The sequence below is a fragment of the Sphaeramia orbicularis genome, chromosome 6 (assembly GCF_902148855.1).
Source record: "Sphaeramia orbicularis chromosome 6, fSphaOr1.1, whole genome shotgun sequence".
NCBI lineage: Eukaryota > Metazoa > Chordata > Actinopteri > Kurtiformes > Apogonidae > Sphaeramia > Sphaeramia orbicularis.
Window position 1 is genome coordinate 19,332,268 of NC_043962.1, and position 288,358 is coordinate 19,620,625.

Consider the following 288,358-nt stretch of genomic DNA (forward strand, 5'->3'; position numbering starts at 1 on the left):
TGAAGATATTAACAATCAGTGGTGTCAAAATCATTTTAATTCAGGTTCCACATACAGACACATTCAGTCTAATTAGATTTCAATTGGGTCAGAACCAGTAAAATATTATCATAATTACCTATAAATAATGACAACCCCAAATTCTCTTTTTGTGTTTTTTGGTGTAAAAAAGTAAAATTACATGAAAATGTTTGCATTACCAAACTATACTTGTACAAAAAACGTGAATAACCTGAGCAAATATGAACAAACAGAAATGTCTTAAGAAAAGTAAATGCAATTTTTAGGCATAATATTGTTAAAATTGCACTTGTTTTTCTCAAAACAATTCAAGTTGTTCATGTTATTCAGATTTTTAAGGAAACTATGTAGATGTAAACCTGATCATAATATAATTTTACTTTTTTCACTGTTATTATTTTACTGGTCCGGCCCACTGGAGATCAAATTGGGCTGAATGTGGAACTGAACTAAAATGAGTTTGACACCGCTGCTCTAGGTCATATATTTTGGCCACAGGGGGCGGTAGTGCTTCTCAAATACCATGCTACACTGAATGGCAGATCAACTGTGTCCATAATGATGTCTGTCATAATCCTGACTTTCATGACAAAGGCTTTGCTTGAAATTCCAATCACAACACGTTTTGTATTTACCAAGATATAAAATGTAGGTCATGTAAAACACTAAACACAAATCCAATAAGGAACTGTTCATGAGTGACGCTTCCCAAAGCAGCATCCCACTATAATGTTACATAACCTCTGTGTGTAGTCATCCTCTGTTCATGATGGCATACGTGACTAGTGTCCGCTGCGAGTTTCAGCGTCGTATCGACCGCTTTTGTATGTTTGGTTCATCGGCCCTGCAACAGCAACCGACCGATCTGGGTCCACAGTTCAGACCATAAACCAAAGGTGGCCTTGGGTGGAAGACCTATTCTCCTCCTGCTCTTCCACCTCTTCTTCTTTCTCCTCCTCCTTCTCCTCCTCCTCCTCCTCCTCCTGGGTACCTGGCTTCAGCACCGCGGACAGCTCCCCGCCTCCAGCCCGTGAACCGGCGCCTCTTTTCGGATGGTCACACACAAGTCACACCAGCAGGGAGACAGAGGCGCTCTGAGCACATGAGACACTCCAATATTGGATATATCCTCCCTTATCTTTCTCTCACATCACACCGGCGGATGTGACAAAGACTACTGACTATTCTGGGAGTCGAGAAAACAAGAAACACAATGATCTCTCGATATAAACCGGTAAGTGCCGTGGATGCGCCTCTTGGTCACTCATTAAAATCAATACTTTCGATTTTAACAATGAGATGCAGACGTAGCTTTCTGTTCATTCCCGGACATGCACAGTAGTAGTAGCAGATTGGACACTCATTGTAACCTGACCATCATGAAGTCTTTCTACCATGACAGAACATACAGGGAACCTCATTGTTGACTGAAAACACCACTGTTTTTACAACTGAAAGGCAAATGAAGGGCTTTCCAGTAATGCTTCAAGTCATTTTAAGTTATATTCAGTCAAAGGACCTCTGTGTGGAGTGTAATAGGGTCATACATCATCAGACTCACTTCTGGTGGTAAATTATAGCAGAGCAGAAGTGTGAAATATGTGATGCAGATCAGCAGCAGTGTTGTGCTGTAGAATAGTATCACAGTCAGATGGGGGATATTTTCCAAAGAAAAATGAAGCTGGAGTGCCCCTCCTTTTCTTTTTTTGAGTAGATCAAAGGGACACTGGCAGTACAAGATGACATTTACATATATAGATGCCACTAAATAATGTATGATTCTTTGGTGCTACATAATGACACGTGAGTCATTGTTTGCCTTTTACTCCCATAAACCAAATCATCCCTAAGCATTAACATCATACACACATTAATCCTGTTAAATTCAGCTGGCAGTTGTCTATATCTGTGGTTGTATTTAAAAGACATGCTGTCACCACATATCCCTGTCAGTATCTATTTGGAGCTGTAAATTTAATGGTTTGTGGAATGCATGGTTCCTCACCTCACCTCACTTTAAGCCCAATAGCTACAAACCTCAAAGGTAATCGACAGTGTCTGATGCTCCACTGGTTTGTTTTTTTTCTCTCTCTATGAGCCATTCTCTGTGTGGCTGCTCTTCCACTTATCTCCCAGCTCACATTGCCGCTCTATATTTTCCCCAGGCATTCTAGTGATGGACAATGCTGATCTCTGATGTAGGTCGTCAGAAAGATGTGCTCTGGCTAGTTATTCTGAGTGTTAAAGAGGATAATATATTAACCCATCAAGACCCTGTGCTACTTTTATGTCACTTCCCAAATGAATTTTTGTCTCAATTTAACCTTTCTTAAGTGATTTATCAGCATATTATTATAATATTATGCTAGGTATTTTGTGTTTTTTCCATGAAAATCTGATATTTTCCTGTATTTAATTTGCTGATATTGTGGATGTTCATAAAAGCTCAGATTAAAGTTGAGGGTTACTGAATCAGAAAAAGAGAAAACTGTAGAAAAAGTGCCATTTTCAGCAAAGACATCAACATCTGAATGTAAAACAAACGTCTACAACCACTGTCATTGATCCAACTCCATGGATTTTACTGGTGAATCAATGTTGTAGAAGATGACAGTGTTTCCAACTTCACTACGGAGCCTCTGAATATCCAAATGAGTCATATCTGATGGCCATGAAAAGATGAAAAACTGCAGTTTACACCAATTATTTACATCTATTGGTAGGTTTAGTTGTTCTGAAGTTATTAAACATTTTACATCAGTAGATGGTTTTGGTTGCCAGTAGCTGTTTGGGTCTTTAAGAGTTACACTGAGGCATCAAAAGTGACCATTTTTATGTTCAGAAGAATATTTACAACAACCACAAAGAAGATGAAATATCTGGTTCCTGAGCTATGCCAAATTCTGGTTGTTTATGTAAACTGTTGGTCCCGGAGGTATAAAAGGATTTCACTGCTCACTAATCTAGCAGAATGTTAGGACAGAACTGAAGTCTGTAAAACAGAGCAGCTGTGAACTCATCATCTTGAGTGAAATTAATGATATTTCTTCACTTTCAGCGAGCCCTGATCTCCTCTGTACATCGTTGTTTCCAAAATAACTCCTGCTTCTGCCAGATTTCAGAATAGCACATTTCAGCAGCCACTTAGAAGATGACAAAATGGTGTCAGTTTTTACTTTTTTTTCCAGCCTTTTTTTTATATACTGTTCTTTTCTGTATTTGCAGTCACAAACTAGGACTATCTACTGAACTGTAACTTTTCCTACTACCTAAAAATCCAAAAACTACCACAGTCACAGCGTTAGTTTCATCCTCTTCCTTTTGATTCTGCCTGAATTTTAATATTAAAGGGCTCATCTAGTATGTGTTATCCTCTCAATACTGTTAAATCACAGTGGACTGTAGTGCTCTTATAAGTCTGTCAGGGAAAAAAACCCCAGCATACACAACTCATACATCTCTAAGAGCTTTCCTTAATGGAGTTTTGAAAAAGGAATGTCAAACCATTTTCTATTATTAAATGGTAAAAATACTTCGAATGTTTGATTGAAGTTGCTTTTGGGTGACTTAAAATAGTACCTGCACTTCCATTTTAACAGCTTCAGAATCAGCTTCATGTGTCTTTTTGATGCTATATTTACATTATTATTGTTTCTTTGCTTTAACCTGATTATTTTCTTTCCTATACCACAGTTTGTATGTAAAAGGTCATTGTCTCTCCATTCCTCTCTGTATTTTAACTTTTCATAAAAGCCCATCTAGGGACCGGTGCTGCAAATTAGATTTTTCTATAAGCACTATGATGCATGCATAGGATTGCTGTGTTACAGTTGGTCTATGTCTTTTGTATTGGTCCCTATCAAATAAGCCAAATAAATAAATACATCTTTATTGAATTACTTTGTTATATCTCAACAGATGACCATGCTTGTAAACACTCGTGTAAACTGCTCATTACATTTAATCTTATCTCTGCTGTTCTGTTATGTGAGGGTCACTGTGGCATGGATTACACTGAACACAAATCATTTTAACTGAACTAAGAAAAGGGCATGCGACCGCCTGTCCCTGTTGGAAGGATTATTACCACATCTGCTCACATGTGACTGTGATCCCAGCTGCCATTGGCTCCTATGGGATTTTTTCCCATAGGATCCCACGCACAATACCTCCCTCGCAGGGCTTCATAAATATTTAATGTCAGTTTTTATATGTGTGCAGAATATTTAGCCAGCACCGCATATTTGTTCCTTATATTCTGTTAGCTGCACAACTAGTTAAGTGAGGTAGCAGCTGAATCAGCAGGAGGATTGCGTAATTCCTGAAACATGAGGTTGGAATTTAGATTAAAATGCTTGCTCATGCCTCATACACACCTTTATACGACGTTTTGTTTGTCATTCAGTGGTGGTCCCTCCTTCTCTCCTTCCTCTTTCCTCCCACTTCATCATTCATTCCTGCCCCCCCACCTCCCTACCTTCAGTGCTTCATTTTCCTGATCCTCCAGCTTGCTGTGCATTCTGCCCTCCCGCTCTCGTCTTCCAAGGTCGACTCTGAGCTCCCGTTTGCAAAGAGACAGGAATAGCAGGTGCACTGCAGAATGCTGCCGCTGCTCTAGCTGTGCACGTGTGTGAGTGTGTATGTATGAGTGATGTGAGCATTTCTGCATTCCACTGGAGTTGTGCAGCCGCTGTGCACAAGTGAAGCTTGAGTACTAAAGGATGTCTGCGGACTGCGGGCAGACGGGATGCAGATGTTTCTCACCAGAGCAGCCGGTGAAGCTGCTTAGACTGCCGGAGAGGAGACGGAGCCGCTGCTGCCGTCGCTGTACTGGACTGTGACTGCTTCTGACCCCTTCCTCCCTCCCTCCCTCTGTCTGTTTTTCTCCTCTTCCTCACTGGATCTGTTATTTGGGATCTGGAAGCGAGAAGGAGCAGGGAGGAGCTCACTTTGGGAATTAAAGGGATCTACAGAGGACACAGTTCCTTTTAAAAAGACAACATGCTCTGAGAGCCTCTCTGTTAAGCCTCTTTGTCTTTCCTCTGTCTCCGGTCCTTCACCTTCCTCCTCCTCCTTCTCCTCCCCCTCCTCTGGCCGGCTCCCTGCAGAGTCCCAGTTCCACCATGTCTTTGGCGTTCTGTGGGAACGAGAACAACTCGGCTGCCTACAACGTGGATGGGGGGGTTTTGAACAACGGCTGTTTTCTGGATGCGCTCAATGTGGTGCCACACGTCTTTCTCCTCTTCATCACCTTTCCCATCCTCTTCATTGGTGAGTGTCACTGGGACGTAGACTTCCCAATAACCCCACTACATCTTCCTGTACAAGCTATGTGTTTATATGTTCAGATCCCATGTTGTAACATCATATCATGAGGACAGTGTGAGAACACAACTTCACTGTCCTGTCTTTGTTCATTTAGTTTTCTTTGACACATGATTACTGAACTATTGAGGGACTTACTTTATTAAGAAATATTTCTCTAGAAACTTAAAACACATACATTTTTAGTTTCCATTATGGTCATATTTTAACAGTGACTGTCATTTCATTGTTTCTCATAAGAGTTTACTCGTCCTATAGCTATAATAATTGGTAAAATGCTTGTATTTCAACCACTTTTACATGTAAACATGTCCCTTATGATGAAATGCAGTGCACAGAGCCAAACTGGTATCATCCTGTTGGTATTAGGTTACACCTTTCTGGATGCTCGCCATTCTATTAGTGTCATCGTCAGTGTGTAACAGACAGGCACTGAGTCGCTGCACAGTCTGCTGCTTCATTCAAACATCCTCTGACATGTCAGCATGTGTGTGCATGCCACATGTCTGTGAGTGTTGGTTCTGAGGCAGTACATTTGTCACTTCACATGTGCACGCAAGGTATCAAAAGGGAAGGATAGTAAAAAGCATTGATTTATGAGAATGCATCACAGCGTTAGCTCATGTTTGTCCACTCATTTTGTACACATACTGTCATGCAGAATTTGTTTGTGGTGTGTAGATATTTTCTGGATGTCTTTGTGCCATTATTTTGAGTTTCTTTGTCTATGCTGTCACTGCATTTAACAGTCACTTTTTTATAATTATAAGTTGTCTCCTTTTGTTTTCACAAATGGCACCTGCAAAGATCTCACTCCTGCACTGAGTGTCTCTACACCTCTCAGTTTCTTTCCATTTATACCCTTGAAAAGGCTAATTTAAAGTGTGCTAACAAAGAGGCTGGAAGTGTAAACAGAAAGATACTCAAGAAAGATGTAGTGTGAGGTGGCTGTAATTAAATAAAAATCCAATAAACTGCACCCCAGTACTGCCACATGTCACCCTAAGGTAACAACTTCACCACCAAGGACAAACCTCAGGGGTGTTGAAGCTTTGCTGTTCACCTCGAGTAGCTGTATTCTGCTCTCCATTCTGCCCTGTAGCTGCACGATGAGAAACACTTTAGTGCTGTCCCTTGAGCTCAGCTTGTCAGATCAAGGCCACGAGTGTAAAAGGATGTTGAGGATGAATGAACTGTAGCAGATTAATAGGAAAAGAAAATATTACTGGCCATGGTTTGAAGATGTTAAAACACAGTTTGACAATTTTTTATAAATTTGCATAATGTTTGTTTACATTAAATACCAAATTAAATTACCTTTGTCATAGTTCTGCTAAATTTGTAATAGCCCCGGTTTGAAGATTTGGGTTGATGCTAAGTATTTTAGTTTGTGAAAGAGCAATAATGACAGGATACCACTGAGAGCCAGACTGATTTTATTAAAGTCTCAGGCCGGACTATTTTAGTGCTTTACAGAGATGAAATGAATGTTATGACAACGTTAACTGACACTGGCTGGCTGCCATTCTTCTTAATAGACCCCTCTTTGAAGTTTATCTATTATTTGTCATTCAGCCCAGCTATTAGTGTGATAGCACTCTGTTATGCAGCTCATGGTATTCACAGTTGCACTGGGTATAAAACTGCACTGAAAATTTTCCTCATGTTTACTTTCATTATGCTTGCTGAAAAACGATGCCTTTCAAACTCCATCTATTTTTAGATTCTGTCTTCAGAGGACTTGATTGTTCAGTGTTTCCTACTTACAGTCCTCACCAGGTTCTGAAGTTATTTTACTCCAATCTCTTGCATAAATCAGCTCATGACAGAGTCCATCAAGTGAAAATGGAGAAACAGTGTGTAAATTAAGTATGAACTTATTGCTTCCATATGAATTAAGATTGTAAGTAGCTATGCAAATGCTCTTGATTTATTAATATTTAGCAAATCTGACCACCTCTATAAAAGCAGATGTTTTTGCAGTTCACAGGTCTGAGGCATTCAGGTGTATGTTAAGTGAAGGAAAGACATCACTGAGTGTAGAGAATCCATTGTTGCTGCCCATCAGTCTAGGAAGGATGTTAAGGCCGTTTCTAATAGACAGACAGTTGCCAATCTTCCCTGGACTGAATGTACTATAAAATTCACCCCTACCTAGGACCATGCAATAGTCAAACTGTACTCAAATTCATAGTAGTACAACTAGAAAAACACTGAAAAAGTATGGCTTGTTTGGGGAAAACCTCTAGTCTTAAAAGAACATGGCACATGGCTTGGGTTTGCAAATTTGCATCTGACCAAACTACAGCATTTGTGGAATAATGTCATTTAGACAGACAAGACTAAAGTGGAGATGTTTGGCAGTAGTACACAGTACATTCAGTAAAAACCAAACACAGCATATCAGCACAAATACCTCGTAGGAGATGGGAGGATTTGGGTTTGTTTTGCAGCTATAAGACCTTGGCACCTCAAAGTCATCCATAAACTCCTCTGTGTACCAGAGTACTCCAGAGTCAAATGTGAGACCATCTGTCTGACCGCTAAAACTTGGCTGAACACGCAGTGATACAGCAGGACAGTGTTCCCAAGCATCCAAGTCAATTTAAATGAAACAGCTGAAAAAGAAAAGAATCATGTCATCAGTCAATGTTTAGACTTCAACTCTATTAAAATGCTGTGGCGAGACTGCAAGACAACTGTACATAAACAAATGCCCACAAACCTCAATGAACTGAAGCATTGTTGTAAAGAAAAGTAACTCCAAAGTCCTCCACAACAATTTGAGAGACTGATAAAGGTTATACTAAAAAAAGATTACTTCAAGGTATTGCTGCTGAAGGTTGTTCTACAAACTTTGACCCACATGCCCCTTTTATACAGCACTTCTGTTATGGGAATATTTCACCTTTATTCCACAACGACGTCTGTGTAAACAAAATGGTGGGATCATTTGACCCCACCTCTGTCACAGCTTTGTAATTCCTCTGGAGGTAGTAACAGAGCCGTGATAAAGGTGGAACCATGATTCCAAAATGCTATGTAAAAGGAACACCTCTGGTTCCGCAACCAAGGTGACGGGGTATTTAAAAATGAGTGCAGGCCATGTACAGGAAAACAAACAAACGAACTCGACCAGAAGGATGCCAAACTGGGGAGACGCCAAGATCCATCAGTTGTTGTCACTTTGGGTGGAGGACTCTATCCATGCTAACATTTGTGGAATGGTGAAACCTCTCGAGAGGTTAGCAACATCGCTATGCTTGGAGTATTTCCAATGCGGAAGTTATACGTCACACTATTGAGGACTTGCAGGTGACGTCACTGGTCATGTGATAGTTGTTTACACCACCATATTGGTAGGCACACTATCTGGATCCAGAAAGTCAGAGCTGTTGCTTTATATAGTGTTTTTCTTTGGACTCATGTTTGCGTGTTTTGCTATTTGCGATTATGTCTGCTTGTGATAAAGGCACCATACATGAGTTTCAATGTTTACTAACAACAGGGACTCGGAGGCAAAAACACGAGTACCAGCTACCAGCTGGCTCACATCAGCCGCGTACACCTCCAGGCTCTGCCCCGGAACTCGTGAATGAACCGATATGTTAGCTGTAAAACGGTCCATTAACTGTCTCTGTCCAAAAGCCGATCCCATCTTCTCTTTCTCGGCCGTATAATTTGACTTGACCACATCGGGAAGGCTGTCCCATAGTAGAAAAGCAGACTTGCACAGACGGGTGGGGAGTATTCTCACCACCTCCCCGCTGTACTCAGCGGTGTTGCCCGCCGTAGTTCCGACTGACACTTCCAGCTGCCTCACCCAGCTGAGGAAACTCTGGCTGCCATCGCCGGCAAAGGGAGCAGGTAGATCCACTATCACTCTCTCTCTCTATAGGGTGATAGGCCAGGGGAAGCCCTCCTAGTAGGTTTAAAGGGGTCTTCATCGCCGCACCACATGATGACAATTCTTTTTTTCCACGCCGCTAAGCGCAACAGGCACACAGGCTAACAATACTGAGAAGCTACGCTAACTGCAGTAATAACTATAAACAGCAGTCGGCAGAACAGAACCACCGCTGCCACCAGTGGAACCCAGCGGTCTGTCTGCCTAACTTATACTTGGTGAAAGCTAAGTAATAAATGGCACACAGGAGTTTAGCAGGTCCATCGTTTAACGTGTTGTACGATCCAAGGAAAGCTTGCCTACCAATATGGCGTCGTAAAAAGAAAACCACGTGATCATGTGACGTATGTGCAAAACCTCAATACGCTGTGCTGTGTCACCGCCCCTTTGATTACGGAATGCAGGTCTGCTGTGTAAAAGTCCAGCCTGTCTCACCTCTCTTACTCCTTTGGCTTGACTGTGGAAATTGGTCAATGGTGGAAAAAAGGTGGGATCACCATCTCACCTTTTTTCCGGGATCTCTGTGTAAATGTGGCCATAGAGCATACTTATTTTTTCAGACACTGCTTCTCCATTTTGGCTTCACTTGTGTTCAATAAATGACACAGTGGAATTGGTTGTGTGTTGTTTCACACAGAGAGGTTAGATCTACATAATTTTACATCCTGTTAATGACCTTTTTTTATTATTATTATTTGTGTTATTATTACATCCCATTACATAAAACCATAGAATTATACTTTTTTTCATGGCTGCATACATGAACTGAACTGAGATGTAATGTGGCGTCTATTTACAACCCTGACCTTTAAAAACAATCTGTTTCCTTCTTCTGTGTGAGGCTGGGGCAGCCAGAGTTCAAAAGTCCACATCCACCACAGCACGTGGCTACACTTCCCTGGCCACAACCTGCGCTGGCTCCTCACCTTCGTCCTGCTCTTCATCCTCGTCTGTGAGATTGCAGAAGGCATCGTCTCTGATGGGTATGGTAGCACTGTTTGATCAAAAAAAAGTATTCAAAATCTCTCTGACGGGACATTTTAGAGACAATTTGACAGATTAGTGTTGCTGAATGACCCATATTTTTACTTTTAAATTCATTTTTGCTTCAGTTGGACCATAAGGGATTATCCAAAACAAGGAGCTACTTTATATTGAAATAAATGTTGGAATAGCAATCAATTAAATTTCGCTCTCTGACAGGACATTACTGTGTTTTGACCCTGTTCTATATTTCAGTTGTATCTTATTACAGAGACTGAGACATGCATCTGTACATTATAATATATCATGGTAATCTTGCTAAAATAACACACCTACCTGTGACCTAAGACTTTTGCACAGAACTTTACCATTACACAAACTGAACCTAGACAGCATCTAAGCGCTCCTGGAAAAAATACTACCTGGTGTAACAGTGATATCTGGTGGTGCTTTATCATTTTTTGTTTTTTCATCATGTGTCTCCTGTTTCTTTACAGGTTCAGTCAGTCCCTCCATCTGCACCTGTACATGCCTGCAGGTCTGGCCTTCATGGCTGGGATTACATCGATTGTCTATTATCATAACATTGAAACCTCTAACTTCCCCAAGCTACTATTAGGTACGGTATTCTTTATATTCTTTGTTACATTCTAGGCCTTTGAGACAATTTAGAGTCTGGACATTAACACTTATATTGCATCGGCCACTACAACACTGTCATAGACAACTACAGAGATCTTTAGTTACCGATTGTGCTTTTTGGATCTCCACTATGGAAGTCAGGTTAATCCAAAAGACACAACATTCCTGTAGGTGTGTTAGTGTTTGAAGATGTAATTCAAGTGTTTGCTTTTCACTCTTTTATCTAGGTAGAAACATCCCCTAAGGATAAATCAGATTAACCTATATGATCATAACTCTCTAAGATTTGACATGTGATGCTGTGTTAGCATTTTAAACTGTATGATACTGCTAAAGTAAGCAGAGGAAAAAGGTCAGAACCAGCATTAAAATATTAATAATGTTCTCAATGCCTATGAGGTACTGGCTGTTTTCTTCCTTTACTTTTTCTTGGTGATAAATTAGCTTATTTTGGACTTTTAGATGTAGAACTCTCTGTAGAACTGTTCTGTGGAACTCTGAAAGATTGAACCCAGTGCGGCTATGAGACATGTGCCTTCCCCCTGGTGCTTTATGATGATACATTACTGATGGTAAAGCCTAGATTAACTAAATGATGAAACAGAAAACCAAGCCTTGTTGACTCACTGAACTGTAAAGCCATATAATTACGGATGAATTGTCCATTACATTACGGCAGAGCGGTTGAAGGCAATATCATTTAGTGTCTATTGCTCTTCTAGTACATGGATATTTAACAGCCCCTCACATTAATACCTGAAATATCAACATTGTTTTGATTTGTTTCAACAAGATGGTTTAACCAGTAGGTTTCTGCCTTGTGATCATTATTTTTTAGCTTTGTCAGCATCTTTCTTATACTCCATGTATGCAGTTTCTCCATTGTGTCTTTTCAAATATTTGTACCTCCTCAGGCATCATTAACTCATCCATGTGCGGAATTTGGTGATTTACTTGCCACTCCTATCGGGCCATTGAACTGTATTCATCTTTAACATCTTCATATCACATTCAGGCTTCTCAGGAAGTGACTGCGGTGTGCAGTTCGTTATTCACTGCAATTCATCTTCTTAATTGAGGCTCTGCCATTGACCCACGTACTGCTTCTGTTATTATGATAGAGATAGTCTTCATTATGAAGATATAATCACCGTGAATTATCTTAGGATCTTGAGGGCGGAGATCGGGGTCAAGGAGGGCATAGAAAAGGCAGAGCTGGAGGAAGATACTCTAAGTGAATGCAGCAGACCTCACAGTTTTTTGTTTGGAAAGTTCTCTACGTAACTGAAAGAAGAAAAAAATTGGGAAAAAAAGTGGAATAATTGGACTATATTTACACAAAATCAATAGACTGACTGTTGCTACCCCGGCACAGTGTTTTCTTTTGTACTTATTTGTGCTCTCGTTTGTCTGTTTTTTTTTTGGTTGGTTTGTTTGTTTTTTGGGTCTCTTTTGTTTCTCTTTTTTTTTGTTTACCGTTACAATATAGTCAATAAAAAGAAAGAAGAAAAAATTCAATTCTGTCCTGACAGAACATTCAATGGACAACAAACAACAGCTGAGTCATACTTACATGTAGTAAAACAAATAATAGGATTTGACTGGTGTGTTAGTGAGAAAACTGATGTTATTACTGTCCAGCCCTGGTGTAATCTGTCTGCTGAAGGACACACTCAGGTGACTCTTATGTTTGCCTTGTCTCTTGATTTACTGTGTCTGTCTGATCTCTGTTAAATCCCCTCAGCCCTGTTGATCTACTGGGTTCTGGCCTTTATTATGAAGACCATCAAGTTTGCCAAGTACACCGAGCATGGCATCGGCCCCCGGCAGCTCCGCTACTGCATCACTGGACTGCTGGTGCTGCTTTACGGGCTCCTACTCACTGTGGAGATCAATGTCATTCAAGGCAGGGTGAGTGTGTCTCTGTGCTTTCTACACACACACACACACACACTTGACCTGATAGGAAAATTAATTTTAGTTAAAATCTAGAAGCTTAGGGCAGCTCTCAAATGAGAATTAGTCTGGAATGTCTCAGTTAATTTTCAATTTCCAAATGGTGTTTTCATTATACACAGACAAAGATGCCTCTGGATGCCACTGAATGGACCTATAACAAATGAGTGCAGCAAAAAGTGTGATAGTTGGGTCATTTGGTAAATTAAACCAAGCAAATCCTGTCAGAAGTATTGCAGACACTCAGTGTTATCAACATAGTCTGAAACGAGTGCATTGTTTATTCTTCCCACAAAATGAACTGTTCAATGGTTTTTATCTATATACTGGATGGCACTTTAATTTTGTTATACATGTTACAATGACGGCATATTCTATTCTATTCTATTCTATTCTATTCTATTCTATTCTATTCTATTCTATTCTATTCTATGCAACATGCACACATATAAATGTGACAAATCAAGGTCATCTCACTAGAACATTGATTTCTGAAGTTTTCCTTGGTAAAACAAATTTGCATCGTTCAAATTTCCTATTTTATTTCAACAAGTTTTCATTCCTGTTCCAAACTTTGCTCATCTGTTACCAGGTTTTACAGTAAACACATATACTCACACCTTATTTACCCTGAGCTTTATATCACAGTAGCTAATGCAGCTACTGTTGTATTTTTTTCTTTAATGGGATGGTAGTCTTGCATTATTCATCCTCTGTGCTTTGGATTTACACGAGTATCATTTAGTATGGAGTGCTGTATGTCACTAATTACACAATCGTCTCGTGGGACAACATTATAAAGCGTGAAGGTCATAGTAACCCACACATTTGATGCGAATCTTTGAAAAACAAATTTACATCATTCAAATTTCATATTTTATTTAACAAGTTTTAATTTCTGTTTTAATGAACTGTCTAATGGTTTTTAATCTATATACTGGATGGCATTTAAATTTTGTTATACATGTTATAATGACAGTAAAGAATATTCTATTCTATTCTATTCTATTCTATTCTATTCTATTCTATTCTATTCTATTCTATTCATATAAACAGCAGCTATCATGGTTGTTACAAAGGTGCCTCAACATTTGTATTAAAAACTTGTATCAGATAAACACTGGAAAAGTATATGTCAGGCAGATGCATCTGGTTTTCAGGCAACTCTTATTTTATATTCAGTCAAATAAATTCAATGATCACGTTATGTCAGACTTCACCATTTTCTCCCAAACAAAGCCAAAGCCACTGGACAGAAAGAAGTAAATGGAAGAACTAAAACTTTAATCCACAATGCCACAGGTCAGGTGTGCTCAGCTTTATGAAAGCTGCCCAAGGCTGTTATGTGTCTGATATTTGGTTCATAAGGTGTGTGTTACATTAATCCCATTTTCAGCGTCGACTGCTGATCAGTCAATATAGTTTTCCCCAGACTTACTCCCAAACAAACTAACTCATTCGAGAAGGGAACGGCCATCTGTTACTCTACGATTGTTTCTAAAGCTCTGTTATCACACAAACACAAGCTGATCATGGCAGTGTCTCTCCATGATTTAGTGTGTGACATTTTCAACCATCCTGACCTATTTGAACATGATTTAGAAAATGTCAGACCGTTTTCTTTTTTCTCCTTAGTATGTGAAGGCTGTCTCTGTTAACTCCTGCACATCTTTTATTGAATCTGTTTTTCCTGAATAAACGGCAAAAGAGATGCTTTTCCCATCATGCCCTGCAATTTTCTATTCATGCAGCTCATGCTCTATCTATCACTGCTATGACGCTTTTAAACTCTGACAGCAGCCGTTTTAGTCATTTTACATGAGATTTTTTTTTAATGTTAGCAGAACCAATGGGGTCTGTTAGTCTTTTAGTCTGCATTGGTATTTATTGATTATTTATTGTCGATTATTTAACCCTTTCATGCGTACTGGTCACTATAGTGGACAGCTATTCTACAGCTGTTCTCTTGTATATCCATGGGTTTTGTTGTTTTAGTTCCATATCAGCCAACACAGTGGATGCTTATACATTATCCCATGCAATGACATTCATACTGCTACTGTAACTATGCTGTTCTTTTTTTTTTTTTTTTTTGCATATTATCTCCATGAAGTGAAAAATAACTAGTATTAGAGTATGATAAAATGTGACAAAACATCTGATTAGCAGCATTAAAAATGTTTGTATTGCATAGTTTTCCATATCACTTTCTGATATTAGTTTTTAAATACATGTTTCTTTGCTTCAAAATTTAAATGCTGAGTGGAAATTTTTGTAACTCCTTATAACAAAACAAAACAAAACAAAAAAAAACTGATCGTATTGTGTTTTTTCATGCCTATAAAGGAATAAAAGCACTCAGGAAAAATATCTTGGCTAAGGTTCCCATAATTCATGCATGAAAGGGTTAAATGCATTTATTCATTGTTGCTTGCAATGATCTTGTATTTGTACACTGATTTATTTATGTTTGTCTCATTGCACTTTGGATGTGGGCCGATGTCTGTGGTAAGCTGCAAATAAATTGCCCATATGAGATAAATAAAGTTGTCTGAATCTGAATCTAGAGTATTTTTATTTAAATATTTTCTTTTGCTGAAATCCAGCAGTGGTTATTACATATTTTGAAGAATTTGTAGAACAAGTATCTAATCAGGTTTTTGTTTCATAAGATCAAAATTTGTTTTGACCAAGCATTGGTGAAAAAATGTAGTTTTAACTGACTGCCATTAGCCCCCTGAAAAAAGAAGGAAGCTAATCCTGTTTATTGTGACACATTCTAATAAATGATACACTATGTGATGTAATTTTTAAAATATATTGCGCTTTTAATGAATTTAATTGGTGCATTATTGATATTAATGACAAACCATGAAAAGCAGAATATTTCAGGACCCATTATATCAAAGAATGTTCCCTGTTTATAATTAGTCCTTAACCTACTTTCCTCACAGCAAAAAGGTAGCCATTGTTCATCCATGCTGCACAGACAAAGGCATTATTGATTCTTTTATACCTCTGGGATTAAATGTCACCTTAAACCACCTAAGAAATCGCTATTGGAGAGCCATTGGCCTTTTACATATTTATGAAGATTCTTCCTCTAAAAACAGGAGCACTGACCCAAATCCACCCAGTGATGACCCATAACTGGTGGCTAGTTCGAAGGTCTTGCTCAGGGGACATAATCATTTGAGAAAGCATATTATTGGATTTAAAATCTATGCAGCATGAGTTACCAAAGTTTCATTTTCTGAGAAATTAACATAAAGAATACTCTTTTTTTGTCATAATTGCATCAGATACTCCCATATAGGTGACATAAAACAACAATAAAGTATCCAGTTTTATTTCAAGCTGCAGTCATATAACCATGTTCACACACACAATGACAATGAGAGTAGAGCATCTGTGATATGGTGAAGTTTTTCTAATATGCAGCTGTTAGCATTGTGGAATTCAATAACATGTAATTAATCCACCCTATCTCTGTGCACCTATAATTAAAGCAAGTGATTAGTGCATACAAGTGCCATGTTCACTGTGCTTTAGCTCTTCTGTGCACTAGGTATGGAATGTAAATTATTATTATTATCACTGTACATATTGCCATAGAATTGGTGTTTCTGTTCCACTGAATGTCTCATTAGTGGGTGTATGTTTTAGTTCTCTGTGTGATTCCTTCTGTCTTTCAGATCACCACTGGTTGGTCATAATTAAGTCAGTGTCATTCAACCTTGGGGTCAGGACCCCACGTGGGGTCACCTGGAATTCAAATGGGGTTGGCTGAAATTTCTAGTAATTGATAAAAATAATAATAAAAAAAACTTACTAATAAAAAATATATGTTGAGTTGAGAGAGACAATCACAATACATAACAGACATGACAAACTGTGACGCTGAAACTGAAGCACTGTGGTATTGTTTATCTTTCAAATGTTCATTGTGGTCGGTTTCAGATGCTGCAGCTCTTTCATAATTCATAGTTTGAGTTCTTGTTTGTTCAGTATTAATTGTCAGTCTTATAAATCCAAGCTGGACTGACTGTACATATCTTGACCAAGGAAAATAAAATTCTCACTTTGTGCAGTAATCTACACCTGGATTTTCTGCCTCCGCCCATAATATTATACATTATATAGCCTAAATGTCATCTAAAATCAAAATTTATTTGCAACATAGCATAGCAAACTATTACTTGATTAAAAACAAATTATTTTAGCAAAAAAAAAAAAAAGTCTCCGTTTTGAATGTTTGGGGTCGCCAAAAATTTGTGATGTTAAAAAGAGGGCGCGAGCCAAAAAAGGTTGGGAACCACTGAATTAAGTCTTTTTTTTGTTTGTTTTCTTGCAGCGCTACATGTGTTTTGCCAACCCGACAGAAGTCAAACCTCCTGAGGACCTCCAGGACCTGGGTGTGCGGTTCCTTCAGCCATTTGTCAACCTGTTGTCTAAAGCCACTTACTGGTGGATGAATACATTCATTACCTCCGCTCACAGACGGCCCATTGACCTCAAGGTCATTGGCAAACTCCCCATTGCAATGAGAGCGCTCACCAACTACATAAAACTGCGCAAAGCTTTTGAAGATCAAAAGGTTAGTTTTTCATTTACTGGTGGTACCAGCTGAACTTGAATTTACGATCATTTGAATCCAAGACATGAAAGTACAACAAACATAGAGGGATAAGAGGAAGTATAAATAATTCTCCACTTCTTTATGTATGTTGGTCCCACGCTGATCTCTCAAGATCAAAGATATTGTATTTGATATGGTGAAAATCAAAAGGGTCACACTCTTTCTTGCATCATTGCATATACTGTAGCAGATGGTATCAGAAAATAGATGCTAGTGTTAGTTCTAGGGATTTTTATGGTATATTCACCCTGCTGGTCTTAATGGTCAATTCTGATTTTTTTAAACTGAAATCTGATTTTCTTGCATGGTCATTCACATTATAATTCAAATGTGACTGCCATCAGACTCATATGTGAACAGTCTGTGGTCCTGACATGACCCCGCATATAGAAGGTATAATATCACACACAGTGCAATGTGTTTGGAGTAAATATAGATGTTGCCAGGTCCTGCCTCCTCCAGCGCAGAATTGTGATGTCAATTGCAATTCAGTGACGTAGAAGTCAGATGAAGTGTAACATAATAGTTTAGACTGAAGTCGTATTGGAAAACATCAGATATGTATCCGATTTAGGACCACATATGAAAGTGCACTGCAAAAATCCAAATCTTATTAAGTGAATATTTCTCATCTCTTGTCAAAATATCTCATCACACATAAAATAAGACATTATCACCTAAAGAGAAACTTTTCAGTGAGATATAAGAACTTATTTTTAGACAATAGATCTGGAAAATCTTATTTTAAGAAATCTTACCAAGATAATTTTCACTTGTTCCATTAGCATATTTTGTGATTAATTTAAGACTTTTTTTTTTTTGCTTAATTCAAGGTCAAGTTCAAGATCTATTGTCTGAAAATAAGTTCTTATATCTCACTGAAAAGTTACTCTTTAGGTGATTTTGTCTTGTTTTAAGTTTGATGACATATTTTGACTTGAAATGAGATAAATACACTTGGTAAGATTTCGATTTTTCCCAGTGTGGCCTGGGTAGGGCGTCCCATTTTTGGGACTTCTTTTCTGATCAAGCTCTTAATTTGACTTGTAAATCTCTTATATATTACTAACTCCCCCAAAAAATCTCGGCCCAATCTGTAAAGTTATAGACACCCCCCCCCCCCCCCCCCCCTCCAACCACCATCTTTAGGGTGCCCATCAGCCGAGTGCAGAAAACCCATTTTTCAATGGAAAATCATGCATTTGTCATTTAGTTATGCCATATTTGCTCATGCAAATGTCATATTAGAGGTTTTGGGGGATGCTACTGCCATTTATGAAGGTCTCAAATCATGTACAGGTCAAGGTCACATGATTTTAGACAAGGTCAAGGTCATTTGACACTGAAAAATGGGTAAAATCATACGTTTTTGCTGATTTCTTTATTGCCTAGTCTTATTTCAAAGATGTGCACTCAGGGCTTTCACTGGAGAACATTTGATCCTAGATTACCCATCTGGTACCCTCCCTTTTCTTCAGTTCAGCAGGTACCAGGTTTCTTTTTCCAGAGAAGGGTGGGTGGCTGTAGCTCAGTTGGTAGAGCCCAGTGACCCAGGGGTCAGCGGTTTGAGTCCTGGCTCTGACTGTCCACATGTCAAAGTGTCCTGGGGCAAGACACTGAAGCCTAAATTGCTGTGTCTGGCCTGGGTCTGATTTGGAAAACCTGGATTTGTGCTGTTTAGACTGTCATGAAAAAGTCAGTTTTGGACCACTTTTACCTGCAGTGTGAACGTAACACTAGATTTTTCAAAAGACAGTTTGTAGTGTTTGATAGTTTTTGGTGTTAATTGACCAAAACATCCATAATTACCCTCGAGTAGGTTGTCTAAGAGGAAGCAAGACCTCATTCCACTTCTCTGGACTCTGGAGAAAATGTACTCCTTGACACAGATTTAGCAGATGTTTCGTGATACCCATTTCAAATCAGAATCTGTCTGAAGTGAGTCTACTGTTCTGCTCTGTCGACACAGTAGCTCAGAGTAGTGTCTTCTCTTTTCAGGTCATATATATTTCATTTTAGTCTTTTATTTTGGACTGAGAGGAGAGGACGTTTTTCCCTTCTGCTTTCAGCTTCTGCAGCTTTGCATGCATAAATGATTCTTAATGTTATTTAAACAAGACCGCATGTGCAAACAGGATCAGAAAATAGGAGCAAGCTGCTGTGTGTTTCTGAAGACAGTGATTATCACCAAGGGATCAACAAGGATCTTCCCTTGCACACTAATAAGATTTTAAGTGTTTATGTAAGAGATTAAAGTGCAACATTTTGGCTTCTTATAGCCCCCACTTCATTTTATTTGGAGCTCATCTGTCAGTTAGAATGTCATAATAAATCTGTGATCATTATATTTAATTGTATAAAGCAATGTGGGAGTTTTATTTCTCATGAAAAAAACAGTTTACGAGAAGGAATTTTGCAAGAACAGTGCGTATGTTATGTGATTCAGTCCTGACTGAAGTGGGACCATTACACTGAATTTTGGATGTCACTGACACGATTAGTCAGTAGTGTAACACTGAAATTTCATGTTACTCTAAATCCTATATGTCCCTTTTTTTTTTTTTTTTTTTTTTTTTTTACATCACATTGAGATTGTGAGCTGTACGGTACTAAAAGAACTGCACTGCTGTATATTCTACTGTAGAGGAGCCTTGGTGCATGGATTTTCTCCTACTATTCAATCACATGTTGGTGAGATGAACTGGAAACTCTAAATTGACTATGTTTTGTTGATGCGTGGTCTGTAATAAGATTAGAGATGTTTCTAGGAAATTGCCTTGGCTGTCACATGAGAATAGGCATGCATGAATGGATCAATGGATGATTGCATGTACCCAACAAGTGTCTCTGGTGGTAGACCAGGTTGATGATGACTTGAGGAATGGATGGCTTAGCCGCTTGCGCCAACAATGAACTCAATTACTCCTGGTGTATGTGCACAGACTGTTCAGGTGAAGCATAGAATATGAAAACTGCTTGAGTGATTAAGGTCACCATCTTAATTATTTCCCTTTTGTATGCTCATATAGTCGCTGAAAAAATTATTAGACCATCACAAGTCATCAGAAACAATGGTTATGCAATCAAGTACTAACTCCTGGGTGTATCATGTGACTGAAACAGACAGAAAAGAAAACATGGAATGCATAAAAGCACTGTTTTTGTCAGTACAATGCCATAGATATTAATGTAAGAACTTAAGTGATTTGGGTTATTATCAATAAAACCATGCAAAATAGCTAGATATCAGCTCTTAAATTTAACTCTTACGAGCAATTTTTGATGTTATCATTATATTTGTCCAAACAAATGGACCTTTAGCTGTACCAGGCATTAAAATGAACAAGAAATTAAAGAAAACAAGGGTGGTCTAATCATTTTTTCCACAACTGTTTTCCATTATTCTCCTTTATAGCTGCTGTAATTTATGGCCATAAATTGAATTGAAATTTTTGACTGAGGCAAGCTTCCACCTATATAAAAAAAACATTCTTGTCTTTTGCACATTATATATCCAGTCCCATCCAATTTTATGTATAACTACTTTAAAACAACATAGATGGCCAAAGTGCTGTATGCAAATAAAACACATAAAAGAGTTATAAACACATAAACCAAATATAAAACTGTAGAAAAACAATAAAAACACAATAAAACCACAAAAAAACTCCAATAAAACTGAGTTAAAAGCCAAAGAGAAAAAATATGTCATCCATTCCCAGAGATATAGTAGGAAGAATACTAAATGTTTATATATCCTAATAAATGTACTTTTAAAATTGAATCTAGAATTAAAGATGAGCATAAATTCCGTTTTATACATTTGGAGAAAAAAAAAAAAGCTAGTTAAATATCTTTGTTTGGTCCCATTTCTAATATATTCTCTTAGTAAGACATGCATAAAACAAAGAAGTGATTTATCAAACCTATGTCTCTTTGAAATGGCTGTTTTAACCTCCTAATAATTTGACAAGAACAGTAAAAATGGTTATGAATGTGTGTATTTAGCCTGTTTTACTGTATAGAGAAGGTATATTGTAGATTAGGTAATAACTGCTTGTCACTGAAGATGGTCAATTGAAAATTTGAGCTGTACTTCTTTATACTGTACCAGGAGTGAAAGCTCATCAAAGTTAGTTCTTAAAAAAAAAACAAAACATGAAGAACATTAACTCTTTAAAACCTGACATGTCATCGCTGACACACCCTGCGCATATGCAGTTTAAATGGCTGTAACTCTATTACTTTTTGTGGAATTGGAAAACTTCCAACGGTTCCCAAAACCCGAGACATTGCACTTTATAGGTTTTATCTGGTCATTACGGTAATTTCACTCATGCCTGTACTAGAAGCTGGAGAAAAAGCCGTATTACCAGTATTATAACATGCAGTTAACTGTGAATAATTGCTAGACTTTGAAAGATCTAGAAAAAAAATTCTCCGGAAAAATGTCAAAACAGACTCACTCGGAGCATATTTTATAACCTTTTAGTTTGTTAAAATAAGAAAAAAGTCCATGCGGATCATTTTAAGCTTAGGGTTTAAAGGGTTAAATTCCAGCTCATCATTTTATGTAATACAGTGAGATTCTGCACCTTCTGTTTTTTTCCACTTTGGTTGACATGAATCCATTGATGTCTTTAGATCTTTTGTAACCATTCCAAACTGGGAATTGTTCTTTATTATTTTCTCCATTCCTCTTTCTTCTCCTTTTTTTCCTCTTCATCTCACTTTTTGGAGCACGTGTCAGGGGTTAGAGGTCAAGGGCTTCCTCTGCAGGGTCATTGTTTTCCAGTGTTTGGAAGGTCACAGTAATCCGTCACTGCTGCATGTGTGTCCGGTGTGAACGCAACCCCACTTCCTTCCGGCAGGAGTGAGGGATGAGAGAGATTGAGATATCCCAGCGGAGAGGTGGGGGTGGCGGGGCACATTGAGGAGAGCAGGGAGGCATCGGGTCATTACCATTCTACTGTGAACGAAGCGACATCCGACCCCTGTGGGGGTGAAGGCACTTTATGGGAAGCTAGTTTCACTGTGCCTGTGTGAGAATGAAACGTCCCCTTTGCTTTTTGTTTGAGCCTGAGGAGACAGACAGCTGGAAAGTAGTGTGTGTGTGTGTGTGTAAGTGTTTGTTTGTGTGTGTGTGTGTGTGTGTGTGTGTGTGTGTGTGTGTGTGTGTGTGACGTGCATGCTGACATGTGTCATATGAGTTACAAAATGAGCTCAAACGGAAAGAAGACACATGATAATGGTCACGTCTGTTCTCACAACTCGCAGTGACTCAGTGACGTTCACAGACACAAACACAGAAAATGTTCTGGGAGTGTTTACTGCACAATAACAGCCCAGATGTTTTCCTCTCATCACTGTGAACCGAGTCACTTCAGCCATGTAGGCAATTATGTTGTTTTTAAATCCAATATACAGTGTATTGAACATCAAAGATAGATAGATAGATAGATAGATAGATAGATAGATAGATAGATAGATAGATAGATAGATAGATAGATAGATAGATAGATAGATAGATAGATAGATAGATAGATAGATAGATAGATAGATAGACAGATAGATAGATAGAAACAAACATCAGACTCCCAAGAACCAAAACAAAACAAGACAGAAAATAGAAAAAAAACAAGACAGAAAATAGAAAAAAAGGAAAACCCCTCAAATTATGGAATGGACCTAATGATGCATTTAAGTTATCCACTCCTTTGGTGAAGTTTAAACCAAAAAAAAAAAAAAAAAGAAAAAAAAAGAGTAGTTTAAGTTTAAACTATTCAGAAATATTGAACTGAGATGGTAGATGTGTTTTTGTTGTTGACTTTTTTTTATTTTTTATTTGCTATTATTATGGTGTAAATGCTTGATGCAGTACACATTTAAATTGATGTAAGCAGTGTATTAGTTGAAAAGGACAGGCAAAAAATAAGCTTTTGCTTCTAGCCTGTTTCTTGCGACTTCCTGCGACTTCTTTGGTTTTTATGTTTATTACAATTGATGTACTGAGTAGAATGATTGATGTAAAACCAAAAATAAATAAATTCATTCATTCATTCATTCATTCATTCAAAAAGAAAGACAAGGACCATCGATTTACTGCCTTTAGAGCCCCACATGTTACAATAAATGAAATAATGAGCTGGGTGTTAAAGTTTGCAGAAGAAGTCAGAGGGTTTTTGAATTGTGGAAGTAAGTCAAAAAGTTACCCCATATCTTGTCAAATTTCATATCAGAGTGAAGAGAATAGTGGATTATTTTACAAATTTCAAAGATATATATATCACGGAAAAAACTTCTTTGCTTTTCGAAAGGTGTGGCTGCATCAGACAGGCCCAAACAAATGCAAATGAGTATTTTGTGTTCATTGTTAACAAGAAAAAAAGACTAAATTCTTGACAGTTTCATCATGTCATATCCTGGATGTGTTTCATTATCTTGCTGAAACATCCAGTTTTGACCTTGATGCAACAGAGCACGAAGAGAAGACGAGAAGCAGAAGAGAGCATGAGGCTTTGGAGAATGGAACAATACTTTGTAGAGTTCAATGACTTCAGAGTGATTCTTAAAGCAATATATGACAAATCCATGGGGTGTCACAAAACTTTTTTTCCACCACTGTACATAATAAAAATGCTCTGGGAGTGTTCACTTGACTGTGACAGCCCAGATGGTTTCTTCACATCACAATCAGTTCATCCATGTGTTACGTTCTTTTTAAATCCAATATACAGTACATTGAACATCAGAATTAGATAGATAGATAGATAGATAGATAGATAGATAGATAGATAGATAGATAGATAGATAGATAGATAGATAGATAGATAGATAGATAGATAGATAGATAGATAGATAGATAGATAGATAGATAGATAGATAGATAGATAGATAGATAGAACACTGAACATTTTGCTGTGAATAATTCAGTTACTGCATTATGGATTTGTTGTGGTTCGATGCTAAAATTAGGAAAATAGTATTGTTTAATTCTTGTTTTAAGTTAGTGATAAAGGTGTAAAAGCACTGAGGGGTAGGATTAAATAAGTTAATACTTCTTCCTACTCCTTTTCGACCATGCAGTATTCAGACTTGTATGTGACTGAAGATAGATTCTGTCCATTTAAATGTTATTTTGTTTTCGTCTTAATTTGCTTTGTTTTGTTTTGTTTCTTTGCATGTTCGAAATAAATCAATAAATCGAAAATTAAATCAAATTAAATTATAGATAGATAGATAGATAGATAGATAGATAGATAGATAGATAGATAGATAGATAGATAGATAGATAGATAGATAGATAGATAGATAGATAGATAGATAGATAGATAGATAGATAGATAGATAGATAGATAGATAGATAGATAGATACAAATTTCAAATATATACCGTGAAATATCTCAGATGTTTTCTTCCCATATCTGTGAACTGAGTCACTTCACACATGTTATGTTGTTTTTAATTCCACATAGAGAATACATTAAAAACATTACCTTGCACAGTCTATTGAGCTCTCAGAGTAATCGTCTTCTGCGTGTCTGTCGTTTTCTAGCGTCATTAGTTCGTTACAGATCTGTACTGCATGACTCACTGAGCTCCAATGTAAAAGTCATGGTTAATTTCCACGCATACCGTGAACCAGCAGCAACAGAGAGGATGGGAGTCCTGAACTTGACCTAGTTTTGCAGGTTCTGCTGCAAACGAAGGACCAGTTCTCCAGTTAAGAGTGTCAATTCAGCTTTCATGTACAGCCAATTACCGTTCCAGCCCCGTTAACACGACTGCATGTTTTAACCTAGTTTTTTTCTCCTCTGTTATGCTGCCAGTTTAGCTACGCAGAGAAATGACTGTGTAGGGCGGTGAATAAATGTGTCTCTACAAAGACGTACCCATTCAATTATTCCCATCCAGCTATGTTCCTTACACTAATGAAACAACGGTAATGGGTTTCAGATTTTTGGTTGTAATTATTTTTGTTCTGAGTGATTGTGAATGAATAATACATCTGCAGATTAGAATCACTTAGCATTTAAATGTGCCTCAAGTCTCCATTTTCACCCCAGATCCTTAGTTTCATACTTCTGTCTCTTGGTTGTGTCTTTTTCTGTCCTTTCAGAGGCCTCAGGGCACGGCACCCCAGGGTCCAAAGTGGATCTGGCAGGCCTTGAGGAAGGCATTTGGGAGACCCCTTATCCTCAGTATCACATTCCGCTTTCTCGCCGACCTGCTGGGCTTCGCCGGACCTTTATGTATCTCAGGCATCGTCCACCACATCAGTAAGGACAACAGCACAATCCAGCCTCCGGTGAGTGGGTGTTATACGCACATGATATATGTGATTGTTCTTTTGTTGAATGTGCTTTTGTGGCTTTATTTTTAGTATCATTTATAATAAGCAGTGTTTGCAGAATGATCCTTGGCTCATTATTCTTTGCACTTTTGCTATAATACATCCAGGTTCTGAAGCTGTGTGCATAATTTTCGCATGAATTGCAATCTTATAAGTTAATATAAAAAATATGTGCATTTTACATTTGAACTTTTGCACTCCACTGACATGACTTCCACTTTTTACCTTTATTTATATGTAACATCAAGAAATAAGGCTGTATTAGGATTCTATACAGTATATAAAATGGATACGGTTTACTTTTATGCTATCATTTATGTAGTCAGATTAAAAAAATCTGTCTTTTTAGTTGTTTTTTTGTGTTAATTTGGTATTTTGTATTCCTCAACATTGATGTAAGCAGGAAAGATGCATGAAGTAAACACAAACAAACACTGAGAAGAGTGAACGTGACAAAATGCAGTAATTCTAGTCAGGAATTGTTAAAAAAAAAACAAGAAAATAATCAACGCTGACAAAGCAGCATGATTATTTTAAATGTTTTTTAATAAAAATGATGAGACTATTATTTTATCATAATATTAAGTTTTCTTCTTCCCACTCCTTTTTTTTTTTTTTTTTTTTTTTGAGTAACGTGTATTGAATTTATTTTGTTATTACAAGCGTACAGGCCAACTGCTGTATTGTTTTGATCACCTCTATTTATTAATTTATTTCCTCTGCTATTAGTTCCTTACACACACAAAAGTTTTGTTTTTTCTCCTGCTCAAAACAAACTTATAAATAAATAAATGATATATACCTTTTCCATGTTATAAAATTATAAATACTGTGATAGAAGACCCCTAGCAGTCACATAAATACATAACAGAGTTTTGTAGGGAAATGACATCAGATAGTAACCTTTTCTAGTGATGTGTCTTTTAGCGATGACGGTTTTTAGAGGAAACCGGAGATAAGATTTGACAACTGAGTAACACATGGCAGATGCTGCCTCCTGCTTCTCAAAGGTCACAGTTACAGTTTGATGAGACGTTTATGATGCCCTTTCTCCTCAGTAAACCTGCCCTGGTGGTGCGCTAATTTAAGATTCATCAAATATTTATGCGACTTATTGCTGTTAAAGCTGTCTCATGTTTCTTAGATGCTACACAGGTCATGTCAGGCAGGCATCTCAGGCCTCGTTTTCTATGAAGAGCTCTTTAATTATTTGTTTAGGAGTCATAGAGAAATGCAGAGAAGTATGAAAAGTTAATTTAGAAACATTAGAAGACTTGTCAGACACTCGAAACAAATGCTCTGTACGTCATGTCGATAACGCACAGAGCAAGAGAAGACTGCAAATATGATGCATGAGTGCAATGTAGATGAGAAATTTCAAGGATGAGCTGATGTGATGTTGAGGGTCCCGTTTCTAATCAATAATTTGTAACTGAGAGAGTGATCTCTGTGGAATAAATTAATGTTTGAGGGGGAAACTGTATCTGTTTCCTCTGGCTGAACCACATTCTTCTTTGGTTTCTAGTTCACACTCCACCTCTCAAGTGTTAAACTCTCAGAACTATAGTTTAATATGAATTTCATATAGTGTTGTTTCCTGCTGTGAAATGGGATTGAAAAAAATTCTGAAATATACTGTTATGTTTGATGTTCAGAGTGATGAAATGAAGCAGTCTTTGCCAGGATTAATTTCCATAGAATCTAGTCCTGCTGAATTGTTTCCATCAGTGTGACCTTGCACAGATTCCCACCTGACAAATGAAGATAATCCAGTCGATATCTTCCCCTCACCCCTCTCTCTCTACTGCCTACCTGTCTTTGCTTCCAGAAGAGGCTCCTGGGGATCTATTTTATTTCCTCAAAGGAGTTTTTGGAGAATGCTTATGTGCTGGCTGTGCTCCTCTTCTTTGCGCTGCTCCTGCAGAGAACATTCCTCCAAGCCTCCTACTATGTGGCCATTGAAACAGGAATTAACCTGCGTGGGGCCATACAGGTAAGACTGTCACAATTATAGATTAAATGTCAGAAAAATACTAGGATTAAGAAATTAATTAGAGTATAACCCTAATGAGCATATAGTCCACCTGATGAAAAAGGAAGAGGCTTTTATTGGCAATGACCACTGGAACACGCAAAGTAAAAACCGTATTACTGTTAATAAAATATGCACAAGGCACATTTTACAACTGAGCTTAAGTATACGGAGCCTATTATTCAAAGAAATGACACATTTCAGGTACCAGTACAAATGAAGCACCCTGAGGTGAAGGGGACTGAAGGAACACAGTGGAGTGGAAAATTATATGGAAATAGTTCTGAAAAAATGTGTTTAATTCAGCTGTTTTTATGCAGGTTAATATTGACCATGGACTCCCTCACTGTTGAATCACCATTGATCTCCATCTTTACTCAATATAGAATTTAACTGACTGTTCCACGGTCTCTTTTTAATGTATTTTTTTTTCCTTTTATGTCTTGTCTCTTTTAAATCATGTAATATTTTTTGTGCCTTATATGAAAAACATTGAATTCTAGTTGATCGTTTAATGCATTACAATGAGATTCTGCATCTTTCTGCCTTTTTCCACTTTGGTTGATGTGAATCCATGCATGTATTTTGGAGCTTACTTATGCAGGCCAAACTGCCTTTTTTGGCTTGTTTTGCCTTCTACAATCTCCCTTGTACATTTCATGTCATTTTGCCAAAAACACTTTCCTTCTGTTTTAACCCGTAAAGGCCCAGTGCTACTTTTGTGGCAGTTCCCAAATGAAATTTTCTCTATATTTAACCTTTCATAAGTGATTTATCACCATTCATAGTAAGATTATCCTCTTTATTTTGCTTTTTTTCAGTAAAAATCAGGTATTTCCCTATAGTTGATTCACTGATCATGTAGATGTTCATAAAAAGTCAGATTAAAGTTGAGGGTTATTATATCAAAAATGGAGAAAACTGAAGAAAAATGTACTTTTTTTTTTTTTTTAGCAAAGATATCATTAACTGAACACAAAAACAAGTGTGTCCATCTACTGTCATTGATCCAACTCCATGGGTTTTACTGGTGAATCAATGTTGTTGAAGATGACGGTGTTTCCACGATAACTACGGAGCCTCTGAACGTCCTAATAGGTCATATCTGATGACCGTGACAAGATGACAAACTGTATTTTACACCAATTATTTACATGGATTGATAGGATTAGTGGATCAACAGGTATTAAACATTTTAGATCAGTAGATGGTTTAAATTGCCAGTGGCTGTTTGGGTCTTTATGGATTAAATTAAGCAGGAAAATTAAGTCAAATATTATATTATCACTGCATATATTCCTCTTCCAACTGGTGATCCAATACAAACATCTACGAGTCCCTTTTGTATTACATTAAATAGTTGTGTTACATAATTGCAATAAGATGATTATGTGATTATTGTGATAACATACAGTACATGCAGATCTGTTTCCAGAAAATTCCCACTATTAAAAAACAAAAAGTAAAATAAAATGTATGAGTTTGTTGAGGTTTTGCTTTTTTTCCATGTGACTCTAAATGTGCCTGTTCTCTCCACAGACTAAAATCTACAACAAAATCATGCGTCTGTGCACCTCCAACATTTCCATGGGGGAACTTACTGTGGGTCAAATTTGCAACCTGGTTGCCATAGATACCAACCAGCTCATGTGGTTCTTCTTCCTCTGTCCCAATCTGTGGGCCATGCCAGTACAGGTAATAAGTTACAATGATAATTTAGATGCATTTGGTGTTATAGATGCTATTACTGTATTACTGTCATGTTGTATATATAAATATGACAAACAGTAAAACAAACAAATCAAAGGGGAAGAATAAATAGAGGCAACTTCATACAAGCTGTAATAATGACCTTGGTGCTTGTCGCTCTCATTTAGTGTTATCGGCGCTATTATTGTATAACTGTCATGTTATATATATGTTTACCTACTTTGTACATATGTGATTGGTTCCATTCCATCTAATGGTGTTCTGTTTCATGAGGCTGTTTCGTTAAGGCTCTTATGAATTATATTTATGAGGCTGTGCATAACGCAAAACGCTGCTACCTATAAAAATCTAAGTATAGGCTGCAGCTTTCATTTTGTGTCACTAATAAACAGTTGTGTCCAGAGATGTGGAGGCTGAAAATGGAGCGTCAGGTGTTACATCTCCACTGGGAGATGACAAAGATTCGCATCAAATGTGTGGGTTACTATGACCTTCACGCTTTATAATGTTGTCCCTTGAGAGGGTTGTGTAATTTGTGACATACAGCACTCCGCACTCAATGATACTCGTGTAAATCCAAAGCACGAGGATGAATAATGCGAGACCACCATCCCATGAAAGACAAAAATAAAACATTAGCTGCATTGTCTACTGTGATATAAAGCTCAGGATAAATTAGGTATGAGTATATGTGTTTACTGTCAAACCAGGTAACAGATGAGCAAAGTTTAGAACAGAAATGAAAACTTGTTAAAATAAAATATGCATTATTTTCAGACCTTGAATGATACAAATTTGTTTTACCATGGAAAAATTCAGAAATCAATGTTCCAGTGAGATGACCTTGATTTGTCACAATTATATGCATGCATGTTAAATAGAATAGAATAGAATAGAATAGAATAGAATAGAATAGAATAGAATAGAATAGAATAGGCTTTATTGTCATTTCTCTATTTCAGTTTTTTTCACATTGCTTTTTGGTTCTTTGTTATAACCCATGTTCTTCTTAATTAAATTCCATAGATTTTCTCTGGGGGTCAGTACATTTGGAGTTGTTGGAGCTGTATGTTTAAAACAATCCAAATTTATATATTTACCTCTGCTAAGGAGGTTATGTTTTTGTCAGCGTTGAGTTGTCTGTTTGTCTGATTGTGTGCAAGGTAACTCAAAATGTTATGGGCGTATTTGGATGAAAATTTCAGGTAATGTTGATATTGGCAAAAGGAACAAATGATTAAATTTTGGTAGTGATCGGGGGTGGGGGGGGCCACTGATCTGCCTTGGCGGAGGTCTGCACTCTAAGAGTGCTTTTCTAGAAAAGACAACGCAGACCTCTGCCAAGGCAGATCAGTGCCCCCCACCCCCGATCACTACCAAAATTTAATCATTTGTTCCTTGTGCCAGTATCAACATGTCCTGAAATTTTCATCCAAATCTGGGGCACTGATCTGCCTTGGCGGAGGTCTGCGCTCTCTGAGTGCTTCTAGTTTTTTCAAGTTTTCTGCCTAAATTTCATAGCTCCCTTAAAACAAGGTAATCCTTTAGTAGTCCCACTACAGAGAAATTAAACTTGCTTCTAGTCTTTTCTATTATTATATTCATATAAAATATTAACTCAGATTTGATTGAAATACACATCATTTGACATTTTCATTGTCCTGTTGTACAATATTTAATTCAAAGCAGCATGAAGCAGCATAAGTAGGTGTAAACAAAACAAACAGATAGAGGAGGACTAAGAATGATGGACAACTGACAAAAAAATACTTAGTCTTTAAATTAGTGGTAATAATTTAGCAAACACCTCATAAATTAAGAGTTGATTTCATTTGTTTCACTCAACTGAAATTAGGATTTTTAGTGAACAAAGCAGGTACTACATCTTTATTGTAGAACATTTAGACAAGTTTTTATTTTGTTTTTGCCTATACTTTCACTTCTGGCTTGTTTTCTCTTCTGTTGACACCTCATGTGGTGTTTGGAAAAGTAGGTTTCTTCTGTGTTTACAGCAGAAAACATTGCCCCACGCATTTATTCTCTATTCTGTGAAAAAGCACATTCTGTCATTTTGAAATGCTGAAAAGAAGGTTATAGCAAATAGAGAGATGTACAATACCTAGTATGATGTCTTGTATGTGTCTACACAGCATGCACAATATGACAATACCTACAGGATTTAACGTTTCCATGGTAACCTTTCTGTCCTCGCATTTTCAGTCTTTGAGTACTTAGAAAAGCGCAATATAAAACTGATGTAATATTATTATTATTATTATTATTATTATTATTATTATTATTATTATTATTATTATTACTAGTAGTAGTAGTAGTAGTAGTAGTAGTAGTAGTAGTAGTAGTAGTATTACTACAAGAATAGCCCAACACGTAATGTCAAAGGTGTTGTAGAGCCACATCATTTTATAGGCCAATGATAATGACTGATAACAACATTCACCTATAAATGTATTGGTCTGAACATTTTCTCATTAGCTGTGAATAGAATAGAATAGAATAGAATAGAATAGAATAGAATAGAATAGAATAGAATAGAATAGAATAGAATAGAATAGCCTTTATTGTCATTGTGTGTACAATGAAATTAGGAGTGCAACTCCATTCAGTGTGGCAATATCAACAAACACTAGTGCTACAGAAATAAGAACAGAGTGAATATAAAATTACAAAAAGTACAACAATAAGATAAGAAAATATAAAACAAAAAATACAATTTAACAAAGTAACATAAGAATAGAGTGTAGTAGAATAAAAAATTAAATAAAACTGGGTAAAATAGGAATAGGCGCAATTTACATGATTAACAGTATGTGACAGTATGCGTATCTATGAACAATATTAATAGTATGTATATCTATGAAAACTAGGGATGTTCAGTACCATGGATTTCCTTTCCGATCCAATACTGAGTAAAATTCACTCTGGTATCGGTGATACCAATCTGATACTTTGCAAATACACTTAATATCTGGAAAATCTAAAACAAAAAAATAGTGTATTTCAAATCATAACTTCTTAAAGGATGCAAAACATGAGAGTAATTATTGTTTAATTATTAATAACTATTATAGAAATGAAAACTTGCATATTAATTCATATTACATGAACGTATTAACATAAAACATGAAAATACTGAACACGTAACACTTCAGCAAAAGCATCCGACATTGACATTTTCCTTCATTCACAAGTTTTCATTTCATTTCATTTTATTTTTTCATTGCAATCTAAATGATTCAAAAGCAGCAGGATGAAGAAAACTTATAATACCTGCCCCTTTCTTGAAACATTTGCTTGCATCAGACAAGTTGCTATTACAGTAAACAGTTTACATGATAGTCAATGAAAATAAAACAAATCCAAAATCCGTAAGTAAGCAAAGTATAATTATAATTATAAGTTAAGAAACAATAGCATATTTACTGTTTTCCCCTTTTGTCTGTTTCGTTTTCTGCTCAGCACAGACTGAGTGAGTCAGAGTTGACTGACTGAGAAGCGTGACGCAGTACACATATACCCAGGGGGAAGAAGAAGTAGTTCCCACCAATCGTGTATCGTTTGGACAAGATTCCTGTAGTTCAGCTACTTTCCACTGTATTCCTCATATACATTACCTCAAATGACCGAAGTATCAAAAGTATCGATATTTTGATTTGTGAATCGATTCTTGAGTGTAAAGATCTGCTGTTAAACATTGGTTCCACTGTTGTGTTTCACACGGACGCTTATTGTGACGCACAAAGAAGCTTCAATTCAGGAAAACTGCAATAGAATATTTCCCTTCAATCAGTTCGAGTCGATTAATCAAATTGTGAATTTTTGCATTCACTTCAAGCACCTAATCCACAGTTGTCAAACATGTGGCCCGGGGGCCAAAGGGTCCAGTCTGGCAATTGGGATGAATATGTGAAATGCAAAAATTACACTAAGATATTAACAGTCCTTTTAGTTCAGGTTCCACATTCAGACCAATTCAATCTCAGAAAAATACTATCATAATAACATATAAATAATGACAACTTCAAATGTTTCTCTTTGTAAATGTCAGTATTTTCATGTATTTACACTAAAACAAAGCATAATTTTGCAAAAAATGTGAATATCCTGAAATGTCTTAAGAGAAGTAAGTACAATTTTAACAATATTCTGCCTGTTACTAAATGTTCTGTGTATTTGTAGATCCACTGTGATCTGTAAGTTCTAATGTACATGTGTAAATGATAAACTGAGGCTGAATATTGTTAAAATTACATTTATTTTTTCAGTTTGTTCATGTTATTCACATCTTTTGATAGGATGGTTTGTAGATATAAACCTTTTCATAATGTAAATGAACTTTTTTCGCACTAAAACATAGAGAAAAGTTTGGAGTTGACATTATTTACATATTATTATGTTATTATTTTACTGGTTCGGCCTACTTCAGATCAAATTTAGCTGAATCTGGCCCATGAACCAAAAGGAGTTAGACACCCCTGACCTAATCGATTAATCAGTTGCAGCTCTATACTGGAGATATCGATATGTCAGTATTGATCTGCACATCACTAATGAATACAGTATGCATCTCTATTAACAGTATTAACAGTATGTATTTCCTATAAAAATAGTATGTATATCTATGTAAAGTAATATATATACCTATGAACTAGGCCGATATAAAAATAATGCATTAATTTTTGATAAATATTGAATAAATATTATATTGTTATTGCAGGGCTTTTGATTATTGCAGGGTTATACGTATTGTGTCACCTCCTTCAGATGTTGTGTAAACCTGCTGAGATCTGAGCGTCATTAGTATTCTCCGTCAGTATCCGACCGTCGCCCCAAACTGAATGACTCCATTGTGCTTTACCTTTATAGCCTCCTGTTCTGATGGAACCAAGCTTATGAAGTCCATCACTGATCTCAGATGACTGTAATTTCCCACAGTTGCTTTTAGAGCCTCTGTTCGTCACTCTGCGTGTTTTTATTGTTAAAACATTTCCCTTCACGCTGACACGAAAGCGAATCACCTCTATTTCTCCACCTATTGAATGTACCGCCTGTGGATTCATAATCACTTCAACCACACATTATGAAACTTTGATCAGCTTTCATTTATAACTCTTTAATCCACTGAATATCTCCCCAGGATCATCGCCTCAGGGTGTTCATTAAGCTTTAATAAGGTTGCAATATGTGGCTCTGGTTCAGTAAAAGTTAATGATGGTATCGTACACGTAGACCTGTCGATAATAACACTGTGAATGAGGTCTGACTCAGGACAGATGGTGACAGCATTATTTAGCACTTGTCCGTATTTCCCTCATGAGTTCGAGCTGATTAAAGTCATGTGTGTCCAAATTTTAACCACATTTCAAGAAATATCTGCTTGTTTCCAATGTATTTCAGGGTGAAATGAACATATGATGTGACAATAATGAACAGCTGCTGAAAGATTCAGATCACAAGATTAATTTATTTCATTTTTAGATTATTATATCTTTCTGTATTGCTGCTTATTTTACGTTCTGGAGTATTTCCATTTCATACGCCTTTACACTTCTACTCCACTAATTCTCAGAGGAAAATATATTTTATCTTTATTTTATACTCCTTCATGTGTAGAGAGGATTAAGTGGTCGTGTATGGGTTGGAAAAATTCTTCTTTTCTTAACTCTTTATTGGGTAAGTGTCTGTATTGCTGCTTATTTGCTCATATCGTTGATTGTTTTTTTGTTTTGTTTTGTTTTGTTTTGGTTTTTTTGTTTGTTGTTTTTTCATTTTGTTGATTATTTTGGAAATTTTTCATTACTTAATCTTCACTTTTTTGTTTCTTTTTTTTGTTCTTTGTTTTATTTCATTTTTTTTTTCTATATTTAATTTTTTTGTCAGTTTATCTCTTTTTTTTGCTCATTTCATTAATTTAATTAAATTTTAGTTCATCGTATTCATTGTTTTGCTTATTTTTTTCATTTGTCTTGATTTGTTTTTTATTCCTTTTATAAGTTATGTTCATTTTATTGACTCTTTTGTTCATTTTATTGGTTATGTTGTTCATGTTTGGTCATCTTTTGTTTATTTATCTTTTTTTAATTAAATCTATTGATTATTTTGTTCATATTTATTCATTTTGTTGATTTTATTTCATTCATTTTGTTCATGATTTTGCTTATTTTGATCCAACAAGGTTAATTTTTTGTTATAAATCAGTTCAGTCTTTATTCTTATTGAACCTCGTCTTTTTATGTTCAGCAGCAGAAGAAAACATCAAGTAGAGTGTGAAGTAGATTTCAGGAGACAACATGTACTTGTGTTTTTATATTAATGATATACACATTATTACAATGTCCCAATTTGTCCCAGGCTTGGCATGTTTGGAGTAGGCCGCCAAAATCAGAGTTCCTTAATATGAGACGGTGTCACTGAAATGGGCTCAATACAAAAGAAAGGAAATCAATTCCTTCTGGATTTTGATCCATCACTCACCTTGTCCCCCAGTGGCAAACACTATATTGTAACAGCTGAAGGAGGTGCGTTGGGTGTGAAATGTGACATCCATCTCCATCTGGTCCAGTGTGTCCCAGGGATTTCTGTGGTATGATTGCCTTGTGATGCCAAAGACAGCAGGAGGCAGGAAACCATGGAAACATTACTTCTGTCTATTGCAACCTGGTAGTGGAGCATAAAGAAGTAACAGCAGGCTGTATTCTTGTCAATATTTCAGCTCAATCATCCTTAATTCATACTTACTGACCAATGTTTGAGAAAGTGTGTTGTGGTAATTCCAATCCCTGCTGTCTCAAATGTGTTTTTTTTTCTTGCAATGTGTGCCAAGTACATGACAATAATGACTTAAAGGAGTGATATTTTGCTTTTTTAAAAAATGGAATTATGCATTTTAAAACAATTCCCTGTCGTCTACATAAGCAGTAAATGCTAAATTCAAACTTTTGGAGCTATTAGGGCCCCCAAATACACAAATAAATGTACGAAAGACTAATAAAAGTGGGTTTAGCAAAATATGACCCTTTTAAAGGACTGATATTTTGCTTTTTTAAATGGAATTATACATTTTAAAACATTTCCCTGTGGTCTACATAAACTGTAAATGATATATTTTGGTGTAAATTCTTCATTAATTCAACTCCACAGATCCATCTTCAACCCTATTCTGAGTAATGATACCAGAAAGGTCATTTTGAGCGCTGGCCCTTTAAATGCAAATGAGCCACTTCACACCCCGCCCCCTCCAGGTTGTTGACTGTACAGCTCTCTCCTGTTCATCCACTTGTGTTCATTAATACAACCAGCAACTGAACATTTTAGGTAATCGGCTCAAAGTTTGGACATATTTTCAATTTTTGCTACAACTGCTGCTGCTGGCAAATAATTATGTCGTACTCGGAGAAATGTTTGTCGGAAGTCTTGACCTTATATGTGCAAATGTCGTGATGTAACTAGTTATAAAATATAACAAATTAAGCAGGAATTGAAACAGGTTGTAGAAATCCACTTCATTTTTGCCAAAATGAATATAAAGATAGCTTTGCAGCACCTGGAGGGTTCAAATTCAAACTTTTTGAACTATTAAGGTCCCCAAATACACAAATAAATGAACCAAAGACTAATAAAAGTGGGTTTAGCAAAATATGACCCTTTTAAGAGGATTATTTCCATTCACGGTGCATTTATTTTGTCCACAGGAGGCATCAGGAGTTATGGCGGTGGTGCTTTGTGGGGAGAATTTTATTGACTTTTCATAAAATACTCTCTTTTTTCATTAGAAGGTAATATGAGATTCTTTCTTCATCATTTTCTCTCTTCTTTTCTTCTCACTCAGATCATCGTGGGAGTCATCTTGCTTTACTACCTCCTGGGAATCAGTGCCTTGATCGGAGCGACCGTCATCGCTGTGTTAGCTCCTGTCCAATACTTTGTGGCCACAAAATTGTCTCAAACACAAAAGAGCACTCTGGTGAGAATCTGTACACTGTTTGTATCTGTTCAATTTCAACAGTTTTGTATTTTTCATATATTTTTAGATGGTAAAATCAAATGCAAATATTTCCATCAGGGTTGAATGTAACTTAAAAACTATACTAAATATTTTACGTTCTTGAGTATTTCCATTTCATACACCTTTACACTTCTACTCCACTAATTCTCAGAGGAAAATATATTTTATCTTTATTTTATACTCCTTCATGTGTAGAGAGGATTAAGTGGTCCTGTATAGGTTGGAAAAATTCTTCTTTTCTTAACCCTTTATCGGGCAAGTAACTATTTTTGGTAATTTCCACACACATTATAAGACAGTGACAGCAACAGTTACAATGAGGCAACGATCTCAGGTCCAATGTGGTCTACAGGGTCTGTAAGGTCCACCTCTGCATGAACAGTGAGTGTACCTGCTTTGTTAGGTACCATGAAGTAACGGTACTAATGTAAGGAATGATGTTCAAAGGGAGAATGTGGATGTGGACAGGGGTCTGGATCAGCACTTATGTTATTTTAATGCTTTAAAAGTGATGATCTAACGTTCTAAAATACATGTTCCTTTCACCTTACATGTGTTTTTCTTGTACTTTTTAATATTTACTTCTTCGATTTTTTATTTACTTATTTATTTATTTAGGCACTTACAAGTAAGGAACCAAATATGGTAACTTGGAACTTGGACCTTTGACCTTGATTTTCCACATAACATAAAAGTTTTAAAATTTTCACATAAGTAATAAAGTCTTGTTAGGTCCTCCGATAACACACTAAGGTTGAAAGTTTGAACTTCAGAGTATTTCTATGAGTGGGTTAAACTACAATTAACACTTAAAAAAACCTTTTGTTTTTCTGGACTCATGAAAAGTTGAATTTTTAGAGATATGTGCTTCTTACAGGACCAGGATACAACAAACATATGATAATCTTATAGAATATGATGCATTACAGGATGTTCAAACTCAACAGCATATAAATCTTAAATGAGCTTCAATCCAGAAACATATATAATTGTAAAATTCTAACAAGGATGTAGTTACTGCATGATGACTACCTTCACATTTTGCTGATGATACTTTTCTTTACCAGGTTTTAAGTGCAGAATTGTGTTTAAAAACAAGTAAAAAAGAAAGTAATACAAGATATTTTTGCTTGAATTAAGCACAAAAAAAATCTGCCAATGGAACAAGTGAAAATTATCTTTGTAAGATTTCTTGAAATAAGATTTTCAAGATCTATCGTCTAAAAATAAGTTCTTATATCTCACTGAAAAGTTACTCTTTAGGTGATTATGTCTTATTTTAACCCTTTCGTGCATGAATTATGAGAACCTTAATCAAGATTTTTTCCTGAGTGTTTTTTTTTTCCTCTTTAGGCCTGAAAAAAAAAAAAAAAACATTGCAATTGAATTTTTTTAAATGAATTTTTCAAGGAATTGCTAAAACATCCACTCAAATGAACACCATGAGTTTGATTTTTGAAGCAAAGGAACATGTATTTACTAATATACTGTGTGGAAAAAAAAGTTAATTGCAATCTATTAACAATAACAAGGAATTGACTTACACTCAAACATGTTACTGCAGGTCAGGTTTATTAAGGACAGCAAAGTTACAGTAATGGTACGTCCGCTTTATTGGCTGATATGGAACTAAAACAATAAAATCCATGAATATATAAGATAACAGCTTTGAATAGCTGTCCACTGTAGCGACCACTACGCATGAAAGGGTTAAGTAGGATGAGATATTTTGACTAGAAATGAAAAAAATACACTTGGTAAGATTTTGATTGTTTCCAGTAACAATGTTTTTTTTTTTTTTTTTTTTACTGAACTCAAAGATCCATTTTGATTCTCCGCAGTATGTGTGAGCTTTAACCTTTCTGCAGTACTTGTCCAAATGACACCAGGAATGAAGTAGCTGTAATGATGGTGATGAGTCATGGTCCTGCATATCTTCTCTATCTCAGATTCACACGTACAGACACTCATCACTTCCTTATAACAGTCATTATCTCTTTGAAGAAGTCCTCAAAGGATCAACTGTGTGTTTCCCAATCATAGAAAATGACTTCATTTTGCTTTATGGTGTTCCGCTGTCTCTACTCTTACGGGTGCCATTCAGTTAAAGAAAACCAATATGCATGATAAATGACCTTTGGAAAAAATTGCTTTGGTGGATGAAATGTTTCCATTAGCAACTGAGCTCAAATAAAGAGCCGTGTACCTGGTTCAAGGTGTCTCGTCCTTGGAGACTCTGCTTACAGGTCTGTTTTCTGTATAGGAATACTCCAGTGAGCGCCTTAAGAAAACCAATGAGCTGCTGCGTGGTATCAAGCTGCTGAAGCTGTATGCCTGGGAGCACATCTTCTGTGACAGCGTGGAGGAAACCAGAGGCAAAGAGCTCACCAGCCTGCAGGCCTTCGCTCTGTACACATCCATATCCAGTACGTACTGTAGGGAACACACTGACGGGCTGTAGTTGTAATACATCAGCGCTGACTTGACTAATATGTTCCAGCTACATTCACAGTTTTATTGAACCCTGTCATTACTGGAAGCGTGCATTCAATACACAACATAAAGATAACCAACTGTTTACATAAGACGTCACCTCTTCTGCTCGATAAATAGTGGCTGCTGTCTGCACGGCTCCAGGGTCATGATAAACTATGTCCGATCTAAAATCAATAAACACAGAATCAGGACCAAGGAACAGTCATAAGTTATTTCTTGGCAGTGGCTTAAGAGGAATGTCAGCAGCAGCAGCAGTATATATCAGTTTAACTTCAGTAAAGGGAAGAGCAAACTAAGAAATATAGACTCTCCTGTGTTTGAGTATAGACAAAGTAGACCAAAACAGTTGTTCACAATACTTCAGTGTTTATCTCACTGTGTGTTTCTCTCTTAGTTTTCATGAATGCAGCTATTCCAATTGCAGCTGTATTGACGGTAAGTGTTGTTTTAGGATTCTCCCCTTTCTTACTATTATTATTATTTTCTACTCCTGCTTTAGTATTCATTACTACTAGAATTTCTGATGTGCAATTGCCTGTTTTTACTATTATTTTTACAGTTATTGTTGTTAGTACCCCACACCCCGAAGGGGAGGCAAGGGGTATTGTTTTTAGTTTGGTTAATTTGTTTGTTTGTCTGTCTGTCTGTCTGTTTGTTTGTTTGTTTGTTTGTCTGTCTGTCTGTCTGTCAGTCTGTTTGTTTGTTTGTTTGTCTGTCTGTCTGTCTGTCTGTCTGTCTGTCTGTTTGTTTGTTTGTCTGTCTGTCTGTCAGTCTGTTTGTTTGTTTGTTTGTCTGTCAGTCTGTCTGTCAGTCTGTTTGTTTGTTTGTTTGTCTGTCTGTCTGTCTGTCTGTCAGTCTGTTTGTTTGTTTGTTTGTTTGTTTGTTAACACTCTAGCAGCAAAACTATTGGTTTTAAATTCGTACCAAATTTGGTTTATACTTTGCCAGTGACCCAGAATAGATGTCATTACATTTTGGGAAAAGTAGGTCAAAGTTTCCATTTCTTTAAATGTATTTTTTAAATGTATTTTTCCCTCATTTACTTATGATGAGGTGAAAATTCACATGTCTGTAGCAGCAAAGCTGTTGGTTGGATTCATACCAAATTAACTTTATAGACTGCCAGTGACCCAGAATAGATCTCATTACATTTTGGGAACAGTAGGTCAAAGTCCAAATTTTCTATGAATTTTTAAAATCTTCCCATTTACTTATAATTGGCAAAATATGTGCAAGGGGTGGGGTTTGTTGTGCCTGGCACCTCTTGTTTTTATTTTATTTTCCTTTTTTATCCTCTAGCTCCCTCTTATATCTGTGTGTGTGTGTGTGTGTACACACACACACACACATATATATATATATATGGTGTTGTTTTGCTACTGGAAAATACTGGAAACTTTTGTTCAAGGGATCAATAAAGTTCTATCTAATCTAATCTAATCTAGTCTTTCAAATGACCCATTCAACATTGTCGGTAACTTTTGGACAGTGTGTGTCCAGTTGCTTTTACTTCATGTCTGAAGCACAGAGCAGACAGTGTCAGACCGTCTGACTGTAAGATGTCTACTGACATTTCACAGGGACACAGTGCAGGGCACTGTGACAACGCCACGCTAAATCTAGTCTGTATTTATAGAAGTCCTTCATGGTTGTAAAGCTGAATAGAGACAAATTAGAGAAGACAGACAGATACCAAGTAGAGGGCAGGACAAATGTATTCAAACACTATTTTTATCATAGATGACAAACTGGAAGAAAACTCCAAGGCACTTTCTTTAAGTATTAAAATGGCTTTATTCTCATGGCATGGTCATATATATGTCCATGTCATATTTGACCGTTCCATGAGAATAAAGGCATTTTAATGCTTAAGGAGAGTGCCTTGGAGTTTTCTTCCAGTTTATCATCTACTTTATGAATCCCTTTTTCCAAAGAGCACCTCAAACAAACTCTTTTTTGGTCCTAGACGCATTCGTTCCCATGAATTTTGCACTACTTTTATCATGCTCTTCAACCTCACTTAAGAAATTAGAGTTCACTTTGAAAACATAGGGACAGATTCCAGGGGGGATGTAGGGGATATACCTCCATAAATATCACTGAACAAAAACAACTTTTAATTTGCTACTGGAGGGAAAAACATAAATCCACCATTCTGATAGTAAATCTGAAATCCAGCATGTAAGAATCTTGTGAACATTAAAAGAAAAAATATTTATTTTCCAGCCTTGTCTCAACATTTTTTAGTGTATTCCCAATCTGAAGATATAATGTTCAAAACTGGTAATTCATTGGTTACTTAAACATGCACATGAAGCCCAGTGAAGAATAAACCCACGTAGCAGAATCTGAACTGATCCAAAATGTTTCTCGTTGGTTGTTTCAGTTACCTGCTGTAGTAACCACAGTTATCACCATCATCACGTGCAGAAAGTTTTAACATAGAAGACACTTTGCCCCTGAATTGCAAAAGCCAAGAGGTTTATAAATGAATTAAAATGAATTATCGACATAAATAGTTGTCACATTAACACTAAATTTCCCTTCGGTGTTTTCTTTTACATAAATAAAGACTAAGCTGGCACATAAAGGGCACAATCTGGTGCATAAAAAGTCAACAGAATGCAAATAATTTCCAGAAGGACCCAGATGTGTGTCCATGCTTGAATATAACAATTTACTTCCAGTGGTTGAGCGAATGCAAGCTAGTTAATAGGTAAGGTGAGTTTATTTGTATGGCACAATTCATATACAGGGTAATTTAAAGTACTTTACAAAAATGAAAGACAAGTTATAAGTACATAGACAAGAATCAAGATTAAAAAGAGGAAAATATAGAATTTAAAGTATAGTATTAAAAAAAATCAATAAGAAAGATAGAATAGAGTAATAATAATAGAGAATAATTGAGAAAAATACACAGAATAAATATAAAACAACAGTCAAGAATGAAAATACAAATATTAAAAAAGCAGGCAAGTAAATAGACACGTATTTAATTTTACAATGACAATGAAGCATATTCTATAAAACTATTTCAGTTGCCGTATGCAGAGCTAGAAAGAAATGGAGTTGGATCAGTGACAGTGGATGGACACACTGGATTTTAGAATAAATAACAAATAAAATGGATATAAACAAATAAAAAAAATAAAAATGTGTACAAATACAATACAATGTACAAATAATCACATGAAAAAAATTAGCAAAATTTTAACTAAAATGAAGTTAAAAAAAAAACAAAACAATAACATAAGCAACAAAATAAACAAAAACAGCCAAAATTATCAATAAAATGAACAAAAATTAATAATAAATCACAAAATAATAAATAACATGAACAAAAGTGAACAAAACTGAAGAACAAAATTATAAAATAGGCAACAAAATAAACAAAATGAAAAAAAAAAAAAAAAAAAAAGACTGCAATATGTGGAAACACTGTTATCTTCCGAAACTATGATTCTCCAGTAAAACCCATGGAGTTTAATAAATGACAGTAGATGGAGACACTTCCTTTTATGTTCAGGTAATGATGTATTTTACTGAAAAAGTCACTTTTTTTCAGTTTTCTCTGTTTCTTATATAATAACCTTTGAATTTACTCTGGTCTTTTATGAACATCTACATGATCAGTGAATTAAATATGGGGAAATACATGATTTAGACAAAAACTCAAAATAAAAGCGATAATATTACAATAAATGATGATAAAATCATTTGGGAACCACCACAAAAGTAGTACTAGGTCTTCATGGGTTAAATCTGTTCTCTGAGAAATAATCATTTTCAGCTCCAGATTTGGGGAACTACATTGTTGCAGTTGAGACTAACCTCAGGCCTTCTGTCATCCTTCTCATCCTGCAGACGTTTGTGGTTCATGTTCACATCTCCGAGGACGCCGACCTGTCCCCGGCGGTGGCCTTCGCCTCTCTGTCCCTCTTTCACATCCTGGTTACTCCTCTCTTCCTGCTCTCCAGCGTTGTGCGCTCCACCGTCAAGGCACTTGTTAGGTGAGTGTCTGATGCCAGGAAACACAGGCCTGATTATTTTTATGCCGGTGAGTGCTTATTTATGAAGAAACGAATGAAATTAGGATGGCGGAAGGAGGTTTGAGTAGCAGCATGATTGGATGAAACACTTGACCTTTTCCATGAGTAGTCAGGTCCAGTTTATTTATGTAGCACAAAATACAAAGCAGAAATGTTCTACAAGTACATGACAGCAAAAACATAGATAGATATGATTGGAAGGTATTAATAGTATAACAAAGACAATAATCACAGTAATACTCGTAATGTAATTAAGGCTGAGCCACATATTTTAACCCTTTCGTGCATGAATTATGAAAAAAAGTATCCAGATTTTTTTTTGATTGATTTTATTACTCAAAATTAGGCTAAAGTTGAAATGCATTTTGAATTTTTTTTTTTTTTTTTTTTTTTTTTTTTTTTTTTAAATATGGTTTTCTTAAGAGGATATTTAACCTCCTGAGACCCAGGAATATAGAAGTTTTGACTTTGGTAAATTAAATAATTGCCTATATTGGAAACATCATGATGCAAGAGTTTTTTCAGATGCATTTTTTAAAAAAAATTTTGAATGGCCTTTGCAATAGAGTTATTTATTTATTTATTTATTTATTTATTTATTTATTTATTTATTATAAAGCTGTGAAACTCTTGTCCATAAACGTGGGCAGAAAACCCATAGCTGGGTTTTAGGAGATTAACTTTATGAGATCACAGAGCAGTCAAAATATTTTAACCCTTTCATGCATGAATTATGAAAAAAAAAACCATCTAGATTGTTTTAGATTGATTTTATTACTCAAAATTAGGCTAAAGTTGAAATGCATTTTTAATTTTTTTTTTTTTTTAAATGTGGCTTTATTAAGAAGATATTTAACCTCCTGAGACCCCGGAATATACAAGTTTTGACTTTGGTAAATTAAATAATTGCCTATATTGGAAACATCATGATGCAAGACTTTTTTCAGATGCATTTTTTAAAAAAAATTTAAGGACTGTCCTTTGTGATGAACAGTTTTTTTTTTTCCTTTATAAAGCTGTGAAACTCTTGTCCATAAATGTGGACAGAAAACCCATAGCTGGATTTTAGGAGATCAACTTTATGAGATCACAGAGCAGTCAAAATATTTTAACCCTTTCATGCGTGAATTATGAAAAAAAAAAGTATCTAGATTTTTTAGATTGATTTTATTACTCAAAATTAGGCTAAAGTTGAAATGCATTTTGAATTTTTATTAACAAAAAAAAAAAAAAAAAAAAAAATGGTTTCATTAAGAAGATATTCAACGTCCTGAGACCCGGGAAAGTACAAGTTTTGGCTTTTGTAAATTAAATAATTGCCTATATTGGAAACTTCATGATGCAAGAGTTTTTTCAGATGCATTTTTAAAACATTTTTATGGAATGTCCTTTGCGATGGACAGTTTAGGTTTTTTTTCTTAAAGCTGTGAAACTCTTGTCCATAAACGTGGACAGAAAACCCATAGCTGGGTTTTAGGAGATTAACTTTATGAGATTACAGAACAGTCAAAATTCTAAAACTAAGATGATACTTTTTTTCATTGTATTGTTTAGGATCTATAGAGATTGTCCCCATTTGGTTTCTGGTTTGGAGGATATTGCCTTTATAACCCTTCAGAAAGTGAGCTTTAACTGTGTCTACAAATGTAAACGTCATGCATGAAAGGATTAAAGCAAACCAAATTCTTAAAGACTTTGGTTTATGTGATGTAGAATTTTAGAGAATGACAACATAATGACTGAAGGCACCTGAAGCTGATTTAGATTTTATTTTAGTTGTGTGTGTTTATGTGTGTGTGTGTGTGTGTGTGTGTGTGTGTGTGTGTTCAATGTCAGCGTCACAGGAAGGACTTAAATCATTCATAGTACTAAGAACAACAAATAATAAGTAGGAGGACTGAATCTATTATCGACTCAGCTGTGTTTAAGTGCTCCTCCTCTCAGATGTTGTGTTGTTCATTCCAGTAATTAGTAGTTAATTAGACATGTTTGGTGGGTTCTCCTCTAATTTAACACAATCTATGCAGAGCAGTTAGTGAAGTGATTAGCTCTCCTTTAATTAACAATGTCACTCTTGTACCTGAAGTTCTCAGCAGAACCATGTTAAATCCTCTGTCATCATAATCAGGTCATTAGCAGTTGAATGAATTTACAGCTTTGTTCCGGTTAAGAATATCTTCCTGAGACTCAGCAATGCATTTTTGTCCTCTGTAATGGACAAGAGAAAAAAAAAAAAAAACTAAAAAAAGTCCACTGAAAATGACATTATATAAAGAAATTTAAAAAAAAAAAAAAAAGTATCTGAAAAAACTGTTGCATCATGCTGTTTCCAATTAAGGTGATTATATAAAGTAAAATGGTGAAAATGTTCACTTACTGGGTCTGAAGAGGATAGAAAAACAACCAGCTACTTTGCATAAAACTGTAGAGGCAGTGGAGGCGTCACTTTACACCTCTGTCTGAATAATCAGGGCGCAGAGGGTGGTGACGGATGGCTGATTACTCTCAAATAAAACCACTTCTGTATGGGCTTATTATAAGCATTTTATTCCAACTATTGTAACAGTTTCATTCCTGACTACCTGTGCTCCTGTGCGATGCCTATTTTGGGAATATGTGATCTGACACACTTTGTTATAAAAGCATCGAAATCAGTGCTAACAATAGCAAATGTAAAGACAGTGCAGCAGCAAACATGTCCATTGGTGGTTTACGATGCTTTTACTCTCACTGTTAATGCCCCAGCTGTCTTTCTCTATTGCATTCTCCATTTTATATTAGGTCTTAATTTATGAGACATATTAAGACTATAAATTAGAGCAGGGGTTCCCAAACTCCCCACCGCTCTACCTTAGTAAAACACAAACCTTAACATGTACGTTTTTAGAGACACCTTCACTGCCTAATCAAGTAGTGCCAGGCACAACAAACCCCGCCCCTCACTCATATTGTAGCTTATTCTGGCATCGATCCAGCTGATATCATCATGTCTATGCGTGTGCTGATGTCAGCATATCAGTTGCCCCTATATATGTGCCAAGTTTGAAGTAAATTGAAACAAAATTGATGTTTTTATAGACTTGTGAAATTTTGTCCATTATAAGTAAATGGGGAAAAAAATTATTTAAAAAATTCCCAAAAAAATTCAACTTTGATCTACTTTTCCCAAAATGTATTGACATCTATTCTGTGTTGCTGGTAATCTATAAACCGAAATTTGGTGTGAATTCAACCAATAGTTTTGCTGCCACAGACATTTGAAATTTTACCCATTATAAGTAAATGGGGGAAAAAATATTTTAAAAATTCATAAAAAAATTGGAACTTTGACCTACTGTTCCCAAAATTAAATGAGATCTATTCTGGGTCACAGGTGATCTATAAACCAAATTTGGTACGAATTCAACCAATAGTTTTGCTGCTACAGATATTTGAAATTCCACCTATTATAAATATATGGGGAAAAAAAAGATTTTAAAAATTCATAAAAAATTTTAACTTTGACCTACTGTTCCCAAAATGTAATGAGATCTATTCTGGATCACTGGCAATATATAATCCCAATTTGGTATGAATTAAACCTGTAGTTTTGCTGCTAGACTGTTAACAAACAAACATACAAGCCAAATCAAAACAATACCTCTTGCCTCTGCTTCGGGGGGCGGGGTAATCATGTTGAATAAATGCATTTTGCTGCCTCATGTATGTGACAGGTAACGCCTTTGGTCCATCACAGTAAATGATAGTGCTAGCAGCTGCTTCTAGAACTGACAATGTATGCTAACTAGTCATCAACACACACAAACACATGACTGGTGAACCTCTCTGCTGTGAAAATCCTTCTTCAAAGTCTCCTCTTTGCACATGAAACATCCCTTTGAGTTGCCCTGATAATGAGAATGTTTTGTATGGAGATGTTGACCCAATTTGTTCATTTATAAGCCGTCATTTCTTAACATGAAAAGACATTGAGTAGTAGAGAGAGGAAGCGCTGCATAGGCTAAATATTTTTCTTCTAACTGAACCGAGAAAAGGAATTCATAAATAAGGGCATCGTTGTATTGAAGTGTGGGAAATGCAGAGATAGAGTGTTTCAAAACATTTCTCATCTGTCATTTAGAGGCAGATCCTGTAATTAGATGTAATTATTAGTTGTATTAGCAGAGGGAAACATTTGGTCGTATTTAGGAAATGGAACTGAGGAGATGGAGAGATACATGAAGTGTGCATCACAGAGAGAGAGAGAGTGAAAATGAAGCATGTTTCATTGATTTTCTAATCTGCCTCATGAATGACATGACAGTAAACAGCAGGAATACTCTTATCTATTACACTAATTCAAAGTCTGCACAGGTTATTAACATCGGTTTATTTGATCAGTGTGGGTGTGTATGTTGCCTTTGGGGTTCGTTTGTGTTTTCTCCGTTCACATGCCATGTTTTTAATCATCTATCAAACACACGCTGACTGTGTTATTAACCTTTGGAAATCTAACATTTTTTTGGGTTTGTTGTCTCATCTGCAGCGTTCAGAAACTCAGTGAGTTTTTCTCCAGTGATGAGATCGGAGATGAACAGGAACCCAGAGCGATGTTAACCTCAACATCCAGCAACCACAACCAAAACAGATACCAGGCCGTGGTGAGTTTATGCAAATGTTTTTTTCAACCCTCCTGCTGGTTTTCCTCCTCCATAACCTCTTCTCTTTGGTATCTCTTTAACTACCTCGTACACTATCCTTGTTGTACAACCTTCCTCCAGTCATCCTCTAAACCTTTCCCTTCATCCTCCTCCTCCTCCTCCTCCTTCTCCTCTGTGACCCGACGCCTTCAGCCCCTGAAGGTGGTGAACCGGAAGCGCCCTCCAAGAGATGACTGGAATAACTACAGTTCACGGGGGGACCATGATGGTGATGGACCCTCCCAGGATGTGGATCAAGACATATGTATCAAGGTAAGATTGAGGAAAGGAAAGAGAACAGAGCAAGAATCAGGAAAAGTGGGACAGCGGTAAATGCATCATTCATGACCCACTATTCCACAGAATGTCTCTGGATAAAAGCAGTCGTGGTGCAGCACAGTGTACAAATGTCTGACCTTTCAAGCCCAGTCAATAAAAAAGGGGTGTCAAACATATGATCTGTGAACCAAACTGGCCTGCCAAAGGGTCCACTCCGGCCCATGGGATGAATTTGTGAAATGCAAAAATTACACTGCAATATTAACAGTCAAGGGTGTCAAAATCATTTTAATTCAAGGGTCACATACAGCCCAGATCAATACTATAATAATAAAAACCTATAAATAATGATAACTCCAAAATTTCTTCTTTATTTCAGTGTAAAAAATTTAAATTACACGAAAATGTTTATATTTACAAACTATCCTTTCACAAAAAAGGTGAATAACCTGAACAAATATGAACAACCTGAAATGTCTTAGGAAAAGAAAGTGCAAGTTTAACAATAATGTCCCTGTTACTAAATGTTTTGTGTCCAATAACCAAAGGGTCGGCGGTTCAAATCCTGGCTCCAACTGTCCATATGTCAAAACGTCCTTGGTCAAGACACCTAATCCCTAAATTGCTCCCACTAGGGCTTGGCAGTGCCTTGCATGGTGGCAGCCGCCCATTGGTGTATGAGTGTGTGTCTGAATGGGTGAATGTGAGGTTTTGTACAGCGCTTTGGGCACCATGAAGGTGTGGTGTAGTCCATTTACCATTTACCATTTTGTAGATCTGTCAGTTGTAACACATGTGTAAATGGTAAATGGTGGTGAAATAGTGGCTTTTATTTTCAGGTTGTTCATGTTATTCACATTTTGTTCAAGAATAGTTTGTAGATGTAACCATTTTAATAATTAAATTTTACTTTTTTCACTCTAAAATGTAGAGAAAAGTTTGAAGTTGACATAATTTATAGGTTATTGTGTTATTTTACTGGTCCGACTCACTTGAGATTATATTGGACTGTATGTGGCCCCTGGACTAAAATGAGTTTGACACCCCTGCTTTAGACCATTTGTATGTCCTATGTAGCTATAATTATTTTTTTATTGCGCTCAACCCCATCATTGTGTGGTTATATGGTCTCTGTTTAACAAATACTTTACCTCTTTTTTTTAACCAATATTTTAATCAGATAACCAGCGGCTATTTTACTTGGACTGATGGACCTCCAACACTGTCTAATGTGGACATCAAGATCCCTTTTGGTGAGTTGGTTGGTACCTAGTATGTATCCAGTTTCTGTGTGTTACATATTTGGATTCTTATTGTGTGACTGTTTTTCTTTCAATCTTTTTCCTGTAATCTCTCAGGTAAATTGACCATGATTGTAGGCCAAGTGGGTTGTGGGAAATCATCTCTGTTGCTGGCAGCTTTGGGGGAAATGCAGAGAATATCAGGACAGGTCACTTGGAACAGGTCAGTACCACCTTCAGTATTCTCTCTTTGAACAAATCGGTCTTATCAGCTCCAATTGAGTCAACATCGAATCATGTAATTACTTCAAGGACCTCTTGACTTTAACCCATAAGGACCCAGTGCTTCTTCTGTGGTAGATTCCAAATGATTTTTTCCATCCATTCAATCATTGTTACTTAATTTATCACCAGTTATTATAATATTATCCTCTGTATTTTGTGTTTTTTCAATATAAATCATGTACTTTCCTATATTTAATTTACTGATCATGTAGATGTTCATGAAAGCTTAGATTAAAGTTTTATTTAATTATATCAGAAACAAAGAAAACTGAAGTAAAGGTGACTTTTTCAACAAAATATATCATTAACTGAATATAAAACAAGCATCTCCATTTACTCTCATTGATCTAACTCCATGGGTTTTACGGGTGAATCAGTGTTGTAGAAGATGACGGTGTTTCCATGGTAACTACAGAGCCACTGAAAGTCCAAATGGGTCATATCTGATGACCATGGAAAGATGATAAACTGCATTTTACACCAATTATTTACATGTATTGATAGAATTAGTGGATCACCAGGTATTATTTATGGGTTAAAATGTGGTACAATTTTACTGTCAATAAACTAAGAAACTAAACTATTAATATCTGTGATTTTTCTCACAACATCAATGTACTAAACATAATTTTTTGCTCAATTGCTAATATGTTCATTCGGTAAATGTCCTTTACTTCTGGGGTCAAACATAACCACGTACAGCAGGGGTAGGCAACTCCAGTCCTCGAGGGCCGGTATCCTGCATGTTTTAGATATTTCCCTCTTCCAGCGCACCTGGAAGCCATTATATCGTTATCAGGCTTCTGCACAGCTTGATGATGAGATAATCATTAATTGAAGCAGGTGTGTTGGAAGAGGGAAATATCTTCTGCTGCCACTAAATGTAAACAAACCAGCATGGCGGACCGTACGTTATGCTCATTTACAATCATTTCTATCACCAAAGGTGCTTGTTCTTTGCTTATTTGAGGGAAACAGAGGAGGACAAATGGCGCATAAGGCAAGAGAAGCCGTTATACCTTTTATGTTATGTTATTTGTATATTTGGGTACATGTTTGGTTTTAATTTATTGTTGCACTCAATGGACTGAAAACTTGTCACAATGTCAGAGCAGTACCTTGTTTTACTAAACAATTTGCATAAACACTGTATCCGTGGGGGCCGCCATTGTTGTTTCACGGGCTATGTGATGTCAGAGCTTGGAACTGGGAGTACATTGATCTAGTATGAGTTCACGGGTGGGAAGTCACAGGTTTGACTGCCATTCAAGTGCATTTTCACCGGTAGAAGGCTGGAAAAACACGAGTTACAGGTTGCCTGGTACGCAGCATAAAACATACATGATACCAGCCCTCAAGGACCGGAGTTACTACCCCTGCTGTACAGTGTATATTCCAGGGGTGGGCAACTCTGGTCCTTGAGGGCTGATATCCTGCATGTTTTAGATATTTCCCTCTTCCAGCACACCCGGAAGACATTACATCAGTCGCTTTTCCATTGACCCTCAAATTGTGCAAATATAGCTTGTGCATAAAAATTTACCTAATGGAAAAATGACAATTTCGCCCAAAGTCTCATTTTTTGCTTAAAAGTTTTTGCACTGGCAAGAGGTGGTTTTTCAGGTCTAGCATAAATGGCATATCACACAAAACTGCAACGGAAAGACCTTTTTTCGCAACTAGAGTCAGGTGAATTAAAAAAGACAGATGTTGACGGACGTTACAACAAGTGAAGAAGAAGAAGAAACATGTTGCGGTATGTGTGGACACACCAGGAAACCCAATCATTTTTTTTAATTTAGTACAAGATAGAGAGATAGTATATAATAATAATGACTATATCTGTAAATCAACACCATATTTACGTTCATTGCCATGTTTATGGAATGACTTCTCGTGTCATCTCGCAATGATAAATAAACAAATCATCGCATTTGTGATTTAATGGAAAAACCAACATTACCCACTTCTTTTTTTTTGAGATTTAGTAAATATCGGTAAAGTTTTGCTCAGATGTCCAATGGAAAAGCGACTACACTCAAAGGGACACGAAATTTATGCGCTACTATTTTTTTAAAAAAACTTTTTTTTAGTCTCTCACAGGTACATTTTGGGAATTTGACTAAATATGTAAGGCAGAGTGTTTCACAAAAATGACTGCTGTTGCAAAATCATTCATGATTTATATGTGTTTAAATGGACAGGTTCTGCATGTAACATGAGTGGACACGATGGGTTATGCACAAAACCTGTAATGAGACTGAGATTGATGAAAAACCCACATGTCCGGATTAGAAAAACCGCTAGGATCATCAAATTTAACACAGTGTCTTTATTCATAGTCTGTTTAAGACCATTTACAGATTGTTTTCCAGATCTAATGCACTGACACCTAGGTAGCTTTAATATCCCAATTTTGGTCCTATTTTTGGCCCCAATATTTAATTAAAAATTCATTAATTTTGGGATGGCTCAGAGCAAGAGTATAAGTTTTTTGCATTTATCTGAGGTCATCATTAGGTACATCCTGGGGGGAAATATGTCTAAATTTCTCTTTTTTTTTTTTTTTTTTGAGATTTAGTAAATATCGGTAAAGTTTTGTGCAGATGTCCAACGAAAAAGTGAATATTGTTATTAGGTTTCTGTAGAGCTTGATGATGAGCTGATCATTAATTGAACAAGGTGTGCTAGAAGAGGGAAATATCTAAAACATGCAGGATACTGGCCCTCGAGGACCGGAGTTGCCCACCTCTGCTGTACAGGATGTGTATATTCCTTCAACTAGGAGGCACTGGCCGTAATAACCTGAGAGTCTTTACAGCTACTCCAGTTAATCCACTCTCTCTTTATTCAGTTTGACAGTACTATGTGTCCTTGGGGAAACCCGTGTCACACTTGTGTCAGTTCGTTCTTGAAATGACATTCCAGTTCAAAGGTGAAAGGTTAATTTGAAGTGAATCGGTCTCTACAGAGTCGTATTACTGCGGCCTGTGGTTTTCCTTGTTCATTTTATATGTGGCTTCATCAAACCTTTCCAGTAATTGATCTGTCACGATGCCTGGCTGCTATTATTTACGCACTTTAGTGTGGTTGTAAATTCTGTGTCACAGACTTGGAAGTGTTATTAGCATTAAAGTGTCTTCAGCTGCGGACCTGACGCAGCAGTAGAGCGTAAAAGGATTTGTAGGTCAGCATAATGCAGCTGGAATTGCAGCTTTTATTTTTTAAGGCATTTCTATGGGTTTTTCCACTGCACCACTGACCCACAATCAGTCAAATGCACATGGGGAACATCTTATCATACACGCTGAGGCTGCAAAACACCCTCTTGGCACCTAGAGAGCAGCACTTTACATGCTCTTAGTCATTTATTTGCAATGTATGACTGGGATATTGCTTTGTTTCTGTAGTGCTTTTTAGTCATTTATCATAAGTGACAAATCCTGGATTAATGAAGCATTCTCATAAAACTTTAAACTGTAAAAATTGAATGCTACATTATGTATGTGGACTTTTTGGTAGATGTCAGGTGGTTTATTCATGCAATTCTGTGTAAGTTTGTTGTATTATAATATTTACACTGTGGCCCAGTTATGTAGTCTAGTCTTTCTCAAATGGGGGTACATGTGCCCCCCAGGGGTACTTTGAAGAAGCCTGGGGGGTGGTGGTGGTGGGAGTACATTAAGTAAGTCATCTTGTACCAAATGCAAAATAAATAATGAGGAATTAAGGCTGAAATATAAAACACAATAAATACATTTGTATAATAAAACTGACACTCCTGACTGTATTTCATTTCATATTATTAAAAACTCCAAGACCTAACATTTTAAGAACATATTATTTTATATTATTCAAAATGAGTTTATTTGAGTAATTAAGTTTTTTTTTTTTTTTGATGACAGGTTCATTTACTCATTAATGACCAATTCATTTATTTTTCTTATCAATTAAAGAGGGCACTTTTCAGTTTATATTTTGCACATAAAACTTACTCATGAAGATTTGTTATTTTTAATATATTAATGTTAAATATATGTTGTTTGATTACAAAATTTTGAAAATAAAAACAGACATCTATGGCACAGGAACAAATTTTGCCTCATTCTTTCAATCAAAAATTATGAAGTGAGAGTTGGGGTACTTGGCTAAAATATATATTTCAGGGGGTACTCCACTGTAAAAAGTTTGAGAATCGCTGGTCTAGTCCACTAATGACAAATTGCTACAGCCTGTTGTTGTGACCCTAATTGTGTTTTTATTGTGTTTCCTGAGTGTTTCTGACAGTTTTGCTGGAGAATGTGGACAGAATAGACAATTATGCTCCAGCAAAACTAACACAGTTATAGAAAAGTTGAGCTCATTTATAACAGTATGGGTGAAAATGAATCTCACCAAGTGCACTCTGGGAGTCATTAGCCTGCATCTGCCACATCTGAATATCTCGTCACCTACCCAGGATAGCAGGGATATCAGTCTCGATTTGTCAACAAAGTGTTGCTCCCCCCCCTACAGCGGTGTCCCTGGCATCCTGTCCCGGTGCCAGGGTCGTGCTGGCTCTCCGTCTGATGTGACATTGAATTATATCCCCCGCCAGGCGCCAACACCTCTTGCTTATCATATTCCCAGAGAGCGACTAAGGAGCTGCCATTTAGACTCTGCCCTCCACAAATATTCAAACCCATGTTCAAAGGACTTTGTCTATATGTTTTCACTATGTTTGTTGTCATTGTCTTGCTGTTTTTCACTCAGGACAATTTAGAGCATGTTTTGGGATGTGGTTAGTAGGGATCATATCAAGACAGTGCAGAGCAGGATATTCTGGCATGAATAATCAGAATAGTGACACTGCAAAGGGCATAAATTTTTGAAGACAGTCTCATGGACTTGGTTGAAGGTTATCAGTTACTGGGCGTCAGCTGTAACTGATCAGCTGTCTGTTTTCATGACCTTAATGCTCTAACAGAATCTATATCGGGTTGTTATAAAATACCACAATGAAGTCTATTGGAATCATTGCTTTTGATCGGACCACACTGAACTAACCCTGTAGTTGCTGACATTATTAAAAACTTCCAAACAATTTAAGGCCGTTTTCTCCATTTTTTTTTTTTTTTTTTTTTTTAATTGAAACCAACTGATTTTACCAGTAGATCTATTGTTTGGTGCAGTTTTTTCTACAACTTCAGGTCACATTTGATTTCTTTAAAATAAGAAAGAAACTTTTGATTTTACTAAGCTGCAGATGACTAATATATAATAATAATGTTGCAATGAGGGAACTCCACACATGTAGCATATATATATATATATATATATATATATATATATATATATATATATATATATATATATATATTAGACATATAGATTGCTAGTTTACTGCTTCTAAATAAATTATTACTGAAGAATTAGAATCGTCTTTATTCACCAAGTATCTTCACAAGAATACAAGGAATTTTACTTTACTCTTTTTAAACTATGCTCTCTCTGTACAACATAATAAATAAGCACAGTATAAATAAGAAAAGCACTCAGAGAGCGCAGACCTCCGCCAAAACAGACCCCCCCCACCATCACCACCACAATGTAATCATTTCTTCCTTGTGCCAGTATCAACATTTCCTGAAAATTTCATGAAAATCTGTCCAGAACTTTTTGAGTTATCTTGCTAACAAACAAACAAACATGCACACACACAAATCAAAGCGATCACAATACTTCCTGGCAGAGGTAATAAGTAAAAAAAAAACCTTTTGTACAAAAAAAGTGTATAAACATTGAAGTTAAGAGTGCAATTAAAACAACGTGCAATGCAAAAAAAAAAAAAAAAAGTTTTGAAGTTTAGAAATAATGTTTCCATATGCAAATATCTAAAAAAAAAAACAAACAAAAAAAACTAAACTTCTTTTTTTATACATTTTTTTGATTTGTCCACTTACCTCTGATCAAATGCTTCCATCAGTGCTTTGTATTCAATGCAAACTTTTATTTAATCAGCTGTAAGTGGAGTCATTACTTGAATAGATTGAATTTGTCATTGGTAATATTGGTAATAGTGGTGAAAACTCCCATGAGCTCACATGACGTTACTTAATTTAATCAAACTATACATTTTCTTATTGCTTTGATTGAGAGAGATAGCCCCCCAGCTTCTTGCAGCAGAAATCGGTTTGAGTGTGCAGTTGTGTAGAATTACAGGTCAAAGTGGTATATTCAATGACATAGATTCAGTCTCTTGGAAATACACAGCCTGTCTCTTAAATTGGCGGTTCCCTCCGTTCTCATCCACCTGCTCGGTCTGGCTCCTGTTGTCCTCCTCTCCTCTCCCACGCCCACTTTCCCACTCCAAATACGGCACAGTCAAGGGTTCATCTGGGTTCCTCTGGTATTAAAGTGCATGACTATTTGTATCTCAACCTCAGTATCCGATCAACATGGTGTCCAGAGCCTGTCAACTGTGAATAACTGAACAATACCTGCTGAAATAATGAGCTCAAACACGCACAGGACGTAAAGAGCATCAAGTATTGACCATGTGTCGAGTACTTTTAATGGGAGTTCAAGCATTTTGTCATTATCAGGCGTGGTCATCACAGTGCACATGCACCATTACCACCCGTCATCATTAGTGACAGTTTTAATGATGGGCGTTAAAGTTTATTAAAGCTGGAAACTAGATGAAGTCCCTCAGCGTCTGAATAGTCTCTCACTGCTGATACAAAATTATTTCCCCTGTGAATTACTGTTGATTGTGACCTTGAAAGTGACAACAGCTGAATTATATGGGAAACATTCTGATAGAGGATAAATTAAACAACCATCCATTCAGACTTAAGTATCTTTCAAGTGCCAGTGAGTGATGAATGCTGATGAAATAATTTACTAAAGCAGTCATTCACAGTGTGTTGTCAGTACTTCAGATATTTCTCTCTCAAGGATCAATAGATATCTCTTTTTTTATTCATCTGTTGTTATTTGATCATTTTTATTATTTAATTTCTTCTGAAATTCTATGTGTTATTTTAACCATGAAAATTGAGACATGAAGTTCATATATAAGACAAAGATTATCTGGATAAGATGATCTAAATGCATCTTATGAGCTACTCAACAGCTCTAAATTGTTACATACTTAATGTAGTATTCTTAACGCAATATGGGATTTTTTTAAGGCAATGGCTATTGCCACAGTACTGTGGCACAAAATATCAGTTTGTCTATTACCACAGACCAATCAAATGTTAGCATTTGTACTAGAGCCAATCATGGATACTGTTCCATGAACTCATTATCCTCTTGTTGCCACAGTACTGTGGTGATATATGGCATATACTTCAGTACATTCTTTTGTGCATTTTGCTACCACAGTACTGTGGCAACTGATGGAAGAAATGACCAATCGGTGATAGTATATAGTATAGAATAGGAAATACTGTTCTGAATACTCTTTGTGTGGGTTTATGGTGTTCTTTGCTCTGGAGGCTGGATAAAGTGGGCGGAGCTACATGTTAGATGCGATAGTGTGCTGTGTGACTTCAGTTCTGTGTCAGTTCTGTTTATTGATTGCTGTGGTCCTGTGGAATTGCACACTCTGAACATTGTCCCAGTGGCTGATTTATATCAATGTTGGATTTACCTACCGACGCCCCCCTCCCATTTGAAAATCCTTAGGAGAAAAAAAGAAAGGGAAAAAAAAAAAAAAGAAAAAAAAAAAGTAAAAAAAAAAAAGTAATTCTGATCAGGACTTGAACCTGAGTCATTCACATTGCTGTCTGATACATTTCCAAGTGAGGTAAATATCCACTATGGATTAGGTTGACCTATTCACTATATGATTGCCTTTGTACTTTTTTGGGCAGGTAGTTACCAGTCTAGACATGATGTAACGAGGGTGCCGATTGGCTCTGTGGTAATAGACAGTACTGTGTCAATAGCCACTTCATTTTTTTAATCTACAGTTGTTAAAGACTGGGTGTTTCCAAATGTTTGACAGATAGTGTATAGTAAGAATATTTTTCTATGATTGTTTTAGCGGATTGGCATTGGAACGCTCAGTAACTCACGTTATTTCAGTGATGAAATAAGATAATCTACGTATTATTTCTCTCCAATTGTGTTTCTGAAGTGCATGACAGTGGGCCGTCCGTTCTTTGACCACACCTCTTAAGGGTGTGGCTCAGCCCAATCCGGTCCTCGAGGGCCGGTATCCTGCATGTTTTAGATGTTTCCCTTTTCCATCACACCTGGTTCAATTAATGATCAGCTCATCATCAAGCTCTGCAGAAGCCTGATAATGATATAATGGTTTCCAGGTGTGATGGGAGAGGGAAATATCTCAAACCCGCAGGATATCGGCCCTCAAGGACTGGATTTGAATACCCCTGAGAGGCTACCTCAGCAGCAGGTGTGTTCTCTCTGTGACCTTAGGGCTAAAAATGTGATATTGTTTAGTCGGTTCCTTAGTGTTGTTTGATTCACACAAACACCAACCTCACTGTTTCAAACATGCCTTACATTACTGATATCTGTCATCTACAAGCTGCATTTTGAGTTGGATTTAGTTAAAATAATTGTCTTTGTGTAGATATATAGTTGCATTGTCTTCTGTTACATTCATTGAGCCTGGTTTAAACATGTGGGTTTTCATCTGCACCTTAGACTGGATTTAGATCATATTTGGCTCTAGTAGCATTTGCTAGTCACCTGCCCATGGAGAACTTTTTTTTGTTTTGTTCCTGATTTGGTGCAATAGTTAAAAAAACCCCAACTCTCCTATTATGTATGAGAACGCCATCCATCTCTGCACTTGTGATTTAGATTTTTTTAAATTGTTTTTGCAGTAGTGTGGCCTCAGTACTTATGCTTTTGGTACGCTGCCATGACTGCTTAGGTAGATTTCCATTTTCTAGATCCCTGGATTTTTATGTTTTAATTTCACACCAACACGATACATGAAGACTAGGGTTGAGACAATCAGTTTTATGTCTGTTTTTCAGTCCCATTTTTAGTTCCACGTTTTGACTGTTGCATGGTTTTCAGGATTATACTTTCTGTACTAATGTTTTTGGAAAAGTTGGTATAGTGTGATGTACCTTTTCCCTCTCATTGTTCTTTGGTCAGTGTGGTTTGTTATTGCTGTGGTATCAACATTCAAGATTCAAGATGTTTATTGTCATATACACAGCAGTACTGAGCAATGAGATTCTTACTTGTAAGTTCCCTTCACATGACTAATGTAAACAGTTTAAGCTAAACTAAAATAAAATAAAGGGAATAAATTGTACAGTTAAGACAATTTAAACTAAACTGAAACACAAGATAGGAAATAAGACTGTACACTGTATATGGAAAAAAATAAATAGGTAAAGTAAAATGAAGCAAGTACTCAAGTGCAAAGAGAAGTACACCAAAGTGCAAAAAAATAAAGATTGATTGTGCAAGATACAAAATACTGTCACAGTGGTATCATGTCAGCCTTTACCACTTGACAAATCAAGACCCCCCCAATCAACTTTAACCTTTGAAATTCCATTAGCTGCCTAATATTTTACTTTCTATAGCATGTGTCAGGTTGTTTCCAACAGTTATCTATATTTTATAAACACAAATGTATACATATATTATCAGTAACTTAAATAAATAGAAGTATATTATCACACTTGGCTTTTTTAACTGAACCCATATGTTATGGAAAAAGCAAAATTATATTTTTTCTATTTTGAATATAGAGGATATAAAATTATCTTGTGCTCTGTTATAAATGTAAGTTTTTAGTGTTTTCTCAGATTATAGCTGTATGTGAGCAGCTCAATGATACTTTCCTCATTTTTACTCGTATACATGTAGCAGAGTTTTAGAGCTTTTTAAATACAGGTCTGTGGTTGACGTCCAAACAGCTGCTCCTACTGCTGTAATGGCTGCCGTTTCAGAGCTGCCGCTGTAACCCGGTGTAAATCAGCCCTTACTGTCTGCTTGTGCTCGGACGTGATCGGCATCAGAGTCTTTCAGGACAACTGTGAGAGGTGTCAACTTGTCAAACCTAAAAATACTCCGCAGCTTCTACTGAGCATGTGCAAAGCCAAGAACAACCACGCAGATCTTAATGAATTTGGCCTCAGAACTTTGCATGTGAATGGATATGTGCATAAAATGTGTTTGTTGAAGAACTAAAAATAAGCCCTAAGGGAGGTTTAAAATAAATGATTTTCACATGATAAGTTTACTGGCAAAAAAACAGAAACACCATTAGTGAGTTTTGTGTTTTTTTTGTTTTACAGTCTGCCAAACCTGGACACTGAGGGAGATGAAAGGTAAGTACTGAAAGTAAAGCAGAAAATGCTCCCAAATAAAAACCAGCACTGCTGTATATTTTCAGTCAGGTTGTGAAAATGACTTCAAACAATTTCAGATATACTCCTGAGGACAAAAGTCAGTTTGAGCCAAATGGGCTAAAAATACTGCAGCCTGGATTGCAGCAAAACATTTTTAACTTCTACTGTTCAACAATAACAGACAGCAAATCCCTTGTTGATCTGTTTGTTTCGACCCCACACATGGAAAAAAACACATCCATGTCACGTTCTTCTGACATCAGAGTATATATAGGTGCCTTCTTTTTTTTTTTTTTTTTTTTTTTTTGTAGCTCTGCACCTGTTGTTAGCAGGAAAACTTTTGGTCAGGATCACAGCTTGACACCCCACGCTGCATGTGTCGACCTCTTTTTAAAGCCACTTTGTCACTTTTCAAAATTAACAGGTTTGCTAAACATACAATATAATAATAATAATAATAAAGGGGAAGAAGACACCAAGCTTTTACTGATCAAACTTCTGTTTAGTTTGCTGGACTGATCACGTGACCTTCATTGCATGCATCCCTTTTTTTTTTTACTTATTACCAAAGTCAAATCTTCAGCATATTTGATAAGTTTGCTCTTTTTTTCTACTTCTTTAGACATTTAAATAAGCTGGTTTGTGCAGATATATGCTAGAATCATCCATCTTTCACTCCTCAAACTCCTTGCCTATATACACTTACAGCACAACTTACTGTGAGACATTAACCAGATGAACAAGATACCAGTGAAAAGCAACAAACATCCCGACAGCCACAGACCTCGTGTTGACGTACTAATCTCAGCCCGAGGAATCAGATCCTCTGAGAACTGAATACGTCAGAGTCCAAACGGGTTGATGCTGATTTCCATATCAGCAAATTACAGGAAGAAAAATTGAGAGGGAGGTGGGGTGGCGTTATTTTTGGGAAGGATAAGATCACAGCTAATGATAGATGTGTTCATGTAGGGCAGAGGTTGGCCTGTTTGTGTTGTGCTGCTGAGCAGCGACATGATTGCCATAGTGAGGGAAGAGAATATGGGTTAGTGTCTGTGTTTGTTTTCTGTTAATCATTGTGAGAAAAAGGTGGAGTCACAAGACTTGAGTGTTTGTCTCAGGAGGAGTGGTATTACTTATCTAATGTTTTGATATGTTGTTTGATATTTTCTCTGCAGCCCCACAGACAGAGATGCAGCAAGTGATGGAGATATCAGGTAAACTCATAACAGCATCACCATTATGTGCACAGCAGAGCAGTGGTCCCTGTGGATATCGAGAATAAAATACACTGAAGGCTATAGAAAGTGAGATATTACTTCATCTCTCAGCAGGATATTGACTTCATAAGTTACACCAGTTCTTTATGTGCAGAAGTTACTGTATTTTATGCATCATCAGCTCAGAAGAAGTTCAGGCTTTCCTCTCCTGAAACCAAGTGTGAACATATTCACTCATTAAGAGCTCAGTTTCAAACAGAAAAGGCAGTTTTATCACATTTGCTTGTTTTTTTTTACACCTCTGATAGGAAGAGAGGCGCTGTGGCCTACGCTTCCCAGAAGCCCTGGCTGTTGAACGCCAGTCTGGTTGAAAACATCACTTTTGAGATGCCAATGATTAAACCAAGGTAAAGACCTTCATCAGTCACTTATCCAGGGTTTAGTAAGTATGATTACTCAGCTGTTTGGTATTAAAACCTGATGTCCTTCTCTTTAGATGCAGATTTTTAGATGAGTTTCAGAGACTCATCTCTATAAGGCAGGGATGTCAAAATCCAGTCCTGTAGGGTCGGTATCCTGCATGTTTTAGATATTTGCCTCTTCCAGCACACCTGGAAGCCATTACATCATTATCAGGCTTCTGAAGAGCTTGAGGATGAGTTGATCATTAATTGAACCAGGTGTGCTGGAAGAGGGAAATATCTATAACATGCAGGATACTGGCCCTCGAGGACTGGATTTGGACACCCCTGCTATAAGGTCTTTTCATCCATTGGTCACTGTTTAAAATGCAATGTCTCAGGAATGGTGTAACAGAATTCTACAAAATGAGCCATAAGCATGAACTCTGACCAAAAAACCCTTTTTAGCATATCTAAGGTCAAGCTTAGTGTGTCCCTATGTCTATTCATTGTAATAAATCCAATATTTTAGCAGAAATTTGTGAACCTCAAAAATTACTCGAGGAAAAACTGATTAATTTGAGGTTAAAAGTCAAGGTTCCTCACTAATAAAATGAAGGCTGCTAAACTATACTACAAACAAAAAGGTAAGGATATTTTTAATTTTTGGCCAGTTTTTTTCAGTTGGGATTCATGCACTGTGCTTTTTACTGTTTTGTGTGAGAATTGAATTGAAACACATTTTTTTAATGACCAGACAGTTTTATTAACAAATGGCAACAATGACAAAAAAAAGACAAAAAAAAAAGAAAGAAATATCCTTAACTTTTTGTTTGTAGTGTATGTACTAAGTACTTCACATTGGCAGGGAAAAAGTCAAATTCTGCATCTCAGACCTCCAATTTGCTAGATGAATTTCTGAGATATTAGTCCAATCTTCTGAAATAAAATATCTCAAACGTATACATTAGAAGCTAATATTAGCAATCAGTCCCTGTGCCAAAACTCATCAGTAACCTCTTAAATCCTCCTTTAAAAGATTTAGTATTCATCAGCTAAACATATTTGCTATCTATGTGTAGCCTAATGTTCCACTGTACCATTTTCAGTTGGCCAGTTTTACACATCTACCGGTACTTCCCTTTATGTGGAAGTTTAATCGCCTTAGAAATGAGCGCCTACATCAGGTATTATGATAATAAACTTAAGTGGTTTAACTAAATCCTGTGGTCTTGGTTCCCCAGGTGTTGTGTGACCTTATCCTGTTGTATGACATGCAGAGTTGATTATATTAATTAGTGTGTAATCATGTGTGTGAAGCTGCTCAGCTAACCTAGTCAATAACCTTCCTGAGGCCACTTTGGTCAATTGGATGAATTGATGTTGAAGTCAAGACGAGTGTGGAGGTGCAGTTCTGTATTCATCCTCCGTTTGTGTGGTGTGTTGAGGTCTAAACTAGTGCCATGTAGTTGTGAAATAAAAACACACTGATGCACGATTTAACTTGATAAATGACAAACCCTCATGTTGAGAGGTCTTCTTCTTGCATTTATGGCAGCAGCGGGGCTCTCCGGCTCTAATGGACTGTTTTTAGATCGTAAACAGCTGTGCTTTGGTGCTGTGGATGTAATCTATAAAATGGGGCTATTTGACAAAAATGCACTTCTTTGTGTCAATTAAATTTTTCTTTTTATATGCCTTTCTTTTTCTCTGCATATTCTGTCATGCTGTTTTTATTTAACAAAACATAAGCTGGCTGATTCACTCTGATTACTCTTTTGTTGATGCATATTTTCAGGTGCAGACATATGTTCGTCTCATACTGTCCATCTGTTGCCATGTTTGTGGAAGAGTTGCATTATTTATTGAAAACGCACAGTCTGTACACAGCATGAACAATGTCACCAAACACCTAACAAATACATATGCTATGTGGAGGAGCCTGCAATGCTGAAACATGATACATGTATATAAATATACAGTCCAAAAATGCATGAATGATACAGCATAGAATTTTGCTTCCAGTGTGCCTTCCTTCTGTGAGCCTCTCATCTATTTTGATGTTGAACCGAGTCTGATTATCCTTTCAGGGCAAACTCTTTCAAGCTGCCAGCAGAAGGATACGCGCACTTTGATTTATTTATTTTCAGAGATATTAGCCCGGATGTGAACAGTGAGCAGAGCCATGTTGTACTCCAGGCATGTGTCAGCAGCTGCTGTTTGTCCTTATGTGTTTTTATTCTTATGCGTATTATTTGTGCCCATCAGATACAAAGCTGTGGTCGAGGCCTGTTCTCTACAACCTGACATTGACATCCTTCCACAGGGGGATCAGACGGAGATCGGCGAGCGGGTCAGTATTAAAGGAGTGATATTTTGCTTTTTTTAAATGGAATTATGCATTTTAAAACATTTCCCTGTGGTCTACATAAACTGTAAATGCCATGATTACCTCTGCCAAGGAACGGCAGAGGTTATGTTTTCATCGGGGTTTGTCTGTTTGTTTGTCTGTTAGCAAGATAACTCAAAAAGTTATGGATGGATTTGGATGAAATTTTCAGGAAATGTTGATACTGGCATAAGAAACAAATTATTACATTTTGGTGGTGACTGGGGGTGGGGGGACTGATCTACCTTGGCAGAAGTCTCTGGGCTCTCCGAGTGCTTTTCTAGTTGGATCTGAATTCTTCTTTAATTCAACTCCACAGGTCCATCTTCAACCTAATTTTTGAGTAATGACACAAAAAAAGGTTATTTTGAGCACTGGCCCTTTAAATGCACATGACCCCACCTCCTTCCATGTTGTTGGCTGTGCTGCTCTGTCCTGTTCAACCAACAATTGAACATTTTAGGTAATCGGCTCAAAGTTTGGACATATTTTCGGTTTTTACTACAACCGCTGCTGCTGATAAACAATTATGTCGTACTCGGAGAAATGTTCATCGGAAGTCTTGACCTTATATGTGACAATGTTGTGATGTAACTAGTTGTAAATGTAACAAATTACGAAGGAATTGAAATGGGTTGTAGAAAAATACTCAAGTTTTGCCGGAATGAATATAAAGATAGCTTTGCAGCACCTGGAGGGTTCAAATTCAAACTTTTTAAACTATTAGGGTCCCCAAATACATAAATAAAGGTACCAAAGACTAATAAAAGTGGGTTTAGCAAAATATGACCACTTTAAAATCTATCTCTGTTTTCGAATTCAGGCCTTTTCTTCTCTCTATCTGCAGGACACAGATCCCTTCGTGACTCACTGTGTTGCCAGATCATTTATCCGCATTACTGCGCGGTATAGATTTGACATTTGTGTGCAAGGGGCTGAACTGGCCTTACTCAGCCAAGCGTCATGTTGTATTTATCTATGCACCAGCCATGCAGGAAATAACCTGTGATCCCCTTTGTTACTCTGGGGGAGAGTTGTACGTGCGTTCATGGGGAAAACAATATTATTCTTTCCTCTTGGAGTAAAACCTTGTTGTAACTGAGACATCCATATTATTTCCTGTCCTCTGGTGTAGGGTATTATCCTTTCAGGGGGACAGAAACAGCGCATCAGCGTGGCCAGAGCCTTGTACCAGCAGACCAATGTGGTTTTTCTGGTGAGTCTGCATTGAAATCTATGTTAAACTTTACTGACTGTACATTTAATAAAACCTTTACTAGCACACTGTCCATCAGTATTCAAAGCAGTTTTTCTAAAGCCAGACCTCAGGACTCAGATGTTTTCTTACATGACAACAATACTAACACGCTTTCTTAAGCTCAGCTGCAGGGTCTGTGTTTGGAAATGTCAGCTCAGATAAACTTTGGTCTTTGTAAGTGAAAACAACTACTTAAAGAGTCTGACATTTTGGACTGAAGTGAGAGGTCAGTTTGATTGCAAATGGTTTTTCACCCCATAATCCTGTATTAACATATTTATTGTTAATACTCAGAAGCTCAACTGAAATATCAAACAAATAACAGCTTATTTTATTATTGATGCATTATTCATACATTCTCACACACCTTTCTCACAGTTTAGTTCTTCTTTCTGTTGTTTCAATGAAAATGTTTTTTTTGTTTGTTTTTTTTTTGAAAGGATGACCCATTTTCTGCCTTGGATATCCACTTGAGCGACCATCTGATGCAGGATGGGATTCTTAAGCTCCTGAGAGAAGAGAAAAGGACAGTGGTGTTGGTCACACATAAACTTCAGTACCTACCACATGCAGACTGGGTAAGATGAGTAAGACATATGGGTGCTTCTATGAAACTGGGTACATTTTGGTACCTGGCACTTTGTCAGCTTTTTAGACCCAATAATAAAAGAGAAATTTAGACATATTTCCACCCAGGATGTACCCAATGATGACCTCAGATAAATGCAAAAATATACTCTTACTCTGAGCCATCCTATAATTAATGAATTTTTAATCAAATATTGGGGCCAAAAATAGGATCAAAATTGGGACATGAAAAGCTACCTAGGTGTCAGTGTATATCTTGAACACATCGCTTGAAATGGTCTTATATAGCGCTATAAATAAAGACAGTGTTAAATTTGATGATCCTAGTGGTTTTTCTAATCCAGACATGTGGGTTTTTCACAAATCTCAGTCTCATTCCAGGTTTTGTGTGTAACCTGTCGTGTCCACTTGAGTTACATGCAGAACCTGCCCATTTAAACACATAGAAATCGTGAATGATTTTGCAGCAGTGGTCATTTTTGTGAAACACTCTGCCTTGCATTATTAGTTCAATTCCCAAAATGTACCTGTGAGAGAATAAAGAGATATTTGAAAAAATAGTAGCATGTAATTTTTGTGTCCTTTTGACCATGTTACATACAGATTTTTGTATTAACTATAATGTAAAATAACATAAAAATGTGTTTTATCTGAAAAATAGTTTCTCTTTTATCTCAGTAAGTATTTATTTTTAAAATAGACCCAAAGTGCTTCCAAACTTGCTTCATAACATTAGTCTACATCTTGTTTAAATTTTTAGCCCCCATGTCCTGTTTTTAGGGACCAGTTTCATAGAAGCACCGTATATAGTTATCAAATATAATGGTAAAAACTTGTATGAGCTACAACGCTGTGAGGCCTTGTAACAGTCACAGTAACTGATACATTTACTCAGTTGTAATTTGATTGTATAATTTACAAAGTGAAATTACGGCCTCAGTTGGAAGTCAGTTTATCTCAGCAGGATCTCATTAAGGAGATTGTTTTCAGTCGTGACTATTGCCAAAGACGGCATTTCTTTCCTGTGCTTGTGTTCATTATCAGATTATCGCCATGAAAGATGGTACCATCCAAACTGAAGGCACTTTGAAGGACATCCAGAACTCAGAACCTGAACTCTTCGAGCAGTGGAAGACGCTGATGCACAGACAAGACAAGGAGTTTGAGAAAGTAAAGATGCTGCCTCTATTGATATTTATGCAGAATGACATTTTTTATTGTTTTATAGAGATTGAGATAATTTGCTGTGTGATCTAGGAGACAGTTGCAGAGAGCATGACCGACTTGGAGAGAAAAAACCTGAGGAGAGCCATGTACTCCAGAGAGGCTGTCCGAACAGAAGAGGATGAGGAAGGTGAGAGGTCAGGCACGAAAAGCACGTGGTGTAACAGAACGCAGCAGCTTAATTACATGTGTAGACAGTTGTAAAGGATGCAGCCAGTGCTCTAAAATGTACGTCTTTGTACGGCTGCATTCTGCTGAGGATATCAGTGGGGTATCGTCTTGCTTCTTCAGCTGCACCTGTCGCATTAAAGCTTAAGCTCATCAGCTTATTTTAAATATTTAAACCTGCTGCAATGTTTGCAATGACTGAAATGTTATAGAATTCCCTTCACTTTAATTCTGTCGCTTGTGTTTTATTCCCTCTTGCCTTTAAAATGCAAACATTGTGTGGGTGTTAAATGCTTCAGAGGTGACAGTTCTTTCTGTGTCTGATGTCTTGGCTTCTCTTTAGTCTTTCTCAGCAGCCAGATACGATGCAACCTTTGCTGTACGAGACTAATGTTATAGTTAACGACTCAGTCTAATTCTTTATGTGTGTGTGTGTGTGTGTGTCTGCTGTTGAATGTGTGACTATATTGAAAGGTGCTAAGGTGCAGTGGCTGTACTTTTTATCTGTGTTCTGTGTTGTTTCCCGTGTGCTGATGGCACCCCTGGGTGGACATGTGCGATGGCTCCAGCAGCAGGTGTTGCGCTCATTTTCGATCGAGCAGGTGTGACCAGGAAGCATGGTTTGAAAAAAAAAAAAAATTGACTACAGCGACAAACAAAATCAAACACGTCTGTGGCATCGTGATGTTGCAAGAAAATTACAGCTGCTTCTCCCATGTCAGAGATGTTTCACCATCCATCAAGTTTTTTTTCTTTTTCACTTTTTCCCCAAACATTTCTCATTCCTCCTCCTCCTCAGAACCAACATAGCACCAGCATGATGTTAACCCATGGTAGCAGAGGTCTAATTTAGCCCTGCCAGTCATTCTTTCCCTTTATTTTCTGCCTCTACTCTCCTGTTTCCTCTATGCCCCTGGCTTGTCTGAACCTCAGAGACATGCACATGCAGTACAGTATCATGCACCGACGCTTGCTGCATGATGTGATGTGATATATTTACATCGGGGTGGGGAGGAGGTGGGAGGTTGTTAACGTTGAATCTTCACCCTGAGTCGATATGTCATGGTTGACCCGTTGCCCCTGAAAAACCTGCCATTCATGGGAATGAGCCATCACTCAGTGTTTAAAAATGTATGGTTGTGAATACTGAAGCCTGCAGCAAACTGCCTGGTCTGTCCTCTCCTGTGGCCCTTTACCTTATAATGTATCTCCCCTGAGGAGGGAAAAAAAGACATATGTCAGAGAAGGAAGGTCTCAAACATGCGGCCCGGGGGCCAAATCCAGCCCACCAAAGGGTCCAGTCTAGCACATGGGATGAATTTGGGAAATGCAAAAATTACACTGAAGATATTATTCATTTTAGTTCAGGTTCCACATACAGACCAATTTAATCTCAGGTGGGTCAGATCAGTAAAATACTATTGTAATAACCTATAAATACTCACAACTCTAAATTTTTCTCTTTATAAATGCAAATATTTTCATGTCATTTTACTGTATTTACACTAAAACAAACTATTCATTTCACAAAAACGTGAATAACCTGAACAAATGTGAACATTTTGAAATGTCTGAAGTGCAAGTTTACCAATATTCTGCCTGTTATTAAATGTTTTGTGTATTTGTAGATCCACTGTGATCTGTAAGTTGTAATTTACATGTGCAAATAATAAACTGAGACATAATATTGTTAAAATTGCACTTAATTTTCGTATGAAATTTCAATTTGTTCATGTTATTCACATTGTTTTTAAGAATAGTGGGTAGATGTAAACATTTTCATGACATAGTTTTACGTTTTTCGCTCTAAAACATAGAGGAAAGTTTGGAGTTGACATTTCTATATTATGTTATTATTTCACTGGTCCGGCCCAGTTCAGATCAATTTTGCTTAATGTGGCCCCTGAACTGATTTAACCTCTCTATTCCCACTGGATCACCAGTAATCCCATTTGGTATGAAATATATTACAGTTTCTACAATAAAACTTTTATCAGTATAGTCATGCTATATTGTCAGAAAGCTTGGATTCTTATTAAGTTTATTTGTAGTTTTCCTGAGCACCAAAACATAATTGGTAAAAAAATAAATAAATAAATAAATCCCCTGAATAGGGATCAAAGCTAATGGGACGAGTGTATATAATTCAGGTTGTATTTTAGACACATATGCAAAAAGTCTGAAATTTGAGGTTATTACCTTTGAAATGAGGTGTCGATCAATTTTCACTATGTGGTTCTTCAGTTATAAGCTTTGGAACTTAGTATGGTAAAAAAAAAAAAAAAGAACATAAATTTGGTGGGAATGAACAGGTTAAAAAAAGAATAGAGAAAGTAAGGTGGAGGAGGATTGTCAGAAAAGTCAAAGACTATATGAGCAGTGAGTCACAGCAGAGGAAAGCATGGCTTCACACAAAAGGTAGTTACATAAGGTGAAAATGCAACTGCACATGTAAAATAATAAAGACAGTCTCACTAAATCTGGTCATAAACTAATTAAAACATGTTCAACATTCTCCTTCTTCCCTGTGATTTCAGAGGAATCTGTGGAAAGTGACGACGACGACAACCTGTCACAGGTCATGCGTCAGCGTGCGACCATCCCCTGGCGCTCCTGCGGAACCTACCTGTCCTCCGCCGGCTTCCTGCTGCTGTCCCTGCTCCTCCTGTCACAGCTCCTCAAACACTCGCTCATGGTTGCCATCGACTACTGGCTGGCACACTGGACGTCACGCGTCATCACAGCCAAGATGGACGCGACAGCTCGAAACTGCACAATCGTCCAAGTGAGAGACTTCTATTTCTGGCCAAAAAGCTCTTAGAAAGAAGACTATGGGTTATTATGTCACAGGTTGTTGTTTTTTTTTTTTTTTTTTGAAAACAGGCCAAGTATATTACATAACCAGTTCCTTGCAAATTCTCCTGTGAATCTCTGAAGCTGAGCTGACCTAAAAGAAAAAAACACAGACACTGCCAACTCCAGATGGAGCACTCACAAGCACACCCTGAAGCAAGTACATTTGCATTTCAGATCCACAGATGCACTGATGGAGGCTTTAGTCTGACAGCGTAGATGATAGGTTGACAGAGAAAGTGTTGCTAGAATGTAAAGATGCACAGGTTTAATTCTTGGTCAGACGGTTCAGATATCTGCAAAAATCCAGAACATATGAGGTCTTTAAAGGACACCCCTACTGATATGACCTGAAATAAACCACTGTCCTACTTTGGATACAACATATAGAAGTATGACACATAGTTGCTCTTTATTCGCTTTTATAACCTGCTTGATGCTTATTCTTTTCTTATAGAGCATCTAGACCGCACGTACAGTCACAGAAAAAATTATTAGACCATCCTCATTTTCTTCAATTTCTTGTTCATTTTATTGCCTGGTACAACTAAAGGTACATTTGTTTGGACAAATATAATGATAACAACAAAAATAGCCCATAAGAGTTTAATTTCAGAGCCTATATCTAGACATTTTTCCATGTTTTCTTAATAATAACCAAAAAATCACTGAAGTTCTTACATCAATAGCTAAAACTATAGTGGCCCAGAGGTGCAATAGCCCAAAAAAAAATTACCCACTATAAAAAAAAAAGAGAACAGCCCAAAAAATGATCTTCTATAACAAAAGAGAACAGCCCAAAAAATTATCCACTATAAGAAAAAAAGACAACAGCCCCAAAAAATTATCCACTATAAGAAAAAAAGAGGACAGCCCAAAAATTATCCACTATAAGAAAAAAAAGACAACAGCCCAAAAATTATCCAGTATAAGAAAAAAAAAGACAACAGCCCAAAAAATTATCCAGTATAAGAAAAAAAAGAGAACAGCCCAAAAATTATCCACTATAAGGAAAAAAAAAAGAGAACAGCCCAAAAATTATCCACTATAAGAAAAAAAAGAGAACAGCCCAAAAATTATCCACTATAAGAAAAAAGAGAACAGTCCAAAAAATTATCCACTATAAGAAAAAAGGAGAACAGCCCAAAAACGATCCACTCTAAGAAAAAAAAGAGAACAGTCCAAAAAATTACCCACTATAAGAAAAAAAGAGAACAGCCCAAAAATTATCCACTATAAGAAAAAAAAGAGGAGCCCCAAATTTTTTCTTTCTTTTGATGGTCTAATAATTTCTTCCGTGACTGTGGATGTACAAAAGCAACAGATACATTCACAAAAAAAAAATGGAATTACATACGTTCACAGTTAGATACGTACAGTCATATGGAAAAAATTATTGGACCACCGCTTGTTTTCTTCAATTTCTTGGTCATTTTATGCCTGGTACAACTAAAGGTACATTTGTTTGGACAAATATAATGATAACAACAAAAATAGCTCATAAGAGTTTAATTTAAGAGCTGATATCTAGCTATTTTCCATGGTTTTCTTGATAATAACCAAAATCACTTAAGTTACATCAATAGCTAAAACAGTGCTTTTAGACATTCCATGTTTTCTTTTCTGTCTGTTTTAGTCACATGATACACACAGGAGTTAGAACTTCATTGCATAACAATTGTTTTTGATTACTTTTGATGGTCTAATCATTTTTTCCACAACTGTAGATGTACATAAACAACAAATACATTCAGAAAAAAAAAGAATGGAATTACACACATTCACAGTTAGACTCATATGCATTCGCTTTGACACTGTATAAATTCCGACGTGTGAAGGTTAAGCTTTGTCTTTCACACCATGAGGCCACACCAGCAGGTTATCACGTTCCAGGACGGGTAAAGCAGGTTTTCTATCCTTAGTTATACGCCTGTGTGTTTGTGTGCATGCGTGCTATTTGAGCTAAAATGCCAGGTCACATTTCAGTCATGCGGAGGTTAAAGACAGAGTCAGCTGGGATATTGTGGGCAGGCGTTTAAAGTGAACTTGGTCCTCCTGTCAAACGCCAACACTGCAGTTGTCTCCTCGGTTAACTACAGATAAGCTGTCGCTCGAATGCCGGGGACATCTGGTTTGGCGAGGCTTCAATGCGTCTTTGCCAAACGTATCTAATCTACACTCTGATGTGGGCTGATCCACGTGGGTGCACTCAGAAGTCCTGTTTCAGTATCAGACACAAACCCTGGCATGTTACTCCCAGGCCTTTATCTGATAAGATGAGAGGAGACTTAAAATAAAATATTTACTGTAACGGCAGTTGAGTTTCTAACCTTTGAAAACCCTCAAAATGACAAAAAAAAACCCTGATCTGCAGTATTAGAGCTGATATATAGTATTACCATAGTATTATAGTGATAGTGGTTGTAGTATCACAGTAGTAGTTTATGAGTACAAAGTGGATATATTTTTTGTTGTACATGTAAGATGGGAAAATCCGGATGGGAGTGGTGTCTTCAAGGCCACATACAGAAGACATGAGGACCCACTGACTGGTTTAATGAGCATGAAAACTATGTAAGTAATAGGCTATGACCTGTGTGTCACCAGAATTCAACCCACTTAAACACTTACAGGAGATTTTGGAACCACATATTGGATAACATTGTCAACCACCATCAAAACACCAAGTTAAGGAGTGGGTTTTTTGTTCATTTCACATGAAAATCATAGTAGAATCAATACCAAGATCCAGCAAAACTACTAATACCTTACTAAGATGCTTTAAATTGTTCTTTTCGTAATAAATAACGGAATTACATTAAAATTAACCCATAAAAACCCAGTGCTACTTTTGTGGTAGATGATTTTTGTAAATGATTTTTTTCTCTATATTTAGCCTTTCTTAACTGATTTGTCAGCATTTATCATAAAATAATCCTCTGTATTTAGCATTTTTCCAGTAATAATCGGATAATTTCCAATATTTAATCTTCTGATGTAGATGTTCATAAAAGCTCAGATTAAAGGTGATGGTTATTACATCAATAACTGAGAAAACTGAATAAAAACTAACATTTTCATCAAAATCTATCATTAACTGAACATAAACCAAGTGTCTCCATCCATTGTCATTGATCCAACTCCATGGGTTTTACTGATGAATCAATGTTGTAGAAAATGACAGTGTTTCCACGGTAACTACAGAGCCTCTGAACGTACAAATGGGTCACATCTGATGACCGTGAAAAGATGATGAACTGCATTTTACACTAATTATTTAAATGTATTGATAGGATTTATGGATCAACAGTTACTAAACACTAGCAGCATTGTACCCGTGGTGCCTTGTATGATAGCCCCCTCCCATGGTGCAACAGCGACATTGTACCCGTACGCCCTCCTGTGCTGCAACAAACATCGATCACACATCGATGGGACAAGGGGACACAGGGCAGGGCTGAAACGTGCATTATATAGTAGGATTTTAGATCAGTAGATGATTTTGGTCACTGGTGTATGTTTTGGGTCTTTATAGGTTAAAGTCTTCTATATTATAAAAGCCAAGTGGCCTCTGTGTGCGTGTGTGTGTGTGTGTCTTGGGAATCACACAAAATCCTGAAAGAGTTGACTGCTGCAGGTTAGCTTACTCATGTATTTTTGGTCAAGGAAGACAGTAGTGAAAACAGCAGGTTGATAGGATCAATATTTTGGGAGATATTAGTCATTTTGGAATACAATAGCCTTACAGTCACATTGCTATGCCCAGAATGCTTTGGTGGTGACTGCTGAACAAATGCGGTACAGCATGTGCGAATACCCAACAACATAAAAACTACATCCATACTGCAAATTATTTGGTTCTTACCAAGATTTTAAAAAACTTAGATTTAAAAGTCTTAGATAATTACTCCGCCCCCTGAAGGGGAGGCAAGGGGTATTGTTTTTGGTTCAGTTTGTTCATTTGTTTGTTTGTTTGCTTGTTTGTTAACTCTCTAGCAGCAAAACTGTTGGTTGAATTCATGCCAAATTTGGTTTATAGATTGCCAGTGACCCAGAATAGATGTCATTCCATTTTGGGAACAGTAGGTCAAAGTTTCAATTTATTCTGAATTTTTTTAATCTTTTTTTTCCCCATTTACTTATAATGGGCAAAACTTCACATGCCTGTAGCAGCAAAAGTATTGGTTGAATTTATACCAAATTGACTTTATAGATTGCCACTGACCCAGGATAGATCTCACTACATTTTGGGAACAGTAGGTCAAAGTTCACATTTTTTATGAATTTTTAAAATCTTCCCATTTACTTATAATGAGCAAAACATGTGCGAGAGTTGGGGTTTGTTGTGCCTGGCACCACTTGTTTATCTCGTTTTAAGAGTTAATTTCTTATTTTAAGTGTTTGCGCATCTGTAGATATGCTTATTTCTAGGTTTAACGATCTTAATTCAAGAAATCTTGTCAAGTGAAATTATCTTGCTACATAAAAAGATATTTCAACTTTTTCCTCAGATTTAGTGTTTTTATCTTATTTATAGACATCCCTTTTTTGCTGTGTAGAACCCATGGATCCCCACAGGTTAATGCGCTAGTACTTGATGAATAGATTAAGTTTCATGTAATAGCATATTAAGGGGATTTTTTTTTACATCTAAAATGATAAAGCAGCTAATTGCTAGGAAAGATAATTCCTCTGTCAACACAAATAAAGTGACACAGAGTACAGAATCTCACAAAGTGGTGGAGGATGTAGTAGAAAAACAGACGAGGCCAGAGTATGAGAAACTGATGTGTTTAATGAGGTTTAGAAGCGTCAGTGATTCTTGTTGAATGACACGGTTAATTATTAACCTGCCTCGAAGTTTAATTATGCTTATAATTAAAGCACAAGCAAACGGAATGAACAATCTGGTCTTTTCATGTACTTTATTTACTCATCTACACACACTGTCTTAACCAAACCTGTGTGTTTTTGCAGGACTGTGGCTTCAGTCATTCGTGGTATCTGTCTGTGTTCAGCGTACTGTGTTGTCTGGGCATCGCGCTGTGTCTGGCCACCTCTGTGGCTGTGGAGTGGACCGGCCTCAAAGTGGCCAAAGAACTCCACCACAACCTGCTCAACAAGATCATACTGGCCCCCATGAGGTGAGACGCTCAGTGTTTGTGTGATCACATTGTGCCTCATGATGTGTGAAAAGGACACGGGGAGATGTCTGATAACATTGTCAACGTGTGTCAAAGCACAATGTTCAAAGGAGGAGACGCGCTTAAAAGCAGCTTTTTCGCCCCATTACTTACAGCACCATCTGCTGTCTTCACACAAAACCCAGGAGACGTCGCTTACATAAACACATGCACGGAGCACACCTGCATATACTGTGTATACACTTAAATACACGGCTGAATAAACAGATATATTTCACATCTCATTTACTTTAAACAAACCAGCTCCCTGCACAGCTACATTCATGTTGACTATTATCCTCCTAAAATATGTCTATCACACCAATAAAAGGGTATAATAAGAAAAATGATCAAATCTGACAAAAACAGTGTCAGTTTCAAGTCTTAATGCTAAGATGAGATAAACTGTTGCAGGCCATTGGAAATGAACACAGCTCCCCAAAATCTACCCATTTCTTAAACATGCTCAGTGGTGGAAAAAAAAAAGTTTTTGAACACTTTTTGGACAGTTTGTGATTTATTGCGTTCAGAAATCACTCTTATGTCATTGAACTCTGTCATGTATTGTTCCATTCTCCAAACCTACATACTCCCTTCTGCACATGCTCTGTTCCATCAAGGTCAAAACTGGATGTTTCAGCAAATAATGAAACACATCCAGGGCATGACATGTTGAAACTGTCAAGAATTTAGTTTTTTTTTAATTAACAATAAACAAAATATTTTTTTGAAAGGGAAAAAAGGTTTTTCCACAAATATGTCATAATAATAATTTTATGGTGTCCGAAAACTTTTCCCCACTGCTGTTCATGTGTCTAGCCATCTTTACCCTTTACAGGGCACTCATAGAAATAATCTGAAATTTCAAACTTAGTGTGTTATTGGATGACATAACAAGACTGTATTAGTTTTGTGAAATTTTTCACAATTTTTTATTGTTGTGTAGAAAATCAAGGTCAGTGAAGTTACCATATTTGGCTCCTTACTCATAAGTGGCAAAAAAAAAAAAAAAATAAATCCAAGAAGTATGTATAAAAAATATAAGAAAAACACATATAATATGAAGCATGTATTTTAGAACATTAGAACATCACTTTTAGAACATTTCATTTCATTTATTTCGTTCATGGTTGTGCATTTCATCAGTAAATATTCAATAATCATCAAGTAAACAAACATGTACACACCCATGCTCGAAAAGGAGCAGGATGAAGAAAATCTTATATTTCCTGCACTCTTCTAAATAACAATAACGTTAATGGTTAGCCATGCACAACTAGCTATAAAATCATACTGTATAAAGTCAGACAAACCAAACTAGATACATACAAAGATAGAATAAAATGAATACAAAACCAAGTGCAAAACTACATATCCAGAAAGTACAAAACATAGGTAAATATATACCTGACGAAATGACGCAAAAACATTATACCAGACCAAAATGAGTAAATAAATATGTCACAAGATGCAAAACAAACACGAAGCAAAATGTAAAACTTATAACTTCATATAATCTCATTGTTCTTTCTTTATACACTTTTTTCAGTTGGAATATGTTTTTACATTACCAGAACGTAAGTGCTGATCCAGACACCTGTCAACATACACATCATCACTTTGAACATCATTACTTACTTTTGTGAAAAATTTCACAAAAGTAGTAAAATTTTTCATTGTTATGTTGAAAATCAAGGTTAAGTAAGTTACCATATTTGTCTCCTTACCCATAAGTGGCAAAAAATATATATATAAAAATAAAATCTGAGAAGTACATATAAAAAATACAAGAATAAAAACATGTAATGTGAAAGGAACATGTATTTTAGAACATTATAACGTGACTTTTAGAACATTAGAACAAGTGCTGATCCAGACCCCTGTCCACATCCACATTCTCCCTTTGAACATCATTCCTTACATTAGTACCATTACTTCATGGTACCTAACAAAGCAGGTACACTCACTGTTCATACAGAGGTGGACCTTACAGACCCTGTAGACCACATTGGACCTGAGATCGTTGCCTCACTGTAACTGTTGCTGTCACTGTCATCTTGTAATGTATGTGGAAATGACCAAAAATAGTCACCAGTAAAGGGTTAAGACCAACAGATCTGTCCTCATCATTTGACCCAGTGACAACCTTGTTTCCTCCATTTCCATCCCTGCAGGCTGTTTGAGACGACTCCGCTCGGCAGCATCCTCAACAGGTTTTCTACAGACACAAACACCATCGACCAGCACATCCCCACCACCCTGGAGTGTCTCATCCGTTCCACCCTGCTGTGTGTGTCCGCCCTGGGCGTCATCTCCTATGTGACCCCTGTCTTCCTCATCGCCCTCCTGCCGCTGGCTGTTGCATGCTACTTTATCCAGAAATATTTCCGAGTGGCTTCCAGGTGAGCCTGACGTAATGCGGTCGGAAATGTCTGTAGGAGTTACTAGTGATGTTGCAGATTTTTTTGTCTGTTTGTGGAAATATAAAGGTTTTAACCTGATAAAGACTATAATACTCAACAGACCAAAAGCATCTACTGATCTAAAATATTAAATAACTCCTGATCCACTAATCTTATCAATACATATAAATAATTTCTGGTAAAATGCAGTTTTTCAGCTTTTCATCATAATCAGATATGACCCATTTGGACGTTCAGAGGCTCTGTAATGAACATGGAAACACCGTCATCTTCCACAACATTGATTCGCCAGTAAAACCCATGAAGTTTCCCAAATGACATGTTTTTATGTTCAGTTAATGATATATTTTGCAGAACAAGTCTTTTTTTTTTCAGTTTTGACATTAAAGCCTTTTAATTTATACTGAACTTTTATGATTATCTACATGATCAGTGAATTAAATATAAGAAAATACCTGATTTACACTGAAAAATGCAAAATGCAGAGGATAATATTTTAATAAATGGTGATAAATCATGTAGGAAAGGTTAAATATGGAGACATTTGTTTTGGAAGTTGCCATAAAAATACTTAAACTTACACATTTTTTGCACAATCAAACTCAGTTTGAAAATAAAAAAAAAAAAAAAGAATTGTAAAATAAGTGAGACTTTCCTACTTAAATTCATCTTCCTCTTCATTTTCTGCCTTTTTTCTGCCTTTTTACTTTTGGCCTTTTTGTTAGTCTCCAAAACTGCACATCCAGGCTGATATATTTGGCTGCAGGACAGATATAATATATAAAAAATATAGCCCACTGTAAGGCTCCAAATGGATAATGTCATTAAAACTGTTCTTTAGGGTTCAAGATGTCTTGGATTGAAATGTTGTCCTTTTAAGAGACTGTTTTAATTAAACTATCCATTTGGCGTCCTTACAGAGAGCTGACTGCTGTGTTTTACTTTGAGAGTCTGTATTTCAGATTAGCAGAATCAGGATGCAAATACTGACTCATTTATTTTCTGAACTGCTTAGTCCTCTGGAGGGTCTTGAAGCTGTTGGAGCCTATCCCAGCTCCCAAAGGGCAAAAGTGAATTTTCAGATTAAATAACTGCAGTTTTTTAGAGAAGCACCTCAAGTCAACTGTAAACAGATTTTTTTTTAAAAAGCCTTAATGCATGCTTTCCCATCTACATCCCCACATTTTACCACTGATAGAATTAGTGCTTTTCTTCCATCCATATGTCCCTCTGTTTTGTGTTTTTGTCAGGGACCTTCAGCAGTTGGAGGACAGCACCCAACTCCCTTTACTCTCCCATTTCTCTGAGACAGTGGAAGGTCTGACCACAATAAGAGCCCTCAGGTAACAGATCATGATTTTCTGTTCTTAATAGTTGAACAATCTGATGTAAAGGAAGAACATTGAAGAACACTCTATATTACACAATATCTTTATCCTGATTTTCACTCGATGCTTAATTAATTCCAGAATATATTGAGGTAGAGCCCTCATTTGCAATATAATAGGAAACATATAGATGCAATAAATAGATGGAATATATAGATGGAATTATAGAAATGCATTTTTTTACTGCTTTTTGTATGTTTTAGTTTTTATTAATGTCTGTTTTTTTTTAACCCTTTCATGTATACTGGTCACTACAGTGGACAGCTATTCTATAGCTGTTCTCTTGTATATTCATGGATTATGGTGTTTTGTTTTTTGTTTTTTTGTTTTTTACACATATCTTTATTAAAGTTTTAAGACACTACATATCTTTTCTGACATGAATTGGTAACATTATGTAGATATCCCCTGAGCATAAACCCCCAGAATCACAAGCCCTCCCCTTAGTTTTCACACAATTTATCAGTAAATACATGTTTCTGTGCGTCAAAAATTAAACATGTGGTGTCCAGCTGAGTGGACATTTTTGCAACTTCATGAAAAATAGGTTCATATGATTATTTTCTTTCATTATTTTTTTTATGTATTTTTATTTATCATTTTTATTTTAGTTATTTGATTTATTTTTCAGAAGAAAATTTTCAATCGCATTGTTTTTTTTTCATGCCTAAAGATGAATAAAAACACTCAGGAAAAATTTTTGATTAAGGTTCTCATAATTCGTGCATGAAAGGGTTAATGATAACATCAGCCTGCCCAGGAACTACGGGTGGAACTTAGCACTAGTACTACAACTTTGTGCACTACATCTCTCCTTTTTAAGGTTAATGTGTTTTGTGCATTGCCCCTGTATAAATAAAAAAAAAAAAAAAAAAAAAATACACAGATAAGCAATTTTAATAACTACTGGTAAAAAGGCTGTGACCAGGCACTGGCTCCAACCTGAACCACCTAATCTGGAAAAATGGGTAGAAATTGTGAATGAAATTTACCAAATGAAAAGACTAACTTTCTCCCTTCAGTTACAAATGAACAAATTTTTAAATCTATGGTCAAAGTGGATATTTTTTGTTTACACTTACCAAACACAGTCTGTTGGAACCCTAAATGTACAAGAAATGACAATATAATGACAATGTATCCGGAATTGTCTTGTTTTTTGTTTATTTAATTAATTCTACTCTTTATATTTTATTTACTTATTTATTTTTGTAATTTTTTTTCTTTCGAGAGGAGGTCAAAGTCTCTTGGTCTTCCGTGTGTGTTTTCTTTATGTAACCATGCATCCATTGTTCACTGTTCAATTGTTTTGTTTATTATTAACAAAAAAAAAAAGAAAAACTGAAATGTTGAGAATGGAAAGATTGGTCATTGATCACATACTTGTCATGTGACCACAGTGTAATTTTAATGTGTGCTGAAATCTTCTCAATATTTCTAAATAAAAATCTGAAAAAAAGAAAACAAAAACAAAAAAACACAGATTAGCATATCATTAGTGTCATAGTATAATTGCTTAAGTCTTTTTTTTTCTGGTTATAGTCAATGATTATGGTTATGTAGATGTCACAATATGGCCAAAAATATGACTTAGGTAGTTATGCTATGAGGCTAACGATAAGAAACCAGGGAAAAAATAGACAGCAAGTTAATAAAACAGTAATTTAATGCACAAAAAAGCAGCTGCTGCAGTTAAATAATGGGGAAATTTAAATATATAAATTTCTTCGTGTTATGAATGACACAAATATAGGACAAGCAATAATATTTTGATTGGAAGTAAATATATTAGTTAAAGAGTCTTTGCTTTCAAGTATATTTTAGTATAATGACCTGTGATTCATTGATGTTAATTACTGTTTTTTAAGCCTGTTATGGATTATATTTGTACACTGACCCGCTAAAAGGATCCAGTCTGGTCTGTGGGATGAATTTGTGATGCACAAAAATTACACTAAAATATTAATCAAGGGTGTAAAAATAATTTTAGTGCAGTTTTATATCCAGACTAATTCAATCTCAAATGGGTCAGACCGGTAAAATACTATCATAATAACCTATAAATGATGACAACTACACATTTTTCTCTTTTTAGTGTAAAAAGTAAAATTATATGAAATCTTTAAACTATCCTTTCACAAAAAACATGCATAACCTGAACAAATATGAACATAAAATGTATTAAGAAGTGCATTTTGAACAATTTTATGCTTGTTACTAAGTGTTTTGTGCATTTGTCGATCTACTGCCATCTGTAAGTTTTAATGCACATGTTGAAATGATAAATCAAGGGATAATATTAAAATTTTACTTATTTTTCATAAGAAATTTCAGATTGTTCATGTTTGTTTTTTACAGTATTTGTTGTAGATGTAAACCTTTTCATAATGTAATTTAACTTTTGTCACTGTTGTTACTGTACTTTACTGGTCAGATCCATGACATATTGGGCTGTATTTGGCCCCTGAACTAAAATGTTTGACACCTTTGTTAGTTGTTCCAGTAATTATGAATGAAGGAAGGAAATGAATGAATGGATATTGATAAGTGAGTGATACATATTTTGTTTTTATTATATTTTTAGAGTTATTATCGCTACTTATTACTATTACTATTTATGAGTCTGCATCCTGACAATGCATCTAAATTTCATTTTACATTTTGTATAATAACAGTAAAGTATCTTATCGTATCTTATTTAATTAAAAAGCATAATCCATGTTTTCCTCAGATTAAGCATATTTTCTCTTCAGTGTCACTGAATCTGTCAAATTAAGCTTTCAGACAGCTGATGCTCAGTAATGTCTGTATAAAAAAAACACCCTTGTCTTTTTCTCCCACAGGTACGAGCCCAGGTTCAGACAAAGGTTACTGCAGTTCACCGATGCCAACAACATCGCGTCCCTCTTCCTCACGGCTGCCAATCGCTGGCTGGAGGTCCGCATGGTAACGATCCGTTCACCGCCGATCACTGCCGCTTCACGGTTTGGTTGAGGTTGTTGGGTAACTACTCCCTCTGTTGGGATGTTAAAACAGTCTGTGTTATTCATCCTGTGGCCTGTGATATGTCGTCTCATGTGATTCTTTATGTATTGACTGAACGGTGCCCACATCTCATGTTTCTCAGCAGCAGAGCGGTTAACCTTGAGATTTTTATTGATTTATGTCCATAAAAGTCAAAGAAAGCATGCAGGGGTTTTGTTGGGCATGTATTTTACTGACCGGGGTGTATGTGCTTTAGAAAAGACAGAAGAACTGATAAAGGAGGAGGGTTATGATTTACAGTAAAAACTTAGGTGATTATAAAAAGTACATTTAACATCTCTCTTGTGCAAGGTTGCAAAAGTAAACGTAACATTATATTTACATTAACTATAAATGATTCACTCAGTGATGATAATCTATGATCTGAATCTGAATAATGTTTATTGCCATGGAAGTAAACAGGGTTCACATTACCAGGAATTTGCGTCAGTGGTTTGGTGCATTGATAGAACATGGAGTAGGTAAGAAGCATGCAGTAAAAAACAGGATAAGATAAAATAAAATAAAACAAGTGGTGCCAGGTACAACTAACCCCGCCCCTCGCACATATTGTAGCTTATTTTGGCATCGATCCAGCTGATGTCATCATGTCTGTGTGTGTGGATGTCAGTATATCAGTTTCCTCTATATATGTGCCAAGTTTGAAGTAAACTGAAACAAAATTGATGTTTTTATAGACATGTGAAATTTCACCCATTATAAGTAAATGGGAGAAGGAAAAAAAAGATTTAAAAAATTCATTAAAAATTTGAACTTTGACCTACTTTTCCCAAAATGTAGCCACATCTATTATCGGTTACTGGCAATCTATAAACCCAATTTGATATGAATTCAACCAATAGTTTTGCAGCTACAGACATTTGAAATTTCCCCCTTTGTAAGTAAATGGGGAAAAAATGATTTTAAAAATTAATAATTAAAATTGAAACTTTGACCTGTTGTACCCAAAATGTAATCAGATCTATTCTGGCAGAGGCAAGGCAAGGCAGATTTATTTGTATAGCACAATTCATACACAGGGCAATTCACAGTGCTTTACAAAAATGGAAAAGAGACAAGTTAAAAACACACAATTACAATTAAAATATAATCAATAAAACATAAATAATAATCAATTAAAACAAAGTAAAAGAGAAGAGTGCAGGTAGAACCCTTTCAGTTATTATATGCACTGTTGAACAGAGCTGTTTTCAGCCTGGACTTAAACATTGTCACAGTCGAGGCCTGTCTCACGTCATCAGGAAGACTGTTCCAGAGTTTAGCTGCATAAAACTGAAATGCAGCTTCACCGTGTTTTCACCCCGTATTCTGGATCACTGGCAGTCTATAAACCTAATTTGGTATGACTTCAACCAATAGTTTTGCTGCTATAGTGTTAAAAAACAAACATACATACAAACAAACAAAGAAACAAACAAATCAAACCAAAAACAATACCCCTTCAGGAGGCGGCGTACTAAAATAAACAAACAAGTAAGACAGAGTTATAATGGACTACCAAATTTTGCCATATATACAATATACAATGTGGATAAAACTAGTGGTTTTGAGTGAGGTATAATCGTACCAGTTATGGTTCTGTGCAAATAGTGATGCATATTTCTCTCATAAACACATTAACATATTATCAGTTATTACTTATGTATAACTGTATGAGGTGTAAGCTGTGATATTAACATGCAGTTTGCTGTGTTTTCAGGAGTACATTGGTGCCTGTGTGGTCCTCGTCGCAGCTGTCGCCTCCATCACTAACTCCCTGTACAACCAGCTGTCCCCTGGGCTGGTGGGACTTGGACTGACATATGCACTAATGGTGAGAGTTGGATGTATAATGGAATCATACACTAGAATCATAACAATATCATAATAGAATCATACATTTAACAGCAAAATGACTGTTTTACATCAAGTCTGGATTATTGAAGGGTTATATGGGTTTAGATTATTTTAGTAGAAATAAAATAAATAAACTGAAAATAGAAAATGATAGAATAAAATATGTAAAAAGACATATTGACAATTGATTTATATTAGTTTTTCCCAAGATTACGACTTGCTGAAATGGATCATCGACCTGTTTTTATGCCTTTGACAACTTTCCTGGTTATAATATAATAAGGGTGTTTTCTGGAAGTATTTCATAAATGTTAACTTCAAGAAATGTAGAGTTAACGTCACAAAACAACATCTCAAGGTGACGTCTCAGAGCCCATAATGCAGCATCACAGGCCGAACAACAAAAAATATGCAAAATGTAATGAAAATGACTAAATATAACAGACATAACAAGACGACAATGACATGAAGAGGAGACAGTGTTTGCCTTTTAGGTCTTGATTTTAGGTTTTATTTGGAAAAGGATTGTTGATTAATTTTGTACAATTGACATTGAAACTAAAATCAATACATAGGGGATCATCTTTCAGGTCTCTGTGGTCCTTCTCCTGTTCTTTCTTCATTTGTGTTTACTTTGCATTTGTTTGTAGTATTACAATCCGGTTCTTCTGGAAGCAAAACATAAAGTAACTTGTAAAAGTCTGAAAGCATAAATTTCAACTGGAAAAGTAATAAATGCACCTTAATTATGGAGGTCATTTCTGCCTCTTTCTTTCCTTTTTTTTTTAGTGTGGGTTTAAGACGTTAAAAGAGGCATTTCTGTCTCTTTCAATGTCTTAAACACACTCTAGTCTGTTCTGAGGTGACAGAGTTAACGTCACAAAACAACATCTCAAGGTGACGTCTCAGAGCTCATAATGCAACATAATAGGCCGAACAACAAAAAGATATGTAAAATATATTGAAAATGACAAAATATAACAGACACAAGACAGTAATGACATGAAGAGGAGACGGTGTTTGTCTTTTAGGTTTTAATTTGAGGTTTTATTTGGAAAAGGATTGTTGATTAATTTTGTACAACTGACATTGAAACTAAAATCTATACATAGGGGATCATCTTTCAGGTCTCTGTGGTCCTTCTCCTTTTCTTTCTTCATTTGTGTCGATGTTGCATTTCTTTGTAGTATTACAATCAGCCTCTTCTTGAAGCAAAACATAGTTCGAGTAAAAGTCTGAAAGCATAAATTTCAACTTGAATGACTGAAAATTAATAAATGCACCTGAATTATTAGAGTTAGTTTTTGTTTATTCAGTGAAGGTTGTTTTGGGAGGTCATTTCTGCCTCTTTTTTTTTTTAGTGTGTATTTAAGACATTAAAAGCGGCATTTCTGTGTCTTTCAATATCTTAAACGCACTCTAGTCTGTTCTGAGGCGACTCTTTCCCTTCAACTTAATGTGTCTCAGAGTGTCTGTGGTGACATTTACCCTGCTCATGTCTGCGCCCTTCCACCTCCCCCACCTCCTCCTCATGTCCACATATCAGGTGTCCAACTACATGAACTGGATGGTGCGTAACCTGGCGGACATGGAGGTACAGCTTGGCTCAGTCAAGAGGATTAACGGCCTGCTCAAAACAGAACCAGAGAATTACGAGGGTCTGCTCAGTGAGTGCAACCACACAGTTAAAGTTTCACCTTAAATTAAACCTTCTTCAGACTGGTGCATAGAGACGTCATAGATGCTATATTCTTTGCGGGAAAGTTGTTTTTTTGCCTCATATACAGTATCTCCATCCATCACTGTCTACTTAGTATCATGAGACCTGTGAGCCATATATCCTTATCCCGCTGTTAATGCTTTTACAGCCCTCGCATGGAAACGCTCCATTTCCCTCAGTTGTATTTATATCATACACTGTGTACCCAGGGATTTATCAGAAAGTCTTTATGGGTGAAAATACTTGTTTGTTTTGTGTCCCTCAGCCGTGTCTCAGGTCCCAGATGGGTGGCCTCAGGAGGGAGAGATCAAGATCCAGAATCTGAGCGTCCGTTACGATGCCTCGTTGAAGCCGGTCCTCAAGAACGTCAACGCGCACGTCAACCCCGGGCAGAAGGTACACGGGAAAGAACATTCAAAAATTCTAAATAATGTACAAAAAAAATGGTTATGTCTCAATATACACTACTAGAGCTGAACGATATGGACAAAATTTCATATCTCGATGTTCATGCCAGATATATTGATACGATACGATATGACTACGGGTTCGTTGAAAACCAAGCATTTTTCAGAAAACTACAAACATCATAATACAAAAGAATCTGGAAAGTGCAGTTTTATTTATAAGAACTCCCTGCCAGTCATCAACATTAACATAAAGTACGAATAAATAAATTACAAATCAAACATTTTACTGCAGAAAATGTTTTTTTACTGCAGAAATCTATATTGTTTATATTGTTGCTTTTTTGATATGAATATCTTGAATGTTCATATTTAGATATAGATACAATAACGATATATCTTTCAGCCCTACAGGGTGGGGAAGCAAAATGTACAATATTTTGAGGCAGGGATTGAAAGACAGTGTATGACCAGTTAGTTTATTGAAAGTCATGAGAATTTATTTGCCACAAGAAAATTTACATAATAGAAAATGTTTTTATTCTATGTGTCCTCCTTCTTTCTCAATAACTGCCTTCACACGCTTCCTGAAACTTGCGCAAGTGTTCCTCAAATATTCGGGTGACAACTTCTCCCATTCTTCTTTAATAGTATCTTCCAGACTTTCTCGTAATAGTTTTGCTCATAGTCATTCTCTTCTTTACATTATAAACAGTCTTTATGGACACTCCAACTATTTTCGAAATCTCCTTTGGTGTGACGAGTGCATTCAGCAAATCACACACTCTTTGACGTTTGCTTTCCTGATTACTCATATGGGCAAAAGTTTCTGAAAAGGTATGGATAATAGTGTTAGGTATGATTATGACATCAATATATGTTTGGTTTCAAAACAATTGACGTAGTGCCTGCTGAGAAAAAACAACTAAATGTTCATTGTAAATTTTGCTTCCCCACCCTGTATACACTACCAGTTAAAGTTTGGACTCACCTTCTCACTGAAATGGCATAAGATGGTCTACAGATGGACAACCAGTGCTCAGCATCACTGGGAACTCCTTCAAGACTTTTGGAAAACATTTCAGGGGACTACCTCATGAAGCTCGAGAGAATGCCAAGAATGTGCAAAGCAGTAATAAAAGCAAAATGTGGCTATTTTGAAGAATCTAAAATATAAAACATGCTTTGAATTATGTCACATTTTTTGAACTACATAATTCCACGTGTTCATTCATAGTTTTGATGCCTTTAGTGAGAATCTACAATGTAAATAGTCATGAAAATAAGGCAAGGCAAGGCAAGTTTATTTGTATAGCACATTTCAGCAACAAGGCAATTCAAGGTGCTTCACACAGGACATTGAAATAAAAGAAACAAAAAGAAACACATTTAAAACATTATAAAAGAAACATATAAAAGGTGATTAAAAACAGCGAGTAAGAAAACAACACATAAAATCAAAATAAAATAAAATCAAATAAAATCAAATAAAATAAAAATAAAAACACACAAATATTAAAGTAAAAGTTGCAGTGCAGAGTTTCAAAGAGAATATGAAATTTAAAAAGTCAAAAGCCTTTTCAAATAAAGAAAAAACAGGTGTGTCCAAACTTTTGACAGGTAGTGTATTGCTCAAAGAAGGGTGTGATCGCACTTGGATTGTCAGGTTGTTATATTGTATTACGTGTGTATATACATGGGTGTGCGGATGTGGGTAGGTGTACAGGTGTAGACATAAGTTGGTGTGTATGTATATGTGTATGGGGGTGCAGGTTTGTAGGGGTGTGGAACTGGAAACTACTGGGTAGGAATAGATAAGCAGTGGCTTCTTTACTGGAAAAAATCTAAATCTTACCAAGTGTATTTTTCTCATTTCTTGTCAAAATATCTCATCACACTTAAAATAAGACATAATCAGCTAAAGAGTAACTTTTCAGTGAGATATAAGAACTTTTTAGACAACAGATCTGGAAAATCTTATTGCAAGAAATCTTACAAAGATTATTTTCACTTGTTCCATTGGCAGATTTTTTTTTTTGCTTGAATTAAGCAAAAAAAAAAAAAAAATCTTAAATTAAGCAAAAAAATCTGCCACTGGAACAAGTGAAAATAATCTTGGTAAGATTTCTTGAAATAAGATTTTATCTATTGTCTTGATTTTTGCAGTGTTCCTACTCCCTTTCAGGCACAACAGTTGGACCATTTTCTGTTTTTTTCATCTTGTTTTGTTTTTTGTCCTATGTTTTGTATTATGTTTGTCTGAAATAAACTAAACTAAACATATAAACCATGGGCCCTACGTTATGGTTTTAATAAATTTGAAGTGAATTAGTGATAATAAGAATTTCATGTTTGTTTTCAGGTGGGAATCTGTGGTAGGACCGGCAGTGGCAAATCCTCTTTCTCCTTGGCGTTCTTCCGTATGGTGGACATGTTTGAAGGTAAAACAGCTGCAGTTCAGCCTCACATCACAACACAAGTATTACTGACATTCAAGAAATGTAAAGGGGCTATATGTTGTATGTCTACATATTTATATTTTAGAGAAATATAACACACACATATATATATATATATTTGTTTGTCAAAGAACTTTGTAAACTCAGTTTTTCAAGGTGCTATATACATAAAAATTACTATTATTATTATTATTATTAGTAGTAGTAGTAGTAGTAGTATTTATTTTATTTTTTAAATTGTTGTTGTTGTTGTTGTTATAGTATTGATTTATTGGTGGTTCTGTTAGTTGTAAGTGTGTTCTATGATGTCACTTCCCTTTAGTGTTGTGAGTTTGGAATATCAGTACTACATATAATACCTGTAAATATAAAGGAAATCACTCCAATAACATCAGGATGTAAGTTTACTCTTGAGAATGTACTTGCATAATTCTTCTGTTTTTTTAAAATATCTATAGGGAGGATTGTGATTGATGACATCGACATTGCGAAGCTGCCTCTGCAGACCCTCAGGTCTCGCCTGTCCATCATCCTCCAAGACCCCATCCTGTTCAGCGGGACCATCCGGTAAGAACCCCTTCACTCTGTAGTCACTTTTACCAGTGGGGACGACCGAGATGAGCCGTGTAATCTGAACTATTTTAGAGAAGGTGAGGGAAACACAAACAGGACCACTGGACAAACTTTATCTGCAGCAGGAGTAGAGCTGAGGTTTGGAGATAAGACGAGGTTTATAGTTAGACTTCAGAGACACTGACCATAAAAGCTTTGTCACGTTGGTAAAGAACAGAGCAGTAGAAACTTCTAGACATGATGTAAGACTGTCAGACTGTAGTTGAGTCCAAAGCCTGTGGAATGAACTTTTGAGATGCAAAAATTACACTGATACTAACAAGCAAGAGTGTCAAACTCATCTTAGTTCAGGGGCCATATACAGACTAATATTAACCCTTTCATGCATAGTGGTCACTCCAGTGGACAGTTATTCTACAGCTGTTCTCTTGTATATTCATGGATTTTGTCGCTTTAGTTTCATATCAGCCAACACATTGGACGCTTATGCATCATCACATACGCTGACATTGATAACATTACTGTAACTTAGCTGTTCTAGATAAACCTGATCTAAGATGTTTGAGTGTAAATCAGTTGCTTATTGTTATTAGGCTGTAATAAACAACAAAAAGTTGTTTTTTTTTTGTGCATATTATCTCCATGAAGTGAGTCATGACTAGTATTAGAGTATGTTAAGATGTGAGAAAGCATCAGATTAATGTTTTTATATCATAGTTTTCACATAGTATATCAGTAAATGCATGTGTCTTTGCTTCAAAAATTAAACGCACGGTGTTCAGCTGAGTGGACATTTTTGCAACTCCATAAAAAAAAAGCCTCCTAAAAAAAATGTAATCGCATTGTTTTTTTAATGCCTAAAGAGGAATAAAAACACTCAGGAAAAAAAAAAAAAAAGGTTCTCATAATTCATGCATGAAAGGGTTAAACCAGTAAAATAATGGCATAATAACCCACAAATAATGATAACTCAATTTTTTGTCTCTTTGTTTTAATATGAAAAGTACAATTACATGAAGAAAATGATGACATTTACAAACTTATTCACATTTTTTGTTAAAGGATAAACAACCACAAACAACTGAAATGGAAAGAGTATTGATAGTATTGATGTGTTATGATTTGTATGACAGCTATTATTTGGTGAATGAGTTTAAATGTATAGTACTTATTGTGTTTGCTTATTTATTTTTACTGCATTGGGCTGTTGTATATTTCTCGTTTGTGTGTGTGTGGGCATGAATGGTGTAAGATTAATGTAAATAATTAAAATTGTAATGTAATGCAGAGGAGACCCCTGGAAGAATAGTAACTGATGTTTCAGTTGCTAATGGGGATCTTAACCCTTTCATGCATAGTGGTCACTACAGTGGACAGGTATTCTCCAGCTGTTCTCTTATATATTCATGGGTTTTGTTATTTTAGTTTCATATCAGCCAAAACAATGGACACTAATGCACCATCCCAAACACTGACATTCATACCATTACTGCAAGTTTGCTGTTCTAGATAAACCTGATCTGCAGTAACATGTTTGAGTGTAAATTAATTGCTTGTTATTGTTGTTAAATTGCAATTAAAAGGGCTTTTTAATTAATTAATTAATTTTTTTTAATTATTATTATTTTGCATATTATCTCTATGAAGTGAGCATTGACTAGTATTAGGGTATATTAAAATGTGAGAAAACAGCAGATTTGCAGCATTAAAAATGTTTTTATTTCATAATTTTCACACAATATATCAATAAATACATGTTTCTTTGCTTCAAAAATGAAATGCATGGTGTCTGTCAAGCTGAGTGGAGATTTTTGGAACTCCATGAAAAATGGGTTCATAAAAGAATTTTCAATTGCATTCTTTTTTTTGTGTCTAAAAATGAATAAAAACACTCAGGAAAAAATAATCTTGATTAAAGTTCTCATAATTTATGTATGAAAGGGTTAATAAATGAAATGAAATGAAACCTGAAATTGAACAAAAAATAAGTGGAATTTTAACAATATTATGCCTGTTACTAAATTTTTGTGTATTTGTGGATCCACTGTGATCTGTAAGTTGTAATGCACATGTGTAAATGAGAAGCTGAGGCATAATATTATTAAAATTGCACTGAAACAAGGGAAATCTGTAGTTATTTATTGTTTGTTTTGCTATTATTTTACCAGTCCCAATCGGGCTGTATGTGACCCCTGAATTAAAATAAATGAGACGTCTCACAGTTTAAGTTGGTGCCAATAAGTGAAGTCTTGTCACTAATGTCATATCGTTGTGTGTAGATTTAACCTGGACCCTGAGATGAAGGCGACAGATGAGATGCTGTGGGAAGCTCTGGAGATCGCTCAGCTCAAGCCTATGGTCAAATCACTTCCAGGAGGCCTGGGTGAGGCATCTGTCTGGTTTACTGTGTGACAGAGAGAGTGATTATAAATTCAACTCATGCACACAAACTATTAATATTGAGAGCAGATGGTACTTGATGGAACTGAATATGACAGTTTAATGCAGGAAATGATTAGAGGGCGGTGGACCGGGAATACCATCCCTCTGGTTAACTCAACACAGAAAACACAGAAAACTATTCCGGAATAAACTTCATTTACTTAGCACAAGTTCAACTTTATTTATTCATGTAGTGTATTTTAATGCACAAAATTCCAAGACTTGGATAAAATAAACATAATAAGAACATCACAAAAGATAAATAATTAAATCAGTAACATAAAAAACAGGAAAGTAAAAACTAACAATAAAAGTATGGCAGCAAATGAGTAAAAGTCACATTAAAAGCTATGTCTTGTGGTTAATTTACTCACTACTTAACAAGGTTATGATAGTTTCGTTTTTTTCATTATAGTTTAGTTTTATTTAGTTGTGACTTTTTTTTCTCTAATTCAGTTAGTTTGAATTCGTTTTTAGAGCAGGTTTGCTAGTTTTTTTATTAGTTTTCATTTTTTTCTAAATGCTTAGTTTTAGTTTAGTTTTAGTTTTAATTTTAGTTTTGTTGTATCTTTTCTCTTCTTCTCCGTCATATTCAAATAAATCCCAGACAGGACTCTGCTGTTTTCTCCCAACTTTAGTCTCCATGTTTTCAGGGAGAGTTGAGACGAGAAGACTCTAAACGACAAGTGACAAGAAGTGACGGACCATAAAGTACCATATGGTGCCGCTAGCTAAAATTGCTAGAGCGAAATAAATTGTTTTCGTATCAATCCGACATTGACAGACGAAAACGAAGGGAATTTTATCCATAATTTTTATACATTTTAGTTAGTTTTTTAAACACACAATACAGTTTCAGTTAGTTATCATTTTTTTTTCTTTTAATTATAGTTTTTATTTATTTTAGTTAACAAAAATGTTTTTTCAATTCTAGTTTTCGTCATTGTGTTAGTTTTCGTTAACGATATTTACCTTGCTACTTAGTACAGATATATATTTTATTTTTTTCTGTTTATTTCGAACATGCAAAGAAATAAAATAAATCACTAGTGAGAGAAGGAACATAACTAATGAAATGGAATAAAAATAATTATAATTGTCAATGTTTTGGTAAAGGTGAACTACAACATCATGTTTTGGGATTTTTTTCATGGGTCTGCATGTTGTTTCTGGTGTGGGTGTCCAAGAACTTACTGAAAAGTGTGTTTTTAAAGTGTTTTGGATAATTACTTGAATATTAATTAGACGTTTCAGGCGCTCACCCACCACGTCAGACAACGAAGCAGTAATACACTAGTACTTGCTACATGTTTCTACAGTGTTTTAGGTGATTTCTAAGGCATTAATAAATGTTTTCTGAGGTTTTTCAGGTTGATTCTAATTGTTTTTTTCAGCTTGTCACCCACAGCCTCTGATGTAAGACTAGTAAAGCTCTGAATGTGGTCATTTAGGAAATCAATAAGGCACTGAAAGGACTTCCCACAAGTGTTTCAGGTTATTTACAAGGCCTTTCTAAACGACTGCCATTAATGATCCATTGAGGAAGATCAGGGTATCACCGAATAATCTGGATAATTATTTGTTTGGAAATGAAAAACCAAAATAACATAACAAATTATACATTATGAGAAGAAAACCTCACCCTCCACAAACAAAAATTAGCAGTTTTAGATTTTTTTTTTTTTTTTTTTTTTTTTTTTTTCACTGCGAATTTAAAATCAGCTTTTTGTTTTTTGGTTTCAAAATGAAAAACAAATTTACAGTGTTTTTTCTTTTCTAATTCCAAATGAATTACAGATTATCAATGATAAATAAAAAAAATAAATAACTTGTTCTATATGTACCAAAAATTGTCCATTTCTGAGGTATTTTTAGATTCATTTGGAATAAGATAAGGCTACAAAATGCATTGGAAAAGTTCCTGTCCATTTGGTGTGTAGTATGTAGTAAATTGTGGTTTGTGTTTAGACAGGCTTATTATTATTATTATTATTATTATTATTATTATTATTATTATTATATTGCAGTGTATGTGATGTGAAGTTTAGTGGTTTATTGTGGAAACAGGAGTTTATTCCCCTTTTACAAAGTAACAAATCAATCAATCAATTTATTACAAAATTATTTCCAACAGTCAAAATCAACTATTCATTTACAAGATACATTTTGTAATAGGACACCCCAGAAGCAGTCCTCAGCTTATAAAAGGGGGCCATGGAGTAATAAAAGCATTTATTTTTGCATTGGAATATTTTTTTTTGAAATCTTGCATGTTAATGTGGATTTTTTTTGACTCCAAATATAAATGGGGGCCCTTTCACATGTGATGAGAGACCCAATTTACATTATAATCTTTAATAAATTAAAATGTTCTAAATAACTACAAACATATTTTAAAATATTTACCTATTTACCCTTAGACATCACCTCTCGGTTTTATGCATTTTAAATGTTGTTTTCTAGTTTAGTGTCTTCATTATGTTTCTATATTGTGGAAAGTAAGAGAAAGAAAGAGGAAGCACTGAATGACAGGTCACAAGTGGATGTTAGCTTTGACACTGGACGGTGCAGTACATATAATAATTCTATGAGTGAGGTCATGTTGCTCGTCACAGGCAAATGCTCCGGTGTCTCAATGCTGTATCAGAATACATGAGCATTAATGTTTTAACTCCCCTTCAGAGCTGTATTATGTGGGTTGCTGCACTGTTTTCCAGCTGCGTTATTCTTGGCTCGTCTCAGGTGATTGTTCGGACACAGGAGACGTTACAGCCACAAACTGCAGCAGCCTCACGGTCAGATGAGATATGAGCTGAGGGCATCCACTGCAGATTTAACCTACATATGGTACACACTGAATGTTTGGTATGCTGATTCATGGACGCCCGATCCGTACCAGATACTATGACATTTCATCACTTCATTCTTCATATCTGTCAGTGTTTTGAAAGTAGAGAAACCTTTAACCCTCTGGTATCCGGGTGAGCCTTTTAGGCACACTTTTTACTTCGTGTTAAAAAACTTCATATTATTTTTCACAATTTAAATAAGGTTAGAATTCAAAAGTTGTTCATTTTTGCATGATCTTTAAAATTCTGGCCACCAACTAAAATTTGCACATTGTAAACAAAAGAAAATTGCAAGACTAGCATCTGTCTCCTAAGTGTGCCTAAAATGCACTGTTTCTTCCATTTGATCTGTATGATTAGGGCTGACCTTGATTTACAAAAACGAAATCAAATTAGAGCAGAAAAATAAATCAATATATAATATTTAATAGTTTGATTTATAGGTGTGCATTTTTGGCACACTTGGTGATGGATGCTAGTATTTTTGAACATTTGACCTCACGCAAAAAAAAAAATAAAAATAAAAATAAATAAATTAATAATAATAATAATAATAATAATAATAATAATAATAATAATAATAATAAATTAACCAGTGTTGCTGTTAATCATTGACATATGCCAGGCTGCAAAAATCAAATAATGTGATCCACTTTTTATGTAGTATGTTGAAAAAAAATAATTTTTTTATGTTTTTTGCATCCAAAAAAATGGTTTGTTTACATTACAAACACGGCATTTAAAGGGTTAAAAAATGTGACAATTATTCAGTATTTGGGATTTTTATTTAGGGCTCAAGTTGATGAAATAGAAAAAAGTGTAAAAGAATTAAAAACAAACTGTATGAAAATTTTTTTGACATCATTCCACAAGTGTGCCAAAAAGGCACACTTGGAGCTTAGTAAGGGCCTTACTGGACAGGATACTGGAGGGTTAAGACCGTGGTGAAAAAATAGACCAAATATGTGACATAGTGAAACTGAACTCCTGTTTAAACTCACTGGAGTCAAATGTTCAATGCAGTATTGATCTGTACCAAGGAGTTAACGGCTAATAAATGTCTCCCTCTCATTTAATTAAAGTAAGAGGATAGTGACAGGGAGATGTTTTACTCTGCATAGAAAGCTGACTGGATTGTGGGGCTGTGAGGGTAATGTTTCACAAGCATTTACAAAGCATTGACGTCTGCAAATCCTTTTTATTTTATTTTTTATTTTATTTAACCTTTATTTACCCAGGCAAGCAATTAACCCTTTCATGCATAGTGGTCACTACAGTGGACAGCTATTCTACAGCTGTTCTTTTGTATATTCATTAATTTGGCTGTTTTAGTTCCATATCAGCCAACACAGTGGACACTTATGCATCATCCTATACACTGCAATTCATACCTTTATTGTAAATTTGCTGTTCTTTATAAACCTAATCTGCAGTGATATGTTTAAGTGTAAAGCATTGCTTGATATTGTTAGTAGACTGTAATTAACAGCTTTTTTTTTAACAAAAGGTGGGTTTTTTGCATATTATCTCCATGATGTGAGTAATAACTAGTATTAGAGAATGTTCAAATGTGACAAAACATCAGATTAGCAGCATTAAAAATGTTTTCACACAATATATCAGCAAATACATGTTTCTTTGCTTCAAAAATTAATTGCATGCTGTCCAGCTTAGTGGACATTTTTGCAACTCCATGAAAAATAAGTTCTTTTTTTTTTTTTTTTCAATTGCATTGTTTTTTTAATACCTAAAGAGGAATAAAAACACTCAGGAAAAAGTAAGGTTCTCATAATTCATGCATGAAAGGGTTAAGAACAGATTCTTATTTACAAATGCAGCCTGATCAAAGAGCAATGGCTCCTCGAAGGGGTGGGGGGGGGGGGGTTAGAAGTAGTAGAAGTATTATTTACTGAAAGCCAAATAATGTCAGTGGAAGCAGTGAGTAAATATTAATCAAATCGTCACTTTCAATGGGCAGCATCATCTACACTTTAAACTATGAAATTAAGACTAAAATACTCATACTTGTGCAAAAATACTTAAACTATGTTTTTCTCCTGAACCCGCAAAGACCTAAACTGTCCTATTTAGTTTAGTTCAAAGCCATTTAATGCAAGAAATTAGGAGCTAATGGAATGAGGCAAGAACAAGGCATTTCTGGATGAACTGTAGACAGAGCATGAAACCTGGATTAGACCCAAATACAATGCATTATAATAGTCGGGGTGAGCATAAATAAAAGTATAAATAACGCTGTGAAGACCAAAAGAAGACAATACTTGAGGAATTAACCCACAACCTGCACAAAAATACCACAATATTTCCATCATAGGGTTGATTTCTTACAACCTGAAATCAGAGCAAACAGGGGGTCCAGAGTTTTTGTTTCATCTCAGACAAACTCATGTTAGATTTTGCCCTTATGACACAAAAAATCTATACAAAACCAAAGCTTTAAATACTTTCTTAACCCATAAACACCCAGTGGTACTTTTGTTGCAATTCCCAAATAAATTTGTCTCTCTATTTAACCTTTCTTAAGTGATTTATCACCATTTATAATAATATTATCTTTTGTATTTTGTGTTTTTTCAGTGTAAATCGGGTATTTTCCCATATTCAATTTACTGATCATGTAGCTGTTCATTAAAGCTCAGATTAAAGTTGAAGGTTATGTCAGAAACAGCAAAAAAATGAAGAAAAAGTGACTTTTTCAGTAAAATTTATTATTAACTAAACATAAACCAAGTGGCTCCATCCACTGACATTGATCCAACTCCATGGGTTTTACTGGTGAATCAACGTTGTAGAAGATGATGGTGTTTCCACAGTAACTACAGAGCCTCTGAACGTCCAAATGGGTCACATCTGATGACCATGAAAAGATGAATAACTGTATTTTACACCAATTATTTACATGTAAAGATATGATTAATGGATCAACAGGTATTAAACCTTTTAGATCAGTAGATGGTTTGAGTTGCCAGTGGCTGTTTGGGTCTTTATGGGTTAATGATTTTGTTTGTGGGAGGGCAAACTGCAGTAATAGATATAAAAGCAAAAAGATTGAAAGGTCAAATGAAAGGCTGCTCATTAGTGGATCTGCTGATTTGTGTAACCACATAAACATTGACTAAACCATCCCTGGAGAACATTATACTTTAAATTTGTGCTCTGAGCCCATTACACGCACTGAATAGATAATAAAAAATCAATGAGATCCATATCTTATTGATTATTCTGAAGACAAGATAATAGAACATAAGAGGAAGAGCTATTGTTCTTGAAAAGTGCATCTTTTTCTTTCAACGGCAGCTGCTTTGGTGTTCATCCTTTTCTTCATAAAGACCAAACATCCACCGTCGACCAAAAGCATCTACTGTTCTAAAATGTTTAATTCCTGCTGATCCTCTAATCCTATCAATACATGGAAATCAGGGGTGTCAAACTCATTTTAGTTCAGGGGTCACATTCAGCCCAATATGATCTCAAGTGGGCCGGACCAGTAAAATAATAACAGTGAAAAAAGTAAAATTACATTATGATAATGTTTAAAGCTACAATGTTTCCTTAAAAATCTGAATAACATGAACAACTTTAAATGTCTTAAGCACAATTGTAACAATATTCTGCCTCAGTTTATCAGTTTATCATTTATACATGTGTATTAAAACTTACATTACAATCACAAATACACAAAACATTGAGTAACAGGCAGAATATTAGTAGAATTGCATTTACTTCTCTTAAGACATTATGGGTTGTTCATATTTGTTCCGATTATTCACATTTTTTGTAAGAGGATAGTTTGTTGCTGTAAATATTTTCTTGTAATTGTACTTTTTTTTACACTAAAACAAAGATCAAATCTGCTGTTTTCATTATTTATAGGTTATTATGACAATATTTTACTGGTCTGACCCAACTTAGATGTAATTGTTCTGTATGTGGAAACTGAATTAAAAGGATTTTTACACCATTGATTGTGAATGTCTTCAGTGTAATTTTTGCATTTCACAAATCCATCCTACGGGCCGGATTGGACCCTTTGGTGGGCCTGGTTTGGCCCCCAGGCCAGGGTTTGACACCTGTGATGTAAATAATTGGTGTAAAATACAGTTATTCATCTTTTCATGGTTGTCAGATATGACCCATTTGGACGTTCAGAGGCTCCATAGTTAACACCATCATCTTCTACAACACTGATTCTTCAGTAAAACCCATGGATTTGGATCAGTGACAGTGGATGGACACACTGGGTTTATATTCAGTTAATGATATATGTGCTGAAAAAGTCAGTTTTTCTTCAGTTTTCTCTGTTTCAGATATAATAACCTTCAACTTTAATCTGAGCTTTTATGAACATTTACATGACCAGTGAATTAAATGTAAGAAAATATTTGATTTTCACTGAAAATTTGCAAAATACAGAGGGTAATATTAAAATAAATGGAGATAAATCACTTAAGAAAGGTTAAATAGACAGAAATATTCATTTGGGAACTACCACAAAAGTCACACTGGGTCTTTATGGGTTAAAAACATAAACAGGACAAAGTGACATGAGTTGTATCACTGGATGTAAATGTACTAATATATTTTTTCCCGTTTCAGATGCCAATGTGACAGAGGGAGGAGAAAACTTCAGTCAGGGCCAGAGACAGCTCTTCTGTTTGGCCAGAGCCTTCGTGAGGAAGAGCAGCATCCTCATCATGGATGAAGCCACGGCATCCATCGACATGGCGACGGTCAGTCAGTGTGTTTTACATCAGATGGGCAGAAAATAGGACAAAAGGAGGCAGCAGAGACAGATGAGGTCAAGTGAGGTGAAGGAAATGACAGAGACTGAACTGAGGCCAGCGTTGAATTTAATGTGAGAGCTCAGCGGAAATTTTACATCAAAGATAAGAAGCAGGAAAATCTGTCAGAATGAGGGATTGTTTTAATCTTTAAAGGTGAAACAGTCTTTAGAAATGCATGAAGAGATAAAACATGGTTCTATTACCAGTATCAGAACTGAACAAGTGGTGCCAGGCACAACAAACCCCAACCTTTGCACATATTGTAGCTTATTTTGGCATCAATCCACTCTTTCATTCATATTCAATATATGTTAAATATAAAAATGATATGTGCCAAGTTTGAAGTAAACTGAAACAAAATTGATGTTTTTATAGACATTTGCAATTTCACCCATTATAAGTAAATGGGAAAAGAAAAAGATTCAAAAATTTAACAAAAGATTTTAAAAAAACAAGCCATCACTTTGATTTTTTGCAAACTGATGTCTAAAATTAATCTCTATATCTCTGCAGTGTTTCAAGTAAATTGAGTTAAAATTGATGTTTTTGTAGCGATTTGAAATTTTGGTCATTATGAGTAAATGGAGAAAAAAAAAAGATTTAAGAAAATCATAAAAAAATGTGAACTTTTACCTACTTTTCCCAAAATATAATCAGATCTATTCTGGGTCACTGAAAATCTATAAACCCAATTTGGTATGAATTCAACCAATAGTTTTGCTACTAAAGTGTTAAAAACAAAGAAACAGAGTAAATATTACCATATTCTGTCGCTGTCAGTCTGCTCCCAGGGAATGGAGCTAAGGTGGAGAAATACATGAAGCAGAAAGAAAAAGAACCAAGGAAAACACTTACTGCACTGGAGCCTGAGGGGGAGTGGGCATCAGCAAAGGGCTCCTTGGAACTTAAGACTCACTCCAATGATCAGTCACAAAAAGCGACGTTTCTAGTTTATAATAACAGAGCAGCTCTGCCCCCGAGGAAACGCAGCTGAGCTTATACTCAGACCTCCACTCTGAGCTCAGACCAGGAATTAGAGACGTGACAGTTTAAGAAATAAGATCCACTGGGTCTGAACACGAAGGTTTAAGTGTGTAACTGTTTTCAATAAGACTTTGGAATGTTTCTCCTGTTGTCCACACACACTTTTGTTTTTCTCCTTTGATGCAGCAGAAAATGACCTAAACAGCAAAAAAAAATTTTGTGGGAAAAAATACCAGGAAAAAAATTTACCGGGGGGAAGAAAATACCAGGAAAAAAAATTACTGAGAAAAAAATACTAGGGAAAAAAATACCAGGGAAAAATTTACCAGGGAAAAAAATACCAGGGGAAACATTTACCAGGTAAAAAAAAATTACCAGGAAAAGAAATTACCAGGGGAAAAAAATACCAGGAAAAAAAAATTACCAGGGAAAAAAATTACCAGGAAAAGAAATTACCAGGGAAAAAAAATACCAGGAAAAAAATTTACCGGGGGAAAAAAAATACCAGGAAAATAAATTACCAGGCAAAAAAATTACTAGGAAAAGAAATTACCAGGGAAAAAAATACCAGGAAAAAAATTTACCAGGGAGAAAAATTACCAGGAACAAAATTTACCAGGGAGAAAAATACCAGGAACAAAATTTACCAAGGAAAAAAACATAACAGGAAAAAAATTAACAGGTAAAAAAAAATTTTAGTGGGGAAAAAAACCCTGAAAAATATATTTTGGGGAAAATTTAAAAAAAAAAAAGGAAAACTTTGTTGTTTTTAAACAGTCTTAAATACCTCACATATCACTAATTGATGCCTTTGGGATTATTTAGAACTGTCTTCTTCCCTGGAGTCTCACAGGTTTTCCCTGGATCCTCTCTGGACCTGCTGCTGTGGTCCTGCCTTTCTCCTCCCTTCATCATCCTCACTCACTTGTCCATATAAGGGGGTGTGTTCCATAAGTGCTGTAACTGGCATGAAACCGAAAGTGAAACTTAACCTTGGACGTCCAACTCCCATCCTTTATGCCTTTTGTTTTACTCTGGAGTTTACATGAAATTTGTTCAACTTCTAACTTATATCTGCTGGGCCCCATGAATTTGTCATTTCCCGTGTGTATAACTCGGTGAACATGTGGGTATGTGAAGTTTGTCCTGCTCTAACTTTGCGTCTCTCCCCACAGGAGAGCATCCTGCAGAAGGTGGTGATGACATCCTTTGCTGACCGAACAGTAGTTACTATAGCAGTAAGTATCACCCTGCGCTGCACCACTGCTCTGGGCTTTTCCAGTGAAGTATGCAGCTTAGCCTTTCCCCATGAGACCTGTGACGTTCGCTCTACTCTGCTGATGCAGTTCTTGTAAACTAAAGCCGAGGCACTGCAGAAACAACACACAGCATACACAAATGTTATAGTTACTAAGAGACAGAGGGAAGGTGAAACTGAGCAGGGAGATACTGATGACGAACACATGCTTCTGGACTCGACATGGTCATATTTGAGTCAAAAAGACAAAAGGACTAAAATCCTGTATCCTATTAACCCTTAGTCTAAACAGCTACCAGAGAACAAAAGCATCTGGGCTCATATTTTGCTAAACCCACTTTTATTAGTCTTTGGTTCATTTATTTGTGTATTTGGACCCTAATAGTTCCAAAAGTTTGAATTTGAACCCTCCAGGTGCTGCAAAGCTATCTTTATATTCACTTGGCAAAATCGAGGAGATTTCTACAACCCGTTTTAATTCCTACTTAACTTGTTACGTTTTATAACTAGTTACATCACGACATTTGCACATATAAGGTCAAGACTTCCGACGAACATTTCTCAGGGTACGACATAATTGTTTATCAGCAGCAGCGGTTGTAGTAAAACTGAAAATATGTCCAAACTTTGAGCCGATTACCTAAAATGTTCAGTTGTTGGTTGAAAAGAACAAAGCAGCACAGCCAACAACCTGGAGGGGGTGGGGTCTGAAGTGGTGCATTTGCATTTAAAGGGCCAGCGCTCAGAACAACCCGTCTTGTGTCATTATTCATAAATAGGGTTGAAGATGGACCTGTGGAGTTGAATTAATGAAGGATTCAGACCCAAGTATAGCATTTACAGTTTATGTAGACCACAGGGAAATATTTTAAAATGCATAATTCCATTTAAAAAAAACAACATATTACTCCTTAAAAAAAAATTACTCCTTTAAAAAGTTTAATAACAAATCTTATTAATACATTGAAATAATTCAGAAAATGCCATTTGTCATCTTTTCATTTGGACACTCAGAGGCTGTGTAGTGAATGTAGAAACACCCATGTAAATTATATATGACAGTGGGTGCAGATGCTTGTTTTTATGTTTAACTAATGATATATTTGACTGAAAAAGTCAGCTTTTCTTCAGTTTTCTATCCTTTAATTATGTAACAACTTTTGAATGTACTCAGAGCTTTTATGAACATCTATATGATCAGTAAATAAAATGTAAGAAAATACCTGATTTTCACTAAAAAAATGCAAAATTCAGAAAATAACATTCCAATACAAGGCGATAAATCACTCAGTAGAGGTTTAATGTAGAGAAGAAGTCATCACAAAAATAGCTCTAGGTCTTTAAGGGTTATGGCTTATAGGGGCCACGTGGAGGACACAAAAAAGGTGGAAATTTGAGAATAAAGTCATAGTATTTTGAGGAAAACAAAGTTGTAATTCTACCTATATGAAAAGGAATCTCATTCCATTAAATAACATAACGACTGAGTGAAACCTCTTACGAAATCAGATCTCGAAATACTATGACTTTATACTCAAATAATCTCATTTTTTTCTCCTCCTTCACAGTAAACCCCCAGTATTTCCTGTGGATGGACACTATTTTTATTTCTCTTTATTTCAACCACCAGTTTAAGTGTCTTCAGTGTGTTTTTGTCCTCATGTGTACATGTATATTGTGATTGTGGATGTAAACATGTCTGTGCCACAGCAGTGTATAACCTACTGACTTGCCCCCCCCCTCTCTCTCAGCATCGTGTTCACACCATCCTGAATGCCGACCTGGTGATTGTGATGAAGCGGGGGATCATCCTGGAGTACGACAGACCCCAGGCCCTGCTGGACAAGGAGGACAGTGTCTTTGCATCCTTTGTGCGAGCAGACAAGTAGCACAATGAGAGGAGAAACGTTATAGGAATACATTCAAAGTGCAATTGTCCCATGGAATATATTCCATTTTATTTTTTATTCATGATGTATTATATTTGTATATAAAGAAAATGTTAATTCTTTGTTAATAAAATATAAATTATCATTGAAAATCTGGGTCAGTGTTGTTTTTGTAGAAGATGGGGAGGATGATGGAAAGAAAAAGGGGTTTCATCTGAATTTAGACTGCAGGACCAGGCTGAGCACCAGAGTTTGCACTGGAGTCACAGTGGGATTAGACCAGTGGTTCCCAACCTTCTTTGGCTCCTGACCCCATTTTAACGTCACAAATTTGCGGCGGCCCCAGACATTAAAAACTGAGACATTTTTTTGCTAAAATTAATTTGTTTTTGATCATGCACCAGTTTGCTATAGTATGTTGCAAATAAACGTTAATGTTAGATGACATTTAGTCTATATAATGTATACTATTATGGATGGAGGCAGTAAAGCCGGGTGTAGATTACTGCACAAAATGAGGAGTTTATTTTCCTTGGTCAGGATATGTAGTCAGTCCAGCTTGGGTTTACAAGGCTGACAATTAATACTGAACAAACAAGAACTCAAACTATGAATTATGAAAGAGCAGCAGTGTCTGTCCACACAGTTTTGCTTTTCTCCTTTGATGCAGCAGAAAATGACCTAAACAGCAAAAACAAAAAAAAAATTGTGGGAAAAAAAATACCAGGAAAAAAAAAATTACCAGGGGGAAAAAATGCCAGGAAAAAAAATACCAGGAAAAAAATTTACCAGGTAAAAAATACCACGAAAAGAAATTACCAGGTAAAAAAAAATACCAGGAAAAAGAATTTACCAGGGAAAAAAAATTACTAGGAAAAGAAATTACCAGGGAAAAAAAAAACAGGAAAAAAATTTACCAGGTTAAAAAAACACCAGGAAAAGACATTGCCAGGGAAAAAAAATACCAGGAAAAAATTTACCAGGTAAAAAAAATACCAGGAAAAAAATTTACCAGGGAAAAAAATTACCAGGAAAAGAAATTACCAGGGAAAAAAAATACCAAGAAAAAAATTTACCAGGGAAAAACAATACCAGGAAAAAAAATTACCAGGGAAAAAAATTACCAGGAAAAGAAATTACCAGGGAAAAAAAATACCAGGAAAAAAGTTTACCAGGGAAAAAAAATACCAGGAACAAATTTACCAGGGAAAAAAAAATAACAGGAAAAAAAATTACCAGGTAAAAAGAATTTTAGTGGGGGGAAAAAAATTTATACATATATATATATATATATATATATATATATATATATATATATATATATATATATAGTGGGGAAAATAAAAAAAACAGGAAATCTTTGTTGGTTTTAAACAGTCGTAAATACCTCACATATCACTAATTGATGCCTTTGGGATTATTTAGAACTGTCTTCTTCCCTGGAGTCTCACAGGTTTTCCCTGGATCCTCTCTGGACCTGCTGCCGTGGTCCTGCCTGTCTCCTACCTTCATCATCATCACTTGTCCATATAGGGGGTGTGTTCCATAAGTGCTGTAAATGGCGTGAAACTGAAAATGATGCTGCAGAGCTGCAGCATCTGAAACCGACTACAATGAACATTTGACAGATAAACAGAACCACAGTGCTTCAGTTTCAGCTTCACAGTTTGTCATGTCTTTTATGAACTCACCATATGTTTTTTTATTAGTAAGTTTTTATATTTATTTTTATCAGTTACTAGAAATTTCAGGTGACCCCATTTGATTTCCAGGCGACCCCACACGGGGTCCCGACCCCAAGGTTGAAAACCACTGGGTTAGAGGCTGAACTTTTGACATTAGAAAGTTATATGGATGCCAGAGGTGTGTGTGTGTGTGTGTGTGTGTGTGTGTGTGTGGGGGGGGGGGGGGGGGGGGGGGCTGTAAAAGATGAGTCTCATTAAAAGGGTGAGGAATACAAAGGTTAAGGGATGTAAATGAATACAGAATGTGGCTCAGATCTCTTTTTTCTCTCACAGCTTGGTTTCCATTCATGCGTAAAGCTGTTAGTTTTACGTCAAACCGCCTCAGGACGGTTCAGTGTGTATTGGCCCACATTTAACCCCTTATGTATTCACAATATGCACAGCCATGGGCCTCCACCGCTGCACATCTGATCTATTTATTGTGTCATGTGTTCGCTGCTGCATTCTCATTGAAAATCCGTGGAAGGGCAGCACAGATAGAAGGTGGAGGGAGGGAGGGACTGCCTGCGCCTCACAACGTCTCCGTCTCACGTTTCCCAGCTGTAGTAAAGTGGTGGAGTCAGCAGCCTGCGCCATTAAAGCCGGCCATTTCATCCAAAGGTGATAAAACGGCTCAAAGGCACATCAGCCTCTACAGTGGATTTTCACTCCGTGCGCACCACGGGTGGGCCGATCCACAGTGGGACAGGGGTGCGAGGCGCGGCTATGGCCCTGCAACCGCTGCGATGAGTGACGGCGGCAGCTGCGGCGCTGGAAGAAGAGTCTTCTCATGGGATTTAGCGGTTGTGAAGCGCCTGATCTGGAGGGAAGGTGAGGAGCGCACATGCCTCCAGAAAAACGGGCGACAACAAGACTCTGACCGATGAGCGCCGACCGGTGAGGAGACGCACCGGTACCTCCAAAGCCAAAGGGTTCGGACTACATAGTATGGGAGCGCTATGTTGTCCAGGAAGGGAATTATTCCTGAAGACTTCTTGCTGACACGTTTGGCAGAGGATGTCCAGCAGCCCAAGTTTAAGGCGAAGGCGAGGAAAGCTCGGTTCGTCGCCAAAAACGGCACCTGCAATGTAGCGCACACCAACATCCGAGAGCAGGGCCGGTTTCTGCAGGACGTCTTCACCACTCTGGTGGATTTAAAATGGCTCCACACGCTCATCATCTTCACCATGTCCTTTCTGTGCAGCTGGCTCCTTTTTGGGATGATCTGGTGGCTCATCGCCTTTGCGCACGGGGACTTGGTCCAGAGCGGAGAGGACTTTGTTCCGTGCGTAACGGACATTCACTCCTTCTCCTCAGCCTTTCTCTTCTCCATAGAAGTTCAGGTAACCATCGGCTTCGGGGGTCGGATGATCACAGAGGAGTGCGTCTCCGCCATCATCATCCTCATCGTGCAAAACATAGTCGGATTGGTCATCAATGCCATCATGCTCGGCTGCATCTTCATGAAAACTGCGCAGGCCAACCGGCGCGCAGAAACTCTCATTTTCAGTAAACACGCCGTCATCTCCGTCCGAAACAACAAACTGTGTTTCATGGTGCGCATAGGGGACCTGAGGAAAAGCATGATCATCAGCGCCACCGTGCGGATGCAGGTGGTCAGGAGATCCACAACGCAGGAGGGTGAAGTGGTTCCTCTGGACCAGATCGACATCCACATGGATAACCCGGTGGGAACCAACGGGGTCTTCCTGGTGTCGCCCCTCATCATCTGTCACGTGATCGACAAGGACAGCCCTCTGTATGACCTGTCCGCCGCTGACCTTCTCAACGAGGACATCGAGGTGATCGTGGTGCTGGAGGGGGTGGTGGAGACCACGGGCATCACCACGCAGGCTCGGACCTCCTACGTGTCGGAGGAGATCCTGTGGGGGCAGCGCTTCGTGCCCACCGTGTCCGAGGAGGATGGCATGTACGCCGTGGACTACTCCAAGTTCGGAAACACTTCCAGAGTCCCGACCCCCTGCTGTAGCGCAAGGAGACTGGATGAGGTGGGAGGCATCGCTCAGTTTAAGCTGAACGAGGGCGTCACCTTGCGGGCGTCGGTGAGAAGGCGGAGGGGGGCTGCGGCGGTCCGAAGATCCAAGATGGACACTTAGATCTGCGTAACCGTGTCTGCCTGCTTTTTGTATAAGAATGATTTTGAGATTAATTTTTATTAGGTTGAGGATTGATAAGTGACAGGTCGTATTTATTTTATACTGTTATGAAATGGTTGAATATTCAAATGGAAGCCTTTGCTTTTTTCTCAGGGTCCGAGTAAAAACGCACAGAAACTGAATGCACTGAAGTCAGACAGATGGTGACACTTCAGATCCACAATGAGCAGAAGGTCCAGTTGAATCTTTCCACAAGACTTGAGGGCTCTAAAGCTGTACTGTAAACTGTTAAACACTGACTGCACTGCATGTACCAGAATAAATGTAAGACAATGCTTCCTTTTAGATGTGTTGTGGATGGAAATGGAAAATTAACTTTGATGTCAGGTTTGTGTTGCTCTTCTATACTTATACATGGCCTTAATGACAAACTGTTGATGTCATTTAATGTAACCCTTTTCTTAGTTTTAAAGACAAATCCAACTTTTAATAACCATACCAGGCTGAATTGTGCCCCAAGTGTCAAAACTCTTCCAGTATGTGACTGATATTCTTATAAAATTACAAAACACACAAGACAAACAGTGGCATTTCTCTCTTTTATTAGATTATAATCCGCAGAGCTTAAAATATTAAATTGCTTTTAACTTAGTTAATAATTAAAATACTTAAAAACGAGAGCCAGAACTGAAGAACCCTGCAAAAAAAAGGAAATTAAAATAAATAAAAAAGGAGAATTATATAAACCCAATCCTCCTCTCATACAGAGGCTATATCTGACAGAACCCGCTTGCGATTCTTTGTACAGTAAAGTCCAAGCAGACTGTGCATTTTCTATACATGTGTGATGATACCATTGTTGTTATTTCTCAACTAATTCTTCTCTGATAATCTTTTTTAAAAACAAATTTTACATGGACATGTAAGAACAAAAAGAAAGGAGTTTAGTTTCGCACTGGGAGTACTGGTGACTGAACAGCTCCACACCATCCCTTTCACCCCCGTCTCTCTGTCTCTGTCTTTGAGTTTCCCTCTCGGCCTGCAGACATTACCTCATGTCTTTGTCCTTCTCTTGTGCTGTGGATGGGTGGGTAGGTGGGTGTTGGTGGTTTAAGGGGCTGCAGCAGAGTTCGAACATCAAACTGCTTTAATTTAGCCACAAACGGACACCAGTCGGCATCATAGCATCGATTCTCTGATCAGATTAAATATCTAATATACAATCTTTCTATTTTCTTCTCTGTCTCCCTGTATTTGTGGCTCTCTGTCGCCCACTACAGGTTGGTTCTGGGTGGTTATTATGACTGTGTGACTATACACAAACAACATCTGTAATACAGAGGATTGAACAGTCTGGTGAACAAGGGATAGAGACAGAGAATGAAAAAAAGAGAGTAGACTCTCTGGCAGCAGTGACATTTTCTCTCAGTTCCTGAGTAGGAAACGCTTTAATCATCCCCCAGATAAGCAACCCAAACAGTGATTGGCTAGTATCTCCCCCCTCCCCGTCAGGCAGTAACTTGGCTCCCCACTGGCCGGCGCTGTGGCCGGTGGTCAGCGGGGACGCCTCTTCTCCACACGTGAACAACACTGTACAATAGTAGGTTGAAGCAAAGCAGAGCCCCCTTCCTGTACTGTATGTTAGGTAGAGGATAAAGGGAGGTGAAAGGGCCGACTAAAACACCGCCCACCCCCTCCCCGACTGAGAAACAACGATGAGAAAAAAAAAAAAAAAAACTGAGTAAAACTTCAACAAAAATAAAAGTGAAACAAAAACCAAAAAAATAAAATAAAATATACACATACTTTTTTGTTCCTAGTTTAAATTGCAGAGAAGATGGGAGGGATTTGCCCCTGGGAGGAAGAACGCTCACGCCAATTCCTGCTGGCGTGACAAACCCCTCCCCACCACCCCCAACCCCCTGGAAAACCCTCCCCTCCCTTCCGTCCGGCTGGTTGGTGTCGTAGCGAAATATACGGGGTAGTGGAAGGTCTCTAAGTCCTGCTGGCACCGAGGAAGGGGGCCAGGCTTGTCTTTTTCTTCTTCTTCTCTATCTTATCTTCTATCACCCCCCGGGGCCGCCGTCTCGCCGCGGACCCCCGCTCATCTCTCCGTCACGTGGTTTTGTGATGAAGGGGAGGGCGCTGAGGCGGGGGCCGAGGAGGAGGGGGCCTGCGCGGGTGGCGGCGGGGCGGGGGTGCAGAGGATTTCAGACAGGTCGTCCATGATACAGGTCTCCTTGGGGTCGACCAGGTTGAATTCCCTTACGAAAACGATGAAATGTGCATACAGAGTGTTCAAGTGGCCTTGCAGGTCCAGAGCCACCGTCTCTTTAAAGTGCGCCCAGTAGAGGTGAGCCAGCACGTGGAACAGGTACCGGCAGATCTTCTTTACCAAGGACTCAAAGGAGTTAGGGAACTCTTTACCTGAAGAGATGAAGACACACAAAATGAGAAAAAAACAGAATTAGACACAAAACAGACATACGAGGAAGTTTAAAGGATAAGTATCAATAAATCACATAAAACCACGAGTTAGAAGCAGAGAAGAGTGATTGGCAGATGCAGATATACAAGATGATATTTCACTGACAGCAGTGGTTGATGTTTATCTGTTATGTTATATAAAAGGTAATTTCACATATTTGTATAATTGAATGAATCTGTGCTTATTCAAAGACAGTGACTGAAGACCTGACAATCAGACAGTCTGTGTTCAAATGTTTTACAGTCAAGAAGGCTTTGTTTCTGTAGCACAAAATACAGAATAAATGAAAAGTGAAACAAACTGAAAACATTATTATTGGCATCAGCTACAGGTAAAACTGTTCTACAAATATCTGTCAGTACCAGCCAAGAATTCAAGAATTTCACAATTGGTGCATCCCTGCTGTGGGTTATAGTTTACTCAGATCAACATTATTTATTTCCAAAAAAAGAAAAAAAATCCTCAAGGAGATAGTTAGCAGAATTTATCGAACGCCTATTAAACAAGCAGCGATGTCTCCGAATGCTCCCTCTACTATGTTTTACACAAACACACAGAGCTTTTAAAACATAGAATTAACAAAAACAAATGTAAATCCTAAGCAGCTGGGTACTTTACTCAACAAATTCACCATTGCTAAAGCAAGAATGTATTTGTATTCACTCTATTAGACTTTTATATTGACTACTTGTAGTTGAGTCCGGGGTTTGGCACTCAAAGCTTTACTTCACTTTTTACTTGTACTTTTAGTTTTACTTTTAAAAGTGTGCAGTATAAGGGTCCTAGACGTGTATTGTGTGTTTTTGTGATGACTGATATTAGGCCACCTCTAACCACAATCTAATACTTGTCACTAATGATTTTTAAGAGTCTTTACACATATCAAATCAGCCTGAGTACAGTTAGTTTGATCTTATTACTCAGAGACTCCCAAACCCATTCAACACTAAGTCTCAGCACCATTGACATTTCCTGCTTGTAACTGAACCATATGAGGCAGTAGGGGGCAGCAGCAGGCAAGCATCAGAGTCTTCAGACCTGACAAAGGCACAGGAACAGGACCACTCACCATATTTTGTGGGAAAGATTTCCTCATCTGTGACCAGTTTCTGACAAAGACTCATTACGAAGTCAACGTATTGTGGAGCAGTGCACTTCGTCTTCTTCCCCCTCTCGTCATACCAGTAGTATATTCTAGAGATAAAAAGAGAAAACATGTCAATCACTGTTGGCACATACATGCTACATAGTAAGTCACACAAACAACAGGATACTGTTACTCAAGTGTGAACAAGGTTCAATTAATCATAATGAATGTCTTCTAAAGAATGTCTGTGGTTGAGAAAAACAAGACTACTTCCTGGAGTTTAAAATTATCATGTTATTCACACACACACACAGGGAGGAAACATTGCACAGGTGATTTCTGAAATGAAGTCATGTATGACGACGATAACCAGGCTTTATTTCATCAGTCAGGGAAAACCCAAATGGTCAATGATGCCTTTGGTCCGAGTCAAGTGAACCTGAAGACAGACACCACCCAGAGACTTTGTTGTGTCTCATACTGACACATTCTCCGAACATATCGTGTGTTCATGTTTTCATTCCAGTGGACTCGCAGCCCCGAGCTTTAATTTCCTGATTGGGCCAAATTCCCCGCCGTCATGGGAGTAACGGGACACTGATCCCCCTCAGTTCTCTGGCAAGACCCGCGGCTGGTCAAACATTTCAGTAGGGGGTGACCCAGATAGGGGATTCCTGAGTGGGCGGCTTGGGTTTATAGTTAATGTCAAACTGCAGGAGAGCAGCAGTGGGTGATGGGGCGGGAGCGATGAGGATGTGGAGGGTGTGCAGATGAGACTGAGGGACTAGAGCACGGGTGTCAAACATACAGCCCATGGGCAAAACCGGCCCGTGGGATGAATTTGTAGAATGCAAAAATTACACTGAAGATATTAATCATTTAGGTTCAGGTTTTACATTCAGCCCAATTTGATCTGAAAAGGGTCACACCAGTAAAATACTATCATAACCTTTGAATAAAGACAACTTCATATTCTTCTCTTTGTTTTAGTGTAAAAAAGGTGCAATTATACAAACATGTTTAGACTTACAAACTGTCCTTTCACAAAACATGTGAATAACCTGAACAAATATGAACCTGAAATGTCATAAGAGAAATAAGTTTCATTTTAACAATATTCTGCCTCTTACTAAATGTGTATTTGTAGATCCACTGTGATCTGTACATTGTAATGCACAAGTTTAAATGATATAAATGAGGCATAATATTGTTAAAATTGCAAATTTACTTAGTTATTCACATTTTTTTAAAATGATAGTTCATAGATGCAAATGTTTTCATAAAGTAATTTTACTTTTTTACTCTAAAACAGAAAAATATTTGGAGTTGACATTTTTTATATGTTATTATTTTACCAGTCCGGCCCATTTGAGATCATATTATCTACTAAAATGAGTTTGACACCCCTGAACCAGAGGAACCAGGACTCGAAGTGGACCGAATGCTGAATGAAATGTGCCCTAAGGTGCAGCTGCAGATCAGGCCGCGAGCCATAGGGATGAAGACATTACAAATCCTGAGGAATGTAAAGAGTCCACATAACTGACCCTGCAGGAGGGACCTACTGACCACAGGACCAGGACCAGAGATTTACCCACTTACTCACACACCATTAGTCTGTGAGTGTGTGTGTAGGAGACTGATTAAACTACAAACCTGCCTCCTCCACGTCAACACAGACATGATGAAGGTCTGACCATATATGGAACAAAATAACGCCACTGACCCTTTATGAACACACAGATCTACTAAGTATTAGTCACTTTCTACTCTTTTGTCATTTTCGCTGATGCAGACGGTGTTGTCGGTACAGTTAGTGCTGTTAATGAAAACCCAGACGGAGAAAATGATGTTTATTGAAAAAACCTACAACAAATTGAAGATGACATACAATTCTGGGTGTGCACGAATGATTGATCAACTGATTAATCCAAATGTTAAGCATAGTTGACTTACTTGGGGTGGGGGTATAGGAGGAGATTTATGCTTTACTTCATAGAGTTGTTCAACTGTTGTGTTTAGAAAAATATACGTCATACTTATGGTTCACCCACTCCTTCACTGTTGAGTTATTTTGGTTTGGGCGGAGGGCAAGTTTTAATGATGTAGTCATGACTCGTCAACTTGAAACGGCATGAATATTTGACTTAAAAAAGAAAAATGTCCACCCCTGCTTTGCATCATATGGGACTTCTTATGAAACATATTTGATGTCACATTCATTAGTTCTCATCTTTCAGCTTGTATAAATTAAGCCTTTCCTCATACCTGACAAACTAAATGAAACCTGAGCTAATAACTTCCTCAACATCAAATTGACAAATACTTATACACTCATAAAACTAAACTGGAATGAAACCAAATTAAAGACTGGATTAAAATACGAACTAATGAGAATTTCTCTGCTTTGACATTTCCATTTTGACATTAAAAGAAAAGGCTTTAGAAACAAATCTCTACTTTTAGGATATATAATGTAGATTTGAGATAATATCATGTCATCCTGATGCATACACAGTGTAAATTCTATACTTGAACAATTAAAAGACATTTAAAAGGAGTGCTTTTTAAGTTTTGACAGACATATTTGATGAATAACTACTAACGGAACATAAAAAGGTTTGATCAGACGTTAATTATTGACCCTAATGAGCTCAACCAGTGGAACCAACTATCAGCAACCATCGCTTATGTACTGAACACATTACCACACATACACACCCATCTATCTACCCACTCGTACAAAATGAGTCTAAATAGCTACCAAATGGTTCTTTTCCCTCATAGCTCATGGAAACATTTTCTTCCAAAAATAGTGCTGAGCTGTGCCTTAGGGCAGGGGCACTGACGCTGCTGCCACTGTGGCTCAGGCAGTTTTCACCACAGAGGGAGGGGGGGGTGACAGGACCTGCATGGGCAGGAAAGGGCGGGGTGCTGGACGGCGAGCAGCAGCGGAGGACGGGATCATACATGGTGAGGCTTTCAGCTTTAATAGTGCCCATCAGGCTTTACTGAGAGACTAAAATGCATTTCAGTGAGGCTGTGAGGTGAACTGAGAAATGTCTTACTCTGTTTTCTCTCTCCGTGAAGACATTAACTCTGTTTTCCACAGTTCAATAGGCTGCGCAAACAAAAACATGCTGATCTCTCCTGCTGTCTGTTCACTTCACATAAATCAGGCCAAGCACGTTTTCTTCTTTCTTTTGTCAGGGTGTGGGTACTAATGGCACCTTAAGGCGACAGCAGTGGAAATAGCCACTGTTGACTGAGAGGTTAACTCGTGACGAACTTGTTTCTCACAGCAAATCAGTCAAATGTGTCATTTCAACAGTCGAGCTGTTCATCTCTGCCAGATTTTTGTCTTGTGTGTGTGTAGCTGAGCTAAATATAATGTGTTAAAAGCTCTGCAGTGACTGTTGTAGTTTGGAGAAGTGTGGGGAATCTGGTTTTTCCAGCCTTCAGTATACACACAGGGGGAATGAAGGCCTCTGTGGAAATACAAGGGCTCACATATAAAGACGCACCCCACCCTGGCAGGGCAAACTAGTTAGATAAATACTTACAGTTAGTCACCTCCCCTCTGTTAACACTGAATAAAAACGCCTCCATGTTATGATTATTGTTAAACTTAAACCACAAAGCTGTTTCCCGCTGTACACTGAACAGTAGCAATTACCACCTTTGGAGAAAACTGCAGCTACAACATTTTTGTACAAAGTCAGAGTGGTGACGTCAGGGTGGAACAAAAGTTTCAAAGCCGACTTCTTTGGTAACAGTTTGATCACAGCACTCCATCTGGGAGTGTGTGAAGTGAATGTAATGATGTTAGCAGACATCAGACAGTGTAAATAGGACTGTGAGGGATTAAAGTGGAGCTCCATAGGCCTGTCCCCATACATGTCCATGTCCACATATCCAGCTCTGATTCTGAATGCCGGATGAGACATCACACTCTGGTGTAACACAAAAATACAAACTATAACACAAACACTACCATGTATCCATGTTACTGTCCAGTGAATTAGAAAAAGAAGGGAATTAGTTGTGCTTCATCAGGTAGTTTACAGGGATGGTTTCTATAGAATCATTTGTACTTATCGGTTCGCACGACCTGTTCCCACTACCAACTATGTTTTTGGACTTTATGCGAATATCGCCGATGTCACTACTAAAACAGCTGATCACTTTTGTGAGTAATAGATTTTCTACGGAAGGACTTATTTGGAAAATGTGCCTCCATGTCCTATTTAAGAGTATTTTTTAAAAAAGTAAAAAAAACTTTGCCAATGTTTCTTCACATCCCACCATCTCATATCTTCTCTCAACTATACATTATGACTTCAATAAAAAGCCCCAGAATTACATGAAATATAGACTAAATGGTCTGTAAATGTCATCACAAATACTGGTGTACAGTCTTAAGCTGTTAAATCTGCTGCACTGCAGCACAGACACAGCTGGCCTGGAGACACAAAGGTGCCACACTGGGTGTACTGCAGCTCTAAGGTAAATATACAGCGCACTGTAGAGCATTAAAGCTGCATACTGCACATTCCAAGACGGACTGTACTTGAAAACTTAAAGATCAGACTGAACATGAGTATGCCCTCAGGGTTGCGAGCCTCCCCTTGATGAATTAACCAATGGGATGGTAGATATCTGATGAATAAACCAATGAGCCTCAGCAGGTGAGCGATGAATAAACCAAAAGAGGGCGAGATAACTTACGTGTTGCAGGCCGTCATGGCTTGACAGGTGTCCCCAGTGCAGAACTCTGAGATGGTACTGTACTGCAGGTTGATAAGGTTGAAGAATGTTGTTGCTGCAGAAAAGACAAGAGCAGAGTTCACAGCATGTCATTTCACGTCGGTCGTATCCTAAAAGCAGCTTCACAGTCACAGAGTTACTTATGAAAATACTTCCAGGACATAAAAGTGAGCTATTTCTGTCATGTCACCTTAAGGTGATGACAATACACCAACGGTATTGTACACTGCTTTCTATCCGTCACCGTCATCAGTGGGACAGTCACAGTCACATGTGCAAACTAATCCATCAAGTAACCGCCGCCTTCATCAGCGTATGAGCTGCAGGAAAAAATGGGAGGTGGCTGCGGCACTGACACACATTTCATATGTTGCTCAAGTCAGTTAGAAATGAAATGGGCATTTCTGCTCTGAGAAATGTTTTCAAAGCCTGAAAAGCTACGAAACAAAGCAGTGAGCAAATACACAGAGGATTCAGTCACAAATATTTGAGATTTGTTCATGTAGAGCAGCACTAATCCTGGAATGGTGACACACTTAACATTTATCCTTTAGTGTAGAATAAACAAGTAGCTGTAAGTTAGCAATAAAACACTGGTTTTATGTCGCTGCTTCATGTTTTATTATTTCCACTGACTTATTCTAAACTTTGTTCCAAACTAAACTTATGTGCAAAGCTTTAGGGAGCCTGAACCCCATAAACAACCCTTTAAAATGTCTTTTGACCATGATTTTGAGTGTCATGTTGGCCTAGTAATCCTGTTTAACATTACACTGTCTGTGCTGTCATTTCTCTCAGTTGTTTTTGTCTCTTCACTTCCTGCCTCCTTAACTTGGAAAATACTGAGTGAATTACTGTTGGTTTATGCTTGGATGTAATGAAAACAATACTCAGCACTATTGTGTTGAAGTATTATCCCAATTAGTGGTGATACAAGGTAACGCAAGCCATCTTATGCAACCTCCAGTTTATGCTGAAAAACACATTAGCAGGTGAAAACACAACCCATCTGTTTTATATAACAATGTTTTAGCAACAAAATATTTGAGGAATGATTTAATGTTTTCAAGCGATTGCTGAGCATAGGATACGTAACTAAAACAAACCCAGAGTCAGCGACAAAATAAAAAGCCTCATGAGGATCAATCAAGTTGCCAGGCTGCAGTGAGTTTACACAAATCCACAAATGACGCTCGTAATGGTGACCATAAATTTCAGTAAGAGTTAAAAACTTGCCGCTGTGCTAGGTAACGTGAAGACAGAAGCCAGCAGTAAATGATGTTGTTTAAAGAAGCGGTGTGTGGTGTTATTAGGAACAAGGCTATGACAGTGCAGTGCCGAACCTGGATCATGTTAGGAACTTCACAACTCAAGAGCTGCATCTCCTGCAATGTGAACATCTTGTCATGTTCTAATGTCAAGAACATACTGGTATAGACAAACAGTTCCAAGGCCCTAAGGACAACTTTAAACACACTTGAGCAAATGCTGAGCTTCACAAGAGGAAGTTTTAGGTCACAAATAAGATAAGAGGCAGCTTTCATGTACTAACAACCACGGAATTGTGTCACAATGTTCATCCGTGCAGTAGTGAATTCCATTCACATCAATTTCCTTCAACTTCACAGACTCGTATATATTTTACAATTAACCACCATTGTAATCACTCACTGTTGCTGGCTAGCCATTCGTTGAGGTCTATCTCTCTGGGCAGCACCACTAACTCCTTGAGGTCGAAGTCCACCACGCGTATTTTTGTGAACTCCGGCTCCAGGTACTGCTTCTTCTCTTCTGCCGGAGGCTTCTTTCCATTTGGCTTCGTCTTCGACTTCCTGCAACATAGAAGGAAACAAGGAGATGCAAGTTATTTACAAGTTAATTGGTGCAATAAAATATCAAGGAAGTCGCTGTTTTATTTTTAAGGAGAAAAGTGCACATGTGCGATCCAAATCACTGCTGAGACTAGTGGTGGAATATTTCTTTTACTCAAGTGCAGTGTTTGATTGAGATACTTTGTAGTTCTGCTCCACTGCATCTTAGAGGAAAATATTGTACTTGTGACCTGGTAAATTTGCTCACACTGTTGCTTTTTCACTATTTTTTATTAAAAACATCATATTCAAATCTTGTATCAGTATGGATGATAGTTTAAGTGCATTTTGCTGTAAGCACTTCTGTAGTAACATTTTAAATTCTCCAGTCCTTAAAGATCTGATATTCTACCTCATGACTCAGCGATGGCTTCTACAGGACTGATTGCATATGCACTGTCTTGACAGGACGATATGACAGCACAGCAGAAACATACATCATCCAGTCCGATATACCATGAGTAATGGCCGAATGTCGTGCCAGTGCTGAATGCAGATAATGAATCAGTACAAGTTAGTTCTGAAGAAAAATTCCACAAGTCAGTGAGGGTTATGTGGTATGCATTAAACACACTGTAATGTAAATCTTTTAATCAGATAACCTGAGTCACAGAGAAAGTTAAGAAATAGAACCTCCAGTTAATTTTATGACATTGAATTCCCAGAACAGCCTGAACAAGGAGTCCTCTGTTTCTGTACCTGACCCCCCGGCTCTGACCTCTGACCTAATCTTAACTCTATAGCCACGCAGACAGCCGTCCCCAGTGCCTTGTACTTCCACTGCTAGTTTTAGCACAGGGATGTCATATCACACTCTTCCTGCACTTCCAGGACCCTCCTCCCCAGCCCCCCACCTCTGTCTGTATCAGCAGAGGCAGTGTAATCTGGGGTCAAAGGTTGAAAGGCTTCATACACAAGTGCAACCAATAAAGAGACACAGTTGTCTGGAAGAGATGACCTTGAGTGATCACATCGAAAATGGCAGACTAATACAATTGGCTTCTCTGAAATCGTCTTTGAGTTAAGTGGATTCACACACGTCTTTATTTAGGATAATTACAAACCTGTGAATGCACAGTTGGATCATTATTCTTTTTGACTTGTACTAATTCTGCTTCCATTCCAGACATTTCTCTGCATCTTTATCCCTCTCCTTCTTGGCTCTGCTGCTGTTGTTTGGGTTTGTTTAAGGACAAGGGAGTTTCAGTTTGCTCCCGGAATTTATTATGCTTTTGTTGACCCTCATTTCCGCTGTTCCAACACTCTTCTATATCTCCAGCTCTTGTTCCTCCGTTCTCCACACCCACCATCTAAACAATGATCCAGCCATGTACTCTTGGCTCCAATTTCCCTCTTTCCTTCCCAGTCACACTCCCAGATCTACCATTCCTGCAAGACGCCAGCACCAGCTCTCAGAGCTTTAACAGCAGCAATCATAAACAATATTTTCCAGCAGCAGCCAAAACCCTTCTCACTTACACTTCGGTAAAGAGAAAAAGAAAAGACTGGAAGTCTGGAGGAAAGAAAAGGCATTACATTCACGGATATTTGTAATCAATTCATGGAGAGGGGAGACAAAACAAAGGGGAAGCAAGTGGAGAGGAAGAACAGGGAATAAGAGGAGATGGTAGATTGACACAGGCCTGGCTGATATCCATGGGAACTAAGAAACACTTAGAAAACATGACAGGACTGGGGAGCACGAGGCCTCTTTGGCCAGATCACAGTGTTCAAAAATCCTTTTGCAGTTTAATTCCCCTCTCCAGGAAGCACTGCCTTGCTTTCCACCTCAGCAAACAGGGGGGAAGGCATGTCAACACATGGATGCACACACTGTGCCTTGAGATCTCAGTCTGTAGCTCCTTACTTTGTTACTGTTGGTGCCTGCTTGGTCTCATCTGATCTATCAGCTATGAGAAATGGTTACCTGTAAACTCCCCTTAGGCCTCCTGACTAAAACATTAGGCTACGACTTCAAACATGCTTACAAAAATCATGACACATACAGTACTGGTAAGATTTCCCATGGGCTGCTGGGTAATGCTTCATTGAGACATTTGGCTCTTACAATCAGGCAGCGCTCACGCTTGTTTTTGGCCTCATTTTAAAACCAAGGACACCACAGATTGCACTGTTGGCTAATTATTAATGACCAGCCACTTTCTGTTTCACCTGTTTTCTCTTGTTGCTCTGCTTTTTTTTTTTTAAATCAGCCCTGGGCATCAAGAATGGTCCCTCGCAAATTCAGATTATTTTGCTCATTTCAGTGTATAATTTCAAGAAACATATCTTACACATTTGTTACGCTGTAATCCAATTTATACTAATCCCTTATCTGACAACTATGGAGTGGGAAGAAAAAAAAAATCTTTTGCCTGCCACTTTCTAAATACCATAAAAACAAACACCCTTTTTTGTTTCCTCTTCATCTTTCTGTGTGCTTCAATGGTCTCCATTGTGACCACTTTTAATATGACCCTTTTCTAAATTTATAAGCCATTTTAGTGTTTTTTTTCTCGTTATATGTCTGCTTCTTTTTCTGCACCTAAAGTTGTTTTTTTTTTGGCTAATAATTGCACAGACATCTTCATGTGGTTGGAATGGTTTTACATGTTCTGTCATGTGAGAGAGCTTTTCCCGGTGAAATAGCTTCCTGTACAGATATACTGTCAGCTTGCACAACATTTCAAAGGCTTTGCTAAGCTCCTTGGAAACCTGTACGGATCCTAAGAAATCAGACTCGCCACCCACACCAAACCCCCCCCCCCCCCCCCCCCCCCCCCCCTACACACACACACACACAAAGCTATTTCCTGCCTATGTAACTTCATTTTCCATACAAATACGCCTCCTCCTCTTCTTGAGAACATTTGTGTGGTATGGGGAGGTGAAATTCTGGAGCCATTAGTTTATTTTAGGATAAAGAAAACTTCCTCTATGCCAGCACTCCTCCCCTCGTACGTACATAGCCCGTCTGCGCTACAACACACACACTGCTTTGTCTGTTCTTGGTAAAGTTCTCCCAGGCAAGTCTTTGCCATAAAAGGCAGCGGATGCCTCTTTCTCCTCACCAGATCAGCTACAGATCAGGGCAGAAGGTGAGAGCAGAGGGGAACTGAGGCACATGTCTTGAAACCAGCCTGCCTGGCACCAATAGGGGCTGGTCTATGATATAGGCTCATGATCTGAACAACACAAGTCACCTAAATCTAGTCATGTATGCACATTTGATGTCTTTTGAAGCTCAAGTGGAGCGCGAGAAGCACGAAGACAATCCTGCTGGTGTTTATCTGCAGTAAAACCTAGAGGGAAATGGGGCTGTATAGTTGGGTGACATGGAGGTCAGTGCTGCAGAGTGACTGACCTGACAGCTGTTCAACTCCGTCTGTTAGCCACTCTCTGGAGCCTTTCACTTTTCACAGCAACACCACCTCCCCCTCCACCAGTCGTATTCACTCTCTATACCTTGCTTACAATCCACAAACAGTATACCAACATGCACACACTCACACCTGTGCTTACAGGCACTCGTGCACACTCTTTGACCATGGCTGTAGAGCCCCTCTCCCTTTTCACAATCAACCCAGCTGGTCACGACAGCTGCGTCATGAGCCTGATCCCACCCGAGACTTTGAGAAAATCCACAAGAAGTGAGTCTTGTCTGGTCAGAGTGTGTTTGTCCAAGCACGTGTGTGATCAGCAAGTCCATGTCTATGCTGTTCAGCCTTCATACAAGTGTGTTGAACATATTTCTGTCTGGTTGTACAATAGCACATGCTTTGTTGCTTGGCTGCTGAGCGTTAGGTGAATACACTAGGATATAAAACTTCTGGTGAGGAGGAGCAGTCTGCTGGCAGGTACACAACAAGGCGGTCTCACTACTAAAACCTGGTTTCAATTAATCCTGAACTAATTTGGAGCCGCATTACCGAACAATCCTGGAGAATTAGCTGAAGTGCTCACTATGGAGTACTACAATTAGCTACTAAAAATTTCACACAAGACTCAAAAGGGCAAGATTAAGACCACACAGCTTTTTCCAAAATTGGTAATCACATCCACTTACAAAAAAATGGATGGATTCCATCAATAACATGTGACTTAGAAACCAGAGTTCCTTTTGTGCTTTTATAGGTGCTTTGTGATTGCATAAAATTAGTTTAAAAACAAAACATGTAATGATTTTCCACTGTAGCCCCAAGCTCCTGCCAAGGCCTGAACTGTACAGCTGTTGCTTTCACCAGCTCTCAGACCACAAAGCAATATAACTATTGTCCCATGTATGTGGCTAATGCAATCTGTGAGGGTGAAAAGTGCATGCAACACCATACACTGACAACAACAAAAGACTTTGATTTCATAATGGAGATCATTACACTATAAAAAGCAAAGACACTGATAGTTCAGTAAAATTCAGTGATGTCAGAGGCAGGGGGGTTTCGTTTTCACATTTATTTACATAAAAGATGTGAGATGCAAGTACAGCATCTTTCTCTGAAACAAGAGCGGGTCCAAAGTACAGAGATATGCTTCTCGTGTCATCATTTGGCCCCAGTAGGACTGTTTTCCTGGAAAACAAACTGAGTCTCTATGATAAGGATATGAGAGATAACAAACCCCACAGATAATAATCACATCGTCTGCCAGTTATTGGGAGGAATCAAACTCTTCTAACTAACCTGACCTTCAAACATCACCTGATCAGGTCAAAAAGGATCATCCGAAGATGAAAGTAATCTGATTGTAGGCTTCATAGCAATCAGGGCACAAACAGCAATAAAACATCAATGCCAACAAGATAATCATTCCAACAGCTATTGATAAGACGCAAACTCGTTTCATGAGCTCTGCCATTTTCTAAGAGAAGCAGTTTCAGTCAGAGGGATCACTTTTCTTCAAACCAAGCCTCCTGATCTATTTTAGTATCCAAATTGAATACATTCAAATGGCTTTTTCTCCGAAAAACCACAGGCCGAGGACAGCAGGCAGACTGAGCATAGCAAAGTTAAACCACAGGAGCCATTACAGGGCTAAAAAGAGACCAAGTAAAGGACGAACTGAAGCAGAAGTTCAGCCTTGCAATGCTGAAGTTGACGGCGTAGCTAGTCTGTCGCCCCTGAAGTTTCTATGTGGACTCAAGCATGCACACACAAACACTGGGTTCGTTTTAGTTCTGGAGTGAAAAGATAAGAGGGAGACAAAAACAAAGAAGGCCCAGCTGCCACCACTTAATCAGTAAGCGTCACCAGGGGCGTCAGCAGCACTGTAAATCAGTAAATGAGGATTGTATCCAGGGTACAGGCCGAAGCATGTGCGCATTAAAATACACACACCCGACTAATTTAGCTACTGACCCCATCCTAGCACAGCGCTGGCTACTTCCCCTCATCATCCTGTGCTAAATCCCATTCAGTGGCACTCAGGCCTGCAGAGTATGTAAGGACCCCCCGCCAGTATTATAATGAAGCCTCATCAGCATCACAACGCACATGTGACAGGAAAGGGGGTGCAGAGAGATAAGAACAAGCCAACACTTGGCTAAAGCAACACTGTTGGAAGAAGGTACGCTTTAATTTTGATTTGGCACGATATGAGTGAATGAGGAGGATGTGCTTGAAGAGCTGAATGAGATTTCTTTACACTGATCAATCCATCAGAGTGGTTGCTGAATATGAATCAGAAAGTACAAGAAAGAAGATAGGGCAGTGTGGGGTAGTGCAGTTTTTCCACATAACTAAAAAGAAGACGAGCAGACTTTTCTGAAAGAACCGTTAAGATTACACACCCATACATATACACACTTGTTGGACTGGAACACTAACGGCTATCTTTGTCAGTCTAGCATTCATACCTGTTTCCAAGCCAAGGGCACTCAACCATTCACTGGCGGAGGAAACATGTTATAAGTGGAGCTATAAACAGGTCTGCTACACCCCCAGCACCCTCATAAAACTCCAAACTATGCATCCTTGTTAACTTAGATAAGTGTTTTTGTTCAGTTTTGCCTCAAGATGACAAATGTGTGAAATCCCCCTCCTGTCCCTCCCAGGCAAATAAACTGAAGGTGCTCTTCTTTGGTAACCAGCAGATTTCTTAAGCAAGACCGTGAAGTTGTCTGTAATATAGGTGCAGCAGAACGTGTCCCTACCTGCCTCACTTCTTGCAACAGTCATAACACACACTACAATAACATTCAATTACATCCTGCTCTCAATCTGGTAAAAATCCTAACATGGTGCACACTCGCCACATCCTCACTTACAACAATAGGCTTCTCACTCTCTGCCTCTGGGCTGCTGCTTGAAAAGACACCTGTCCTCAGACTTGAAAGGTAAGAGGAAACTTCACCAAAGCCCAAAAAGGACAGTCTGTGCCCCGGAGGAACACACTCATAATGACTGTATGTCTTTTTCACATGACGCAGAAACGCACAGATGTAAATGGGCTTAGGAATTGCATTAAACAAAAGCTCTGACATGGTATTTTTCTTGATCTTAACAACTTCTCTGTGATGTTTAATAATGACCAGTAGCCTGGGTGTTTGTGTTTGACATACAAACACAGTGTTAAGACTCCTATTTAGGTCATGCATTCCTATGGTATTGCTTCTGATTGGCCATCTAGATGACAGCAACAACAACTAATCCAGAAGCCTTTAACACAAATACTAGGTCACAAATACTTTGTGCAGCACACACAACCAGATGCATGTCACGAATACTTGCAATTGTAGAACCAAACTGTGTGATTGATTCCTTCCGCTTTCAGTTAACAATCCAGCCTGCATATATTAGAGATGGGATTTAATAGCTAAACTACTTTAACCCATCTGCTTCTACTTAAACAAAAGTCAGAGGAATTTTTAAGAGTGATCTTAAAGAACTGCCCATTTCGGTTTTCTCAGTTAAACGTTAAAATGGGTCCTTAATCATTCATTAGACTAGATGAGGAGACAGTGTCACGTTTCTCTTGCTCTTGTTGAGTCTTGCTGCTGAGAGCTGCAGGCAATAGGAATGATGCGTTCAGGGTCCAGTTCCCTATTACCTGCTGCTGAAAGGCAGTGACCCAGGAACCAGAGGGTCCAACTAAACTACTGCAGACAACAGTCAAGTATTGCAGAGCATTAAGCATTTACACACTGGATAAATGTGAGTCACGTTGCTTTTTGCTTTATATTCACACATTAGCTCTGTTTTAAAAGGAACTAAGCGCTTGTAACGCTGTAATAAAAGCAGTGAAGTTGCAGTTAATATGAGGTAGAAACCTGCTCTGTTACAAAAACGTACTATCAGATGAGTAAATAAAGTAAAAAAAAAAAAAAAAAAAAAAAAAAAAAAAAAAAACAAAGCGTGTATTAATAAAGTTAATTACTATATACTGTGGTCTGTCCGAGCTCCGCATTGTACCTCTCATGTAACCTCACGTTGAAAGTCAGAGGAACTCTCTTTTCTGTCGCGTTATTTCTGTTTTATTGTAGGAAAGTATTAGGATCTATAAAGATGAAATACCCATGTTAAGTGTTAGCTTAACAATTAATGGGTTAGCTTAATAATTATGCTTCTTTAGTGTTTCCGGTCGTCGACCTGTCGCTGAATCTCTGATATAAAAGAAGGAATGAAGTACAAATTGAGATTGAGCCCTTCTCTGCTAAAACATTTTCCAAATAAATAAATAAATAAAACTCGACTCGGGGGTTAATTAAATAATCCACTGTGACAAATTAAAACGGACACGGAGGTTTACCTTAGTACTTTTCCGACTGCTTGTAGCACCATTTTGCAACTTAGTCCGTTTTTGGAGTTTCTCTGTGAGTGCATTTCCGTCTTATCTCCAGAGAAAGCGCAGTAATCTCCGACCATAGCTCAAAACATCAAGAAAATACGTCAAAATCCTTTCCCTCTGAGTATTAAACCAGTACGGTCCAGTCCACGTCAGGGGATCTTCACTCTGAAACTCTGAGTTGCTGCACGAGAGAGAAAAACTTGTGAAGACTTTGCAAAATCCCCGCCCTCTTTGGCTTTTTTGTCCAATCAGAAGAGGGATAGCGCGTTGAATGGGCGGGCTGTACTGACGTGACAGTCTGCCCATGTGGACGTGGTCTGTATGTAGCAACAGGTGGGCTGCTAGTAACACCGCACTGCATAGGAATAAAAAGGTGTTTGCTACATTTTATATACCTGTTTTACGAGAACACGTTCACAAGAGCATGGAGCATGATGACCTTTTGAATGAATGGGCAAAAAATAAAAAACAGCTGGACGATTAGTGATGCATTCCTTACAACACTGCATCAGGTTCCAAGATCAGATATTGAATAGTAAAACATGTTTTAGCACATGACTTCATTGTAATGAACCAAATCAATGTACATAGTTTTGTTTGTGTAATGGCTCGAAATAATCTTGTTTTAAAATAATCAAGAGGTTGGCACTGCACCGTTATAAAATGCATATACTAAGAAGTCTGAATATTTGAAATAATGTATTTACACAATAATACAGCCTGCAGAGTTATTCTTTTTATTGCAGAAGAATTAGCAGAATTGTAAAGTATTTTAGTGCTTCAGTTTCAGCAGGAAAAAGCAGTGAAAATATTGTAAATATAGCATATAAAGATTTTTCTTTTTTGGGTTTTGTTTTTGCATTGGTGTCTTTGTAATTGTCTGTCCTGCGAAAAGTCTCTGACCAACTTGTGACTCTCACGTCCAAACCTACCCCCTCAATCCTTGTTTACCTCTTGACGACTTTACAGCACAAAGGCTCAAATCGGGGGTGAAGTTCTTCTTTAAAGCCCTATATTAGTGAGCCTGTGCAAGTTGCTAAAACCAAGCTTCAGGCTTACTTCTGCATTACTCCCAAGGTATAACGTGTGGTTAAAAACACGTGGATTTTCACAGCGCTACACTTTTTGCATTGTGAGAAACTGTGCCATGTTAGTTACAGAGTGCACATTGAGAATGTGTGGCAACATTCCTCCTGTTGCTTCTGAACTTCACCTGGACAGCAAGTATGACAGGCTGGCAGCATTCAGACAAGTCTAAACGTGTAAAAGCTGAAGAACCAGTGAGAGAATCAAACAAAGCCTGTTTGAGAGCCAAAGGCAGGTATGTGGATATGTCTGGGGGGCAAAGCTTTACTCACCAGAATTTTTTTTTTTTTTTTTAAGCATAATAGTTTTAGAAATATCATTTTTCACATACGGGCCTAATTTCAAGCATGAGTTCAATGGAGATTCTAATTAAACTGTCAAGGTAAAGCAGTGTCAATAATGCTTTGGCATCAAATGAGCAACAGGAAATGAACACTGAATGCTGAAAGTTGAGCAGCTCGTGAGAAGATTACAAGTAGTGTTACAAACCATCATTCCCTCACCCTTCCTCCCTCTAATTACTGCCTCTCAACAAGCATCCTCTCTTATTCTCTCTCCTACTGCCTTCTTCACACATTTCTCCTCCCATCTTTGGTTTGTTCTTACGCGCCTCTCCCTCTCATTGTCTCGCCTTCCCCTCAAAAAGTCTATTTTTCCCTCTCACGCTCTTCAGACAAAACTTATGGAGCCATGGTACAGCTGCGGATGTGACAAATACAAGAAAATCTATGTGGATCTCTCATGCAAGGTGCTGTATATGGGCGTATGTCCTGTACAAGTCCTGCATGTGCAAGCAGTTGAAAGAGGGAAGATGAAAGAGATAGAGAGGCTGTATGTATGGGAGTGAGTGATTGGTATGTCCGATGGTGTGTGTAGTGTCTGGAGGCATGTTTACTGTGGACGCGCAGACCCTCTGGTATGCATGTTTGTTTATGCTTTAAAGCCACCATGTGATATAAAGAAACATCTTAAAGAATCAGAGGGGACAGGGGTCTAGCTGGCGCCTCTCTGCACCCTCATCCTGCTCACCACAGTGGGGGTGGGAAGGCGGGGCTGCATCACCTAGAACAGAGTGAACCAGACTGGGTGGAGCTGGGTGATCCAGAGGCCTCCTGAGGGGCATGAAGAGGGGAATGAGACCAGAACAGGCCGCCGACTTTTCCTCTGGTTCTAAATATAACGCAGTGCACATAGAACAGTGTGAAAACAGTGAGGGGAGGGGTAACATGCGGTGTTAGTCTGTCAGCTAGTGTGTGTGTGTGCCGTTTATGTGTGTGCTGGAATGTACAAATGAGTATTCATCAGTAACTGTGTGAAGAGACAGACTGAGCTGGGGAGGGGTATATAGACCTATAAACAGGTGTGGGGTTTGGTGTTGAACAGAGGTAACAGATAAAAGTGTTAGTTTTCCACCGTAGTTCGGATACCTTACAGCGTTAGGGTTCTGAAATTACAATAAAATGCTTTTATTAACAGCTGGCTGAGTATTTAAAAAATGAGGTATACATATTCACTGTTAGCTACTTGCTTTTTACCATACTCATTACTTATTAATGTATTATAATGCATGAAAATATTCTATAGCTAGTAGGCCATTAATTTGAAGGATTTCCTCAATAACCTCCTGATTATTGCTAAGTTACAGTAAGAAAGGAAGTACATAAAAAATTACAATCTTAGTACGCTTTGCTCACAATGGCCATAAGGTAATATCAACTTCCATGGTTCTTTACAAAGCCCAATAAAGAGTCAATGTGCTACTAATGTGTACACAACCATACCACAGTGGAAAACTATAAAACTTTAACTACTGCCAGTGTATAACACCAAACCTCACACCTGTTTATTGGTCTGTATATTCCCTCTCAGGTCCATCTGCTCACATATTTACAGATAAATACTATCATTTCAAATAAACATTGATTTCATAGAGCATTTTAAAACATGTTTGTACCTCTTAAAATGAGGAGTCTCAAAACCTTTTTTAATATCCCTTCTAAATTTGTCACTAAAATTTTAGTAAATGGTCAAATCACACACATTTAAGTGCCTTGCTGTGTTAGACTTTGTCAAACCAACTGCCACCATGCCAAAAGCTCATTCACAAAGTTTTTCTGTAAGGTGTGGCATGTTGAGAATCCAAATAACATTTTATTATTTCGTTTTATAGGCCCAACCCGCTAAAACAAAAGCACTTCCCAATTGTTTATGACAGTGTGATGGTTATACTAAAAACAACTGAAGGTGCTACTCTTGAAGCATGCTGCAGAAAATAAATGTTGAACTTGGTACCTAAATGATCATTTCCCACTGTTGTTCAACATATCAAACATATACAAGTTAAAGTTACATGTGACAGTATAATATTATTATGTAGCACTCCTTCACCACTTGTGACCACCCCAGAGAAAGCATTTTGTCACTGTAATGGAAATCCCATGCTCAGCGAACTTTCCATTAATTTGCTTCAAACTACTGGACCCGTGCGGTCTCTGAAAATAGAAGACATCCATTGAGGATCAGTGAGGCTTGGCTCAGGCCTGTGCTCCTATATTCACTGCTCAGTTAGACGGACAAAGTGCTCTAATGAATCAGGCTCTGAGGTTAATGAACAGGTGGCTTTTAGCTTAAAGTGCCCCTTTTTCCCCAGTTTAACAGCCAATATGCCCCATAACCTACAGGTTTTTCACGTCATGTGAGCTGCTCGCTAACAGAGCAGGTGGAGACTGAAAAGGTGCCCCTGATCCACATATGTTTGACCCATCAAATGAGGTCTTACGCAACCTCTTACGTGGATGGAAACCAACGGTTGCATACCATTGTCTGGCGTACAGAGGTTTATTCATTCTTCTCTCCTACCGTCACAGCCACCTTTCTTTTCTTCTGCCAAGACAAGACATGGCATCTGTTATGTGTCAATTGCTGTAACTGAGCCACAATAGGTAGCTTTTTGACTGGCACCCCTTTTTACAAGCACATTAGCTCATAGTAACAGGCACATGCAACTTTTAATAAACTACAGCACTTATTTGTGAGGTAGGTGAGGAATTTTTAGGATTTCATAAAAACCTTGAAATGTACCTACACGAGAAAATCTAAAAAATAACATTTTTTAACTGCAAAATCACACAATCTAAAGTTGTGGAGGTAGGAAGTTCAATTAGTACTTCGCAGCTGCTTCACATGTGATAACCTCATCCAATGAAAACCAGCCTTGAGACAAAAACAGGAAAAGTCTAGATTTAATTAGAAAACACATCACTCTTTATAAAGAAGGGAGGAGAAGATAAAAGGGAGTTCATGGAAACACTCTGACGTCAGTCCATTGTGAGTGATAGATGTGTTGAGCCTTAATCTGATGACTGAAAAGTGACAATAAGAAAAGTAACCAAAGCAGTGACTGATCAGACCAGCAGATAAAACTGGGAAAACAAAAACAGCGGTGAGAAAAAAATTTGAGTAATTCTAATCATCAAAATATTGACGTCATAACATGCAGCTCTGGAAAGAAACGTGATGAATACAAATTGGTGTCTGCTTAATAGTGGACAGAGACACTGGAAAGCAAAGCTTGAATGAAACACAAAAAAGCTGAAAGTTGTCCAAAAGAGTAGGAAATTCTGGACAAAGCATGTTGGGTGGGGGGACTTGTTCCTCTTAAGTGAGACGGATGGCTGGCCCAACAGGTTGGGTCTGAAAGTCAGCGGACATTCCACCTATTTGAGACAAAGAAAACACTGATCCCAGGCCAGCAGTAGATGACTCACAGCCCCAGCAGATGCGCCTTGGGGCCTGGCAACAGCTCAGTCCCAGCCCCGGCTAAAGCAGTTCTCCAGCCAATCGCAGCATGGATCAAAATGACAGACAGGTCAGGCGCCCAACCGTGTAAAACGCAAAACGAACAAGTAGAAGTCAGAGCAGTTCCAAGTGGCTCTGCAAGACCTTCAGCTGCCATCCATCGCGTTGTGGGTGTGTGGGATTCTGTAGTGTGTTTAGGTAAGGTCTTAGGCAGTGAAAACAGCGCAGACTGAAGGGTCTTTAGTGCCTGGGGGTTTTCTATAGGCCAGGATAAAGGTCAGCAGGGCCAGGAGACACTCTGCATACTGAACCCAGCGACCTAACATACAATTCCAACTGGACACTCATCAATGAAGCAGAGATTTAAAAAAATAAAAAATAAAAAAAAATAAAAAAGCCGTAGTTTGAAAAATGTGAATAACTGAAATACATCATGTGCTGACCACTCTGCTCCTAAAGAGGAAAAGCAATTAGTGCAAGTATTGAAAGATGCCAAGAGAACTGGGGCAAACTAGGGTTGAACAGATTCTTGAAATCACCTTACAGCCACATGCAAAAATCAGATAGCAGGATATTAAATTTTATGATAAAAGGTAAAATGTGTCACAGGATACCACTATCATTGAACAAATGTGGTGTCACACAAACGACCTGACCGACAAGTCTCCATTTAGAACGGGATATACTTATAGTGCAGACTTCAGCAAAAGTCATTCTCATTTTTCTACTTTTTCTAAAAGTGGGGAAAAAAACTATTTTGGGTAAAATGAAGACTCATATTACACTTTTAATATCTGTCAAGTTAGATATAATATGACTTTTTGGCATAGAACAAACTTATTTGCATTTCCTTCCATTTCTAGAAAGTTATACAGTTTTTGCAGTGCTTGCCTGAACATGTGCTGAAAAATCCTGGGCAGAATCAGCATTTTTAGTTTTGCAAAGTACCAAAGAAACATCCATTGACACCTTCTTTGTATAGGACACTTCAGGCATGTATAAATAGGTGTGTTGTCACTGCCATTCCATCTTTATGACTTAAAAATGTATGGCATTTTACCATGTCAAAGACAGGTACCAAGTCTTTGAAATGTGGAACAGATATCCATTGTTCATGGCCAGTAGTTCTTCTCTGACCTAATTCTTTCTACCTTGATGGTCTTCTATTCTCTTTTTCGCCTGTTCACACATTTTCTCCCTGGCTTCATCTCACCATTGCTCTGCATTCCTGTAGGGGAAGGGCTGCATGCAAAGACATGCCATTGCTCTCTGCACACACAGCCTGGCTAAACAAAGAAGAGCTGAGGAGAAAGCGCAACATGTAGAGAGAATTAAAGGAGGTCAAGAGCTGGAGATTGAAGACATGTAGCTCCAAGTTTGGTTTGACTTGACTTCTCTTGTTTGAGAGATAAATGTGCACTTGGTGCGCAAACATATTAGGGTTCAAACTTCATGCTCCATTTAACAGCAGTAATGGTACAAAGGGAAAATACTAGGCTGTCTAATTGCCAGTGAATTCATAATCCAATTAGAAGTCAGGTTAGTTTGGATTTCAGAGCTGGTCCTGCATACTTTTGGCTGCTGGCGCCCTTTGCAAAGAGCAGAGGGTAGCCAAGTATGCTTGAAAGATGGGAGGCCATGTTTTAACTGGTTTATGACTGAAGGAAGGCTTCAGCAAGATGGAAGACAGGAGATGAGAAATACCAGACTCATGTCCAGACATTTATAAATCACCATCTCCATGGATACTGCTTAGAGGAACAGAAACGGGCCAAAACGAAACATTATGAAGTGCAAAGAAGGATGAAATAGGAGAAGGTACCAGATTAGGGAGGAAGGAAGGAAGGAAGTGAGAAGAAGGGAGTAGCAAAGATTAGTTAAGGGAGAGGGGTGAACACAGGGCAACGGAGGAGGCATGGAAGTGAAAAACAGAATTAAATGAGAGTAAAAACAGAACTGACTAGAGTCAGAGTTTGGCTTGGTGAGGGAGGTTGTCACAGCATGCCCTGGCCGCCTGCTGCACTCCTCCTCCCTACATTCCTAAGCACGGGAGAGTCGCTATCCATCCCATAATTCATCACCTGGGCAGCCATGCACCTGTCTGTCAATGTTAGAGCAGACAAACATACACACACACACACACTGCATACCATGAACCCCAAGGCATAAGTGCAAGGTCAGCAGTGACAAACGCAGTTGGTATATTTGCAGGTACAGTACGCTTAGCGGTCATAATGGAGGAGACACAGGTGAGGAAGCACAGCTGTGACATGCCTGATGTGTTGCTGCTTCACAGGTGTTTACGACACCAGAACGAGACTTTGTCTTCAGGTAAAAGGGTAATGGTAATGAAACTTTCTGTGCTGCTAATGGCTACAGATCAGCGGCAAGGTCACTTCATCTGTGTCATGAGATTGATCACATGACATAGATGACTGGAGGATAAAGACAGTGTGAGAAAGTCAATGCACGGTGCAGAGGCTCTCTAAAAGACAAGCAAGAAAACGAATCACAGACTAGATAAAGTCAGGACATCGGCAAACAAAGTGTTCTTGTGATTGTACTTTGGCAAACAGTATGAACTACTCAAAAAAGACAAACAGAACTTTTATCAAGCAGTTGATTTTTCATATGTGTGTAAATTCTGAAATGAAAGTACAGCCAGTGATCTACTGTCATGTATGACTGACACATTTAAACACACTGATTTAGCTTTTAACAATACACTTCAGTGCAAATACATGAATAAGCCTTTATTGTTGAAATGAATTAGTGCTTAATTGACATCATGCATGAATCATACTAAATGACTGCCTAATTCAACAAATGATCGATGCTAGTGAAGATAGAGAAAAATAAAGAGAGCGGAAAAATAGCATACCGCTATTATTTTAGAGGTTGCCCTAAAATGTCACAAATTATACTTTCAGGGAGTTCAAGGATTTCATATCCTGCTTGGAAGTCGCTTCTTGACTTTGGCACAAGGAGAGGAGAAAACAATCTCTCACTCCACGGCCCATTAAGTAGCTGTTCTGGACCTTTTTATCATATCAAATGATCCTCATAAGCACATGGATTTTGCTCAGTTATTATGGAATCGTAGATGTTCAGATTTCCTCATCTGGGTGTAGTGATAACTGTAATCGCATATGAATTATACGAATTGCACATCACATATTTCTGCTCCACGAGGAAGCAAACATTACCCCAAGGCTACACTTCTTCCCCGTACTCTAACAAGTCTAAGAAAGGACAAGAATGTGAAGCTTTTCCTGGGAAGAATATGATAACCTTGGCACTGATGCTAGGACACACACACACACTAAATTGGCTGAACTGACTGAACTCCCAACTGTAGATAAAATTCAGAACATTTCTGAACCAAACCAAAACATTACCTACAGATTACAGTTCCAATATAACACAACAGAGCACAGGGTGTTTTGGCTGCAGTGCTAGGCCTGTGAGAGAAGAACATTCCTTGTTTTATACACAAACAAACAGATTGAGGTTTGAGAACAACACTGCCACCTGCTGGCATAACTTGTAGGTATACAGAGCTCTTATATGAGGAAATTAAAATCAAATACAAAGCCACATGAGAGAACTTTAGAGGAAACTACAATGACAAAGCTAGGATTAAGCACTAAATATATGGCACACACTTGCCACATAGCCCACTACTTGGTACAGTCATCTAAAGCTTGCACAACCTCCCACCAGCACCAAGTTTTCCACTGGACTTTTCCACTTCAGGTTTTATATTGGGGGGTGTAGATGCTCAGATGTGTGTTTTTCTTGTGATACTTGAAAACAAAACTGAACCAGAACCATGTTATAGATGCCAGCATCCTCTGAAGACTGTTAACTTTAATGAGCGACTTTCCACTACTGCTACGGTTGAGTAATAAAAAGAACATAAGAGAAGTGTAAAAAAGAAAAAAAGAAGCCAGACAAGGGGCAACAGTATAGTATTTTTTTTTTCCTGACTAAATAGAGGTGAAGTTTGGGAGTTGGTGACGTAAAAGAGAGGTGCAAAGGGGAGAAAAGGGGAGAGCTGTGGTCAAACATATGCTGCTGTTTGCTCAGGAATACAAGAAGCAGTCTGTTTGTGTGAATTTTAAAGAGTGGAGAGGAGGGGGCTTGATAGAGGAGAAAGAGCGTCATGGAATAGAGGGATAAAGCAAAGAGGACGTGGCGGGAAAAGGACTGAGGTAGCACCCATGTTTGTACAGGATGTGTGGGTGTAGGGCAGAGTATGATGGGGTAGGCTGTGGTTCACTCAGAATGAATAGAGCTCTCTTCTCATGGTCCTGAGGAAACATTTTTCTAAAATATAAAACAACAAAACTAGAGCAAGACCAATTCTAACCAGGACTGAGAGATTATATAGCCCACATTTCATAAAGCTGCCGTGGGACAGACGGTAATGTGCGAAAAGCTTAACACAGATGCAACTTCAACGTGTGTTTTTAATACAGTCTATGTACGTCTATTCATACTTGGCATTGGAATGTGTTTTCACATGCATCTCAAGTGGGATTAGATCAAAAATTAATAACACTCTAGTACAAATTAGCATTTGCTGGAGACATTTTGGATAGGGCTAGGTAAAAAAAAATCAATTTAATCAATCTTAGATCAATTTCGTTTTAATTTTGCATAATCGATTAATAGTAGATGAGATCAATTTTTCAGAGCAGGACCGGGAGTACGCGGAAGCACGACCGGCTCCGTCTTGCGAACCCCAGGGGAAGACTTGGTCTCGCTCGCCACGGCTCTGGCGCGGAAAAGACGCAGAGGAAGGGTGGGAAAAACCCCTTCGCTGGAGGTCCTCCCGGCCTCAAACTCAAACCCGCAGTGTGAAGGAACTGGTCGCCCGGAGGTTCTCCGAGGCGAGTTGCGGAAACCGGTCATTCTTGGAATAATAACTTGGATCCATACTATCACCTATGGCTGACTATGGAGTTAGAGAGAGGAGTAGTAAAGCGACAATGTCCGACCACTACGCTCCCTGACCAACAATCACAGAGCGCAACCCCACCCCCGCTCCAATTACGGAGCAGGGGTGGGGTTTCTTTTTTTTTTTTGTATAAAGTTGTGAAACTCGTCCACAAATGTGAACAGTGGGTCTTAGGAGGTTAAGCTGACTTTGTGAATCAATCAATACCCTCTTTACGTCAATCTGAAAACTTTGATACTTTTGTTTATTTTTAAAAGACTCTCTTGCATCTTTCGCAATGACTGGATCTTCAAATACTTACAACATTAAACCAGATTATGCAAACTGGGGATCAGTCATTTCCTCACTTGGAGGAAAACAGTGTCAAAGTGTCACTAGAGTGCACTCAAGCAGGACCATACATGTGAAGCACTGTTAATTTAACCCTGTATTTCTAGAAATGTTCTCTTTAAGTAATTTCGACCAGAGCTGTGTGAAGAGGCCCAAAAATTAAATCTCTTTTTTTTAGTGTTATGGAAAATTGTCAACTGAAGTAAAAACATGACTGAAAAAAAACTAGATGACATAACTGGAGATTTACATTCACAATTAATATATTGTAAGAAATAAACAGGTTTGTGTTGAGCAAGAAAGGTCTAGAAAGAAATAACCTCAATTTTATTTTGGGTTTAGGCATGTTTCATAATTTTCAGAACGTTAATACAATACATGTGATGGATAGGATGTCAGTTCTTCAGTGTGACCCTGGAGACATTCACGTTCACACTGTTAAATAAAGGTACTGAAGGTCCCACGGTGGGTGACTGCCAGTTAGCTGTTTGCGCAAAATAATGTTCCCACTCTTAATGCCGTGATCAGAAACTTAATGTATAAATTCATAGGCTGACTGGAACTGTCGCAGAATAAAATTATAAATGCAGTTGTCAGACCTGGGAAGACCAGTGTCAGGTACACATCTGGATAGTGCTTATATGAAATGAAAGGTTACATTTTACTGTATGTGTGTGGTTGTTTTATTGTTATGTTTTTTTAATATGGACCTTTGAGACTGAAATAAAGATTGACTGATTGATTGATGGGGCCCAGATCAGCTCGGGTCTAAAAGAGATCAGATCACGAAAAATCTCATCAATGCCAGTTCTAAACAGAGCAATGGAAACAGGTTCAAATATACAGCACACAATAGCGGCACTGTGGGGACTGTTGGTGGGTCTTAAAAGCAAATGATGCAGAGATAAAGAGAAGGGTGTGTGGGTTCATACGCAGAGTTTGGGTGGCTTTCTGTTTTTTTGCTCCAAGGCTGTGCATGCCTACCCTGATCCAGCTCATTAACTCCTAAGTGAGGGCATTTAGTCACAGACTTCCTATCGAGGGGAATGTGTATGCATGGAACCTATAGCAGTTCCCAGAACACATGTAGACCAGCACGCAAAGACGTGAAGACGAACTATACAGCATTGGACTAAAATGTGCAGCATGCTCCTTTAATGCGGAAACCTGAGCATGTTCAGTTGTACTCGCTCAAAGTGAACGACTACGGGGAATGTGTGACTGATCCATGTCGAGCATCATTCATTTCTACTTCAGTGCACTTTTGACTGATATGCATATTCTGCATATCAGTGTGAGCCAATGAAATGAGGTATCTACATGAAAAATGATTAAAATCCTTACTACGTAAAATCAGGCCGATGCTAGCTTGAAGCCATTACGTCTGCAGTAATGATAACGATTTAAAAACACCCATCGATAAGATCAACACGCTGCCTAAAGAGCAGAAGTCAAATCTCATTAGTCTGCTTCTCAACACAAGGAAGTCTGTTTTTAGGTGTGTTACATAACTTCTGTGAGGATGTATTCTATCGGGCTGTGAGATATAAGTATTAACCGATATGAGAGATGAAAGGAGAAATTTCGGGGACCCCCTTTTCCCAGGGGAAAGGTCTCCATTTCCTGATTTAGCAGACACCGAGACCAACATGACTAGACTGTCTGGCATGTGACTGAACAGGAACACTGGTGTTAGGTTTGTTTTTTTGGCCAGCGTACCGCTTGGTCTTTGACCCCGACAACACGGAAACAAACTGACCGGGCCTAAACCCACTGAGGTGTAGGACTACAACTGGGCAAGTGTTAATAGATTATTACCTCTGCCAAGTGTAACAACAGAGATTATGTTTTCATTGGGGTTTGTCTGTCTGTCTGTTAGCAAGATAACTGAAAAAGTTATGGATGGATTTTCATGAAATTTTCAGGAAATGTTGATACTGGCACAAGGAACAAATGATTAAATTTTGGTGGTGATGTGGGGGGGGACTGATCTGCCTTGGTGGAAGTCTGCGCTCTCCAAGTGCTTTTCTAGTTAAGCATTTGTTCTTTGAGAGCTTGAATTCATGTGTTAGGTTTTTTCAGGTGTATTTCAAATCATTTTCATAATAAAAAGTGGGCATTAAAGGTTATCCTCTTAACTGATTCGACACTATGAGAACACAAGAAGGAACTTGTCTAAAGAGAGTTAAGTAAAATAAGTCAAATACCAACATAGAATCAAATCCATGAGGATGAAATATGCATCATGTTGTTCATCAGCCATGTCGTCCAATCTCAAATGTCCGATTTCCTCTGAATCTATGATGACTCGCATGATGACTACTGAGAAAACACTCAGCGCTATCACTGTCACTGATGCTGTTCTCCACAGATGTGAGTATGTGTGAACATGGTGTGCATTTCCTTCGGTTTGGAGTGGTTTTGTGCAGTAGCGGTTGTCTCGGAGAGCATCAGTGTGCGACAGTGACTGACTGTGACTTTAAAAAAAGCCAACTCGCATCTGCTGCTCTGCCTAACAATAGCACAGTCAAACAAAGGGAAGAAGCATAACTTATTCTTTTGTTAAGACTATGGTTTCATTTGATAGAGTGTGATGAGAAACAGGGAAAATGGGGAAAGAGGGAAGGGCAATGTCATAGTTGCAGTAAATGATCAAATCAGTCAGGGCATTTGAGCCCATGTGGTCTGCAGTCAGCTAGGGTCATCCTGAACAAGGACATTTTTAAGGAAGAGAACAGTCGGTGCCTCCTTGCACAGACACAGACTTCATAAATTCATTAGTTCTGCTGATAAATTCAGAGTATGACTGTTCAAATGGGCACTTCATGGAAGTCTTTATGTAATATCTGTAATAGTGATGACTGTGGGATGTTGATATGACAACCAAACAAAAGCAAGTTAAAAAAGAACCATTGTCTAGACAGAAAGCCGGACATTTAATGAAGGAGAAAAAAAAGAGAAAAAAATGTTACCCTTAATGACTAGATGGGATCTAACAATCATCTGATAACAACGGAAGCTCTGGTCTATTGTGTGAGTTTGATTAATAGTGGGAGTGGGTGAAGATGGAGGAAGTGGTCACACCCAAGTTTGGGCAAAGAGGTAAAATGAAGATTAACAACCAGACTGATGGAAAATGTGTGCGAGTAAGTGCTCCCTGTAGGAATTACTACTGAGTTCATGTGTCCTTGTGTTGATTTTAACCTTTAATCAGCTTAAGTACATTAATGTGTGGCAAGAAGCAACACCTCTGCTGGCCAGAACGGAAGTTTGCTCTCTCAAAGGAGGAAGGCAGGCATAGAACACAAATGATTTAAACACCAGCAATGGCCTCATGGATCATAACAACAACAACAACACCTCCAGTAAACAGGCACTCCAAAACAAGAGGCAAAGAAGGTTACCCTTCAATAAGGGCAGTGACAACAAAATACAAGCTGTTGGCTTTTTGTTTTTGGAAGGATGTGCACCCTTGAGTTTTTTTTTGTAATCAACCACGACAACAGGTCATGTAAGGATGTCAGTAAATATCACACTCTTGGGGCCAATCAAGAGGAAAAACATGTGCATGTACATGTGTACGTGTTTGGCTGTGGAAACAACGGAGTGTGAGCAGCAGTGTTATTAGGTAAGACAAAGCGACGGTGTCACATGTTTGTGTGGCAGCCACAACACAAGAGAGGAAAAGGAAGACTGGGGAGAAGGTGAGGCCTTGGAGACAAAGAGAAAAGGGAGCAAATGTTATGGAAATTCCTGGACAAAGCCGTGCATGTTTTTCTCCTTGCGGGCATTGCTGGGATGACAGTGAAACCACAGCGAAGCCCTGCCCTTTGTCACAGACTGGCATGGAGGAAATATGAGAGTGTGTCCTCTGTCAGCAAGGAAAGAAAAAAAAATAGACAAACACATCCGCATTCAATCTTGTGTACAGTCCCCGCCACATACAGGGAAAACAGTTACATTATGCTGAACTCCCTTTATCCAAGTCCTCCCAACACATATGGTGCTAAACAAAAAGCAGCGCTGTCGTCTACAGATGGCGCATCAATGAGTGAGGGAAGGAAGTGGGCGGAGGCAGCTGCTGCCAGTGTCAAAATGTGAAAATAAAAGAGAAATGGATAGAGAGGAGAAACAAGGGAGGTCAAATCAATAGACGTCCTTGGAGCAGTGAGAGGTGGGACGAGTGCCCTTCGACTGCTGCCGCACATCGTCAGTTCCCTGACGAACACGGATGTTCACATTATCATCCGCTCTCTACAGATGTATCACACCCTTAAGAGGTAAAGGATGAGCTGTACTGAGAACAATATAATCTCATCCTTTTATGAGCACATGAGATCAGCACTATGTAGTTGAATGGATGAGTGTAGGTGGCTCCTCACAGGGGGATTCAGGTGTAAACAAGCCTCTGATTGGCTAAGCCTAGAGGAGTAACTGGCTCCCACCTGGGAAGATGAGGTTATGGAGTGACATCATCCCTCAGTGAGGGGGAGGGGATAGCTGTTGGTGAAACATGCACATCTGTCTGCAACACAAAAGACTTAAACTATTGCAGCACACAGAGCAAAAATAATGCTAAACTTGATAACATGTTTATAGCACAAAGGAGATCTAATGACTGAAAAGAGGGCATTCAGGGTTAATTAGAGCTGGATCATGTGTGAATTGGTTATTCTATGTGAACATTTTTAAATTTTGTCAGGAAAGAAAGGTCTCCAGAAGAAGCACTAATCTCAGTTTGCTGGTTTGAGCATTATTAATAGCATCCAAAAAGAAAAACATGAATTAACTCGATATATTGCGCAGCTCTACATAATAAACATTACCAACATCACCTTAGGAAATGCTAGAGTCAGCGATCTGCAGCATCCCTGTGTGTTCCTGAGCATCGTGTCCCCCACAGCTATTCTGTTTAAATATAGTCTCACAAGAAGGAAGTTTAATGTGTGTGTGTGTGTGTGACTCACAGACCTGAATATGACGTAGGTGGGATCCAGACGCACTATTCAGGTGTGAAAAATGACAACCTCCATGTTACAAAGATGCATTTCTGGAGGCCTCTTTAAACTTTTTCTGCCTTTCTTTCAGTCTATCCTTAGTAACAACAGAATGTCAGATGGTAGATAACTGAAACAAATGAGGGGGCACAGCTGCCAAAGGCACTGCAGCACAGAGGCAATTTCAGAGCTATGCAGGCGAGTGTGTGCGTTTGAGTATGTGTTTTAGTAAGGAAGAACTAGCCTACTCGCCACCACCTTCTCCATTCAATTAGACTGCACCAGACTGCCCCTCCTTCTCACTCTCGCCTGGGACAAACTCAACAAACAGGAAGTGAGGCGCCCAGGCACTTCCTGTCTCCCCTGAAATGGGCCTCTTGTTCCCAGAGGCAACACCGAGAAGCTGTGGGCTGCTGCAAATGTCGCTTTCTCTGTCACCTTTACAACCTGTGCAAAGCCCGAGGCCTGTTGTTTTGGTGTAGTTTTGCCCTGACCAACCTAAAAACTGAGCCGTTATCCTCTATCCAACTGGGCCACCAAGCAGCTGTAATGGTCCAAACAAGCCTCCCTATGCCTGCAGGGCACCTGCTGTCTGTGGCACACACATTTACATCCTTATGTTTTATTTTTAGAGATCTTAGCTGCAGAAAAAAAAGTTTGTTTCAGTAATAAAAACCCTGCAAAGATGTCCAGTGTGTTTTTATTTCAGTGTGCGCGTGTGTGCTGACTGTGTGGATCTAAATGCGGAGGTGAGGTTAGTGCAAGGCCATCTCTTTCTCCTTCCCCCTGAGCCAGCAGGACGAGGCTGTGCTTCAAAACATACACACACATACGCAGTAACAGTGTTATGTAACTGGTCCATGTGTGAGGTCTGCCCTCCACGGTGACTGAAGTGCAGGTGAAAACAGAGAAGGACGATCAGTCAAGTAAAGACTGATGGAGCGCTTACATCTGCACTGTGCCCCCATCTGGGTCTAATGTCCTGACAGAATCAACTGCTGTACCACGCACACATATGGCAAAAATTATCAGTTTTGTGTTATGATTATTGGCGATAAACCCAGACAGAGTTGTTATTTGGAGCTCAGGGAACAAATCCATAAATCCATAGAAAAAGGTACAAGTACAAGTTGAAACAACACTGGTGGAATTTTTTTCTGACCTGTATTGGTATCAATGTCTGTGCCTTATCTGACTGAAGCCTAATGATGACTAACATGGGTATCAAGTCCACTGAATCCTTCAGTCTAACTTTGGACGACATGAACTGGTTTGTATGGAGTACTATGCAATAAACAAAAGCAGAGTTGATAACTGATTCTGAAGAGCAAAAATGTAGTAGACCAATATTTTGCAGAAACTTCTAAAATTTCAACAGACCATCAAACTTTCATTTCAACATTAAAAGGCTTATATTGTTGCTTATAGTTACATCTCGCAGTACAATACCATCCAACTCCGAAAACAAAGCTTTTAATAGATAATTGCATGATGATTTAGTGCATGTGTAGCTACAGCCAAAGGTTTTTGACTAGACTTTCCTCAAAGACTTTTCAGCTTGATTCAATTCAGATCATCTGAGTGACGTTCGACCACGGGCCAAGGGGAGGGACTGTGGGGTTTGTTGGTGGAGAATGGCGTCCTTGTTGAGCTGCATGTCTCTGCTCTGTGGAAGCAGCCGGGTTTGCCAAAGATAGCCTAATGAGAGACACATGGCAAACAGCATGGTCTGCTCTGCTAATACAACACACACACACAGTACCATGATACACTCATAACTATTATTCGACAGCGCGCATAAAAAAATGTACCCTCTGATCCACAATGAGCATACAAGCACACATACACACAAGCTTTTGTCATGTGACAGAGTTTGCTTCAAGCCACAAGTCAACAACAATGCATCATATGGATGAAGAAACATTAAACCTTTGTACAGAAAGAAAAATTGAATTTTCTGCCATGCTGTAACTGTATAAGGAGAAATGATGACCACAACTTAAACCTCTGACATTATTCTTGGGAGGAGGGGGCACAAGGGGCACAAAATTGATCAAGCTGAGTAAGAACTTCAGCCAGGATTCAATTCAAGCTGCTTCAATACTGTTGTGTTGAAAGAAACACAGCTACAGAAAACATGTGAGTGAGAACGCACTCACGTGACAATATACATGATATGAAGAAATGACAGTAAAATGTCCCAAGAATAACTCGACACAATAACCAAAAGGTCAAACCATTACTCTTCCCTACATTGTTTCACTGGCACCTAATTGCATCATAAATAATGAAATGCTCATCCTACAGAGACGGAAAGGGAAATTTTCTGCCTTCTTTTTTATAGATGAGAGAACTAAAAGCCATCATCAAATTATCAAATATAACTCGCATTGTCTATTTTTGACCACTGACCTAGAAACTATGCATGCATGCTTAAATCTTAACCAGCTTTGTTAATCTGGGGACAGAGAGCAAACACGCATGCACACACAACAACACAATACACAACAACAACAAAAAAAAAACTCTGCATGGTCAAAAGACATATTTTTCTTAGAAGAATCTTTCTAATATTTCTCCATGTTGTCTCTTACGTAAACTGTGTTTGTATTGCTTTCATGCTTTTACAATTTTTTTTTTTTTTTAAAAGATCACCATAATTTTGGTTTTATAATCAGTGCATGCTTCTACTAACCTCACCCTACTTACTTCTAAATAATCTATTATTCTGATTTCTGATGTTTTATACATGTGCAAAACTTAATTTAGAACAATGATAATAATCTTTGGTTCTCACATACAAAACATAAATATCAAACACGACCTCTTGTGACTGTACACCAACCAAATACAGAGTGAGAGAGTGAAGGTCATTTCCAACTTATGATGACAGCTTTTTCAATCGCTCTCCTCTGTACAGGGTGTTCAACATTAGACTTGACAGGCTTTGACGCAGTGTTGGCAGGCAGTTTATACTCTATACAATGCTACTGTTGAAAGGTGGAACACCAGAGCCTTGGGATGGCGAACCGGCCCGGCCTGAGGTCAACGAGGACCCCGTTTGGATGGGTGTGCCTCCAAAAAAAATAAAAAAGAAAAAAAAGAAGGAAAAACAAAACACACATCAGTCAAGCCGTATAACATCACCGTCGAGATGTCTGATTGGCTGACAAGAGATGTCAAGGGAGAGGAAATGCTAAAAATAGAAGTGACAGCCCATTTTGGTTTAATGAGTCTGTGAGTGCTGGCCAGGTCCCACCCCTGCCTGATCATGACAAGGGAAAAAAACCAAAACAGAAGTACATCTGGCATCGGATCGGCTCTGACTTTATGAAGCTTCTGTGTGTATTTCACCAAGGCCTGCAGTATGTAACACATGAAGATACATACGACACACACAAAGAGAAGGCTGTTACTCGTACTAAGACTAGTGAAGTGTAAACAAAGATCTGAATCGCAGCAAGGCCTAATCCAAAGCAGCTGTAGTGTAGTCTGTGTTAAAGCTACAATTTTACCTCGCCATCAAAACGCTCCCCGGAGAACTACAGAGTTATATTTAGACTTTATACAGCAGTTAAAGGCAGCCTCGGCCCCACAACCACAAAAGAGGGGAACCAGATTTTTTTCTGCTGTGACTGCCAGAGAACCAGAACTAAATCATTTACCCTTTCTCCAAGTCAGTAAGACTTTAAATTCTACAGGAGAGAGTTCTGTGTAAAAGTCTCATTAGGTGATAACAAACTGAAAAAGAGCAAAGTCTGTCCAGTTCAATGCTATGCAAACACACGAAAAGAACACACACATCCCTGCATCCTTGTAAGGGAACACTGTGTCCAAACAAACAGTGCAGCTCAGCCAAAAGGGCACACGGGAGGATGAGAAGAAAAGTTGGGCAAGCTTGACTGACTCCTGGACTCATGCCATTTCATTCCAACTAAGCTAAACCTAAAACATAACAAAACCCTATAACTAGCAACTGTCCTATTCTCCTTCAGTTAGCTATAGGTGCCTGGCTCAGAGCCACCGCTGTCCGTCTGTCCTCAACTTCCTCCCTCCCTCCTCCTCCTCATCCTCCTCCTCCTCCTCCCCTCCCACAAGTCAAGATACCCTGTGTCTGACTACAGCAGAATCTCTGCCTGCTACAGCAGCACTGTCCTCAAATGTCTCCTCCAAACCGCAGCACAATAACAGAGAGAATGAATGGAAAGGAGGGGAGGGGTGAGGGAAAGGAAGACAGAAGAAGAGGTGAAAGTTAATGACAGGCTCAGAATTCATTACAGTTCTGAATATTGATACTAGAAACAATGATGAGACTGACAATCACTAAGAGGAGTAGAACAACAAGAAACAGCACATGTAGAGAGGTAAACAGTTAAGTGAATGGGTAACTACCTATAAAAGAAGCAGTCGCAGCACACCAGAACCCCCATCCGGACGGTGATGGAGCCAAGCCAGACCGGAGAGGGTCCGACCCACAGCACCTTCTTTCCTCCCCTTCGCCTCCCCCCCGTCTTCGCTCCTCTTCTGCAAACTCGTCTACAGGTGCAGCAGGACAACAGCTCCCGAATCCAACATCGCACTTACTGAAACGGACTTTGACTATTAACAAAGGTTCCTCGCAGTGGATGAGCTGTACACGGGGCAGGCCGTTCCCTGAGTCAGCCGCATACAGAGGAAATACACTTTCAAAACAAAAATCATTCATGAAATCAGACACACTTCTCTGCGCATGGTGCCCTTTCTCTCCCGTCCAACTACTGCAACTGACTGCTTCTCCTTCACACTCATGCTCTCTCTCTCTCTCCCTTCCTCCCTCTCCCTCTCTCTCACTGGCTTCCACTTGAAAGGCGGGAAGATTAGCTTGGCAAACAGAGTCTCATAAACAAACTGCTGACTGCTGGGCAGCACAGGGTGGACTGCAGGGGAGAAAGAGATGGACAGAGACACAGCATGAGGAGGAGGAGGAAACAATCCTCAGGACGCAGCAATCTTAGCCATCTGTATACATCCTAAACAAGGGCTAACCATCCTATCTCCACCCAACCACAGACAAAACACATGCTCCATTTGCTAAATCCCGTCAAGCTTCTCTTAAAGGTTAACCTTCATGCGTGCCTCTTCATGTTTTTGCAAATAATGTGACGCGTAACCAATTTAAAGAGCAAATGGCTTACTGACAGCTCTAGAGTACATAGTGAGGGACAAAACATGTGAGCAAAGGGTGTACAGTGTTTTTAAGCACGTATACAATAACCGTGACTCTTCATTCACACAAATGATGCAGAGGCACGGGATGGGAGGGGCCAGTGCGGTGACAAGCCCACAGGAAGCAAGCCAATCACTGTAGAGGACTCTGGTTGTGCTGTGGGCAAGTAAGGTGAAGGACACAGAGTGAATTATGGGCCTCGTTACTGTTTTTAACCAATCACTACTCTCTTCATAGTCTGCACCATTCAGTAAGAATCATCATCTTCCTCACAACCACTGAGGAAACACACGCACGCACACAAACTGCAGAGGACTGCAGCCGTCAAGGAAGACGAACGCACCGATCAGACGCTGTAATCAAAGGTTACAATCCCTGTGCTGGACTTGACAAACAACACGGGATTAGCCGACAACGACGGCGTCAGCCAATTGCAGCTGAACACGGATGATCAGACTCTGCTGTGGTCAGAGAAAACAAATCACTGCAGCCTGACAAGAAAAAGACTGAGAAACAAGAAAGCGGGAGGCGACAGTCACCTTCAGAAAACGGCAGTTATGCAATGACTGCGGGGTGGGGGGGTGTAGTTCTCGTTCTCATTCTGTCGAGGGGGTTATCAAAGAAAACCTGAAAAGTGAGACAGATTTGACTTGCTGCATGCAACTTCGAGACAACATCACAGACAGCATAGCACATCCTCCTCCTTTTACTACTTCTTTCTACTTTTGTTCTTTTTGAAACAAATAGATGACTAAGAAAAACTGCAGCAGCTCAGCAAAGCACCTTTGCATCCAATGACGTCATCCCTGCTCCTCCAGCACCACCTCCTCCTCCTCTTTCTTCTCCTCCTCCTCCTCCTCCTCCTCCTTCTCCTCCCTAGGGACTTGTCACTAGGAGTCGCAGCTAACAGGCCTCCTCTTTCACCGTTTAATTACCTCACCCCTCTCACTTTCAAACACACACACTTACACGTGAATACACACTTGCATTGCAGCACACATCTCCCACACAATGCTCGTGGTACACTTATTGTTGTGCTCACTTCCGAAGCGAACACAAAAAGAGGAGGGGTATAGTCCAATAACATCATCCTCACAGTTTCAGCTGTGTGATGAAGTGTGTGTTTCAGCTTGGCACTCATTAGTTCCCTTTGTGTTTCACTACCTAAGAGCCAGGATGTGGGTTTTTGTGTGTGTGAAGTGCAGCGGAAGGCCATGTGCCCTGTAACAAGGCAAAGGGGAACAGAGTGCCAGAGGAGAAGCGTATTGAGTCAAACTGCCATTAAATCAACTGTCATTTTCAACAATATGAGCAGGTTCGCGCGGGCTTGTGTGTTTGTGCATTTCCTCAAACTTTTGGATCTTATCAAAGTGTGCAGGCAAACAATCAAAGCAAGACATCCGGTTTAACGGTTATATGGGCTGAGTTGGTCTGTGTGACTTGGCTGGAGGATGGAAGAAAAGACAAAGACAGTATTTTTGCTTAAACTTGTGACTTAGTGAGATAACACAATGAGGAGACAGAAAGAGTGAGGAAAAAAAAAAAAAAAGAGCGAGGGACCGAACCACTGGGCAGGGAAAGACCCGACTCGTGACTGGGTTTAGAAACACCAGGATGTGAATAAGGGTAGCTGCAGTCATGAAAAGTGGTAAAGGGGAGGGGGGGCAGAAAGAAACACAGTGAGTGCACATCATTCACACTGCTACACAGATATAAACACATGTAAAAGTTGCTAGGTGATGGGACCACTACGAGGGGCATTTCTGGGAAAAGGGGTGAGCAGAGAGGGAGGGATTTTCTTAGTAAGGACAGAGAGACAGATTAGGAGGCAGAGATGATTGTGCTTAAAGGATGGAAGAAGACAAAAGAGAGCGCAGCCCCTCAGAGCGAGACAGACCTGTTTCTCCTGATCGAAGCTCACAAACAGAACCCTACACGTGGATGCACGTTGGAAGAACAAGGAAACCACAGAGAATAGGAGCGGAGACAGGATTTTGCTGGAATGGCAACTTTAATTTTGCAAAAAGTGCAAAGTTTCGCAAGCGTTGCTGTGCTCAGGTGAAAACACTATGTAGAATAAAAACCCAGCTGTCAGTGATGGCATAGCTGATGATGTGTGCATAACACTGGTAATGCAAGAACAAAAAAAAAAAAAAAGTGATGTTCCTCTAGTAATAATGGAACAGTATTATAGGATGCAATAATGGCAACATAAGCCTACATAGAAAGAATACAGAGTAGAGTGAACAGATTTATGGGAGAAGGATATAATAACACAACCTGCCCCCTCACCCCCACCATCCCTCCCTCCCTGCCTCCCTCCCTGCCGTATGGATGACACATGAATAAGTTGCACCCACATACATGAGCCTCTTACCTATTCAACGTGTAAGACCCGTTCCGTTTGAACCTCATCCTGGACGACAGGAAGCGAATAAAGAAATCCAGAATTGACGGCGTTTCAGCTTTTCGTCGCACCTCGAAAGAAGCACCGTGTCTTCAGAACGGCTGCAGAACAAACAAACGCGGAACAATACGGAGTTGCTCTTTGCAGCCTTCCCTCTCTCTCTCTCTCTCCCTCCTCAACACCTTTCTCTCCGTCTACTGCTGCTTCCTAGACCTCCTCCTCCTCCTTCTGATCCCCCCCACAACAACGTCCTGGCTTTTTACTTTCCGTGGGGCAGGGTAAACGAGTCTTCAGACTGCAGGCGTTTCGATTATAATAACAAAAAAACACGCGGCGCGTATCGGTGACATGCGTGCGTCCGGACGCCGCAACTTGGAAAACAAACCTCTGATATTAAACCCAAGTGTGGCGGCTTTGTGTCCACAGCCTCGCTGACGCAAACCTCCACGGTTTTTTTTTTTTTTTTTTTACGCCCCCCTCCTCCTCCGAAAAAGAAAAAAAACACCCACTTGAAACTTAAACCTTGGCTTTCAATATTTTCCCTCCGATCTGCGCGTAAAAGACGCACCGGTTACGCGCAGAAAATAATCAAAACTACTTTACAAGCTTGCGGTTTCTTCATGAAAAATGGTCATCGATGCGAGCCAGCTTCCTCCTTCTACCCCATTCACGGTCCTGTGGAGGCTCTCGTGTTTCAACAGCGTTTCCTATCTCGGAGGAGCTATATATACACATTTATATTCCTCCATAGCCTGAACACAAACCAGACACCAGCGACCCAACCGAGCTCATGTCGACGCCTGAAGGGTGAGGCAGATTGGAGGCTAAGAATAGGGCTGAGGATCCATTAATGCCAGTTTAATCCACAGTAGCCCTAGTGGACACATAGTCACTTTACATTTCATGATATAGGAAACTACTTGAATTCCAGGGCTGAGGATGTGGTCATGAAAAAAAAAAAAAAAAAAGTCAGCTTGGACAATAACCCAGTGACCATTGTGATGACAGTAACCCATAATGACACACTGACTGGCAGACTGGTGAGTAACATCTGGAGCAGAACGATATGGACAAAATTTCATATCTCGATATTCATGCCAGATATCTCGATATCGATACGATATGACTACGGGTTCGGTGAAAACCAAGCATTTATCAGAAAAATACAAACATCATAATACAAAAGAATGTGGAAAGTGCAGTTTTATTTATACGAACTCACTACCAGTCATCAACATTAACATAAAGTACGAATAAATGAAATATGTTGTGACTGCCAGAGCTGTACATGCAGGGCGAGCGCGGGGGAAATCTATATCGTTGCTTTTTTGATATTAATATCTTGAATGTTCATATCTAGATATTGATACGATAATGATATATCTTTCAGCCCTAGTAACATCCATACCATTCTGCATCTCCTCCAACAAAAAAGTACTGAAGTGACAATGAATGGAGCCGCAGGAATGTTAAAGGTCAGATAAGAGGAGTGTGAGCAGGTGGAATGACTTGACTCCGTGCACTTTGGCCTCAGGGAGACAAAGCGCCTCTGCCACCTTTACTGGATCTTCCACAATACCAACATATATTCGTCTAGACTCGCTGTAGCCGAGCTCTTGTTTTGTCAGGTTTGGAGATGTTAAAAAAGAAAAAACAAAAAAAAAAGGTGGTTTCATGGAGCTGGAGAAGAGAGGAGACTAAGATAGATGGATGGAGAGAATGAGAGAGAGAGGAGGGGGTGTTGTTCAGAGGCCAAGACCACAAAGACTGAAAAATGAAGAGACCAGATGTGCTTTTGTAACAGCCAATTGGGGAAGCTTTGCAGAAAGGGGAGGATGACATGCAACAAGGGTCGTGAAGATGCGGATTTTCAATTTGAAGACTAAAAAAACGACCTCTATAATATAATTAGAGATTAATTAAATGACAAGCTCAAACATCAAATCCTGAGTTCCTTCTCCAGTAATATAAAAAAAATGTAAAAACTTGAATAAAACAAATCAAGTCTTCTTAAATTTTGAGCCTGTAGGTCTTGAAGGAGTCAAAAGAGCAAAATGATGAATGCAGGCGAGTGGTGAGTTTAAGAGCATTCGGAGTTCTTCAGCATTACATCATGGCAGTGCGGTGCAGCGAGTGTGTTCGGTGAGCGATTCCTCTAGTCCCGCAGAGCACTCAGCATCGGTTTCACTGGCTCCGGGCTCGTTTATTACAATAAAAGCAGCCTGGCACCAGAACTGCTGATCAATCGCACCATCGCCGCTCAGTCGGTCACTGCAGAGTTACACGACGACCACTGGAGAAGAGGCACCAACGAAGAAGACGTGCATGGGGAGGAAGTGGGTTAAAAAAGAAGAGGGAAGAAGCTATAGGGGGATTGGAAAGAATAAATAAAAGGAGGGGAGCAGTACGGAGCAGGAAGGCACAATTAGCCTGAGCTTTATTGATGCAGCTGAAAACAACACCCCCCCCTCCTTTCCTCCTCCTATTCACTCTCACTCCATTCCCCTCTCCTGCACTTATTCATCGCCTCCACCTACACCACCCTGCATTTTATTGCTCTCTTTGCAGCCCCTTCATTAGGCTAATTTGAGCTTTCTTCCTTCTTTTCGCAATACTTATTTCTATTCAATCCTGTTCGCCTCCCCTTTCCCTTTCCCCTCCTGGGTTCTGTCCTCCTGTCCATCTGTCCGTCACTCCTGTCACTCTTCCTGCTCGGTGCATGTTGTGCAACAATAATGCGAACTTTTGAGTGTGTCCTTGCATACTAATGGTGTTCAAGATGCCAGTTTATGCGCTTTTTCTGTCTAGAGCGAGAGGGAGGAAAGTGTAGAATACCAAAAAATGTTTCTGTTAATCTTAAGGTATATTTGACTAAACTACACCTCAGAGGAAGGTCTCAAAACTTTTCTTACTCCATTAAAAAATTCTTAACTACACTATGCACCTTGAAGTGTTTCTTTTTTTTCCCCAGTTTTTGAAAGTTCTCATCAGTTTTAGCTACATTTACAGATCTTTTTCCGAAATTAACATTAATAAGTTGATTTTTTTCTACCTGTTTGACTAAAACTAATGCAAGACATCATTCTTACAGCCTGTCATAAATGTTTAGACACATTTTTACTCAATACTTTAAATCCTGTTCCTGCTTTAATTTTTCCTTTACATGTGTCAACTCATTAAATTTGACATTTTTATATTTTTATGCTTTTAAGTTAATACATTTCCACCTCTTATGAATAATGCATGTCTTCAAAATTCATACCTTTAAACTGTTTCATTCAGCTTTTTCATGCTCTAAGCCTCTTACAGCTTTTGCTGCCTTGATGTATGTCACTGTAACAGGGTTTTGTACCTTGAGTTATTTCAACTTCTCCTTCAATTTAAATGAGTCACTTCAACATTATTTTCTAATTTAAAGTACTTTAGCTAAATTCAGCCATGATTCAGTTAAGTTCCAGCAAAGCTTCAGCTGTCAGCAAACACACGCAATCTCTTCAAAGCAATTTCAGCAATTTTTCTAGTTGAGTTATAGAATGGTCAAGCTCTCTTCTTGTAAATGTCTTCAGTTTTCCTTCTAAATTTACAACATCAATCACCTGATTTTTGTCCTAACCCACAATGACCCTAATTCAACGTTTTATTTTAATGACGTTTATACAAAACAGTCATAAATTTACTCTTTACTGTGTGTGTTGTCTTTTGCAGCCTCATTCCCAGTGATGGATGTGCTTCCAGAAAGCAGTCATCACTGCCTGTGTTGCGGCTGTGGAATAGTCCTGACCCCTCTACTCCTACACAGGCTTTCCAGGAATACACTGGACCGCGCTTCACACACAAACACACAAATGAGCGCGCACATACACAGTCGACTAAAGCCACTGCAACCTGAGTAGATGCATGAGAGGAGACGCCAGCGTTTGACCACGCTGCTCCATGGGCCAAAAATCCCCAGCACAGAGGTGATACTGACAGAAAACACACAATCCAGGCTGCTGTAAAGCCAAAAAGAAAAAAAAAAAAAAAAGTGAAAACAACCGCTCTGTGTGTTATGCAATTTATTTACATATGATTTTGCAGCCAATCACTAAAAACATACAGTTTTTTTCCTCATGACCTAGACAAACATATGTGCTGCTCTAAATATGTTTTAACACACAGAAACACACACACACACATTGAGCACAGTTAGAGCTAAATGTGAGCTGGGGCCACACCAAGGGGTGCAGTATGAAAGGGCCCATATATATGTATGTATGTATGTATACAGCCAGGCTGGGTGACGCCAAGAGTCTGTCAGTCTGTCTGTGCAGAGCCTGCCGTACAGTGACAGGACACCACTGTAACTCAGAGTTTATAGCAGCCTGGGCAGGCCCATCTGTCTGTCTGTCTGTTTAGTCTATAGGCTTCTGTTGCCCGTCTCTGCCCTACCATCTACCTTCACAAAGCTGAGGGACGGTCCAATAACACTGAATAAATACAGTCCGACAACGTATGAATGTGAAATATTGAACTTGTGTTGACATTTTTTCAAATGTTTCCTGGACGCTCCCAAAGGAAAAGTGTTATGTCTGAGTATTTCTGGATTCTGTACCTAATTAGTATTATCTTTCTTTATCTAAACAGCTTTGCAATATTTCAAATTCCGCCTTATGGAGGGAATGAAATACAACTGCATAGCCTACTGCTTGCTGCTCAGGCATTTACAGAATGTAAAGCTCAGTGACAGATTAGCAAAACAATCAAACTTCCAATCTGAAGGGTTTTTTTCTGTTGGTATGTTACTGCAGATCACCCATACACTATAGAATTTGTTCAGATTTCCCTTTTAACAGAAAAGGTCCAACTACAGAATTTACCCTCACGTAACTGACTCTAAACCAAGACACACGAAAATTAAGTAAAGAAATGCATGTATGTTTTGTGACTTTTTTTTGGGGTGGGGGGTGGGGTGGGGGGTGGCGGGGGGGGGGTTCCCAGTCTGTCTGCCCCACTCGATTAGAAAAAACAAGAAATTTTGCACCCTTAAAAATGAAACTCACTGTCTTGTTGAATGAGTCATGAATGGACACTACTGCATTTCAGGCCTTCACAAACCAAACTGCTTAACTGTGAGCATCATAGAACAGCGGTGCCACCTGCTGTTACTGAGGAATAATGCAATGTTCATGTGGAAAGAACAAAAATGCACATGAATCTCCACCTTCACATCCCTTCTCAGAGCTGCTATGCAAAGTGGGCTGTGCTAGCGGCGGGAAGCGGCGTTGAAAGAAAGGCAGCAGGCAGGGCGGGTAACCTGTGGGTTGAGGTGTTAGGAGTCAGTGATGTCCTGTTGACTGGTATGTGCTCTGGTATTACTGGCATGTGAATAAAGGCCCTGCAAAAACGATGGAAGGGCGGAGGTGAGCGCAGAAGATTAAAAAAAGATGAAAAAGACAAGGCAGTGAAGGAGAAGGAAAGCAGGGCTGATGCCTTCGCTGACATCTGGTATTGCTGGTATGTGAAAGACATGGAGGGCATGTGATGAGCGCAGGGAGACGAGGCATAAGGTCTGTAGATGGTACGTGATTATTACAAAAACACGTCAGCGTGAACGGTTTAATCAATGTGGAAAAAACTAAAGTCAAAAGTACTAAGACAGGGCACCATGGCAGACTTTGTAAAATTAAATGCTTTTTTTTTTTTTTACTTCTTATTGGAAGTAAAAAAAAAAAATAAAAAAAAAAAATCGGATTATTCATTTGTTTGTTTAATTTAAAAGATGTAACAGCCAAGAAAAAGCACATATGAAGCCTCTGATTTTGCAATTTCACGTCTATATTGTTTATTCTGATTTAACATGTGCTGGTTTTCAAAGCTTTGAATCAATACTAACAAAATTACTTGAGCATTAAACTGTACAGAAGTATAAGTTTAATGTTTATTTACTGTATTTGTAAAACAATACAATTTTGGAGGCGTTTCAGCTGAAAATGTAACCAAAACAATTCCTGCTGACAAAAGTAATATGTAAATTATGTTGTTGTTTTTTTTTTAAATCAAAAGGCTGTTCCATGATTAATTTGTGGTTTAAAGTATTTGTTTAAGACAAAACAAAAACTTAATGTAAAAGATAAAAAAAATGGAGGCTTTGTGTATGCTTTTTCTTTGTCTGATTTTGTGCTTTAACACCTACTTTGTTTACTCTGATTTAGCGTGTGCTCGTTTTCACAGCTTTGAATCAAACATTAAAGTATATATATGAGTATAAGTAAGTAAAACAAGATTTTTTGAGGTGTTTCAGCTGAAAATGTAACCAAAATAATCCCTACAGACATAAGTAATATGTATATCATAATACATTTAGCAATAATAATAGCACTTTTAGAAGCTTATTAAACTTTTAAATCCTACAAAAATGTTGTCATGAGATGCATAAGATGAAGACATAAGCCTTTGTGTTTGTCTAATACTATGTGACTTCACTATGCAACCCCAACTATAATGTGATTTGAACATGGAAGCATGTAAAGCTTGGATGTTGTGGGAAAATAACAAATTAACCTCCACCACTTTAAACCATTTAACCCTTTGATGCATGAATTATGAGAACCTTAGTCAAGATTTTTTTTTTTTTCTCCTGAGTGTTGTTATTCCTCTTTAGGCATGAAAAAACCAATGTGACTGAAATTTTTTTAATGAACCTATTTTTTATGGAGCTGGACACCATGTGCTTAATTTTTGAAGCAAAGAAACATGTCTTTAAAATGCAGTAACAGAAAGTGATATACTGTTTGAAAACTATGAAATAAAAAAAAATTAATGCAGCTAATCTGATGTTTTCTCACATTTGAACATACTTTAATACTAGTTATTACTCACTTCAGGGAGATAACATGAAAAAAAAAAAAAACTTAAAGAAAATTGAATTACAGCAAACTAGCAATTGATTTACACTCAAACATGTTACTGCAGATCAGGTTTATCAAGAACAGTAAAGTTACAGTAATGGTATGAATTGCAGTGTATGAGATGGTGCATAAGCGTCCACTGTGTTGGCTGATATGGAACTAAAACAACAAAACCCATGAATATACAAGACAACAGCTGGAGAATAGAGGTCCACTGTAGTGACCACTATACATGAAAGGGTTAAAATTGAAAAAAAAAAAAAAAAAAAATGAGTGTGTCAGTGCAGATATAAAGCTGCATTATTGATCTCTGCATGTCTGCCTCTGGCCTGTGGTGGACTGGTATTGCTGGTTTAATGCTGCAGCCGCTTGATGCAGTCATGTGATACCGGACTGGAAAAAGCCAACACAGCCTGGTGCGCACTGGGAAGGCCTGCGAGCCATGATTATGCAACTAGATCTGATTTCATGCTCATAGGATTTCTCTTCCACTACCATTCCCTCTCTTGGAGTTTTTGCCCTTCTTTACTTCAACGTAGTCCTCTGTGAGAATCTGCTTCAGTTTTTGTGCTGTCACTCATTCACCACATGCACAGAAAGCGGGAACACGTCAGCCCCTCGTGGAAAACAGTGAACCCATATGACCTGCTCAAATCAATACATTTGACCAAACAGAGCCACTTAACTGCTGACAGGGTGGCGTTTTCCCTCCCCACCATCACATTTCTGCTCACTGGACAGTTATAAGATATGGACATGTGCTTCCCTCTTGTGGCATAAAGAGACACTACACTGAAATGTGTCCAACTGTCCATATCAAGTAGAGGTCGAGTTAGCGCTGTTGGTGCAGTTTTAAGTGTTCTAACATTTTTGCCATTAAGGCGCTCACTAGTTGATGGTCAGCATGTATGCCGGTCGATTCTGCTGAGCTGTAGATCAGGTTTACTCACAAAGAGAGTAACACTACCCAGCTAAAAGCCTGGGAAGGTGGTTGAACTAGAGCGGCTAATGAGTATCACACAGGAGGAAAGTAGAGTCTGAAGTGAACCACAAACAGGAAATGTAAGGAAAAAAGAAACAAGTTCCTTATTGTGCTTTCCTCTTTTGGCCTATTTAAGAAAAAGGAACTGAAAGAAATGTCTTATTTAGAGATTTGCAATGGTATATTATCGCAGACGTCTGACCGATGCAACATTTATTAAAACTGAGCTTTACTAAGAGATCTATGTTTGTGCATGACAGAAACTTGGCTTATAATACTTTCTATTAGACACCCACACAAGATTTAAGGGTCATCGCAGCCTTTGCTCTATGAGTTACGCATTAATTCGTGTAGCTTTCTGCAGAGTCAACATCGTTTTTTCACCTACAAGTATTAACATGACCTTCTCTCATCGACGTAACCTAAGACTGGGCCCATAACTGTCAGTCAGTGACAAAATTTCACTCTGGGACATTGACATTACTCTGAGTATATGTTCAGATGTCAGGGCTTGATTGAGTTCATGAGAAGCCGTTTGCATGTCTGAACATTCTGAGCCTTATTGTTTTGCCCCCAGCAATTCTCTGGTGATATTTTTCAGTGCAATAAAAAGGCCCAGCCCAGGTAGCTAATCCCAACACTGACTTGTTCCCTACATGTACATGAACGCTGTTGAAGTGTGGGTTCCACAGCTGCCAGCGGTTATGTAACAGTTGGTGTGTGTGCGTGTTTGTGAGTGTATGTGTTCATTAACCGGTCTGCTGTGGCGGTGCAGTCCAGAGCTCTTAAGGGACCAGTGACCTAGAACCACCTTTGACCACAGCTGCTCACCTTTCAGCTGTTAGAGCCGCTATCCAGAAAGAAAACTGAAACATCCCAGCATCAGTGAAGGGCTCAGTTTAATATTAGACAAAGGGAAGTAATATGATGGGGTCAGCTGCTTCAAGCAACACAGAAGAAGCACTATGAAGAATTTATGTTTGTTATTAAAGATAAGAAAACTGAGCGACAGAGAGAGAAAAATCCACCTTAAATCACTATTAGCTTTTGGAAAACTGTGTGCATTTCTTGCCTTTTTGTTTCTTGACATTTTTTAAATCCTGTTAATAACTGGCCAGACAAAAAGTGCAATATATAACATCACACCTCACTTCACTGCACTGTCAAATTAGAAAAAATAATAAAGCAGGGGACCTGAAGGCAGATTAATACTTCTAAGCTATGTAGTGCAGCTGCAGAGGGAAAGCAGTTAAAGCTGGGCTTCAGAGATATCACGGCACTGACGATGGAAAGGACACGTCCACTTTGGGAGAAATGGACGAGACACAAAGGCATATGCGGTTAAAGATGGAGCTCATGTTGCTGCTTTCTGATAAACCAAGCAGAGAGTGACAGACGCCCAAGTCGGAGCCTGTATGAGGCAAACGGCGCTTCCTGTGTTTGTGCGTCTCACTGTTTGCTGTCCCTTCAGAGAAACGAAGAGTGACGAAGGCTTCCTGCGAGCTCACGCTTCAGACGCCATGGCCCGGCAGAGAGGTAGAACAATGAAGAGGAAAGGAGAGGCGTTACGGTACAGGGCGGGACAGGGAGGGAGATAAAGGAAATGGCACACTGTGCAAACAGACACACAGGTGTACACGAGGACGCACACCTAGACCAAACAAACTAAGCATTATATGCAGCCTGATCACATATTAAATAGAACAGAAGCTCAAAGGATATAAAAATATTACCAGACAAGTGTTCAGAGAACGCAAACCTCCACCAAGCACCCCGAACAGTGTGCATGTGTGGATCGACTATTTCTTTTTAAATTAAACAGATTCAAGGTTGTTCCATACAGCAGAAAAAAGTTGAAGCTTGGTACCAGTCATGTGTATGTCAAACTATATTAAATTCCAATCAATATTTGTTGAGTTATAATGAAAAATGTGTCGTAAATGGGATTTTCAATGTTAAACGTAAATGTCCACAGAGTCCACATTCCACAGTGAATGTGGACAATTTTGTGCCAGATACAAGATATTGTTATAAGCTACGGCTGCATCAAATTGGAGGCTAATCGGGGTCGTTTTGAATTTTTTATGAATTTTGGAAAATTCCTCAATGATGAGAGATAGGAAAATTTAAGAATTTGTGACCTTGCTGGGACCTTGAACTTTGGCCTACTTGGCCCAAAATTTTATGGGTTCGTTCCAGGGCCTAGGCCTATCTGTGGGTAAAATTTGGTAAAGATGGTTGTAATAGTTTTCCGTAAAGTTGCTGACAAACCAACAAACAAACATGCAAACAAACACACACACAAAGCAAAGTGATCACAATACCTCCTGGCGGAAGTAAAAACAGAAAAAGAGGAAGTGAATGCTAAGTGAGAAACTTTTAGCCCAAAAACCAGCTTATCAAACAAAGCTACGACATTCAGGGACAGTCACTGAACATGAAAAGATATATAAAAAAATCACAGTTAAACAAGACAAACCTTTTCTTAAAATAGAAAAAATGACCATTTTAGGTGGCTACAAATGGCTAGTATCTCACAGATGTCAAGTAAAAGCCCCAGTGGTTATGAGAAAATGTATGCAGTGCAGTGCAGACCATCCACCCCCTCATATGTGCAGAACGACACATGAAGTCACCAGAGCCCACCAAACCCCTGACCTACTGTTCCTCAATAAGAGGAAACGGATGTGGGGAATGTCTCTCGCTCTTCTCTCTCTTTCATTCTCTCTCACTGACACACGAGGAAAACGTGCAAACTAACACACCGTCCAAAGGTTGAGTGCACAAATGGCTTACTGAGCGGATATCCACAAGGAGAGACTTTGTAACACATATAGCGTTGCGCAAAAAAAAAGCTATAGGCAGAGAGTTTCTATTTCTATCTGTGGTGCTTGTTAAATCCTGGCATTTAAAGTGGAGTCAGGGTAGTGGAGAGAGGTCAACATGACTCAGCACTTCATGTTAAAGAGCATTTGATATTGAAGAGCTGAAGTAAAACCCCAAAATGTTTAATGCAATACAGGCAAATCCCACAGAAATGAAAGAAAAAGTAGTGTATCAAAAGACATGATGGGTGTCATTATCAGACTGTACTCTTACAGTGTTAATTACCTAAAAAAACTCATTTGTTTGCACTGGCATCACAAACTGAGCAGGACGTTTTATCTGTTTAATCTGTTTTTATTTGTTTTATCTGTTTTTATTTGCCTGTTGTATTTGTTTTTACTGTTTTAGTGTTGTTCTTAATTTCTTCATTGGTACTTTTAATATGGCTGTAAAGCCCTTTGGGCATCGTTGCTTGTTGTAAATGTGCTATACAGATAAAATTGACCTTGACTTAGGTTACTATTAGTGCATGACAGTACAGAGTCTAAAATATTAGAATCTCAAAAGTGACTTGGAAAATTACTACATCAAAATGAACATAAGTGCTATATTAATGGGAAAGACCAAACAAACAGCACTATTAATTAGGCTAAACCTGAGCAGTATATCATGTTAATTTGACAAATCAAAGTTTGTGTTCTGAAAATTCTTGTGTGCTCAACAAAAATTCAACATACAGCTTGTTTGCTTCTAATAATATTGATTGCGAATGGGTTTCCCCAGTCATATATAACCTAGTATACAGTTTTAGTAAAGACAGAATATTTCTTTTCTTCAGCTCTTATACCGAGAAAACAAGTGATTAAAAATGTTACTCATCCATAATATTGGAATGTAGAAATAAAGAGATTTATTTTCTGGCCATATCACCCAATTCTAACAAATATAAGGCAAAGCATCTGACCAACCATGGCAAATACTGAGGAGTAGAAGAGTCTGAAACAATACTATTGAGTGAGAAGCATGAGATGTTCACCAACAGGGCAGGAGGTAAAGCTTCAGGTTATTTTGCAAAAATACTATTCATAGAAGAGTAGTGAATTGAAAATCTGACAGGTGTGTATCTGATAGGGCTGCACAATACTGGAAAAAACTGACATTGTGATTTTTTTTTAACCCTGCGATATATATTGTGATATGAAAATCTACTCAGGAGGACATAATAACTGTGTGGCGCCGACATAAATGGTCAAACAAATTAGTTGTGTTTCCTCTTATTGTGGTGACAGGTGGAGGGCACTATTGATGCAGAACATGTGTTTCAGTATCATCTTTCTTGTGGCCGAAATATTTTCAGATAATGTATGTTGCTTTTCTTTTTGGCACCAAGTCTTCGTGTTCAGTAATTTTCTCTTGTTCAGTGCTCATCTTTCAATGTTGTTACCAGTGACTCACTCCATGTGCAGGGGCGTGGTCTGCTTCAGCTAGCTGATTAAGAACACTTGTGATTGGTGGATCGCTGTGCGCAGTGTGTGTCAAGTACCCAGGTTGAAATTATGAAATTAGAGGAGAACACATTGAGTTCATTTGCCTCCTACATTGCAGGACCTGTAATGTGACTATTGAGCACACGTACATCGCGATAACAATGCTCAAATGATATATTGTGCAGCTCTACTGCAAAGTAGAGGAGTCTGAAATAATAATACTATTGAGTGAGAAGCGTGAGATGTCCACCAACAGGACAGGGGGCAAAGCTTCAGGTTATACTGCAAAAAAATTATTCATAGAAGAGTAGTTAATAGAAAATCTGACAGGTGTGCATCTGACAGCATCTTTGAGGCAGTATCACTTGCAAAAAGTAAAAAAAAAAGTAACCTAGTTAATTTCTCCTCTTCATTTGCAATGTGTCTATCATGCATGTTCAAATGGTGATGATAGGGAAAATGTGTTGATTCGGTCAGAAATGCATGTAAAAGCACATTTTATAGTAAAAGTAGTATGTGTTGAATAAGATTGAGACAAAAACCTAAAAAACTTCAACATAACCAAGACAGTTAGCAGATCTCACATCCCATATGAGGATGGACGAAGGGGTAAAATAGCGGTGCAGAGGACGGACGATGGAGGACATAGAGTCTCAGGAGCTCAGGAGTCACTGGTTTGCTTCACAGATCTTCTCCCTCCATCAGTCTTTATGTAGGCTAATCTCTTCCATCTCACCTCCCTGAGCTGGCCAGCTCACTTAGCCTCATTTAACCAGCTAACGGCCGGTAATAAATCAGCAGCACACTCCTCGCACCTCTAATCTCCAGTAGTCTGTTCTGCTCTGCGAACTCCCTCTGATATATGACTCGGCCAACTCGGGTTTCCAGATGTGAAGCAGTTACTGTAGGTAAAAAAGTTCAAACTCTGCCCTGAGAGAACACCATGAGCAGAAGAAGAAAATCTGGGAGATATAATTGGAGTCAAGACATGGAAATCAGATCAGGTTCATACTTCTTGATTCTATTCTTCTAAAATCCACTTCTCTAAATCCACTAGGCATGGATATTGTTAAAAAATGTCAACATGTTCACCAACAAAATACTTGATATTATAAAGTTATGGAAGTTTTTTTGATGATCATAATATAACTGCTGAAAACACTTTAAATGAAGAACTTTGAATAAATAAATAAAAACTTCCCTTATTTAATTCCAGCAAATTTTAGAACATGACCAATTATTTCATGTATTGTAGTCCAAGTGGATACCTTTGACATAATAGTCCAGATTTAATACTAATATCTAGTAGGGGTGTGTATTGGCAAGAATCTGGCGATACGATACAAATCACAATGCCAGGATCACGATACAATATATCACGATATATCATGATATTTTTAAAAAGGCAATTTTTTTTGTTTCTTTCTTTTTTAAAAATGATTATTTCCTTGAAGAATTGAATTACACCCGAAATATGCACAAATACTAAACACATTTTTATTTGATCACAACAGGATCTAATGCTATATCACAAAATTTTCCTCTGTTAAAACTTAAATTATCTTTTACAAACATTACAGTTTAAGATTCTGTTCCAATGCTCATATTCTATTAGTTCATAACTAACATCAAAATATTATGTTTGTGCAATCTCAACAAAGGAACTAACATCTGTGCCTCTCAGACAGTAAAAAGTGCTTTTAGGATGCTTCAAATAACCATTATTTAATAAAACAGTGTTAAATAATAATAAATAAAATATAAACAATAAAGAAAACCAAAAAAACAAAATGAACCTCCATCACATCTGCATTTGAATAAATAGCTAAAAATATTGATACAGTACTTTTTAATATCGATACAGTATTGAGAAATGAAATATCACGATATATTGCAGAACCGATATTTTCTTACACTCCTGATATCTAGTCTACACCAGCCTAGAACTCCAGCAGACTGAGCCCAGCTTTACAATTAACTTTACTTTATAACAACTATAGTGATCTTGTCATAACGATGTGAAGTACTTCCTTCCTTTCTCCTGGCTTCCTGGACTCAGCTGTGCCTAAGTGAGCAGCTGCCCTAATGTCTGGACTCCTCATAATGCATGCACTACCGTTAAACCTAGCCTGCAATGCTAGCGGCCTGTTGGCTCTAAGTTAGCATTCATCAGAAGTCACATAGCCCAGAAAGAAACAGTGATTAAAAAGGCTTTTAGAAAGGTCACATTTAGCAGGTCTGTGGCTCAGAGCGTGACCTAAAGAAAAGACCAGTGTTATGACATGAGGCAGACAACTGTGCACCTCATACTGTGAGTATATGGACAGGGAGCACAACCCCCCGCCCACCCTGATGCCCATTCTGTAAGCCCCCAGTCATTTGTGTTTACATGCATACAACTCCTTAAGGGGAGATCAGGAACCTTACAGGGGTCAAACACTATTTGGTATCTTGTGTTTTTGTGTTACATGTCCTGCTTTGAGCTTTTCTGCATTTCTGTCTCCTGGGAGGTCGAGTCAGCAGTTTCCTTACAGTGACCCTAACTCAGCAGCGGAAATCCCTCTCAGCTCTCTTTTTGCCTTCATTCCAAGTCAAACTTGTCTGTGAAAACCGCCTCCCTCTTCCTTCACATCCCGTTTGTGTATCATGTGAATCACCTCACGCTTCAAACCTCAAACTTGCAATCAAACAACCAGTGGAAATATGATAGTTCAGACATACTGTACACACATCCTGCACATATTTCCCTCTGAAACTTATGTAAACTAGTGCATCACATCTACATCAGCAGCTCCGAAGTGTTTCTGTGAAAGGCCTTGGATGACACCTCAAGAATACTGTTTGATACAATGTTTGACATGTTCAATGAAAATGTGACACATGCAAAGGGTCGCTAACAACAAATAAATATGCCAAGTTCAGGTGACAAACAAATCCCAAGCATGTTCCCTCTCTGGCTTATAAAAAGATAATAAAATCCCTTGATGATGGAGTTTGCCACAGACAGTAGACACACACAGTCAGTCATTTAACAGGTGTGTAATTCAGGTCCATCATCACCATGATATTGAAAAGCAATGTCTGCCAGTGAAATATGATTGACACGGCATGTCACACAGTTCCGGCATATGTAACATTCACTGAAAATATTAACAAGACATGCCAAGTTGAAGTTGATCCAGCTAGCTGCGGTAGCCTACGTAAGAGCGACATCACTTACTGTTTTATAGGCGACATTTAAGCCGACAAAAAGGCATAAGCTAGGAAAAACCAACTCTAAAGCCATAAAGAAAAAAAAAAAAAAACATGCTGTCAGCCACTTCCTTGATCAAATGTTATAATAACCAAATTAACACAAACATGTCACTCTGCATATACTCCAATACTTTCACAGACTCCGAGAGGATGAAAATATCAAAATGAGTGACTTATAGGTTCTGTTTTATTTACCTATGTGCCTTACTAAACAAAATCGCAAAATTCTAAGAAGGGCAAATAAAAAAAATGTCCTGCCTTTTACTGAAAAAAACCCAAACATTATCTACACTGACCTGCCCCATGATGCACTACACATTGATATGTGGTTAGGGTTGTAACGATATGAAAATTTCATATCACGGTTATTTTGACTAAAATTATCACGGTTATCATTATTATTGCGGTATTGTTGAAATGTGCTCAAAATGTTCAAAAAGTACTTATACACACACTGAAATGATTTAACTAAGTTGTATTTTGAATTAAAAATAAATAAATAAATAAATAAATAAATAAAACAACAAAATAGGCACAATGTACTTTCTGTCGGCAGATACATTCAAATATTAACATGTAAACATCAAACATAAAAATGTGCACATATGTTTTGGCACCTTATCGCCATTGTTGACCATTTTCCATATTAATATGTTACATATGTTACAATACATAATTTCATTGTAACATGAGTACAATGACAATAAAGTATATTCTATTAAGTTTAACTTGTTTTAGTTTCTTATTCATAGATAGATAGACAATGCAAACTGTGCATGCGCACCTGGAGTGCTGCTGCTTCTCTAGGAAATGAGCAGTACCATGAGTTTTCAAAGTGTGGTAATCAAACACAGTTATCATGATAATTAGGATTTAAACGGTAATATTAACCATCTGAAATTTTACCGCGGTTTATCATTATACCGGTAATTGTTACATCCCTATATGTGGTCAATGTTGTACTGCTGTGATTCTGCAGCTGTACATGGTAAGTGGAGGGTTTATTTTGCTGGCACTTTAGCATCAACTACATTGTGCGTCTTTGTTAAATTTTAACCACATCACAGCTCCACCCTCCTGATCCTCCTCCTCTTCTTCTTCTTCTCTGGGCATCCACAGGCCTCCCCTTCTTGGCTGCTGTCGTGGTGGCAGGAAGTTGTGAAGATGTACAGCCATATGGGCCGATCAGAGCCATACGGCGGAGTTTGTCAGCGGACACATATGAAACATATGGCTGCTGGCGTTCAGCTGTCAACTACTAAACCTCTTCTGTCACTCTCACCCTCTAATCTTTCTGACTGATTTTCTGCTGTGTAATTTCAAGTAACAACCACATACACATGTGCAGTATGAGAGTAAACACACAAATATGAAAAACACTGAACTGGGAGGACTTCTTTTCCCCTTGTAACTGGACTTTCTGCAGGGACGTCAGTCTCTTGTTTGAACCTGTCCACCAAACCTTTAAAAAAACCTCACCACACCCTTCTCATGTGTTACTGTGATCCTTAACACCTGACACCTTTAAGCACACCAATTCTACCTTGGCAAGCAGAGCAATGAGATAACGTCCATTTTCCTCCTTGGCTTTTGTTTCATTTTATTCACTGGTACTTGTGCTGTTGTGCAAGACTATTCTGTGTAACTGAACCACCCCACACCTCCGAGACATAAATCATGTGAAAGAACCAGAGACAGAAATGGACAGAATAAGAAACACACTGTACCCGGTTTGTGTCTAACTGGGTTTAAGGCAACTACTATCATGAGGTCTTTTCCAGTTCTTTTAAGCACACTCTTGACAGATTAGTCTTTACACACGGAGAGGTTAAGAGGGGCAAAGGAGGCCATCAGGATGCACACCACCCATGACATCACCTTCTACTTCCTATCCATTGCTGCTAAACAGGAAGTACACAATTGAAAAAAGGTCAAGAGCAGCTCTTTCTTTCCCTTCTCCAAGTAGGATATGTCTTCATATTCACAGCATGACTTAACTATTTTTCCCGTCCTTTATTCTCCTGCGTGCTCTCAGCATGGGCACCGCTGCAACTCCTGTAATCCCATTTAGACTGGGTATCCATGACACAACACACACACGCAAACACTACTGGAAATGCACAAACAAAAGCATGATGACACACACCTACACAAATGCACAACAGCCAGGGGGAGCACAAGGTGGGCTGCTGATTAAAGGAGGGGATAAAGAAAATAGCAGGATGCTGAGGACAGAAAAAAATTCAAGAGGATAAAAAAATGGAGGCGTAACTGAGATGAACACAGCTCCCCAAAGCGTGTGTGCTTTTAAAGTGTGTGTGTCTGAGTGTATACCCAGCCTGCATTGCCTGATGTAACGCAGAGATCTCTAATCCAATTACGGTTCAGACCAGCCTAGCGGCCTAGCCTCAGCCACCAAGGACAAATCTGGGGAGCTAACGCCAAGGCTAGCAGCCCACCGGCTCTGCACAGATTTAACAGCTCAGATGAAGCCTTCCCTGCAGGTGCTGCCGACCACGTCTTGGGAAAACATACAGCCCCTGGGCCAAAACCAACCCACCAAAGGGTCTAATCCGGACAGAATTTGAGAAATACCAAAATTACACTGAACGTATCAACAATCACTTTAGTTCAGGGGCCACATGCAGCCCAATTCAATCTCAAGTGGGTATGACAAGTAAAATACTATCATAATAACCTATAAATAATGACAAATCCAAATTTTTCCTATTTGTTGTAGTGTAAAAAAGTTAAAAGTACATGAAAATATTTACATTTACAAACTATTGTTTCACAAAAAATGTGAATAACCTGAACAAATATAAAAAACTGAAATGTTTTAGGAGAATTGCAATTTCAACAATATTCTGCCTGTTACGATATGTTTTGTGCCTTTGTAGATCCACTCTGGCCTGTAAGTTGTAACGCACATGTGTAAATGATAAACCAAGGCATAATTCTGTAAAAAAAAAAAAAAAAAAAAAAAACTGCACTTCTTACTGGCTGCAACTTTGTGCAAAAACTGAATTTTTTTCTTAAGAAATATCAGGTTGTTCATTGTTATTCATGTTACTCCCAATTTTTAAAGGATATATTTTACATGTAAACATTTTTTCCTCTAAAACATAAGAAAAGTTCGGAGTTGACATAATTTATCAGCTATTTGGCAATTATCTAACTGGTCCGGCCCACTTGAGATGATATTTGCTCCTGTCTTAGTGAATGAAAAATTGCTCGTCCTCCAATCAAAATTAAACTTCACTAGTTGAACGAGGACCTGATGGTTTGCTGGGCAAACGTTCAGGGGTTGATTTTGAGAATCCAAACAATAAATGCAGGAGTTTGCTGATTGGTTTTTATCTCCACATCTCTACCTTTCTGCTGGCTTCTGTTCAGCCCCAAACTCCATTTCTCTGACTGTCAGCAGAAGCCTGGACCTCGGCTGCTAAATTTCCTTCTATTGCAGACCTCTGCCGTTTCTAATCTAGCTCTGTGACCCACGTCGCCGTTTCTCATTTATCTCCATATCTTACCTATCGCCTCTGCGTCACTATCGTTTCCCTCCTTCCCTGCACTTTCTATATTCTCCTCTTCTCCTTATCAGCTGCCCTCTCTTCCTCTGTCCCCTCTTTCTTTTTATCTGGCGTTTTCAATTTGCCCTGTTCGAGTATGGCATATCTCAATTTCTTAGCCTACATTTTACATCATAGTTTTCACCAACTTTTGGTGGAAAGTTGGATATTAAGTGGTTTGATTTAAGTGCAGATAATGCTGCCATGTATTATGTTCATCATAATTTAAGCCAGTCTAAAGGTCAGACACTATACCATGACTTTGCAAGAAGAAGTATGTGTGCAATTGAGTGTACATAAAAACATACTGGATTCATTCAGGTGCAGTTGTATGATAATGAAGCTATATGAATCCCAGCCTCCTGTGAGTAATACAGAGCAGTGCAACATAATACATATTTGATAATAAAGAAATGTATAGTCTCATATCTATGATTTATTTCATTGTGTCACAAATCACATTGCTTACTGCAACACATTCCATCATTTTGACAGGTTTTTGTTCTTCTATACAGAACGATGAAGCTGTTCACTTGTTATGTTAATATACTTATGCGAGCCGTATTTTGCTGCTAGACTTTAAATACGAAAGCGTTCCATGTTTATATTTAATATTTACTGTACCAATATTTATATGAAGTCTATAATATTTTTGTTTGCTGTTTTAAGTGAAAACTGTTGAGTATTGTATATTTGGTGTGGAAAAAATACCAGGTTTATTTTTAATTTAGTTGCAATGATAGAATTAAAGTCTGTTTTTGACAATTATATCTTGTAATGTTTTGTTCATGGCTCCACCGAAAATATGAAAAAATATACAGAGAAATCAAATTCTCTATTACAATATGTCATTTTTCTTATATTGCACAGCCTTAGATTAATTAGAACTTTATTTTAGGAACCTGAAATTACAAGCACAACAAGCACAGTGACACTTTACTACAAGAACTGAGGCATTGTTGCAAATTATTTACAGCCACAACTTAATATGAAACAACCAAGCCTGAAAAAAAGAGAAGTGTTCTGCAGGGGGTATCGTGTGGGTGGACGGCAACAACAATCCTAAATCCTGCTGCAGGGGGGCTGACTTATTTTAGCTGATCTTAAGACAGCTCTAGCCGGCAGCTTGGTGTGACTGTGATCCTCTTCGACACAACAGTAGCTGTTCCCTGGCCTGTGGCAGCTGGTCCTGCTACCAAGCAAAGCAGTGAACTTCACAATCTGTGCTGCAACGTTGGCCCTGTGTTCTAGAAAAAATAAAATCATAACATGCTTGACGAGAATGTGTCTTGTTTTGACCAATAACAGGACATAAGAGAGATAGCGAGAGAGAGCCGCTGATTTGTCGTGACTGTTCCAGCCCCCGGTCTTTCATTTGCCCATTGCATCTCTCTCCATCCGTTGGCAGAGCCAGTTGTGTCCTGGGTAGGGCTGCCCAGAGCGTTACAAAAGAGTAAACACAGTCACAGCGTGGTGCCACTCTCCTGCCAAGTGAAACAGAGGCAACACACAGACACCACAGGCAATGCCAGGAGCACAACGCAGTGTGGTCCAAACGAGCAGAGGATCTTTAAAGTGAAAGGGTCCGTATTACACAACAGATCTGCAAAAAAAAAAAAAAAAAAAAAACTAGAAGGGCACCCAGAACACACAGACCTCTGACAAAGCCACTGTTCCTCTCATCCCTTACTATTACTAAGCCTTAAACTATGATGCATACTCTGCTCTTTTTTTGTCAGTTAAGGCCACTTGTTTGTGTAACTGGCTGTTACTATGGTAACAAGTCGGGATGCACTGATAGATAGGCCTTGTTGATTGCCATCAAACCATGTGCAAAAATAATCACTGGCCAATGGTAGCGGCTTATGTATATCTACTTTATTACTATAACGTTTGTTTCATACATTTGTGTAAGTTTGTATGACTAAATCTGTGTTCATTCAAAGAATCAGTGAGAAAGACGAGTGAGATCAACTTGGTGTAAAAATGGCAGAATAAAGAACATGAGAATCAAAAAAAAGAAAAAAAATTATTGGTACTGACATCAGCTTTTGGTCATATACATCAATGTTGGCCCGTGATTTTACAGTCTGTGCATTTGTATATCAAGGTGTGTTGGTTTGTGATTTGTCAATCGGTGCCACTGGTCAGTATGTTTTTCCTCAAATTGTGAAAAAGACTAAATTTGCCTTGGGCTCTTTAATTTTATAGACAATGAAATACACCTCCAGGATCTGCTCCAAAAAGGGGTTTGTCTTTGACCCAGAAACTAACCCTAACTAACTTTCATAAAAAGTGATGCTGTGGTTTTTGTTCAGTCCTGCTGACAGACAGACTTATCACATAGCCTCCTTGGAGGCAAACATATGGCTGCACTAAATAAAATAGAGTCCAACTGTTGACCTAAGATGTTACCACATCCTAGGTTGAGAGGCTGCTGATTAGAAGTCTGCAGTTCATACAGCTGACATTGTGAAATGCAGATTGTTCAACCTCTTGAACAGGTCATGACTGATCTGAATGGAAGCGTCACAAGGACAGTTAGCTACAGGTATTGACAGGGGTTGCATTTGCAGGCTCATGATCCATCACAGTGTCAGGTTGCATCACTGCTGTTAGACTTCTTGAAACCTCATCTTCAGTTAAATATGCCAGTGAAAAGTGCAGAAACACAACAACTGGCAAGAGTTTTTATTTCAACAACTACCAAAAGTGTTTAGTGATGGCACGCATTCATTTAGATTCTTCAATTATCCACTTATGCATATTCAGTGAAAGGCAAACTGCAAAGTCATTCTAGTATCACGTTTATTTCTGGGCCTCTCCCTACCTCAGAGAAAGGAAAGATAAGACGGTGAAGCAGAGAAGCATCTCAGGAGAATACAGCAGTATTTACTCAGTAGTGTGTCTTTGTATGTGTGTGTTCTTGTACCCAGGCTATTTGCCTCCTAAACAGGCATTCAATAGAGCCTTTATATCAACTTCAATGATGCAGACTGATGTCCCAAAAACTACACTCTGTGATACAGTATTGTGTCTTCGAGCCTTGGGTAGACACACTTATGATTCTTAAGAGACCAGCTGGTTTAAGACTACGCTGAAACACAACATTTAACCAAACAACCTTGGTGGAGTTGTCTTAGAGGTCTATCAGAAATGCAAAGATCGACAGTATCTCCTGGTGTGTTGACAGAGTGCTAGCCTTAGTTGTTACTAGATCAGTCACTTGTTCTAGGTGTCATCCTCCTCCTGTGACCCGAAGTCAGACACCCCTGAACCATGACAGCTGAGCTTTTATGTTGCATTCAAGGCCCCGCTGCTCAGTTTTCACTTTGTTGTGCTGCTAGAGAAGCCTAGCAATCTGTACTCAGCCCCAATATAAAATACAACCTTCATGAATGGCTAACACTGCCAAAAGTCAAAGAAAAAGCCAATCAGTGGAGATCTGACGACTTATTTTTGATTTTTTTACCCTGCTCCTACTGCTCTGTTTAGCGTCTCTGTCCCTCATCCACAGTCACATCTACAAACAGCACAGGACAACATTACTCAGCATAATGGAGGCAATCATTTTACACATCAGCTCTACATACGACTAACATCCTGCTGGCTGTTGTTGTCAAACATTTTTTCCAAGAGGGTTTTGGATGCCACGGGTCTTGCATTCGGCACATCAACAGTCCAGTGAAGACAGCAGCCAAGCACGCAACCTTCTCTGCACATCAACGTCCCATGAGAGAGAGAGAAAGAGAGAGGGAGTCCACTCAAGCAGAGATGAGCCTCTCTGCAGATCTAAAGATTGCTTAGGCATAGTAACAGAATCTCTGAATTTGATTGTATTATAATGAATGGGACTTTGTATTAGTGTAGTGCATTATAGTAGTATACTCCATAACCCAGGCCTTGGATGACCAGCTCCACTGCAGTACTGACACACTTCTGCCTTACAGACTGAACGACTGGAAACATAAAACTGTTTATGAATAAGTTATAACCTTAACGCCATCAGTCAAAAGATGTCACCTTTGCAAAACAAATTATGTGAACCGTGGAGTCGTTTTTAATCACCCTTGGGTGCTGTGAAAAACAAAAATCTGGTGAAATACTAGGCCATTCACAACTCGAGGTGAATTTGTGAACCTACACTGTGTTACTGTCATTAAAAAGTTGGCTGGCTTCAGTGGTATTAAAAATCTTGGCCTGCTGCTTTGGATGTGTAGTTTCAAAAGTATTTTTTTGGCAGAAACGATAAATGGATTGTTAATAGAGCAAGATCTCTACTGTTGGCAAAGACATCTGCAACATTAACAAGCTAAGAAACAAGTGGATAGTGAAGTCGTCTGATAACCTGACTTTTAAGAGGCACCATTTCTGCCTTAATAACTACACAGAATAGGAAGTCTACAAATAAGCAGAGCAAGGCCAAGCTTCTCCATCCTCTACATCAAGTGGCACTGTGACTGCGTTGGTTACTTTCTATTCTCGAGCAGGTGACTCCTTTGAGATGATGCTTGCTCGTCTGTCACAGCCTATTATCAGCACCGCATCTGAGCCACAAGCAGCGGAAACTGCCACCTGGGCTGAGGCTGTGTGCAAGAGCGTGAGCATGCGTCTGTTTGGTGGAGGTGGAAATAAGGCAGTGAGGTTGTACGAGGACAGGGTAGCTGTGTGCAAAATCCCCACTGGGAAATGGCTGTGCATACACGCAGAGTGAGTCAAAAGCAAATGTACTGAGAGACGCGGACACGGAATACAAGTCATACCACCAGCCCCCTAAACCAATACTACAGAGAGTTAGTACACAGTGGCTGTAGAAAACGCCATACAGACAAGTTTGGATGGGTAAACAGGCTCATAACAACTTTACAGAACTATTTTGACATAAATAAGTTTGAGAGGCATATTTGTAGAGTGATTTTACAAAGTATGTTCTAAGGAAACACCTTGAAGAAAGTGAGTACATTTCTCTCAAGATATTCTTCACACTCAACAACCTGAACCTCAACTTACAAAACCCTTGTTAAATGCTTATATTAATTAAGATACTCTAAATTTCTAGTCCTTCATCCAAACAATTCATTTTTACTCTGTTTCAGTTTGGTTTGTGTCTCAATGCTACAATTTTTTTTAATGGGGAAACCCAAAATATCTGCTACAATCTGAGACAAAAATGGCTTAAGACAACTTCATTTCTATCACTCGGACAATTTAAAGTTTTGATTAGGGGTGTGCAATATGATGGCATTAGATCGTGAAGGATTAGAAAGTATCGACGAGAATTATTTGAAATGGGCATTTCTTCATTGATATTTTGTTCTGTTTTTTTTTTTAACTTCTCATGATTGTTGCTGTTTACATTTTAGTATGTTTATGTTCTTGGCACATATTGGCAAAACTGCACTAATTACATTAAAAATGTTCTGGAAGGTTCTTTGGGCTAAATTGTCAGTTTTATTGTTTTCGTTTAGGGCTACGTTTTACATAAGGAAATTATTTGGTTGCGCTGTTCAGAAACTGGTAAATTAGTCTCAAAGATCAATGTAAAGAATCGTGATAAAATCGAAATCGTGATTTTATTTTTCAAAATCGTGATATGATATTTTTGCCAAATTGCCCACCCCTATTTTTAATTTTACCAAATTTAGCTTTGAACACTTCTTACTTTCACTGATTCAGTTGCTTCATATTGTATATAATTTCCTTAATCATTCTTGGTTCTACTTTATTCCAGTGAAATATTACATGGCGATGATTGTTCTTGTCACCAGATTTTATTTTTGTTTTCTTTGCTGTTTTGCAAATGGAACCACTTTTTCATTATAGTCTGAGATTAACTAAAGCCTAAAAAAATGACTGAAGAAATTGTCAGTAGCCAGGATCAAAACTTGAGATCATTACATAGGTTTTATACAGCCTAATGTTGTACTTCACACACCTCTAACATTAAAGAGTTGAAGCTTTTTCAGCAGATGTTTCACCTGCAAATAACCTGTGTATTTTATATTTGACATGTCAACTTGACTTACAGCCAAAGTTCTGCATGATTTGGTGATTCAATGAGAAGGTTAACGCACCTGCTGCAAAAACTGTAACGTGTGAAACAATCATGCTACGCTCACATTTATATGACATGGGTCTGTTAGCAATTTACAGACCACACAAAGTTGTGAGGAAATGGGTTTAGAGAACAGTCACGAATCACACCGCTAAACACCTGCTGTCAGACGTCAAAGCATAATTCATTTTCAGTTGTGAGACAGAGGTTTGCAAAGTATAGAATAGACATTTCCCACAAGAGGAAGTTGAAACTATAAGGAGCCTGAGTGAATTCCCCTTCAGCAACTGTCAACAGGTCATTCACCTGCCAGTGGCTTCACTCTTCTATTTCTAACAATTTTAGCCGACATGTTAAGTAATGAGAAAGGTCGCAGAGTGGGAGACAATGACACACACTAGGTTGTGGCTGGTTCAAGGACGCTGCATGTGTAATATCATCAGATCCTGTGCGTTCTGCATTTAATTTTTCGCACCGCTGCTATTTAAGTAGCCTGTCTCACTGGATGTACTCGGCCAGAATAAGGGTGAATAATCCTGTCATGCGGTGTCAGGATTGTCATTCTCCTTCCTTCTGCTATCTGTGCATTAGCCCTTTGAAAGCCCCCCTTCGCTACATATAAAACAACCTCTGAGATGTGGCTGCACTCTAATAATAGCAACATTTAATATGTCTTTTTAAGTGTTGTTATGTTTTGCAGGGACTTACTCATTTTAATACTATGATAGATGAAATGCACGCCAAAACAACTGCTTCCCTGACGCCAATTTGCAAATACATCTTGCGATCAGCACTGCCCTGATAACAACCCAAAGAACTTTCCCTGATTCCAGACTGACAGTAGAAGTGAGAAGACAGGTGTGGTTATGCAGCGAGTCTGAAAGAACCAGCCAAATTTCTCAAACATCACAAGATCCTGCCAAAATGAAACAATGCTGTCAAGTCAGGAAATATCTGCATCTGTACAAGTAAACAAGATGTGAATTTTATATCAATTTTTCCTTTATCAGACTTAGCATAACGTTACACACATCTGTTGCACAAAAACTACTGAGGTTTGACAACAGACCTCAGCAGTATGATTCTTCATTTAGTTAAAATAAAAAAATAAAAAATCTGATCAAATATCATGCCACATTTCTTTATTCTAACATCAGCAGACATAACAAGCAATCCTTCATACACTTCTGCATTAGTCCACTGATGCAGGATAATGACACGCCCTGTATATACTATTAAGTAGCAGGTGATGCAAAGGGAGCTGAGTGTACATTACAGCCTGACTCTTGCTCAGGTCACGGAGCCTACAGCACGCTCCACTTAGCTGCTGTAGTTTCATTCAGCATTACCAATCCATCACTCAAAAGCGAGGGGATTAAACATCTGTCAAAGCATGCCCATTTCACCCAGCAGGAAAAGACACATTTAGGCGTCGTGCATCTCCCTTGTGATTTAGCATCCTGTCTGACTCTGAATGCAGACAAATGAGGTCATTCAGCTCCAAAATAATGCAGTCTCTCTCCGTTTAACTGCACACTACACAGGTTTAAAGCATCTACTTCACAAACACACTAAATTTAGACTTTAGCTAAACATGGTCACATGGTCATACGCTACCCGGTGCATGAAAACACAAATTGCAAGAGGCTGCTTTTGTACGCATAACCACCTCCATGTCATGCTCATAGCACAGTAAAAATACCTTACATTCCCCCTTCTCTCAATTTTTCTACCGTTAGTAGGCCATCACACACAGGCTTGTCATCTCCTACAGACCTCCATTTCATTCCCTGTGGAGTGTCACCCCTCCTATCAACTGGTTCACTTCATCCCCCACCTGCTAATACACTCAATTTTTCTCCCTAATCATGTGTCCTATCAAAGGCATTCACATCCCCTTCCTCAATCCATTCTTTCCCGTCCATCGATCAGAAACATACGTCTACCATTCATCCATCCCTTTAGATCTCTTTGCTTTCTCCTCATCAGCCTCGCCTCTTTCATTCATCATGCTCCTTCCTTCCTTTCTGCACATTTCTTCCCCAAATCAGTTTCTTTCAGCACTCCCAATCTCTCTCTTTCTCTTCCCTCTCTTCTTCTCTCCAGCGGCCCAGGCTGTGGCGTCCTTCACCCTGGGTCTGTATTCAGAGTGATTACACGCTTGGTTAACTCATTCATGGACTCCACTCTGTCAGTGACGCATGCTGGACGCATGCCTGCTCACTGCCAATGCATTCAGTTCACATAGACACCGTCCTGCATATGCACAGCAGACAATAAGCAGGTAAACACGAACTCAACACACATGCTCACCATCAGTCTTGGTCAGGAGGGAGAAGGTTTGTCAGTTTAATAGACAGAACTGACAGTAATGACGCAGCCGTGGCAGGTACTATACTTCACTTGTCATGAATAAAACAATTTCTGTTCATAAATAAGCATGACTCATTTTTCACAGAAAAACAACTTTTACAATACAGATTTCATAAAGGTTTTTACACCAGCTATAGTTATTATTATATAATGAAGCAAGGCTGCTTTGATGCCAAAACAAGTGGCATTCATCTCACATGGTTCTTTGCTTTCCTCACCACCTTTACCATCAAGACCCTACAGGGCGTTGCTCTTGAATTTCTTACAGATCACCAAGGAAACCAGTTTAGTTCTGACAGCACCGACAGTTGGGGCAAAAAAAATAATCATTATCTCAAGTGAGTGACTTATGGAAAGAAGAGAGCAGAGGACCAGACCTATAAATCACATTTACAACTAAGAACTTCTGTAACACAAGACAAGCTGGTGCAAGAACCAGTTACCAGGAAAACAAGTGTCAGAGGAAGGAAACACAAAATATGACAAAAATGAAACAAAGAAAACATTCAGAGTGCATGCATACTTCCTCATTGACTGTACTGTACATGACATGTGGCAGCTTATGTAGACAGGCTGTGCATCTACAAACACTCTTTTTAAGAACTCAACTTACATTGTCCTCTTACTGAGTAAAGGTTGGAGGAAATGTGCAAAAGTTAAAGAAAATGGTGATGTACAAGCAAGAAGTGATACATCCTTCCTCATACACCACCCTACATGAGTGATGAATTAAATTCTCCAAGTTTTGTAATCACTACCTACATGAGTAAACAAATCTTCAAGTGTTCCTTAAAACATGGCCAAACATCAGACCAAACAGACACCTCCTTAAATTTAAAAAACAAGACAAAAACAACAACACTGGAGCTACATGGCTGGTACTCTGGTTGGGGCGAATGGGGGGGGACTACAACATTATCTTTGAGTCAAAGTGTGCTAAAATGAAGAAAACACCCCACACAACAAGCCTCCACCCTTCCTCTGCCCTGTTCACAAAGTGCTGCAACTAGCCAACCAACCTGATAACTAGTCAGCAAAAACATTGCTCACAGTTTCAGCCACACCTGACTGAGCAACTCCAAGTCTTATGTTTCAATGCACTGAGGCTATTATGTGATAAAATGACAAGTAAGCATCACAGAGTAATCCCAAACCTGACATTTATCTATAAAATGCACTAAAGCCATTTGAACATGTCTTGGATTGAACCAGGTCTCCTTCACTAAAAAACAAATCTGGCTTGGTCTCTGCTCAAGGCTGTGACCTAAAGTTTGCATAGTAAATGCATAAGTACATGCAAAACTGCCTTGTGTTCTAGGAAAAGCAGACTGTCTGCAAGTAGGCTAGGTTACTGAAGGTTAAAAATATATCGTTTTCTCTGGTTTCATGGGAAAATTTCCAATAAAACAGTCGTTTCATTATCCACTATAGTGCTTTTAACATGTAAACCGCTGAGACAGATGTTCCCCATCCACTGATCACATCTAACAACCAAACTCATCACATGAAATAAACAGCCCAAGGCCAAAAGTCGGCTACAAGTGACAAAATAACAGGTGACAGTTGCTACAATAAATAGCATATAGTTAATAAACACCTCATTTATTGCGTGTCCATTAAACTGCTTTGTAACCAACAGCGTGGTTTGTCATTTATCCATCTGAATATTTTGACTATATTAATTATAATGAAGTAGTTACCATTAGAACCTCTGTTAGGTCCAAAAAGTAACACGTTAAGTAAGTTAGCACGACTGCTAACATGAGCACCGGGAATAGCGGTCAGTGAAGGTGCACCTTGCACAGGAAATAAACTAAAACTGGGCATAGCCGCGTTAGCAAGACTGGCAGACTGCTAACGTTAGCTCGTTTGCTGTGTTAATCATTCCTATAAATAAGCTCCCTGTTCAGCAAACTGGCCTCTACAGGGGTATTTTGACGACCATATCTGGCCACTGCCAACGCTGGCTAGTTAGCTGCAGGCCAAAGAGATGCCCAAAATACCGCCTGGCCCGGGGTAACATTATGCTGGTTTACCGTTTCAGGATGAGACCGTTGCCAGCTTTGCTACCTAGCTAGCTCCGCAGAGCTAGGCTAAGCTAAGCAACATGCTACCCGCGGAACGCTGGATAAATGTGTTTAAGAATAAATTTAACAGTATTCAACAAGACAGTGCACGTGTCTTATGTCGACCGTGGTGGTGTCAATAAATGAGGTTGGATTTTGCAGCCAGCATCAAAAACACTGCGCAGTTGACCTGTCATTGGAGAGTTGTCGTAGGCTAGCTAGGCAGAGCAGCTGTCGGTACTCACCCCATCAACCAATCCATGATGCCGTTTGTAGCTAGCTTAGCTAACGCTAGCTGGCAGGGGATAAATCCACCAGGAGCTGGAGGCGACCCCCTAGTTTATCCGGCCACCACCCTCGCTGCCCTGGCTGCCTGGCCCCCCGAGTCCCGTCGCTCTCACCCGGGGCCGGTGTCTCTCCCACAGCCGGGATCCTGGCCGGTCAAACGCAAACGCCGCTTAAACTTTGAGCGATTGTCCTTGTTTTGATCCTCTGCTAGCTCGGATCATGAAGTGGCAGTTAATACAGTCAGATCAGTTTGTTAGCTGGTAGCAGGAGCAGGAGCGCAGCATTGAGTGACTTTGAAAATGAAGGCGAGCAGATGAGAGCAGGGACCGGCGTGGAGCGGCGGTGTCCGGTGGCGCTGAGGGAGTGTGCACTGCTGGGATGCCGCTGTTCAACCCGGTAACCTCTGTCATGAAGCTGTGTATGGCTACCGCGCTAGCTGACAGCCTGAACCCCCACTGGAGCTGCTCCTCTCTGAGCGAAATCTAAATCGGAGTCCGGAAGTAAACACAGACCCGACCCACTCTGTCTCTCCTGTGCGTAAAATGCGTGTCACGCAGAGCTGCATGAACATGGATGCAATGGGATATGTAGTTAGAACCCATCAGAATCGATTCATTTGGAAAACATGAGCTCTAAGATGATTAAACTGATTGGTGTAATACATCAGTCTTCTCATCCTGTTGTAAAAGTCTCCAGCTTGGGGCTCATCCAAGTAATGTCAAGATAAAGACTTAGATTTGAGTCAGGTCAGTGTTATTCTGGCAGGAGTGGGTATTCTCATAAAATCAAAGTGCCATGTGTGGTCTGCTTTGTGCCTCTGTAAGTGATGGCTACTTTTTTTTGCTGCAGGGCCCAACACTTAATCTGAGAATGTATTTGCAGTCTGTGTAACTCCATTTGATCCTGTCGTTTCCATCACTATAACATAAAATACACTGGAAATGACCTTTCAGACAAAACCTACAGAACTGTCAGTGGAGCCCATATAACCCAGAGGCGTTCAGGTGCACCGACCCCTCACAGTGAACCTCTGCAGTCCAGGGCCCTTTAAATTAATGGACCATGTATCACTGACTAAATGATGATATACTGTTATCTACTGTTGTACTCGGTCAGTGAAACCTGACTGTACCCAGACAGAACACAATGGGTTTTAGAGCCTGGTTGTCATTTATATTCCCTAAAAAATAAAGCAATTAGTCAAATAATTAGTGGAGAGAAGTAATTTCGATCAGACATAAAGTTCATCATATAAACTGAGATTAACTGATTTTCTTTATCTTTATCTTATGCTACAGTGAACTGAATATCTCCAGGCCTTGTGTTGATGAAACAATTACTCAGCAAATGAATTAGTTAAAAGAACAAAAATGAACTGATAACGTATAATTAATATTCCCTGGTTCCAGATTTTCAGTTGTGATGATTTGCTGTGTTTCTGTATGTCATTGAATTGTTTTATACCGTTTGGGTAAAAGAAGCCACTTGAAGGAGAAACTTATGTTGTTGAAACTACGACAGATACTATAATAACAGATTGTCATGGTTTTGCAGCAAGGCATGTAAATCACAGATAGAGGTAGACCAATATATTGGCCGAACGATATATCGGGCCGATATGACTTTTTTAAATATCGGTCATCGACCTTAATTTTTTTTTTTTTTTTTTTTTTTTGAAAGCTGATATTTGCTCAGTAGTAAAAATGTTATAAGATATTTGATCAGGCACCTGTGTGGGCAGCACTTGAAGTTCAATAAATGTTAATAGAGTACTATGCGTATGTTTATTAATAATTTCAGTTATATTGCTGCATAAAAATCTTAATTAGGGTTGAGGGTTTCAATTGTATTTTACAGCCAGTGTGCTTTAAAAACAATAATCTGTCTCAAAAATCAGCTATAGATATTGGCAATCGGCAATATCAGCTGACCAAATTCTTAAAAATCGGCATCGGCCTTAGAAAAACTCATATCGGTTGACCGCTAATCACAGACATACCTGCTTTGTAACTTGTGGCAACAAGGATTTTTGGTTGTCTGCACACGGGATATTTTTTATTTATATCTTAAGGTGTAATTCATCATATAGCCCATTCCATTTTACTCTGTTTAACTTTTCATTGCACTGAAGTCTTTCCCCTCATTCCACTGATTTAAAGAAACCCATCAATCAGACAAATCATAGGATCAATAATAATTTCTGCTCTGGTCTCATCTGTCAGACATGACCATGAACTATGATCATCATCAGAGCTGAACACTCCTCTCTTCCTCCCTCTAACTTCCGCCTCCTTTCCTTCCTCTTCCACATCCTCAGGCTTCTATAAATAACAGTTGCACACAGGCGACAGAGAGGGCATTGAGAATGGGAGCCCTGTTAACAAGAGGCAGAGACACAGGATTGGCTCAGTGACACCCCAGCGCCCCGGTACTGACCAATCAGATAAAAGAGAGGCGGAGCTCCGGCAGTGATTGACAGGACTGATCTAACTAAGATTTAGTGCCTATTAGAGCCACATGAGGGCGCTGTGGGATGGTGAAACGAGCATCCGCATTCAGAAAGCTTCTACAATCAATAAATGGAACAGCTAAACAGTCCAAAAATGTTACCTTCACATGTTTTTCTTTTTGTTTTTCTTTTTTCTGGATTGCATTTGTTTTATTAGTATTTTTTCTAATTCAGTTAAAAAGCTGTGCACTCCAAGTACTTAATTAATTATATTAGTTCAACTACATTTCATTCATAAATAAGGGTTTTTTTTGTACATGTGCCACACACTGTCTAGCCATACTGATTTTGGTTTTTATATGCTTACCTTTTGCTTTATATTTCTGATTTACTGTTATTTTTGGAAGGCTTAGAGAGCTACAAATGGATCTAAAATACACATGGGCCAAATATGCCCTAACAACAAAAAACAGCCTGAGATGTCCTCAAAGGGAAGCAAAATGACCCTCCTATAAATAACTAGATAAAGTACCATTGTGTTTTTTTTTATCACACTGATCAAGGAAAACAACATCAAGTGAACTATGCCACAAAGATCTGAAGACGGAGATGAAAAATTGAATTCCATTCCACCTTAATATCTAGGCAGGATATTACATTTCCGTCTAATATAATAATTACATTAAAAACAACAACAACAACAACAACAATAATAATACATGCATACATACATACATACATACATACATACATCATAATACAATACAATAATACAAGTAAAGGTAAAAAAAAAAATCTACTTTTTAAAATCTGTCTGACAAAAAAGAAAAGGAATCTTTAGGCAGAATATTTTTTGCAAAATGGGTCTATGCAATTCATTCATGGGCCAAGTGCATCCCTAGAACCAGAACCAGCCTGCAATGTCCTCAGAGGAAAACTAAATCATCCCCTCTAAAAAATCCAAATAAAATACAGCAAACCCAACTTAATAAAATCATGTTTTGTATCACACTGATCCAAAAAAACAACATCTAGAGGCCAACCTAGACAACAATGCCACAAATGTGTAAATGGAGGACAGAAGAAAAAGCAGTGAAATTTGTTTCTTAACTTAATAACCATGCAGAATATTTTTACAAAGCAGCTGACCATCCAAGACGTGATAAGAAAAGTTACCGACATTATGTCAGATGGACTCAGAAAACAGAAAAACAAAGCAAGTCCTGCTCTGTGAGGGGATTTTATAAGAGACTGTTAATGCATTTCATCTGTGACCTCTGCAGTGGTAGATACTATATGGAACCACTGACAAGATCTGGCCAAATATCAAATTTTTTATGTAACAAAAAAAAAAAAAAAAAAAAGGGCACTGCAAGTTCACTACCCAGTAGCCCTTTACTTCCTGTATCTAAATCAGTGTGACTCTATAGAGGAAATCTTACTAGCATTTAAATGAAGACAGATATCCCAGACTTCTTAAGACTTGTAAAATAAAACTATCTGCATGGCTAAACATGATTAACTGTAATTATAAAATGTCTCATTAGTTGTGTGAACCCATTCCTGTGCACGATGGCAAGTACATTTCCTTTTAAAAATGTGATTTGGTCTCTTCTAGTTAACATTTAGTGCGCCAATAAACAAGCAACACATCCTATCAGTGTATATTTAGTGTGTGATTGTGCCTCATGAGCATCTGGTAGCACTATGAGCATGTCACTGTTGCAAAAAAACAAAACAAAACAAGTGTAAATAATCAAATTAATGATGCTTCAGTGTCCAAGTATTTTGCATTGTGCGTCATGGCCCAAAAACGTGGCTTAATGATACCTCACAGAGATAAAGACACTGTTAGGATAATTATTATTAATACATGTGTTTCCACAAATCATATTGTTTACTTGGGAACAGGCTCCACCCCCTTCAGCATAACAACAACACTAGCAGCAGTCTAACAGCCTTCATGAACTCTTTTTAACACACTCCCATAACCAAAGTCATGACAGTATTTGTAGCATAAACACAATGACTTCTGCACACTCTGCAGTGACCTAAGACCAGTCCGGTGAACTATGTTTACCCCTCACAAGCGCATCATCCGCAGTCTGTTTCCAGAGGACCGGCTGGTGCCAGAGATGTGCTCTGTGGGAAAACGAGCCGGGCTCTGGTCAGGTGATTGTCTGAGTTAGCCAAGGTCACTTCCTGAAATCCATCCACTCGTCAATACTGAGGCATCCAGGGGTCGATATGTTCCCATTCCACATCATCCTGGGCAATGCACTCCATGCAAGAGATCTGTGTCAGTATCTAACTAATCTAAGAGATACCAGTGACAAAAACAACTTTACAATGTAATGCAGTCCCTATCACAACTATTAGAAAACACATGTGCAAATTGATAGTAAATGCATGAAGTTGTTGGATAACCATCAAGATGTGCATTTGTATTTTAAGCGTAGGAAAATATAGATAAAATACTGCTTTAAAATCTTATTGCATTAGACTTTTTAAACACTGAACATTTTCCACAGCAAGAAAAGCTCTGAATTTACTGAAAGAAATACAGACACAAATTAAAACAACTACAATCCAGTTGCATTATATAACTGTTGCTTTCATGCATTTTTGCTGTATTGTGTAGTGACCACAGCTGGCAGCAATATTTTCCTATATACAAAATATATTCATATTATGTCTGTTATATTATTAAATTTACACACATCATGATGTTTTTTTCCTACTAATGAGCTTTAACAGTCCTTTTTGCAGGACATACTCTGAAATATCACAGTCAAAAAAGCATATTATCATGGTTTGCTGTGATACTTGTGGTTTTTATTGTAACTGTACAAAAAGGCTGCAATGAAAGTCAGTGGAAGCCTCAATAAAAGTTTGTTGTCTACATACGAATATATGTGTATATATGTATATGTGTATGTGTATATGTATACATGTGTGTATGTGCACACACACACATATAGATAGATAGATAGATAGATAGATAGATAGATAGATAGATAGATAGATAGATAGATAGATAGATAGATAGATAGATAGATAGATAGATAGATAGACAGATAGATAGATAGATAGATAGATAGATAGATAGATAGATAGATAGATAGATAGATAGATAGATAGATAGATAGATAGATAGATAGATAGATAGATTTTTTTGGGGGGGGTTTGGTCATCTTTTTTGCTTACATCAAATTGATTTCGTGACTGTTGTTTTGTTGGTTTGTACTCATTAAGAGTGTAAGTCTTGGTTTTGTGGACTGAAAAAGTTTAAATAAAATCATTTAAAAAAAAAAAAGTTTGTTGTTTATATAAAAATAATAGTTCTAGGGTTTTGTTCATCTACATTTCTTAAGGTTTCTGAGGCTAAAGAACGAGATCAAGACACAGTATGAACTATGTGAACTCCATCATCCTGTTCACACACACACACACACACACACACACACACACACACACACACACACACACACACACACACACACACACACACACACACACACACACACACACCACATACCGATAGATCAGCCCAGCACTGCCAGGGTGAGGTATTGGCCTGACCATGACTGATATGATTTATTCATAGCTGGCAGCGGTAACTCAAAAAGCCATTAGGAGGCATTAAAATGGAGACACCTCACATTACTCTTGCATGAATAATAAATGTTTAATAGATGCAACGAGGAGCGCGTGTGCATATCTGTTTATGCATAAATTACACAATCACAAGCTGCGGCATTTGTTTTGTAGCTTTACGAGATCTATTTTTGCGTTCCCATCAAATCATAACAATGTTTTAATTTGGAACAGCTGATTTAAAAATCTGATGTGTATTATTATTATTGCAATCTGAAAAAAAAAATCAAGGCATTTTTTTCTGTAGATTTCTATAACCATGCTACGCCTATGCAAGTGAGCCCTTTGCAGTATAGTGACAGTGTTTATGGACTTTTGGACTTTTTGTCACAACTTTATTATCATGATGGTAGCACAAAAATAAAACTACATCTTTGTTGTTGTGACGTGGAGTTTGGAACATCTTGTCATTTATAGGTCCTCTCATTTACTACTGTACAAAGGTCACCACATTTAACCCATAAAGACCCAAACATCCGCCGTCAACCAAAACCACCAAAAACATCGATTCACCAGTAAAACCTATGGAGTCTGGTCAATGACAGTGGATGGAAATGCATGTTTTTACATTTAGTTATTGATATTTTTGCTGAAAACGTCACTTTTTCCTCAGTTATCTCCTAACCTTTGAGTTTACTTTGAGTTTTCATAAACATCTAAATTAAGTATAGGAAATTAACCCTTTCATGCATGAATTATGAGAGCCTTAAACAAGAGTGTTTTTATTCTTCTTTAGGCATTAAAAAAAAAATGTGATTGAAATTTTTTTATGAACCTATTTTTCATGGACTTGCAGCTGCACACCATGGGTTTAATTTTTGAAGCAAAGAAACGTGTATTCACTGATATACTGTGTGAAATCTATGAAATAAAGACTTTTTAAAGCTGCTAATCAGATGTTTTCTCACATTTTAACATGCTCTAATACTAGTCATTACTGACTTCATGGAGATAATATGCAAAAAGAAACACATTTTGTTTAAAAAAAAAAAAAAAAAAAAAAGCAGTCTAATAACAATAACAAGTATTTGCTTTACACTCAAACATGTTAGTGCAGATCAGCAAAGTTACAGTAATGGTATGAATTGCAGTGCATGGGATGATGCATGTTGGCTGATACAGAACTAAAACAACAAAATCCATGAATATACAAGAGAACATCAGTAGAATAGCTGTCCACTGTAGTGACCACTATGCATGAAAGGGTTGAATAAAAGGAAATGCATGATTTACAGTGGAAAATAAAAAATACAGAGAGCAATATTGTAATAAATGATGACAAGTCATTGAAGTAAAGGTTAAATAGAGAGGAAAAAAATCATTTGGTAATAGCCACAAAAATGGCACTGGGTCTTTATGGGTTAACTTCAACTAAAACTATTTTTTCTTTAAGGGATTTGTTTAAAATGCACTAAAATTTGGACTGTAGCAGTAGTTTTCATCAAAAATGAAACACAAAACTAAAATTTCCTATTAATATAGGAAACGCCAAACACTGTGCCCTTCTATTGTGTAGTCGGTATACACAATTCCAGCTCCACTTGTGTGTGTCAGACACAACATGTTTACTGTCAGCAGTCTGATGTCATCTCATCATCTGATGGATTCATTTTCATTTTCTCAGTAATGATCACATAGTAAAAGGTGATGATATGTCCATTTGTATGACTGGGTTTCAGATTGTTGGCGCTGCCGAGTCTGTCTGCCTGTGTGTCGGTTCAGTATATAATGTGTGTGTATGTGTGTTGTGTGCTTGTGTCATTGCTGGCTCCACACTGACGGCTGATGTCTTTAGTGTATGAGTCAGTCTTAGCCACATTACTCATGTCTGCAGACCTACCTGGCACCAGCACTCCCAAGAAGGAATGAGATGGAGGAAAGCAGAGGATGGAGTCTGGGGGGGGGGTTAAGAACAAGAAGGAGAACAAGAGGGGAGGTGATGCAGAGATGGAACTGATAAACAAAAGAAAAGAGAAATGAAGCTACCAGCATCAGTAGACTGAAGGAAGCATCTCAGATTGTCAACAAAAGAAATCAGCTGAGTGGTCCAAGTCTTGGTCTTCAGTTTTACCTCATAGTGATATTAACTAGTGCTTGTACATTTAGCATTAGACATAGATACCCCCCCCCCCCCCTTTTTTATGTTTTTTTTTTTTTTTTTTTTTTACAGCAAATCAGACATGAAGTCATTTTCAGCCAGAAGCAACTTAACAGAAATAGCTCGCATGTGGCTCTGAGGTCATGGGCAGAGAGGAGAGAAATGATAACAGAGCAGCAGCCACAGACGCTGTGTGTCAGCGGCAAACACTGAAGATTCAGCGTCAAAACAGACGGCTGTTAACTGCAGGTGTAAATATGGATCAGTGAAATAGACCTCCACTGGAGTATGTTTAAGGCACTTCAGTATTTTGCAACTAAATTGTAGAATTGTAATCCCAAAACAAATCCTTTTGGATAACTCTAAGCCAACGCAATAGGATGCAGTTGTGGTTTTTTATTGTATTTTTGACTCATAGCCATATATTTGATAAAAGAGATAATTATTGTATCTGATCTGAAAATCTGAAGCAAGAATTACCATATTAACATTAACATCATAAGAGTGAATCAGTATGTAATAAAATGTTTTACCTAATGCAGCTTAACCTGATAAGTGGAAACTTCAAGACTTCATGTAAAGAATTAAAGGCAAAAACAGTTCTGATACGATATAATTTGCAGTTCTTTATTATTCTGTATTTTTCTTTATTATTTATTGTAAATGCCAGCTCTATCAATCAGTGATGTATTTTGAAAATTCACATATATTAATCATTTCTAATGACTGTCTTTATTGTTAAGGTGGTATCTACCAGACTGTTGTTAAATAAACCTTTCATAGTTACTGTAACTAGTGAGTGTAGTTGTAAACTTTAATACAAAGGGACGGTTACATTCAATTACTTCGCTGGTCTCCAACCTCCTCTGGTGTTCACAACTTGAGGGGAAAGTATGTGTCAAAACCAGACCTGTGACTATAGAAGTCTGTTTTTAATCCTGGCTTCATCATTTAACAGGATGAGGCAGTGTCTGACCTTATGTCAGTGGTGCCACAAAAACTTGAAGCACTTTTTTCTTCTGTGGTGGTCTGGGATGTGGTTTTAGAGGTGCAGATGCTGAGATATGGGATATGCGCTGCTGTATGCTGTGTGTTGCTGACTACAGTAGCAGGAACAGTGTGTGTGTGTGTGTGTGTGTGTGTGTGTGTGTGTGTGTGTGTGTGTGTGTGTGTGTGTGTGTGTGTAGGTGTGTGTGTGTGTGTGTGTGTGTGTTTGCATTGGTTGCATTGATGGGGTTTAGACCTGGGCAGAGAGTGCTGATGGAGCTGATGCTGAGAGAGAGAGAGAGAGAGAGAGAGAGAGAGAGAGAGAGAGAGAGAGAGAGAGAGAGAGAGAGAGAGAGAGAGAGAGAGAGAAAGAGTAGCAGTTTGTTCCACCGTTAGAAAGACAGAGACAGATGTCAGCAGCTCCAGCTGCTTTAGTCAGCACTTCGAACATACATTCACACACATGTACACACACTGACAGTGAAAAGGTAGTGGCTCGCAGCTACATAAAAACACAGAGACTGAAATACAGAGGTACACACACTGTGTGTCTCTTTGTCCATTCACTTTGTTTCGTTCCTTGAAAATAAAAAAAAATAAAAAACAAAGCAAATGCTAAGCGAAACATGAGTACTGACAGACTGATGAACATTTAATCTGCCGCTGGCTTGACTTGTGGAACAAAATTATTGATCCTCTCTCACCTTCCTGTCTGAGGACGAAGCAGAGCTGCTGAGTTTGTCCTGGATCCAGCAGTAGGTGGCAGCAGCCAGTCAGACAACACCTACCTGAACATCAGAGGAACTGTCTGTTTCTGTTGATGCACCACATAAACCAAACCACATCACAACAAAATCACCTGCAAGGATGTCAATAATATAAAGCCAGTGTACATGTTCTAATGAAACTCCACCCTGATCACACATTGGTTCTATGACTCATCTCTGTGCGGTTCATGTCAAACACACACATTCCAGACATCACATCGTGCCCCTTGCAGCCTTTCTTTGTTTTCCAGTGATTTGCCCGTCTAGACACCCCCTCTTGTCTTGCTGTAACTCTGCGGTGTGCAACACACAGGTGGCCATGACAACCCTTAACTGCATTAAGTTGGATTACCTGAGGCCTGCTGAGTTTCAGAGGCAGCCAAATACACACAGACACACACTTGAACTGTTGCAGCCAATGCACTAATGATCTCCCTGCGTTCATTTATTTAGCTCATGTCTCTGCGGTGACTTGTAATTCCTGCTGAAATGAAGACGAGCTCATGAATGCACTTCTGACTCCACAAGGGCAGCAGCAGGAAGGAAACATTGGACACATGCGTTTGTTCCGAGGCTCTTGTTGGCCTGGCACCGGGGAGAGGGGAACTACCACAAGCTGCCCGGCCTCCCTGCCCACACAGCTCTACTTTTTACCCACTTGCGTGAGAGATGGATAGGGATGAGAGAGAAGTTAAAGAGAGGCTGACAGGCTAAGAGAGAGAACTAGTAGGACAAGCAGGCTGCCAGACTCAGGGTTATATAAGGACAAGAGTTTTCCATGGAAAAAAAAGGGCAAGAAATGCTGTTTGGAGGCAGTCACCCTCAGTGACGTGTGGAAAAGTGTGGAATGCTGTGCTGACGCAACTTTCGAGCAGTGAACGTGTGTAATGAGTGTGTGTGTGAGATTAAAGTGTGCAAAAAAGGAGCAACAGAGGACAAAGAAAGGAAGAAAAAGAGGGCATGTTTTAGTCAAAATGTGTGTGTTAGTACTTTTCTAATGCATGTGTGTGTGAGTGGAAAAGCAGAAAGTGCCGTAGCCTGCTGACGTAACGGTTCCTAACTGTTTCCATATAGAAGGCCTGGGATCAGGCGCCAGGCAGACCCTGAGTGTGGATACGTCTGGTACCCATCAGCCGACGTGAGAGGGAGGACACACACTCTCACACAGGCAACACACAGCATGGAGCAATGTGTAAGACATTCAGTTCAATTAAAAAGGGCTTTAGTGGCATGAAACACAGCACGCTCTGTTACCAACACAAAACATTACCACCCATTCATCCACTCAGGTACAGACCGCTCCACACAGGATGCCATCATCATGTGCAAACCTGGACATTACAAAGTACAGGAATAGTACAAATACAAAGAACTAAAATAAAACCTTTTTTTATGTGGTCATATCAGACTCAAGTGTGATCATGTCATCATCCTGAACTGAGACATATCCGTCCATCCATCCATCCATCCATCCGTCCGTCCGTCCGTCCGTCCGTCCGTCCGTCCGTCTGTCCGTCCGTCCGTCCATCCATCTGTCCGTCCATCCCTCCGTCCTTCCTTCCTTCCATCCATGCATTCATCTGTCCGTCCGTCCGTCTGTCCGTCCGTCTGCCCGCCCGTCCATCTGTAGGTCCATCCGTCCATCCATCCATCCATCCATCCGTCTGTCCGTCCTTCCATCCATCCATCCATCCATCCATCCATCCATCCGTCGTCTGTCCGTCCGTCCGTCCGTGCATCCATCCATCCATCTGTCCGTCCATCCCTCCATCCTTCCTTCCATCCATCCATCCGTCCGTCCGACCTTCCATCCATCCATCCATCCATCCATCCATCCATCCATCCATCTGTCTGTCCATCATCCATCCGTCCAACCTTCCATCCATCCATCTGGGGCTGGGTCTTGGAGGTAACAGTCTAAGCAGGGATGCCCAGACTTTCCTCTCCCCACACACCTCCTCTAGCTCTTCCAGGGGGATCCCGAGGTGTTCCCATCGTCTCTCCAGTGTGTTCTAGGTCTTCCCCGAGGCCTACTCCTGGTGGGACATGCCTGGAACACATCCTGCCTCAGCTGGCCCCTCTCGATGTGGAGGAGCAGTAACTCTACCCCGAGCTCCTCACCCTAACTGAGACACATGCACAAAACAACTGATGTCAGACGTTTTCAGATTGTTTCCTTCAGTTAAAATACTAACGACTCCCTGAAAATACTTCAAGTACAGGTTATGCATGTATCAAGTGTTATTTTTCCATAAAATATGTGAATGTTATCATGTAGTAATGATGCAAAAACTGTCCCTCTCACTGTTTCACTTTTACATTTGATGTTTTTATATTCATTTTAATGCTGCATTCATGTGTTTGCTGCACGTTTAAACTTGATCTCATTTTGTTTAGTATTTGTGTGACTCTGTCCAGCGCAGAGGTGTGATGAACCTTAATCTAGGGTAAAGTAAAAGTCCCATGAATTCTGATCTGACTGCAAACTGAAGTCACATTGCAAAAGATCACATCTATATCTGATTCAGGATCACATAACCTATGATCACACCACAGGCAAAAGTGTCCTGAATCGGATCTTTTCACCCATATGTAACTCTGGAATCAGGTCCTTTCAATTCTGATCTGGGCCACATCCACATGACATCCTGAATCAGATACAGATCTGATCTTTGTCAATGCAGCCTCGCCCTGAACAGTCAGATCAGAATTCATGCAACTTTTATTTCACTCCAAATGGAGATTAATAACAACTGTGCTCTAGAGAGTGTCACTCAAATGCAACGCATACAATCATGCAACAACCAAATGAATCCAAAAGCAAACTTTTTTGAATACTGGCATTACTTATTTTTGCTGAAAAGTAAGGTTGGATAGTTAGTTGTTGTTTTTTTTTTTTTTTTTTTTTTCCTGTAATGTTTTCAGTCAGTGAAGATGAATTTCCCCACGGGGACCAATAAATTAAATCTAATCTAATCTAAGTATTTTCACTGTTTTGCTGAGAGAAGTGATCTGCAGACTTTTGACCCCACTGGTTTTGTGGATGTGTTTCTGTTTAAAATTGTGATTACTTAAAAAAAAATAACAATGTGAACAGACCTGAGCAGTGAATCAGAATAGACCTCTGAGACTGGTAGGCTGGTGGTGCAAATGTTGAAGTGGTCGAAAATCACAGAGGATGAAGAAAATCAGGAAGATGACTGAAAATTAATTAATTAATTCATTCATTCATTTTATAAGTGCTTAACCTTCTGTAGGGTCATGTGAGGGGGGCTACTGTCTATCCCATCTGAAATTAGCTTTAGGTTGGACAGTTCAACACAGGCCTCAACATAACAAACACACTCCACTCTATGTGATTAAATAAAAAAATACTCATTAGAAAACAGTTAACAGAAATAAAAGAGTAACTAGACATTAATAATCACATTATAATAAACCTTCAATCTCTGTCTGATGTCACTTCTTCCTGGCATCGAATTATTAGTGGGGGATTTACCAGACAAGTCATGCTGCCCTGCAAAACCTACTGTATGTCAGTGTGCACAGTGAAATACTTGTTTCTTCATTTGGCAGTGTTTTGCATATGCACTACTCATTTACATACACACACACATGCACTGATGACTCAAAATCGTGCACAAAAACAGTCACATATGAATATACACATAGTACACATCTGAGTTTTATCTAGTCTAGTGTGTTCATTGGAGAACTATATCCTCTTTAAAATTATATATATATATTTTTCCATTTTGTTTACTTGTGTTTTTTGTACATATGCAGCTTTAGTTCTACTAATTATTTGGTTTCAGTAAGTGATTTAGTTTTTCAGGAGTGATGACAAAAGCTAGAAGCGAAAAATTGTAGGATAAAATATGAATAATATCAAATTTGATTATAGAACAAGCTTTTATTCAAAATGTCATATTGTGCAAAGTCCTTTTAACACTTCTGTTCATTTTAGGTGTAGTTATTTTTAAGAATTTTTCAAAAATTTCACCTCCAATTTTTAAAAAAATTTTAAACTATATATGTTTATATAAACATGTACTTAGACACAAGGAACCACACAGACACAATACAAAACTAGAAAAGCACTCAGAGAGCACAGACCTCTGCCAAGGCAGATAAATGCTGCGCCCCCCCCCCCCCCCCCCCCACCGCCCCCCCCCCCCACCCGATGACCATCAAAATTGAATCATTTGTTCCTCGTGCCAGTATCAATATTTCCTGTAATTTTCATCCAAATCTGTCCATAACTTTTTGAGTTATCTTGCACACAGACAGACAAACAGACAGTCAAACCAACGCTGGCAAAAACATAACCTCTTTGGTGGAGGTAAAAAACAACAAATTATACAACAAACCTACAGACCTATTTAACATAAAAAAAGAGAAAAAACAAAACAAAACAATAAACACAACAATAAAAAACAACAACAACAAAATAAATAATATTACCAACTCCTCTTTACAATCACCTCCAATTTTTATTTCAGACTTAGTTTCAGACAGATTTCCATTCACTATAATAACCTCGCTTTAGGGGGAAATGTAATTCTCCAAACATTAAATGCTGCATCGTGGTATTAGATGATTTCAGCAACTTAAAGGAAAAGACACTTTGCAGTGACTGCAAGACCACTTAACCCAGCTGAAATATGGTTACAGTAAAATGAAAAATACCTAGAGGAAGCTATTTCAGGGTGCTGAAGCAGTGCAGTATATCTGCAACAGGAAACCTGCGTTGGAAGTGCAGACTTCAGCACAGGGGGACAGACTGTAGACGGATAGGTTTCCTGAGATGCAGATCCATATTATACAAGCTGAGGGCACCTTGAAAAACAAACACACACACAGAGGAGGCATATTGTGAAAGGATTATCCACTGTGATCCAGGTGATAAACACACACAGCAGCATGCCGGGCAGGCCGCTCATGTCAGAGTGGATGAAAGTGAGAAAGCGGGATTTACTGTGTATTCTATTACCATGGTGGTCTTGTCAGGGGGAATTCCCATGATGGCCATAAAGTAAAGACACACACACCCACAGAAAGCACTGGGACTCAGCTGGAGATGCTGGTAATGCCATTACCTCTGCCTGTCTCCTATTGGACTTACTGAAACGCTCATTAAAAAAGCATTGTACTCACTGAAAAAGGCCAAGGGCCGTCTGGTTTTGCATGTGTATGAGTCTGTGTGTGTGTATAAGTGTGTATGAGTGTGTGTGTGTGTGTGTGTGTACTTTTAGAAAGGATTTGCTGCTTTTCCTCATCCGTCAGGTCCGCTACAACAAACACACTGCTTGTTCTGGCTAGAAATGCCCGCGCTTTGAGAATGTGGGACGTTTTTGTTTATGGTGAGATGTTGTCTGATTGCATGAGGTGAAATTCCTCCATGACATCATGAAACCAAAACTGCTTTTGTAGTCAAGCCCCCATTGAGGGACGAAACGAATTGGCCCCCCGCTGGATTTAGACGTTTTTTTCTCTTTTTTTTTTTGGGATGTCGTTGTACACTATGTACACTGGGGGGCAAATACCTCCCTTTGTCTTCCTCTTTCTCACACAAACACACACACTGCTACCTCATTTCATTCTCTCATCCCCTGGAGCTAACCGCCACTGTTCAAACACATCACATCATCATCGACAAACACCGCACCCTCAACAGCCGCCTGGCCTCCCTCCCTTGAACCCACAGACGCACTCAGATAAGGAAGAGGTGGAGCAGGGAAACAGGGTGGCGAAGACTGGAACACCAGCCACGTACACTGAATATGTGTGTGTGTGTGTGTATGTGTGTGTGTGTGTGCGTGCGCACGTGCATGTGTGTGCTGGGAAAGAGAAGAGGAAGCACAGGGATAATACCAGACAATGAGTCAATCTGATCTAAGAGACAACAAGGAACGACGAAGCAGCATTACTATCAGGCGTAGCTGATGAACACACAGAGCCTTCATTTCTGTACTTAAGTAAAGTTTTCAGGTACTTGTGTTTTTCCAACTGTCTGGTCTTTACATGATCGAAACAGGCTTCTTTAGTTTAAATACTAAGTATTTAGTGTCACCCTGCACTTTCACAATATCAACACTAATGTCAACCTAAATGTATGGAACAATTACATAGAAAAGACAGTCCATTGCTGTATCCATCAGTGTGTATCATGACAATAATGTAAAACTAATCTAAAAAATACAAGATGAAACTGTCTCGCAGAACACAACAGAAAACATTTGTATAGAGCACAGGTGTAAAACATGCGGCCCTGGGGCCAAAACCGTCCTGCCAAAGGTTCCAATCTGGCCCATGGGATGAATTTGCAAAGTGCAAGTTAGGGCATCAAACTCAAAAATAATATCATAATAACCTATAAATAATGACAACACCAATTTTTTCTCTTTGATTTAGTGCAGAAAACATTAAATTATGAAAATGTTTATATTAACAAACCATCCATTCACAATAATGTGAATAAGTTGAACAAAATGAAGAAATGAAGAAAATTAAGCGCAATTTTAACAATTTTCTGCCTGTTACTAAATGTTTTTGTGCACATGTATAAATGATAAGTCGAGGCATAATATTGATAAAGTTGTACTTTTATTTCTTAACACATTCCGTTTTTTTTCAGGTTTTTCACATCCTTTTTGTTTGGATAGTTTGTAAACGTCAATATTGGCATAATTGAACATTATTTTTTGCACTAAAACAATTTGGAGTCATCATTATTTATCGGTTGTCATGCTATTATTGTACTGGTCCTGCCCACTTCAGATTAAATTGGGCTGAATGTGGCTCCTAGAAGAAAATGAGTTTGACACCCCTGGTATAGAGGTAATAAAAACTAATGTGACGTAAAGATGAAAATGAGGAAAAAGATGATCTTGAAAATGTTGTTACTCTCTGTTTGTTTATTAGGTTTGTTATTTAACCTCCGCTTGATAAAGAAGGGATTATTATTATTATTATTATTATTATTATTATAGAAAAATAATTGCTATTTTCAGTCTTTCTCATCATATTATCTTTCAATTAACATCGATTCAAACGTATAAATTCATACAAAAAAAAAAGAAAAGAAAGAAAAATCAATACCATGAGAATACTGATGTCTAGAGGATACATCTGTGAATCCCTAAACAAGATGACACATATATGCATTTTTTCCACTTTTACTTCATTAAAGAAGTTTAATCGGTCCTTTTTGTTTTCATTCATCTCAAGTATCTGTCGTAGGGACTTTTAGTGACCTAACAAACCCACTTTCCATTCCCTTTGTTCTGCATCAACAGGTCGGCCTACATTTATTCCACTTCTTCTGTACTTACAGATATTTTGGAATTTCTTTTCTTCAACATTTCGAGCAGTTTCACGTTCTGCCCTCACAACTACATTTTAAAATGAAATTAAGTTTTTATAGTTTTGAAGGAGCCTGAGCATTTTAAAGGGTTTTTAAAGTGTACCTGTACCGGTCATGCTTTATGCTAATGCTAATTGTAATTGTGCTTTGTTTTTAACTTATAAGCAAGAGAGGTACAAATTTCAATGTCATATCATGAAATCACGTTAATATACACACCAGTTTTAATTGGCGTTAAATGGCATGTTCACGCTGCGTTAAATACCACGCACTGAGGGTTATAGTTAGGGATTAGGGTTATGTGAACTGGAGATCTTAGCATAAATTGACACGCGATCAAATGGCGTTGAATAACACACGAAAGGACAAAAATGCAAACGTATAGCACGCCAAATGCCATAAGAACTGGCGAAACATACAACGCGAATTCAGTAACAAGAAAAGTCACCGTAAAGTCACACCGGACCTTTTTACTATGTGAATTGTGTGCATGGGCAGAACCTATGGGGAGGAGCCATTGTCAGCCATAAGTGATGTACCCTCGTAGATTCCAGGTGATCAAGTGCAAGAAAACAAGCAGCAGTCAGTGAGCAAGATTGAGTGGAAAGCATGTGTTCGCACTTGTTTGTGCAGCTGTCAGCTTTGTACTTCACCATTGTCCTAGAGACCCGACCCAGCACTGGTTGATGATGTGTCATCTTAGACTAGTGTTTGCTGCACGGGGTCAGTGACCAGTCCATCGCAGCCCAGGGAAACGGACAAAACAACAAGGCTTCGTCACTGTCAGTGCTAAAACAGCCCATGAAGAAGGCAACATGTCACTGACCATGCCTGACTGACGGAGCAGCGGCTTAGTACTTGACAGGCTATAATGTAAGTTACCGGAAAGAATTGCTAGTATTATATGTGATCTTTTGAAATAGCTAGCAATGAAAATTCCCTACAGGTACCCTTTAAGGTTTAATATGTAACATTTGTGCATATTTATCTGAAGTTTGGAGTGGAGCTGGTCTTTTGTTGATGTTAGCTGCCTGCCTTTCTAAGCTAGTAGTCAATAGTTAAACAATGTAGCTGCTGTAGAGGAGCAGAAAAGAGGAGTTTCACAGAAAAACTTACTCCAAGTTAAATTAAGGAACTCAGTCTAGATGCTGTTAACAGATTAACTTTATTCATCCCCAAGGGAAAATTCATTCACCGTGCTCTTGTCATGGATGTGGACAGTATTCGGCTTAAAAATTGAGTTAGCTAATGCCAAAAAATGACTGGCTCATAAGCAGCACAAAGCTCCACTCTCCTTTCGTATTTCTTAGCTGTTCATTATAAAAATAATAATGGCTACAATGCATATAAAAGTTTATAGCATAATTTAAGAGTTGAAACATTGCAGACTTTTTTAACACTAAACCATGAGTGCATCATATTTGTTTCAATTTTATATGGAAACTGTTTATATTTAACTACATGTATTAAATATTAACTTTTGCATGGCAGACTCTGATTTTATAGTCAAAATATACAAAGAACTTCTAAATATTAAAGTAAATAGTAACTAATAAATATCACAGATTTTTTCATTCACATAAATATTTTTTTTAATCCAACTTAAAGAAGCAATTTATTATCATATATATGAATGTGATTGTGTGTTCTACTGTATTTTATGTATTTTTCTTTTGTACTGCATTGCCAGACAATGTCCATATTATGTAAATGTAATGAACTGTGATGAATGTCATCTGTTACTTTACATAATTTGGTGTAAATGTGATATTGTGACAATGATTGCTTTTTAAAAAAAATTAACTCCACTCTATTAAATTATTCAGAATCCTATCAGCTCATGGGTGAGCACATGTGGCATTCATACAGAGTGGAGGAGAAAAAAAAAAAAAGAGAAAAAAAAAAAAATCAATGGAACCGTGTTATGTGGCCAGAGTGGAGTTTGTTAAATACAAAATCAATAACCAGAATCCAGGACTCAGGATGTTGTAATGTGTGCGTAACTGTGTTTGGTGGAATTCCCCAAATCCCAGTTTAGCCCCCATGCAGACACACAAGATAAAAAAGAAGAAGCAGAGAAGAGGTTGTATTTTGTCATGTCTGTATTTTGTCTCATTTTCACAAAACATGTACAGGGGAAGGAAAAGCCTTTCAATAGAACCTGAGGTATTTTTGCGTCAAGCAGCCTAAGGTATCAGGATTTTCTTTTAAAAACTCATCTAAATTCATCAGTGTTCTTAGATGCGTTGCTATTTACACATAATAATAATAATAATAATAATAATAATAATAATAATAATAATAATAATAACCACAGTTTTAGCAAATGGGACAGCCTGCATCATCTTTGTTACATTTCATAAATAATTCTAACAACATTGATTAAAAATATAGAGAGGGAAAGGAGAGGACAGGTTGCTTGAGCCTCGTGCCATTTACGGGGAAAAAAAACTGAACACAGGAATCTATTTGAATTTACTGTAGCTGCAGTAGCAGGAGGTCAAAGGTCAGAGATCACTGGAGAGAAAAGCTAATCAGTGGGGGGCAGGGAAAGGAAGAAAATACACATATTACATTATAAATAAATAATCTCGCACCAGGAGAGCAAAGTTTTCATTTCTTTCGCCTCAGGACATGACGATCCTCTTTATTTCTGTCCAAGTTGTTGTGGTGTTTTTAATAAAGAAAAAAAATTAAGAAAGAAAAGAAAAGACAGTAAGAGAAAAAAGTAGCGAGGGAGCTTTATGGACATGCATTGTGCTGATGTACCAGCAGCTGTGTACCCTGTGCTGGGCTTGGCTCACTGAAAGATCCCCTGAGAATGAACAAAAGGGTGTGTGTAGGGCCTATGCTTTACATGTGTGAGTATATGTGTAAGTGCATACAGTATAGGATGTGTGTATGTGTTGCTTTTTAGCTTTGGTGGGACGCGTTATAATGATGGCAAACTGGTGCTGGCTCGGAGAGGACACTCGGCAAGAGTCTGTAAATCTCAAACTTGTTGAAGAGTGTGCATTTTGTTTGCATATACGTGTTGTTATGCAAGCACTCCTACATGGCAAAACAATGTTTTTAGCATTGTGGTTTACTATTTATGAGAAGAATCAGAGAGAGGCAGAGCGGCTTCTCTGTCTGTCTTTGCATACAAACAGTTAAACAAAACAGTCTCTTCATTTAACAGCCCTCAGTTGTGACAAATCCATGAATTCACGCTGCAGATGAGCCAAAACAGAAACCCTGTTCTTTAAGATCTTACTATTGGGATGTCTGTACCATCCTGCTAACGCCAAACAGAGGCCTCTATACTTGTACTATCAAAATTCAAGACTTGGCTTTTGTCTATGGTGACTGGACTTGGTTATCAGAAAGCAGAAAAGTGCATTTCAAAGTCATACATCACTCTCCCCAAAGAAGGAACAGCACATATTGCTCACTTGAATTTGTTGAATGTGTGTATTTGTATGAATGTGTGTTCATAAATACCATACAGCAAATAATAATAATAATTCAACAAAAGAAAATGAAATAAATCCACAAAACATTATATTATTTCTCATTACCAGAATGAACCAATACAATAAATTAAAACTATAACTGAACAAAAAGTCCATTAGAAGTCCATTAAAATTGCTATATATATTCATATTGTATATATAGTATTTGTCTGTCTGTAGTCAGCCTTTCTGGTGCATGCTCAGTGGTGACCATAGTAGGTGACTGGGAGCAGTGGGAGGGGGTTGAGGGGTCCATAAAGGATTTGAAGCTAATCCTTCAACACCATCCCGAAACCTCAGTCCCATCAGTTAACACTGGAAACAAGGAAGTCAAAGTCAGACACACTGTGTGCTTTAACATGGGGAAACAATGCCTGTCGCAAAGAGTCTTCAACTCAAAATCTTTTCATCAGCATCATGAAAATGCTGAGGATCCTTCATTGTTTTTTGGATGCAGTACCGCCTTTCGATTGAGTCCTTGGTAAAGACAGAAAAAAACGCTGTTTGGGATCTCTGCTTTGTGCTGTGGTGGTGTGAGGAGACGGTGCTGTTGTAAGGAGTCTGTTGTTGATGTAATGCAGAGTTTGCAGCAGGCAGAGCCGCTGGGGAAGGGGTTGGACGTCGTCGTGCGAGGTTCGGAGGCTTTCAGACACTGGGGTGAAGCTTTTGGAAGGAGACACAGGGGGCTTGGTTCAAATCACGAGCTAAACACCCACTGAAGCACATTACATTTGACCACAGGCAAGCAGTTTAAGTCTGAACTCTGTCAAAACAGGGAGGCTCCATATAATAAGGATGCAACACGATACTTGGCCTGGGTCGTTTCTTTTTAATCTGTGACAGAGCTCAAAAAAAAGAACAAAAAAAAAAAAAAGAATCATCTCAGTACCTACAGTCACCCCCCTTTACGCCGCTTTCCCCCAGGCTTTTCTTCAGGTTTGTATGAGAGTTCACGATGGTTATGGTCTGCTAAGCACCGCATCTCAGGCTCTGTCTGTGGGTCTGTCTGTCAGAGTGATACACAGCACTAGTCCAAGTGCAAATGCTAGTTCACTTGCTGATCTTTTCACATTAACTCTGTGTATCAATTTGCCCTTTCCTCAGCAGGAGTCTTTAACACTGTCTGTGAAGGGAACACTAAAACACCTTCCCTTTATTTCTCTTCGTGCACTCCCTCTAATTAGGTCCATTTTTGCCCCCAAGGGACAGCCCCGATCATGTCCATTATCTGTCAGGATACCTCAATGATTTCCATGCTCCCAGAAAAACTCGACTGTTTCCCGATCTTCCCCAGTTCTTCTCGGGACCGTGTCTCAGAGATACCCTCCTCAAACTCCATCTGACAGCTGCGTCGCTTGAACTGCTTGTCCGGCGTCGTCCCGCTGTTGTTTGCATTGTTGGACAAGGACGACGTTGTTGATGTGGAGTCCCGGTGGTCTCTCTGTGTCGGTAGAGCTGTGGACTTCTCCCTTTGGGATTTATCTCGTAACCGCACACCTTCACTGCAGCCGAACGCCACGTAAGCCGAACTGCTCCCAAACCTCACCGACGACTCCTCTCCCCCTCCGATCCCTCCTCCACCAAGCTCCATCTCTCCCTCTCCACCCTCTTCCGCCCCAAAGTGCCAGGGGGCATCCGTTGTAGGGGTGACGGGAGTGACAGGAGTGGTGGCCTGGACAGTGTCTCTGTGTTTGGTCCACATTGCTCCAGACCCCACAGTAGGAAGGGAGGGTAGTGACAGGAGTAAGGAGCCCTTTAGGTTCTCCTCCAGGGTCGGGCTCTTGTTGTCCAGTGACAAACTGAGGGACTGGGGGGGTTGGTGTATATGGTGGACTGGGGAAGTGCCAGAGCTGTGCTTGGGTTTCCTCCTGGGCCTGGACGAGGAAGAACTAGATCGATGGACTCCTTCACTTCCCCCATGCCCCAGACCTCCAATGCTGCCCCCACTGCCTGGTGAGGGGAATGGTGAATCTAAGGAGCTGGGGCTGTCTAGGACGGGAGACTGGGAGCAGATACCGTTGGAGGTGCCTGTTCCTGGACTGTCCAGCTTACACAGCTTTGGGACATCTTCAGAGTGCGTGGGTGCCAGGGTGGGACAGTGGGGACTGTTAGGGGAATAGACAGATTTAATGTCCAGGGAGAAGGATCGTTTGAGTCGGTTAGTGTCCATGATCCTCTCTGCGGAGAGGTGCAGGCCGTTGAAACCTTGCTGGAGGGAGATGGGTGATGGCAGCTTGGGCTCTGGTGCAATCTGCAGCTCTGCCACCGATGAATCATGGTTGCTGTGGTGACCATTCATCTCCAAACACGTGCTGATGCCATTAACCTCTGAGTTCTGCTTCAGGCTGCTTTCAGAGATCTTGTCATCAGAGTTTGAAGTTAATGCTTGGAGTAACCGTAGGCCCTTCTCAAACTCCAGCAGCTGACCGAGGAAGTTGAAGTTGGGAGATATGGACGGTCTTCGGTCCTTCACAAACCTGTCAGGGAACAAAATAATTACAGTTCATTTGTGACAGTCTTAAACTTTGTCAAAAGATGCCACCAATATCATACTGCCCTCAACCTTTAAAACAGCCATTTGGTCACAAATGAACCCTCTCTAGTGTCAATAGTCTGTTCATTCTGGACTACAGTAGAAACACAGCTGTGTAACATAGTGGACTCCATGAAGACAACCCACTCCCCTTGTTGATATAAACAGCTCATTCATAGATACACTACACCACAGTAGTGAAAACACATTTATGAATATTATACTCCATTTGTGCAGCTAGATGCCCCTGTATCTCACACACTGGACCTTTGATAAAGACATTTATGCTATTAGTATGAATGCTATCTGTAAGGAAACTTTTTAGATTACGTTAGTTGTTAGGTGTGAACAGTTTCCTGATGTACAATACATAATCCTGTGCCAGGGTTGTCCAGACAAGAAAAAACAGAGCCTTTTGTATAAAGTCTGTTTCCTGGCAGCCATCTAACAATTTCTTTTCTCACGACTGGGGGGAGGATAAGAAAATCGTCTAGCATTTCCTTCAACAGTAAGTTTCCTTTTTACACACCTGACACCTTAGCTCAGCTGGTGGTGGGTGGGCGGAGCAAACGTACCTGTAGGCGTCATCTGATGACAAGCCCATTGTCTTCATGATGTATGCAATGGCGATGGTTGCTGAACGTGAGATTCCAGCCAGGCAGTGCACAATGACTCTGCAGTTTGACACCTTAGCTTTGTCTGTTAGGAAAAAACGAACAGGTATGAATACACATGACAATTCTCTAACGCACATAACACTGTTGATCCCTGACAGGACTCATCTTTTGCATAAAAGTCTCTGGAAACAATCAATGTCTACTGAAAGCAAACTGACATTTCCTGAGAGAATACATGGGTCACCTGAACGGATGTGCTGTACCTGCAGCTATTGTTACGTATGCTGCACGTGAGTGTTTTTTAACTGTGACAATGTGCGGATGTGTGATATTGAATGTCATGGCATTCTTTCACATATAACTGGAGATGGATTGTAAAGGCAGTTCTCCCACTGGCTGTTACACTTTAATACACTGTACTACTGATGTGCTGTTATATGACTTCTTCTACTCTCTTACCAATGAATTCGTTTGTTTTGTCCAGCCAGGGCAGCAGTTTCTCACAGTAGTTGTCATTAACTGGGATGCGCATGAAGTGGCTCTCGCTGATAAAGTCTGGCTTTGGACAGGTGTTACTGGCATTCAGCACATAGGTGATACCATTCTGAGCCATCAGATCCTACAGAGAGGAAGACAAAAAGAATAAAGGTCATGTTTTGTTGACAGGAATCAAAAACAAGCCTATAATCTTTGTCCCATGTTGATGAACATGAAAGAGCATTTCTCCCACTTTGATGAAGAAAAACAGATCAATAGAATAACATTGTGTATAAGTCATTATTTTGTCACAATTTGTCATGATCTTCTTTAATTGAGATACATTTTCTTCATTTTGACGTACTATCTTGACGTCTCAGGGAAAAAAATGCGCTTCCACAGCATGGGTGAGTGAGAAGGCTGAATTCCACGACACTAACCTTGTTCAGGACATCCTTCTGTGATCCTAGGTAGAGGTGTGGCAGGATACGAGTGGGCCCTACGTTAGCCACAGGCAAGCAGGGCTGGGATAAGCTCATAGGCAGAGCAGTGGCAGGCTTCCCTTCACACAGGCCGGGGAAGCAAGAGGAGAATGCAGCAAAGCCTCCTACAGAGAAAGAAGAGGAGGAGAGTGCGGCTTAGTTAATGGTTTTCCACTGAGTGCTCATACAGTACATCATACTGGGAACTCTTCAACAATTCCTATGAACTCAACAAGAGAGCTGAAAAAAACAACAGCATTGCACCATTAGCAGAGCAGACAGACAGGGTATTGACTTTCAGAGGTGAATCTGGGCTACAATGTCTGGGTCCTGCTTAGTACAACAGGAGCAAAAAAGAGGCTCTGTGTGCTTCTGTGTGTGAGTTAGGTTAACTGTTGGGCGGCCAGGAATGTGTGTGTCTGGCCCTTTAAGAGGCAGGCGGCTCCACTTTTGGCATATGTGTATATGTGTGTGTGTGTGGCTCTGTTTCCTGCATGAGCTCATGTCCTGTAGCAGTGCATTGCGTCAGGCTGAGGGAATGAGAGAGGCCACAGGTGCAGGGCCAGGACAGAGGCCCAGTAACATCCCTCTGACAACCACACACCACACAGACACACACACACAAGTACACATGCACGTCCATACAACCGCACACATTCACAATACTGCTCTAAACTGCGTATGCTGCAGAAAGACACATGCTTACAGTCCACATATGCTTAATATTCACTCTCGTTGTTTTTAATTCTCTCTCAAATACCCACACTCATCATTACTCTGCATTACCGCGGTTGTGTAACTACAGGGTGGGGGCCAAAGGGAGGAGGAGGGGGTGAGGTGTATTGAAGACCTTGCTGAGTGTGAAGAAGGGAGTGGAATGCCTCAAGGAAACCCTGAGCCTCAGAAAGGAGATTAAAGGAGCCTAATCTGGGTTCAACCCTGCTGCCTAACCCAATCTGGGACATAACACACACATACACACACATACACACTCGGTCACAGAGTGAGAGTGAGTGAGACATGACATCACTGCTCTAAAGTAGCACACACAGCACAGTGCAGGCAGAACTTTGCCTTCCGTTGTAACACACACCCAGTTGCACTACTCATGTAGCAACTGCTGGCTCACAGAGCACACAGTGTCAGCATTAGCCCATATGTGTGGTCAACACATGAAGGAGAACAAATGTGCAGATGCAGGTCATGCATGCAAATACTCTGATGATAAATTGTAATGGAAAAATGCGTTATTTTTTTTAAGTCCACAGCAGGCTGGGTGCATCTCCAATGCTATTTTGGGCACGCTGTCCCTTTAAGAGCAAAGTGAAGAAGGCTTGTCTGTTTCCAGCTATTAATGGCAACCGGCGGAGCAATGACATCAGCGCTCCACATGGGGGGTGAAGTGGAGCAACGGAGGGAAAGGGTAGATGGATGGATAGAGAAAGAGTGATCAGATAACTCAGATAACAAGAACCAGGAGAGAGCGCTGTGCCAGCAGGACTCTGTTATCTAACCTATTTGGCCTCTATAGTGTACAATAAACAAATATGTGCCGTTCACAATGCGGTCTTAGTGCAGCTCCATCAGAGTCACTATCTGGAATGGAAGAAAACCTCAATGCACTTGAGGATTATAATGTTATGATTTTTGATACTGTTTTGATTCTCAAGCATGCTGTATCGATTTTTAAGCAATAGTATGCATGAAAAGATTTGTATCACCGGACTATCCCTGATACAGAACTCTACTTTCAGTGTGATTCTTGCTACTGTGTGAGTAATTGATAAAACACATGGAGACAGGATCGTTCTTTGAAAGGTTTCTTCCTGGTCTCTCAGTTCCCATGCTGCTGGGGAGTGCACGCACATACACACAAGTGAAGATAATAAATGCTGCTCCATTTAGCTACCGCCACGGGCTGTATATACTGTATCTGTGTGAGGAAGTTGTATGTTCCTGGAGACACTTAAATCAACAGGAAAAGCCACACGTCACACAGAAACCATTTCCCTTTTGTATGCGTGGACATTGTTAGAGAGTTGTTAGAAAGACACAAGACAGGACGTTCCACAGTGGAGCCAGCGTGGGGAGAAAGTGTGTTTGTGTGCATAAGAGGAAGTGAACACATGAATGAAAACGCTGGACTAAAAATACCCTCGGCCTTTGATCTTTTGTGTGCCTGCATTAATGATTACAGCCATGATTACAGAAGCTGACCTCATCGCATGTTAATATACACAAAACAGCAGGAAAACTGTTGAGTTAGTGTGGGAGAGTGAGTAAGGGGTTACTGGCATTAACAGCGACTGAAGTCAGAGATAAGAGACTGGGACTGAGTGTGCCTGCCTGGTTTTTTAAGGGCTATTACATTACTGTGACATTACGTCAACACAATTACAAACACCTTCCTTGTACTCGGAGCTTTACACAGCCAGCGCTAATGGACGTTAGTCACACAGGAGATAGCATGTTATTGTCACCTCATCACCTGACCCCACTCTACTTAAGGTTACCATGACGACAAGACCGGGCAGTGATGTTGATGACAGTTGGCTCCTCGTGTCCATGGATTGTGTCCCCCCGAGTGTTGTCAAGATGAAACACACACACTAAGAGTCCAAAGGGTGCATGAACACATACACACATTGACACACACCACGGGCAGCAAATAACCCAAAGAGACATGTCCTCACATTCTCCAAAAGAAAATGATGACACATCCATCCAATCCAATCTGAGGACACAAAGTACACACATTAACACACACTGTACACTCACACTGAAGTCACTGAAAATACCCTGTGACACACAGCAGTACAGCTGTCTATGAAGATGACATCAGAAAGTCAAGTGGGAGAGATGAGTTCACCTTCAGCAAAGCATGACAATCAGCAGACACTAACACGTCTGGATTAAACTTAGTAGAATATACAGTGTGTTTAAGAAGTGCTGTTCAAACTGACACTTTGCACCTTTCGCTTGTGTTAGCATTTAGTGGTTTTGTTTTTTCTTCTAAAGTTTTATTTAAAAGTTTGGACAGATTTAATATTTTCTGGGGTGATGCAGTTCCACACTCCTCAAATGTATTTTCTTTTGCCGCTAGGTCACATTTTGTTCTGTGCTACGTCACGTATCTGGTACTTCTGGAAAATACACTTGGACAGGATGTGACTAACCCAATTCTGAAACACACGCGCGCAAAAAAGGAAAATGTTCGGATAGGCAAACACACAACCAGGAAAGAGGGCACTGTGTCGCCATCGGCAACGCTAGCCAGCAGTGACTTCCTTTTTCCTCTGCCCACTTCATCACTTATGCAACTGTTTATTTTCCCCCCCTTTGGCCTGTCAGAGCCGAGCGCCCAGGCCTTCTTTGTTCACTCGTAGCGAGCGGCCGTCTCACTTCACACATGTCATTTCCTACAAGTGACTTAATGTCAACAGTTGAAGGAAATTTAAAAAGGTCCAAGGTTATTAGTCAGCCAGTATTTAAGTGTATATTTAGCAGAAAATATTAGATCACATTTTGGCCATTTATGCTGCTGGGTGGGTCGATTCAGAGAACTGGAAGATGAATGTGAGTGGAATCCCAGAGTTATTGACCAGATGAACAGAGACACACAACACCTGCCTGGCTGTTGTGGTTGATGGGATCTCTGCTGTTACATCACTGCTGTTCATACCATTGACTGCCTCATCAATATGAGCTCACCCCCTCCCACCTGCTTTGCCTCTGTGTTTCAGGCTCTCTGTGTTGCTTTCAGTTGCCCTCTTTAACTCGTCTGTTAATGGAGAGGGACACACACAGACACACACAGACACACACATACACAGCCTGGGGGCATTGATCTGCCTGAATGACTACCCCGCACCCCTCCATCGCTCTCCTCTGTGGTTCATATCGGGGGAGACATGACGCCATCCTCTGTGCCCCTCCAGCTGTCCCCTCCACTATGAGGGGACATTAGCATCTCAATGTGACCCCCCCACCACACACACAACCACCCACCCTCCACATCCCTCCAAACATGACATCATTGCACACATGTCCCACTCAGCTCCACAAAGGCCTGTGCTGCAGCCAGGAGAAGCTATAAGAGTGTGTGTGTGTGTTTAGGGGGTAGAGTGGGCGGTTGATAGGCCCGTCTGTCAGAAATGCCTGAATTCACAGGCCATAGATGAGCTAGTAGGATGAGGTCATTGCTTTGTAAAACAGGGCGTCAGGTTTACAGTATGACGGCAGGGGAATACTGTATGATTACCATGTCATCCTGGCTGATGGTTAAACTCTTTATTGTTTCTTTATCTCATTGGACAGATAGCGGCACTATGTCATTTTGATCAACTGCTGTTTCAGCATTATCTGTTTCAGTCCTATCTGTTATTGCATTACTGTATGAGGCTGTAAACCCTTCATCTGTAACCTACACTGCATTCACAAGTCTATTTCCACAGAGACATGATAAAGTGTTGTACTGCCTCAAAATAACCTGTGACGGAAACTATTCTATATTTGAATGGTGACAATAAATGTGTGAGTTTTTCCCCACAGCAACATAATTTAATTTAACACTTCTACAAGCAAAACCTGGCTATTGTGCACATGTGCATAACACACACATATCTGTGTGAAGTGCGGCAGGTGTGCTAACTGCTTTAAACCGGATCACTGATACTCCTCTGATATACATATGACATCTATAGTGGTATTACAACACTCACTTTCTAATGCAATTATAACTGAAATGTTACTGTACCCATAAAAAATTAACTTTAGTTTCAGAGTATGAAGTAATTTAATATCTTTGTAAATAAAGCACGCAATGCAAAATGCATGAACGTGCATAAAAGAGGATTTTTCCTCAGTGCCATTGCCTCATCTCTCTGTGTGAAAGGTGTTATGTTAAACACCTGCAGTGCACACTGCACACATATTGATAACATAATCTCCACAAGACACCATTCTGCGGAGAGAGAAAGCCAGCAAGAGAGAGAGAAAGCAAAGAACAGGGGAGATGAAAGAGAAAGAGAAAGACTCTTTGTGATAGTTTTACATCTCAATGACCACAGGCTGAGAGAGCATGAGCACTATGTCATACCGCGGGTCACGGCTCTCATTCTTTCCCCCTTTAGTCCTTTTTTTCTGTCCTCACTTTCCTCTTCATTGCTTCTCGTCTTCATGATGTCATCCCCTTAATCCCCCTTCTTCCAATTCTGTTCTCATAAACACATTAACTGTGCAAACAAAAAGGTGGGAAAACAATTAACACGTTGGCTGGATCTCCGTGATGTATTATTTTAGACTCCTGTGGCAGTAAATCTCACTACTGATTTTATACACGTCCTTAACATTCACTTCACATCCAGCTTTCATTTGCAGCACGCCTGGACTGGAATACCTCAATACCTGGGAGCCTGCTGTGCCTTTGTGCTCATCTGCAGTGCACAAACTGTTACTAAGGGCTTCCCTAGTATACTTCTTCTTTTAGCATCTGCAAAATCCACAAAAACAATATAAACCCTTGCATCTCCACCATGCAGCTTCCATTCTGCAGCCTCTGGACACAAAGGCCTACATCCTCAAAGTGTTACTTGCCAAACCTTATTAATACCTTATTAACCCACTGATACAAAGACAGTCACACACACACACGCCTTCTCTTCTGCATCCAGGTGAATACACACCTCGTAGCTCTCTTCCTTCCTTCATTCGGCGGACTCTGATCTTCAGCCTCATGTCTGTCTCCTGCAGGTCGGGCCAAAAACAGTCCTCCGCTGGAGCAATCACCACATCCAGAGGCATCCCCCAGAACACGCTCTTTCTCATGCACACACACACACACAGAAGCAAATGTTCTGGTGCTCCTTCCTTTAGGGATGGAGCGATCAATGCCCTCCTCCTTGCCTCACGAAAATGTCAGAGCAAAAATCCCAGAAGTGCTCTCCTTAGGGGTCTGATTTAAGTAAACCCAGAAAAAAGAGAAAAATCCCAAGTAGACAAAAACTCCTGTTGGAGTCCACTGGTCGAGTCAGCTGTTTAAGTGTCCAGACCCTTGTAGAATTAGACGAACAAGAAAAGACAACACTAGTCCAAAAAGTCTGTGGACAAGCTCCTCAGAAGCCAATCAGAAGTCCACCTATGGCCAAAATCCCTTGCGCATGGAGTGACCGCAAAAATTCCTAAAATGCTTCTGCGTCAATATTTAGTACTTCTGTGGTTGGTGAAGAATGGTCACCACAGAAAGAGCCAGAGGAACAACAAAAGTCAACAGTGTGCTGCGGCTGAATGTATACAGCAGCTGTAATCTGCCTGCAGCTGGTTTACAGAGCGTCTGTGTGTCTCTCTGAGCGCTCTCTCTGTCTCTATGAGTCCACGGTTAGAAGAGCAGCCCACTATTGTTGTGCTGCTCCACTCTCCCTGTCTCTCATTCGCTCAGTTGTTGGCTTACACTCCTCCCTCAACTCTCCCTCCTCCCCTCTCTCTCTCTCTCTCGCTCTCTCTCTCTCTCTCCCTGTGCAAAGCGGATGACGGAGCTGCACTCTCTCCTCGAGCTCTGGGGGTGAATGAGCTCACTTGCCGTGAGCTCAGACTCAACCCTCCCTCCCTCCTCCTCAGCTACCTCCCCTGCACCCTCCCTCTCTTGTGGAGCCAGCGCTCCGTCATAGCTAATGTCTAAGGCATGTAACCACATTCCTTACTCACCCAACAAATATGCGGCCACCTCAGGGGGCTAGCTGTAGAGCAGGCCTCTATCAGAAATGGATGCAGGCTAAGACACAACTATCAGGCTACTGAGGAGATAAATGCACATTTCTTTGAGACTGGATGGTTTCTATGTATAGAGAAGAAGAAAATGCATGATGTTTTAATGCTTTATGGGAGCATGAATGTTCAAAGCAATACATGCAATGCAGAGTTAAACGTCAATCACATTTAATTAAATATTTAAGATACAGTGTGTGTTGTGTATTTTCTAATGCTATACTGCATATTATTTGAGCAGATGTTAAATACTTATTAGGTTTATTACCTTAAATGTACTGTGGTGTCTAAGCACATTACACTTACTGCAGGGGGATTAAGACTGTGTCAGTGTGTTGAAAGCTGATTTGTCTGTGAAGGTAGGGGAATGTGTGTGACTTCACCACGTTTCCTGCACTGGTTCATGTCTAGGGCGCCTGTTTGGACACTGTGTTCTTGTCTTTGAGGAAGAAGAGGAGAGGAGAGGAGAGGAGAGGAGAGGAGAGGAGAGGAGAGGAGAGGAGAGGAGAGGAGAGGAGAGGAGAGGAGAGGAGGAAAGTAAAACTACAGAGAGGGGAGATGTACAGAAAAATTGAAATGAAAGCAGACAAAAGAGGAAGGGAAGATGAGAGGTGATGAGAACGCCAAACAGGCTCGTGGTCGCAGCCATCATCCGTTTGACAGGCCACAGACTTCTGGTACTTTACTATGGAATGACAAACATGTAGGCCACAAGTCCAGCTATGGAAAAGATAGAAGTACAGGACTTAACATAACCACTGGAGGAGAGTGAATGCTAACTCAAAGTTAAATCAGTATTGTTGAAATACAGTGGCTTTAAATATATTTTCAAAATGTAACATCAGATGGCAATTTGTTTTGGCTTACCCTAAAGGAATGTGATTTTTTTTTCAACTTTTCTGCAACCAAGTCACATATCTGTAGGATTCAGCAGAATGTGTTTTTACATCAGGTTCATTTATTAAAATGTTTCTAGGAAATAGGTCTTGATTATTTTTGTGGATGTAAATCAATTTGACATTTTCCACAACTCATTTCACTTTCTTAATGTTGATGTGCGCTCACAGCAACATGTAGGCCTAAGTGTCACACATGCAAGAGGGATGAATGTGGGTCAAAATTGCAGAAGATATGCAGAGCTCTGTGGAACTCTGTGGGTGCAAATTGCACACGAGCCCTACCTTAAGCATATTAAAATTTGTCTTTTTTTGGCTTACCTCTAATGTTTATCAACCCCTTTAAGGAAAACTGCAGCCTCTGCAATACAAAAACCTGTCAATTGTCTGCCCTGACCGTCTGTTCAACCTCAGCTTATGACATTATGGGGCAGTAAATGGACTCAAACTAGGTCAGATGGGCTTCAGTCATCGCACAGTGTGCCTCAATCCAGAAAAAAGGCAAATAAGCTTATACAAGATGTCTAGTTAGGGGGCCAGCTGCATGCTAACAGACTGACCTCATCTCATCACTGTATAGCCCTGTATGACCACACACGGGTGAGAACAGCCTTACGTCACCCTCTGTTCAACTATGGGTCACTGAGAGAGGGAGTGAGAGGAAATAGGTCACTCGATGATGCGCTTTGCAAAAAATGCAGACCATAGTTATGAGAGGGTGTCGAACTGCAGACAAACGCACACATGTGCATTCGTTGGCACACATGACCATGATCATGATTATGATCACTTATATGCACACCGGCCTGCTTTAGTTTTGTGTTTGCAGATGGTTTTTAGCAGGTGTGGCTGGGGTCACAGTGCTTCAAAGACCTCAGTATGAGTACACACCTCTGTTTGGTTGTTCTGTGTGTGTGGCTTGAAGCCGTAAACCTTTTGAACCACTGATCTTTCTAAACACCTGTAAACACACAGCGACGGAAGCCAACGACAACAAGACAAAAAGCAACTGCTTAAGTTGAGTTTGAACAGTGAGACTGCTTAGAGCTCCTAAAGCAAACAGCATGCCCCCAGTGTCTTTAGGCCCCTCTCCTCCTCCCCCTCCTCCTCCTCCTCCTCTAGACCTCAGCAGGGTAACAGGCCTCAGAATAGTAGGTGTGTTAATTAGAGTATTATAGCCAAGATGCTATAAATGACAGCAAGGCCTTTTTATTGACTGCACATGTGTGCCCTGCTGCGACAGAAATAGGTGTGACGGTCACTCTGGGCACCCCCCTCCTCTGATTTCACCTCTTTGATTTAGTGTGTTTTTATGGTAGAGGGGTTTGTAACCTGGACAACGCATGGTTTACACACACATACAGAATAATCAAAACAGACAAAGGCATGGCCGGAGATGAGCAAGAGAACAGAGAAGGAGTGGAAAGGCTCAAAGGGCGTCAGAGACCAGAACCACATGGCACTGGTGGAGCTGCAAGGTGTGCAGTCAGTGATGGAGTCGGTAACAGAGAACGATGACACTCATTCACATAAACAGACTGTTGTAAACAACTCCCTACTCAACATACTTTATCATTTTGCCTGCTTGCCCTTGATAAGTTCATTAATATTATATTTCATGTAGCTTATCTACTTAATATTGTCATTACTCTAAAACTAAAATAAATATTGTAACATTTCTAGTTTGTATTTAAAGCAGAAAAAAATATTTATAATATGTATTTAAGTGCTTTTAATTCATCTTTGTATTTCACAGCTCCCTAATAATTGCCTTACGAGGATAAAATTACAGATCGATTAACCCTCAAAGACCTAAACAACCACTGGGGACTAAAAGTGTTTCCTGATCTAAAATGTACAACCATTTCTGAACCACCAAACCTATCAATACAATTAAATAATTCATGTAAATTGTAGTTTCTCAGCTTTTCAGCACTGTACTGAAGATGAAAATACTGCAATTTTCTGCAACATTGACTCACCAAAAAAACCAGCGTAAAATATCAAATGACAGTGTATGTAGACATTTATTTTTATGTTCAGTTAATGATATATTTTGCTTAAAAAGCCATTTTTTGTCATGTTTTCTCTGTTTTGATTAAATAACTTTTGAATTTACTCTGAATTATGAACATCTACATGATCAGTAAATAAAGTACAGGAAAATACCTAATTGTCACTGAAAAATGCAAAACAGAGGATATAAAAAAAACAACAGTGATACATAATTTTGGAAAGGTTAAATTTCTGAAAAATTCATTTGGAAGTTGCCACAAAAATAGCTCTTGCTTTTTAAGGTTTCAATGACTGATTGAGGCATTTCAAATATTTATTAAATCAGTCATATGTTTAAAACACACAGATCTTTTATGGTTTTCTTTTACCATTGCCATTCGTATGGGGCTCCTCTTATTCACACAATCATTTTATTCGTTCATAATAAACAAACATCACAGTCAGTGTTACTTGTTTTAACTTGAATGAAGTGAAAGAGGACACCAGTCTAATTTTATCCCACCTGTTTTGAGAGAAAACTGGCCTTAAAACCATCTTCTTCTATGGGTGACCATAACGCTGTTAATCTCAGTATTAATAAATATATTAAATTTAACTCAATATGAATTCAGAACTTTAAGTACTATTATAATCATTATTTAAAGAAGCCAGCAAAGTCTTAATGAACACACATTTCATATTAGCTAAAATATGGCATAGATGACATATTTATGAAACTGATTTGCACTTCTGGAAAAGTTAATTAAAGAACCATGAATGCATGTAAAATAAATAAAAATAATAATCTTTAATATCTTTGATTAGCGGCTGCTCCCTCTTTACTCCACATAGAGACAGGCGGTGACAGGAGTGTCATCCTACACCACAGATCATCTGTCAGGATATCACGGGAATGAGAGACGTCATCCTCCGGATAGGGTAGGTTAGGGTGATGAAGACTCCGAGGTAATTTGTGTGTGACTTCACCTCGTGTGTGTTTGTGTGAGGAGGTGCACGTTGCAAGCATGTGATGATGAGGATGAGCGATGCAAGGTGAGAGGAAGACATAGGTGCTGCTGATGGGGTCTGGATGTTTAAACCAGGGTCCATTTGCTCCAATAAACACAAGTACATGAGGCTGTGCATGAGTGTGTGTCTCCATATGTGTGTGTGTGTGTGTGTGTTGATAATGCTGGTTGTCAGGGGATCAGTAACAAGGCTGCTCTTGCAGTGATGTAATGCCTACAGGAGAACGCAGCTGCCATGCTTGGGGGGTGAGGTAGTCACCAGGGGAGGACGGATGGACGGATGGAGCAATTGAGGGTGGGGGTGGGTGTAGATTAGGTGAGTGGGGCTGCTGGAGATGGGGGTGTTTGAATCAGTTGGGAGATGGGAGCTGAGATGGTCTGGTCATGTCTCAGGGGGGCATTAGGAGCACAATCAGTAACAGTGTGTTTATGTGTATTTTTTAACAACGTTAGAAATGAAGAAGCACTAGAAGAGTCAAATATCAAAACAGGGAATGAAGTTTTTAGTTTAAGTCCTTTTTTTAACGTGTGATGTGAGAAAAAAATGTAGAATTAGATTTTTGTTTTTTTTTTCATTTATTTGATTTTATTCTGTCGACCTGATTATGAAATAAGAAAAGACATGAAATTAGTTTCCTCTGTTAAATCTGAATATGCGCTGTATCAACAAACAGCAACAACTAAATGGTAATTTTACTTAAAATAAAGCACGACTGGTAGGCAAAGATGGGAGAAGCACATGCACAATGGATATATTACAACAATCAGGCTGCATTTTGAGTGTCTCTTGAGAACAAATTGATTTACAAGCAAAATAGCAGTTAATTGACTGAATTAGCTATATTGCCCTTGTGTTCACCCTTTTGGTATATTTATTAAAGGAGTGATATTTTGCTTTTTTAAAACATTTCCCTGTGGTCTACATAAACTGTAAATGTTATTCTTGGGTCTGAATTCTTCATTAATTCAACTCCACAGGTCCATCTTCAACCCTATTTCTGACTAATGACACCAGAAAGGTCATTTTCAGCACTGGTCCTTTAAATGCAAATGAGCCACTTCACGCCCCGCCCCCTCCAGGTTGTGGGCTGTACTGCTCTAGGTAATCGGCTCGAAGTTTGGACATATTTTCAGTTTTTACAACAACCACTGTTGCTGACAAACAATTATGTTGTACTCGGAGAAATGTTTCATCTGAAGTCTTGACCTTATATGTGCAAATGTCATGATTTAACTAGTTATAGACGTAACAAAATAAGCAGGAATTAAAATGGGTTGTAGAAATCCACTTGATTTTTGCCAAAATGAATATAAAGATAGCTTTGCAGCACCTGGAGGGTTCAAATTCAAACTTTTGGAACTATTAGGGTCTACAAATACACAAATAAATGAACCAAAGACCAATAGAAGTGGGTTTAGCAAAATATGACCCCTTTAAGTGAAAAAAGGTGCAAACATATTATAAATTTTATTATTTCAGTCACAAAACTGTATTTACCTTGGTGTATGTCTGAGTTTGCATATTTGATTCAGAAAACATGGTGAGGTAATAAATAATCACAAAAAAAAAATGGTGAAAATATGTGAAAAAGCAAAGTGGGGTGGATGGAAGTGGAGATCTGTGTACAAGATTAAAAGGAACACATTGGTTGTGTGTGTGCTGGTGCATGAGGTAGTCACATCTATATCTGTGCAGCCTGGGGGGAGGCTTGCTAGCTTCAGTCATACTGCGGACCCCCTGCCCTCCAAACAACTTAACCCCCTGGAGGAATGCAGTACCCCAGGCTACCGCACCAGTAACTTTATCTCACTGGCAAGAAATGAGTTTACACACACAGATATGTACACTCGAGGACACACATATACAAACACACACACACAAAGAGGAAAGGAAGGGGGACTATCAAACACATCGAGGGGGGCTTTCAAGACCAGACGGGCCCTCATAAACCAGATGAACTACTTAAAAATCCCAGTTGGAGATGATCAGCGGTGTGTGTATATACAGGATATGTGTGAGTGTGTGTGAGAATAAGCGTGTCCGTTAAGCCTCGGTCTGAACTGCTGGCCACCACAGGCATGCACTTACAGTATGTTTGCATGCATAAAAAGTCGCTGTTCGCTTTGTGTAAAAGTGTGGGCACGTAAAGCAATTGTTAATTTTAGCCGAGAGAGAGAGAGATGGCTCACAGCTGTTTTCTTACACTGCATAAAGATGAGAAATGCATGTGTGTTTGCATAAGTAAAAAAGGGAGAAAAGACTGGATATGTGCAGGGATCAGGCATGTGTGTGTGCATAACAGAGAGTGCACACTTTCCTGGGCTGATTTCCCCAGAGGTGAGTTTGTCTACACTGGTTCACTCAAGCAGAATGGATGGTTATTTCATTCAAAATGCTAATGGCCGGAGCTCGGATGCAATGAGCTTCAGTAGAGCACTGGAAGGCAATAACACACAGTAACACTCTCTCACGCAGAGGTGGGAAGTAAGAGTACAAACTATGTCGTTACTGTATTTATTCTACTAAAGCATAATAAGTTTTCAGGTATTTGTACCATTGTATTTATGTATATCACTTCACTCCACATGTATTTAGTTTTAATGCCTATGTGTATTGCAGAATTATTAATCATTTTTAGTTTACCCTTCCAATACTATGACCATTTTTCTGGCTAACACTGGACTAAAATCTACATTTCTATGCACTTTAATTAAACACATTCATGTATTCACACACAGCTTTCCCTTTTTTATTGTTCAATATACTGAGATCATTGCTGTGCATGGTTTGTTTCTGACTCTGAACATAGTAGTAGTTTATTTAGTCGTTAAATACTTTAAACAACACACAAAAACAACATATCCATTCTTCCACACAAAAGGCGACCGAAAAGGTTTAGGCAGAAGTAAAGACTTATTTTGCCTAAACCTATTTACAATTAATACAGTGTTTCCACAAGAAAACAAACAATGAAAAAAAAGTTTTAAAAAAATGATTTTTTTTTTCCAGTGTCATCATTGCTAAATATACAACAGAAGAGAATACATATTTAATTTTAATGCAGGTAAATCATGTCCTTATGTCAACTACCAATATTGATCCTAGTCTTTTAAACAAGTATTTTCTTTAGTCAATCCTGAGCTCTATATTTTTGTGTAATAGTTAATTTGTACATCTTTTTAAAAGTTTTAATTGTTTAATTGTTTTGCACATAGTCCAAGTGTCTGGAAATGATGCATACATAGAAAAGACAATCATTTGGTGTATTTGTTGATGTGAAAAGCACAACACATGTAAAAAAAAAAAAAAAAAAAAAAAAAAAAAAAAGAATGGAATCAGAATCATATGATCGAGTTATGATGAAACACATTTGCTTGTAATAATGAAAACAGATGAACCGGCTGCTTCCTGTTTTAAAATCCTCTTGAATCTTCCCTCCATGATGGTACTTTAGGAATAGTATAGAGTATGATTCTACAGCATGAAATCTGTAAAAACAAAATTGGTTTAACTGGATTTTTGTCAGGAAATTTAGAAACGTTTCAAGGCTTTGGCTCCCTGTGAAAAGGCTGAACCTGACTTCGAAACAGTTTCAGAATCAGGGGAAACATGGATAAAGTCGCAGTTTAATAGTTTTTGCATTTTGTATTTGATTTGTGCTTGTGTAACAAAATTGCGTCAGTACGTCTACTTTCGTACATAAGTGCCTGTTCTGGCCTGTTGTTCTACTTAAGTAAAGAATGAGTGTGCTGTTGGCACATCTCTGCCATGTAGGAACACATGTGGTACCAGTGTACAGTGCATTGCTCTGAAAAAGGGGAGCTGACAGTGGATCAGTTCTGTTTTAATAAGCTTATACTACAGCTACATGCAGACTGACAAGCAGGTCTCAGATCAGTTCAGTGTTAATTAGCTCCTATCGGCACAGCAGGCAGGCTGACACATTTGCTGTCCTCTCAACAGTGCTGGAAGCCACGCCATCTGTTCCTCTGCTGGTTACACCCACAGAGACACTCCTCAGCGTCTAGTGTCCACCACCGTCTTGTCTACCTTTAGCACAATCCACTCAGACTGTCTTAGTCTGGGGCAGGGTGACTTGAAATGAGTGCTATGATCAATTTTCTGTGGTATGCTTTTACACAACATCTCCTATTATCTCATCAGCACATGCAGCATGAGTCATAGCGTAATAAAAGGCGTAAAATTGGATACAAGTGCATTTTTCCAGTGACCTCAAATGCATATTGTTGCTTCAGGAAAAACTTTTTTCTAAATATTTTTATTTTCCAGAAGAGCTTTGTGTTACAGTTGGAAGCGCTAGTTGGGAAAATCCAAGAAGTAATTGAATTAAATTAGAAAAAACTGATACTGAAGTAGGTTAATGCAGAACATGTATTAAGATTTAACTTAAAAATGAACTACAAATTAATTTAAAGTAAATGAATGCCAAACTGCTCTTTCATCGAATACACTTCAACCAGGATTCCACTGCATCCCTAAAACCTTTAAGTTCTAAATATGATTTCACAAAATATCTTATTACAAAGGTACATTTTCACAAGATATTAACTGTATTATTAAAGTGTACTCGGATAAATGTTTGTCAGAAGTCTTGACCTTATATGTGCAAATGTTGTGACATAGCTAGTTATAAAACGTAACAAATTAAGAAGTAATTAAAACGGGTTGTAGAAATCCACTTGATTTTTGCCGGAATGAATATAAAGATAGCTTTGCAGCACCTGGAGGGTTCAAATTCAAACTTTTTGAACTATTATGGTCCCCAAACACACAAATAAATGTATCAAATACTAATACAAGTGGGGTTTAGCAAAATATGACCCCTTTAAGAAACCTAAAGAATGGTATACATTTGTGTTTGTTTAGGTCTCAGAAAGACTTTATAGAGCACAGGTGTCAAACATGCGGCCCGGGGGCCAAATCCAGCCCGCCAAAGGGTCCAGTCCGGCCCTTGGGATGAATTTGTGAAATGCAAAAATTACACTAAGATGTTAACAATCCTTTTAGTTCAGGTTCCACATCCAGACCAATTCAATCTCAAGTGGGCGGGACTAGTAAAATCCTATCAAAATAACATATAAATAATGACAACTCCAAATTTTTCTCTTTGTAAATGTAAATATTTTCACATATTTACACTAAAACAAAGTATAATTTTGCAAAAAATGTAAATAACCTGAACAAATATGAACAACCTGAAATGTCTTAAGAGACGTAAGTACATTTTTAATACGATTCTGCCTGTTATTAAATGTTTGGTGTATTTTTTATATTATAATGTAAGTGTATAAATGATAAACTGAGGCAGAATATTGTTAAAATTACTTTTTTTTTCAGTTTGTTAATGTTATTCACATTGTTTGAAAGGATAGTTTGTAGATGTAAACCTTTTCATAGTGTAAATTAACTTTTTTTCGCTCTAAAACATAGAGAAAAGATTGGACTTAACATTATTTCTATATTATTATGTTATTATTTTACTGGTTCGGCCCACTTCAGATCAAATTTAGCTGAATGTGGCCCCTGAACTAAAATGAGTTTGACACCCCTGTTACAGAGTCTAAAAATAGGCAGTGACACTGAATGCAACAGAATAAAGGTGGAAATCCTGGACAGTGTCTTCAGATGTACATGGTGACAGCAGCTATCGAAGCTCAGGTCACGGTTAGCATCACTGCTGTTATAGGCCCTGAAGGCTGTGAGTGTGTGTTTCTGTGTGTGTCGGTGTAAATGTGTTACATCCACAACATGGCAGTGACATCACTCAGCCACAGAAGAACAATAGAGAAGGAATGACGCAATGCTGCGAGAGGAACTGGGCAAGCTGTCTCTGTGTGTGCATCATGCCAACGCCTGCTTATTAGTCTCAAATGATTTGTAAAGCAGCTTGTGGGACGTTTCTATGTTTCTTTGTCCTAAAAAAAAAACCGAACTAAATCCACAAGCACACACTCATTTGTAAACATACATGTTTAGGTCCCTAGGCGTCTCCCTGTTTCACTCTAGGGAGCCCATATGTTAGTTTATCTAAAAGCGGAAACAGTTACACAACAGATGAGGAAGTAGCTTTTCGGCCTTTTTTCTCTGCATGTGTGTGTGTTTGTGTGTTCACGGGGGGGGGACATCAGGACGATGAGTATGATCACAAACAGTTGCATTCCACAATATGGGGGCCTTGGTTTTGCCTGGAACTCCAAAATTATCCTGTTGCTGTAGAGATGGAAAATCTCTGAGCTTTATCAGGAAGCAGTGGCAGCCCCAGAGGTTCAGCCCAAAGTTTGTGTGTGGTCAGCATGTATTTACGGTAATAAGACCTCTGTTACAAGTCTGTGTACATACCAGGAAAAGTGTTAAACCGCTGAGGATTGAAGCTCTCGGCTCTACAGGAAACTAGTCTCCTCCTCTGCCTGGAAATAAACTCTTATCTGTGTCAAAAATAGGTAGGAATCTCGAATTTAAACAGGATTTTCTCAAACAGCAACATACAGTATGGCATTGCCAAGACGTACACCTCATCCAAAAAGCATCTTAGAGAAAAAAAACTAGGTGTATGAGGAAGCAGCGCTGTGGTATGCAGAGATAAAGTGCATTAAAGACTGCGCAGTGATAAACAGGAATCCACTATTGTTCCCGGGAATGACGCTATGACAGGAGCGGCAGTGGGCAGTCCGAGCATGAATGGAATCTAGTGGATGCAGGCCAGTCGTGGTTAGGATAAACTAGCTTAATTGTTAGCTACTTCTTTCCCCCTTCTTCTGCCTTTGGAAATTTCCACTCCACATGTGTGTCAGAGTCATGTGGGTGAATGTTGCAGCAGCAAACCGATGGCACAGTTACAGTACCGGACTACAGAACACTTGGCCCAAACTCTGGGTGAGATTGGAGTTATGAGGTGCTGACGGCGGCGTAGCATCGACAGAGAGTGGCTCGGGTTAGCGCGCTGTTCGACTTCAGCTCCTGTTGACCTGATGTGTTGACACTGCCTTGGTAACAGTTTAAACAAACTATTTTTATTCCATGCTGGATGAATGCATGACAGGGCTGGGTTGGGATGTTCAAAAGAGCTCTAGATAGATTTCAAAATGCAGCAGGAGCCAGAAGGTATGTGCTGTAAATGGACTGTATACACAAAGCAGCTTAAACAGCTATGGTTCAAGTATTTAGGGCACTGTGATACAAGTACTGTCCCACAGGAGCTCATCTTGGCTGAGAAAACTACGTCACGACAGAAAAGAGGGCAAAGGTTATTGTCCATGTCTGTGTATCTAATTTACACTCGAAGAAATACATTTCGTCGGCCATTTTTTCATTCTTTTTTCACAATCACATATTCACCTTGTCACATTTATTCAGGCTAATCAGGGCTACAGACAAATGTCCAATCAAATGTCTATAAAATTGTGAAATTGTGTGTTGGTTGGTAAGATATTGAAGATAGTGCAACAGAAGTGCAAAGAAAACAGATGAAAGTCAAATTCAGAAGACTCGAAAAATGTTGACAACTAATCAATTAATCATATAATCGCTGACGTTCAAGCGCTAACTGCAATGTTGCAAAAATTCTGATCAACTGCTGGATATTTGTAACAATTATGTCACATTTAAACACTGTTTCTGTGTGAAAAAACACCATTTGAGCTTTATCTTCTAATCTTTCCATGATCTGTCATGTCAAAGCACTTTGTTTCTATTGGATTCTGTCATTTTCAGTTATTTATTTGTGTATTTAATTTCTTTATGTCTTTGTTTACTTGGCCTGTAAGACAAACAAATATATTTTTGTATGTTCTTGTGTTTAAAAACAATAAACATAAACATAAACTGTCTTGTTAAAGGAAGAAGAAGAAGAAGAAGAAGAAGAAGAAGAAGAAGAAGAAGAAGAAGAAGAAGAAGAAGAAGAAGAAGAAGAAGAAGAAGAAGAAGAAGATACTATATTGGAAATGCAAAATGAACAGAAAAGATAATTAAATCATTAAGTGCAATTATCTGTAATGACAAGTAATTATCATTATCATAAGTAAGTTTTCATTACTTTGACAGCCCTAGATGCTAGATTCATATCTTTTAACTAGTGACTTTATTCTCACGGTATGAAAAAAAACCTGATTATACTTGGTTGAAGCAGAGTTCCAATTACATTACACTTTAATCTGCACATTGTTTCATAATTACTGGACACATACCAAGATTTGCAAACAACTACTCAACCAAACTTTCTTGTCTATGTGTGCAAGACTAAGATCAACTGAGTCATGCTTAAATTTCTCCAGGAACTTTTGAATTTGTGGAAATAGTAGTACATGATGTCTCTGTCTGTATGCATGCAATATGAAAGTACTAATGTATGTGTGGGACAGAAATTGGTCACTTTGCTTAAGCATGTCTAAAGTGAAATGTTACGGCCTGCGTCTATTTGCTGACGTCTGGAGCTACATTTTTATCTTAATCTGCACTATTTTGTCCATCTCTTGCGTGCATGCATCTGACAGGAAATGTCCTCTTTCTTAAAATAAAGTATATATGCAGTGTGTACTTGTGTGTGAACCCTTCACCGGCAAGAAGCTCTGGGTGATGAAGGAGAAGGGGAAGAGGAGCAGGAGGCGAGCAGAGCAGTGAGATCACGTCATGGTGGAAACATTTGGCAAAGGCTCACATAAACACTCACAGCACACACATACACACACACAGACACACACACTGGCCTGTTTTTGTTCTCCGTTTTTGAGGCAAGAAGGGGAAAATGACATCAAGCTCATCATGTGAGGCCAATGAGACAGACGAGGGAAGGGAAGGGATGGGGGGGCGGGGGGGGGTTGAGAACACTGGCAGAAACAGAACATTGTTACATAAAACTAAGCTCAGTACAGGCCTCCTCTGGGCCTTGTTACCTTCCTATATGTGGGTGCGTGAGAGAGGGACCCTGTCCATACGCATTTTCTGAGTTTTGTGATGTGTTTGTGCATGTAAAGTGTTTGCATGAAACCCCATCAAGGTATAAGGACCTCATTACATACCTATACAGTGACTGAAGAAAACAGGGCATTATGTCATTGTGCAGCACTAGGGCTTCTCAAAGTCTCAAGCAGTTTTCAGAGGCCAGGGGTGATGTCATAGATATTTTTGTAGGCTATTTTCTTTGACCTTTGTGCTCCCTCGGTGCTGACTGGGGTGGGGCCAGTGTGTGCATGAGTGTGTGTCCTTCTGTGTGTTTATGTATCTACGGCCCAGGGTGAGAGCACCGAGGCCGCTGGCGCCAGATGTGACGACCGCAGGAGTCTGGGCCTAAAAATAGAGCTCTGTTCTCAGCACCGTGAAACAGAAGAGGAGGATGAGGATGAGGAGGAGGAGGAGGAGGAGGAGGGGATGGGGAAGGAGAGGAGGAAACGGTGGGGAAGGTTGAAGTGGGAGAAGTAAAGGTAGTGGGGTGAAGGAAAGCTGGAGCGAGGGATAGAGGAAGGCGAGGTCATTGAGAATAATGTGGCAGATCTCCCCGGGGAAGGTGAGCTCACCTCCTAATGGCACCACTGGCTCCTTCTCAATGAAATCATTGATCTGCAGGAGCTCCCCACGGCGTAATGGAGAGGGGTCAGATGGAGGAAGGGAGGGCGGGGGGGGGGGGCGAGGGGGGCAGGGGCCAAGAGGTGCACGAAGGGCAGGTTGGAAGGTTAAGAGAAGCAGGGGAGAAGGAGGGAGGGTCACGGAGACGGTGGAGAGGAAAAGGAAACCTCATGGACCTCATGCAACCATGCTGACCTGAGCACATCTAGATACCTGATGCCAGGTGCTCAATACCTGGTCTTCATCACAAACGTATGGCCCGTTGTGTGTTTATCTAATATTAGGTGAATCTGAGGTGCAGATGTTATCAGCAACTGGGAATAAAACACTTTGGGGTTATATAGAAACAAACAGTGGCAGGTAGAGGACTGGTTAATTTCCAACCTAAAGAATAAAGAATAAGATTTTTTGTACAGTTTCATGTAAAACTGTTATTCTTGATTCTATATTTTTATACATATGTTTATTCTATAACATGAGAGCTAAGGTTAATGAGCTGGAGTCCTTGTTTGAGTGCATAAACTTGGCCAATAAAGTGGATTCTGATTCTTAAAAACTAATGCTGCTGGTATTTTAGTGCATCCACTGGAAGACAACAAGCTTTATTATAATTAGTATGATTGAAATAAGACTCCCTAAAATACAGTAAATAAAATTAATAGGTGCAAACATGCATGTGACATTTTGAGGTTTGATTTTTGATTTTTCAGTTCTGTATATAAGCAAATGGCAGCTCTATTGTTTTGTAACCACTGATTTTAATATGAAAAAGGAATATTATTTTACATTATGTACAAATGCACTCTCTTTATAGGTCTGTTGTGAATTGGAACATGTTGGCTGGTTAAGAAAATTTCTCCAGAGAAAATATTTGGAAAAGCTGAACACACTAAATATTACTTTTCTGCAGGTGTGCATGCAAGTGTTTGCCATGGCTGTTATTCTGGTTGGGTTTCCCCCTCAGGCTGGTTCAGGGGATGTGAGATTTCCTTCAGGAGAAGAAACCATAAAGAAAGACTTTGAGCGCTGAGGAGGCTGTCGACTGGAGCACAGGTCAGCATGACGGCCTGTCTCACTGAATGAGCTCCTCGACCACACACACCGACCGACACACACGCATACACACGAGTGCACATTAATGTCGCCAACTTACACACACACACACTGAACTCAAGTACAGACACACATACAAGATGAAATAAGGAGCATTACCTCATCTCCTCAATAGCTCTGCTCCTTGATTTTTTTTTTTTTTTCTTTTTCTCACACTTAAACATTGCCTCATACACATGCACGTTGCCCTTCATTTGTACATATTCATGCAGACACACAAAACCTCACAAACACGTGCACGCACAAACACGCACAGACACAAACAGACCTCCTTATGTAGCTCATTGGAATGTCTCAGTGAACGACTGCATTGTGAGATCCGGCCTCCCACGATTACCTCACCTCTTCGCATGCATGCACACTAAAATCCGTGCACACACAGATGCACACATACACACACACACATAACAAGGCCACGCCCCGTTGTCTAACAGTAAAGAAGAATGACACATAACTGAATTGACCTTTGTACCTCTGCCTGTGCAGTCACACCCTAACCTGATCTCATCAAAGCCTCGGGACACACAGCAGCTCCTGTGTATGTGCGTGTTTTGAGTTTATGTGAGAGAGAAAGAGGGCGAGTAAAAGAAAATGAGAGAGAGGCACCTTTCATCTGCTAATACCTCTCATCAGTATGTCATCGCCATGTCTCGTCCTGTGTGCTCTTGAGTGGAGCTGGCAGGCTGACAGCGTGGGAGTCAATACGCTAACCTGTAAAAACTAAACCGTCCCAAGGCGGCAGTACACGATATATGTGTGCCATATGTTAGCTGCCATGAGAAACTATTGTAAAAGCCGCATAAAATTACTCAGACAGGATGACAAAGTGTAGGTAATTTCTACTGCTGCATATCTCTTAATCAAAATAATAATAAAAGATGAAGCAGTACATGACATTGTGAATTACTGTGGGATTATGGGAGTGGTTTTAACCACCAATGGTGAATCTAATGTGTTGACAGCAAAAGTTTCATTCACATTTGGTGTATATGAAATAGCCACAAGTAACTTTAAATATTAACAACCAAATGAAACTGATCAATCAAATAAAATGATGGACTTCTGTGACTATGAACACTATTTATTTATTTATTTTATTTTATTTATGTTGTCTCCTGGGTCGGTGTGATACACAATGGTCCCATCTTTCCATTTTATATAAGGTTTTTATGCACTTTTATTTATCTATATATATTTATGGATGCACATGGAGTTTTATTATTTTTTTTATAGAATTATGTATTTTTCTTGCATCTTTTATCAGACTCTCTTAACAACCACACAAGAGTTCCAATGTGTACATGCATAAATGGCAAACAAACTTTTTGAATCTTTGACTATTAGAAAGGTCAACAGTATATGTAGCATAGGAGTTCAGATGTAGGAATGTTACTGTTTTTGTACAGTCCATACATTGTTAGGATTCTTTGCTCTACATTAAAAAATTCCTTGTCATATGAGTTTGTACTGTATGTATGTACGGAATGTGTCTGACCAAACCTGTTCATCTACAACACAGGTGCAGGTAAGAAGTCTTAATACTTAACTTGACTAAAGAATTATGTAAATCTGCCATCTACCATTATCAGTCAATCCTGTACATTATTTTTCATATTAAGTTTAAAAAAAGCAACTGAATATTAATGAAATTTCAGGGAAACATGAGCATATTCTCACTTCTGAATGTGGAGTCAGAAAACACTTCAAAGGTCTGAGTTGTTGACCAGAAGGAGGTCATATATATTCAGATGCCCTCTGTGTTGCCCTCTAAATCCATCCCTCACTTCTTTCTCATTTCCTTGCCTTTCCTTTCACTCGATCACTTTGACCTAGTGGTGTGATGCTTTTGTAATCCTGTAAAAAACATTGGCAGATGGTGCTGGGAAAGATTAGGAGCAGTCTTGCACATCTGTAAACCTCACACTCACACTAGATAAAAGAAAATAAACACCTGCAGACCCACATACCTGTCTCTCCAAACTCATTTCCTCTTTGTACTCTTTCTGTGTTTTTAGTGCTTTAACAACAGCGTGTGCTATGAATAAAATGTTATTTTTATCACCACCTCCCCTCCTCTTGAAACCATTATCCACCTCTCTTGTCATGTGCAGAACACCAGTGCACACTTGCTTTTCTCTCTCTTTTTTTCTTCTTTTTGATGCTTTCTTGTCTCCCTTTAAGCTAAAACTGGAACATGAGGTTCAGGTAGCGGCATCAGAATGTTTTATCTTGGCAGGTCTACGGAAAAGCAGATGTGACGCTTTAGTACGGCTATGCATCTGGCATTAGCTGACATACCACCTAGCTCCACACTAACAGACTGTGTTGTCTTTGGTTTGGCTGTGTGCTGCAGATTGGTGGGAAACACGCAAATTTTAGACCCACTGGGAAGGCAGCTGGCTCCCAGCAAGTGATGTTCTCCTCCTCCTCTACAACACACACAATCAGAAGTCTGAAAAAGGCAAGATGCATCAGGCTGAGCTCTGACTGGGTGAGATCATCGCTGTGGTAGAAAGAGAGGCATGTTTCTCACAAACACTTTCACACAGTCGATGAAGTAATATAATAAACATGTGCTTGTACACAAACATATGCAAAACTCATGTCTTCACGAGCATGCACGCACAGCAGAGCACGCACATTTTCCAACTGCCACCACCGCCACATCCTGTGTGAATATATACTGTATGTCAAACTAAACACAGGGCGTGAGTGATTCGCTGCCTGGATTACTTGTCTCATTCACAAAAACAATGGCCCTGTTGGGAGATGGCCGCTCCATGACATCATCCGCATGAAGGAAGTGGTATGCTCTCTAAGCCACAGTTATTGATTATTTAGGGAACTGAAAGAAACCTAAGAGGCACCACCGATTAATTTTAGATCAATACATTCACAGTATATTAACTTACATTGTGTAACATGTCATTGAAGGAGTATATTTCCCATGCTTTCCTGTAGCTATTTTCCCATAGCTATTATCATTTTCCAATATTAAAACAAAAACAACTTCAGAAAAATGTGTGCCCAAGACTGTTGCCTAATCTCTCTTTGGCAAGCATCTGCAAAAGTAACTGTTAAGGCAGAAAATCCTCTTTCCCCTAGACAGTAAGCTTAGTAATTATTCTTTTATTCACTCTGACCATCCCATTTATGGATTCTTCTCTTTTCCATCTCTCTATCTGCCCTCTTTTTCCCCTCCCACCCACATTACCCTTTGCTTGATTTGCAGCTATGTTACCGTATGTGTGTGTGGTCTGCATATGTGAGGCTTAAAATAAGTCGTCAGTCAGTTATGAAGTCACTGCAGGAATTATTAGCAGCATAAATCAGAGGTTCAGGAGAGGGAAGGAGAGCAAAAGGAGGATTACTACTGCTTAAAATTTAAAGGAACCTGAAGAAAATGAGAAAGAAAGAAAGAAAGAAAGAAAGAAAGAAAGAAAGAAAGAAAGAAAGAAAGAAAGAAAGAAAGAAAGAAAGAAAGAAAGAGTGATGCAATTCAAAGCTAAAGGGGCACATACTGATGACCTAAAAAATATTATGATGCTGACTTAACAATTCAATATTTTGCAACATTTTGTGATAATGTAAGGAAGGCAATACATTGCATTTGTTCTAAATCTAGATGGTAGAAAACAGAGTATAAACATCACACCTCCAAAAAAGTTGCATTTCTAATGTAATCAGTAGAGCAGAATCTGTAAAGGCATTTATCACACTGCCTATAATGTCCAATGTTACTCTTGGTTGTCAAATATCAGTCCTAGCACAAAAAAAAATAATACGAATTCCAGACTTTCATGGATCTGCTCCAAAATATCATGGGTTTATTCTTGGCATGTGCCTGAGCTTTCCCCCAAGGTTCATGAAAATCAGTACAGTGGTTTTCATGTGATACAGTTTACATAGATGAATGTAAATTTAAGAAACTCTTAGTGCCTAAATTAAATTTAAAAAAAAAAAACAAAAAAAAAAACATATCCATGAAGTCAAATCCATGACTGCAATAGTTATAGTCATATTTTTTTCTAATTAGAATATCTTTGTAATTACATTTTCAGGAACTGTCAGTCTAAAGCCTTTAAAATTCCCTGCCAAGCATTTCTTCTCTGCTGTCATCCCTCTTATGAAAGCTCAGCAGCTTCCCTTGCCTCATAAACTGAATCTGCAGAGCTTATTCACATGACATTATTGTGCACAAATGCATACAAGGGAAAACAGAAATACTGCATAGATGTGATAATAAACACGTATGCACGGAAATACCGTCCATCTGCCCACCCACATACACGGATACACACAGAGGTGTATATAAAGTATACACAGACAGGCTGCTAGCTCCACTGACCCCAATAATACAACTACCCAAACAACAACCAATCCCTTGGCTGAGTCCTACCAGGGAATATTATCTGCCACTGTTGTCGTGGAAACAGCAGAAAAGGAGAGGCAGAAGTGGAAAAAGTGTGACTCCATGTGGCGTTTCATAAAGGAGCACCTCATTAAGGAGACAGTTGATAAAAGGAACTGTGAGGGGAAAATGCTGGCTTTCAGAGATGATTTGGTGGAAGTGTGAGCGATATGGAACATGACTGAGAACATGCGGGTGTGCCCGGTCTAAGCGTGTGCTCAGTACATCTCTGTGACTAATTATGGACCCTGGGTGCTTTGAGGCAATCCTCGGCATCTATGAATGACTCATGAAAAAGCGTTAATCTCCCCGCAGAGGGAGGAGAAGAAGAATGGGATGTAGGGATGCAGGGAGGAGGGCAGAGCAGAGATTTGCCTGAGCAGCATGCCTCTGCTGTCTCATGTTCAATCCTGACTGAGGCAGATTACGTTTTCCTTTCTGCACTGACACATTTGGGATGGATTCATAAGCCTCTGCTGCTGCATGTGTGTGTAATGTCATTCCTTAAAAAGCAGCAGTCACCGCAATCGAGATGTTATTAACTCAACAAGGCTATTAACAGTCTTGCCGGGGCTCAATTATAAGTCTTAGTGTGCTTAGTGGACACTATGACAGGATAATAACTGCAGTAAATAAGGCCACAGGATTGGAAGTTAAGCTTCAGCTTTATATTTCAGTGATGGGTAAAAGACAGATTCTGGGGGAGCTTAAACATCTAAAAAGTCATCAGAGAGGCTTTGTCTGCAAGCGGCATACATTTATATTTCCTCCCTTCATTCCTATATCCCCATAAACCTGACACCACGCAGACTGTTTGACAGCGAGATTACTGAAATGATGAATATAATGTTTAATGTGACTGAGAGATTGTCATTTTCTTTAGTGACATCTGCTGACCAAAATGTGCCATGACAAAAAAATGCACTCAGATTAGAACTGAGGAAACAGGAGGCACTTCAATTCATAATGACGATTAAAAAAAAAAAAGACACAGAGAACAAATATCACATTAATACACCACATATTCCTCACATCCATACATCCCGTATGTAAACTCTCACATACCAGTGAGGAGGGAGACTTTGTGGAAGGTGCCCTCTAACTTTCCCATGAGAATGTGCACAAAGCCGTCTTTGGACAGGTGCCCTGCCTCTTTGGAGCTCTGGTCGTAAACCACCACTTCCTGCTTCCTGCCCAGCTCCACCTGCACAAAGAATAAACAAGAAAGAGAAACGAGGAAAAATACTTAGTGACACCGTGGAATGAATGTCATCCTATACCAACAAGGAAGAAAGAGTTTATATGACTCTTACTATCGTCTCATCTCTAACATTTCATTGGCATTGGACATTATTACATTACATTACATTAACACTTAAAAATGTATTGCATTTCTAACAAAAAAAAAATACAGAACTCCAGTCTTCGATATCTATATTTTCCAACATTTTATATTTGTCAAACACAGTGATCTTTAGGAGTCGAGTGAACAGAATTTCTGCAAAACATTCTAATAATATTGAGCTGCTGCGATAGTATGTTTCTCTCAGCATTACACCACACCACAAGGCAGCAACAAGGAAACAAAAATGAATTCACAAACACACCACTGGGACTTATGACAATAAACACTGGCGTTATTGATGCCAGAGGCTGCAGCAGTAAACTGGATGAACTACAGGTGATTCTAAAGCAAGTTATACAGCATCGGTTTATGAATAATACATGCTATGGCTGAGCTCTGCATTGTGTTGTTGCTCTGTGAAGTCTTATCAGTAAAATCATAAGTCTGCTCTGAGGGTGTGGACATTCATCAAAGCACCAGTGTGATGCTGTTTATGCCGTGTAAGGTTGTGAGAAAGACGAGTGAATATGAGCATGCGCCGGTGTGACAAAGTGTGCTTTTTGTGTGTGTGTGTGTGTGTGTGTGTGCATGTGTGTGTGTGTGTGTGTGTGTGTGTGTGTGCGAGCGTTCATGTCTGTTTGCAAGTGTGAGCATGTGCATTTGCCAGTGTGCACCAGCCAGGCTGTGTTGTTCCCCCATGTTGTCAGGCAGGCTTTGGTCACATGACCATCAGGCAGTGCCTACTGCAGCTATGAATCACTGCATCACTGAACCGCCACTGGACAGAAGAGAGGAGAGGGAGGAGGAAGAAGGGTGAGCTGGAGGGAAGGGATGGAGAGGGTGGGGTGGGGGGGAGTGAAGTGGCCCGGCAGGAAAAGATGGAGAAAGATACAAAAGGAAAAGAAGAAAGAAAGGAATCGAAAATGTGGTAGGGAGTAGGGTGGTGAAAAAGATTTAAAAGGTACACAATACATGTAGCAGAGTAACATAGTTTTCTTTACATCAGTACACCATCTGAAATATACCTCTGGAAAACCTTTAGCTTCAAAGAAAGACTTTATTCTTCTTTCATGCTGATGATACTGTGCACATGTCTATGCATTGGAGGAAGAGACACCCCATGTCTAGAGTGTGTCTGATTATTCATGCGTCTGCTTACATGGCAGCTGTAGCCAAGCGGTTTGGCAGGCAGCCATGCAGGTGATTTAAACAGGACAAAGTCTGGTTAGAAGTAAACCAGTCCAGTAAAACCCACTTGATCCCCACCTACATTCACCATCATCAGCCATAATGTCTACAGTTGTTTAGATGAGTGTTTGTGAGTGACGTGTGATACTGTGTGACCTGTTTATGTGCTTACGGATAAAATATCAAGGGATAAAATCAGCTGAGACAGCAGTAGGTACTGCAGGAGATGGAGGTGTCTGATGGCTGGTACAAAATATGCTCAGCCAAGGACTTCTTCTTATCTGGAGATTCCACATACTAATTTAGACACTGACTGTGAGAAAATGAAACCATCAACATTATAGCTTCGTCTATAATTTATTTGTTTAGTCTCAGTCCATAGCATTAATTGTGTCCTAATCACTGGTTCATCTTTATTTCATTCTTCCTTTGTTTTAAATCTCCTACACCCTCTATCTTTACTAACCTTGGATAATTTTGGCTAATAATCCTAATGGGATCAGATCTAATTTGGGCCCTTGAGGATTACAAGGCCTTTAATAGTACATACATGCACATATACTCATGCACTAGGTGTGCAGCACAGATTTTGAGTCTTGACTGACATCTGCATGGTGTAAAAGTGCTGAACAAAAAAACGATTCCATTTTTATCTATTATATTCCCTGAAAAAAGCCTCTTGGCTATCCGTTTTGGGACTTTGTGAAGTTTTAATAAATTATTGTGAACGCAGATGAATATCATCATCTATCTATTCATCTATGTGATATACAATACAAAGCAAAGCAATTTCAAACAGAAAATAGCATTAAATCGACTGATTTTGTGGAGATTCAGTCAGCGTTCCTTTAAAGGCAGAAAAAATACCATCCTCTATGTTGAACAGTATCAGTAATCGAAAACTCAATGGCTGTGTGAATGACATGCAAAAGTGTCTTGTTCAGGATGTGATATGCATGGAGTTTGCTGCAGCGGTAGAGGTCAACGACCCGAGGGAGTGAGGGGCTGGCTGTCAAGACTGCAGCAGTAGTACCGATCCCTCATTCCTCTGCTGCAGTGCTACAGCACAGTTACTACTACTGTACTGGCCCAGGCGCTGTGACGCACAGACTGCAGGTAAACAAGGAATGCCACTGAAAACAAATGGCCACGGAGAGAGAGCAGCAGGAATGGGGAAAACAGATAACATTAACAAGTAGAGAGAGGAATGTTTGGGCATGAAAATGATCAGGGCTAGAGTGAAGAAAACAGGAGAAACCAGAGAGGGGGAGGAGGAAGGAGTGGCTGACCACATGATATAAACCTAACTATGTTTTGTCTAAAATATCAGAGGGCTGGCATTGCAACTAGAAACAAAAAATGGTTAGTGACGAAGTGAAGTTACTTTTCTCTATTCAAAAAGGAGATGACCAATGAAAAATCTGAACACAAATCAAGTGTGAGAAATAGAGAGGTATAACTAAACTTTTATTTTTCACCCGCTATTATAAAATATAACACAAAATATAAGAGAAGTGGGGTGACAAACAAGGGCTGCACAAGGCTGCAAGTTGAAACATGGCCTTATAGTCAATGCCCCTCTGTAGGGACAGTCTGTACACACACTCAAACAAAGACACATAGAAGACGAGCAGCTCGGCGTGTGGAATTGTGGAAACACAACTCCGGCTTACAGTAAGAGCTTGTGTAAGAAAGTGAAACATGGTTTCCCCTGACCTCAGCAATGCTAACTGACCAGCAAGGTCAGTGCTGAGCGAGACAGTATGCGTATTTGTGTATGAGCTGGTCTGTGACCCAACATCAGCACAAACAGTCTAAAAATGGCCATACATTCCTGAAGCACAGTCCAGTCCTCTCAGTGCGTCCCCTCTGGGATGTCCTACAGAAAGCAACATGACTACAGTATGAACTCCCTCCGCTGATACCAATTTAACAAACAACGCAAATAAAGATGTGCAGGGAACACGTGAACATAAACAAGTAAAAATTTAACACAGTGATTTTATGGTTCGGTATTCCCATGCACTATATAACTGCTATAATCACACACATGCAACACCTGACACTACATACAGTACATTACATACTAACAGAGGACCTGCTGCAACAGGCAATGACCTCTCCTGGTAGTTGATCTGTGAGTTTAAGACTCCTCCACTCAGGGTGTGACATATACAACTCGCCTCTGTAAAGATACCACCCAAGGGCCAGATGATGTCATTGACAGGCACTGGCAGCTGCCACTTCCATGTATACTGGTGTAGGTGTGGTGTGTTCCTGTTCCTCTATACTTATGAGGACCAGCTGCGCTTGTAAGAAAAGAGTGGAACAAATTTATTTATTATCCAAGTTGTGTTGTGTTTATAATTAAGATAATTGTGTGTTGAGGATAAAGGTATGAACCTGCCCATGTGTTTCCTATGAAATGGGGGCATAAAGCTGATTACGCACTCACACCGTGGAAACATAAAGCTGGACACCACAATGTAAATCAGACTTGTCTTGTTTTAAGTTTAGACTAAGGTTAAAGGACTAGGTTTATGTATCTACAGTTTATATTATGGTAACTCTCAGTGAAATGAATGGAGGTTGATGTAAGTCTCTCAAATGCATGAACATTTAATTTGTGTTTGTGTGTGTGTTTCAGACAAGGATGTGAAGATGTGGCAGGCTGGTGAAAGTCCCTGAAGCCTCTGAGCATGTGCAGTGTGAGGTCATTTTAGAGATGTGGTCACCTGATCTGGTCACACCTTTGCACCACTCAATATCAGAAGACCTTTAGCACATACATAAACTCACCACCAGGACCCATATACTGTAGGGAACACGTTCATATGCCTGCACACATTTATATACAAGTGTTCAATTTCTCTGACCCTGTGTGTTTTTACTGTTTGACTAAACTGACTAAAGAGCACATGCATGCTGTAGAGCTGGTTTTAACAAGATGCCCTCGTTACATATCCTCAAATCATCACTGAGTCACTGAACACACCCTTTTTCTTGAAATAAAAATAGTTTTGACATGCTGTATGATGTTACTTCTGTTTTTGGATGTTTTACATTTGAAACTATATGTGAGTGTGTGTCTATGTCAAACAGTAGGATCGTTAAAACAAACAATGATTCATGCTATGACCTCAGCAAAGCAAATACATGACATATCAGGCTCCACAGGAGAACCACCAAGAGCTCATGTATCTTTGTTTGTTTTGGCAAAAGGAAAAATGTGAATGAAACATTTCTAAAAATCCCTGATCTTGTCCTTTGGGTAATCTGGGACACAAGCCACACGGTGAGTCACTGACAAAGTTCACAGTTCTGCTGCTACTGTCAAGGAAGATGACACATAAAGCACTTATGTGCATCCCCGAAGTTACCAGAGTTTTCTGTTGAATAGACATGAGTCCTTATCTAACAAATACCAAACAAAGGCTATGACTTCATGCAATTTCAGGATTTCCCATGAATTTCCCATGATGTACTGTCTTGTCAGAGCCAGCTCCCTTCAAAAGGGGAATAAACACACCATATGGTACTCCATCAGCTGAATTGATGGAGATCTTCCTCATTGCATAAATGCATTAGTCGGTCACGTGCACTCTCCCTCTGTGCTCGGCAGCAGGGCACTGAGCCAATCCTACCAATTAAGATCACAGAGAAGATCACAGACCCATCACCTGCCTCTTCTCACTGCAATGTGGTCATTATGCCATGCCAAAATAACTGGGCTTCTGTTTGCTATCAAAACTAATATGTAAGCTTCACAGTGCTTGAAAATATACTCGAGTATAATTACAGGTGTGGGTGTTTACAGAAAACAACAGCACAAACAATGACTGTATAAGAGCTATTCAACTGCCACAAAGGTATGAAAACACCAGCACAGCTTCAACACGACTCCAACTAATGATTCATATCATTGTTTATGTTTCAGTTTTCCAAATAAACATTTAATTCTTTTGTCAATAAAATATCACAAAATAGTTTAAAATATCCAGGGAACAGGCCTGTCGACAATCAAACTTCTGCTTTGTTCAACCAGCCATCATTTTAAAGATGAATGAGGTTAGAGCAAAACCATAGTACAGTTTGTTCATAATGTCCTCATGACAAATTTTGTAATTAATTTATCAATAGCCTCACCACCATATGGCTTTGTTAAGTCCCTCTGCCAAAAAAACAGTCCTGAACAGGCCTTGACTGAATCAATCAGTGATAATGCATGAACACGTTCTGCTTGATCTTTACTTTTTTTCAACAGATATAGTGTACTAAATGTATATTTTGTCCCTCAGTTAAAAAAATCTCTCCACATGAGCCTCATTTTATGTCTCTGTACACACAGCAATGCAAGGATGACAACAAATACACAACCAAACTGTAGTTTCTGAACTTTATACTGCAAATGTGCACTTTCTGAACATATTACAATATAAAACCCACTGTAAATAATATATACATAAACATATATTCTAATAGACCGGATCCCTGTACACATCCACTCACTGTATAAAACTTCACTTTGCACTCTGTACATATTACAATATAAATCCATTGTAAATCTCATCCCATTGTTGTCCTTGTCTCTAGTCGAATGTTTGTTTATATTAGGTCTACATTCAAGTGTCATTGGGTTCATGTTGTTTTGAGTTCATGTTGAAATACGTGAGCAAAGAAAAACCGAAGCCAAAAAAACGGAAGCCAAATTCCTCGTATGTGTTCACATACTTGGCCAATAAAGCTGATTCTGACTAATGAATAATATTGGTTGAAGCAGATGCAGTATGTTAATGAAGTGAAGGAGAAATTAAAATTGGGACCTCGTATCCAAAAATGAACAACAAAACAAGGACATATATTCTGTTGTTATTGTTATTTCATCAGGTTCATGCTTATTACACAAACTATCAATGTTCACAGAGATTTAAAAAATCCTTACTCTGTATGTATGTGGATGAAAGACCCAAATGCTAGGGAAAAAATTGCTATATAAGATGTCCATATTAGTAAAGACATGGCCAGAGTTGGGTTTGACCAGCGAGGACAATGAGGATTATGCTGAGGTTTAGATTTTCATCATATTTCATTACCAACATGTGGAACTAACACTGTGTATAACAGTGAGTACTCGGTACTCTGGATCCCATTCACAGATGCATGGCCTCCTTCTTACAGGTGGAAGGGTGAATCCCCAGGCTGGCTGCTGGTAGTGAAAACCTCTGGTCCATCTGTCATGCCTGCCCGGCTGGCCGGCTGTCCCCATCACGGCAGCAGGGATTAACCAGGTTTAAGCCAAGAAACCAGCCGCCTGCCCTACAGCCTTTGGAAAAAGTCATGAGGAAGCACCACTCCCAGCTAAGCCTGTGCCATCCCTCTCCCAGCAGAGGTCCACTATTTCACCTACTGTATCTGCCTCTCTCTGACCTACATTAATACAGAGCATTAATAAAGAGGCAATAAAGGGATGGAGAAGAAAGAGGACACCATTTTGATTGCTGGTGTACTGCCCATGGATGCTCATTCAGCTCAGTTAACTGAAGCTTCTGTGAAAGAGGGTGAGTGCAGCGCCTTGGGGGATGCAGGCTATTAGTGCTCAATGGGATGTGAGGCGGGAGGCAGCAGCCCATCCATGAATGCCCTCAGTGCTGCTCTCCCGCTTCCTGCATTCACTTCCCCAACAAAGAGCCACAATAGTGTCCTTTGCTGTCTTGGCTGGCTGAGGCAGCTCCTGGCGATGGTCAGAACCATGTGGGGGGTAGAGAGGAGGGTGTATGTGTGTGTGAGGGGTTAGCTAGCCGGGAGCCTGCTTTAACACCACACATCCAGTCTGCACGTGCCCAGCCCGCGGCCTGCTAGTGGCCACACAAAAGGGATGATGTCATGCTTAGCCAATAACAAAAGAGTCTGGGTCCGTCTGGCCCTCCTCTCTCACCCAGCTAGTTCCAGCTTTATCCAGCCTAGCATTAATCGCAAGCCTTATCCTCTTTACTGGGGGTGGGGAATGGATAATAACAAACCAGCCATGGGGCAGGCAGCGCTAGACAGGGAGAGGTGGAAGACAGGAAAAAGGATGATGATAAAAGGGGGATGGAGCTACAGGCTACAGTTGTAGGAGACGCAAGAACAGAAAGAGCTGTCATAAAGTTGATCATCAGAGAAAATAGTAGGAAGCAAGGCTCTACGGGGTGTCACAGTGGGAGCCCTGCTAACCACAGGGCCCCACACAGTGATGGACCCAATACATCCAACAAAGATGCACACACAATACTAGTAACACAGGAATATTTGCATAGTAAGGCGAGACCCAAACGTCTCTTCACAGCCTGCACGTTTTTTGTCAGTTCAGTACTATCTTGTTTAGTGAAGGTTTCCACAATCAGATTTCTCAGACCTTTGAAAGGCTATTGTGAACACCATTTAGTGTAAAACTGGTGGTGCTGAGGCCAGACTGCAGAACAAGGTTACTAACAAAAACGAAATGATGAAAACTAGAATGGAAAAAAACATTTTTGTCAACTGAAATAAATAAAAACTATACTTAAAAGAAAAAATGATAACTAACTGAAACTGTATTGTGTGCTTCCAAAACTAACTATAACATATAAAAATTATGGATAAAATTCCCTTCGTTTTCATCTTTGTCAATGTTGGATTGATTTTAGCTGGTAGCACCATACGGCACTTCACAGTCCGTCACTTCTCGTCACTTGTTGTTTAGAGTCCGCTTCGCTACCTGGCAACATGGAGACTAAAGTTGGGAGAAAGCAGCAGAGTCCTGTATGGGATTTCTTTGAATTTGAAGGTGAGGAAGATAAAAGATATGAAAAAACGAAAACAAATTAAATTAAACTAAAACTAAGCCTTTAGAAAATAAAACGAAAAATAATTAAAACTAGCAAACCTGCTCTAAAAACTAATTAAAACTAACTGAATTTGAGAAAAAAAACCATAATAAAATCCAAAACTGTTATGACCTTGCTGTGAAAGTACTCCTGATGTGGATACAGATAACAATAATAGTCGGAGATGTCAGGTGTTTACTGGAGGCTTTATATTTTTCTGACCTCTACACCTGCAGTGCCAAATTATGCATTTGTTTTCCCACAAGTTGCAGTAGGCTTTAAATTTATTATCGCAGGCCTTAACTTGTGCTGTTTTCAAGTGAGATCTTGTTGTCTTGCACTTACCCATATTAGATGAAAGTAATTTCAATAGAAAGCTTTTTACCTTAATACTTCTACCAGTAATGTTTTGATGAAAAGATGTAATTTATTTCCACAAACCACGGTGCGACACACTAGTTGGCTGTGCTCTGATAATTTTTTTTTGTGCTCTGATAAATCCTGTCAGGACTGCAGTCTGAATCAATAATAACTGGTTCCATATTTACATCATTTTGCATATTTTTGTATGTAAATTATCATTTTGTACATTAAACATATGTTAAGCTACAACCTGATCGATAGAATTTTTCCTAAAACACACTGTGGCTGAGGTTCAGGTGCCTATAAATTCATATTGTAACACATTTTAGTGGCTAAAAGTAAGATTATTGGATTTTAAAGTTTTTCACCCTTTTTAAGGATCTGTAAAAACCTTTAACATCACAACCCAAAGAGAAGTAATGATCTGTGCAAGACCAGATCATTGGTCAGGAGAAGTAACATGCAGATGGAAGATCTCCCATGTGGCCCTCAGACCTACAAATGCTTGTTTTACAGGTATGTGTACTCTTGCTTGCAAAAAGCACAAATACAAAAGGTGTTTTACAAGACTGTTTTCCAGTTTATAATGGCAAAATTCGGGTGAGAAGAAAGGCATGTGCATTTGAGTGCCAAAAGCCTGTGCAATAAAGCAGAATTAAGAGTAATTGATATAACAGAGAGTCAGTGAGAAACAGCAGACACACGGGGACTCTTAGCCAATGTACCAATTATATGGACGCTATTAGCTGAACTGAAGGTCATTCGACTTGAGAAAAGTAACAATAATGCTCAGTTCTGCTCCATTTTACCATCTGACCATGTGGAAAGTGTCAGTCACCTACAAGTGTTAATTGTAATCCAACAGCAGTGGCAAAGCAATAATCTGAGGCAATAATGTATAATTATTTGCCATTTGGTAGGCAGGGCGTGGTTTTTAGTGATTAAAATTCTCTAGTCTTGGAAATACAGAGTCAGTTTGTTACAACCAGTTCCAGTTCTGATACAGTATCTATTGAGTATAAAATAGGAGCTGGTTGTAAATCGCGGCTCAACAGGGGGAGATGTGTGGCAGGGCGGACACTGACCTGCTCCTGGCAACGAGGAAGTAAAATAACAAAAACAAAACCAATAGCATTGCCATTAAATCCCTGTGTGTCACACCTAATAGATAACAGATGACACATCAGTCATCTGTTATGTGTCATCGTCCTTTGTGAACCAGAGCTTTTCTTGTCTAGGGTGTGACATAGTTAAAAGTTAAATATAGATTTATTTAGACCCAAAAATAGAATGCAGAAAAAGAGTGCAGCTAAGAAGAGGAATGTAGTCTTTGATGTCGGACAACTTTTTTCTTGCGAATGTGCTACGTTCCAGGCCATGAATGCACATACGAACTGCATGCATGCACAAAACACTCACAAACAAAACACACAAACTTCACCCCCTGCTTTGGTTTCCCCTCTCAGAGTTCCTTCAGTTTCACACAGCGACTAAAAATACAGGAGTCAGCGTGCCACGGGTGGACAGGCCATGGAAAAAAGGCTGTCATATTCAGAGGAGAAGTCATGGAAAACGGGAGGATCCGATTTCAGGGCCACTGATAAGCAACAAACTTACAGTACGCCCGCCTGCCCACCAAATATAGCCCCCAGTGATGTGGTGCAGGCTTGGACTAGAACAGAGAAGTCCAGTCCAGAGCCTGATGCTCTGAGACACACATGGAGCTGCAGGGGAGTCACAGTCTTACTCATCGACCCTTCATTCAACAACTGATGAAACATTAATATTAATCTGATTCGAGGGAAATCTTTTCTTACTATTCCTGCTGCATATTCACCGCTGAGCCTTCCACTTACCAAGAGTATTTGTTGCAGATCTAAACCCATTTGTCCACAGAGATTCTTTAAACAATATTTTGTGCAACCAGTCCCTTTTGTTTTCTTGCTGATTCTGCAAAAAAGGTTATGCTGACTTATTTCTGTGTATCGTACTGTAAACGCACCATTTAAATTCCTTACACTTTATTATGAGGAGGTTTTTCTAGATAGGTCACAGGCATATGCAGTAAGATTTCAAAGCATCTAATGAATTTTTAGACTAAGTTTTATTTATATGTGAAGAAAAGGAACATTCGCCTAAGCAGAGAAACAGATATGAATTTCAGTTCTATCCAATTCTGCAGAATCCTTAATACATTTTAGGCTTCTAACACCTCCTAAAGACAACATGCTTGCAATATTTGCTTACTTGAAATGAGAAGATTGATATCACCCACATGTTTACATGGTAAATATGAGGCCACAGCAATAAACCTATTAGCTTAGTTTAGCATAAAGACTGGAAACAGCTGACGTGGCCTGATCCAAAAGAGACAAGAACCTGTACTCACAAGCTCACTAATCCATACTTTTATACACTATATGGACAAAATGTCATAGAGGAAATAGAAACACATTGAATTCAGGTGTTTAATTGCTAACAGGAGAATTAGCTACGAAATGCTATTAACAAATGTCATAATATTACTTTATATTGTGATAAATATAATTGCAATAAACAATTAGATTTGGTCTTTAGAGATAATCTTGTTTATATCTAAAATGCTTAAAAATGTTTCACTTTGTTTTTGCTAAATACAGTCATCATTGGAATGTTTTTACAATTTTAATCGTTTTAAATGTTTTATGCCTAGATTTCTGCAAATATTTGTCATGTTCTGACCACAAATTTAGTTTAGTTTAGTTTATTTCAAATATGCAACAAAACAAAATAATCCTACTTAGTCCTTAAAAATGAAACAGATTATAAGAAAAAACAAAAAACAAACAAAAAAACAAAAACCTATACATACACATGAAAACAAAGTATGACTTCATTTGCATATTCAAAAAGGAGTGGGAGGAAGTATAACTTATTTAATCCCACCCCTTCTCCACACAACAGACTTTCGTTTAGCAGAATATATGAGAAATCAAGACCCTTGGATCAGTTAACCTCACTTATCATCTTCACATACACATACACATAAATACATACACACCTATAATCACTTTAAACCACAGCTATCCATATGGTTTCTACAACTGTCACTCTAGACCAAAAATCAGCCCTTAACTCAAATGAAATATTTATTTGACCCTTACTGTGATAATTATTTATGATACACAATTATTTTTATCCCAAAAATACTTCAGGTCACTGAGAATGTCCTAGATGTTGCAGGTGAGATGTGTCCATATAGTGCATATAAAACAGGTAATAATGAATGGCACAATACTTGTAGGAAGACGGTGATCTTTATTTTTTCAAATCTCACTATACTTTAATAAACCCATATTAATACTAACTGGAATATTCTCATTGTGGAGGGGAGGTCAGGGTACAAAGTCATATCTGAAGATGGGAACAATCCAGCATTCTGCCCTTATCAGAATAATGGAAGCTTGCCACAAAGACACTTACAATCCAGAATGCTATTTGGAGAAATGTCTCTCTGATCACAGGTATCACATCCTATCACTCTAAAAGCATTAACTGGGTTAATGGTGTATTTGACTCACCTTCACCTTGCCGTTGGGCTGCAGCAGCTCAGTGACAGACACTTTGTCCTGCTGCAGTCGCCTCTTCACCAGTTTGGAACAGCAGACGTTGACTGCACCTTGCACATGAGAGGCATTGTACTCAGAAAACGTCCTGCTGTCAATTACCAGCAGACGGCCCGTTCCTCTCTGGATGAGGCTCGCCAAGCGCTTGATGTCCATGGCGCTTCGTTTTGTTGGACCTTTCTCCCCAGCCATGATGCAGGAGGGTCAGAGTGGTCACCTTGGGTCACAGATGTGGGGTGGTATGGGAATGGGGTGTGCAGGAGGAGTGTATGAGTGGAGAAAGGGGTCAGGCGAGGAGGAGGAGGAAGAGATAGGGGGAAGGAGGTGAGGTCAGAGAAGGAGGAGGAGGAGGGCTACCACTGGAGCGAGCACTGAGAGATCCATGATGTCTGAAGAAAGAAAGATAAGGAGAGAAAATGTAAATACAATCACTCATCAATGCGTAAAGTGCAGTCTTCTGCATAGCATTCAGAGGTTTATTCCAGTGCTATTATTGGCCAGCAGTGACATTCAAAACTGCCACTGCCACTTTTGAGATGCTGATAACCAAACAGCTGTTCATCACACATCAAGACCATGATTAATTCTTTGTCCTTAGTTCCAGCACAACAAATAAAACTTCTCAAATTCATGTACTGCAAAGTGAAAATGACAGGTTCCTGTTCTTTAGTACCTGAATCAAAGTCAGATATATTTTTTGCGCTTTTGTAGTTCATTTCTTTATCGATCATGCTGTATATTAAAATAGCCTCAATGCTAAACAAGAGCATAAAAGTTATTTAAAGGCTTCAAAAGCCTAACGGATCATCCACTGGGATTTATCAGTGTAGAGATCTGAAGAAGTATCACACATCCAAAATACAAAGCCAAAGACTTAAGTCAGACACGCACAACAATAAAACATGGGTGTGTTCATGTCTGTGTGTATGAGGGTTGTTGATCAGGGGTCTCTTGTGCAGTAGCTCATGAAACAGGAAACTGAGGGCGTGAGATAAATTAAGCCAGGGGAATTCAGAGAGCAGGTCTGGACACAGGCAAACGGCCTGTGTGACATCCTGTGTATGTGCGTAAATGCATGTGTGTGTGTGTGAAAGAACCCATCCAAGAACCTGATGAACTCCCTCCTCTTATCTATCACTGGTACTCACTCCAATCAGCTCCCTCCTCTTGTTCACCACAGCATGACATTTATCATGAAATGCACACATGTAGTCATCTATGAGGATTAAATGCAGGGCTGCACAATATATCATTTCGGCATCGTCACTGTGATGTGTGCATGTGCAGTAATCACACCACAGGTAGAGTCAGTGTCAAGTAGACAGCCTGAAAATGAGCAAGGAGGAAAAAATGCAGAAAAGGAAGATCTGGTTGCAAATTCTTGTATCTTTTTCATCAAAGTATTTATAAAACAGCAAAAAACATCAATACGAGCATCATGTAGCTCTAATTAAAAGGCGCTTGTTTCTTACTCTACGATACACATTACATTAAAGCCAGGTGTCATTGCTGTGAGGAAACAGATTCTAAAAGGTAGGTTGAAAACCACTTCCGCAGTCAACCAGGTGTCATGCGACAAGTGAGAAGGTCAGAATGTGAATGCACTTGCGTTGTTTTATTCATCTACAGGCACGTGGTGTCATGAAAAATGAATGGGCCTCCTCTCATTTACCCTAAAGCCTAAATGGAGGTTTAAACCTCAGCTGAAAAGGGAGAGTACGAGAGATAGAGGCGTAGAAACAGATAGCGCAGAGAGATAAAATGAGACAATGGCACATTACAAGAGGAAAACAAAAGCTGTCTAGTTTCATGGTAATTTCACTGCAGAAACAGATACATTTATTATATCACACTTGCAACAGCACCAGATTAGCCCACGTCATAAAGAAAAACACTACAGAGGGGATGTTGAGATGTAATATGGAATTCAACAAAAAAGATATTACAGAGGAGAATGTCTACCTGGAGCTGAGAAAGAAAAACATTTTGTACATTATAACATTGGTGGGAAGGTGGGCGAGAGGAGACAGAGAGAAAAAAGAAACAGTCTTCTAAACAGTAGTTCCTTGGGAAAATGTCCAGGCAGCTCTACACTGCAACTTTTCACCTATGTTCTGACAACACCTCCATGGAGGGAGGGACAGGAGAGAGGAGGGAGGAGGTAGTGAAAGATGTTTTTCAGTGAGGATCTCTTCAGCCTAGCAACTCAGCCTGCTCAAGCCAAGGTAAAGGAGGGGACAACGGATTTAATAATGAAAAGAGGTAGTGAGCAAGACAAAGGATGAAACTGAGTGACAGGTCATGAAAGAGCAATGTGATGGTACAGAGGACTGCACCACACTCAATATATGTGGTAGTGACATGAATACAGAACATGGATAAATCAGTGACACCCTATCATATAAATAACTCACCATGTCATTTATAACAGCTGTTCAAGGTGTATGAAATTAAAGACCCACATTTCACTATCCACCACTGCCACCAATGCCTATATCGCCTATAGGCTGCTGACCAAGCCTGAACATGGATGTACACATGCTGTTGCTGCCCAGCAACCTGCCTGATGCAAGAGCAGCAGCACAGGAACATGGAAGGAAATCTGGATATGCAGTAACAACTGCACTGCACTGTAAACACAACCTAACTGCTGCTGTTGCAGAAAGTAACCACACTAACAGCAAGGATGTGCATAAAACACAAGCAACACAGCCTGAGTTTTTTATATATATATATATATATATATATATATATACAAAAAAACAAAACATGTTAGAGTCAGTTAAAGAAGGCTGATGTCAGTGCATATAGGCCACTGTATAACCCAACATCATTTTATATTGTACCTTAAAAAGCATCACAGACATATAAACCTAATCCACTTAGTCTAATCTAATCTGTCTGTATTACAGTGATGGCCGAATTCTGCATTAATACTTAAAGCACAGCATAATTTTGTGACCTGCAGCCACACAGCACATAAGCATACTGACATAGTGACATTTCCCCACTTTTCCCAAGACGTGCACTCCAGCAGCCATCCTGCAGAGGGTTACTTACTAATCTTTGCTGCAATGCATGTGCTCCCCTACCACAAACAGCCCCCACTACATTACGATCTACCCCATCACCTGTTATACCATACCTTATACGGCACAGAGCTCTTTAAGGCAGGCAGCAAACAACACAGTCTCCAGGGTGCGAATCTTTCCCTCTTTTTCTGCTTTTCCTGCTGCTGAGAATACCATCTGACAATGCATATGTCCAATGGCGACTGCGACTGCACTCCCACCCGCCCAGTCTCGCTCACTTTTTCTCTCTGAAACCCTCCTTCGTTCTTTATCACTCTCTTTCTTGCTCTAGTGCAGTGGACAGGGATGGGGAGGGGAGGACTGTGCAGATTTACATGTGTGGTCGTCGGAAGGTGTTCAGCACCTTTCTCCGCTTCAAGACGATCACCTGACGGTGTCCTCATCTACAGTGGTCCCTATGTGTTTGAATGAGAACAGGGATGAAGACAGAAGAGAGTATGGGAGAGTAAAGGAGACAAAATGACAACACAGAGGCATAGCAGCGAATGTGACAGAGGGTGATAAATGAAATGATGAAGCGGTGTGGTGAGGGAGCAAAACCCTCTGGATGCTTAGTCAGCATAACAATCACAACTCTGCCTCTTACGTTAAGCTATGGCTCTGCCTCCATCTTGCATCCAGACAGTTAAGGAGCAAAACAAACACCTCCTCAAACTAAAATAGGCAGCAGCCAGAAGCTTGCTGTGAGGCCTGGAGCAGATTCTGTTGTTGCCATAGAAACAGCCTGGTTGGGGTGATCAGGGGGCACAGGGAGGGCGATGGTAATGGGATGCTACTGGTACTGATGCTGGATCAGGACATGAGAATGGGAATGGGATACAGCTACCTGTGCAGTATTAAAACAGACTCCTACTGCAAAACAAACCTGTTAATGTATGTGGCTACCATGTCTCACATATCTTGGCTCCTAAATGAATATCTCACCATCACTGACTGGTTGTCCTTTAGGAAAATGTATTTATTTACTCCAACACCTTGATTCTCACCATTCTGAGTCATTTCTCTCTGGAGGGCTGCAAATTTTGCAATAATTGGTTCCTAATTTCAATATAAATTGTTGGGTTGGAATAGGTAGAACTGAATAGAATAACGTTACTTTCTTTGCAGCTTGGACATTTAACAGACACATTTAAACACAATACAATGAATAAATTTAAGGCAACATAACTTAAGACCTACAATATCAAATTTAATACCTTTTAAAGACTGATTTAAGGTATTAAATGCAGATTTGTAAATTCAAGACTTTTAAGACTTTTTGAGACCCTAAGCGAACCCTGGTATAGGACTTAAAGTCAGGTTTGTATGTATTTTTAGTTGATTTTTAGCTTGATGGAGCTTGAATCTCTGAATCACTTTTTGACCATGAACCATGAACACCAGGGCACATGGAAATCAAACTTGCATGTATACATACTGATTAAATATGCACTCACAAGCCAAGAATTCCCAATCACTGGAAAACCACTGCATCACATTTAACCTACATTTTTAGCATGCATTTTGAAGCTGAACATAGTCTCCAGGCCTGACAGTTTCACCTTTCATTACTGCTTATTATGAAAGACCAGGCCTCTTTGTAATAAATATGTAAAACAACCAAGTTGGGAAAGTTACTTTATCTCCATAAAATGGATAATCCATACAAAGGCTCTTCATACAAAACCATGAGCTAAGCATGATGGGCCAGCTCAATAACACCATATCGAGACACCAGGGAAGAAGGCAAACACAAAGAGAGCAACTGGAGGGCAACCAAAGCTGATGTAATACCATCCAGGTTATTCATTAACTCCCTGCATAACGTCACCTGTGGCCAGAGCCTTGAGTAGGCCAATATAAAAGTGGCTTTTAGTTTCATACAATGAGAGACATGGGCTATTTATTTAGACACAAACAATTACATCACCGGAGCATCTCCTGCCCTTCCTCTGTGTTTCTGGGTCTCTTGTGTGAACCCAGTGTTTTCATCCCTATGCATGCACACAGCAATGTTTACAGTCTTTATGGTCTACTCTATGTGGTAGAAACTAACCAAAATGGGTCACTTTAAAGAACATCATCAAGCCAATGTTGCCAGTGTTTGGACAGATGACGGATGATACAGTCATAAGTTTACACTGTGACCCACACATAGATCACATGCACCCATAAGCCTTAGATATAGTGCTGCATATCTGCTCATACAGTCTAAACGTGTGGCCTTTTTCCTGATCAGGTTTTATTATAGTAGCAGACCTCTCTTGCTTCTTAAAGTATTCATGCTTCCTATATTTAGTTGATTTGTAAGTCTTCATTCATTACTCTGTAGGTCAGTAGAATAAAGAGCCTAGTGTGTGTGACAGACAGTAAATATATTTTTAAAAAAAACATCTAATATGAAATGTGGTTTTGCAGCCATGATGCAATTTTAAAAAATCAATATTAAACGGCCCTGGTGGAACATTAGCATCATTACAATATAAACAACATCACCAGGTATGAAGCCTTCTGGAGTTCTCAAATCAATATTACAATCCTCTATGTGGCTGCTGAAAATTCGGGCTCAAATAACAAACTGGGAATACCCTGGACTCCAGCAATAACATCAATCACAACATAGATGCAAATGGACATTACGTGCAAGAAATACAGAGATTCTATTCTATAAAATGTAGTCAGATATTTCCACTATAGTGATGAGAGTGAGCGGACAAACAAATAAATGGGACATTGTGGCCTGTTTGATAACGTACAATAACAATGATGGAGGGTGAGCCGCCGTAGCGCACTATAATAAACCGACCCAGATAAGAAATAAAAACAGAGCCTATAAATGCGACTGTTGCCTTTATAGCTGTTGTGCAATTTGCTTTGTATAAATTACGTATGTGTTTAAGCTTAAAGGCTCTGTGTGCGCATTGTTCAAGTGGGACGCCTTCCCCTTGTGTTGTTATGACGCGTGGATATGTCCGCATGCGAAAATGAGCCACTCCATTGATCCGAGTGGCTGTAATAATAAAAAGCATAGCAGCAGTAGCAGCGCGCGCATTATAATAATAAAAAATAAATAAAATAAATACAATACGCATTTTCCTTACCTTGACATGAACGGACGTCAAAACAACAAAATACGGCGTTTTTTTTTTTTTTCAAATTGCAATAGTCGATAAATTCAGCTTGGACGGGTTTAATTCCCATTATAAGGCGAGCGCGCACATGAAAGGGGGGAGTGCGCGCTGACAGACTGGCTGCAGCAGCGCGCGAGGGGAGGAGGATGAGAAGGAGGGGGGGCGGGGGGAGGAGAAGGAGGAGGGGGGTGTCTGCTGCTAATGTAAGCTAGCTCTGTGGTAGCAATACACTTAATAACTGCAAAGTCTCATTCACAGACGCTCGTGTACTCACCTCCGGCTCCTGGTGTTGTGTTTGTTTTTTTTGGGGTGGGGGTCTTATTATTCAGCTGGACTCCATGTGTGTGTGGGGGGACACCGCCGGGGTCTTCATTGGAGCAGTCCGGTGTTTACCTGGCGGACACTACAGCTGACAGTGGGTGACAGCGCCAGGAAAAAAAAAAAACACAACACACACGAGACATGAAAGCGCTCCGCGAGGATACCAACTGTGTCTGTGGCGCGTGAAACTGAGCGCGTTACGTGGTCGGCTCGTGGAGAGGTAGATTAGTTTAGCCTTTTCTCGGTTAGGGAGCTAAAACGGGTATTATGTAGGCTATGTGTGTGTTGGGGAGGAGGAGGAGGAGGAGGGATGGTGGGGGGGTAAGTTACAGGAGGTGCACTTTAGCACTTTCATGAACTAAAGCGGTGAGGTCATGGTTCAGAGACGGAAAAAAAAGAGAAAAATATGAGGTTGACGTCACCTCCAGCCAATCACAGGCGGCGGCTCAGGGGCTGGGTGACGTCACCGGCCTGATCTGCGGATTTAAGGAGCAGTCCGTGTTTTTTAAAGGAGACGCAGTCAGTGACCCGCATGCGCAAAGTAAATGCACGCAAATAAATAAACCAGCCCAAACCTCATCATTTTATCTCACATATGACAAATTCACTGACCCTCCGGTATCCGGGTGCGCCTTTTAGGCACACTTCGCATTTCGTTTAAAAAAAAAACCTTCATATTATTTTTCATAATTTAAATAAGGTTAGAATTCAAAAGTTGTTCATTTTTGCATGATCTTTAAAATTCTGGCCACCAAGTAAAATTTGCACATTGAAAACAAAAGAAAATTGTAAGACTAGCATCTGTCTCCCAAGTGTGCCTAAAACGCACTATTTCTTCCATTTGATCTGTATGATTAGGGCTGACCTTGATTTACAAAAATAAAATCAAATTAGAGCAGAAAAATAAATCATTACATATTATTTAATAGTTTGATTTATAGGTGTGCATGTTACGCACACTTGGTGACAGATGCTAGTATTTTTGAACATTTGACCTAGCGCCAAAAATAATAATGCAAATTAACCAATGTTAGAGTTAATCATTGACATATGCCAGGCTGAAAAAAAAAAAACAAATAATATGCGATCCACTTTTTATGTAGTATATTGAAAAAAATATATATATTTTTTTTGTTTTTTGCATCCAAAAAATGGTTTGTTTACATTACAAACACAGCATTTAAAGGGTTAAAAAATGTGACAATTATTGAGTGTTTGGTATTTTTATTTATGGCTTAAGTTGATGAAATAGAAAAAAAGTGTACAAGAATTAAAAACAAACTGTATGAAATTTTTTTTGACTTTATTCCACAAGTGTGTGAAAAAGGCACACTTGGTGCTTAGTAAGGGCCTTGCTGGACAGGATAAAGGAGGGTTAAATATGGCAGTTCCTTTGTGCTACTACTACTACGTACTGTTAGACGTTAATTTATTACATTTTGAGTTAAAGGGCCTTTAAAGCTGCAGTGCTTCATGGTTTTTAGTGTAATTCATCAGAAATTCATACATTCATATGCTGGAATTTCATAAGTGACATGAGAATACATGGAAGTTCTGCATCTACTCCTACTACTGTGTTCTTTTTTTCCTCCTTGTTTGTTTTCAGGGTGTAGGAAATCTACCCTGTGATGCCCCAATTTTTGCAAATCACAGGCAGGTATGAGATTTGCAGCTGTAATTACTAATCGCTGATGTGATTATGTCACATGCGACCTAGATATGATTTAACCCTTTATCAGGCAAGTGACTATTGTTGGTAATTTCTGCAAACATTAAATATGGGACCAATCCTGTGCCTCAGTGAGGTCAAGAAGCATGTTGGTTTTTATAACACTATACAGTGATTCAGAGAGATTTTATAGAAATTTTGAAGCTGTAAATCACAGGTGTCAAACATGCGGCCATGGGGCCAAAACTGGCCCGCCAAAGGTTCCAATCCAGCCCGCAAGATGAATTTGCAAAGTGCAAGTTAGGGCATCAAACTCAAAAATAATATAATAACCTATAAATAATGACAACACCATTTTCCCCTTTGATGTAGTGCAAAAAACATTAAATTATGAAAATGTTTACATTAACAAACTGTCCTTTAACAATAAAATGTGAATAACCTGAACAAATATGAACAACTTGAAATGTCTAAAAAGAATTAAGTGCAATTTGAACAATTTTCTACCTGTTACTAAATGTTTTGTGCCTTTGTAGATCTGCTCTGTAATGCACATGTATAAATGATAAGTAAAGGCAGAATATTGATAAAATTGTACTTATATTTCTTAACAAATTGCATTTTTTCAGGTTATTCACATCTTCTTTGTTTGGATAGTTTGTAAATGTAAATACTGGCATAACTGAATGTTATTTTTTGCACTAAAACAATTTGAAGTTGCCATTATTTATTGTCTGTCATGTTATTATTTCACTGGTCCGGCCCACTTCAGATTAAATTGGGCTGATTGTGGCCCCTGGAAGAAAATGAGTTTGACACCCCTGCTGTAAATAGTGAATACGAGTGTTTTTTTTTTCAGTTAATGACCTTATAACAGTTGTTTTATTGCATGTTTTATGCCAAGAGGAGGGAGACTGTTGTCACACCAACTAACGGGGAGTTAGATGATGATCAATGTCCAATAACACACTAAGGCTGAAATTTTGAATTCCAGAGTATTTCAATAAGTGCCCTATAAAAGGTTCAGTATCTTTATTTGTCAGTATATATTTTATATGTGAACATGCAACACACACTGAAATGGACCCTCTCCTTTTAAACCATCACTAGCTGAACGTGCAGGAACACAAACTGCAGATTAGGAGCGGTGGGCTGCCATGTCAGGAGCCTGGGGAGAAAATTTCTCTGCCAGTCCAGGGAATTCATTCATTCGATCATAAGCCCATTCTCCAATCTTCAAGGCATGCATGAAGTCCATTCATGCAGATCTGAATGCCTTTTTCGTCTCACTTACTGAAATGATGTCACTGTTATTTCTAATGGAAAGCTGATGTTTATAGCCTGTTATTGACTTAAAAGATGTTGCAATAAACCTTTTTTTCTTTATCATGTCTTAGGCTGAATGCTGCAGTGATCAATACTGTCACCTCACAGGAAGAAGGTTCTGATTCTAGTGCCTTTCTGTCCAGAGTTTGCATGTTCTCTCCAGGTACCCCAAATTACTCCCACCATACAAGTACATGCACCTCAATAGGTTAATTATTCAATCTAAATGACCCCTTTGTGTGAATGTGAATGAATGGTTGTTCGTAAATGTCAGCCCTACAATGAACTGACAACATGTCAAGGGTGTACCTTGCTGTTTTTTTTAAGGATTACATCACACAAACACTCACTGGCTACTTGCATGCATTTGGGCATACAGACGTAGTCAAGTTGATCTGCTGAGGGTTAAACCGAGCATTAGAATGGGGAGGAAAGGTGATTGAAGTGATGTTAAATGTGGAATGGTTGTTGGTGCTAGATAGGCAGGTTGGAGTTTTCCAGAAACTGCTCATCTACTTAAATTTGCATGAGAAAGAGTGGTATGAAAAAGAGAAAATATCCAGTGAGCAGCAGTTTTCTCAGTTAAAATTAAGGTTCAAAAGGTTCATTTACTGTCATTCATTCAGTGTAGCACATGGAGAACAAAATGTGCACTTAGGTCCCAGTAATAAAATAGAATAATAAAATAATATATATCTAAAAAAAACACCCCCCCCCCCCCCAAAAAAAAAAAGAAAAACAAAAACAAAAAAACAGACACCTAAAACACATTCATCAATAAAAGACATTCCCTAGCTTATGCAATCCCTAAAACATGTTTGGTGATGTATTTCGATTATATTATTGGTAATAATGTATGAAAAATGATAGATATTTGTTTCAAATACTATTAGCAGCCTGTAAAAAGGCTATTACCAAAAAATGGTGCAGATTAGAACCACCTACAACTAACGACTGGATACAAATTGTGAATGGAATATTTGAGATGGAGATTCTGACCCAGAGATTGAGGACTCAAGAAGAACAGTGTCATGATGAATGGGACAAATGGACAATTTTCGTTTCAACGTCACATTACTAAAAGCCAATTGTTAGTCACAAAGGTTTTTTTATGGTCAATGTATCCCAAATGCCCCTTATGTTTGTATTGTACAGAATTCAAACAATAAAAATAAAGTAACAAAAAAAAAAAAAAACGACATTCCCTAGCAGCTGAGCAGACTAAAGAGCATAAAAGCCTTGTTGATGTCAGAGGTTCATTCAGGGTACCGCTGCTGTCAGGTAGGAAGAGGAAACTGAGGCTACGATTTGCACAAGCTCACAAAAATTAGACAAAAGATTGGAAAAATGTTTCTTGGCCTGATTTTTTGGTCCCAGTTTCTGTGGCAACATTCAGGTCACATAGTCCGATTAATCCTGCACTGCTTTGTACTAATGGTTCAAGCCGGTCGTAGTGGCGTAATGAGTGTGGGGGATACTTTCATGTCACACCTTGGGCCTCTTTGTACCAACTGAGCATCATTTAAATGCAACAACCTACCTGAGTGTTACTGGTGATCAGATTCATCCCTTTACAACCACAGTGTACCCATCCCTCTGATGGCTGTGTTCAGCACCATGTCACAAAGCTCACATCATCTCAAATTGGTTTCTTGAACATAACAATGAGTTCACTGTCCTCAAATGGCTTCCACAGTCACCAGACCTCAATTGGATAGAGCACATTTAGAATGTGGTGGAACGGGAAATTTGCATCATGAATGCGCAGCTGACAAATCTGCAGCTACCATGTGATGCTATCATGTCATTTTTCCAGCACTTTGCTGAATAGAAGCCATGAAGAATTAAGGCAGTTCTGAACGCAAAGGGGGAACAATGTGAATAGGCTACTCATTTTAGACATCATTGTATAATTATCTCTAATATGTTTAATAAAAAGGTCTAATTGTAAAATTAAATTATCAAAATATTCTTCTTTTTTTCCATCTTACCAGAAATTATACTATTTCTTTTCCATTATTTTTTCCATGTATATTCATTCATTTATTAGCCATAAATATTAAATTTCCACTACCTTCACTTACAGATGATCACTTCAAATATATTCAGGGTGAAATATTACATCAGTGATACTCACTAAACACACTTGCTTCATAATATGAAAAGGGAAGATGCAGGAGTATTTTTGATATTTTAAAAAATGAAGACAAAATTGCAAATTCTCTGACTAAATAATCAACCTTCCTGATATGAAATTATTTCTATGTGTTGAATGCAGGCTGTTGGAATTTGTAAGTTTTGGTTGTTTGACTTTGAGATCAGCTTTCTTTTGTTTGGTTGAATGTCTTTATTGTGTCTCCCTCCCATCAAACTGTGTTATTGAGTAAATAAATGAATGCATGGTATTGGTGCAGACAGCCATGTTTGCAGTTATGTTGTGTATACTGACACCTAGTGGTAGATATATTTAACTACAGTCTGTTGTTGTGGCTGCGAGTCATACCTTTACCACACTAGGATGCTATTACACACTTAACTCAATCAGCATCAGATTTATCAGACTTTAACCCTTTATGGGCACTCATTGAAATACTCTGAAATTCAAAATTTCAACCTTAGTGTGTTATCGGACATCGTCATCTACCTCCTCATCAGGTGGTGTGACTATAGTCTCCCTCCTCTTGGTATAAAACATGCAATAAAACAATCTTAGTGTGCTGTCCTGTATTGTGTAATTTTATTGTGGTGGCATCTGGTGGTGCTGTTTCTGTGTATGTATTTTTGTGTATGTGTTCATGTGTTTATTACGGTGGCCCAGAGGTGCAACAGCCCAAAAAATTATCCACTATGAGAAAAAAAAAGAGAACAGCCCAAAAAATTATCCACTATAAGGAAAAAAAGAGAACAGCCCAAATAATTATCCATTATAAGAAAAAAAAAAAAAAAAAAAAAGAGAACGGCCCAAAAAATTATCCATTATAAGAGAAAAAAGAGAACAGCCCAAAAAATTATCCACTATAAGGAAAAAAAGAGAACAGCCCAAAAAATTATCCACTATAAGAGAAAAAAGAGAGAACCCAAAAAATTATCCATTAGTCCCAAAAATTATCCACTATAAGAAAAAAAGAGAAAACACAAAATATTATCCATTGGCCCAAAAAATTATCCACTATAAGAAAAAAAAGAGAACAGCCCAAAAAATTTTCCACTATAAGGAAAAAAAGAGAACAGCCCCAGAAAATATCCACTATAAGAAAAAAAAGAGAAAGCCGTAAAAATTATCCACTGGCCCAAAAAATTATCCACTATAAAAAAAAAAAAAAAGAGAACAGCCCAAAAAAATATCCACTATAAGAAAAAACAAGAGAAAGCCCTAAAAATGATCCAGTAGCCCAAAAAATTATCCACTATACATTTTTTAAAATAACTTTATTTTTATGTTTCACTGACGTCCACTTCCGGTGGGTTACTTCCTTAGCATTAGCCACATTAGCTGAAGGCGTTCAAAATTTTCAGCCTATGCTTTTTTTTTTCTGGTGGCCTTAATTTTAAAGGAAGAGACCTTTTGGGTAAACAGCGCACTCTTAATTGAAAAGATGGATGATGTTTTGTTTTTTTTCTTATAGTGGATAATTTTTTGGGCTGTTCTCTTTTTTTTCTTATAGTGGAAAATTTTGGGGGGCCTGTTTTCTTTTTTTCTTATAGTGGATAATTTTTTGGACTGTTCTCTTTTTTTTCTTACAGTGGATAATTTTTTGGACTGTTCTCTTTTTTTTCTTAAAGTGGATAATTTTTTGGACTGTTCTCTTTTTTTTCTTATAGTGAATAATTTTTTGGGCTGTTCTCTGTTTTTTTCTTCTTGTGGAAAATTTGGGGGGGCTGTTCTCTTTTTTTCTTGCAGTGGGTAATTTTTTGGACTGTTCTCTTTTTTTTCTTATAGTGGATAATTTTTTGGACTGTTCTCTGTTTTTTTCTTATAGTGGATAATTTTTTGGGTGTTGCACCTCTGGGCCACCGCAGGTTTATGACCCCTGCTGCACACCAAATTTCCTTTTCTAAGGATAAATAAAGTTAAAAGTTGAAGTTATAAGGTCATTAACTGACAAAAATCACTAATATTTCACTATTTACAGCTTCAAAATGTCTATAAAATCTCTCTGAATCATTGTATAGTGTTATAAAAACCACCATGCTTTTTGACCTCACTGAGGCACGGGATTGGCCCCTTATTTGTGGAAATGACCAAAACTAGTCACAGATAAAGGGTTAATCTGTTCCTCTTCACATTACAGAAATAAAAGCAAGAAAACTCAACATACTGATTATATTTATAGATGTTTCCATTTATGAGATGTGTGGGTAATTTAGAAAAACAGCAACACATATTCATGAAAATCTACCTTTATTTGGATGCAAAACTCACAACTTAAAGCGATACTGGTGCAGAGGAGAGGAATACTGATTTGCTGGTTGGTTGTATGTCCGACTGTTTGGCTATTTCGTCATCCCCATTTCGGTCATCGTAAGAGGACCAAATAAGCATTGAAAACTAGCGCTAAAAATAAAAGCTTTTCAGTCAAGTACACTGGACATTATCAGAGGATTATGTCAAAAGTTCTGACAATAGGTTGTAGCTTTTCATCTCAATCCCAGTCCTGTGTTAATCTAAGAGGTCATTTTGGCAGTTTAATTTGCTATTTGACTTGATATTCATGAATTGGTCCAAGCCCGCGTTTATTTTATCCTCTGATAATGTTCACGACAGTTAAACTGACCCGTTATGTCAAGACAGAAGTTGTTAGAGTTTGATTTTTGTTACATAGAAAACTGTATTCACTGTTTTAGCTGCCTAACACATAGCAATTATTTCTCATGTTGTCAACTGAGAGTGGCCTAGAGTCACAGATGGAATTGAGTGGGGACTGTAAAAACTCAGTCTGAGGTAAAATTCTCCAAGAAAACGATAAAAACATACACAGAAAGCAAAGCATATTAAAGCAAAGCCTAAAGGCATAAAGTAATAATACTGAAGACTGAACATAATTTATTTTTTCTGTACTGTAAGGTAACTTAGGTAGTTGTCACATTTTGTTCTGTCAAATCTTGCAATATAAACCAATGGTTTGATCCACAGTATGAGCTACATTCCATCATGGTGTAAACAGAAATATACACAAGGCATCTACTCGAAAGGATTGTATCAAAATGTTCTAAAAATATCTCTGGTTGGTTTCACAAAAGCAAACTGTATCAAAAGCATTGGCCGAGAGCAAGCAATATAATAGGCTTAAACCTTTTTACACAACAAAAAGCGGGACAACCAATCACGTCGCTTGATTGTGGACCTATAAAGTCCCATACGGCACATGCAATCCATTAAACTCAACACAATCAAAACACAATACGGAAAAAAAAAGAACTTTTACAGCTTAACATCAGAGAGAGAACCATAGTTGGTCTATTGTGCTTCATACAGATTAGGCCTGGCCTGTCTATACAACAATCATGGGCTTCTTACTTCACAGATGTGTTCAAGCTACTGTTGAGAAGCAGAGGCATCAGAAAGCCAGTATCACTGAGAGCGACAAGCCTCATATGTGACTTTATTTTTACTTTTCCACCACCTCTTATCAGTTTGTAGTGCTTGCCTTTTTGCACCTCACTGCTTTTGCCTGCATTACACTTCTTTATGTGGTTAAGTCAGAAACAGCGAATGATCTGGTGTCAGATTCTCCAGAGGTCTGCATTGATTTTTCTGATGGTGCGGTTCTATTTCTGGACTCCATCCTCTCAGTGGTGCTGGCTCTGTGACGCCTCTGAGGGTACGTCTATGTGGCCTTAATGCAGGAGTTGTTTACTGTAAACATCATGGGCCATGAGGACTGCACAGGCAGCATGGTAGAACTGTAATACTGTAGATTGCACAGAAATCCTGATTAGTTAATTAATAACCTAATTGTTATACATTCCTATGTTCCATAACATTGCACATGCCTTTAATGAACACGTAGCACCATGCAACCTGAAGATGAGGTGGCTCCTGAATGCATCAAAAGTTGAAACAGGCCTTCTGCAATGATTTTTTTTACATTAAAAGTGAGAGTCAGTAAAGGTCAATGAGGAAAAAAGTTAACATATATTCAGTGTGAACTTTTATATCGATATAGTGTTAGATATTAGGCTGGCATTTGATCATTTCTGTAGATTTAAATTATGCTGGCACTTATGCTGTAAAGGGCCCTTCTTACAGACACTAACTTTGGGACTCTGAGCTAGCGGTTCATCTTTAAAGCAAATGGAAATCGCTGCAGTCGAGCTGATTATTTCAGCTCCAGTGTAACATTTTGATAACACTGTATGTATCCACGGGTGGTATTTTATAAGACACTCATTCCAAGCTCTCAGTGAGGCCCTCATGACAAAGACTCGGTTACAATAATATGATAAAAAAAAAAAAAAAAAAAAAAAAAAAAAAAACTCAGCAGTGCAAATAAACTGACGTCAGGAGTGCAGGCTTGGATTATTTTAGGTCTGACTGTTGTGAAGATTTTTAAGGGTAGGAGGTGGGGTATGTCGGGAGGGAGGGGACTATCTCAAATCCTACTTCCTTAATTTTTATGTGCACAAAAACATACAATAAGCACAAATTTAATGTCGACTGGTCAGTCCTGTCAGAGTGAGCCTGTCTTGGGTGTACAAATTAATGACTTGAACTTGTTAAAGGGTGACGTTGTGATGATGCTAGGTACAGTGGTGTGTACCGCCAGAGGAGGTACAGTGTACAGTGGTGTGTCTCGGTCTGGGTGTGGTTGGAGCGCTCACTCTACTCCTCAGCTGTGTGAGACAGTTGCTTCTCGAACAGACTGAGGACATGATGCACAAACTGGTACTGCTCGCACGTCTGGATCATCCCACCCCTGAAGAATGGACAGGAAAAGGCAAAGACAATGAGGTTATGTTCTGTCTGCAGGTACATTTAAGGTATGTTAGTTTGGTGCATTCATCGACAGCCACATGTGTGTGTTCAATCATCCATCCATCCATCCATCCATCCATCCATCTTCTATCGCTCATCCAGGATCAGGTCGCTTTCAATTATGTTGTGTTAAAAATGAAAAACAACATTATAAAAGTATAAAATATCTTGAAAAATTGGAAATTGTTTCACCCTTTTATAACCTTAGACTGGGTGAGTTGGGTGTCTTCAGTTTTTTTAATACAGGGGCAGACTTTTTATAGTTTTTGTTTAAAAAAAAAAAACAGTTCTTACCCACAGATATGCAGTATTTTAAATGCATCTGCAATTATTTTTTGATGACTTTGTAAGCTACATTTAGCTGGGTGGAAAAAAAACAAAACATTAATATCTATCTATCTATCTATCTATCTATCTATCTATCTATCTATCTATCTATCTATCTATCTATCTATCTATCTATCTATCTATCTATCTATCTATCTATCTATCTATCTATCTATCTATCTATCTATCTATCTATCTATCTATCTATCTATCTATCTATCTATCTATCTATCTATCTATCTATCTATCTATCCATACTGGACCTTTCAAATGCATTATTGAATGTTCTATTCCTACTATTACAGTAAAATGTGAGAATTTTTTTTTTTTTTTACAATAGCTTAATCATAACTCACTAATTGTAAGCGAATCACCTGACATGACTGTCTGACTTCTTACAAAATAGTGTAAAACCCCTCAGTTGAAAGAACTTTATTTTCTGTCCTGTATACCACTGACTCAGCTGCAGACAGAATGGGACATAAACAGTCTATGTGTATGTAACAGTTCAGGAATGTAAAAATACATTGTAATACATTTTATTATATTACTATTTTTACCTTTTATTTTGAAGTGGTTTGCTTGTCATTTGTAACATGTTACTTCCTGATGTGTTTGTAATTTCCTTTCACATCTGAAGTTTTACTGAAGTAAAACTGGATTGTCTTTTAATGGCTCCAGGAAGGGATAAAATGTCCAGCACATGCAATGTAATAGATCATGACATTTTGACTGGCCAAAGGTGTAAGCATAATAAACGTTGTGTTCCATTTAGCAGGACCAGTTTAAGGGTAAATCTGCCTTTCTGATGTGAGTAACTGCTACATTTGGATGGAACAGAGCCAACATTAATTGCTATACCTGTGCATTTCCTGCAGTGAAAAGTCTATGAAAGATAAAACATTTTTGCACAGTGTGATCTGCTGTTTTCTTTTCTTGGTGTGAAAAATGGTCAGCTTTTTCCTACCTGCCTGCTGCTCAGAACTGTTTACTTTTACTGACTTAGTAACCTACTTGTGCCTCAACCAACTGTCCATGATGACAATATCTAAAAAGGTGGGCTATTCTCGTGACTTAGCTCGTGATTTGGAACCAAGTCAACACAAACTACGTCAGTGAAAGGCTTTTCTCGCATAACAAACACATATTTTGGTGCCAAGAACTAAAGGCAAGCCTGGGTATGGATAAAAGGCTAAGAATATCTCACCTGTCCAGACGGAGTTGGCAGGTGGTTCTCAGGATGTCCACCACACCCTCAGTCCTCAGCTGCTTGCACAGGATGGAGGTGGCGATGAAGCAGCCAGTTCGACCAATTCCAGCACTGCAGACAAAAAGTTGGAGGAGTGACGGGTTGGAAAATGTCTGGATCATTATATTGATTAGCACTAATTTGATTAACGCCAAATCCTCCCTGGGGAAATCTGATGGCAGAGGACTGAACGAAGGCAAATGCTCTGCTCGAGGAAACCGAGCCAAGTGATTAATTCAGTTTTAGTTAAAAGCCCTCAAGTACATATTATAGACAGCCTGAAATGTGTGATACAGCAATATATATGTGATTAACTTAGTCACAAATCACAATCTTAATGGCATATTTTTTTTGTTTTATGTTCTTCCACTTAACATGACTGCTTGTTCATTTGTTGTGTTTTATTTCTACACTGTGAGGCTTATTTTGCTGTTATAGATTAAACTTGAAAGTGTGCCATGTTTATATTTGGTATTTTATATTCCATTACATTGCCAGTACTCATTTTGGTTTGGTGCTACAACTGATACTGTTTGGCTTGGATATTTGCAACCATAATGTAATTTTTATTATAGTAATATTTAATATTATTGCAAATCTGCACAAAATTTTCTAAAAAACAAAAAAAAAAAAAAAAAAAAAAAAGAAGAAAAATAATAAAATATGATAAGACAAAAAAACTATTTCACAGGGAGCTACTGGTATTCAGCAAACCAAAGGCGCTCATGGAGAGGGCATGAACCCTGACACCCTGAAGAAGGTGCATGCCGACACATGTTGGTGTGTTTTTAACTCCAGCCCCTGTGAATGAATCTACAGGCCCTCATGAAATAAAGGCTTTTTAAATTTTCTGACCAAGTGAGTGGCTGGATTTTTGTCTTTTTCCAATAAATAAATAAGATTGAGTACCTTATATTCCCGTGTGACCATTTTGCGTGATCTATTTCTTTATTAATTTTGCAGAAAATGTGATATATTGCGGCAGAATTTTCACCCTTGTCCTCCTGAGTATATTGCCTTGTATCAAGTTATATAAATTATAAAAATAGTCGTAGTTTTAAAACAACTCATGATTTAATGAAAATAATGTTACCCTTTTATGAGATAAAAGAAATATTTTGAAAATAAATTTGCAATAGTGTGACATAAAGTCATAATTAATAAATTGTAAGCCTTTAGCCTTGTTGATGACAGAGTTTCGGGTTACAGAGAACGCAACAAACGAAGTAGCAACTTTCACTTCTGTTGTTAAAAGTAGAACCTCACAAAATGTTCTAAGTTCCCCATTATGCAATGGGTGGGTATGACTTTATTTTTGCACATTATGATATTTTTCCAACCTGTTTTTAGATTATAACATTATTCTTGTAATATTATGGCTTTATTCTCAAAATATTACTACTTTATTCTCGTAAAATTATGACTCTTATTGTATTCGACTTTATTCTTATAAAATTACTGGTTTTATCTTGACATTTTATGACTTTATTCTTGTAGTGACAAGTGTTTATATTTTCTTATGTGGCCCTAATATGCTGGCGTATGAAATAATTGTGACAATATGATTTATTTTTGATAGATAAAATGTAACTGGGACTTAAAATGTAAACATTGCATCTGGACAAAGAGATATGTAGTGAATAAAAACAGAAATGTGTCTGGAAAAAAAAAAAAAATCCAACTTTATGGGTAACAGTGAATAAGCAGTATGTAAGATAAAACACTGGACAGTGCAAAACACATGAGTAACTGTGGGTGGCTGACTGTACCTGCAGTGCACAATGATAGGGCCGCTGGATGGCGGGGCCTCCTCTCTGGCCCTTTCAACTTCCTTTACCAGCTCGAGGAGGGGCGGGGCTTTGTCTGGGGTCTTCTGATCAGGCCACGAGGTGTACCAGTACTGACGCAGACTACGCTCCTCATCTCCAAACTGCAGCGCGCACACACACACACACACACACACACACACACACACAGAGGCATGAAATAAGGATGCAATCATGCAAAAATGTTCCCCTGACTGTTCATGTGTATGAGACAGACACATGTCGAATGATTTTTGATCAGCATGTTGCTTTGCATGTGTATTCAAATAGTTACCTTGGTGTTAGTTGCTACGACAACAATGAATGCGAAGCAAGATGGCAAAAAAGAGCGAGTCTTATATGGTGTGTTTGTCCATCACTTGCACTGTAACATAATCAAATCCATCAGCTGCCTCTATTCCCTGGGTGTACTTGTGTCAGTCTGACAGTAATTATTAATCCTATAAAAAGACAGCATTAGGCACGAGGAATTAAATAAAAAAAACAAGCTGTAATTCAGAGCACAGTTATATAATGATGCCCTAGTGCTTAGTAATCAGATGTAGGCTGCATTTTACAAAATTATCATGTTTGGCTTGCTGAGTGCCAGTGCCATTATGACCCCAAATTAAATATAAAGCACTCATGAACATGAATGAACGCAACAGAAAAATATTACCACATCAGCAGCATTGAGTAAACACCAAGCATATTAGCGGTGAGTCAATCAAACTAAGAACACGTTCCTCGGCCAAAATAAAAACCTGTGTAACCTATGTTCGGTCTGTTAAGAACCAGGCAGGTGTGTACAAGCTGTGTGGAGTCCAAAACACTTCAACACACACTGGGTTTGTTGTCACCAGATATAGCGTAGGTTAGAGGAGCTAATCCAATGGAGGCTAAAGGATTAGTTCAACCAAAAAAAAAAAAAAAAGAAGAAGAAGGGGACAGAGGGATATAGAGTCATGCAGTAGCTTAATGTCAATGTAATTTCATTTGTTTGGCTTAAATCACTGGAAAAATGCATGTGGTGTCTTTGAAAAAACAAACGGGAAGACATTTCAACAATACAGAGTTATGTTCTCATTTTCAGATATTTAAAATTTATGGTGAAATTGTAAATTATTTATTATTTGAACATTATATTGCAGTTAAATATTCATGTAGATGTACAGTACTGTGCAGAAGTCTTGGGCCACCCTTAGCTATGTTGGTTTTACATGGTTTTAAAGAGTGTAATATCTGTTTCTCAGACTCTTTATTAACCCATAAAGACCCAGTGCTACTTTTGTGTCAGTTCCCAATTGAAATTTTCTCCAGATCTAACATTTGTTAAGTGATTTATCACCATTTATTATAATATTATCCTCTGTATTTTTCATTTTATCAATATAAATAAAGTATTTTTCTATGTTTAATTTACTGATCATGAAAATGTCCATAAAGGCTCAGATTAAAGTTGAGGGTTATTATATCAAAAACTGAAAAAACTGAGGAAAAAGGGACTTTTTCAGTACAATCTATCATTAACTAGACGTAAAACAAGTGTGTCCATCCACTGTCATTTATTAAACTCCATGGGTTTTACTGGTGAATCAATGTTGTAGAAGATGACGGTGTTTCCACGCTCACTACGGAGCCTCTGAATTTCCAAATGAGTCATATCTGATGACCATGAAAGGATGACAAACTGCATTTTACACCAATCATTTACATATATTGATAGGATTAGTGGATCAACAGGTATTAAACAGTTTAGATCAGTGGATGGTTTTGGTCACCTGCGGCTGTTTGCACCTTTATGGGTTAAAATACAACCAAAAATAGAGGGGAATATTGTGAACAGCATTAAAAATTCACAAAAAATACAAACTACATAGCGTCTACAGGAAACAATGGGTGTGATCTGTGTTCCCATGACAAAAAGTAGTAGAAACATTGGTGTAAAACACTTGATTAATTCAGTAAATCTTCTATTGTCTGTACATAAGAGATCAAGACATGTTAAGTACAGTGGAAGGTAACACTAAATACTGGATGCAAGATACTTCCATACAAGCATTTTTAATGCTGTTCTGTTTCGGTTGAGAAATATACAAATACATTGTAACATATCATTACAATCTTGCTAAAACATCAAACTTGTGGTCTAAAACTTCTGCATGGTACTGTACAGTATATCTGTAAAAGTAAAGTAAACCCTAAAAGTGAATTACTTTAGTGATAGCTTTTAAAACAAACTACACATCAGTGAAAATATACAGCTCAACTTAAAGTGATTAGCACCTGTTTTAGAAAAACACATTACAATTCTCTACAAATTCTCTACTTCCAGCTGCTTAAATTTTGATGATTTTCTAGCGTCTTTCCTCCTTTGTGATGGTAAATTGAATATTTTGGATTATGGACCAAATGACAAATTTGGGAGGTCATTTTGGGCTTTGGAAAACTTTTTCATTATTTTCCGACAGATTTATCAACCATGAATGTAACTGTTAGTTACAGATCTAATATATGGTAAAATAGTACTGAGCCAGTACTGACGTAGTGAGTAGCTGTATTGGTAAGGGCATCATTGTGCAGGGTCAAAATGATCAGAACAAAGTTTAAGTTACAACAATATTTACAAATGTTTTTTGGTTTCACGCCTAGATTTTTGAATGAATTGAACGTACAAAAAAAAAAAAGAAAGGATGTAGTGAAGTGATGGTCGATCATTGGAACTTATTGTTTTTACCCTCACCGATATAGGACCTCATGTGATTCAAGCTGGAATAATGTTCCCATGTGAAAAGTTAGCATTTCATAGATTAGAGATTATGTTTAATTCAATTCAACTCAATTTTATTTGTAGAGCCTAACAAGGTCACCTCACAGGGCTTTACAGAATTTGTTGAACTGATAAAAAACACAATGAAAATAAGCAAACGGTCAAATAATTAGTTCAATAGTTATGGACCTATATTTATGATATGTCATTTCAATATGATGAAACAGTGTTAACCATGTTTTCCAATAAAGGGGGCATGACACTAATGACTAAAAGAAACACATACATTGTTGAAAATTACAGTTTTTTCTCATTTCTGGAAACATCTGATATAATGTAAGTGTACGAGTCAACAAAATACAGGCCATGGGCCTAGTTCTATTTAAACATTCTAATCAGGAAATGTTACAGGATAGAGTATGAAATTAAATATAGACATGAACACATAAAACTAAGCTGTGGTTGCACAGTTTGCTTGAATTGACTAGATATCATTGTATGTATTTGTGAGTAATGCAAAGCATTATAAACTGCACTGACACATTATGTAACAGTGTGTCTGCATAGGCTCACCTTCAGAGTAAACACCCTCAGACTGTAGTCATCCTCCTGGGTTACCGTGACAACAGTGATCTCAATACCCTCATGGGTCACAGTGTCCTCGGGCCAGTACTCTGCACATTTCTGCAAGGTGTATTGGGCAGAAATAAACAAAGACAGTATTTTTACACATACATGTATCAACGTATGTGTCTGTTTATTCATTAATGCATCTACCAGCTTCAGCATTCATTCGTTCATTCATCATCATCATCATCATCATCACACTGACCTCATTCTTCTCCTCCAGATTTGTGATCATCACTATGATTGGACTTCTCTCCTGCCACACCATCCTCCAGAAGTCCCCCACTGTGTTCACTGTGGGACCTTGGGTGGCGATGTATGAACACTCCTGACCTCCGTAACCCTACACACACACAAATATACACAAATACACACAACACACACACGAACATGAGCTTGCAGCATTCAGTAAATTACTGCAATGTGTCAGCTATGAAATACACAAATTTTGACTTACTTTGAGATAATTGGCATTAATATATGTAGTGAGGAAATCATCTTCATCCTGCGACTTCAGGATCACTCTGCTGTGAGTGTCTGGATTTGGACAATAAGATAATAGCACAAGGAAGAGAGAAAATGAGAGGAAAGACAAGAGGTAAAAGACAAAGAGGATGAGAAATAATATAATCATAACATATCACATGTAAAATAGAGTATACTGTGTAAAATATCAGTTTATCTAAAATGTTTTCTCTATGTATTATATATTAATTCCTTTAAAAGAGCACATCTTCAGCTCAGAAAGGGTTTACTGTGATGCTCTTTGGATGGAGTAAATAGTTTAACAACTATATTGTCATATCCATTTGGAAGAATCTCATGGTTAAACACAATTAAAGGACTGCTCTATGAAATTTTGCTTGATTCTCTAATGAAGAGTACATCTTTTATTATTATGAATGTGCCATGAAAATAAACCCATTTTAATTGTTTATAAAGAGAATGCCTTATTGTTTTCATTACATTTCACTACAAGTCATTATAAAACTAGAGTATAGTTTACATGTGCATGAATGGGTGAATGTGAGGCTTTGTATAGCGCTTTAGGCACCATGAAGGTGTGGAAAAAGCACTATGTGAGTGCAGTCCATTTACCATTTACAAAAACTAAATATTTTGTTTTCTGTTAAAAGTTTGTAAAAGAAAATCTCTTTAGTAAAGGTTTCTATCATAAAGTTTTTCATGATCAGCTGATATCTTTTTACACAGTTTTCCATAAAGTTGGAACAAAATATTTTTATAACTTTTATCATGAAATGTTTGTGACAATGTGATTTATTCTTGATAGATAAGATGTAACTGGGACTCAGTATGTAATCATTGCACCTGGTCAAAGGTTACTGATGTGTATAGGAATGTGTCTGAAAACAAAATAATTCTAACTTTTGGGAACAGTGTATGCATTTATGCGTCTTTAGTGTCTTGTATCTTACTGTGAGCATCAGCGTTCTCAAACATGAATCGTTTCTAAAATCATAGAAGCTAAATGCTTCTTCAGACATTGTTTGTACTCACTGGGTAAGATGGTTTTATAGCGGTTCTTTCTCACAAGCCCTGGGTAGTTGTACTCTTTAGGGTCCACAAAGTTCATGGGAGTTTCCTGTTAATGGACAGAACAATAGGTGCTGTAGATACAAGAACAATCAGCCCAGGCACAAATGAGGAGGAAGTCCAAATTTTATACAAAAAGCATCGAAAAAGACAACAAAAATCCAAAATATGAAGTCATCCACTACCCCTGACAGTTAATTCATCTTATGCGTACTGACTGTGTGATTGATAGACTATATTGGATATAACATGTATGTGTGTGATTGTGAATGCACATTTTTCTGCCTCACAGACATTGGATTCCTTTGTGGGTTTTCATATGCAAATACGCCTGTATCTATTCTTCCTTCGCCCACTTACAGGCAGTGGAAAAGCTTACGGGTGTGTGCAGAGCTCCACTGGGTGTTTGTGTGTGTGTGGGTGTGTGCATTTGTGTTTGTGCCCATATGTGTGTGTGTGTCAGTGTCTTTTCCGGTGAGTCTCTGTTCACTCCTGCTGCATCTATCTGTTAATCTAAGGAGTGTAGGTGGGTGAGACGCTGCTACTGCTGCTGCTCTCACATAAAACTCAGCCTGCAGGGCCTGGTCATCCATGGCCCGTTTGTGCAGCATGGCGGGGGTCAGGACGTGCGTTCCCTGTCGGAGGTACTCCTGGGCTGACTGGTCTCTAGGGGACAGCTGGGCCCCATAGCCGTAAGGCTCCGTGCAGCCCGGTGTGCACATGTCCAACGTCAGGGACACGTTGGAGCCCCTCCTGTTCCATACATACAGAACATGACAAACCCATATGAACATCTGTGTAGCACATACACCAAAGGTGTCAAACAAAGGTTCCAGTCCGGCCCGCGGGATGAATTTGCAAAGTGCAAGTTAGGGCATCAAACTCAAAAATAATATCATAATAGCCTATAAATAATGACAACACCGATTTTTTCTCTTTGATTTAGTGCAAAAAACATTAAATTATAAAAATGTTTACGTTAATAAACTATCCTGTAACAAAAAAAATGTGAATAACCTGAAATGTCTAAAGAAAATTAAGCACAATTTTAACAATTTTATGCCTTTTACTAAATGTTTTGTGCCTTTGTACATCTGATCTGTAATGCATATGTAGAAATGATAAGTCAAGGCATAATATTGATAAAATTGTACTTATATTTCTTTACAAATTTCATTTTTTTCAGGTTATTCACATCCTTTCTGTTTGGATAGTTTGTAAATATCGGCATGATTTAATATCATTTTTTGCACTAAAACCATTTGGAGTTGTCATTATTTATTGGCTATCATCCTGTTATTGTACTGGTCTGGCCCACTTCAGATTAAATTGGGCTGAATGTGGCCCCCGGAAGAAAATGAGTTTGACACTCCTGACACACACTCATATTCTAATGTCTATGAACATATAAGAATACCTCAGTGGTGGAATGTAAATGAATACTGTTCCTCAGGTACTACACTTACAAGTTTGACATACTTGTACTTGACCTGAGTATTTTTCTTTAAAGAAGTGATATTTTGCTTTTCTTAAATAGAATTATGCATTTTAAAACATTTCCCTGTGGTCTACATGAACTGTAAAAGCTATGTTTGGGTCTGAATTCTTCATTAATTAGAATTAGAGAAATGTTCGTCAGAAGTCTTGATTTTACATGTGCAAATGTCGTTACGTAACTAGTTATAAAATGTAACAAATTAAAAAGGAATTGAAATGGGTTGTAGAAATTAACTCAGTTTTTGTCGGAATGAATATAAAGATAGCTTTACAGCACCTGGAGGGTTCAAATTCAAACTTTTTGAACTATTAGGGTCCCCAAATACACAAATAAATGTAACAAAGACTAATAAAGGTGGGTTTAGCAAAATATGACTATTTATATACCTATTTTTTCCAGTGATATATACAAACTTTCACTTGTCTAGATTTGTCTAAAATTCTACTTACTTTAAAAATGAAGATTTTCACATGATACATATTAAGAGTTTATAAAAATCTGCCATTTTCTTATAAATTAAGCATCTTGTTCAAATATTATTGAAATTTCATTATAGTTTTACTTCCAGTCTATTAACATAGGTATTTTCTTATTGTCTTATTCTTTCACAATTTTAATGATGTTTTTATGACACATATCATTTTTATGATACAAATTGATTATTTTTACTCCACTGTCTTAGAAAAAAACTTGTATAATATGTATAAGTGGTGTATAAATAAAGTGCACCTATTTTTACCTCCGCCAAGGAGGTTATGTTTTTGCCAGGGTTTGTTTGTTTGTCTGTTTGTTTGTTTGTCTGTCTGTTAGTGTGCAACATAACTCAAAAAGTTATGGACAGATTTGGATGAAATTTTCAGGGTTTGTTGGAAATGGGATAAGGAAGAAATGATTCAATTTTGGTGGTGATCAGGGGTGGGGGGGGCCCACGGGGTGGGGTGGGGGGTGGGGGGGGGTGGGGGGGGCACTGATCAGCCTTGGCGGAGGTCTGCGCTCTCCGAGTGCTTCTAGTTTTTTTAATAACATTTCAGGAAAACGGCTCCAGTTTCTCGAAGGTGAAATTTGCTATTATCTTAGTTATTTTAATATTTTTAAAGTTTGGTCAGTATTTTCTGAAATTTCACAAACTAAACAGTTGATCAAGTTATGCTGAATAATAATCGGCAGATTACACCATGGTGCAGTTCTATACTAGCTGGAAAAAGTGCTCCAACTCAAACAACTAAAGTAAATTCCTGATTTTACATGAATGCATGAGTAATAAATAAATAATGCTAGACTTTATAATCACTAATAGAGGACATTTTCCTGAATTATGTGCTTTTAATTTTCATAACTTAAATGCATTTTGCTGACAATGCATACATTTTACATAAGTCATATGCTCAGTGCTGTAGTATTTGACAGTGTAGTATATTTACTGAAGTAAAGGATCTAAACACTTCTGGTCCAGGTATTGATATGCAAGGAAATAAACACACATTTTCTCTTTCCGTGCTGCCCTCACACTCCCACTCTAACCTTTCCTGAAGCCCCACTGGAGTGACGGTGAGGGTCACAGCGTCACCCTCCGTCCTGGTATCAGTGCCCATGTCAAAGACCGGTGTTTGGGGCACTGGGTCCAGGTCCAGCAGATCCTCCTGGGCGTCTGTCCACTCTGACAGAGTGAAGGAGGGCTGGCGGCTCACAGACTGACGCCGGTCCCCAATGTCCTTCGGTAGTGGACCCGAAGACCACAAGCCACTTCCGTAACGCCATTTACACACCATATGGATGACCTGAGGACGGAGGAGCCAGCAAATGAAGAAATGACATTAGTTTACTATTATCATTATTATTATTATTATTATTTTATCCATCTCTTTATTATTCAGTAAATAAATGAAAAACTGGCCATCTGTCCAACCTGCAAGTAATTCATATCAGCTTTAATTTGATGTGTGTTTCAATATCATATTAATAAACTCTCAATTACATACTTTTGTCGTATAGAAATGATTAAGTGCTGCTTTTCTGATTCACAATAAAACAGTAGCAATACACTCAGTGGTTTGATGATGCAGCATGGGATCATGGGAACTATTTTCACCATCACTGTGAATGAAAACCTCTGATGTGACTCAGACATGTTTACAAACTGGGGATGTAACGTATAATTCATATGTCATTCCATGGCATATATTCATGTTGTCATTTCCTTCTACTGAAATACCTGTAAGTAGTATTAAATGTTTGTAAAACAGGGTCATCCCTCAGTTGTATGAGCTGCTTTTTGGATTGTAATAGAGACTGGAGGTTCTTATGCAATAGATGCTTTTGGGGTTTTTTTTTACAATAAAAATACGTAACTAAGCATCATGCTTTACCAGTTTTACTTGTTTACACGTTTTCAGCATTTTAGAAAAGCTTGTTTATGTCTAATGGGGAATTACTGTTACCATTTTACGTAGTCTTGATGTTTTCTGTATAGATTTGACATGAATTTATCTTAGGTGCCACCAAAAATGGCTTGGAAGCAGCACCAAAGATTTATAGTTGAGGGGAAACCCTGAATAAAGAAAACAGACAGAAATGACAGATTTCTCTAAATCTGTTAGAAACTGTTGGATACGGACGTAATGCAAACAAGTCAAGAAAATATTTAACATAGGCTTTGTTTTTTTTTCAGCAGTTTGGAATAGGAAATGTAAAGCTATAAATACACATTTAAAGCTTTAAAATGGTAATGATGTTCATCAACTTTTTACCATGATAACACATATGGCAATCCCAATGCCTGCAGTGCCATGGACGATCCAGTTGTGCTGGTTGGTGTTCACCACTTCCCTCATCAACACCATGGACTGATCAGTACAGAGAAAGACAGAGACAGGAACAGGCATTTAGACAAGCTGAATCACACATTTAGAATTTTTTTTTTTTCATTTTCCTTCCAAGACAAACTGAAACAGCTCCAAGTAAAGTCCCAGACTAACACTTACATCCACTCCAAAAATTGGGTGGCAGGGTAGGATGAAGCCAAGGTAGAAGTCAATGACCTGCAGAGCTTTATAGATGGAAGAGAGGGGTCCATTTCCTTCCAGCACAAAAAACACCCAGTACCCCTGGGAGGAGAGAGAGAAGGCAGATTGTAACTGTGTACGCTGCTGTCATTCATGCACGCACCAGTTATCAGGCAGGGTTGTGGCTGCTCTCAGGTGAAAAGCGAATAGAGAAGAAAAGAAAATGGACTATTACACAGGCATAAAAAATATGGAAATTGACCACATGCAGTCTGGTGTCATAATCATAGCCACAGCTAGAAGACTTTTTTCACAAATGGAAATGCTGCACCTGTTCTTTTTTTTGTCAAATGAATCAAACATGAAGTCAACAGAGAGAGAGAAAGAGAGAGAGAGAGAAAGAGAGAAAGACAGAATGAATACTAAAAAGTCATCTACTTTTAACCCATAAAGATCCTGTGCTACTTTTATGGGTTTTTTTCTCTACATTTAACATTTCTTAAGTGATTTGTCACCGTTTATTATGAAATAATCCTCGGTATTTTGCATTTTTCCAGTGAATATCAGGTATTTTCCAATATGTAATGTACTGATCATATAGATGTTCATAAAAACTTGGATTAAATTTAGGATTATTTTACCAAAAAAACAGAAAATTGAAGAAAAAGTGACTTTTTCAGCAAAATATATCATCAACTGAACATATAACAAATGCCTACAATTGCTGTTATTCATCAAATTCCATGGGTTTTACTGGTGAAACGGTGTTGTAGAAGATAACAGTGTTTCCATGTTGACTACAGAGCCTCTGAACATCCAAATGGGTCATGTCTGATGACCATGAAAAGATGGCAAACTGCATTTTACACCAATTATTTACATGTGTTGATAGGATTAGTGGATCAACAGGTATTAAACAGTTCAGATCAGTTGATGGTTTTGGTTGCTGGTGAATGTTTGGGTCTTTATGGGTTAAACTACAACCAAATATAGGGGAAAATATAAGTTGAGAGAAAAAATCAGAATAAAAACAGAATAAAATGTAATGGATACAAGCCAAGGACACACTGTGTGCATTAGTGTTTAGGCGTCACATGTCTATTGTTGCAGTTGGAGAAAAGAAGCGAAAGCTGGATATCGCACATGGTCAAACTACCTTATTGCAGAAACAAAACCTCTAAAAACAAGTAAAGATGTCGACCACTGAACACTGACGTTGACAGACATACCGTGACCTGGGACACCACAAAGAGTGCAGCCCAGCAGTGGATCTCGATCACCAGCGCGTACACTTTGTGCAAAAACACTTCCTCCCCTTGTGAGCTTTGGCCCTCTGTGGCCCCGGCTTTGCATTCATCTTTTTTGGAGGCTCTGACAGGGAATTTGTCAGTCTTTGCGGGCTCATCGAGCCACACCGGGTCCTCGTCAGGCCTCAGGAAGATGGAATCCTCGGTGGGGGAACGGGTGGAGCTGCTCAGACGGCGGGTCATGATCCCCCTAATAAATGAAGCTCTCCTGTGTTTAAAGGTATTTTTAACATCAACCCTTGTGATAAAGGGAGTTCAGACTCATATACTAAATTCATATTTGCTTTTATGCTTATTATATGGAAATTTAAGGGTTCAGTTAGGAAAATTTGTGTGCACTTTTTTGTCTGTTTTGTGCTGTAGTTTGTTGATGTCGGCTAATACTATTTGTACATTAACTGGAGCTACTGTTGCTCAGTTTAGAAGCACATAGTTATACAGATAAAATAAGTTTTCTAAGTAAAATCATTGCTGTGTGGATTTAGAAAACCAATACAATTGTTAGCTTAGAAATGAACCAGCCCCAGCACAAAACAAATGACACAAAAACAAGCATATGCAAATCCTCTAAGCAGAATTTCTAAGAAAAATATTCAAAAATAAAGACTGTCGTTGCTACTAATATCCAGCAAGCTTGCATTTCTGACTAAAACATCAGGATGGCTAGTGCTGCTCTGACAAGATCCTGTATGAACAATAAAATGGGTTCAAAGTTCAACAAAAAAAGTTTTCCTGATCACAAGGACTTTCAGTAATCAGTCATTTTCACTCATCAGACTTTACCTACATAGAGCAGGAACCTAAACACAACTACACACTGATTTCAAGTTCAGTGATGTGTGTGTGAGTGTCTGATTGTGTGTTTTTAAATGAGCGTGTGTCTGACAGAAAGTGTTGCGTTTAATGCCATGAGCCTATTCAGATGTATAGCTAAGCGGTTTGGAGTGGCTCTCATCTTCGGATCCACTTGTCTCCCTCAGATTGGACTCTATTGTGTAAATGTGTGTGTGTGTGTGTGTATATATGTACATGTGTGTGTTTTTTTGCCTGCATGTGTTTGAGAGAGAGAGACTGAGTGTGAGTGGCTCTATTGTGAAGAGATGAGTCAGGGGTAGCGTGTTTACAGCCCTGTCCGTCACCTTGGCAACAGAGTGGCTCTCATCCCTCTCATACGTCCTGAGCATTATCATCTACCGACAACACACACACACACACACACCTACACACACACACACACCCTCTGTGTATCAGTCAGCAGTGTATTCAAAGCCCTTTTCCGCCCTGCTCTTTTGTCCTTCAACCATTAATAAAGGTGTTTTGTACATTGGCTGATTACTGCCACGTGGATCGAGTGGATGTGTGAATGCGGGGGCTTGTGGAAGTGGTGGTGTACTGTTTGCGTACATATCACTTTTGTCTGAATGTGTTGCTGGTGTCTAAATTTGTCATGAGTGTGTTTGGAACATGTTTTCATCAATGACTATTGACCAAAAATATGCAAAAAAATCCAACTGGTTTGCAAAAATATATGTATGTATTAAAACAAAAACAAAAAAAACCCCACAATGCCCAGCCCATCACATGACTCACCTGTGATAGATGGCAGGGAACTGGGGAGGGAGATCACATGATCAAGTTAAGTCCAGTATCCTGTGGCAACCAGCCGTTGTCAGTCATCGTGCAGCAGAGTCCTGAGTGGCAGGAAACAAAAGGTGAAAGTTGGGTTTTGTATTTTTACAAAGAAGAGGTTTTTACAGAGAAGAAGGAAATAACATGTAAAAGGGTGTGGAGTCAGATTTACTAGAAAATAAAATACATTCCCAGTTATGCATATGGATGCTACATGTACAGTAAATATGACTCAAATTCAGATGGTCACACTGTGACATGGTTAGTAATGCAGTTTCATCTAAAGATGGATCAGAGTAGCACCCATGTCAGCTCCCAGCTGTGCTTTCATGAGTGGAAGATGGTGATGTAAGGTGACACTGTAAACTGTCAATACTTCTTCTTCTTCTCTTTTTGTCTCTGCCCGTCTTCCTCTCTCAGGGATGATTCGAGGCAGACTACCCAGACACCCTCAGAAATACATTCAGATAGCTCCAGTGGAATCAGTATGCATGAAGTCAAGCCCCCTCTCCTCTCCTCTCCTCTCCTCTCCTCTCCTCTCCTCTCCTCTCCTCTCCTCTCCTCTCCTCTCCTCTCCTCTCCTCTCCTCTCCTCTCCTCTCCTCTCCTCTCCTCACCCCCTCACCTCCCACCCCACCTCCTCCTTCTGTGCCGGTGGACCCTGTTGAACGAATGGGGCGAGCTCAGCTGAATATGAGACCACACCAGAAGCAAGAACTATGTGTGTGTGTGTGTGTGTGTGTGTGTGTGTAAGTGCAGGTGTTGAACAGAGGGGAGCTGCTTTGAGTCCTTTTCTATCTCTCTTGCTTGCTGCGAAGGTGGTTTTGAAGTGATGACGCCAGCTAGCCCGGCCCGTCGCCATGGCAACGTGCATACATACAATGCACACACACGCATACTTATATACATACATACACACACACACATAGAAACTGTGTTGTATAAGAGAAAATGGGGATGTTTCTGTTTTAAACAGTAAATGGACAGGTAGATGAGTGGATGGAAGGATGAATGGGAGGAAAAGCAGTTCTTTTTTGTGTGAAGGCTGTCTGAAGCAATGACGCAGTGAGGTTGGCGTTTTGGTAACTGTGGCAACTAACATACTGTAGTGTGCTCATACACACACACACATAAGACATATTGGTAACACGGTATGAAAAATAAAAAGCACAAACACACGTCTGTACTGGGAGTGCAGCGACAATATTCTCATTTTCCTGAAAATTCAGCCTCTCGATGCTTTTATTGTTTTTAAGTCAATATGTTTGTTTTAGTCTCTCGCTTTGGCAACGCAGTGTGTGTTTTTGGTGTACCTGAGTTCTTCTGTTTTGTTTTTCTATAAGTAACTTTAAAATTATTAAAAGTCGGTTCAATTTGCAACATATAGCAATCTGATATTCTTCGATATTTGTCATGTCTGGTGCATCACTGTCCAAATACATGTTCAACACTAATTGTTACAGTATTATTTGTACACATTGTATACATTTTTGCTTACATGTTAAAGCTGTGAATCAGAATGAGCTTGACCATGAAAAAAGATGATGCTAAATAGTTGAATAATTAATTACAAGTACATATAAAACCTTAAAACCGCAGCTCAGACTCTCATAATTAAATTGAATTAATAGCATTATCATATATTATTATTATTATTATTTTTATTGAATCATGTGGAACAAGACCAAGTGGATTCACAACAAAGTCAAATCTGACAGCTGATTTCTCCTCATTCCTCACCGAAGGTCTACTGTCTTTGGGTCCTTACAAACACCACCCCCTCATTCTTCAAATAGAGTATGTGCGTACTATTTCCATTGATCTGCATCCATTCAAAGCACCCGACATCCAGCTGAGTCGAAACACTCCACAGAATAAACCTGTGGCCTCTGTCCCATGAGAAAGAACCACACCACAGGATACTTTGAGCTCTTCCCTGCAATCAGCAACAAGAGGGAATTAACATGATCTGTTGTTTTTGTTTTTTTCACCCTCCCTCTTTTCGTGACAGCTGGCTCATGGTTTAATGGATCGGCCTTCCAGCTTTCTTAATCTCGACAATAATGGAGCCCTATCAACATGTGTCTAAATCTGCTTTTCTGTTCTATTTTTACTTGCTCTGCTGTTTAGTGTTTCTTTCCTTTCCCTTCCCTTCCCGTCTTTCTCATGGTAACAAAACGTCAGGTGTAGCATCGTTTCCTGTTTCTAGGTGAATCAAGTGTGTGTTGTGAAAGTGCTCATGTGGCAGTGAGACGAGGTAAGAGGAAGCTCTTACTGAAAGTGATGATGGGATGGTAACGTGAGATAAGTCACGAGGGCCAAGACTTACTTGCCTCATCAACCTCTTCTTCACACACACACACACACATAGAAAAAAACCATATAAACACACACAAAAGCTCAGAATGACCTTAAAATTAAATACCCAGCAGGACTGCGGCTTCCTCTTGTATATCACAGAGACAGATAATCAATCAGCTCTATTGTTTACATACTCTCCTACAATCTCTTGCAGCAGCTCCAGGGGCATTTCAAAGAGAAATCTCATTAACACACATATAAACTTACAATTCTGCCTAAGCTATACTGTATGAATAATTGAAATGTGCTGCATAGCGAATTGATTTACAGGCTGCTGGAGATAAATCTGGATACCCGGTGACAAAGGATTGTGTTACGTGATTGCACTGCATCAAAACACCAGTGCAGGAATGGCATTCTCTGGCAGTCATTCATACTAAGACAAAACACCATTCATATCACGTACATGGCTACGGTGAGCTAGAGCGACCACACAGTGCAGAGCTGGATGGATTAGTAATGAATCACCCAGGGAGGTGGACTGTTGCATCTCTCTCTGGTAACTCCCACATTGTCACATAGACATGATACAACACAGAGGAAATGAAGCTTCAGGGAATAATGGACGAGAAAGAAAACACAGTTATGAGAGCGTCGAAGAGCCAACCTGTTGTCTGAGCATCAGTTTTGATACATGATCTGAAAATAAACACTGTACACAAGCATAGATCCCCTACCTTTTTACAGCCAGAAAAGCACAGCAGCAGCCACATGAACCGTCAGGGGCTTTGCTGAGGAATTGGTATTCACCTCATGTCGCACAGACACGATGGGGGGAAAAGAGGGAGAGACAGAAAGGAGGAGAGAGGAGAAGAGAGGAGGGCTGGAACAGTCACTCATCCACAGCCTTAAGTCTGGTTAGGATAAGTCCTCTTACCTGGCTGAGCCCGTCTTCACATCGCCATCTGCTGCTCTGCTCCCCTCCAAGCCAAAATACCAGGAGCCAAACACCAAGAACCACGCCAATCCTTTTACTGCTCCTCTGTCTGGAAGAAGAAGGAGTGTGTTTGCATGTGAGGAGGAGACAGACCAAGAGAGAGGAAAGAGAGAGAGAGAGAGAGAGAGGGGTGAGAGAGAGGGAGAGAGAGAGGCAGAGGATGGGCGTGAGGTTAGAAAAGACAGAAATATGAATGTGGATGTTTCTGTCTGTGTGTGAGAGAGAGATAGAGGTATAAAGTCAGATGGGTTTTCTTTTGTTTGTATCCTGGAGGAGAGCGAGATCCACAGGCGGCAGCTTCGTCTAGGTATATGCAGCAAGAGGCTGTACGGTAGCCTTGGCAACAGAGCCAGAATGAGGGGAGAGCGAGCGAGGGAGTCTGAGAGCGAGGGATGGAGTGTGTATGCGTGGATTAGTCACTTTGTGGGGACATAAATCATTCCATACAGTCACATAACAGGGACTTAAGACCTGCTGCCTTGAATGTAGTAAATCATCACTGGTGTAAAGGGTAAGGTTGGTGACATGCTGTGTATTTTCTTACCGTCTACTAATGAAACCAACAAGGAATTAGTCACGCAGGCAAATATCACATGTTGAAATATAACCTGTTAGAGCTCATTCCTCTGTGACACAAAGCACCCTTATAGCCAAAAATAAGGCTTAAAAAAACCTTGTCAGTGAGCTGCATTGCTACATATAGGCTAATCTGTTCATACATTACTACAAAACATAGGCACTATCATTTATTTTACATCGATCTCACACTCGCCTGCTGCTGCAAATAGTAACAACTGTGTGTGTGCAAATGAATATGCAGCTGAAAATAGTTCCACAACCAAATGTACTATTTACTGATGTTGAAGTAAAATGTGCAAGAAATATTCAGTTGTTTTGAGCAAATTATGAAGCTATAATAAATGATACAAGATAAAGGTTATGGGTGATTTAGTTGTTTATATTGGGGTTTATTTATAGAAAGAAGAAAATAAGGTAAAATGGTTAAGATATGTGATGGTTGTGGTTGAGTATAAGGGGGAAGTGGGGGTGTAAGTTGGATCATATCACATCAGTGAGCAACAAACACCCCCCACTGTCACCTCCTCTGCAAGATGTAGGCTGCGCCACCGCCACCCTGTTTTTCAATCATCGCCATCACTCAACTCAACATCAACTATATCTGTACTAAAACTGTTTGATTTTTTTTCTTTTTGTCATCCTCACGCCGGGGCTGCTATTACCCATCTATCCTCTCGCATGCTCCCTCTTACTTCCTTCACCCCCCCCCTCCCCGTCCTCTCTGCTGCTCTCAGTCTCAGTACAACCTCCTGTCATTTCTCGTCTCTCTCCCCTTTACTGTGTTGCGCTTTCTCTCCCTCCTTCCTGTGCCGCCATATGGTAGCTTTTCCCTGTCAGCTCTTTGAACTGACCAGAAAACAGCATCCACACCTATAGTGATAAATGCACACAATATTACTGCTTTGATGACCATAGTTAGGAAGGTTGAACCATTTGTACTGTAGAATACACAATGCCTTCTCCAAAATACACAGTAGTATTACAATGCAATTATATACTAAGCAAAGAAAAAAGATAATTAAAAAAAAAGCACATTATTACCATGATACCTTAGTGTTACTTAAACCTCAAGAAACAAATCATATTAGCAGATTATCTGTTCACTACACTACAAAAACAACCCTACTGGTAGTAAGAAAAAATACTATATAACAATATAACAAAAAGAAAAAGAAAACTACGGAAGAGGATTAGGGCCACTGGAAAAAAAAAATAAAAAAATAAAATTACAGTCCAATATATATTTTTTAAATTATTATTTTGAAAAAAAAAAAAAGTCAGAATTTGGAGATTAAAGTCAGAACTCTGAGATTACAGTCAGAATTCAGACTCTTTTTCTCAGAATTCTGACTTTAATCTCAGAATAATAATAAAAAAAAAAAATTTAAAACAGTCAGAATTCTGAGAAAAAAGTCAGTATTCTGAGATTAAAGACAGAATTCTGACTTTTTTTCTCAGTATAATAATTTAATATATTGGACCTTAATTTTTTTTTTTTTCAGTGGCCCTAATCCTCTTCCGTAGAAAACCCTGAGGTACTTCTACTTAAAAATAAACCTGTATTAAGCAAAAATAATTTGCCAAAAAAAAAAAAAAGGAAGAAAAGCTTTAAAAAATAAGAAAGATGCACATTAAAAATAACGATGGCATAGTTATCATTGTTATTCTTATTCTTATTATAAGGTTAAGAGTTACATATATTTTCATAAAATTAGAAAAACTCCATTTTTCTTTTTTTAAAGGCTTCCAGAAATAAGTCTTTACTTTTTTGAAATACCTTTCTTTCAGTGCTTGAGATGAATGTAGTGGATGAAGGTAAACCAGGAAACATCGGCCAAATATACGGCAACATTCCCCGTTTGACTACAGTCTGTATAATAAAGACACAAAACAACACAAACACCAAGAGGTTGACACTCTAACACCACGACAAAGTTGTTTACTGTGGGTTATGAGAGCAGCTAAACACAACAAAATAACATGGAACTGTACTTTCTTCACTTGGACTTTTGTTTTTACTGTATGTCTTTTCTTTTCTGTTTTTCTTTTTTTATCCAGCTCTTTTTTCGTTTTCCTCTGTCTTCTCCCCTTTCTTCACTATTTATGACCCACTTCAGTGTCCACTCCTCTCCGTCCATATATCTCTCCCACACATACAAGTCCAATCAGCTAAATGATCTCCTCTGCCCTTCCTTATCTTCTCCGCAGTCTCATTCCCTTTTAAAATGATCTCACTTTTACACAAACACACTTTTTTTTTTTCTTCTTTTCCCACAAAGTCCCTGTCACAGATAAAGTATAAGTTAACATTTAACCTAATGAATGATTCGGTTAACCCTTTAACCCCTGACGTGTCTGTGGTGAGCATTTTGAATGTCTGATTTATTTTAAATATAAAAATTCTACCATTTGCTCAATAGGAACATTTTTAAACAAACTGAGAGAATAGATCTTCTTCTTTCCATAGACATCTGGGCATGCTCAGTGCACCCCCCACCACCTGTGGAATGGGGGGTAAAACACAGTGCAGTAAGTGAGACCAACTCCTAATAAAAATAGATGGTTTGGGCTTTTATTTAAATTTTACACTGTTTTCCTGTGGCTTTTTGTTTTTATTGTTTGGAGAGTTGTGGTGATTTTCCTTCATTTATTAAGGGGTGTTGTTTTTGGTTCGGTTTGTTTGTTTCTTTGTTTGTTAACACTCTAGCAGCAAAACTATTGGTGCAATTCTTAACAAACTGGGTTTATAGATTCCAAGTGACCCAGAATAGATGTGATTACATTTTGGGAAAAGTAGGACAAAGTTCCAATTTTTTATGATTTTTTTTTTTTTTTTTATCTTTTTTTTTCCAGTGTACTTATAATGGGCAAAATTTCAAATTTCTGTAGCGGCAAAACTACTGGTTGAATTCATATCAAATTGAGTTTATAGATTGCCAGTGACCATGAATAGATATCATTATATTTTGGCAAAAGTAGGTCAAAGTTCCAATTTTTTTTTTAATGAATTTTTAAAATCTTTAGTTTTTTCTCCATTTACTTATAATGGGCAAAGTTTCAAATGTATGTCGAGGCCCAAAACGGCAGTTGATATGCTGACATCAGCACACACATAGACATAATGACAGCAGCTGGATCGATGTCAAAATAAGATAAAATGTGTGCAAGGGGCAGGGCTTGTTGTGCCTGGCACCACTTGTTTTTGTTTTGTTTTTTTTTCTCACTGTATTTTAACCAAGTTTTGACCGTGTAACTGCTTTTTGGAGTTCAAACAGGTGTCAAAAAGTAGCTGGACTGAGTTCTGAAAAAAACAAGAGCCCCAAAACAAAACCTACTGTGCCAAAATTCAAATCCTTGTTGTTGTTCAGTGTGTTCCAGTTCACAGTTCATGTTCAACGTCCTAAATCTCTTCTTAATGTACATTCTGAGTGCCTTAATTAGTAAAAACCTGTCAAACTACAATTCCTCTCTTTGCCTTTTTCTGTTATTCCACCCTGTTTTGACCCTAAAGCACACAGCAAAGTCAAACCCCTAAAGAAAAGGAACACAAGCACATATGACACTGAAACAGACACAAATTCACAGCAGCACGTTTACCTGGAATAACATCTCAGGGGTTAAAGGGTTAAAGAAGTTGATATCCAGTGGCCTTGAACTTTCTGTCTTTCACTGAAACATCATGCAGTTACATCACTTCCTCCTTTTTTCTCCTGCTGACATTTTAATACGGGGTTTGCATCTGTGATTTTTATTTAGCAAAAGGAAACAAATGGAAAGTAATGTAATAACTGGAGCTGATGTGGGAGCAGCAGTCCTCTGGGTTACAAAGGGAGGCATCTAGTGGCTGTAATGTCTCACTGCTGGCATCTTCATGAATGACTAGTAGCCAGCTGAGGGAGTCTCTCTCATTACAGTAACACAAGCCTCAAGAATGAAACCAACCGAGTGAGTTTTAAGACGCTAATTTGTCTTTAATCTGCCCCGTCTGTTCCCAGTCGCTAACAAACTCAGATTCCACTGTGACTCATCACGTCACATCCAGATGAAGACAGCAGCGTCTAGCCTGCCTATCTGGAACCATAAAACACAGTCTAACACAGACAGGCAGGCTAATCTCACTGCACATTTGCATTTCAGGGAATCAGGGAGCTGTAAAGCATGCATCTGATGACCGCAGACTGCCGCAGTCAGCTTGTTTCCTGTAGACACATTGAGACTGTTAGATCTGTGGAGGAAAATATCCTCTGGGATGCTAATAAAATACTGAGACATATGTACAGTTACAGGTTTGAACTGAGTACAATACAGATGAATCAAATGAAGTACAGAAACTGACAGATCAAGGAACTAATTTAAAGGTGCACATATAGGAGGATGCAGCAGGATATAATATTCATAAATGTGTGTTAATAAGTGTACAGTGTAATTACAAGAAAATCTGATTTCTCAATTAGTTTGTTGTCTTTTATCAACAGAAGGAGTCCGCATAGTTCACCATGTTTCACCAGTAACTCCACATAGACTTCCTTTTGTTCTTCTGTATAGTAGGTAGCATCCTGCATTAACCCATATAGACCCAAACATCTATCACCATCAAAACCAAAACCATCGACTGATCTAAACTGATCTAATACCCGCTGATCCATTGATTTCTGGCTCAGAGTATGAGAAAAAAACTCATTTTGAGAAAGCGGCATTTAAAGATTTAATAGCACAAATTACACAGAAGAAGATTCCAAATGGTGCTGATATTTGGTTCTACTGTACCTGAACCAAATCAGGTGTGAATACCACATGCAAGGCCTATACGATAACAGTACTTTCTTTACTCTATGCAGTTTATTCTGTGGATGTCAATGTCACAACTTTTCTGGCACAGTGCTACTTCCTCTGTTGACACTGTATGAATCTATGCCTCTTTAAAGGTATTTGGTTAACACAGGGTCTAAAGATGTTCTTAGACATTTTTTTTTTCATAAGATTCATGTACTTGACTCTTGAATGGTATGATAAAGTCTATACAATTTAAAGTGACCTCTGCATCAATTTTGTTTCAAGCAAGTGCCCAAGTTTTGTGGACCTTTGTTACTCAACTGCTGAAACACCTATTTAACAAACAGCAATGATGATCAGTGAGTGAAAACTAATGATGTATTCCACTTCAGAAGTTCAGAACATGTGAGTAAATTTTTATTAGATTATTTGTTAAAGATTGTTTTAAGCATGGAGGGTTGCATACAGTATGTCTACAGGGTTATGATCGGTTCATCAGTTCAGTATCTAGTGCTCTGTTTTTAAGTAACATATTATATTTTGCATTTTTTCCATGACTGTAATTCAGTAACTTTCCCTTATGAGCATCTCATTTATTCAGCAGTTACTTCCTGATACACTCATCATTCATTTCTTAGTAAATCAACCTAAGCTCTTGCATCTCATCATCAAGTGTCACCAATTATAACTTTGCCCGGAATAAAGTCAAGTGTTTGTGGTCTTATGTTTAGCTGTTTAACTAAAATGATAGTAAGCAGTCAAAACACCTCCTCCCAGTTCCTGTGATAAAATACTTTTACACATCTTAGTCAGCTCAGAAAAAACCCAAAACTCAGCCAAAAGTGACACATGCTTTACTAATTCATATTTTACTTCTTCTAAACACACACTAGGCTGATTAAATTTTCTGAGCGAAACAAGGTTTGTCTTTTCAAATACAATCTTCCCCTAAGAAATGTGTGTATATTTTTATCTGATTGACTTTGTGTGGACTTTCAAATTCAGTAAAGTGCATTGAAAGGAGTAAAACTGTAGGGCCGTGTTTACACTGTAACAAATTTCCCGGAGAATTTACAATAAATACCTGGCAAAAAAAGTTGCCATTAAAGTGCTGTAAAATTTTTTGCAGATCACTGTAAAAATTACAGAATATTACTGGATATTTTTTACAGGTTTTTGCTGTATACAGCTGCGGAAAAAATTATTAGACAATCAAAAGTCATCAAAAACAATGGTTATGCAATCAAGCACTAACTCCTGTATGTGTCATGTGACTAAAACAGACAGAAAAAAAAACATGGAATGCCTAAAAGCACTGTTTTTTTATCAGTACAATGCCATAGCTATTGATGTAAGAACTTAAGTGATTTTGGTTATTATCAAGAAAACATGGAAAATGTCTAGATATCAGCTCTGAAATTAAACTCTTATGAGCTATTTTTGTTGCTAACTTTATATTTGTCCAGACAAATGTACCATTAGTTGTACCAGGCATTAAAATGAACAAGAAATTGAAGAAAACAAGGGGGGGGGTCTAATAATTTTTTTTTCTCGACTGTACACTGTTGCCTGTGAAGTTGGAATTAGTTAGTTTTCAGACACATTCCTCTTTTTATTCCAACTTCATAATAATTACATACTGAGCCCTAGTTACTCTTTATCTATTAAGAATAAATAAATTGTCACACTTATTTCATGAACAGAGGTTAAAAAAATATTTTATTCCAACTTTATGGGCATTAGCGTATTTTGCTAGATATCAGCTCTGAAATTAAATTCTTATGAGCTATTTTTGTTGTTATCTTTATATTTGTCGAGACAAATGTACCTTTAGTTGTACCAGGCATTAAAATGAACAAGAAATTAAAGAAAACAAGGGTGATCTAATAATTTTTTTCTCGACTGTACACTGTTGCCTGTGAAGTTGGAATTAATTAGTTTTCAGACACATTCCTCTTTTTATTCCAACTTCATAATAATTACATACGGAGCCCTAGTTACTCTTTATCTATTAAGAATAAATAAATTGTCACACTTATTTCATGAACAGAGGTTAAAAAAATATTTTATTCCAACTTTATGGGCATTAGCGGATTTTGCTAGGTATGAGCTCTGAAATTAAACTCTTATGAGCTATTTTTGTTGTTATCTTTATATTTGTCCAAACAAATGTACCTTTAGTTGTATCAGGCATTAAAATGAACAAGAAATTGAAGAAAACAAGGGTGATCTAATAATTTTTTTCTGTGACTCTATAAATTACATCAGTGTGTTGTTGTTTTATAAAAACAACTATTACTTGTATTTTAGTTTTTGTTAGTTTTGACTGCTCCAGTTTGACCATAGCCATGCTAACAGCCATGCTAACAGCCATGCTAACAGCCATGCTAACAGTGCCTGTACTATCAGAGGCATTTCTGAACAGGGCTAATGCACGCAGCTAGCGTTAGCCTAACTCCATCAGTTTTTTTGCTAGCTAACATTTGCAAAAACAGTGCATTCTGAGTCCCACACCCCATATATTCCATCTGAAACACAACTAAGATAAATAAAATAATGTGAAATACGGTCACTCCCACAAATTAAGAAACATTATTCTGGCTAAAATGCTGGTTTTGGCATGCCTACATTATACACTGAGTTAAAATAGACGTCTACACGGTCAAATTATAATGCATACAGTTACTACTTGAATCACATTTAAATTTTGTGGGGTAATAATGTCTTACTTACACTCTATTGAGTGGACGGATGTGGGTTCACTCCCCATGACCGCCTTCATGTCCTCTTTCACGCCTTCTAATACTAACAGTGTGTAATTGTAATTTGTATCGTATACAGTCAGGACAAGTGAAAACACAACCATCCTGTAATTTCGCAAAAATGTGATACTGTGAACAAACGCTTGAAGTTACCGTGAATATTTTTACCCACAATGCATTGCAATATACAGCTTTTTGTTTTGTTTTTGTTGCAATATACGGTTACATGTACACCTTGTAAATTGTTAGAACAGGAAATTATTTTTTTTATTGTAGAAATTATAGAAATTTGTTATAGTGCATGTTTCCTACTTTATGATTATATTTGTGTCTGTGATAGAAAAAGAAGGGAGTCTATCTGGAGCTAATCAGAGAAGACAAAAATACCAAGAAACACAGAGTTTTTAATGGACTATGGAGAGATAACGTGTTTCCAGAGGGTCTCCGCCCTCACTGCAGGGTTCTGTCACAATGACCCCCACCACCTCAGCCCTATTAGTCATCTCATTCCAGCGCTGTGTGATCCCACCAAGGGACTCAACGTGAGATTGGACGGTTTCAAATAAGAGATTAGGACTTCCTATTTACTTCAATTTTCAAATCTAAACAACAAGCTCTGACAGCGAAGATGTAAACACACTTGTTCATGGGTCACAGTGGCAATTATGACAATTTGCTGAACATAAACAAACACATGAGACAGAGTCGTAGAGACAGACAGATACGAAGCAGAGCTATCCCTCTCTGATAGTTGCTGTGATGATTGTTTTTGTGAGCTTTCTGTTTTCTCTAAATCTAAACATAGCATTTAAGTGGAAACATCCTTTACACACCCTTTACTGCATGAGTATACTGTCAAACTTCTGCAGCAGTAAATGTGTTAACTTCTCTAAAGACAATGTGGTTAATTTGAAAGAGTGAGCATCACAAGAGTGATAGCGATGTAAGAACAAGAACCAAAAAGCACAGGGTCACCCATAAACTGGCTCAATCCACATTAATAAAGACATTTTGCATAGAGAACTTGACTTTTACATTGCAAATAATGATATTTTGATAAACTCTAAAGTGAACATTTTTAAAAACTCTGGTTTCTTTGTATGCATGTGGACAGAAAAGTCAAAAAATCAGAAAAGAGTTGCATTACACTCCACTTTGTACACGTCTAGTGTTACTTTGTGTAATGAACCTACACCTAAAACATCAAATCAGTGTATGACCTGCAGTTGATCGAGGTCAACACAAATACCTTTGGGAGAAAAACTGGACCAGTGTTATGGACAAATCCACATCATGTAAAGAATACAGTTGGATAATCAACTCTTAACCAACATTTATGGCAACTTCTGTTTGTAACTTAACATGTTGCTGCTCAGTTCATCCCTGATTAAAGCCTCTGTATCTGCCCAGGTTATAGATGTTCTTGCGTTGTCATGTAGACAGAGATATTTAGTAAAAAAAAAAAAAGTCCTGGTGACAGAATTTTTTCAAATACAGAGGAAGAAAACATCCATCCGTCCGTCCATCCGTCCGTCCATCCATCCATCCATCCATCCATCCATCCATCCATCCATCCATCCATCCATCCATCCATTTTCTACCGCTTATCTGGACGCAGTCTAAGCAGGGATGCCCAGACTTCCCTCTCCCCAGACACCTATGCTGGAGAGACATTATCCTCCAGCGTGTCCTGGGTCTTCCCTGAGGTCTCCTCCCAGTGGGATATGCCCGGAACACGTCTCCAGGGAGGCATCCCGGGGGCATCGGAAACAGATGCCTGAGCCACTACAGCTGGCCCCTCTCGATGTGGAGGAGCAGTGGCTCTACTCCGAGCTCCTGCCTGGTTTAAAATGGAAGAAAATACCCATTTTAAACAAATGTTAAAATATTAGAGTG

The 288,358-nt window shown here is 38.7% G+C and overlaps 5 protein-coding genes across 15 annotated transcripts; 2 read left to right on the forward strand and 3 right to left on the reverse strand.

The window, feature by feature from the left end:
* The first annotated feature begins 798 nt into the window (after positions 1 to 798).
* abcc8 (ATP-binding cassette, sub-family C (CFTR/MRP), member 8) lies at positions 799 to 104,467 on the forward strand. Of its 2 annotated transcripts, XM_030135902.1 has the most exons (40): positions 799 to 1,255; positions 5,130 to 5,292; positions 10,095 to 10,236; positions 10,735 to 10,856; positions 12,624 to 12,790; positions 17,190 to 17,432; positions 25,594 to 25,782; positions 27,656 to 27,820; positions 29,399 to 29,554; positions 37,416 to 37,550; positions 39,856 to 40,018; positions 40,483 to 40,523; positions 43,956 to 44,101; positions 48,666 to 48,780; positions 48,901 to 49,092; positions 50,279 to 50,351; positions 50,457 to 50,562; positions 60,905 to 60,937; positions 62,137 to 62,175; positions 62,487 to 62,585; positions 64,848 to 64,932; positions 66,104 to 66,184; positions 66,667 to 66,804; positions 67,859 to 67,984; positions 68,072 to 68,168; positions 68,740 to 68,808; positions 70,744 to 70,991; positions 76,037 to 76,203; positions 78,417 to 78,644; positions 79,916 to 80,008; positions 82,897 to 82,999; positions 84,798 to 84,911; positions 86,481 to 86,601; positions 86,920 to 87,050; positions 89,424 to 89,502; positions 89,979 to 90,087; positions 92,373 to 92,476; positions 99,999 to 100,132; positions 102,346 to 102,408; positions 104,180 to 104,467. In XM_030135902.1, exons 1-40 carry the CDS (start codon positions 1,235 to 1,237, stop codon positions 104,315 to 104,317), a joined length of 4,938 nt encoding a protein of 1,645 aa, XP_029991762.1. In that variant the 5' UTR covers positions 799 to 1,234; the 3' UTR covers positions 104,318 to 104,467. The 2 variants fall into 2 exon arrangements, with proteins under 2 accessions (XP_029991762.1, XP_029991763.1); XM_030135903.1 differs by lacking the exon at positions 68,740 to 68,808 and having other exon boundaries at positions 1,235 to 1,255; positions 48,973 to 49,092; positions 104,180 to 104,317.
* A 1,783-nt stretch (positions 104,468 to 106,250) lies between these two features.
* Positions 106,251 to 109,871, forward strand: kcnj11 (potassium inwardly rectifying channel subfamily J member 11). Its single transcript, XM_030135904.1, has one exon. The coding sequence runs from the start codon at positions 107,001 to 107,003 to the stop codon at positions 108,156 to 108,158; it is 1,158 nt and encodes a 385-aa protein (XP_029991764.1). The 5' UTR covers positions 106,251 to 107,000; the 3' UTR covers positions 108,159 to 109,871.
* Positions 109,060 to 179,215, reverse strand: mob2a (MOB kinase activator 2a). Of its 4 annotated transcripts, none has more exons than XM_030135908.1 (5): positions 178,689 to 179,215; positions 118,172 to 118,332; positions 116,462 to 116,555; positions 111,716 to 111,840; positions 109,060 to 110,585 (listed from the first exon to the last, which is right to left on the reverse strand). In XM_030135908.1, exons 1-5 carry the CDS (start codon positions 178,703 to 178,705, stop codon positions 110,263 to 110,265), a joined length of 720 nt encoding a protein of 239 aa, XP_029991768.1. In that variant the 5' UTR covers positions 178,706 to 179,215; the 3' UTR covers positions 109,060 to 110,262. The 4 variants fall into 4 exon arrangements, with proteins under 4 accessions (XP_029991768.1, XP_029991766.1, XP_029991767.1 ...); XM_030135906.1 differs by lacking the exon at positions 178,689 to 179,215 and adding an exon at positions 148,911 to 149,748; XM_030135907.1 differs by lacking the exon at positions 178,689 to 179,215 and adding an exon at positions 145,720 to 146,102.
* Positions 179,216 to 198,139: 18,924 nt separating this feature from the next.
* On the reverse strand, positions 198,140 to 249,092 carry dusp8a (dual specificity phosphatase 8a). Of its 4 annotated transcripts, XM_030137469.1 has the most exons (7): positions 248,962 to 249,092; positions 242,745 to 243,178; positions 230,509 to 230,647; positions 203,617 to 203,783; positions 203,159 to 203,318; positions 202,658 to 202,781; positions 200,781 to 202,026 (listed from the first exon to the last, which is right to left on the reverse strand). In XM_030137469.1, exons 2-7 carry the CDS (start codon positions 242,979 to 242,981, stop codon positions 200,781 to 200,783), a joined length of 2,073 nt encoding a protein of 690 aa, XP_029993329.1. In that variant the 5' UTR covers positions 242,982 to 243,178; positions 248,962 to 249,092. The 4 variants fall into 4 exon arrangements, with proteins under 4 accessions (XP_029993330.1, XP_029993331.1, XP_029993332.1 ...); XM_030137470.1 differs by lacking the exon at positions 248,962 to 249,092 and having other exon boundaries at positions 198,140 to 202,026; positions 242,745 to 242,981; XM_030137471.1 differs by lacking the exons at positions 230,509 to 230,647; positions 242,745 to 243,178; positions 248,962 to 249,092 and adding an exon at positions 209,313 to 210,218 and having other exon boundaries at positions 198,140 to 202,026.
* A 7,600-nt stretch (positions 249,093 to 256,692) lies between these two features.
* Positions 256,693 to 278,684, reverse strand: LOC115421212 (tyrosine-protein phosphatase non-receptor type 5-like). 4 transcript variants are annotated; one of them, XM_030136986.1, is made up of 14 exons: positions 278,289 to 278,684; positions 275,013 to 275,113; positions 273,345 to 273,612; positions 272,095 to 272,217; positions 271,861 to 271,956; positions 270,635 to 270,891; positions 268,176 to 268,368; positions 267,580 to 267,664; positions 266,519 to 266,598; positions 266,267 to 266,404; positions 266,008 to 266,118; positions 262,629 to 262,789; positions 260,818 to 260,931; positions 256,693 to 259,224 (listed from the first exon to the last, which is right to left on the reverse strand). In XM_030136986.1, the coding sequence occupies exons 3-14, from the start codon at positions 273,603 to 273,605 to the stop codon at positions 259,131 to 259,133; spliced, it is 1,713 nt and encodes a 570-aa protein (XP_029992846.1). In that variant the 5' UTR covers positions 273,606 to 273,612; positions 275,013 to 275,113; positions 278,289 to 278,684; the 3' UTR covers positions 256,693 to 259,130. The 4 variants fall into 4 exon arrangements, with proteins under 4 accessions (XP_029992846.1, XP_029992849.1, XP_029992847.1 ...); XM_030136989.1 differs by having other exon boundaries at positions 273,345 to 273,630; XM_030136987.1 differs by lacking the exon at positions 278,289 to 278,684 and adding an exon at positions 278,089 to 278,216.
* Between the last annotated feature and the right edge of the window lie 9,674 nt (positions 278,685 to 288,358).

Excerpts from the sequence above, each read along its gene's own strand:
- abcc8 (XM_030135902.1), top strand. The coding sequence starts at position 1,235 with ATGATCTCTCGATATAAACCG. Across the intron at positions 50,352-50,456 it reads GGACATCAAGATCCCTTTTG|GTAAATTGACCATGATTGTA; the intron begins GTGAGTTGGTTG and ends GTAATCTCTCAG. Across the intron at positions 68,169-68,739 it reads AACAGAAGAGGATGAGGAAG|ATGGCACCCCTGGGTGGACA; the intron begins GTGAGAGGTCAG and ends TCCCGTGTGCTG.
- dusp8a (XM_030137470.1), bottom strand. The coding sequence starts at position 242,981 with ATGGCTGGGGAGAAAGGTCCAACAAAACGAAGCGCCATGGACATCAAG. Across the intron at positions 230,648-242,744 it reads AGCCCAACGGCAAGGTGAAG|GTGGAGCTGGGCAGGAAGCA; the intron begins GTGAGTCAAATA and ends TTCTTTGTGCAG. Across the intron at positions 203,784-230,508 it reads CAAAGTCTCCCTCCTCACTG|GAGGCTTTGCTGCATTCTCC; the intron begins GTATGTGAGAGT and ends CTTTCTCTGTAG.
- LOC115421212 (XM_030136986.1), bottom strand. The coding sequence starts at position 273,605 with ATGACCCGCCGTCTGAGCAGCTCCACCCGTTCCCCCACCGAGGATTCC. Across the intron at positions 268,369-270,634 it reads CCAGTGGGGCTTCAGGAAAG|GAGGGGCTCCAACGTGTCCC; the intron begins GTTAGAGTGGGA and ends TGTATGGAACAG. Across the intron at positions 266,119-266,266 it reads ATCTGGAGGAGAAGAATGAG|AAATGTGCAGAGTACTGGCC; the intron begins GTCAGTGTGATG and ends TACACCTTGCAG.
- mob2a (XM_030135905.1), bottom strand. The coding sequence starts at position 126,230 with ATGGTCGGAGATTACTGCGCTTTCTCTGGAGATAAGACGGAAATGCAC. Across the intron at positions 111,841-116,461 it reads GCCATGACGGCCTGCAACAC|AATATACTACTGGTATGACG; the intron begins GTAAGTTATCTC and ends TTTTATCTCTAG. Across the intron at positions 110,586-111,715 it reads AATCTTTCCCACAAAATATG|GTAAAGAGTTCCCTAACTCC; the intron begins GTGAGTGGTCCT and ends TCATCTCTTCAG.
- kcnj11 (XM_030135904.1), top strand. The coding sequence starts at position 107,001 with ATGTTGTCCAGGAAGGGAATTATTCCTGAAGACTTCTTGCTGACACGT.